Source organism: Maylandia zebra, linkage group LG11 (genome assembly GCF_041146795.1).
Source record: "Maylandia zebra isolate NMK-2024a linkage group LG11, Mzebra_GT3a, whole genome shotgun sequence".
Lineage (NCBI taxonomy): Eukaryota > Metazoa > Chordata > Actinopteri > Cichliformes > Cichlidae > Maylandia > Maylandia zebra.
This window is the reverse complement of record NC_135177.1, coordinates 25,221,914-25,500,609: the sequence shown is the minus strand read 5'-3', so window position 1 is coordinate 25,500,609 and position 278,696 is coordinate 25,221,914. Positions and strand designations below refer to the sequence as shown.

Here is a 278,696-nt window from a genome sequence, read left to right as displayed (position 1 = left end):
TATAAATTATTAGTCTACAACAATAAATATTAAGGTTTTCTGACATTTGAATTATGTAGTTGCTACTATTTTGATAAAGCTCTGTGTCTTCTTATTGATCATTAAATGTAAAATAAATACAACTAATACACAGAAGTTGTAGCCCTTGCTCTTACTTCAGTTTATCACTCATAAATGTGGTCCTGTATGTTTTAATGCTGAACTCGATCTACATGTTGTAAAAATCTGGATGATTACACAAAGACCTTGTGCTGTCTGAAGACACTGAGAAAAGCAGTACTGTCAAATTTTATCCTGAATATTTAACTACCCCTGAGGTTTCTGGACTGGTGCAGCAGATTACTTAATGTTCCAAGGACATTGTTAAAAATTGGATCCAAGTCATCTTCTTCTTCTCTACTCTTCTTCTAGCTGCTGTCTTTCAAGTCAAGTATCTGCCTCCATCTCACCCTATCTCTAGAGTCTCACTTTATCCCTTTTGTCAATATTTCGGTACATGTACAGGACATACAGGAGAATCAAAATGCTGTTGGTGGGAATGGTTGCATTAATGTGCCAAAGACTTTCAGCATCATTAAAAGAATTTAACTTCTGTGTGAGAGTGTGTTGGGGGGTAGGGGGGTAGGTGGGAAGCAGTAAAGAGTTCAGTCTTCTGACAGCCTCTTGAATGGAGCTATTCAAGAGTTTAGTGGAGTGGAGGAGAGATTAGGCCTTCTTGGACACAGCAACACAGTAGATGTTCAGTTGGGTATGCTGGGAATGACTGTTCCTGAAATCTGCCATAATCCCTTTGGTTTTTTCCACATTCAGGAAAAGGTGTTACTCTTGGAACCTAGAAGTTAAAGTTTTCATTCCCAAGTGTCTGAGTTTTTCTATTAGTTGCTGCAGAATGATTGTGTTGAATGCTGAACTGAAATCTACAACTCTTATGAACTTTGGGTCAAATGATATATATATAAACTTTTTTTTTCCAAATCAGGTAAACCCCTTAATTGTATTAAAACTCTTAACATAGTGTTGTTGGCAGCAGCACTACTACACCAAACAAAAGAAGGTTTCTCACAAACTCTCACAAACTAAGCAAGTGACCTGAAGGCCCAGAGATTATTGTTTTACATTGTTTTATTTACTGTTATATTGTTTTTATATTCCAATTTCCTGTGTTGTAAAGCACTTTGTGATTTTTATCTGTGAAAAGCGCTATATGAATACATTTTACTTACTTTTACTTACTTATATAAAGGTCTGGATGACCTCTAATTTCCTGCTTTTAAATTTACCTGAAATTAAGGTTGTTTGACTCTAAAAACCCTAAAAAAAAACCTCTTAAAAAACATGGTGCCTAGCCAGATACTTTGGATGGCATTGGCCTCCAATAACACTGTGTGGAATTACCAGATACGTCCTTCATATTAAACAAATGTGTAGAACAGCTTTCTTGCATTTGCACTATATCTCTAAAATTAGAAACATCCTGTCTCAGAATGATTCTATGAAGATTATGGAGAAAGGACAGCAGCTTTGATCATGTCCAGTCTAATAAATAAGGTGAGCTGAGAGGAGAGTTTTCTTTCTTGTTTTTGTACATCTCTAATAATGCATAACACATTCTGTACAAAAGAGTTTGAAAACTGATTAAAAAAACTATAATAAATGCAATGAACTTTTATACATTTAGGTCTTACTGATAACCAATATAAAGACGAGGCTGGAGGCACCACAGAGTTTGGATACTTTGTAAACAAAGCTTAAACTAAGTTCTAAATTTAATATATGACATTATTGAGTCATTTTACCTGAGTAGATATTCAACATGATGTCAGAGAAATGAAACATTTTTTTAGTGGTCTTTTACTGCAACTTTTAAGCTTTTATAAATTATAGTTCTACTTTGTGTTTTTAAGCTAAATATAATATAATACAAACCTTTGAAAAAGCCTCAACATAACATAATTTAGATGGACTTCAATGAAATATTTTAATGTTTATCTTAGCCTCGTTGTTAGCTGATATTAACGATGAAACCATTTTACCACTTCTTTTACAGAGTCACTCTGCCCCTTTGACTTTCCTCTGATTGAACAGTTACAGTCATTTAGGAACTTAGACTCCATTAAAAGTTGGATGGCTGACAACTTCCTCCAGTTTTAATGATCAAAAAACTGAAGTCCTTGTTTGTTCCCCTGACAGATTTATGCCTCAGGTAATGAAAGCTCTGGGTTTTATTGTAAATCATCCCTCAGTAACATCAGTCTCTTTTATCACATAAGAAATATTGCTAAGTTAAGTCCCATTGTGTCACACTTTGAACTGAAGATTGTTATTCATGTATTTAATTCACTGTTCATTGGTCTAAGCAAAAACTCCCTGGGACATCTACAGGTTGTTGAATTTCCAACACTGCTGAGAGGCTTCTGACTAAATTTTCTAAGTACTCTCATGTCATACGTTTGCCGATCCAGCTCCATTCGATACCTCAAAATTTGGGACAGGGGCATCAAAATGTTGAAGATCTGAGCGGTACTAAAAGAAAATGCTTGTGGAACGTCAGTAACATAACTGAGTATAAAAACATCACCTTAGAGAGGCAGACTTATTTAAAGTAATGATGGGCAGACGTTAATCAATTTGAAAAAACTGTGACTCAAAATTGATGAACATCATCCAGGAAAACTGCCTTCTTCTCTGGGCCAAAGTACTTTAAAACTGGCATCATAAATGCTGAAAGGTGTATGCATGTTTTACAGAAACATGTTCTCCATCATGTTACTCCATAATAACATAGCTTCATATATCACCAACTGAAAAAATTTTGAGTGTCATGAAGTATAAAATACAGCAAAGAAGAACCAGGTCTCTTGAGCAGGTAGAATCATATATCAGAAAACATGAGAACACATTCCCCTCCAAAAAGTTCAGAATCTGGTCTCTTCTCTTCCCAGATGTTTACAGACTGTTGTTGAAGACAGGATGCTACACAGCGAAAACTTTTTAAAGATGTGTTGCTGCCATCAAATTCAAAATGACCTTATTTTTTAATCATACTTTAAATGGTGCAAATGAAGATTTGTACATCATTATATTTTGTTTTTTATTCATATTTTAAACCATAGCCAACTTTTATGGAATAGGAGATATTTTCCTATTCTATTATTCTATTCCTACTACTGTTAAATGTTGTTTGGGGGGGAAACCAAACACTCATATAAATATAGAGGACAACATTTACTGAAACAGGTTATTTATTTATTTGTTTGTTTGATTTTTGATTGCTTGTTAACTGTGCAAAAAGAAAATGAGAGGGTGAACATTTAGTAGAAAACTGTGTTGAAGATTAACAAGTTCAGGAAGTTAACCCTTTCAAAATAACACATTTACTTCCTTATGACACCATATATTGAAATTAGCTTTCATGCACTGGTATCAGTAAAGGAAAAGTCAGAGTGAAAGACACCACTTTAGAAATGGAAACATTTCTGATATACTTCATCATTCTCGGTGCCGTCTCAGGTGAGCTCTCACTGGTTGATGTGGCAGAAAAAAACTCTGCCTGTTCACACAGACTTTAAAGTTTTACTTCCTCATTTTCCTTTCAATATGTCCTTAAACTCATTTGTTTGGCTAATATTTATATCACTGTTTTCATGAGATATCTGCTGAATACTTCTAGTTCATGTATAATTATTCGAAACCTGAATATTCTACACAGGAATACTCAGATAAGATCAGATAACATGGATCAGTGTCTTACGTAGTAGGTTTATGTACTGATGGTATACATTAAATGAGATAAAGAGAGACGTGTTTTCATTCGTTTCTCTAGTAATCCTTAATGCTCCTATCTTTCAGTCTTTGAACACTGATTCTTGAATGTTGAAATCACAAGTTGTTTGTTTTGGGTTTATTTTGTTTTTTAAGTTTTCCTTTCTGTTTATGTTTCTTTTCTTCTTTTGTAACCCTTTATCTACATCTCCTTGTTGTCGCAATGAATTTTAAATACACAAATTTTCTTGTGTCACTTTAATAGATTTTACTTCTCTGCTTTATTCTTCATCAGTGAGGAGACAGAAGTTAAGGCAAAAATCATTTAAATGATACATCTGTGCTTCTGATTTAAAGCTCAATTAAATGTGATCATTGGAACAGCTTCATCATAAATTGTTTTCTTTTAATTCAACTAGTTTTGTTTTATCACATCTCTTTATGTTTAGAGCTACATTTACACACAGACAAATAATGGAGGACAGGAATTTTTTAAAACCTGTTTGCCCAGCACGGGAATGTTGACTTCTATAAGATAAAGCCATAAATATGTGTGTCTGAGTCTTCTATCAAAAGTTATAGCTATCTTTATGAAGTTGTACAAAAATGCTTAAATTTTTTGATCATCCTAAAAGACTAAAACAGACGGAAACAGAAGTTTTAAGTCTTCCTCACACCATGGTTTATATATTACAGATGTGTATCTGTTACATTCGCTGACCTCTAGTGGCTATCCCTATGTGAGAGAGCCTTTTCTCCCTCTCCTGTGATCCAGGTCTGCCTCATGAGCCACAGCTGAGGTGTGTTGCAGCTCAAGCTCTTTTGTTGCAATCGTTTTCTCCTGTTGTTTGGCTGGACAGGGAGCTCAGCCATTGTATTGTTGTTCTTGGGTAGAGAGTTATTGGTTTGTTTTTTAGTTAGAAAGGGGGTGCTTTGTTTGTTGTTTTGGCCTTGGAGACCCTGAAGAAAAGAGCTTCCCTGTGTTCAGTTTTATTTTAATTGTTTTGTGTAATAAATGTACTTTGCGGCAGTTTATCTTTTTCACTTTGTTACTCCCCATCCCAGACAACACTTTGTTTTTAAGTGGGGCGTAACAATATCATTCCTCTTTTAGACACTGAATGAAAGCATTTCTGCAAAGGACACTCCTTTGATCCTTCATCATAGCTCCTCCAAAAGCTTCTGAGTACTTGAGATATATTTCTCTAAATTTATATATAGTTTTTGCAGGTGAACTTCCAATTAAACACTTGAATAAAAACATTACAGCTAATTATTTTCCATTTTCAAATGCAATGTTTTAATTTAATTTAGTCAAACAAAAATGTCTCCTATATGCTTAATTAAAGGAGCTGGTGTGTTGCCCGATGGTTTTGTTGGATCACTATGACAACAATTCCACACACACCCACACAAAACATCTCCAACTTCACATCCCAGTATTGCCTTTTAAGAGGCAAAGCATGAAATGGACAAGGTGGACCAGCGTGTCTGTTACCCGTTTTGGTGTGATATTGGTTGATCTTCAGGACCAACATCTAGACTCCGGGACGGGCTGGGTTCCTGTCTTGTGTTCTATCACTGCTGTGATGGGTCATTGGAGCCTAATTGCCAAAATAGATCAATTAATTTCTCTCTGACAATAAATCATGTTGAATTCTGTAACTAGCTGTTACAGTACAGAAGGAAAGCTTAATGTGACTGAACAGAATCTGACACAAACATTTAGTAGAAAGGTTTGTTAATGATTAACAAGTTCATGAAGTTTAACCTTTCAGAATAACAACATTACTTCCTTATGACACCATATACTGAATGAACATTCATGTACCGGTATTAGCAAAGGAAAAGGCAAAGAGTGAAGGACTGCTTTGGAAATGGAAACATTTTCTGATGTACTTGTGATATACTTCTTCATTTTTGGGTCCATCTCAGGTGAGCTCTCACTGCTTGATGTGGCAGAAAAAACTGTCTGCTCACACTGACTTTAAAGTTTTACTTTGTTTATTGTTTGTTTTTCACTTTATGAGACATCTGTTGAATACATTTCTAGTTTATGTTTAATCATATGTGACCTTAATATTATAAACAGAAAAAAAATTCCTACTCAGATTACATGGATCAGAGAAGAAGCAGGTTTGTACAAAAGTGTTTTAAATGAGAGTAGGCGAGCAGTGCCATGATCCTTATAATTCTCTCAGAGCTTCTCTAGTAATGCTTAGTTTTGTGCAGTATTATCTGGAAAAGCTGACATTAGACTTTAATGAAGATAACTCAAACTCTTCAGACCTGCTATATTTCATGCAAATCTTTATATATTCATCAACTGTTTCATATGTTTGAGTAACAACAGCACTTTTTTATTCTTCTCCCGCAGGTTTCACTGAAGGAGTTGGTGTGTTGCCTGATGATCGTCTGAATGCAGCTGTAGGAGGAACTGTGATGTTCACTACAACACTGTCTCCATCAGAGAAACCGTTTTCATCTGTGAACTGGAGTTTTAATGTATCTACAACTATAATAATATTCGTAATTAACGCAGAAAACATTATTGGGCCTGAGTATGAAGGCAGGATCACCTTCTTCCCATCTACTGCGTCTTTGGAGCTCAGGAGTCTCACTCTGGATGACACTGGAGAATACGGTGTTAACGCTGTACACGATGGAACACTTCTGAATGGACGTACTACTCTGGTGATATACGGTGAGCAGTTCAACAGCTTAACTGTTTTTGCAATATTTAAGCAAGTTTACAATATATTGAACATGTAAAAATTGTTACATCTCTACTCACTGCAGTAATGCATTCTTGCAATAATTCGTCTTATTCTTAAGACTGTGATATTAAAGAGCGGCTGTAAGAAACTGTATGGCTTATTTATTTTATAAGGTAGTATTGACCCCCGTACTATAAAGAATGAACTGAGAACTCAATTAATCTAATTTATTCTGTTCAGAATAGTCACTTAAAGGGAATTGATATTGTCAGTTATGTGAATTCAAGTATTTCAAGGTTTTGGTTGGTACAGTACTTCTTTTAAGGTTTAATTGTAAATATATTGTTTCTATTTTAGGTTTAGCTGCAATCGGATTTTTTGTAATTTTAATGCTTACTTTCTATTGTTGATGCCAAAAAATACAACTATTTTATTCTTGTTTCTTTCACAGAGAAAGTCTCCAATGTGTTGGTAACTTCCAGCAGCACAGACTTGGTTGAGTTCAGTGGTTCTGTCTCTCTGTCCTGCTCTGCCTCTGGACCCTCTCTCTCTTTCCTCTGGTTGAACGGCAGCTCTGAGGTTACAGCAAGTGACAGAGTTCAGCTCACTGATGGAGACTCCAGTCTGACTATAGTAAATGTGACCCACTTTGACCAGCGACCATTCAGGTGTCGTGTGTCCAATCCTGTCAGTACTGTTACCAGTGATCCAGTAAACCTCTCCATCAGCTGTGAGTTAATGGGATTTGTTAATTTTTGAAATTATTAGCGGATTTAAATTACAGTTTAAAATACCTAATTTACAGTCCAGTTAGTTTCATTTAGATGGTTTTGTTTTCATACATTAAAGAGTAAGTAGATTTTTTTTATTGTGACATAATGTGGAATGATCTGACTAATAATGTCACAGTTTCACAATAAGCCAAACTGAATGGTATATACTAGAGATGGCACGATACCACTTTTTTATGTCCGATACCAATGTCATAAATTTGGGTATCGGACCAATACCGATACGTAATATCGGATCGGTCCATCTCTAGTATATACCAGGGTTGTCATACAAAGCCTGTGGGCCAGAATCAGCCTGACAAAGATTCCCATCTGGCCCATTGGATGGTTTTGGAAAAGGTGAAAGAGGACAGAAATTTTGGACTATTAACTGTTATTCTTTTTAGGTTTTACACCTTTTTATTTTGATAAAGAACTCCTTCAAGGGCATTCACAATACCCCAAAGTAATTAAATGACAGATTTCTGTAATTTTACACATTACCTCGTACATTTTAAGCCCAGAGTCAAGCCGACAGAGTCTTTAATGTACGTTTCCATACGTTTCATTTCTTTATCATGTGAAAAATCTTAGACACGCTGTTGAAAAAGCTCCTCTTTGTCTTATACTACGACAGCTCATTGATAAATTGTGTAAGTAAACTTCTCTCTCTTTTAAATGTTTCATACAGTAAACATTAAGTTTTCTATGTCCCCTCTACATTTAGATGGCCCAGAAAATATCAATTTGATCTTATCTCCATCACAAGGATACTTTGCTGTGGGGTCAGACATCAGCCTCACCTGCTCAGTTGGATCCAGACCTCCTGCCCAGTTTAAGTGGTTTCTGAATGGAGATCAGCTGCTTGATACTGGATCAGAGCTCAGACTGATGAATGTTCAGATGAGTAACAGTGGAAACTACAGCTGTCAGGCCTCTAACAACAAAACTCTGAGATCTCAAACATCTGAGCCTTCAGCCATCACTGTGCTGGGTAGGTTTGATTTATTGTTAAATTGTGTGATTCATGCATATATTTTTGACTATAGCTATATTCAGATAATAATTTCACACATATAAAATATTTGTGGAGATAAACAATACAGAAAAACAATTTTCAAATAAAATGGTTTCCTCATATACTGCAGGCTTTTGACATATTTTCTCACGCAGAAAACAAATGGGGCTGATAGAAAAAAGAGGATCAGTCAGAGCAAAAAATTTACAACAACATGCTCTTTAGGAAAAACAGGAAAATCTTCTCTGTCCAGACGATCGTAGACCTAGAAACAGCATTGATACCGTGCAGGACCCTCAAGCTACCGGGTCAATGTTAGAGGACATGAGCTTTTCTGTAATCATGTTATAATCTTATCACCCCTGCATCCAATTCCATACCTGCATAAACCTTCTTATAGAAGTAGCATCCTTGCTACCACAAAAAGTCATAAAAAAGTTGTCTGTCTTTGTCAATGTCCTCTTCATTTGCTCACAAAACATCAGTTATATGTAAATAGGGTAATAAAAAGTGTCTGCCTGATATTAGAGTCTTGTTCAGTGTTTCCACAAATTCATATCAATTAGTATTAAATTGGTATTGGAGATAAATAGGCAATTTAAAAGTGTCCGGCACATTTAAATTTAATATTATACGTCTTGACCTTTAAGGTGAAGTTGTTTGAAAATGTCAAACAATTATAAATATTTTTAGTTGTAGATAATATAACTTCAATTTAGTGTTAATCATTATCCTGTAAATTATTCTACAGAGAATTATCATACCATATATCAAGAGTTCTCCTCATCTCTGTGGTTTTGTTTGGTGTTTTTAATCTCTTTTTATAGATTTTCTAGTTGTTCTCTTTTATTTCACCATCACTGATTTTTTGCTTTTGTTCTTATTATGATATTATTTATTTTCTAAATCAATTATTTTTTGGCAAACAGAGAAAATATCAGGTGCTTCTGTCAAACCATCAACAAACCTGCCAGTTGAGGGAACCTCTGTCAGTTTAACCTGTGAGGCTTTTGGCTCAGTCTTTAAAAGGAACTGGATGAAGGATGGCTCAGATCTGACCCTGACTGACAACATGATCCTTTCTGACAATAACAGAGTGTTGACCTTTGACACTGTGAGTAGGAAAGACAATGGAGAATATTTCTGTCAAATCAGCAACCCCATCAGCAGTGATGGAGCTAAATACATCATGACTGTTAATTGTAAGTAACATCCTGGTCAGTCTACACTTCTTGTTCATGCATACAGTAAAATAATTTCAAAGTTTGAATGGTACAACTAATATGATATGTAGTCTAGTGATGCAGAAATTTAAAAGTAATGAACACATTGATTTTTTTTTACCTGTTTTTCAGATGGACCAGAAAATGTTCAAATCAAAGGTCCAAATAAGGTAAATATCAAAGGCACCTTAAAATTGACCTGCTCTGCTGAATCCACACCAACTGCCAGATTCACCTGGTTCTTTAATGGGACAGAGATACTCACCAATTCAGCTGAGTACATTAAAGAAGAGGTTGAACTTTCTGACAGTGGCAACTACACCTGTCAAGCCTGGAATAATATAACTGAGAGAACATCATCATCAGTGGTGCATGGACTGACTGTAACAGGTATCTGTGTGTGTACATACTCTTTGATGGTACTATTGAAAGTTTAACAGGTGGTACATTTGCTCTAGTTTTCTATCTACGGTGGCCCCTAGAGACAAAGCACATACAAACACAACGGAAGTGCTCCAGGACGCTACGGGCGGGGTTGAGCTTTTGTTACCTAGTGGCTAAAAAAGCCAGGAAGTACCAATGACCGGATTAGGTGTGTTGTAGTTACAGGTCAATTTAAAATGTAAAAACTATTTGAATACATGAGTGTGGTTGTATCCAACTCCATGTGTTTGCAACAAACTTGCCGTTTATTTTGCAAATCGACCTCAACACTCCCCCTAGCGTCCTGGTGCACATCTGTTCTGTTTTGGAGTTTGCGCTTTTCAGTTTCTACGTTTTGTTTTTTTAAATTTGTACATGCTTTGTCTCTAGGGGCCATCGTATCTATCAATAAATTTTGGAGGTTCATCTTCAGATAACATAACAGTTGCTTCTAACGCCAAACTACCTTTAGCAAGACATTAATCAATTGTCAGCAAATTGTTAACTGAAACCACATAGTGCATCCACCACTTTTCCAAACACAAGTACTTTCGATGCAACAAGAGCACCAATCAAAAGTACTCTGATCGTTCTAAAATTATAAAAATCAAATAAAGAAAGAAGCTATTGGATGGTTTTGGGATGATAAGACAATTTTGTATAAAAAAGTATTCATTATCTTTACCAATATTTTTCCAGAGAAATCATCAGGATGTGCTGCTGGTTGCATCGCTGGAATAGTAATCGCATGTTGTGTCATCGTCGCTGCAGCTGTTGGTGGAGGGTGCTACATTTATAAGAAAAAGTAAGTTGAGAATGTATTTGAAAAATCACCAGGAAAACATTTTTCCTTTTTGAATATACATAATAATTGTAATCTTTGAAATATGTCTAGTATTCAGTGGTACGATTCAACAAATGGTTCATATTCTGCAAACAGTCACTTGCTGACGTTCATCTTCTGCTGGTCTCAGAGTAATCACAAAGAAGAATTAATTCTTTTCAGTTCTTGTTTATGTTAATTATGCAGAATAAACACTTTTCATAATTAATTTGTGGATTCCTTGTTAAATTCAAATAAACCTTAGTGTTGCCGTTTTGTGTTGCATTTAATTGCATGATCACATATTAATAATGCTTCATTTCAAATATTTAGATTCAACAAAAATCCTCAGAAGCAAAACACAGGTATGGTATTTTTTTTCTTTTTGAAATCTAAAGTCATCTTCCATGTCTGCTATAGCAAAATAAGGAAATTAGAGAATCAAAATTATTGTTTTAATAGATATCTACATCCACTGTTACAAATCTTTGCTTTCTTAGAACAAGATGAAAATATGTATGAGAACATTTCCATATATGACAAGAAAATATAAAATATAAACTCAGTGATGACCTTCCCTTTTCAAGGTAAGTTTAGCATTTATTATCACTGTTATTTAAGAAGGAACAATTTTGATAATTAACAAGAATATTTTCCCATTTCTGTAGATTTTCAGAAGTCTTCACCTGCTGCAGAGAATTAACGTTATAATTTATGTTGTTTTGATATCATATAATGTTAAACAAGCTATGTTAAGATGTTTTAACTAATAGATTATTACTCTCCGTGTAAAATAAATATTAATACTTTCTCTGTAATAAATCTTCTAATATTTGCTACTTTATTTTAAATATATTTAAAACAACCAACACATCACAGTTGTGTCTCTTGTTTTTATATAAACTTATTGCGTATCAGTTACCAAATGTGGTACTATAATTACATGAATTTGCACGTTAATGTTAAAATCTGAATACAAAGTGATGTCCAACGTGTGGACCGAGGCATCTTGTCAGGACTGCAGGTGTTCTGCAGTGATAACAGAAAATCTAGTTTGAAATTATAGTGCTTACAGTTGCATATCTATTTAAATTTATTTAAAGCAGAAATTTATAAAAGCTTCAATTAAAACTGATAACAGGAGTTTGTTAGTTTTACTCATTACTCTGACCTAAAATTACTCCTCTTTGTGTCGCTGTTGCTTTGCATGTAAATCAGTAGCATTAGCAATTTTTAGCCATAAGCCTGTATTGTTTATGTGTTTTGATTAAAAAAGTCAATGAAATACATCACTCTTTTGTTTGTACTTTAATTAGAGTGAAGATGGGCCCCACAGGATTTTCTGGTTTAAGTGGGCAGCAGTTCTTTGGGAATGGCTGTACCCATGTAACCTTTATTTAATACCTTTAATATTTAATATTTAATACCTTTATTTAATCATTGAGACCTTATAAAACCAGAAACTTACACTTTTTGTTTTATATGCTGCATACCCACATGTGGATTTTCTGTGGTTTTGAGGGCAGGATGATGAGTAAAGACATTGGGGAAAGCGGTAAAGCTGTATTTTACTGATCATAATATTTAATTGCCCCTGAGGTTCTACAGTAGTTTCTTCAAACTGTAAACCGCTTAGTGAAAGTGCCGTCACAAAAAAAAAGTCAGAATTGGATGTTGCCTCAAGGGTCGGTTCTAGGCCCTGTACTTTTTAATTTGTATATGCTCCCTCTCGGCGGTGTCATCAGGAGGCATGGAGTGAACTTTCACAGTTACGCTGATGACACTCAGCTGTACATCTCCGTGTCTCCTGATGACACCAGACCAATGGATGCCCTTTTTAACTGTATTTTAGATATAAGATCTTGGATGTCAGAAAACTTTTTACAGCTTAACCAGGACAAAACTGAAGTTTTAATCGTCGGTCCTGAGGCTCAGAGAGAGAAACTCTTGTCTAAATTAGAGGCATTTTCACTATGTCCTTCGCTACAAGTGAAAAACCTGGGTGTTATTTTTGACTCTGAGCTCGGTTTTATCCCACATATTAAACATGTAACCAAAATTGGATTTTATCATCTAAAAAATATAGCCAGAGTCCGCCCTATTCTCTCTCGGGCCAACACGGAGATGTTGATGCATGCTTTTATTACCAGTCGCATTGATTACTGTAATGCCCTGCTCTCTGGTCTTCCTAAAAAGAATATTTCAACTTTACAACTTTTACAAAACTCGGCAGCTCGTGTGCTGACGAAGACCAGAGGGCGGGCCCACATTACACCAGTTTTAGAATCGCTGCACTGGCTCCCCGTGTGTTTCAGGATCGATTTTAAAGTTCTTTTATTGGTTTTTAAATGTCTTAATGGTCTTGGGCCTTCTTATCTCTCAGATCTGCTTTTACCATACGAACCCTCGCGGACCCTGAAGTCCTCTGGTACTGGCCTTTTGATTGTCCCTAAAGTCAGGACACATACTCACGGAGAGGCAGCTTTTCAGTGGTATGGTTCTTGTCTGTGGAACGGCCTGCCGGAACAGGCTCAAGACCCACCTTTTTAATTTAGCTTTTACTTAGCGTTTATTTATTTTATGCTTATTTATTCTATCCTGTTATTCTATTATTAATTTAGGCTTTACCTAATATTTATTGATTTTATTCTTATTAATTTTTTAATCTTCTTACTCTATTTATATTTATATTGTATCCCGTTCTTATTTGTTTTATCATTTTACCCTGTACATATCCTATTGTGTCATATCTCCAGTGTTTCCTAGGAGGGCGCTCTCTGCACCGGGGCTGTGATCGACCGTGGCTGCTGGGGCTCTGGGGGTCCTCTCAGCCTGGTTGGGGGGGCTTCTTTGCCTCCCTCCTGCTGTGTGCCCAGCCCAGAGGCTGCGGTCTGTGACCGGCTCCCGGTGCAGACGGCTCCCTGTTATAGTGTTTCCTCACTTGGCACATGCGTACCCAACCCAATTTTACTCTTTAAGTGTGCGCGCGTGTGTGTGTGTGTGTGTGTGTGTGTGTGTGTGGGGGGGGGGGGGGGGGGGGGGGGGGGATATGTGTGTATTCACATTGTTTATGTTAATGAGAGTGTGGGGAGTGAGTTGGAGGGTGGGGTGGGGTGGGCTGCTTTTAACCATGTAAAGCACTTTGTGCTACATTTTTTTTTTGTATGAAAAGTGCTTTATAAATAAAGATTGATTGATTGATTGATTGATTGATTGATTGAAGCCTGTAATTTTTTTAATCTTGTTATTATTTTCAGTTTTTGCCTCATATTTTATTAATGACAATATCTTTTTTATGTTTCTCGCTGCAGATGGACCAGAAAACATTCATCTGACCCAGTGTCCATACCAAGAATATTACGACGAAGGATCTGACATGAACCTCATCTGTTCAGTTGACTCAGGTCCTGTTCCTGAAATTAAGTTGTTTCTGAATAGAGGCCTGCTCTCTGATGCTGGATCAAAGCTCAGGCTGGTGAACGTTCAGAAGAGTCACAGAGGAAACTACATCTGTCAGGCCTTAAACAGCAGAAGTCAGAGGAATCACACTTCAAGCTGAAACTATAACTGTACTGACATATTTAATCAAATGTTATTAACACAAATGGTTTTGTTTGATAAATAATCAGTAACACCTAACATCGTTTCATTTTCTTTTCTTATAGCTGAAATCTCCAGTGTGGTGCTGACTGCTAACACCACAGATCTATCAGAGTTCAACAGCTGCATCAGGCTGTCCTGCTCCTCCCCCTCCTTCTTCTGGCTGAACAGCAGCTCTGAGGTCACAGCCAATGCAAGAGTTCAGTTCACTGATGAAGACGCCACTCTCACTATAATCAACATCACCCGCTATGACCAGGGGCCATTCATGTGTTATGTGTTTAATAATTTCAGTAATGACATCAGCAATCTGGTGAAGCTCTCCATCAGCTGTGAGTTATCGTGTCTATTATATAGCTTTTTAAATTTCTTCAGCTTGAATTATAATTACTACAAAACATTATCTTTCTTGCTTTCTTGTGTGAACTACTGTTAAATTTTTTGCATCATGTGGTTCATAGTGAATAAATAAATAACTGTATTTAGTTCATTTATGCAGTTCTTCACGTAAAAGTTGATAATTCTGTACCGCTTACCGCTTTTTACCAGGTCGCCAGAAAATATAATTCTGAGGACATCTCCATCAGGAGAATACTACGAGGAAGGATTGAACATCAGGCTGACATGCTGGGCCATCTCCAGACCTTCTGCCCTGTTTTACTGGTTTTTGAATGGTGTTAAGCTCACCCATACTGGACCACAGCTCAGACTCATGCATGTTACATCAGTCAGGCCTTGAATGATGAAACTCAGTGAAATCAACCATCTCAAGCTTCAGTTCAGAGTAAGTTTTTAGTAAGATAAATTGTTACAATATTCGTCCTACATCCCATTTTTATTCCTTTTTCCACCCTCGGCTGCAGTCGCAGATGTGTCGGTGATTTCAAACCACAAAGTTTTGCTGGAGTTCAGCAGTTCTGTCACTCTGTCCTGCTCCTCCTCTGGATCCTTCCTCTCTTCCCTCTGACTGAATGACAGCTCTGAGGTTACAGAAGGTGCCAGAGTTCAGCTCACTGATGGAGGCTCCACTCTCACTATCATCAGTGTGACCTGTTATGATCAGGAACCATTCAGGTGCAATGTGTCAGTTATGAAATCAGCCGGCCGGTGAATCTTTTCATCCAGTGTGAGTTTATGGCAACAGTACAGCACACCTGCCAGTTATTATCGGACTCTGTACAAATTCCACCTGTTTCAGCAGAAACTATGGCTCTAAAGGTTATATTGAAGCTCATCCTAAAATCTGAGCCCATAAGCCTCATAGACTGTAAATAACATGACCTGTAGGCTCCAGTGGTGCAAGAGATCCAGACTCCGCAGTATTAAATGGCTCAGGGTTTAATAAATGATCAGTCATCAGACATCCTAGCGGTTTTAAAGCACTGAATGGTCATTATTCACTTTCTGAGTATATCAGCCTGGTCTAACATAAAGAGGAAAATTATTCTATTGTGTGAAACTGAGAACAGTATTGAAACAGATTAAAGACAGCCTGTTATTTTTATCTTATTCAACAAAACAGAAGATACAAAGTATGCAAAATAAAGCAAAGTATTCATTGCACTGCAATGGGAAACAAACAACTTACTGTAATCACATCCTGTTAGATTAAAGAATGAAACAGAGCGAGTGTCGCACCCTGAGCCCACTCACATCTGTGTGTTTGTGAGTCTGAGCTTTGGGGCTTTTTTCTTTTTTTAACCATCTCTATTTCAATAATCAGACATGGTTTGGAAAAACTGAACACAGAAGGTAATTAAGTTATTTGTAGATTAGACTCCAATGATTTATCATAGCAGAAACATTTAAAAGGGTATAGATGCTGGTTTTGGTGAAGATGAAGATGGAGCCTTTGATGTGGCTCTGAGGGACCAGGATGAGACTGAGATGGGGAGGAGGCGGGTCGCATGGATGAAAGTCAGAAAGAAAGAAGAGCACTTAGACTCTCACGGAGGTTGATTGTCTCGTAGAAGACAACCAACAAAATGACTTGATCAGAGTAATGATGTCAGTAGTGAGTTTGACAGCATGGGAAAATGAATAATGAAAGTAAAAAAGTTAATATAATTTTGTTTTACATTGTAACTTCAAAGGTTTATCTAAATAGTTGATTGACTTTTTAGTCAAAGCAGGCTCACCATGTTTTAACAATGGGATTTTTGTTTTTAGAGTAAACAACAAAAATACAACATTTGAAAAGGTTTCTCTTCAGCTCATTCAAATTCTTGTCTTATTCCATTGCAATAGAAACACTTAATAGCCAATCATAAGTGAATCATTAGCTCTAACATAGCTCTGTTCTGACTCCTTGGCAAAAATGAGTGTGAAGCAGATCCATTCAGAGCTGTACAAGAAATCAGTACAGAACGATTTGTATTCATTTCCCACAAAGGTGAGTCTGAATGTTTCTGCAGACGTAGTTTTCAACATAAATACTGAATCATCCTTTTAATGACTTCTTAACTTCTCCTCCTCGGAATGAAAACAACGAAGAACAGAAAAAAGGACTCGGGTTCTTAGTAAATACATTTTAGAAAAGAATAAATAAATTAATTAATACATGTGTTAAGTGTGCAAAAAGGTCCAAGTAATTAAAATAATTATAAGGTGTTTAAAGAATGTGAGTTTTATTTTTACACCTTGTCTTTATTATAAGACACAGCATGTATCTGTATGTAAATGCATTCCCAATAAAGCTTTTAAAAAGAGTGCCTTTTGTATGATTGCTTCTGTCACAGCTTACTACAGAGGGATAAATACACCTAACTTTACTTGTGAAAATAGGCAAAAACAAAAAACAAAAAAAAAGCAATACAAGTATGAAGTTTTTTCCAGCCTGTATTAAGGCCACCAAATTGAGCACCATTTCAGGTCAGTGGTGCCACGTGAGGCCGCATGCTGCTGGAGGCTGAAGAGCAGTGTCCTGGGTTCAAGCTCAATCCACATCCCTTTGCTGTGTGTCTTTCCCATCTTTCTCTCTCCCTACTTTTCTATCCATCTTTAACATCACTATCCAACAGGCAAAAAGCCAACAAAACAAAAGACCGTGTTAATGCAGCCTTAGCTTATTGGGAGAATATTTGTAATCTGCAGATGCAAACCAGCAATTTGTGTACCACATTTCCCTGCAGTTGGATCCATTCATCTATCAGTTTTCTTCTGCGTATCCAGTTGAGGGTCAGTTGCCTGTAGAATATCCCAGCTATCATGAGGCAAGAGGGGAGGTACACCCTGGAAATGTCACTAATTTGTCACAGCTTACAAGATACAGAGACAGACAACCATTCACATTTACAGCTATGGCTGTGAATCGCCATTAAAAACCACCATTTAATCTTAACATGCATGTGTCTGGATTGTGGGAGGAAGCCAGAAAGAATCCACACAGGTATAGGGGGGACCAAACATCAGTGCACAAACTCCACACAGATGAAATTCATCCCATAGCTGTCAAAATGTTTAATCTAAATGGATTAATCTTATAGACTCAGAAACACTACAATGATCAAACGACTTGAGGAAGTGTTGGCTTCGCTTTGCATTCACACTCACACTGATACTGGTCACACTGACAGTGATCACACTGGAGGTGGAGTGGGCTGATTGCAGGACTGATGAGGCACTGTTGACGAAATTTCCTCCCAGTGAGCCGGCATTTTATGGCTGACTGTTGGTTTGAAAGGAAATTGAGTGACTCTGTGAATGCAGTCACCGAGGGGGTTGATTGTACACAAAGAAGACAATTTGTGACCTCCTTTGTGGAGTTTTTGTTTCCCCTCAAAGCTCTTTAAGCATCACCTTATCTAATTTTACAAGCTGTGAGTGTTGATGTTAGATACTGTAACGATAAAGGTGATAAGCTGATTGTAATGCTTTCCAGCCAAATTAATACTCACAATATTGGTCACTTCTTCATCAGATGGTGATGACCACATACATAAGGTCAAGTTGTTCTGCATTTCTTTGAATGTTACTCAGCTAATCTTATCTTTAAAGCTCATACAGCAATAACAATATTCTTAAACTGCTTATCTCTTTTACTCTTTTCATGTGCCATATCTTAAATTCACTTTTTATTTAATGAGCTTTAGTCAGTTGATGTAATTTGAAAGTATTAAGTGATTCTAGCTTATATCTTTATATTATTATAAGTGTCAAAGAAATTCCAGATTATGCAGGAAGTCCCCAAACTGTTTGCCCTGTTGATTCTTAAAATAAATTGCCATTGTTTCTTGCATATACTGACTAAATTAATGCTAACTGTGTTGGAGAAAAACAATGCAAATGTAGTGACAGTTATTTTTTGCAGTCTGTAGCTCTCTCCCTCCTGCTGCTGAAAGGATTGCTGGTTCCCAGTACTTTTTGTAGATCCAGATGGAAAATCACCATCCCGTTTACTAGACTTTGCAAATATATTGATAATGCACATGAAACAACAGAAAATGATCTTTGATAATAAGAGGGTAACTCACTGAAGGGAACCTTCACAGTTTAAACATGGCAAACCAACATTATGAAAATGGATTAATCTGATTTATCTGAGAGTTGTGGCATATTAATATATGTTACATTAATGTTATTCTCATTGAATCAGCATCAGCTTGTGATAGAAGTGCTTTGATGGCAAATATTTCAAGCTCTCAATCCAGATTTTCTTCTAAATACTTATTATTTAACAAATGTTTTTATTGTTGTCATTGTTGTTGATACAGTCACTAATCTCAGTTTTCTTATATTATAATTGTTCTTTAACAAATTTCATAATGAAAACATTTCTATAGTTTAACATTTTCACCATATTTTGAAGGTATTTATATATCTATTATTAGAGTTATTTATTTTCCCTCTTCTTAAAAATTGCACGTGTGTTGTTGAGGCGAGGACTAATTTAAAACTCAAAGTGATCCAAACAACTAAATATGTTATATTCAAATACATCGAGTCACCTGAATTTAATTTATCATACAGTATACAGAAGCATTTCTCTGAAGAGTAAAATAATTGGATAAATACATCACAGAGCGACATTTTAGGTAAAAGTCTCAAATTTGCATTTGTTTTATGGAACAGACTTAACATTCATTCACTGTTACTATATCATAAGGTTTGCTTGATTTGTTAAGCTGTAGAGTTTGTCTGATAGATATTATTGTGGCATATCAAGCCACACAAAATATGCAGGAATCATAAAAAACATAAGAAAATTACTCGATATATGAAAAACGCTTAAAATGGAATACAATTATTCTTACATTTGAAATTATGTGAGCAAATATATTATTATAAAATTATATGAACAAAATAACAGATTTACAGCGATTTAAACTAACAAAATGTGGGACAAATCATTTCTCTTCTGTTATTTTGATTGACTAATTTTTGTAATTTTAAATGTTTTTTTGACAAACTGTAAAAAGAATTGTGCTCTAATACATTATGACACCAGTGCATCTACAAGAAAACTAATTTACCTGTGTAACAAAATATAGTTTTTACTGCAGGTCACAATAGAAATGTTGCTACAGTTATTTAAATCCCTAACACACCCAGTTTACCGTATAATATCATATTTACAATGCAATGCCCACTCACAAAAACACATTATAATTCTGTTTTCAGGAACTATACTGTGACACACTGTCAATCATTTATCTCTTCAGCTGATCTGATGGGTGCCTCACAGCATTAGGGCAGTCATACAAGTCGAACAATACTTCATTGTGCATGAATGATTACAAAGGAACATATTTACACATTACATAAGATCTTTATTTCTTTTAATAAATCATTCATTCTGGAAGCACTGAAGGAAATGATTTGTTTGTAAGGCTGTCTGAAGGAGTCTGAGTGTCTCCTCTTTGATCCTCCTCTGCAAGGAAAGCTATGGATCACTGCAGTTGCATCAAAAAGAGACCCAAACCCAGTTAGCGGGGAGCACATAAAACTCTCCGTTAACATAAAAGGCACCACCAGCATCATGACTCATAAACCTTCTTCAGATGTTTATATATGTTTAAAAAATAATTCACAAATACTTTGCTTTAGAAGAAATAAAAGAACTAGGAAGGGAATGCAGTCATTACATTTTAAAGTTGTTTTATTTTAGTACAGAAGCTGATCCTGAATATGCCGGCAGGATATGCCCCCTACCATTTTTTTTATTTATTTTGTTGTCTAAGGCTAAAACATTTGGAGAAAACTTGTGAAAAATTAGTTTATCCATCTATACTTGAATAAGGTGCATTTTATATGGTCTGTCAAAAGCTTGATCGTGTTTTGTTTTTTTTCCTGTTCAGATTAAATCCTGTTTTTTTTTTTTCCAAATTCCATTTCTGTATGTATGTACACACAACACAACAGCTTCACAAAGGATCTTAGTGGTTTTCCTTACTGAGTGGGGGGGGGGCTGTAGAGGGTCCTGTGATGTGGGTCAATAAAAGAGCAAGAGCTCCTGAGACTCTTTCTGTTTTTGATTTCAGAAGGCAGAGAGACAATGTCAGAAAAGTCAGTATTGGACAAGACCATCCCATGGACTGCAGTTATGCTTCTTTTATCAGGTAGGCTAAATTCACCTGATGTGTAGACAGAAATAAAGGAATGGGGATTTTTTTTTCAGTCTTCTGTAATTTTTTTTGTGTTAATCAGGTATGTGTGTAGGTGAGGGTATATTACCCACTGGACCCCTGAGTGGAGCTGTAGCAGGCACAGTGAAGTTCACCACCACTCTCAGACCTCCAGAGAAACCATTCCTCTCAGTAAGCTGGAGATTCAATGGGGTGAACATCATCAGTTCCACCAGCATCAACATCACTGATCCTGGATATGCCGGCAGGATCTCATTAGACCGAGCCACGGGGTCCCTGGAGCTCAGAAACCTGGCACTGGAGGACAGCGTGGAGTACACTATCACCATCACACCAGATGCAGGGCTGCCAAAACAGGGGAGGACCAATCTGACTGTGTATGGTGGGTTAGTCTTTATACATTTGTATAGGGCACCAAACCTTGTGTGCCCTATACCAGTAGATGCCTAATGATAGTCAAACATGCAAAACTCCTTTTGAATTTCCTTTTGATAACACATTCATAAAACAAACATGACAAGGAAAACAGAGTGTATGCTTATACTGAGAGGGAAAGTGTGTGAAACAGGGTCCCAAAGGACTAACATATAAATTAAAGTTTGGGTTGTTGTTAGATTGCACTGGATTTACAGGATGCAGTTCAATTACACTCTACCACCACGATATTCATACTTGTACACTTTAATAATAAAAAATAATAGAAATTCAAACAGAAAAATAAATATCTACCATTTTAAATGTTAGACAGTTAAAAATCTATCTGAAATTGGAACATAATTAATGAATTATGACCCAATGAAATCATGAAGGTGAAGCTGTTTGATAGATTTATGTCATTTTAAAGTTACTGTCACACAAAATGTTACTTAAAGTGACACATATATGTTTCACACAAACTGTGTTGCTTCTTTTTCCATCATTTCACCCAAAGTTGACACTTTTTATCGTCTGGAGCCACCATCCGCAGCCCCACAGCCATCCTGATAAGAAGATGAAAGCTCCACCAACCTCACCTGTGAGGCCTCTGGCTCCATCAGCTCCAGAGAGTGGATAAAAGATGGCCAGCCTCTTAATCCCAGTGGCGGTGTCAGCTTTTCCCTGGACAACAAGACAGCGTCCATACAGCCTGTTCACATTTCTGACCGCGGCACCTATCAGTGTAGAGTCAGCAACCCGGTCAGCACCATGACTGCGACCCATAATCTCACTGTCAGCTGTGAGTATTCACCGTGCATTCACAGTGTTTCTATTAAAGAAAACATGAATAAATCAAGTTAAAATTAATTTACTTTAACTTTTTTTAAAGACAGCTATATTAGCAGTAATAGTCTGAATGTCCCTAACACTGTATTTTAATTGTGCAGTTGGACCATACAACCTGTTAATCAGCGGACCCTCAGCTGCTCCTCAAGGTCACAGTATAATGTTGCAGTGCACTGCAGACTCGGTCTCACCAGCACACTTCAGCTGGATGTTTAATGGCAATGAGACGCATGTTTATAACTCATTGTATATCATAGAGAGGTTAGGGGCAGAAAACACTGGAAATTACACCTGCACTGCCAAAAACGCAGTGACCATGATGGAAAGCTCCACAGTTCTGGATCTGAGAGGTAAGAAACCAAAGAATGCACTAATTCAATAATAGTACAGCCTTTATTTTGTCATCATTTCATATATTTTACAATGTAGTGATGGCAGTTGTTCTCTTTTCTCACTAAAGCATCCTGCATTGCTCCCTGTGGGTCATCCTCAGGGTTGGTCATCTATGCACTCACTCTGAAAGGGCTAATATAAGACAAAGAGCATGTGAGATATGACCAGTGAGATAAATTATTTCTATTTGTTTGCCTTATTGTTAAGGCACAATGTATTTTTGTATCATTGCTTTATCTGTTTTTATAATTTAATTAATTTAGCCTGTTTTGTTTTTCCTTTCAGGTTCTTTTCCCCGATAAGTGACTCTGGATGCTTAATTAAAAAATCAACCACTTTGTATAAATCATTATTTCACAGAAGCATACTTTGATGCTACCACTCATCACTCCTCGATAGGATTACTTAATCAGATCAGTAATCATTAACTTGTGTTGATTTGTATCTCACACTTGTTGTGTGATCTATTGGATGCAATAAAAGTTTTGACTGATTTAATGAATTATAAGGTCATAAATGCTTTTCTATTGTAACCAACACTGACTGTCCACTGTGGAAAACCACAGGTCGCAGTGTTTCATGGCTTCACTCAAGACCTGCGAGAATATTTTGGGAGAAACTGATCAGCAGCACAAATATTACCAGTGCTGATTTGGATTTCATTTTTTTTTTAATGCATCACCACTATGTTTACAGTAATTAGGGACCCACTGGTTTTTAGTTGAGTATAGGTTCGCTTTAGGTTTATTCCCCATTTTTTTTATTCTTGCATCTTATACGTTATAAGTTGGATCCGTTATTAAAATCTCTGGTTTCTCCATTTATTCTCAGTCTAGTGGAGAGCTTTAGTGGTTAAAAAATTGCTCAACAAGTAGAAAGTTGCAGGTTCAGTTCCTGTCTGTGGCAGAATTCCCCTTTGGCTTTGCATCTGCCAAATCCATCATCTCTGTGCCACGTTTTACTGTGAGTTTCTTCTTTCTGTGTTTAGTAGGTGTCTAATAAGTTATTTCCCATTTTACTTCAGCAGCTGGTTGACTCTTGTGGTTCATTTTAAGTTTTGCTTCCCCCTGAGATTATCTTGAGTGCACCTGTGCATTCTTCCAACAGTCTCCACTTCCCTAGTCAGCCCTCTAAAGATTTTTTTTATGTAATTTACTTTAATTTAATTGTATTCCTGTAACTAGCATTTTTGAATTATTCTCCTTTGTTTAATATCAGCTTTTATAATACAGCTTTTTGCATTTGGGTCCATATTTGAACTAAATCAAAGCACTGAGTTTTCAGTGACCACTGTCTGTGATAAGAAACAATTGTGTGTGCTTTGACTTGAGTACAGCTGAGGATGCAGAGCTGTGCCTGCATCAGTTATTTCCACCTTGCTGTGCACATTTCTAATTCACATGTGCAAAGCAAGCTGAGTTCAAACAACTTGAAACTCACATGACCTGATTACCCAGTTGTTCATCTGAGACTATGTAGCCTTCGACTCTGGTGGAGATAACGATATGCGCCTCTCTGAGCTGATGCTTTCTTCAGGAGGCCCAATGAGAGCTCACTGATATGAGGCGCAACATTTTTTATTTTTTACTGTTATCATTCGGGATCTTATTTAAAGTTTTAAAGAAGCTAAAAGCCACGGTGGGAACTAGGCTTGCGTTGTTGAGCCAGTCAGTATGCTGCAGCCACACAAAAATGAGGTAGTATTTCAGCTGATCTTTATAACTTCCGTAATCACAAGTGGCAGTAAAAAGAAACCAGTCTGAGCCTAGAGCTCAGTTTAATATGTCACTGCCCACACTAGAGTTGAGCAGATAGTCAGGCAGAATGAAGAACAACATGCGGATGGTAATGCCGTGTAAATAACTGAGTTAGATAAATAAAGTAAGTCTGAACTCACACATGAAACTCATTTATAGACTCACTGAGTCCATGAGTCACCACAGGAATTGATGTTGTGTGTGTGTTTTCTTTAATCTTTCTTTCTCTTATCATTAATTAAACCTTGTCAAGCAAGCAGGTTGACAGTCAGAAGTGAGGATGTTGAAGTCACAGACATGTACTACCCATCAAACCACAAGCAAACAGCAGACATGTCAACCACTTCAACCACAGTTTTGAAAACCTTGTCACCAGCAGTAACAGTCAGGCTTTTGCTGTTTTCAGTCTCTGTAGTAAAATACAGTCCTCAAGGTAGTTTTATGCAATATGTTCATATGCCCATGGACACATTTTTCAATGCAAAGTCAACCTTTAAACTTTAAAGTTAGGACAATCCACATGAAGGTTAAATACAGAGATCTATTCTGTGTGCTGAAAAAACAGAAGTGTATAATACCCCCCATTTTTGTCACATGCAAATCCATATATGTATGTGCCCTAAAAAACAACCAATGTTACCACGTCCGGCAGTTAATATTTATTGTTAAAGTGATGTTAACTTCCTTCAAATAAAGTGGAACGAAAGCGCGGACATTTCTACACCTGCAAATGTTTCATTTATGTAATAGAAAATGGAATAGTTCGAGCCCTACATCCTCAAAATGCTCCCACAGGCTCAAACTGGGATTTGGCTAAATGCACATGTGTTTAAGCATTTTATCAGCATTTTTCTCATGTGGCAATAAAACAAAGTCAGCATAGCTCAGTATCTAACTGAGATCACCCTGATTTGACCACACGAGGTCCCCGTTGAGCAGAACATGAAAGGAGGCAGAGAGGAGTAACCTGACATCATGCTCACTACACAGGAGCTGAAAATCACAAAGTTAAAGATCACTGTGTAATGGTTCGGGTACACAATACATTTCCAGTTAGAGTTCTGATGGATGACAAATTGGTTTCTGACGTGGCTGTGCCGTTCTTTCTCCCCTTAACGGGTAAGTTTTTTTTATTTGAATGTATATTTTTCTGGTGGATAGCTGTAGGCAGATACATTTATTTTTAAAAAAAGGAAAGTTTCAACCCACCCCAAGTTTCATTGCGTCTTAGTCAACAGAGTTATTTTGAGCCTGTGGTTTTATGGGAAATGTCTCGTTTTGTTTACTGCTGCATTTAAGAACTTAAATCAGCCTATGTTCCTCTTTGCAAACTCTTTTTTTCAGTGGTCGAATATTTCAGTCTAGTCTCCAGGTTTTAGCCTTGGACTGAACTAAAAGGTTACGGATCCCTCTGTTTGTAACTCTGTAAGTTTCTTTGAGTTTATCTTGAAAGCTGACGTACCTAATCAGAGATCCTGTATGATTTGTAAGTTTTCTTTTTCTGTGTTGTTAGTTCCTGTTGTTGTGTACAATGAAAATGTGCAACGGACGATCTCACCTGCTGATTCAGCTAATTTACATTACATTTTTCCCAGGTAAGACCCAGTTTTATGTTTTTACCAGATTTTCTAAAACACTCATGCTATGCTAGAAATGCTTGAAAACATCATGAATAAATACCAGTTTGAAACCTGATCTCTTTTCTATTTTCGTCTCTCTTCCCCCTCATCTTTCTGTCGTCATTTACCTTTTGGCAGTTTTTGTGGCACAAAGAGTCGAAGTCTCACCTGAAGTGACTGGATACATTGGAAATGATGTCACCCTGAGGTGTCAGTTAATCCAAGGACCAACATATACCAATGTTACTCAGGTTCAGTGGGCTCTCCAGGATGAAGAAGGAACAGGAAAAAAGAAAATCACTCTCATTGTTTTCAACACTATGTTTGGAGTGAATATTTCTGAGAGTCCACTGAAGGAGAGAGTGGCGTTTGATAAACATTCGTTGATAATTAAGGCTCTAGAAATGAAAGATGCAGGATCCTATACCTGCAGCATTTCCACCTTTCCCAGTGGTACATTTGAAGGAACCACCAAACTTGTTGTTCGAGGTAAGACTGTAACTGCTTTTATACACTGATATAAAACAACATTTAATGTTATATATGAGGTCATATTTATTCAATTCAATCTTCAAAATTTGGCTGACACAAACCAAACATTCAGTTTGAATAACTTTTTTCTGCTTTTGTGTCGTATTCATTTTAACATCAGAAATTTTTACCAACATCTAATATTACTCATGATTAAAGTTTCCATGTTTAGTTAAAATGTTTATACTGTAAAACATGAAAGCTAGTTTTTGTTAGTAGGCTGGTTTAATGTTAGTTTGATGTTAATGAGTTGTGGACTATAATCATACTTTATTCCGCCAGAAACGAAACCACTGTCAGCAGGAATAGTTCTTGCTATAGTGACTGCTGTCTTGTTGCTGTTAGCGATCATGGTGGCCATGCTTTATTTCATCCGCATTAGAAGGTGAGTGTATGTTCTCGTGTGTTATTTATATTATAGAGACTACTGTTGACTGAATCATATTTGAGGGATCCATCGTCTTTGTGGCCAAAATTCACCATAAAGGAAGGAAATCCATTTTATGGTCAAGACTTTAAGACTTAAGAAACTTTAGACTCTGGGAAGCTGTTTGCTGTTTCTGTTTAATTGCTGTTTCACGGACCAAACAGCAATTAAACTATAATCATCAGATTGATCAAAACTTATAATTGTAGCTAAAAACCAAACTTCTCTTCTAAATCACCAAAATCACTTTTGTCTCGTTTGCTCAGACGCCATTCTTCCGCTGGGTTTCGTTTCGTCATTGGTAAGAACATGCACAACAATTTCCACTAATTGGTTTTGTAAATACTTAAATTATTTTAATTTTTCTGTAACGAAACATGTATGTCTTTCAGATACGACTGGTCCAGAGAGAGAGTCGCAATCATCTGCAACTGAGAGAGACCAGGTGAGCTCCATGGTTTGAGGGTCCATTTTTGAACTTGAATGAATACGTTTTGGTCAGATACATTTAATTTATATTTATGCTGTTGTCCTGCCATAGTTTTTTTTAATTACAAGAGAGCAATTATCATGTTTTCTTACATGTGTTCACAGGATGTGGTGTACTCTGACATCAAAGTGAAACCATCCAGAGATGCCTCTCCTTTAACCAATTACAAACTCAGAGAGAGCGTGTATGTTGACGACGTCACGTACTCCGAGGTCATAGTTTCTCGTCAACCCAAATCAGACACAGAGTGTGTTTACGTTTAGCATTTTTATCATTTTCTGTTGTGTTTTTGTGTTGCTTTAGTTTGTTATTGTGATAAAAAATTGCCTGATGATAATATGAACACTTGTTTAGGTGTTTAGTCGTAACCAAAGGAATATTTTGGCCTCATGGTTTCATGTGTGCATGTGCTAGAAAAGCACCCACAGGCTGCAAGTCAGAGGACTTATCAGTGTTTGATCTAGTCTATCACTTATGCAGTGATAGAGCAGCATCTGCTCTATCACTGCATAAGAAAAAAAATCATCTAATTGCAACAAAGAAATGCAAAGTATATGAATAAAAATAATATTAAAGGGATCTGGAAAACATTAAATACCATCATCAAAAAGGGCTCGGGGGAGGCAGACTATCCTTCGTATTTCACAAATAATGATAGAAATATTACTAATATGAGCGATGTGGTAAATGATTTCAACAAATTCTTTGTAAGTGTTGGGCCAGACTTGGCTGAAACAATTCCTGATATAACAGATTCTGTAGAGAAAGAAACTAGACTCATTGACCGCAATCCTCATTCAATGTTCTTAACGGTGGTGGAAGAAATGGAAATCATTGATATTGTTGGGAAATCACAAACAAAAAACTCTACAGACTCTGACGACATTGATATGGAAATCGTTAAGAGAGTGATAGAGGGCATTTCCAAACCCTTAACACACATTTGCAATTTGTCCTTACAAACTGGTACATTCCCAAAACAAATGAAAACAGCTAAAGTAATACCACTGTTTAAAAATGGTGACAGACACCAATTCACAAATTATAGGCCTGTCTCTCTACTTTCTCAATTTTCAAAAATACTGGAAAAAGTCTTTAGTAATAGACTTGACAAATTTATAGATAAACACAAAATAATAATGGATAGTCAGTATGGTTTCAGATCAAATAGATCAACATCATTGGCATTAATGGAACTGATCGAAAATATCACCAACAATATAGATAAAAGACAATGTATAGTTAGTGTATTCATTGACCTAAAAAAAGCTTTTGACACAATTAATCATGACATATTACTTGATAAACTGGAGTACTACGGCATTAGAGGAGTGGTGTTAGAATGGGTAAAGAGTTATTTGAGAGACAGGCAGCAATTTGTGAAAATTGGGGAATATCAATCAGAGTGTATGGACATTGTTTGTGGAGTTCCGCAGGGGTCAGTATTGGGACCAAAGCTGTTTATCCTCTATATCAATGATATATGCAGAACATCAGATATACTACAGTTTATTCTATTTGCAGATGATACAAATATTTTTTGTACTGGAGAGAACTTACAGCAGCTTTTGGAAATTGTCACACAAGAAATGATTAAACTGAAAACATGGTTTGATAGAAATAAGCTATCATTAAATTTGGAAAAAACTACATTTATGTTATTCGGAAATTGTAAAAAAAGATGCAGGAGCAAAATTATTAGTAAACCATGTTGAAATAGAGCAAGTTTCGGATACAAAATTTCTGGGTGTGATAATAGATAACAAAATCTGCTGGAAACCTCACATAAAGCATATACAAGCCAAACTGTCAAGAAGCATCTCCGTACTAAGTAAAGTTAAATATTTTTTGCCTTCCAAATCACTCCGGGTACTTTATTGTTCACTTATATTGCCATATTTGGAATACTGTGTGGAAATTTGGGGAAACACATATAAAACTGCACTTCAACCAATATGTAAAATTTAAAAAAAAGCAATCAGGATGATTAATAAAGCAGGATTTAGAGACAATACTAACATCATGTTTTTGAAATTAAAAATACTGAAGTTTATGGATCTTATAAAATATAAAACTGCAAAAATTATGTACAAGGCCAGATACAATATGTTACCAGGAAATATACAGAGGATGTTCTATGACAGAGAAGGAGACTATGAATTGAGGGGGAAATTGAATCTAAGGATTCTTAAAGCACGGTCAAAGGTTAAAACCTTTTGTGTCACTATTTATGGGGTAAAACTGTGGAATAGTTTTACTATAGATCTACAGCAATGCTCAGGAATTAGTAAGTTCATGAAAATACTTCGAAAACTGATTTTGGAAGAATATGATACCGATAAAGATGATCACTCATTGTATGTATAAAAATATCAAATTATATCCAAATTATATCAATCACGGTAGCCAAGTTTATATAGGTTCTCCTCGTGTATCGTGTGGAGTATGTGATGATGGGAATTAGGTGAATTATGTGGGATCAATAAGATGTTGAGCAGGGGTAGGAATTAATAAGTATGTTCATACTTCTTCCTACTCCTTTTCAGACCAAACATTGTTACATTATGTCAGACGATTTTGTTTTATTTCATTATATATTTTTTGTTTATCTGAACACATACGTGTGTGTGTGTATATGTCTACATATATATTCGTATCTGTAAATGAAAATATATGTAGTGTGTATATATTGTTTTTTGTTTTATATGTCTGAAACAAATAAAGATACAATACAATACAATACAAAGTTGTGTCGACCAGAGATCTTTAATATCCAGCCAGTCATTGCTGGTATCTTTCACGCAGGTCTGAATCCACTTTAAATGGCTGAACCAGTAAAACAACATGATAAATGTTTAAAATTACAGAAAAAGTTATGATAGTTCACTGAGGCTGTCCTGTAATTATAAAATATGTTATAAATTCTAAATATGTTCATTTAATGTGGGCTCATTAATAATAGTTTAATCGTTTACCTCTTTGGCAATTACATTGGTATAGTATGGGTGTGGCCAGTCTTTATCAATAGGAAAAGCTGTAAATCGTATCAAAGTTGAAATTCAAAATCTATGCACTTTTTGATATTTTCCAAAACTGTCCTGTGGGCCAAATTTAAGTGTTCGCTGGTTCGATTCAGGCCCCTGGGCCTTATGTTTGCCACCCACGACTTTATTCGGCTGTTTTTGCAGGGAATAGATGCAAGCATTCGCAATGAGCTGCTTTTTGCAAACCTCTAAAGTGTTTTGAATGTAAACAACTTTACTGGAATGAAATGAAACACCTGCATGGTGATCTCCACCACTACAGCAAAAAAACTGCACCTGATGTTAACTCTGCAGTCTATCGCTGCATTTCTGCAGGACGGTTCAGTTACATGAAGCAGTCCATTCGTGCTTGCTAACCTGACATTTCCAGTGTTACGTGGCCATAAAAGTAAAATTACCCTGCAGAGAAGTTCTGTTCCTGACAGCGGCACTGACAACATTCAGTGAGAGTTCCTATTACACTTCAGCAAAACATGAAAGGAGGAAGATTAAAAGAAATGGAAGATAAACATAAAAAAAAAGTTACACAATCAATGCAGAAGTAACTGGGCAATGCAGAAACCAGAAACAGAAAGGTTCAACAAAGTTCTCCAGTAAAATCAACTGCACTGCCTGTTGCCTTTATTGAATTTATTCATATTATCAGAGTTTATTACAGCAGGCATAAACCAAAATCAATAATTGTAAAGATCAGCACTGTATGTTATCCAGCTTCATAACTTATAGTTAAAGTTGAGGTGCTGTACTCTGCCCAGTGTCCTGTCTGCTTGGGTCTGTGAAAAATATTACTCAATATTACTGTCACAACCCCGTACGCAGGTGTTGCGTCGTGAGCATAGTTTGTGACAAAAACTGGTTTGCAAAAGTGTCTGTCGTGGTGGAAAACTGAGCTCAACACCTTGACTATCGAATGCTACTTTCTAGCATTTCCTGTCAGCGTTATTTGGTTGTGGGTGTGAAAATGTTGAACACAAGATGTGTACACATGTGACGTCTCCAGATTCACTCTGTGCTGTCAAAACAAGTGTAAACTTTTTTTTCCATAAAATCTTATATCAAATGTTTATATTTATTTTCATTGTGTGATATTTGAAAGTTGTGAAATTCGATTGCATCGATGTAATGCTTTAGAGATAATGTTCTCCAGTAGACTTCTGTTAATTCTGCACATGGTTATTTGTGGTTGTTGATCTTGATACAGTTGCAGTTTAAACCTTTCCATTTTCACCAAACTAATTCTGTGGTTTTCCTTTTCTGCTATGATGAGCTCTGTCTTGACAGGAAACTGATGTCAAAGATAAGACAAGGCAGTTTAAGGAGTGCGTTATGAAAGTCATTCCATATCAGATTACCAAGACGTGAATAAGTAAACCCAGCAATATTTTCCCACTAGAAGTGAAGACACATGATGAATGTACTACTGAGAATGCGTCACAGGGACACCCATTCATGAGCTATGTTGTGATGTGTAATAAGAAACAAGGAGGACGAACAACAAGCAAACATGGGTGTTACAGAAGGAATTAGGGTTTTCTTAGTCATTTTCGTCTCTTCTGTACTTGTCTTCCTCTCTCATTTTAAATGTTTCATGTTTCTTAAATTTAAAAGAAATGTTAATTAAATTTTTTATATACAGCTTACAGTCTGGCCCTTTACTGTAATCCAACTTATCACAAAAAACGTTTGAGTCTGGTTGTGTGGTGGGGAAAGTGCATTTTGTTACGTGGAACTGTTTATATCTGTTAATACAACTATCTAATCAGCCCATCATGTGACACCAAATCAGTGTATTTAGGCATGTAGACAAGGTGAAGATGAGCTGACTTTAAGTAACTTAAATGTGGCATAGTTATTAATAAGGTATCATGATAAGATCCTTGTCGTGCCTTTTTCTGATGATAATGACAAGCATTGTGGCTGGTACCAACTATCAGCCCAAGTAGTTCAGCAGTAATCACCGGTGTTGGTCAAGTAATTTGAAAAAAGTAATCAGTAACTAATTACTGATTACTTCCCCAAAAAAGTAATCCAGTTACTTTACTGATTACTTATTTTCAAAAGTAATTAATTACTTAGTTACTTAGTTACTTTTTAAAAACACAATTTACAACCTGAAGAGGTGATAAAGCGATAGAGCTTTCAGCCCAATTCTACTTTTTCTACATAATCCATCATACAAAATGTAATCAAATGGAAAAGTCTCTTTTTTTTTTTTAACTTGTTTTATTAGTTTTAATCTTTTAACTTTATGCATCAAGCAAAAATTTAATTATATGCAACATTCTCTGAGTTGAATAAATTAGTTTAACATTTAAACCTATTTTCTACACATTCCAGCACATAAAATAAAATATTTTTTGTGTTTACACTCACTCTTTCAAATAGATGCAAGTAAAACACAGCAGAAAATAAATAACATGAAAGACTAGCGGTCCTGTTGCTCTATTTTCACCTGTAAAGCAGGAGTGGGGTAGGCGGAGGTTTACCCTGGTGCAGGTGTGCCGCAGCGGTCAGTTGAAGAATCCGCGAGTTTCTCTGTGAGTTTCCCATTACGTCGTAGTGCACTCGGTGCTTGCTTGGAAGTTTAGGGGGTTTTTTTCGCTGTAAAAAGAAGTTTTCTTCCCACGCACAATGGACGCTAATGTTTTTGTCACTTTTTAAGGAATCAAACTCAAAGTAAGGTCAGTACTTCCACGCTTTAAATGCTGCACGCTCATACTCTCTCCCACACTTGATATATTATCCATTGTTGATCTGTTGTGACGAACTTCGCACTCACTTACGTCACTGTCGTGAGACATTCTCGCAAAAAAAATCACGGTTTTAGTAACGCAGTAACGCAGCGTTCCTACGGGAAAGTAACGGTAATCTAATTACCGTTTTTGCAATAGTAATCCCTTACTTTACTCGTTACTTGAAAAAAGTAATTAGATTACAGTAACGCGTTACAAGTAATGCGTTACTGCCCATGTCTGGTAATCACCCATGCTGAGCTCACTAGCTTGCCTTGGTAAGTCTTATATTGAATGTTCACCTTGTTAGGGGGGAAGAAGAACAACAATAAGACAAATTTGAATATAAATTGTAATATAAGCTCACAGTGTTGATCACTTAATAAAAAATTTAAAACACTCTCTTACTGGATGTACAATCAGGTGCGGAGCTAAAGGGTGGATGGGATGTCCCTCACTCTGCGCACTCAAACCAGTTGTTGAAGCCCACTGGGGGTTACATGCATCCTCAGAGAACTGGATTTATAATCTGTAACCACTATTTTTCTAGCAAATCTGTTTGTGGAAATATTTCTTTGAAGCCTTTATATACTAACACAAGTGGAGTTGCACGTAGTAATTACTATGATTCAAGCTCATTTCTGATCCCTTGATCCTACAATGTCACCATGATCGTCACCTGTCCAAAATGTTGAAGTGACAAGTTAACATCGTGTGGTTATGTCTGCAACACCACAGTAGTTAAAAAAAAAGCAACAATCAGATTTTTACTTAGTATCACAAGTTTATTATGGTTTACATGGTTCATTATGGTGTATTTCTATATAACCATCAGCACTGCAAAAGCAGGTTTATAAAATAAAAGTTACAAGAAATAAACAACAAGACATTCAATGCACACACACACACTATACATAATATATATCTATAGATCGATAGATCGATAGATCGATAGATATGTATACACACACACCATACATTATATTTTATATATATATACTGTATATATATATATACACACACACACACACACACATATATATATATATATGCGCCAGATGGAAAAGACACACATGAAATATTTACATATTAAATATTCAGTCTAGACACACACTGTGCACTATTTTCTTTTCTAAATGAGCCTCTTCTCAACTTCTCGTCTTTGTCTTTCCCTTTCCTATCCAGTCCAGTCTGTTCTGATTGTAATAACTTAAAAGTAAAAAAGAAATAAATACATAAATAAATAATAAAGCTCAAACAAACTATGACAAAAAGAAGATGACTTGCAAATTGCATAGTGTTGCTGATTTTGTCCACTTTCAAGTAAACATAGAGTCTGTCAGAAAGAAACAGATCTCACATTATGGGAATATGTGGCAAACCAAGAAAAGGAAGAAGTATTTGCAAAGAGAAAGAGTCAAAGAGAAGTTCTACTTCCTCATCACCCAGTTTGAGCTTTATCAGATCATAGATGGTAGAATCATTCAGTAATTAGCCTCAAAGATGGGGGTTAGAATGGGCCCTCAATGCCTATTAGATTGTCATGAGATTTGTTATCATTCATTCAAATGGATGATCACACACAGTAATACTCCAGATCTGGAATAAGCACTTCAAATATAACGTTAACACTGCGTAACAAATTCATTCGCAAAGGTATGAACCCATCTTTGTGCTGCTAGCTTAAAGTTACTGTCACAGTTGTCACATGTTTCTCATACAGGAAGTCAGTCACAGTGAAAGTAAATTGGAAACATTTACATTATGCAAAAATTGCCAGACTATCTGAAGTGAGCAATGACAAACCAGTTTACAGTAAACATTTGCTGTCTGAAGTTTTAAATACCCTAAAAATTAAAAGCCAAAAGCACATCTTTGTGACTATGATGAAAAGTTCATAATCAGGTTTTGGGTCAGGCTACATTGTGACTGTTTCTCAAATACTTATTTTGCAAGTTTCTTTGTGTTCATATCTCAGGGTAAAGATGGTTTACAGTCTTACAGTCCCTAATGTAGAAGCCCTGGATTGTGTGTAAGGAACGACGGTGTGGAAAATCCACACGTATCTTTAAAATTCTCTTTCCATTACTGATGTAGTAATTTTTACTTTGCTGTGTTAGGCTCCTTGGGTTTGGACCCAGTGTCTTGACTTTATGTAGGTTTTTTATTCATTCCTTTTATTCATTCTATTATATGATTATATTTTAGTTCTTTATTGCTTAGTCCTTTGGTTTTTGGTATTTTTCCCCTCTGCTTCCTACTTTAGTTATTTATGTTTCTAGTTCTTTGTTCCTTCGTCTGGTTAGTTCCCTTTTGTATCAAGTCTGTCTTGATCTTTTGTCTCCATGTTTGTTTCTCTGTCTGGTCTCCGTCACTGTATTTGTTTACTTTTCTGTCAGTGTCAAGTCAGCAATTTCTATTTCCTGCTTTACTTTGACAGCTTATGTTCCTGTGTCGGCTATAGTCTCGACTGTGTGTCCTTCTTAAAGTCTTAGTTTAGATGTCTGGAAAGAAGCTTCACACACTAATCAGGGATTATTACCAGCTGTTTTCATGTGACAAAATAGCAATATTCCTAATGTTATATTATTTAAAAAAAAATCATTCCATCTAAATATTTTACTGAATTTCTTAACACACAGCTCATATCCAGTAATGGAGTATGTAATCCAAATTTATGTAATGAGCAATTATAAACCTGAGAAAGCAGAAATATTTTACTGTTTGTTGCCATTTTACGGGAAATAAGGAAGCTGGTCTTTCCATAGAAACATAAGCCATCAAAAAGTATCTGGTGGTTAAAATGGGACAAATTGCATGATATATGTTGTTTGTTTTGAATTCTAACATGCCATTGACCTTCAAAAAGCTGTTCAGACACAGCAATGGGCCAGATGTGACCCGGGGGCCATTCAGTGCTCAGGTTTCCTCTGAACAGATTCATCCTGCCTGCTCTCCATCACTCCATCTGTAAGGAAAATCTCTCCCAGCCAACAACTCTCCTGGCATTTATTCACTTACCTGGGATCATCTGATTACCTGATTGTTTTCTTAGAGTTGTAGGTAGTTTTCTGTGACTTTGCACAGGCTGTAGTAAAAAAAAACAATTGTAGTCTTTTATCTCTCTCAGTATTTTGTCACCTTTGACTCTCTTGTGTAGAACATTGGGTAGCGACACTATCACAGTCCTGTTTGTGCGTGTTGCAGCATTTTTTACTGTACAAAAACCAAACGTGGTTACAAACTTACCATACTGCTCTAAGCCTGATGAACTGTCTCACTCACCTGTCAGTTTTCAAACATTTTTTCACAGTGTCAGTCTGTGGTTGTGAAAGTGTCTGCTAACTCGCTGCTGTCAGAGCATTTTCTTTTCTTCATATGTCATAATGAAAGTCAGTACTTTATTACATTTGCAATCTGTGCTGTGAAAGTGTGCGAGATGTTTCTGTTTGGTTTTTATTACTATTTCTATTAATAATAACTGAATTTCCTTGAACTGTAGAGTTTTGTCATGTCTTTGTGAAAGTATTGGTGCAGTAAGCTCTTCAGTGCTGGACAGAAACTCAAAGTAGTACTTTTATTGAAGTATGCTGATACATAAGATTTTCCATTATATTTCTCTGACAATTATTCTTGTTAGTTATTTGATTGTATACTGTTAGATCATTAAAAGTATATATGATTATATATCAAACAGATTTCACACAATTTATTTTAAAAAAGCAGTGTGTTTTTCCACCACACTAGTTTAATTTTTATAAGATATTTCAGAAAGCAGCACATGGGTTAGTTTGACTAATATATCCAGCAAGTGTAAGTTTGTAAAGTTTATGTAACATACCATCCCCCCCACAGACTACAATAAAAATAAAAATGAGCACTGAAACTAATAAAGATGAAATGAGCAAAGCTAGATTACAAACAGGGGGAAACTGAGAATTAACAAAAATGTGTTAACAGTGACCTTAAATCTTCCAGTAGTTGCCGAGATATTTCACTATTTCTGACAAAGTTTCATACATTTAAATGCCACAATTGTCTATGCTAAATATAATTGCAAATTAGATGAGATTAATGAGATTTCACCAAAAGGATGGACAGATAAGTCAACTTCTAGTGTAGCTTTAAAGAAAATTATAGATGTGTTTTGCATGATTTAGTCAGTGCATTGCAATGCAGGAAACTACAAGTAAACTCAGATGAGATTAGCAACACTGCTTCAGCTGAAGGCAAAAGTAACACTAATAAACACTCATTACAACCAAGGTACACTGAAACACACAACACAAGACCACACCGGGTGCCACTCCCGTCAGCTGAGAACAGAAACTAAAGCTACAGTTTATATATTCACCAAAGTTGAACAAGTGAGGAAATTATGAGTCTTGAGTTCTGCTGTGGCATTGAGATGGTGGGTCAGAAGTTGTCATAAGAAGAAAGCATGGATCTATTGCACCTCTTATAATTGGTTCTGGCTGGTGCTGTTATAGGATTAAATTGCAGTAGCATCAGTAACTTCAGGATTTGATTTATACAGAAAACTTCACCAATGATTTTTCTGTTCTTCTGTTTGCATTAACTGCAAGCTTATATGACATCTGTCTAAATGCTCCTGATGTACGTTTTGCCTTGAAACATTTCCACTTCAACCGGATTGTTTCTGTAATTGTTCAAGGAAATGCACTCCCATAATTATGAGTTCAGGAAGCACCACCCTGATAAACACAAGATATCTGAAAACTCTTGGGGAACAAGAGAGAACAAAGCATCATCTGTGACATCCTTCATGACCAACATGCTCGCTGGGTGTCACCTTGCTGAGTCATTAAAATTTTGAAGCTGGAAATCAAACATGAGATGTGGAATCTTGTCTGTATATATGCCCCAAAAGCTGGATGCAAGTTAGATGAGAGAGGGGAAGTCTGGAGTAAGATGAATGAAGTGGTGCAGAGTATTCCCAGAGGGGAGAGAGTGGTGACTGGGACAGACTTCAGTGGACATGTCAGTGAACTGAACAGAGGTGATGAGAAAGTGTTGGACAGGCATTATTTTAAGGAGGAGGAATTGGGATGGACAGATGGTGGTGTATTTTGCATAAAGAAAGGAAATGGATGTGGTGAAGAAAAGGGAGGAACATAAAAGTGGAACAAGGTGCAATCTAAAAGCGATAGCAAAGTGGTGTCAGGGGAGAATGAAGCTAGACAGCATCGAATGGTAGTGTGTGTAGGATCACTTTGGAAACCAAGAAGAGGACGAGAGTAATTATAGGATAAAATTGTTGGTTAAACGTTGCACAGAGTTTGGGGAGGAGTATAAACAGGCTCTGAGTGGTATGGAAGTGTTGCCAGCTAGAGCTAGAGCAGGAGCAGATGAAAGAGAGCAGGAGACATGAAGAGAATACATGTATGTGAATGAAAGTGAGGGAGCTGAAATGATAAAAATGTAAGAATAGTGCACAAGATACGTGAAGAAGAGATTGGAGGAAGGGTTGAGTGGTTGGAGATGAGAGTCCGGGGGATTTGTGACAGGAGGACAGCAACAAGAGTGAAGTGTGATTTATGATTTATGGTTTGAAGACTGCATTGACAAAAAGACAGGAGGCAGAGCTGGAGATGCTGACATTTTCATTGGGAGTGAGCAGGATGAACAAGATTACAAATGAATATATCAGAGGGACAGTTCAGTTTTAGAGGTAAAGTTAGAGAGGCAAGACTGAGATGGTTTGGGTGTGTGCAGAGGAGGGATAGTGGATGTACTGGACAGAGTATGCCAAAGATGGAGCTGCCAGGCAGGAAGAAAAGAAGAAGACCACATAGAAGATGTGAAGAAGGACATGCAGAGGGTTGGTGAGACAGAGGAGGATGCTGGGAATAGAGTCAGATGGAGTAAGAGGATCAGCTGTGTATATCCCTGAAATGAAGCAGCTGAAAGAAAAAGAAGATAGTTTCCCATGTACAGTTTCATCAGTGATATTGTGTAAACACACTTTATTGTCATGTCTGAATGCTATTTACTTTACACTAGGCACACATATTTTGCAGGCAATTTTCCAGACGCCATAAAGTTTGATTTTGTGTCTGTCTTTAAACTAGTGGTGACACGGTTTGTACTGATTGGTTGCAGAGTTGAAGGGATTGACTGACTTTGCTTTGACATGTATGAAAAAGGTTTCAATTTTTTTTGTGTGTCTTTTGCAGAGATGATTCTGTTATGAAAAAGCCTCAACTGTTTTGAAAATGACACAAATGATACAAATGATGTTGTGCAGCAATTTAACAGTCAAGTCAAGTTAAGTTTTTATTTGTATAGCACGTTTAAAAGACATCAAATGTCGGCCAAAGTAGTCAAAATAAAAAGAGAAATTATAATAAATGAGGTAAAAAAGATTACAAGACATTCATTTATACACAAGCATACTCATTATATGCAAATGTCTAACAACCATGTGTGTGTGTGTGTGTGTGTGTGTGTGTGTGTGTGTGTGTGTGTGTGTGTGTGTGTATATATATATATACACATACATATATGAAGATAGGGAGGTCTTCAAGTTTGATTTGAACACTTCCAAATTTAAAGGCTAATTGCATTACATCAATTGAGCACATGAGGTCCCCATTGCGCTGAAGCTTGTTCTGCAATCTGCATGAGCCAGTAGCAGAACAAGCTTCTACTGGCTCATGGAAGAAATATTCACAGCCAACAATTGATTTTGGAACCAACAGCCAAAAGACCCAACTAAAACTTTTGATTGCAAATAGCCCTCAATACCTTTCACAGAGGTACACCATCAGGAGAAACAAACCAGGCAAATATATGGAGCGCCGTGGTGGCCAATCATATATTGCAGTGACAACTCTAACACCCATTAAACCTTCCACATTTTGGGCCACTGCTGCCCCAAAACACCTTTAAGTGGTGTCCCTTCTGGGAATGTGCAATGCAGGAGTACTTCCTGTGACTTCCTCTCTTTAGGCAAATTGTGAAATTGTAAATTGAAAAACTTTGCTGTAATGCAAAGATTGGCCAATGTTTGCTCTAAACCACCGAACCAAGCATGCATTTACTACCCTTTCGGCAGGCATGCATTGAGACAAGAAAAAAAAAAAGCTTTAAGGGAAATATAGACCAGTAGCATCTTGTAGGCTTTACTTTATGTATCCATTGCTATGAAGATGTAACTGTTGTAATGAGTAATGTAAAAGAGTATCTTCATTTGAAGCGTAACATCCTGAGTCTCTTTATGCTTGTCAGCGGAGGATGAGGTACATTTCAGGATGGTTTGAACTCGACATCACTGCAGAAAAGATCTTGTACCTGCACGTGTAACAGTTCAGTACTTGCTTTTATTCTCTTTGTTTTCATCAGGTTGATTTCAAATTTGTTTTTGTCAAAGTAACTAAATTTGAAAAAAAAAATGAGCTAGAAATCTTAAATTAAACCAGCTGTGAGCTCACCTCTTTCAGTCTAACATCACTGTTTCAACTGTATCTGAAAGACAGAATCGTTTTATTAAAAGGAAATGAAACGAGACTAAAGCCATAAAATAAATTGCTGCTCTGTATTAGAAATTCAGAGAAGTAGAACTCACCTGTGTAGACCCGATGCTCAAAGACAACGTTACGTCTGAGTGATAAAAATAGAGATTTGTGATTGGCTATGGTTTCAGTATCTGATTTCAACTGTAAATGTTTAGTTAAATACATTTAAAAAATGCTGTTGTGATACTAATATGTCATGATAAAATCCTCATCCTGGAGTTTTATGATTGGTTACAGTATAAATACCTGATTTCAGCGGTGAATTTTCTCAGCTATAAATATTGACTTGCTGACAAACGTTGCACAGTAATATTTAATAATGACACATTCTTGGTCCTGGAAGAAATATGCTTTCTAACAGCTCACAGACACAGACAGACACACACACACACTTGTACAAACCTTCTTCTTCTAATTATGAAATAAGTCGTGCCTATCATGGCACCATTTATCAGCAAGAATACTCCAAAAGCGATCAGTTTTGGTAATCTCGCCATCTCACCTTGGTATCGTTATGGGAGAAACACAACAATAAGATTATAACCTCAGACACATGATGTAAGGTAATAGTTCTGATGTTCCTATTTAATAATTCAAACCTATGAGAGTAACTGTTTTTCAAACAAATCATGTTGTTGAACTATTTCCATGCAGCCTTTGTTCCTAAATATTTGCACGGATGTGACGAGGTTAGCACAGTCGCCTCACAGTAAGATTACAATCCCATAGTCCAAATGCATCCTTTCCAAATGCATGGGAATTAGCAAAAGTCAAAAGTATAACTTTAGCAAATGTTGAGGGTTCTTTAAAAATATTAATTTAGTGTTTCTGAATCAAGCAGATCAGATAACTTTACTTACCTTCAACAACAAGTTTGGTGATTCTTTCAAATTTACCACTGGGAAAGGCGGAAATGCTGCAGGTGTACAACCCCGCGTCTTCCATTTCCACAGCCTTAATAATCAGCGATTGTCCTGCCAACTTCACCCTCTGGCTCAGTGGAGAATTGGGAATATTCAACCCAAGCTGACTGTTATAAACAATAAGGGGGACTCCCTCTTGTTCTGGTTGCAGGAGAGTCCACTGAACCTGAGTAATATTTGTATTCTCTGGCTGATGGTTTAATTGGCAGGGCATGGTGACATCATTTCCAATAAATGCAGACACTTCAGCCGAGGCTTTGAGTTGTTTTGCACCCAGAACTGCCAAAATTAAATTGTGACATGGTGGCAAAAAGTTAGGGCTAAAAAAGCTGCTTTTTTCCACTATTATTTTAGTAATAACGTTAATTCTAATAACATTTATTCTAGAATATACTGTGCAGAAAATAAGTACAAACATAAGAGTCTTACCTGTGTGTAATGAAATGTAAATAAGCGTGAACAGCAGGTGGGATATTCTGTTGCAAATTTTCATTGTGCACAACAGGCAGCGGACAAAAAAGACGACGTATTAGGAATCACAGTGTTCCTGATTTGGTCCACTTTGATGTTAACACAAAGTCTGGCAGCAGGAGACTCAAATTGATACAACATGTGGCAAACACCGAGAAAAAGTGTTGGCAAAGAGAACCACAATGACAAAGTGTGAGTAAGCACACAGAGTTCCTCTTTGTCCAAACCAAACAAAGAACAAAGCAAAATTAAAATTAAATTAAAACAACACAACCAAAAGAGAATTTAGAAGTAAAAGAATAAATAAATCTTTAATTGGAGATTTTGTTTTTTATTTGTGTTTTTTATTTGATGGGATGCAAGGAAATAAGAAAATAAGTGTTCAACAGATTGTGATGTGTAATAGTTCTGTTTGTAATTATCAAGTTTTATATATAAAACTTAATTTTTCCACAATTTAATTTAAAAAGCCAAACTTTAGATGCAAATAATCTATAGGCATTAGATCCAAAGTGGAATAATTAAACCCCTTTTTGATGATTATGGCTTCATTAAAATCAGGAAACAGTGTCTCAAATCTTTAGAACAAGTTCCACAAAAACTTGTTTACAATACAGAAGTGTCCAACTTGTGAAAAGTTTATTTATTTATATGCTCACCACTACTTCATCAGTGTGCCATAGCATGAAGATGATCAGCATGAGGCACTGGGTGTTCTGACAGAGGCCTTACGCTCAACTGTAATTCGGAGTCGGGTGTTTCTCATCTTCCTCTTGATAACATGTCGCAGCTTCTCTGTGGGGTTCAGTTCATGTATGTTGGATGCTGCGTCCTGCTGGAGAAAGGAAATCAGCATCTTCATAAAGCAGGTAAAGCCATGAAGTAAGTGTCCTGGTAGTTGGCTGTGTTGACTGTGTATTCACTTTAGACACATCAGCAGATCACATGGCACCCAAAATCATCACAGACTGTGGAAACTTCACACTGGACTTCAAACACTTGGATTCTGTGACTCTCTGCTCTTCATTCAGACTCTAAAATTTGATTTCCAAATTAAATGCAAAATTTCTTTTCATCTGAAAAGAAGACTGGATCACTGAGGACCAGTTCAGTTCTTCTCCTCAGCCAGGTGAGGCTTGTCACATTGTCCCTTGCTCAGCATTACTGGTTAACATGACTTTCCTGAAGATGTCTGTGTGTGGTGACTCTCGATGCACTAACACCAACCTCAATTCAATCTTTATGAACCTCTCGCAAGTTCTTCACTCAACTTTTCTTGACAATTGTTTCAAACAACAGACATCACTGTCACCTTTCCAAGAACTAATTAAAATACTTCCAATGTACCTAAAAGACAGTCAGTATATTTTGGTACAGCGCTCTGCAAACAGCCTCTTTAGCTATGACCTTACCACCTTTGTGGAGGGTCTTGATGACCGTCTTCTGGACAATTTTCCCATTACTGTTGCGGTGTGTTCTGAACTAAACCAAGACACATGTTGTATTTATACTGTTTGCGCAGAAATTCACTTAAATTCAAAATGAGCTCTTCTTGAGTCTTATTCCTGTCTATGTCGGTGGGTCCTTTATTTTCTTCTCCAGTCATGACAGCCAGTTTCAATTTGGTTGCAAAGTTTTGAGACTTGAATAGTAATTGCAAGTAGACTGTTTGGTTGGTGCTCATTTTTTTCTTTCTTCTTTTCTAAATCCTCAAACGTAACAACAGCCTTAAACACACACAAAACATGTAATACAGGACTAGATTGTGGTTGTGAAAGTGAAATTTGCTGGACGTTTATTCTGTTTAAAGGTTTTCTCTTTGACTTGATTGTTGCTTGCTTCTATACTGTTAGATATGTTGGATCAAGGAGTGTTTTTGGTTGCAGGTAGTTTTCCATGACATGGCGCAGGCTGTAGTCGTAACAAAAGCTGTACTCTTTTATCTCCCACAGTATTTTAATTCAAAACATTACTTAAAGATTATGTGAAAATCCCGCCTGCAGGTGTTGTAGTGTTTTTTACTGTATGAAAAAAAGGGTGAAAATGTGGTTTGCAAACATACCACGCTGGTCTGTACCTGACAAACTGTCACCTGCTGGTTTTCAGACAGCATTTCCTCACAGTGTCAGTCTGTGGGTGTGAAAGTGTCTGCTCGCTCAGTGCTGTCAGAGCATGTGTGAACAAAATCAGTTTTTCTTGTTGCAAAGTAATTTCGAAGGCTCATTTGAGCTGAATTTGTTGTGTGCGTTTTCATACTGAAAGTCAGTTCTTAAGAAATTTGATTATCTTTATAACCTGTGTTGTGAGAACAGAGTTGTGTTTTCTATGTAGCTGTCTCTAGATTGGCAGAAAAAAAACTCTGTTGCTAAAGTTTGGACAGATCTGACAGGTTGTGATTTTTTGAGTTTTTCCCTGTGAATGAGATAGCATGGGGGCTGTGCATTACTCAGTGTTGGAAAGACAGTGAAAAATGTACATTAATGGAATTTGCAGTTAAGTTGTATACATCCTATCATTACTTTACTATATTTTTCTTAACTAGTTTTAGTCCAGCAATGACTAAAAAACACCCACTGATAAAAGTTAAACCAACAAAGACTTTTGACTAAATATTTATTTTATTCTTTTAAATAAAAGAAATTAAAAGGAGTTAAAAGGGAATTTTTCCTTCCCACTGTCACCATAGTGCTTGGTCATAGGGGGTCATACGATTGTTGTTTTTTCTCTGTATGTATTATCGTACGATCTACCTTACAATATAAAGTGCCTTGAGGTGACTGCTGTTGTGATTTGGCGCTATATAAATAAAATTGAATTGAACTGAACTGAATAACCTCCGGATATTTTAGCAAACAACCCATGGATTCATAACTATTAGATTATTATATAAAATAAATGTTTTTAGAAACAGTGCATAAAACACCCTCCACACAGACTCAAATCTCGAAATTACAAAAGAATATGTTTGGCATTATTTACGACCCAAAAGCAGACATGTGCTGTTTCTCCAGTCTGCAACAAATTGTTTAATGAATTTTGGAGCAATTACAGAAAATTCTTCCTCAGTGTTGAATTATGAAGACTTTGCATTATGTGGTCTATATAATATCAAAAGATTCAGACAATCTGAAGAAAACTCTGTACAAAACAACAAAGCTGATGATCAGGATTGACCCATGTCTATAATCTTCAGACTCTCAGGCAGCACTGCATTAAAAACAAGGATGATTCTCACACAACATTTCTAGAAGTTGTTGTCTGTAGAAATGTAGGTTATCATTGCAAAGAAGAAAGTCATATGTGAGCATGACCCAAAAACATCATCATCTTCTCTGGGCCAGTGCTCATTTATAATGGACTAAGGGGAAGTGGAACTGTTCTGTGTAACGCCGAGAAGGCCTTGCAGATTTCAGCAAGACAATGCTAAACTGCATACTGCAACTATTAAAACAAAAACTGTAGTAGAAGAGTCTGAGAGTTTATCTCGTCTGCCTGCATCCTTTAGGCAGCTGAAAACGTTTTGTACATCATGGAAAGAAAACTACCACAAAAAAAGACCCAAGAATTCTTTTTCAGACATGAATGGGACAACATCCCTCTCACAGAAGTCCAGCAGCTGGTCTCCTCAGTTGCCAGTTGTTTACTGACTGCTGTTCAAAGAAGAGGGGGCGCTACTGAGCGGTAAAAATGGCCCTGTCCCAACCTTTTTTAGGCACGTTGTTAAAATGAAATAAAAGTACACATTTTCTCAATATAAGCATTTCATACATTTTCTATATTATATATTTTTGGATAAATTTACATTTACATATTGTCCCAATTTATTTGGAATTAGTGTTTTGTTTTGTTTTTTGTATTGCAGGGACAAAAAGAACAAACAGCCACAGTGAGCTACTTTCTGCAAGCCTCCAACATTTTATCAATGCAAATAACTTCTTCTTTTACCATGATGCAGTGAAAAGCTTCTATGGTAATCTCCACTACTGCAAAAACAAACTGCACCTGATTTTAATTCTGCAGTGTTTATATTGTATGTATTTCTGCAGGAGATTTAAGTAACACAGCCAACTCCTTTTATCCTGCAGAGGAGTGCTGCCACTAATGCCACAGAATACAGAAAGTTATTTTTCCTTTGAAAACCATCAAAGAAGAAGTTGAAGATTAAAGTAGAAAATTACACAATCAATAGAGAAGGCACTGGGCAATGAAGAAACCAGTATGTCATGCCAATGTTTACGTGGCAAATACAATGGAAAGTTAACTTGATTATTTATGATATGAAACTTTACTTCTGCAGCTTTAAATCAAATACAAGAAATGAAATGAAAAGATGGAGTGTATGGTTTGTAAGTTTTGTAAAGCTGCAGTCTGTTGTGAAGAACATTGCTCAGTATAAAAGTCACAATCCTGTCCTCAGGTGTTGCGTTGTGAGTGTAATTTTTGTTAAAATATAGTTTGCAAAGTTTCTGTAATGGTGCAGCCGTGTACAGAACACCATCATTATCACTGGCAGTTTTCTAGCATTTGCTGTGTTATTTCACTGAGGGTATGAAATATTGTCTGCAGTAAACTTTTATTTCTTTATATATTTATTTGCTGTTTACAATATTAAGCTCTTAAATCAAAGTTTCTTTATTTACTATTTAATGTTTTGGTTTTTATGGTTGTTGTTTTGTTTTGTTTTTTGACAAATTCAAGAAACTTCAATGCAGCGCTTTATCTGTCATTTAGTCCCATAGAGAGTGCATAGATCTGCTACCGCTATACTTTTGTACATACTTATTTGTTGTTGTTGCTGATGCTACTGATGCGTAAATTTTTCCATTTTCACAGACCTTACCAATTCTGCGGTTTCTCTTTTCTGGTATGATGAGTTCAGTTTTGGCAGGAAATAGATGGCAAAGATAAGACTGGTGGTTTGAAGGGAATGATTTTGAAATAGATTTACAATAGCTCTAAGAAAGTCACACAGGAAGAGACTTTGGGCATTTCTGCTTAAAAGTTACAAAAATTCTCACAACATTTTGGCAGACTTTTTAAAATTTTATTTCATTAATTAATTTTGCTCTCAGAAAGTTCCATCATGACTAGTAGCTGTGTGGTCTGTATTTGGAAAGCATAATAAATTAGAATACATCAAACTGAGTATTTGAACACTAAGCATTGCAGATCTGCAATGATATACAAAAAAGACAGATGTTAATTGATATTTTGCTCCCAATATGATTTGATATATTACTCTATTGTTATTGATTTAGTAATGCACAACTCTTTTTAATGATCACAATACTGAATCTTCCTATTTGTAGGGATTAATGCAGCATATTAACAGCAATTTAAAGGCATTCAGTGACCAAGACCAAGATGAAGTGTTGTTCATCATTTCACCACACGGGGTCCCTGTTGTATTGGGGTGTTGCTGCATTACTGGCCTAAAGAAGAGGAAACTCACAGCCATCATTTATGTTGACAGCTGGTCTTGAAAGCACCCACTTTCAGAACTGGACTCTTATTGTTTAATCGCTTCGTTTACCAACAGCACTTTTTTTAAAAAGTCGCATTCGCTCATGATTTGAATTCTGACAAAAGTTAAGACAGTGTGTAAAATGTAAATATCACAAACAGAATGCAAGCGCCTGAAAATGCTGGATTTTACACTGTGTAGCATCCCCTCTTAACAACAGTCCATAAACATTTGGGAACTGAGGAAACCAGCTGCTGGGCTCATGGGAGAGGAATGTTGTCCCATTTTTGTCACATATATTTATTTTCTAGCTCCTCGGCCTTCTTTGTTGTATTTTTCATTTCACAATGCACCAAATGTGTTCACCCAAAAAAAGAAGCCTCATTTATTGAGATGACAACTCACACCCCCACTTCCACATACAGTGCACCACCACTGCCCACAAAAACCCCTTAAGTGCTGTCCCTTCAGCTCTGAGTGATATCACAACAGTTCCTATAACTCTTCTTTTTTGGCTCATTGTAAAATTGCAAAACGAGGAGTTTTACTGTAATGTTAAACCTAATGTTTTATTAATGCTTGCTTTAAACCACAGAACAAAGCACACATCTGTTACTGTTCTGACAGACTTGCGTTCAGAAAGAGTTTGATGTTTTTTTGAGGCTGACTTAAGCCTAAGGTTTACTTAATTATTAATGGCTATGATGATATGATAGTAAATAAAAAGATAATGAAGCTGTAGGGCCTTTTCCCATCACCAAGAAAAAGAACATATATATAATTGCTGGATTGTATCTCTCTTTGAAGTGCGACACCCTCAGTCTCAATCTGCATCACCGTAGAAAAGATCTTGCACCTGTATGTGTAATAATTCAGAGCTTAGTTTTGTTTTCTTTGTTCTCATCAAAGTTGGCTTGAAATTTATTTTATTGTTCAAGCAGATGAATCATCTGAACAATCAAAATTTGAACAAGAAAACTTAAACCTGCCAAATCAACTGAGCTCACCTCTTTCAGTCATACATCACTGCATCCACTGTATCTGAGAGACAGAATGGATTTAATAAAAGGAACTGAACTTGCTATACTGGGAAAAGAGGAACTCACCAGTATGGTCTGACTAAAGATGTCTGATGTCTGAGTGATAAAAAAAAATGGAGTTAGTTACAGCTTGACTATCCGAGTTCAGCTAAATGTGTTTAATGTATAAAAATCCTGTCATGTTACTAATATATCATCATAAAATCCTGGTGCCAGACAAATTATATGCTTTCAGACTTGCACACACACTTGTATTCATCTTATTCTGATAACAGTGACATGTATTGTGGTTACTGTGATCACTATTATCAGCTCAAACAGTCCAGCATCGATCATCTTTGGTAATATCACCATCTCTTTTGGCTGTTCTGGGGGAGGACACGTGACAGTAAGACTTAAACTTCAGTCATTTCATGATCAATTTAAATACTAATTCACAGTGTTTTATTGCTATTTAATGACAAATTAAACTTATGTGAGTCTTGCCTCTGGAATTAAAACCAGTGGTGGATCCACTGGTCACAAATCCAACTCTGGCTGCTCCAACCAGTGGTTGAAGCCCAGTAACTACTGTTATTCAAGCAAATCTTTTTGCAAAACCATTTCTATGGAGCCTTTGTCCTTATAAAGACATTCTTTTCTGGGACAGGAGATAGAGCAAGTTGTCCACCAGGCACCAAGCAGACAGTCGTCCAATCCCCAGCTTTCCCAGTGTACATGCGGAAGTGCTCTTGGGCAAGATTCAGAACCCCAAACTGAACTTCCTTCTATTGTCCAAAAACATTCATGTTAGGTAACTTGGTGATTCTAAATTGGCCGTGGATGTGAGGCAGATGAATTGCTTTAAGTGTAAGTATCAACTCAGTATTACATAATAACAGACATATTATATATGGGCCATCATGGTGTAGTCCTACTCCTACTAGGAGAAAAAAACCTACATATTAAATATTTTTAACGTAACTATAAAGTAACTATTCGGCAAAAAGAATTTAGCCAGGAAGGAAAAATGTAACAGAGCATAAATAAAAGTGTGTTCCACTCTGGTGTCAGTAATTGTTTCGGTCTGGCCACGCTTGTATAGATTGTCTGCCATTGAGTACAATTAATTTTGACAAGGCACTACTCAGGCAGGTTGCATATGATACTTCACTTAGCTTTAACAACCAGTTTAGTGGTTCCTTCAAATTCACCACTGGGAAAGATGACAATGCTGCAGGTGGACGACCCAGCATCTGCAATTTCCACAGTCTGCAAATTATCGATTGTCCTGCCAACTTCACCCTCTCGCTCAGTGGAGAATTGGGTATATTTACCACAAACTGGCTGTTAAAAATAATGACGAGGACCATATTTCCTTCTGTCCGCTCTGGTTGCAGGAGAGACCACTGAACCTGAGTAATTTTTGTATTGTTTGGTTCTTGGATAAATTGGCAGAGCAGGGTGACATTGTTCTCGGTGGATGCATTAACTTCAGGCAGGACTTAGAGTTGCTGTGTGTCCAGAACTGCCAAAAAAAATAAATGACAAGATGGCATACACTGCATTTTTGTTAATTTTATTATTTATTTAACATTTACTCTAGACAAATCACACGCATTGAATGTTTGTTTTTTTTCTGCATTGAATGTTGTATCCTGAGCTGAGCTGTGGTTGTTTGATTTCCATTATTTCAAGCCAATTTAAACTGCATAAATCTGCTCTAATCCAGTTTTTAAAACTTTATAACCACAAGTCTTACGTGGAAGTAATGCAATGTAAATCAGTGGTAGGTAGGATGATCTGTTGTAAATTTTCGCCGTGCACAACGGGAAATGGACACAAAAAAAGAAAAGAAGATTCCTTACAACTCACACCTTGTTCTTGGTTTTGTTCAAAATTTGCAAAGAAGGTGTTTTTAGTACAATTCTGTTTAAATAAAAGATGAAAACATGAAGTTTGGCAGCATGAGACGGGACACACAAAAAAGAAAAAGTGTTTGCTCGCTTCTCTTCCTCCAAACCAATCAGACCAAAAATAAAAAGTAATTTAAAAAAATAACACAACCAGGATGTATTATTTATTTTGGTAACTTTATTTGACAGCAGCAGAGACTGAGAACAGAACTGCTCGTTCACAGAGAACAAGCTTGAATTGAAAAACCTTGTTAAGCTGTTTTTAGTTTGTTTGTTTTTCAACTGAACTGGAAGTCACGATGTGCCACAACTAAAGCATGTACTCCTGTTTCCTGTTCTGCTGCCGGGTTTTGAGACTTGTACAGTGTTAGGGGTTTTGTGAGTAGAGAGGAAGGCTGGAGTGTTCCTGCATGACAGCAGCCTGATTGTGAAACCGTAAACTTGACTGGACTGTTACTCGAGGTTTTGTTCTTATGAATTAGGTGCCTGCTTATCTCCATATCATACAACATGTTCAAAAACCCAGGACTGTTTTCTGTAAGTGTGTAGGCAGGCTGTAGTAATAACAACAGTCCTCCTATATCTCTCCCAGTCATTTCTGTTGAACATTTGTGTAATGATCATGTCACAGTCCTGTCTGCAGGTGTTGCAGTATTTTGGTTTTTTTTATTTTAACAGGGGAGAAAAAAAAGGGTGAAAATGTGGTTTGCAAACATACCATACTGGTCTATACCTTACGAACTGTCACCTTCTGGTTTTCAAACAGCATTTCCCCACAGTGTGAGTCTGTGGGTGTGATGTGAAAGTGTCTGCTCACTCGGTGTTGTCAGAGCTTGTATGAACAAAATCATTTTTTCTTGTTGTAAACTAGTTTGACAGCTCATTTGAATCTGTTGTGTGTGTTTTTAATACTGAAAGTCAGTTCTTGAGAAATCTGATTATCTTAATCTGTGCTGTGAACACAAAGCTGTTGTTTCTTTTCTTGTTGTTTTTTTCTCTGTGTAACGGTCTCTAGATTGGCTGTATAACTGAACTTTGTTGCTAAAAAAGAAAAAAAAGTTTTGACAGATCTGACAGGTGGTGATTTATTCTCTTCTTGAACTCTAGAGTTTTGTCTTGTCCGTGAGAAAGAGTGGAGGGAGTGCATTATTCAGTGCTGGACAGAAACTGCAAAGAGTACATTCATTTAAGTGTATGCGCTATTTACATTTTGCACTTGTGCTAGTACTTGAAATGTAAGTTCGTATCTCTACTGCACTATATCTGTCTGACAGTTACTGTTGGCGGTAAAAATTTTAAATAAGGTCGGTCTACAGAAGATTCAAATCTTATGCTAAAAAGCCTAAGGATGCATCAATACGATTTAAACCAGAAGCCTTGTGAAATACACACATTCCATACATTTTAAACTACTTAACTATCAAATAAAAGTATATAAAGTCCATATGTGTCCAAGTGAGCCAGTATGAATATATCCTATGTGTGTATGTATTAAGTGATACATGTCTGATATGCGTATCTCTGCAGAACAGCTACCTTTACTATGATCCTTTGGGTAGTTTTTCTCAATAACATTGTTGTACCAGTACTATTATTTGTATTTGTAAAGTATCAAAGCACTTTGATATCAGCTTATCACTGAGCGAGGTTAAGGTTACCACCTAAAAAAAATATGTAAAGTTTAAGTGTGGAAAACCTGAAATAAAAATCTATTATGTAGTAATTAAATTACATTTTGTAAAAAAAAAAAGAAAATATAAAGTACATATAAGGTCTTCAGTTTGGTCAAAATATTTAGTAAAACCAGCATCAGAAGGTGTTGTGTCACACAGGCATGTGAAAAAGAAAGTTTTCACTGGCCTCTATGCAGCGCTATGAAAAACTAACTACACCCTTAATGTTTACATGAGAATTAACAGGGTAGGTAGCAGCCAGGAGGTGCTAATCAAATCAGCTTGATTAAGTGATCATCAGCAAGTGTGAGCACCTCTACAAAAGCAGAAGTTTTAGCAGTTTGCTGGTCTGGAGCATTCAGGTGTGTGTTAACACAGTGCTACAATCTCTCTGGGAGTGGATGTCACAGCAAATTCACCCCAAGATCACACTCTGCAATGCTCAGAGATATTACATAAAACCAAAAACCCAAGAGCTACCTCTCAGACTCTACAGGCCTTAGTGGGCATTTTAAATGTTAAAGTTGATGACAGTACAATTAGAAAAAAGCTGAAGAAATATGGCTTGTTTTGAAGGGTTGCCAGGAGAAAGAACAGGACATAATCCCAAGCACAGCAGCAAATCTACAACAGAAGTGCTAAATAAAGAAAATAATAGAGGTGTTGCAATGGCCCGGTCAGAGTCCAGACCTCAACATGACTGATCTTAAGCTGTGCAGGGACCAATGTCTGCAAACCTCAATGAACAGAAGTAATGCTGTAAAGAATAACTTCAAAGAGAAAACAATTACTTGAGGTTCTTGCTGCTGAAAGTAGTTCTGCAAACTACTGAATCACTGGTTGTACTTTTTGTACTTTTAACAGGATATCATCCTATCAAAACTCTCTTTTTTCACGTTACTGTGTATTTATTGACGTTGAGGGCCTAAATGACTGAAAGAGTTGTTTGTTTCTAAAATCTGGCCCTTAACTAAATCACTTCATCCCTCTATTAGAATAAAAACATGACATCAGTGAGCTTTCTATTAAAAAAAGCAAAGACACGTACCACTGTGGGACTGTTTGAATATTTTTATTCCAAAAGAAGTCTGTGTGTCTATAGGTTTGAACAACAGGGCGGGCTCTGAAGAACATCATTTCACCTTCATCCCAACACCTCCCATCCTCCACCCTTCACCCACACACACACACACCACAGAGCCTCTCGTCTTCAATAGTAATAATAACAATTTCATCATAATAGTCATTAGTTTTAATAATCCATTTAGCACTAGTATAGAAATATGAAAAAATACCAAAGAAAACAACATAAAAGTAAACAAATGTTTGTTTCGTGGAGTGAATGTTCAGACATCCCATTGGATCTGTTTTGTGACCCTCCCTTCCCATTTAGATTAATACTAGCAATATTTTGGCTTTTTTTTTTTTGAATGTATTTTTTTAGAGCTTGTACCTTCCTCTCGCTTCTCCACAATAATGCACCGCAGCTTGTAAATGCTTTCAGCTGATGGTTTAAAGCTGTTTGTGGCCACTTGATGGCTGTGTGGTACTGTCACACATCAGGTTTCCGGAGCTTGTATGAACCATGGAAGTCATTAAAGAAACTCAGAAGACAACTTTGAAAACAACAAACAACCGGTGGGTTTACAGCCTTTAGACAACAAAGGAATCGGAGACGAAGGCGTAGCGGATGAGTGTGTTTTTGTTTGTGTGTGCTGTAAAGATTTGTGAAAAAGGTTCGCTCCTGTCAGCATTCTGGACACAAAGGCAGAAGTAAACAGAGAGAGAGAGAGAGGCATCAAATCAAGCCTGCTTCTGCTGACAGCAATCATTCAACAAGAAACGGCATAATGTGTGCAAACAATGTTATCATTCGTTATCTGGAGCACAACAGTGTCAACAAACCTGCTTCCCCGCAAAATGCATAACATTATATAGCAATGCAGTGTTAGTCTAGACAACAATGCCTTCATTTTTCTGAGGGATTTGTAAAGGGTGAACTGGTGGCTTTGCACATTATCTTACACACTTAGCATTACTGCTGGTTATGGGATGCTGCAGTTGGGATTTGGAAGATAATAGGGGACACATCTTTACGTTGGAGAACGGCAATTCCAAACTACGGGCAAGAGGGAGACAAAAAAGAAAGATACTGATGCGGGCAGGGAGCGGGGACACTGTGTTTTCCAATAATTAGGAATCAGCTTCTAAAGCATTACATTCATAAACTCTGTCAGGAAATCAATCTGTGAAGAAACCCAATAACAAAACACAGACGCTGTCTTATACTGTAACCGTTGCATTTGCTAACTCTTACATCTTGAATGTTGGTGTTCCAGAAAGACTTTATTACAACTGTCACTGTAAGTACACTAACCACAACTAAGTGGGTGTATCGAACGCCCCTAGTCCACTAAGTAGAGAATCATTCAGCAGGGATTAATTTGGAAACTGACTGGGCAACAGGTTCAATGCACATCGAGTCAGTGACCTGTAGAAAATGCAAATGCTGCACATGATAATAATGGAACATTAACATTCTGAGTAATATGTCTGCATTAATCATGCAAACATAACATGAACTGTTCGGCAGAGGTATACATACGCTATACCGTGGCAGCGTGTAAAATTAATTACGCTTATATTTGATCTAAGGAGAACAACACGCCTGCTGCCTCTCTCGCATTCATGTAAATAATTGGATTTACTGCTGACATAAAGCTGGTCTGATTTTTTTTTTTTTCCATTAGACCACAACAGGCCGAGCACTACACTGCATCTGAGTGAATACGACGGCGGCAGTGCCCACAAACAGAGGAAGATGGAGGATTAGTAAACAATGTCTATATTCCCGCTGAAACACGGAGTGCAGTCCCATTTTAAAAAGGCAACACAGCTGGGAACTGCAGTTTTTAGCAGATGTTGGAGAAAGAATAGTAAAGGCTATATTTACTGGGGGACTATTTTCAGGCACTGGTTGTTGCAGTCAGTATTTAACAGGGTCGATACAAAGGAACATGTCCCCTAGTTGAACTGCAATTTGTTGACAATTAAAAAATCCAGACTGATAACTGTTGTATGTAATGTATTTTGTGCCACAGTTGTTGAAGCTGGTCTAAAAAGGTCTTGTATGTTGAGCAAAAACTGAACAAGTTTTAAAGCAAAAGGGCAAAAACATGCAAACCTACCAGTATTTCTCCCTTTAGGCACACTTTGCTTGTACACTAGAGTCTGTTTTCATTGGAGTTTCACAAAACTGTAAGGCTATAACATTAACAACATAATTAAAACAGATTCGCTTCCCAGCCAGAGAGAAAAAACATTTCTTCTACATCTATTTATCAGCGCGTTTCCCTGCATTCGACCCCCTCCTGAATGGGTCCCCAGCCACTGAGGGGAGTAATTAGGTGATCAAAAGCTTGAGACGGTACTGACAAGGCTGGGTTGAGTCTATCATACTGGCAGGAGCCGCTGCTGTGGACGGCCAAGATAGCCTGTCGAACAGAGAGATGGGAGGAAGCCGCATTTATAGTCTGCTGGCGCATTAACAAGCCCCTTAAAAGATGCCCAGAATTAACAGATCAGGACAGATCTATTAATGGAAGTAGTTCAGTGAGGGAATTCTTATTCAAATTCAGTAGTGTCCTTTTTTAACTCTCTGGCTCTTTCCACCTCCTCTTTTCCTGCTCGTCTCTATCTTGCCTCTCTGTCTCTGACTCGCCCAGTCTCTCTATCTTGTCTACATGGTGTGAACAGAGGTGAAAAAGAAGTAAGGGCTTGGCAAGCGTTACCCAGGATAACGAGGGACATTAATTTCACATTTCAAAGCCTCTTGCTCGCTCGCTCATTCTCTCCCTCTCTCTCCCTTTTTGTGTCTGTCTGAATATCTAACATTGGTAGAAAGAAGCTGTTGCTGGGTACACGGTTCTCCTCGTTTTGAGCAGTTACGGACAGACTTACAGGAAGCACAAATTTTACACACACACGCACACACAGTGTAAAGAAAGGCAGACCAACAGTTTTCTCTGCTACCGTTTGCATTACGTTGCCTTGAAGTTGTTTCATCCAGCTTCCCCGATCCCATCCAAAAAGCAGCTATGGGGCACAGGGAGGGGCACAAAACTCTCGAACACAATTAGCTGTTGTCAAGTGTCTTGGTATGTTATAATCCACCATATTGTCACACGTAGTCTGTTATTTAACTCTGAAATTCCCACTTAGAACAATGGTAACAAAAAGACAACAGAAAAAAAACATCAGGAATAAATTCTCTGGAAGTCAGTTGCTGTTTTAAAACCACATACAGATACAGTATGTCCACCAGCAAGGCTTCATTTCAGTAAAGGGCTGGTTAGCTTCCAGTGAAGTGTCCGTGAAAGAAAACCAGGACCCTCAAATGAGAAGTGACACGAGAGGGGAGTAAGGAGACAAAAGGAGGCCAGCGGGCACTGACGCGTGGTCATGTGCATCTCCTCTCTCTTTTATCCAAACTGAACTGTTCTTCTTAGCCAAACGCAAACACTTAACCGATGACCACCTCTCTGTGTCTTCAGTTCTGAAGTGGATGAAGTCTTGGTCCCCCATGTTTCTTCTCGTTCTCGCTCCGTGTTGGCTGGCATTATCATGAGTTCAACTCCTTTTTCTTTTTTTTTCTTTTTTTTTTACTCCTTTGTTCCCTCATCTCAAACATTTCAGTTCTCGGATGAATCTGATCAGTGGAAACAGTGTTTTTTCTAAGCAGCGCAAATGTCCCTCACCCATATATCTCACCCCTCTACCTCACTCGCTTCATTCCTCAGTCCTGGTCCCCAAGAAGGTCTGAGGTGTTGCTGCTCTGCGGAGGTGGAATGGGTCGAGGGGTATGAGCTGGGGGGCTGTGATGTAGTCGCCTTGGGCTGGGCACGCCTCCACCCTCACTGTCTGTATTGGACGAGGATGGGGGTGGGGGTGGAGGTATCCGGGGCAGGGGGGCGGATGAAGGGGGTATTCTTGTTGACGCTGATCCTATACTGCTACCTGATCTCAGGCTCTGGATCCTTCGGCACTCCTGGCAGATCCTCACGTGGGTGCAGCTGCGCGCAGGCAGCATCACAGGGGTGGGGGCAGGTGGAGGTGGGGTGGTGTTGGCTCCAAGCGGATCATCTAGGATCCTTTGGGGCCCAGGGCCCAGATCTGGTTGCCCCGTTCCTCCGGCTCCCCCTCCAGCTCCACCTGTCAGGGGGCCAGCTCCGCTGTACAGCTTGCCGTTGCTGAGCCGCATCTCCCGGACCAGGCGCAGGGGCCGAGGGGCCCCCAGAGCAATGCGGGTAGGGTGACGCAAGGCTGCTGAGCTGCTCAGGGGCCGTCTGCGGCGCATTCGAGAGCTCTTTTTACAGGAGACGGCGTTTCGGAACTCTGTGATCATCTCCTGACAGACAGACACCTAAAGGACGTACGGAAGGAGGGAGGAAAGAAGAAAGACGGAAGGGAAGGAAGAGGAAAGGAGGCAAAGGCAGGGGAGGAGGTGCCATAGACACAAAGTAGGCAGGCAGCAGAACAAGACAAGTGGTAAGGCAGTACATAAATAGGAGAGCGGAGGGAGAACAAGAAAATTGAAAGGAAAAGCAAAACAAAAAGAACAAGCCGGCAACAAGGCAGAACAGACACAGTGGGCATGGTAAACAAAAAGGAGCAGGAGAAGCGAGGGCGCAGAGACCAACAAATGGAAAGATGGTTTGAAAATAAATGGAGAGGTCATAGGAAGGATGTGTGGATGGATAGAGATGGGAGAATATCCAAGAAGCAGAGAGAGTTATTACAATCCAAACACACGGAACAGCAAAATGTTTAGTTTATGGGCACTTCATTATGGCACCATGAACGGACAGGCAGGCCGGCACACTCAGGCGCACAAATACAGAAGCATTCACTCGTACAGCAACTGTGCACAGCCTCAAACACACACACACACACAAACACACACATAAACACATTCTAAACCAAACTTTCACATCCACCAATACTCATCATCATTCCAGCTGCATGACTACTGCGATACGCACACATGACTAACAAAATGCATCAACGTGTCCACTACAGGCCAACCACATTCTCAATGAAAGCATGATTTATAAAAAGTCATGTGCTCACATAAACAGAAACAGTACTCGTTATTGGAGAACACACACTGATGGCCGAATGACAGGAGGAGAGTGTGTGTGTGTGCATGGGTGTGTGTGTGTGTGGGTGTGTGCGTTTGAGAGAGAGAGAGACAGAGGGAGACGCACAATGACATGAGTGAGAAGCAATACACACAACAATGGAAACGAAGAATACCAGCGTACATGTGAGGCATGTAAAAGAAGATACATCATGACATTTAATGCCAGGGAAAAAAGTTCACACTACTTCTTTATGCAAGCAAATATTGGCATTTCTCAATATTGCTTATCCAACTATCATGTTTAGCTCACAAACACTTGCTGCCATACTGTTAAACACAGAACACTAAAAGGGCACAGTGAAATCAAAACAGGCAGAACATGCGATTAGATTCTCTAGCTGTCGTAAAATTCGAACGCTACAGCAGGTCAGAGCCACGTACTTAAACATTCCTCTCATCTCACATGCACAAAACACAGTGAACCTTGAATGTTACGGCACAAACAAACACATACAAATGGAGGCAAAAGCTGAAAAAGTAACCCATCCATTCTCTTTCTCACACACACACGAACACAACACAGGGACACACACCAAATAACATAATCAAAAGGGATGGCGGGATGCCATGGGAACCTACTGGGGTGTGTCTGTGGGGTCGGCGAGGGCAGGTATGGGGGCATACCTCATCAGTCTCTGCCGAGCGGCGTGTCGACCACACAAACTCCATAATGGCCACAAACACAGCGATAATGAGGCCACAGATCAGCACAACGAAGATGCCCCCAATGTTCTCCATGCCCAGACCTTGACAACAGGCCACAGGAGACAAAGATTAGCACATACGTGCGCAAATGCATCATAATGGGCAACTGTTTATTGTCAAAGGAGGTTTACAAGCACAGTGAAAAAAGACATAGTTGAAGGAGCACTTCTGGCAATTATGATTCATTGTCTCTTACTTAACTTATATAATTTTATTTATAAATGATTGAATAGATTTATGATTATATTCGACTATTCTGAATGTGTGCATACTGATATTCAGTTAGTGCACGTGATGAAGGATAATAGGAAAGTATTAATGTGCAGCTGCTCAAAATTGTGCATGCTAAATAGAAACGATTGTACATACGATCAAAAAACGAGACTAGGAAGGAAGATAAACCGACACCTGTTTGTCAGCTGTAGTCTGTGCTTTAATAAGCCCAGACATGAGTGAGTGTGTCAGCAAAGAGAGCTGAAATATTAAGCATGTTATGTAATACGACATTGTTTTTGATGTTTGTTACTGTTATTGTTAAAGCATCAAGGTTGTGTTTCATTTACTTTCATGTTAGATTGTTACAGCTGTGATACTCTAAGGGAAGTGAGCTGCAGGGTTGATGACCTGCCGTGTTGGTGAGAATGAAGTTTGGCTCAGTTTAAAAGTACAATGCTGTGAATTAAACTTTGAATTAAAAAAATTACAATTTTGAGCAAAAATGCAGATCATGATGCCATGGGCCTTTGCGCAAAAGGGACTAAAACATATCAAGGTTAGGTTACTTATCCATAATGGTATTGTACATGTACATCGCCAATAAAGGGCTATTCTATTCTATAATTGTTTTTTAGGTTAACTTAATAACATGAGGTTAGTAAAACATAACTCATTAACTGAAAACAATTAAGTTAATTTATAATAAAACACGGTGAAAAAGCTTGACTTTTAAAATCATTAACCTAAAAAAATGAGGCCAAAATTGCCTTGTTTTGCTATCAGTGCACTAATTGTTCATTTGCCTCAAGAGGCTTTGCCATCTGTACCACATACAGCACCAACTATTACAACTATCATTAGGCTCACTTTAGATAATGATGAAAAATAACTAAAGAAAACAGGAACAAAATAACAAAAAGACGTGCAATTTAAGTTGAATGTAGAGAAGAGAACAGTGTACGGCAAGGTTCAAGTACAAACACTGAGGGCAATAATGGGCAAAGACACAATTTTTCTACCTTTGCATTTGTACACCACCGCATTATTATTTCCCTCATTATTTCATGTTAAAAGAAGCCAACATAATATCTGACTTTGGCTCAAAGTGTTGAATTCGCATTAGATAGCTTTTCAATGTCATTTTAAATAGAGCCTGAAGAGCTGTCAGTGCAAGTAATGGAGGCCATCACTGGGCTGAACAAAGAAAAATAAACCTAGATAAAGAGCAAAAAGTTTAGGCGTGGCCGAATCAAAAATCTGATACATTCTTAAGAAGAATTAAGTCTGTCTTTTGGTGTTGGAGTGGTCAGCTCTGCAACACCAGAGGGCCTGAAAACCCACAGAAGACAAATAAGATGGATAATGACAGATTTTTTTCCATGGTTAAGAAAAACATCTTCACAACATCTAACAAAGCCAAGAACACTCGCGAGGACGTAAGTGTATCTTTGTCAAAGTCTGCAATTACGAGGCGCCTTCATGAATGCAAATACAGAGCATTTACAATAAGCTACAAACCAGTAGTTACACTCAAGAACAAAAAGGCCAGATTAGTATTTTCCACAGAACAAATAAAGAGTCTGTAGATATCTGGAAAAAAAATGTTTAAACGGGAAAACTTAGATTCACTTGTGCCAGAGTGAAAGGAAGAAAAATGTAGAGCAAAAAGAAAGAAAGAAAGATTCTGACAAATGCTGCAAAATTGATCGGGCAGTGCTTCACAAGTTAATGCTGAAAATACAACCCAAGAAATTCTCAAGGCAAAGAAATGGGTTTATTCTTCACTGGTCAAGTTGGTCACCTAATCTAAACCAAACAGAGCATTCTTTTATTAAATATAAAACACCCAAAGATAAGCAGCAAGTGAAAGTGACTGCCGCAGAGGCCTGGGAGAGTCCTTTAAAGGAGGAAATGCAGAATTTGATGACATCCATGGATTTCTGACAGTCAATGGCTTGAAGGATTTTCATCCAAGTATTAAAAACAGTCCCTGTATTTCAAATTATGTTAGTCCAATTAATTTTGAGGCTCTGAAAATGAGTGACTTTATATAAAATGTTGCTGTAATCTCTAAACTCATTAAATGTCTTGTTAAACCACATGAATTGAAGTTTAAAGTACGCACTTCAATCACATCTTGACAGTTTTATTTAAAATCCACTGTGGTGGTGTACAGAGGTTAAATAACACAAATCGACCTAACTATGTGATGGGAGAACTAATGGTGTGCACTTTAAACCTGCTGATAGTCGCAGGCTGCTTATTTTTATCTTCTATTTTTTTGCGCTATGCTAAGCTAAGCTAAGCTAACCAGACTCTAGCTTGATGCTACTGTTCTTGTACAGATTTCTATTTCAGCTGTTGATTAAGTATCAGAAAACACCTTAATTGTCATAATATTCATAATGTAAGTTTTGCATAATTCATATTTTCTAATTGATAATCTGCTGGAAGTAAGTGGTCTAACAAAGATGCTACCATGCTGCGTTGTGGAAAGTACTAGACTTTCCATCTTCTACAGCTTGACCCACAGTAATAACCAAAAACTTAATGTGAGTGTAATCCTAAATCACTACTCAGTACTCTTTCATCTGAGTTTCAAATTTTAATTGCCTGGAATGAAGTGCTTGAGTGACAAACAGAATTATAGGGCCCTGAAGGGTTTGAGATAAACTGCACTGATAAAGTGTAACAATACTGAAATGCCTGAACTGAAGCATTTTGTTAGCAAAATAATTTTTAAAAGAGATTTTCATCTGACATCAGTGGCATAAACGCAGAGATGTTTTCATCATCTCTGTCATTCATGCAGAAGCTTTGCCCACACATATACACACTCTTAATACACACATGTAAACAGATACACTGTCTCCAATAAAATTCACATTATGCACCACCTGAGACAAACAGAAGACATCTGGGAAAGTAGATTGTGCTAAGTACCCTTCGCAAGGACATTAGGTTAGGCATTAGCCATTAGCTGGACGGTAGCAGAGAGTGAGGAGACTATTACTGGGGACATTAGAGAGAAGGAGGCAACGGAGGCAGACAGCTGCGGTCGACTCACCCTTGGCACGGTGGTCCTCCTCTTTGGGACATTGGCCTCCCTCCCACCACCTCCTCTTTAGTATCTCCAGCCTGTTATTCTCCTGCAGCTGGAGGATGGCCAGTGTGATCTCATCTCTGAATGGAGATCCTGGAAAAAAACAAGAAGGCAGGATAAGAGCAAGTGGTGGGCAAGGTGCAGCATAAGAGACCAGACAGGGGAGAGATTTTTTTTTCAGAAAAAGGGGAAAAACATGAAATGATTAAGTGTTAAAGAGACTAAGCAGAAAAAGAGAATTGCCGCTGCAGCTTGGAGATGGCTAGAAGTGATCTTATGGTGAGAATAAAGAGAGGATTAGTGAGAGATAGACAGCAAGATAACAACTAGACGGACACAGTGGTTCAGCAGCTGGTTGAATAGCATACAAAGTATGTAGCAAACCAGATATGCTGGACCAGATTTAGAGGGTTTAAAGGTTCTGTCTGTGCAAATGACAAATATGTTTTCTTTAGCATAATGGTATTTAGCTGTGAAGATAATCAACAGGCAGCTTTTATTAGACAGGCCTTCTGCACATAAACAGTCTCTATAGAAAGTGTTGACAGTTGTTCAGTGATTATCATGCCTCCTTCGCTAAGTCACTGCTGGAGAACACCAACCTCCTGCCAGAAAAAAAACGATTTCAATCAGGACAACTAATGACTGCAGCAATATAAATTTGGCATCACCTCCCACCACTTTCCCATGCTTCTATGTGGATACACAGAAAGCTGGAGGCTGGGAGAGATGCAGCAAGACAACCCAGTAAAGCAGGTACAAGTTATAACGCACAGGACACGAAAAGGTAGAACAGAGGTTATGGTGGGTTGCCAAGCAGCTTGCTGATGAACAGCAACTGTAGACACCCTAATGAGATTTTAATAGCATATCCTTAAGGAGATCTGTCATCTAATTCCCAGCAAGAAATTATTCAAGTGTAAAAATATCTGCCTATTTCTTTAAATTTAAACAGCCTCTTACCTGGAGGTGAGTGGGATAATATGTTTGGTTTTTTTCCTCTTATGTCCCTTATTTCACGTCTGTGGTCTTTCCTTCTTTATTCTGTGTCTGCTTTTTCTCTCCATTCCTCCACAGCCTTGGTCAATAATAGACAGTGAGATATGGCTGACCTCTTCATAGGAACAGATTACTGTGATTCAGTGACAATCTCATCTAAGTGCTAAAAAGTGGCATCACGAGCGCTGGGCGTGAGTGGAAAAGCAATTAACTGTGTGCGCGTTACTTCCATTTGAAATAGCTGCTAATCCCACAGATAAAAAATAAACCGACCACGTACAAGACAATTTTCAGGTCTAATCTCACAAATCACAGACAACTACATGTGTCTATTTAGCATAATTGATCTCATGCTTCTCACGCTGTCATTTAATGAGGTTTTTTTTTTCTTTTTGTCAAATAATTGTATAATTTTAGAAACGAGATAGCTCCTTGTCACTTATGATTAAGCAGCCTGGTCTCTGTTGTAGATGCTCAGTCACAGTATTTCGCTTTATGTGGTACACCTGTTCAACTGCTCATTAATGCAAACATCAAATTAGCTGATGACATGGATGCAACTCAAGTCACATGTCAGGTACATTAAAGGGGATTTGAAATGTTAACCTGTTGCTTTTTATCAGTTATATTTTAACTTGAACCACTCAGAATAATTAAAACTAAAAATCTGCATGCATAATTTTTTTAAATACTACATCATGTTATTCTTTTAGTTCACAAGCTGTGAAACAGCACTTTTAAAATGCGTCAGCAATGTCTGTAATTATCAAAAAGGGAACAGTGTTACATCTCTACTAGCTTCCCAGTTGCTTTTTCATAACTTTATAGATATATTTGGAGTCTTGGAGCAATAAAAAAAGTTATGAGATACATTTTTAAGACATTTCTCTGCGTACAGAAATATTTAAAGTAGGTAATACATTATCAGGTGCTGCATGACCTTTTTGTGATGCAGTATTTTTACCTAGTGGCATGCCAATGCCGTAACCCTTGGTGTCCAGCAGGCCTCCGATCTGTGTGAGATTACAGTTCAGGCCACGGTGATATTCGTTCATAGTGCTCTCCATCAGGAAAGCATACTTGGAGTTGACCACACGGGCGATGCCTTCCTCCGTGCTTTTCACAAATACGCTAGGCTGCTTGGAGTTCATGTAGTTCCACATCCGCTGGTAGGTCTGGTACCTTGAGTTCTGCAGAGGAAACAGGAACACAACAACGGCAATTCAGCAGTAATTACAGGTGAATATACAAGTTTCCCCGACAAGAAGGAATATGAAAGAGATGCATTAAAGATAAACGGGAAGGGAAGTACACACAGGAGAGAAAATCAGGTGTGAACAATGGCAAGCAGAGTAAAAATATCAATAGCAAACAGAGGGAAAAAGCAGCGCGGAGAGTGGAGGGAGAAAAAAGGAAAGTGAAGCAAAGCAACAGATTATTTGCTCACAGCGTAGCTGATGCATCATCTTTCATACAGATGGAAGTAAATCAGCACACAGGAGGTGGTTCAGCACTTAACAAAAAATGGCAAGGTCCAAAACAGGATTAAATGTACAATTACATGTAGTATCTCTTTGTATGGGAGAAGAAAGGAAAAGGGTATAGATGGTAGCATCTGTGTACAACAATGAGATTGTGTATGCGTGTGTGGATTAGGTATTGAGTGGGGTAATGTACTGTGGCAATGAAACTGGCTTATGTAGGCAAACACACACCATTCTTTCTTATATCCGCCATTTGGACGAACACTAGTGACTGAAAAATAAACTCTAACTGGCATTTTGCCATTTATCAACATATAAACATACATTTTTTAAACACTCACCTACACACACTCCTCTATACTAACACACCCACACACAAATACAAGACCTACACACACACACACATGCGCACACCCACACTATGACAAACACAGATGTCAACACAGATGCCGGTAGCATTCTCATAAGCAAACACAGGCAGTCAGCCACTTAACACAAACACAAACAGCCATAAAGAAAACAAGAGAGAAACTCAGAGACAGAGTGGCAAATATGAGGATAATCGTTCACTCTGTTCTCAGCAATGAAGAGAGAAGCACTGCGGTCCATTACATGTAACACATAGAAAATTTTATGAACAACTATTTCCTGAATTGCTATCAGAGCGATTTAGGGAGTTAGTCAATCCAAACAGCTACACAAACATTTAACACGGATAAAAGCACACATATAATTATTCCCAAATTCCGAACCCAAGCACAACCGGAGCCGCACCATAAAGAAGGTCATGGTGCTCCCGCCGTGGATCGTGCCATACTCGATGTTCGTCTGGTCGGCCAAATCGTCTGGAGACTCAATGGGAACCTCCATCCGCTGGACAGTCAGGAAGGCCGCCAAGTTGGCCGTGTAGGAGGAAATGATGATCAGGGTGAAAGCCCACCTGCAAGGTGGAAAAAGGCGAGGAAAAAGAGAGATGAAGGGAGAGATAAAGCACCACTGGAGTGGCAACAGTGATCCATCATGGTATTGATAAGCTGCAAAATTCATACATAATACACCAGTTATTTTGGCGAATATCAGTAGAGACACTTTGCTGGGTTTGAGTTAACCCAGCAAAGGAAACACCTGACACATCAGGACGTTTATCAAATTGAACATCTTAAAAAGTGTCACAGTAAAATAGCCCCACTTAATCATTTTCAAATGATAATACACTTCAGTGCAATGATTGTAGCTTCACATCTATTTTCCCATCACTTTAGATACTCCGCACTAATAACATTGAAAATGGGACTTCTTGCATGTCTACAAACTTTATTCAAAGAGAACATCATGTACTGACTATGCTTAACATCTTGCTCGCCTCCCTGTAATCTAGCTGTTCCTGTCTTCCTTTATCTCCTCAGCTCTTAGTGGTTATTATTTCGTTCTCTTGTGCCTCTTCTCACATTCACTCTCACTATTGGAGTGCCGTCAGGCTAGTATTTCTGTGAGCTTAGTGAGCTTTTGTCAACCGTTTCCATAAAACTACGGGACTCAAACAGTTTTTTAATGACACATCCAGTAAAATGTTTTAAATGACATTAAAAAATGAACTATTCTCTTGCAGACATGGGCCTTAAAATTGTATTTACCTTTTTTTTTTTTTAAATATATACCGTATACTCAAAATAGTTAACAAGGAAAATCATGTATTGTTTGGAACCTGATTATCTGGTGATTATAAAGTATTAACATGTGTTTTTACTTTATAAAAATGGTTAGTAATGGATAAAATACTGATTTATTTTGCCTCACAGGAACCTTACTAAGGCATAATTTATTAGTTTAAACAACTCAACACCCCAAAGTCACATCAAGCATCAGACTCCTTGAAGCACAGGCTGAGGAGGAGGAGTGGCAGCAATCTGTCACTCTAGGTTATCAATCAACTAAAAATTAATTCAAAAGCTTTACTCCTAACCTTGCACACCCTAATTGGAAAATACAAGAAAACTGTTTTATTTGTAGCCATCCATCGTCCACTTGGCCCTCTTTATAGCATTCAGTTCTCATTTCTGTTAAAATAATTATAATGGGTGATCATTCATGTAGATGCTGAAAATGACAGCCTCAACATTGAATTTAATTTATTATTAGATTCAATTTTCTTCTCTCAAAATGTAAATGAGCTCACTCACTGTTTTAATCACACTCTGGCTTTTGTCCTGACTTATAGCATAGAAACTGAACATTGAGCAGTATCCCCTGAAAACCCTCCTTTTGTTTTAATAACACTTAATAACACTTAGTGCGTTAAATAATAATGGACTACAGAGCACTGGAAAACAAATTCAGTGCACTGCATGTCTTTTGGAAAGTGCTGTAACAAAATATAAAGAAGTGCTTTCTTCTTTGTTATCTTCTTTAATGCTTTGTAACAACACAATGCAGAACAGCTACCCAAAATTTACTCCCAGAGCTTAATTATCTTGTTAATATCCTCACTGTGTATGGCCCTGATTACTGTGGCTCCTCTGTAAAGAAACCAACAAATCAGAGATGCTTGACTCCCTGCTATAACCCACAAACATACGCTTTAAAACAGATAACTCAGCTAAAGAGCTCACTAATCTAGAAATTCTTCACTTTGCATGGAAACACAGTTTGTTGCTCTATAAAAAGCCCTCTGTAAAGCTATTTGTCACAGATTGAGTAAAACAGGAAAATTCCAACCCTTCTTTTAAGCACTGTAGCCAATACTATGGATATTTATTTAGACTTTTTCTCTTGTAACAATCCTTCTAAACGAACTTCAGTCATTTCGTCCTTTAAACCATCAACATCTCTGTCAGTCTTCATTCTTACAAGACTTTCAAGGTCTTACCATTAATTAAAGCTACAATTCTAAATATGATTAATTTAGCTCTATCAATAGGCTACGTACTACAGTAATAGTAATTAAACCTCTACTTAAAAGCCACCACTTGATCCACCTGTCTTAGATAATTATAGAACAATCTTCAACGTTCCTCTTTTCAAAATCCTTGAAAGAATAGTTGTAAAACAGTTAACTGATCATCTGCAGAGGAATGGTTTATTTGAAGAGTTTCAGTCAAGATTCAGAATTCATCACAGCACAGAAACAGCATTAGTGAAAGTTACAAATGATATTCTTATAACAGTGGACTCATCTCTGTGCTCGTCAGTGCAGCATTTTATACTGTTGACCACAAACTTTTATTACAGAGATCTGAGCCCACCTTTGCTATTATATACTCTTAGACATTGCTATTAGAAGATATAGCATATATTTGCATTGCTATTTAGATTAAGTCAGATAATACAAATCAAGTAGTTAAACTATAGGCATGTCTTAAAGACACAAAGGCGTGAATGATCTCCTAATTCCTGCATCTAAATTGCACTTAGCCCAAAAAATATTAGAAACATGTCTAACCAGATACTCAGGATGGCATTATCTTGGCTTCCAGTAACACTCATTTTTGACCATTTCTTTCCTTCAGGGCACATATTAAACAAACATGTAGGTCTTATCTGTTCATCTCTAAAATTAAAATATCCTGGCTAAGTGATGCTGAAGAATTATTCATCATTGTCATGTTTCTCAAGAAGTTCTCTAAAAATCCCCAGTTAATGCAAACCCCTTCAGTATGAGCACTAAGAGAGATCCGAAAAAAGTTTATAATTCTCCAATATCACCTTCTGTTCACTGGCTCCCTATTTAATTCAGAATTTAATTTAAAATCTCCCATCATAAAAGGCCCCATTATATCTTAAAGACCACATAATTTCATATTGTAACAGAGCACTTCGCTCTCAGACAGCTGGCTTTCTTGTGGTTCCTGGTTTTTAAAAGTAGAATGGGAGGCAAACCCTTCAGCTTTCAGGCCTCTCCTCTTTGGGACCAGTTCCCAGTTTGGATTCAGGAGACAGACACCCTCTCTAATTTGAAGATTAGACTTAAAATTTGCCTTTTGGCTAAAGGTTATAGTTAAGGCTGGATCAGGGCGCCCTGATCCATCCCTTGGTTATGGTGCAATAGGGTCAGACTGCTGCAGGACTTTCTGTGATGCACTGAGTATTTCTTCTCCATTTTCCATTTCTTTTCACTTCCCGTGTGTATTCAGCAATTCAAATTTGGTTTGCAATCTCTCCTAGTCTGTGTTTTTTCCTGTCTCCCTGTGTTCTCTTTCCCCTCAACCCCGAGCCATCGCGGCAGCCTTCCTGAGCCCAACTCTGCTAAAGGTTCCCTTCCCAATATCACAAAGTTCATGCTCACAGGGAGTCATTTGATTACTATGATCTTCTCCAAAGTACTGTATGGATTTTAACTTACAGTATAAAACCCCTTGAGATGTCTGATGTAGCGATTTGGTGATATACAAATTAACTTTAAATGATTTAAATATTGAACTTTACTAATATTGTATTATTTTCCTATTATCTTCACTGCTTCTACTGTTCAGTAGTTACTGTTTTGTGGTGGGGGTTTGTGTTTAGCAAAAACCCATGCAAGCATCAGCTATTCTGCTCGCTTAGTCTCTGTGGGTAACAACCCATTTTTATGCAGCCTTCTGGTGCAGCCAGTGTTCTAGGTTTTGGTGCTTGTCAGTGTTTTATAAATCAGATACGTTTTAAAAAGCTAAATCATCATCATAGCTATGATTGCTAATGGTTTCTAGATCGAATGATGGGAAAGGTAAATCCTGTTTTGTTCTCCACACAAACTACTGACCTATGCGCAACCAAATCCTATTCAAATATAATTGATAGCTTGCATTTGGCAACATGTAAAATGTATTAGAACATCATACAGTACCTTTTACACAATTTCTCAAAAGTCTGATAAAAAAGGCCAAAATCCCCTCAAGAAAAATACTCTTTGAATGCTGCTTTGAATAATAATCTGTGCCTGTGTTATAAAAAGAGAAAATCAATAAAGTAGCTGACTCCTTCTTCCTCACTCACTTCCACATCCAGCCGCGTCTTAAATTTATATTGTAGAAACTTTTCCCTTCAGCGGAGGAATCTGTAATCAGCCTACTAATGTCAACTCAGTATAAACAGCTTTCTAAACAGTGAAGGACAAACTTACGAGTGAAGAGACAATGAATGCAAGACATATTTCTGAGTAGGCGTGGACTTTATACTGGTTGACAAACACAAACAAATGCATTGTAATCATATTATAACTTACCACACTCCACTAACACATCTGGTGGATAAAGCTCTGGGCATTATTTCTGATCCCTGCTGCATGAAGCCTCCAACAGGGAACCACAAGCTGTTTCCCAGAGTGTACTGGTTTTCCAGCATGTCTCTGCGCTCACGAAGACATGGGTGAGGATTGTACCACTCGTAGGGGCTTAACCTGATGCGAAAAATAAAGGTAAAGTAAGGTGACCTCGAGGACAAGCTGCAACACAGTAATGTACCTCTGTCACATCACTCAAGTCATCTCCAATCAGTCACTCGACCTTTGTCAAAACTGTCTGCGGTAGGTTGCATAAGGTAAGAAATTTCAATATGTGACAGGTGACTTGTGTTCAACAAGATAAAAAATGATGGAGCTCTGATGTGAACTGCAGACAATCAGTACAGTGTGTGATGTAATGCACTGACCTTGCAGCCAGGAACAGCACACAGCTGACAGCCAGGTAGGCGAGCAACATGAAGAGCCAGACGGCTGGAGAGAAGGGATCGAGAAAGGAGAAATAACCGGGCTTCCGACCCTGGTGCATAGAAGAGAAGAAAGAAAAGTAGAAAGCTGTAGAAGCAGAGACAGATGGTGACTAATGGACATACAGGAAGCTACAATCTGTTAGAAAACAAGGTCTCAATGTCTCAGTTGTCAGGGAGAGTCCCCTTTGCACCACAGGAGGGCAGTGTCCTTCACTGCACTTTGATACTAAAGTCTGCAGTGCTAATGCTACAATCCATAAACACTCTGTTTCACAATGCCTGGTGCTGAAGCATACTTGGCTTAGATCCAAAGCCTCATTAGCAATGTAAAGCTGTTGCCCAGTTACAGCACACTGACTTATTGAGCAATATGAATTATACCTATAAATTTCAGTGTGGACTTAGTGGATGCAGCCTGCAGGATACTGCAGACATACAATCATCAGCTTCGAAGATAAGATTCCTTAAGCTTCATTTTAACAAGTGCAAGTTGTCGTTCTCTGTATGACCCAGTTGGCAATAAAGCAGTGAAGGTAAAAGAAATAAAATCCAGCACAAGATCTGTAGCGAGTATCAGCCAGTGTGTGCACAGGCCTAGATAACACCCTCACCAGTTGAACTCTGTACAAGATGCTGATCCCCAGGGTCATGAACGGCTTAGAAAAGTCGATAACTTTCTCTCTTTCTGATGTGATGGTGAAACCTGCCACGGCCAGGTCTGCTTTCTGGAAGATTTGTGAAGATAGATTTGTGGAAAGAGAGCGAGAGAGAAAGTGAATGAGAGGCAAGAAAAAAACAACAACAAATGGTCAGGTAGGAGTGCAAAATAGACGGACTAATGTAGCACTCTTCTTGTTCAAAATGTTTATTTGAATGATGAAAAATTAAAAGTTTGACTATGCACTTGAAAATACATTTGCAGAAACATACAGAAGTGCACTCTGCCTCACACCCATTACCCACCATAAAAATGAGGCTAATTGCGAGTAAGCACTGGGTGACTGGTCTTTCCACCTGTATAAAACCTTGCAGGTCTCTGGTTGCACTGCCTCCTCTCCATCTCTTCCATTAAAAGCTAATTGATGAACATGGACCGCTAATTAGAGCTGAGTGATCAGGCAGTGGGGAGGGCAGGGAGAGAGGAAGCGTGGAGAGCTGGGGGAGCACCAGTGTGGCATGCCCCACATGGGGACCACAGCCTGGTAATTGAAGTATACCGTATGGTAATTAAGCAGAGAGGGGCTCTCATTAGCCTGCCTCAACCAGAGTGTCTATCAGAGGCACACTAGGCCTGGACAGAAAGAAATGGGGAGGGGGGGGGGGGGGGTGTTACAGAGAGGAAAGATGGTGCAGACGATTTTTAGGCTATGTTACCACTCTCTTTTGGGGAATTATCAAGTCAGCTTTTGTCCTAGATAAGAGTCTTACTCCCCTCTGAGGGCAATTTGAAACATGGGTAGTTACAGCAGAGTTGTGGTTTGGGGCTACAGAGCAAGTGTGAGTGTGTGTGTCTGGTGTGGCAGTGTGTGCATACATAGTTGTCTGTTCATTATACGCCTCCTTTTGTAGGGAAACTGCTTAGAATATTAGTGCATGTTTCTGTGTTTCTGGAGTGTGCATGTGTCTGTGTTTGTGTGTGTGTAACACTTGGAGAGGGAGTGAGAGTACTCACCCTGTTGATTAGCTCTCCAACCATGCCAGTCCAAGAGCCGTTGGGCTCTGGGGCCCCATACAGGCCATCATCCACCAGCTTGATCTTGAAGGAGAATTTCAAGATGTCTGCCAGTTCCCTCAGCATGTCAACACAGAAGCCCTCATACTGGTCATTTCCCTGGAAGTCTTGGTAGTTGTCTTTACGCATCACATATGGGTTCTCCTGAACATGAGGGACACATGACGAGGTCTCAGTCCAAAACTATAAATATCTGCTTGATCAGAGATTATTTGCTAGATTAAAGCAATGGCTTGAAAGTTTGGGGGAATATGCTTATTTGCTCTCTGGCATGAAGACACACAAGAAAGGAAAAAAGTTAGAGTGTTAAGTCAGGATCACTACAGCCAAAGGGAGATTTATATTTCTATCTGCAGGATTTTATGTTTGATGACATAGCTCTGTTGTGGGCCATCCTTCATACACATATGTGGAACGTCAGAGGCCCGCAGAACAGCAGCAAGAACCTCAGCACAAAACAAAGCAGGCATCAAAGAAGAAAGATACAGCGCTGATTATGTCAGATATAGCATGAAAGAAAGAGAGGATTTGCTGAGGATTGGTCTGCAGGCTATAGTAGCTTCAATGGCGTGCCCTGAATGAAATAGCCAATTGGATGTGTAGGAGGGTGTCAGGTGAACAGTAGAGCCAAAGAGGGCCAGCACTGAGATCAGCTGATCTGCCTGGATCAGAGCTGAGTTCACTAAAATAAAAGACAGCTAAGCAAAAGGCCGGAAACACGATGAAACTCGCAATGAGTTTCACCTACAACTCATTCAAAGTTCACTTATATTGAGGTTTATGCAGAAAGATGACCACTGACAACATAATGTTAACTTATCTGCTATTTTGGTGTGACAATAATGGTGACAATGAAGGATCAAGTGAGTAAGCCCACAGTCACTTGGGCCTAGACCATATGGCAACCACCAGATGAGGGAAAATGAGTATTCCCTGATTCTCTTTGGCTCTCGGAGGAGGCGGACGCATCTTTCCCCCTCTCCCTCTCTTATCTTCCCAGCTGCTGCTTCTATGTGTTTGTCTAATCTCGTCTAACTCTAACCCTCAAAGAGTTTCCCAGTCTTGTTCTCTAAAACCTAAAGAATTATGGATTTGATCAACTGGTCCCGTAACGGAATTGACACCCTGCTGGGCTTGGAAGAGCCCGATTGTCCTGCGGAGACATTTGCTGCCGGATACTCGATGGTCGGTTGCGTCGTGTGTCTGGCGACACTCTCGATGGAGGACAATGAACGACATCTACCAATTTGGAACCACAATAACAGAGTTCGGGCTGATTGAAGCTGGCTTGGACCTGCTTGGTCTTGCTTATCAAAGAACAGGAAGTGGCTACAGCTGTTCAAAATCCCATAAGGCTGGCCGACATGATAGACGATTGGCAGGGGTGTGAGTACTCAGACTGAGTTTTGAACGCAATATGGATAAGATCTTGGAGAAGAACAACGGGAATTGAGATAATTGGTGACCAGTAACGGACATTAGACCAACTGTAAAAATTGGATGCAGTTGTTCGCACTAAACTCAAACATTCACCATCTCCACTCATGCAGCCCCCCTGGCGCCAGCTGAAGGCCTGCCAAGGTTGAAGCTGACTGGAACAACAAATTCTTCCCATGATAAAAGGATTGTTGTCAGAACTCTTTGTACCTCCTTCAAGGCCACCTGGGTCCACTGGACACTGTTGACCTTGCTTAGCCGGACGTGGTGACACTTCCTCTCAGCTGAACACGGACAAAACATGTACACTGATACTGATACACCCTCACTATCACCCTCCCTCCCCCGAATCCAACGCCTCCTCCCATGCTTACCCCCCATCCGATGTGGACACCGGATCAGCTGGAGGCGCAATAGAAGATTGCAGCGGTCCCAGATCAGCTGTACACACTGGAATACTCTTCCATGTTGCTTGTCTGTGTTTTATTGTGTTATGGTGTGTTGATACCTGTGGATTCCTGTATTATCCTTTTGTGTTACACATTTCGAGGTTTTTTTTTCCCTTGCTACCTAGCCTGACCTGTCTCCCCAATGTGATGTTTGTGTATTGTATGTACGGTCGGCAAGGTCTGTCATCTCGGTTGTGGGCAACTGCAACTGACAAATAAAGGCTATCTCATCATCTCATCTCATGTCATTTTCAAGTGGTTGCTAGAAGTTGCCAAATCACCAAACCCAGCTCTGGGGGGAAAAACAACTTGCATTCTGCTGCAGTTGTAGTTCGCATGGAAGTGACGGACGTCCTACAAACACAGTACAGCTACTCTCCAAGCTGTAGTGAAACTGAAAAGTGGATGCAAGCTGGAAATGGAGTAAAAGTTGTGCCCTTTGAAACACGCTAACTGCAGTGCTGAGGCAAAACTTATTACTTTGAAGGCAAGCCATCTCTATTTCTGGTTTGTGTCAGGCTTTATCAAGCTGTACTACCGCTTGGTGAGTACAGTACTAGCAAGTATGTGAAAAGCTACAGGCATCCATGGCAACCTGTTAAGAAACAAAGTAATCACTAGAAAGTTTTTGGTGCACCATCTTCTTTGCAACCAATTTCATCCAGCAAAAGCCAGAAACCTACAGGAACTACAGTACAGGCAACCAGTCTGGTAATACAGGTTTCCCTAGCAACCAGTAGTTTTCTCACATCCAGTATGGTGGCGTAATGTGTCCATGATGTCATGTGAGAAACCTCAATACTTATGCTATGCTATTCTGCGCTAACTGGCTTTATATTTACTCCACAGTCACGTATGGTATTGTGTTCTTCGCAACAAGCCAAATAACCATTTTTCCAGCGACATGGGAATGCCAGCACTTTTCTATTAGGGAATTGTTAAGTCTAATTGTTGAATGTTGCCATTGTGTTTCTTAAATTTGTACAGTCTTAGTTTAAGCAGTAGGATCAAAGCCATTCCTTTGATTCTGACCACCTCTCCAGCCACTCTGTGCTGGGGGAGGTTTTATTGTAGATACATCCTATCTGAAAGATCTGTTTCTTTTGATGTAAGCTTCCTGGGTTTATGACCCTTTGGTCAGCAGGAGGTCTCACACACACACACACACACACACACACACACACACACACACACACACACACACACACACACACACACACACACACTGTATACATTTACATACAGTGCCTTGTCTTTGTAACCAAAGGGGGGTTGCAAGGGGAGGTGCTTTGTAAACTATTGTTTGAAGTTTGTCAATAAAAGGCAGCGAGAGGAGGCCACCATTTTGGGGTTCTTTGTCGTGCTGGACACAGACGAGGCCTCCCTTGTGCAAGTAATGGATCGATCGACTGTCTTGTTTTCTTCATGATGAATAAGTCTCTAGAATTAGCGGGGTTTGTGGAAACACAGACCCAACAGGAATCACAGACAATTTTGTAAAAGCCTGAATTTGTGTCTTCAAAGATAACTCTGGCAGTCATTTCAAATTAAAGGCACTTAAAAGAGAAGACATTTAACATTGTAATCATTTTACTTATCAAAAGGTGCATTAATTAGTTTTTCCTAACTGAAAAGGCTAGAAAGCTTTTTTTAAAGAACAATACACAGATGCATCTTGGGAATTTTAGAGTTGTTGTTCTTGGAGCTTGCCCAGTGCTAAAAGTCAAGATATCTCAGCTTGAGCAGAATCAATTTAGACCATTTTTATCTCCCTCTTGTGAGTCCCCTACAGTTATGGAAGTCCAATACTAAATTGGTTTAAAAGACATAAATTGGATTGTGGAAGATAGCTACAGACATAGGTAAGGGTAGAAAAAACCATTCAGTAACCACTGTCTAGCCACGAAATGGATCGACGCAGAAAAACCAGGGTATCAAGGGAAGGCAGGCGGTGTTCTTGCAGATCTGAGCAGTGCGCCAAATGTATTGACATAAAAAAAAAAAACAACAACAATTGTTTCATAAAGCTTGCATCATGTGTCTAAACCAGCCCAAACCCTCTAACACACAAACAACAGTGAATTTGTCTACATCTTGGGAGAATACAGCAAAATGGCTTTTTCTTTACTGCTAAACATCTTCATATCTGACACAACCCAAGAAACAGAAACAAGATGTTTTCTTTCCCTTTCCTTTCCTTTTTTTGTTCTTTCTTGTTTTGTCCTAAAGCTCGAGCTGCTTCAGATGTTTTCCATGTTTATTTTTAATTTCCCCCATAAACGGCGTAATGTTCGCTGTTATGAAATTTGGCTTCAACAGTTACGCATCATCAACAATCAACAGACTGATTTAGAAAAGGCTAATTAGCTAACACAGTGTGCTATCACAGGATGTTAACAGTATTTTAGGATTCAGTGAATTTGAATCTATCTTTCTGGGTGTTTCTTTCACATCTCTACACCAACCTGTAGATATCAATCATATGTCCAAACCCTACAAGGAGACAGCTTATTGGGTTTGGACATAATCAGTAGACCAGGACTGTAGCAGTCTGGTTTTTAGTTACACATCTCCCTCGGTGATCTGTCAGTTTCTATGACAGTTACAGCGGCGACAGCAAAATTATCAGAAACAGACCACAACACAGCACGAGCTCCGGCACAGCCTGGGAAGCAACAAAAAAACAACTCTGATCTCACTAATGTGGAGCGTCAGAGAGCAGCCGTGACCTTACCAGTATGGTGGTGACAATGAGGGTCTTGTTTGCCAGCGTCTCTGAGACATTAATATCCAGACTGGTGGAGTTCATTGCCAGGGTGTTGTTTGAGTACCAGATACCGATCTAACATGAAGAAGAAGCGTGACAAAAAATAAGCTGTTATTGTTAGATAAATAATATACAGCAGCTGTTTTATTGTTAAAAACACCTTTTGCACGTTTCATGTTTTGGGACTTGGGCTCCGCACTGTTAGATTCTGCATATGCATAACGAGTTAATTGTTCCCCACGGAGCCGTATATGTACTCGCAGTACTATGCACCACTTTGGGAAAAAAAGCTCCTGTTTATAAGCAGAGCAATGAGCTGGGACAAGATGGCAAAGGCGGTAATGAAAGGCATTCATGATCAGAAGTTCCACTGTAATTTTTTTTTTCCCTTACGCACACCTTTTTTAAATTGCATAAATACTGTTCCCATATTTCCATTTTATGGAGACTGTAAAGTCACTTAGGTACATAAGTGTGTGATTATGACCTAACCAATCCGCTGGGTGGAAAAGCAGCTCGCAGAGGCATTTCTTCAGGAGATATTACTGTACATCTTTCAATAGGTCAAAGAAGAGGTAATGACTCCACAGACAGAATCACAGCTTTCCTGTGACACTCTTTATCCTGCCCTGACATTTAAGAGGAGTTTTTTTATCTGTGATCCACCGCTGCCTGCCTGGAGTGTGGGTGCCGCTGTGCAGAGAGAGGGGAGGAGCAGAGTTAAAATGTTCATTACCTCGAGTTAACACTCAACTAAGTAAAAGTCTACCTCTAAGTATATGTAGCAGGTGGCATTTTGTGTTAACATGGAAAACAGCAGGCCAAGTGCAGAGCCCAGGAAGACATTAAGAGGAGGTGAAAAAGAAGTGTTTCCTCCAGCCAATGAACTGCAGCGTAATTCCCCCTCAGTCGGAGGCTGCAGTGGTGTGTATACTTCATTTAGTGAATGCAGGTGGAATGCACTTAGATTTCCACCTGCCCTCACCTTTCCTTCTAGCTTACTCATGTGGACTGCATTGTCACAATAATGTACCAAAATGCTCCTGAACACCTCATTTGCTGCTGGGCCTGCCAACAGTTTGGTAGCATTGTCCAACTAGCCTAAACTAATCTGCTGTGGCCTGTGCTTGACTAGTTCAAGAGATCAAACTCGAAGCATGAGACTTTAAAAAGTTATTTTTATTATTATTACAAATTCAGCAATTAAAAAAAACACTATTGCTCAATTATATTCATTGTCAAGTAAACACAGTGTTTTTCCTGCTACACATTGCTGTGTATCATCCACAATACTCAGTGTTTGCTTTCCAATAACTATATCTACATACTGCCAGTCAAATAAAGTTAAAGCAGGGGCACATTAAATATATGTTTTCACTTTTAGCATTAATTAGTTTGTTCCCATATTCTGGCTTTAAATGCTGATTAGAGTGTGCTGCTAAATGGTGCCTTCACTTGTTCCTGTGATTTAGAGCCACCGTGCCGCCCCTTTGAGCGTGTCTCTGTTCGAGAGGACGGTTGTAGTTTGGTGCACGATGCTTGTCAGTGAATTCTAGTCTCTTTGAAGTTTTGTAATCTGTTGCTGCACCCTGGAGACCGTGCCAATGGTGAACCTGTTTTCTCTGCTCATTGATATTCCTTCTACCACAGTTAAGGCTGCACTTTGTTTAGAAAAACTATTCTGTACTCTTGGTTTGTTTAGAGTAGGAAAGGGAGCACAGAATTCATTTTTTCTTCATTTTAACAAGACAAGTTAGGTAGGTTTTGACACTTCTGTTAAGAGTGTGCTTTTTGTTTTAATTGTTTTAATTGAGTGTCCCCCGAGTTCTCCACATGAGCTGTGCTTTATTTGCATTTCACTGTGAAAACTTAGCTCATTAAAATTGCTAACTTCGGTTCTACTCCTGTCCAACATGGCCGTACTGTGAAGGTACATTTCTGTTGAAAGGGAATGGGAGATGATATTGATTCATGGCCCAGCCTTTAATGTACTCAAACCTATCTGATTGTTAGACTACACCTACACCTCTGATCCATTTCTGTGAAAAAAGATGAGCACAAGATTTTCAAGGAACCATCATTGATCACATTAGTGTAGCTTATTGCAAGCTACAATCCAGCTCAGAGTTCAATTAAGGACAGAGTCCAAATCAAATACGGATTAAAACTAAGCCTAAAGCAAATCCAGTTCTATACGAGACAAAAACAAACACCAGAGCAGAGCTGCACACCTGTCTGCTGTGCACTGAGCTTAAGGCAAATATCAAACACAGATTTTTGCAAACCAATGTCAAGCTATTGTTTGTAAACATAAAAAGAAAATAAATGTGTCGTTTATGACACAGAGGTTTTATATTTTTAGATCAGAAAACAAATAATCGAGCAAATCTTTAGGAAAATAGCTCCCGTGCTTTAACACTCCACATTTGTAATCAGTGAAATGTAGATTTAATTCAAACTGAAACCACTGTTCAAACATGAGCCGCATCTCAGATAAAACGTATATCACAGAGTAAAGATATGGTTGCTATCAGTGGAGTTTGTGATGAAGCTGACCTCGTGTTAAACGCCGCTGCAGGCTTTCTGAAATGAGACAAGTGACCTGTAACTAACCCAGAACTTGAGGGCAATGTGACCTGGCTGCTGCATGATAGCAGGTGACTTCTGACCTCTTTGTGGCCTCCTCTGTGTTTCTCCAGGATCCGCAGGGTGTAGTTGGTCCTCTGACCTTTGCTGTTAAACTCCACTCGCCCTGTCAAACCATCGTACTCCACCTGGCAGGTAGACAGAGAGTGAGGTGAGGAAGTATGACAGAAGCATGAAGGAGAGAAGGAAAGGTAAGAAAAACAGAGAGTGGAGAACACAGAAAACATGAAAAGATGTGGAGAAATAAACTAAGCCAGCATTCTGCATAAAGCAAACATACTTCTTCTCACTAGCGGTCATGGTTAGACAGAAAGTATCACCAGTGATCAGGAGGAAAGAGAGGGAAAAAGACTAAGACAGGCAGAGAAAGCATCTGAGGCTGGACTAGACAAGGATGATCAGTTTTGGATCAACTAGGAGAAACTGACTGACAAGAGGCTCAGGCAGAGCAGCAGAGAGGGTCAAGAGCTCTCTAATAAGACTCAGACCTGCAGCTCACAGCTCAGCTCCCTCTCTTCAAAAGCCAGGTGCTGGCACAGTAAGCGAGAACTATGATGAATGGCGCAGCGCTGAAGATGGAGCACACCATGATGTTGACTAACAAAGACAGATGTCGGGCCGGTGGGGCGGGGGCAGTGAGAGATGAGACTCGAGCTGCCTTGACAACAGGTCGTCGATGAGAGAAACAGACGACCAGAGATGGGAGATGACAAAGAACAACAAAACACAGAGGTTACATGCAACATGAGATGAGGATGATACACATTTCAGCTGTACTCTTCTCATTTATCAATATTTCAGTTAAAAGAAAACTAAACAAAATGACGAGTCATGAATAATTATGAGTCTTTTCTGAACACATGCTGCTAATGCAATCCCTTCTCAAGTGGTAGCATCTTTGCTTTTCTCTGCTTTTAATCACTATGAAGAGGAGAAGCCATCATTTTTATCTGTCTGTTTCTTTTGTGTGTCTTTATGGTAAAATGTGATCTTGATGGTGTAGAAACTGCTGTGGCGTGTCTTTATACTACACCTATGTTTGGAGATTGAATAAGTCTATTTATTGGATTTTTCATTCAGTTTTTTTATATGCTACAAAGTACCAAGTTTTTGTAGCGAGTTTTTGGAGAATTTTGTAATTGTGGGTCTTTACACAAACACAGAGGCTTTTAAATCAAACATTCAATACGTGACTAAAGTGCAGACTTTCAGCTTTAATTCAAGGAGTTTAAATAAGTATTACATTAACATTTTCAGAGGTCCAAAGGTAACTGGATGCTTGACAAGCAGTTTACATTGCCAGATGAGCCGTGTTCCTTTGACAAGTTAAGCAGATAAAAGTGGAGGTTGATTGTAGTTTTTATCCGTTTTCTTGAACTCTCAGTATGAGGTCCAACGAGATGCCAATGCAAGTCAGAGAGGTGATCTGAAAAAGCATCTTTCTTTGGCCATAATTTACATCTAATGTGTGTATGGAAGTGTGTTTGTATTAATGAATGCAAGACCGAGTGTTTGACTACGTGTCTGTATGCTACAACACTCATATTTATCTTTAATTCATGGTTTTTATTCGAACTGTGAAACACTTTGCAATGGTAAAAAGTGCTATAAAATAGCTATTATTGTCATTATTGTTTTTATTACTATCATCATTATTAATAATAGGCCTGAAAGACAGATAAAGTAGATGAGCATATTTTTTCCTTGGTTAAGAAAAGCAACTTCACAACATCAAACCAATCAAGACAACTCTTGAGGAAATAGCCGTGTCATTATCAAAGACAGAATCAAGAGAGACCTTTGTGAGGGTTTACAACAAGCTGCAAACTACTGGTTACACTCAAGAACAACAAGGCAAGATTGGAGAGAAAACATCTGAAAGAGTTTGGTTTGAAAACCATTCTACAGACTGATGAAACATGAAGAACTTGTTTCATCAGTATTGAAGAGAGAAACAGCTCATCATCTGAAGCATACGACATGAGCATGCATGGCTGCCATGGGAACCACATTATTGGTGTTTATCGATAATGTTACTGCAGATAGAAGTAGCAGGATGAATTCTGAAGTGTACAGGGCTACGCTCTCTGCTCAGATTCAGCCTAATGCTGCAAAACTGATTGAACGGTCCTTCACTGCGCAAATGGATAATGACCCGAAGCAAACTGCAAAAGCATCCCAAGAGTTTCCAAGGCAAAGAAATAGGATATTTGTGAGTAGCCAAGTCTCCAAATCTCGTGATCACAGGTCATCAGAGCAGTGTTTCAGTCACTGAAGGTAAAACCAAGTGCAGGGAGCCCCACAAACAAGCAGCAAGTGTAGGTGGCTCCAGATAAACCATGGCAGAGCATCCCGGGAGGGGAAACACAGCATTTGGTGATGTCCATGGGTTCCAGATATCTGGGAGTCAAAGGATTTTCAGCCATGTATTAAAAGCAATTCTCAAATTTGAAATTGTGTTATTTGATCCAATTATTTTTAAGCCTCTGAACAAGGGGAACTGTGTTTGACAGTGTCTGTAATTCCTAAACAATTAATGTGACATTTGTGTTAAGCCCTGTGAATTAAAGCTTAAAGTCTATACTTCAATCGCATTTTAATTGTTTGAATTAAAATCCACTGTGGCGGTGTACAAAGACACAATCACAAGAATTGTGTTATTGTCCAAATACTTATCAAACTAACTGTTTGTTGTTGTTTTTCCCCTGGGAGTCTGTTTTTCTCTGTGTGTGTTCTCCAAATGTAGTCTTGGAGAACTCAGCTCTAGCAGAAAACATCATAAAGGAGGTTTTGAATAATTTGTTCAACACTGTAACCTAGTTACAGGCACAAAATGTGACAGGTGTGTGTCTGAGATCAAAATCCACATCGTGAGCAGCGAGTGGGGTGGATCATTAACGCGCTGATGGGAGCGGCAGATGGTCACAAAATGATATTTCGTTTTTGCTAACCAACATTCCCAAACATTAAGAGTCAGTTTAATTTCACATAAGGAAAATCCTCAATTTTTTATGGCTGGAAACAGCTCATATTTAGTCTTTCCAATAATTAACTGGCTATAAAAATTATGGTAGGTTTATTTCCATCGACTCAGTACTCCAAGTGCGGTAACTGTTTCAAGCTCTAATTGAAGATGTCACCTGAGGCTTTGTAGAATAGCAATTTTAAAACAGTATTTTCTGTGTTTTCTCAAGTTTAACCTACTCTAAAAATAAATGCTAATTGCAGCAACACTAATCTTACTAGCGTTAATAAATAGGAGTCGCAGTTTACTCAAGGATGTTAAGAAAAGCGTGAATGTAAAAAGAAGATTAAACTGATGTTACATCTTGTTTCCTGCTTTGGACATATAGTAAATATGGAGCTTTACCATGCGCAGATAGTTCATAAGACTGGTCCCGTGTTGCCAGATCTGAGGTGAGGTGCAGCTGAGTGGCTTCACTCCAATTTCCTGACTGCGGTTCAGTTCCCTCACTGCCCCCACTACCACGTGCACAGCGTCAAACATCAACGCTGAAGAAAGCTGTGGAAGGTGGAGAGGGGAGGCGGGGGAAAAGTGAGATGGATAGAAACAAGAAGAGAGAAAGAGAAAAAAAGAGTTAACGGGAATTAGAGGTGCAGAGAGGATTGAAAGATTAACAAGGAATGGGGGGGGGGAGAAGGCAGGAAAATAAGAAGAGGAGGGAAAAGATGTAGAGGTTCGAGTAAACCAATGGGGAGGAAACAAAGATGGATACATCAATACCCATTAAATACAAGCAAAAGACTAGCTGGAGTCGTTTAAGTGCTCCATGAATCAGTGTGAGGAATAAAGTAGCTTAATGTTGTGTGGCATATAAACAAAGCATTAAAAATTAGCTCTAATAGCGTGCACGCATGAGTACTCATGGGCTCGAGATACTGACCGCAGGGCCGGGGTACGTTAGGTCACAGCCCTCCCTCCAAGACAGATTGAGGCTCCTGATGAACTCCAAATAGAAGGGATGGGTGGTGTTAAACATGGAGAAGCCGACAATGTTGGACTGCTCATCGACTATGTCATCCAGTCTCAGCAGGGGGAAGTCCTACAGAGGAAGAGGAGGAGGAGGAGTGGGGAGGGTGTTTGCAGGAAAAAGAGAAAATTGAGGTGTGTGACAGGGTGATGTTGACAGGCTATCAAATCTTAGCACAGAAGAAAAATACTGTGCAATAGAAGAGGGTGGTAAAGAAAAAAAGAGGCTACGGGGAGTGACAGCATCTAATCTCTGATGGAGAGCTAGAAGAAAGGCGGAGACTGAGATACAAGGAAAATAGAGGTTAATGGAACAGAGTTTTCTTTTTTTTTTTCAAAGTAATATGCATACAAGTACATCTAAAAGCACAGGACCACATCCCGCACAGAGGGCAGAGAGAGGAAAGTGAAAAAATAAAAATCAGACGCGCAACATAAAATGGTACATTTATTCAAACGCTTGAAAAGGAGGGGAGCATATCAAGGAGAAGGATGAAAACACCGCAAGCTTCGGGAAGGTGGCGGGTGGCAGAAGAAAAAGGGCACATCACATCTGTCATCACCTCCACCCCAGACCCCCACTTTATTTTCTCTTTTCCTCCCACCATCCTCCTCTGCACATCCACATCTTCATACAGTAATTCGTTTTTCAAATGTCTCCCTCTTCTTTCTTCTTCGCCTCTCTCTTTTTTTCCCTCACCTCTCTGTACTTCCACCTATTGAGTACTTTCTTCCTGTTAACACCTTTGCTGGCTCATAAAGGGACAGAAAGAGGAGGAAAAGCAGGAGAGAGGAAGGAGGAAAAATGAAGGAAGAGAGGACAGAAGAAGGGAAGGGGAACAATTTGCGTACTCTTACCATTGTGGTGAGGATGTACTTATAAAATGCTGATGTCATCCCAAGCTCTGACGCCTGCGAGACAAAAAGAGAGAGGGAGAGGAAATAAGATCAAACAAGTGGAGAATGCGGAAACGGTAGAATAATGGAGGATATGGACGGATTGATAAAGGCAAAGAGGGGGCAAAGGAGGAGAGCTACTGGACAGGCAGAGAGGAAAGGAAGCAGTCGGGGTACAAAAGGGGAGAGGGTGTGAGGGAGAAAAGTGGGGAGGGGGTGGAGAGAGCATACGTTAATCACAGTTTTACATCATCAGGCTAACACTAGGACATTTCGCTGAGGGCGGGCAGCGGCTCAAATATACCCAGTAAAAACATCCCATACACATTCAAGCCATGACTCACTGTGCTGGCTATCGGCGTTACAAGCCGTACCATGAATCAGAACAAGCTTGGGTAACATCTGCACCACATCCCAGCAAAAGATGTTCTTTTGTCAAATACTTTCATAAGAATGTAAGTGATCGTTGCTGGCAGACACGCATAAATATTGTTCCCTATGCAGCTCTGGAGGGCAGAGAAGGTAAAAATAGATGTTAATTCAGTAACAACAACAAATGTGTAGCCTGTGGAGCTCCGAGCGAGTTGTTTTATTATTTTACAGATGGTGAGCTCCGCATGCCCTTCATGTGGGTACATAAAAGAGAGATATACGCGAACCCCCTTGAGACATACTGCTTGCACTGTATGCAAGAGTAGCTTCGACTCCTGAAAATGTGTAGGTGGCTCTGGGGAACGTATTGACGTTTGCGAACTCACCTTCTTGAGGATGAGATAGGAGACGGAAGCGTTGGCGTCAATGATGATCGTGGCCACTTTGTCGTCACGGATCTCCTTCAGCAGAGGCGTAGGGTCCAGGTTGTCATCTAGCATCCTGACTGACAGGGTCTCCCGGGAGATGAGAAAGCGGCGAACCAGTTCCTCCAATCTCAGCAGGCCTGAGGGAGAACGAAAACAGGGACGAGGCGCGCATCAGTGTCTGTATCAGTAGATACGACTCGTGTTTTTCAAAACGTAACCAATGCAGGACATTTGAAAATCTGATTTATCCTGGAATGGTCATATATTAGTGTCTCGTTGCAAAGCATGATTGATGGGTTGTCTAAATCCCCAGGAAATGAAATATCATTTAATATGAAGTCTGCCGCGTGTTCCCATTAACCATATCTCTCACTAGGACTTTTTTTTTTTATCTATTGTAATTCCGACAAAAAAGATTTTTCTTATCAGCTCTGCCTTGTTTGTTTGTTTCCCTCTTAGTTAACAACCTACTTGACATACGGCATTTTACAGAAATATGGAGAAGAATTATGCGGAAAACAAGTGATTTGTTTTCGATGCTGATAAGTGCCACCGTGCTCTCGCGACACCTCAACTGTGACTCAAAGGTTGCATTTATTTTCCAATAAATCTATGACTCCAGATGAATCTGTCAGCTCAGGGTACGTCTGTTTACACCCAGGGATGTTCGGGACAATTGTTATGCAGAGGTTATTCCATCAATCCGGACGTGCATAAAAGATGCAGATATGCATTTTAACAAGTTATGGGGATTTGTGTTATTTTTCACCTCTATCTTCACTACATGTAGTTAGATTTTATATTTACGGTGTTGTGAAAAAAAATCTTGAATCAGCCCTCGTTTCTTTATGCTTTGCTTCCAAGGAGATAGACTATCTTGTAATCTGCTAACATGGTTTTCTTCAATAATTCTCCTGAAAGTCCTTTGAAGTTTTTCTTTGGACATTGGCTGCTTTGTCACTCGTTTTCAGTCTAGTCCTTGTATCTGGGAGCTTTCACATGAATGTTTTTTGTTACTTAACACACACCTATGAACCATTCAAACCATTCAAAAGACTTCTAACTCATGTCCAGATTAACAGACTCAACTTTTTGGGATTAGCAAAAACTAATCTTAAATTGTATCTTTAGGCACTTTGTTGGCAGCCTGACACAACAGCATAGAAAATCGTTCCCATTTGTCAGGTAAACCTATGAAACATGGCAAAGATAACATAGTTTGACAGGCATAAAATTGTATTTTTGTACCAACAGGTTGATTCTTAATGTCAGCATGGTGTGCAGTGTGTCCTCAAGAAAGATAAAGGAAGTGGAGGACTAAAAAAACATCTCAAGCTGATGAACAGTACCAGAGAGTCATATTGTTAAGAAATTTAAAAAAAAAATCCATCAAAGATCTGAACCAAGACCTGAGAGATGAAGCTGATCCATCCACTGTTCACTGAAGCCTCGTCAGAAATGCCGTCAGTGGACGGGTGGCTGTCAAGAAGCCATACTTAAAAAGGTTAAACAAGGCTGAGGTACAACAAATTACTCAGGAATGGACTGAATATCAGTGATAACAGGTCTTGTGGAGTGATTAATCCAAATTTGAATTTTTACCCATACCCAGACAGAAAAACACACAATGGCACGCTATCAGTCATCGACTGGCCTCCCCAGAGCCCACACCTCAACATTACTGAAGCAGTGTGAGATCAGCTTGGAAGAGAGAAGAATAAAAGGTAGCCAACATCCAAAGAAGAACTTTGCATGTCCTCCAAGAAGCCTGGAGAATTATTCCTGAAGACTACTGAAAGAAATCATAAGCTTGAAAGTGGTCACACTAAATATTAACTTTAAGCTCTCTAGAATTGCACAAACTCAATTTTGCCTCATAGACTTTACATTATCATGTACTTGCAAAGATATATGTGCAACATACATATGCATATACTCCTGAGAACAGAGGGAAAACAAACCTTCCCATTGAACTTTTAGGTGACTTAGGGGTAGGGTAGCTCAATAAGGTCAAAAGATACAACCCAAAGAGGACATAAATGAATAGGCTGGTTCTCGGGATGTATATGAGCAACATATGAATACATATGTTTGAGCAAATCTCTGCACCTATTTCCCATTTTCCTAGCAACATTAAGTAATGAGGGGTGACTCAAGACTTCTGCACAGTACTGTATGTTTTCCTCGATAATATTTTAACAAAACTGATAAATATTGATAAAGACCATAAATGGATTGATGCATTTAAATGCATCATACTACTGCAACCAGAAAAGAAATGCAGTTATCTGTATATAAATCTATATCGAAAGGATGCAAAACCGAAAGCCATTTGTGCAGTCTATGTTTCTGCAGCAGGAGGACATAACATAACTCATACACACACACACACACACACACACACAACTTGGTTCTTGTGAGTCTGCCTCAATGGAAATTTATTTCTGTTCAAAGCCCTAATATTCCCAGACAGGTTTTAGGTATCCTCCAAAATTGATGGACGCCATCAACCAATCAACATGACAAATTTCCGAACATTTTATTAATAGAATAATAAATTCAGAAGGTCGTGCAGCCTCAGCAGAGTTATGTGCTCTTTGAGTGCTTTGTAATGCACTTTGCCTGCGTTGTCTCATCCTTCAGTTAATGCTTTTCGGATCTCTGCGTAATGTACACTATGCACTTTGAGTACAACAGCATGTGCTCGAAAAATGGAAAATCTTACACTCCAATAGCAAAACTGGACATGCAATAATCATGAAAACCTATGGCAAAAAAAATAAAAGAAGATGGGCAGAAAGAGAAGCTGAAAGACTGGAATAAAGTACTTAAAACACTTCAAGCAAATTCCTCTTGAATATGAGTCCAACCAATGTCAAGACTCACTTGACAACATGGGTGGAATAAGCCTTTACTAGAAACTCAGCTCTGATGCCTCCTAATTGTAATTCCATAGTAAAGAACCCCTAGCTATGTAAATAAATGGTGGGGCAGGCATCTGTGGGACAAAGGGAAGGGAAGAGAAAGGAGCAGAGGAGGGAAGAGGTAGCACACAGAGCCCTTCAGCAGGAGAAAGCCTCTGTAAGCAGTGGGGTAATCACTGAACCAGGCCAAAACTTTAATTAGTTTGAGGAAGGAGGGGGAAGAAGAAAAAAAAATCAATGCACTTTACAGCTTCCTCTACTCCCCTCTCTCACTTTCCCTCGTTCACATATTCTCTCGCGCAGAGAAGCTCTAACCTCTCTATCTCTCCTGTCTTAGCCCTGTGCTCTAGTTACTTCTCTCTGTCTTTATCCATCTTGCTCCAACACTGCCACCGTCTTCTGCTCCTTGTGCTCAGTGCTCGCTGTCCATAACCTCATCCATCTCATGAAAACTGCATAATGGAATTAGGCTCAGATAGCAAGTACTGACCCAGGCACAGCGAGAGAAGGATTCATCGGAAATGACCCAAAAATCTCTGACTCATTTAACAGAATATCTGGCTAAAAGACGGATAAATTAGATTAAAGCCATTAGGACGCTGTTGCAAAACTGACCCGATTCTAAATACACGCCTTAATTAGGATCTGCATCTATGGTGGGTGTAAGCAAAATGTGTGACTTTGCGCATTACTTACTTTGCTGCCAAAAAAAATAAATAAAAAATAAAAGACAGAATTCACTTTACACTGGTGTAAACATGATGAATAAAACAAGTGGGCTGAGCGGTAAACATTGTCTGATGTTTAACCTCTGCAGCGCCACAGCAGAGCCGCCGCACACAAAAGCACACGCTGACATTCATACAAGTAACCCAAAACCCACTGCCTGTGTGCAGACACACACACACACACACACACACACACAGTCCTGCGCTGCCGCACATGTACAGACAAAGTGAACCAAACACTCAGAAAAATGACATCAAACACACACAAACAGTGTCACATACACACCCACACAGTTGTTCAGAGTGTGGAACAAGCCTGTTGAGTGGCAGTTAGCACCTATTCGGCAGCCATGGCAACCAGCTCCACGGCGATAGATAGCGCAGCCAAGTGGGTCAGAGTCTGTGAGTGCGATAACCTTGTAAAGATCACCTTCAAGCCAAATATGTTACACAAAAATGCACTCTTCAGTTCCTCCACCAATAAAAGCTGTGCATTTTGACCCACACGGTAACTATCAGGCGATCTGCCGCCTCTAATTATTATGAGAGAAAAAGCCCGGTAAAAGACAAGGCTCTTATCTACCCATTCAACAGATGATCGAAACTGAAAAAGGTGTCTGATGCCATTTCAAAGCTCTCTTGGTTCAATGAAATGACAAGTCCACAAGGAATTCAGCTTACTTTCAGGAAACCAGGGGACCGCTGGCTAACTGCTGGAAAGATAATGAAAGCATCTCAGTGATTGAATCAATTTTTCATAATGTCAGAGCTTTTTGTTTGTCAAAACTACCCTTTTAACACTGCCGAGGGATGTGTTCAGACTTCAGTGGTCCCACTAATTCTTTATGTAAGTGCCCTTCTGTTCTTGGACGGTTTCGCGTGGCTGGTGTGAGGAGTCAAAAGCTGCAAAACAAATTATACCAACTCGTTTTTGCAGAGAAGTGGACAAAAAGTTTGGTGGAAAAATTAGGATTTGCAGAGAGTGTAGGCATATTCTGTCATGTATTTAATAGGGGTGGAATGATTCAATTTATACACTGATCTCTGAGCCACATTTTTGCATCATATCCATAGACTGCATATAAAAGAAGGACAAAGACACAGTGATGACAACCATCCCGTTAGTGAAGTCTCGAGTATTTCTGCTGTCACCATCTTGGTGTTTTGGAAGCAGACACGACAAGCAGGGCGTGGATCTCTCGTGCAGTAGTGACTTGTCACTCACAATGTAAGCCCGCCCCAAAGCATTTTCTGAATCACCCTCCTTTGTGACTCTAATGAAGACCATAATTTATAACCTGATCATTGTGCTGTAATAAATGAGATTAGAAACTGGAGAAAGAGCTCATTGAATTGTATCAAGTTGGGCTCCCGTTTGCCTTCAGAGCTGCCTTCATTCTTCATGGCACAGATTCAACAAGGTGCTGGAAACATTTCTCAGAGATTTTTATCCATATTAACATCATGACATCACACAGTTGCTGCTGATTTGTCAGCTGCACATCCATGATGTGAATCTCCCGTTCCACTACATGCCAGTAGGTGCTCTATCGGACTGAAGTCTCATGACTGTGGAGGCCATTTGACTGCAGTCATGCTGAAGAAACCAGTTGTTTCCAGTTTTGGTGAGCCCATGCAAAGTTTCCTGTTCTTACCTGATAGGAGTGACATCCAATGTGGTCTTCTGCTGCTGGAGATTCAATGTTTCATGCCTTTCAGAGATGCTCTTCTGCATACCTTCCTCTCCGTGACCTCTGACATCAACAGGCATCTTCGCCCAGTACTGCTGTTCACTGGATATTTTCTCTTTTTTCAGATCATTCTCTGTAAACGCTGGAGATGACTGTGTAAGAAGACTCAAGTAGATTCTGATGCTCAGTTTGATCTCCAGCAGGACATCTTGACCATCTTTACATGTCTAAATGCACTGAGGTGCTCCCATGTGATTGGCTGAATAGATAATTACACTAACAATCGTTTAACCTTCCTGCCTTCTTGGGACCTTTTTGTGCCACTGCTATGTGTTAAATGGCTGCCATTTCCACTGTGTTCAGTGGAATATAACCAAACTTGCCACAGGATAGTTTTTACCTGTCAATGTTAATATTCCAGTGTGAATTCCTTAAATCAGCCTAAAATGGCTGAGCAGCAGAAATCCCCACACCCATCACCCTGGGGACCATTTTCTGCCCATTGACTTCCATTATAAACGCTATTTTTCAACCCCAAATTATCATCATATGATTTTATTTTTTCTTCTTTTCTTGGATGTCAATGAAGACTCAGGGCCTTGAAGTTTTAATTTTTAAATTGCAAAAAAAATGCAAAAAAAACAATGGCAGGTCAAAATGTATGTTGGTGCCAATCTTTGGTCCATCTAAAGGCCTACTTATAATGACAATCACATATTACTTCAACTGGTTTTTTGTGGAAATATTTAGTTTCGTTTTTTGGTTTTTGGGGCTTATAACACAGGGCGCTCATGTAATAACACTGGGATTTGAAGGGTTAAAACAACGAAAATATAATTAAAACTTTACATGAATATTTCAGGGAGAAGTAGTTTTACAAGGTTGGCTAATTTAAAGTGGAATAAAATATGGATATATGGTCTTTTTATGGCGTGGCTGAGAATGGTCCCTAGGGTGATGGGTGTGAGTTTTTTAAAGGATGGCAGGAGGGTTAACAGGTGTAGTTAATAAAGTGCCTGCTAAGTTTATAGTATACAGCTCATATCCAGGAGGAGGACATTTTATCATGTTTGTATGAGTTATATATTAACAAAACTAACAGACTGAGTTTATGTTCTTATGATCTTTAAACATTTAGGCTTCTACCAGACTGCCACAGAACCTCCACACGGCTAACTAGCACAAACAACATAAGAACAGGACACGTGAGCCTTTTCTCAACCACTATTACCCATCATATATTTACAAACATGCTGTTTATACCAATAAGAAAACAACAGCTTCCTAAACCTTCAGTTTACTATAATGATGAAGCGATTCCTCCTCTTCTCTGCCACAACTGTCACTTATTCCTCCCGAGGTGTCTCTGTCACATAATCCTTCTGTTTTGTCTGCGTTTACATTCTTGCACTGAGCTGCTGCACTTAACTTTTTATGTCTACAGCAACGGGAAGGTTATCAGAAAAAGGGAAAACAGAAAAGCAAGAGACCGCGGGGGTTTCTTTTGTTATTTTTTTTAACCATTACACCTCTACTATTTAAAAAAAAAGTGTTTGTATCACAAAGTGTTTGAATACCACAATACTATTATTAATACTAGTCATCATCCTGCCAAGCGCTTTAATTCCTTAGGCTCTGGTTTGGGGAGTGCATTATAAATCAATAACACACTCTTTCAAAATGAAAATAAATAGGGCGAGTGGCTAAGCCCTGAATCCCCTGTGATGTTAAAGCTCTCTGAGTGCCGGGCAAAGTTAAATCAAATGTCCCCTAAGTTCCTCCAATACTGGAAAGCATTTTAAACAAGAATATTTATTATACTGGTTTGGCCTAACAACCCTCTGAGGTGGATAAGAGACAGTGTGCAAGAGCATGAGTAATAATTGGGAGGGCTGCAGCATGAGCCATGTTCTGAACTCTGACAACAGACAGAACTTCATGACCAGACTGTCAAAAATGAATGTCCAGCAGTGCCAAACAGTCATATCCGCCCAAACAGTGTAACAGTGAATCTGCCAACACTCCCACAGAGCAATTTGCACATACACACAAACATACACATACAGTACGTGAGGTAATCGGGCACGCAGCGACACAGCCGATGCATTTACACCCACCTAAATACAAACACAGCCACGCAGTCACACATAATAAACTGTTTAACTATACAACACGCAGCATGTACTTACACTCAGCCTTGGCGCAGACCAGGCTGGCTGAGGGGTAGCTGAATGAGCGCAAGATGGCTCCAATGGCCAGGCTCAGGTCCTCGTTGCTAGGGTACAGAGTAACAGACGCAAAGCGCAGGTACGGCAGGCGAGGAGTTTCCTCGGGTCCAATTTTTACATGAGGAATCTGATGAGAGGAGAGGAAACTAATAAGAAAGGCAAGAAAACACAGATCTGTGGTGATTAAGGATGATTCATTTGAGTAGCTAGAGGCTGAGAACGGAGATGAGAAAGGTGGGAAGGGCAGAAAACGGAGGGACCTACGCCAAAAAATGCATTTAATAAAAAGAAGTAAGAAAGCAGCACGAAGTAGTGGGTGAAGCTTAATTATATCAGAAGGAACAGAACAAGCAAGTCAACATTCATCAGACCTACATGAGCAGCAATGGTAGCAAACAGGACGGGAAAAGCTATGAGACATGTTTATCTTCCACGCTCACCTCCTTCTCCCCACATATGTGACTAACAGTAGAGCCAGAGGCGGGGCTGGAGGCGGGACCTATCACAGAGACAACGCCTTTGGGTAGAATCTGACACACTGAAAGGGAACAAAACAAAAAAGGAGATAAACAGTGAATAAGCAGACATACACCTTTTCTTCTGGTTTGTTTTGAAGGCAGTGCTGCGTTAGCATACTGAAGGGGCTGCAGTCAGGGGGAAAAGCGTGGAAATTTAAATGCAACCAAGAACTCAGAGGACGCATTACCGTTTCAGTTTAACCACTCGTTGTATTGTTGCAGCACAATCTGCCTCATTATAATCTGATTTATTTTTGAGGGAAATCCTCCAAGGACTACAACAGGGCAGCCCACAGGATGCCTGCTGCTATTATTCACTTGTTTAGATAGTCATTTTTAACGGCTTTAATGATTTTCAAGACAACTCTAGTGTACCCCTGGAATCAGAACAATACTAACAGACTGGTGGTCGGCTTCGATGAACAAACGCCAGTCTGCATTTTAATCCTGTTTGGAGGAGGACATTAGTGTGGGAGAAACAGCTTTACACATTTGTCTATTACATTAAGTATTCATGAAATTATCTGACGATTAACTCAAAGAGTTCTATGCTCAGGAATGGCTCAAGCAAACACTATTTCTGCAGTACAATCAAGCATACTGCTGGTTTCACTACTTCAAACCCCAACAGATGTCTTCACTATAACTGTGTATTTAGTGTATAATTCACATTCCTTTGACATATTGAATTTCAGTATCCATGTTTACATTTATATTGTCTATCGTGTGTGTGTTTCCTGTTACAGTTTTCTATCTACAATACACTAACTAGGTTCATATACATAAAACGTAAAGGGAAAAAAACAGTTTCACTTATGGACAGACCTGGAAGTATTACTGATCATAATTATCATCTGAATTCCCACCTAACAAAGACAAAAATAACTGAACTGGTTTAAAATCTGTTGAAATGTAAGGAAAATTTCCACTCTAGCTTCTCTACAGCTCACACAATCGTTTCGATAAAGAATATGAACATACACAATCTGAAGCGTTCTGGCTTTTATTGTTTACCAATCATGTCTGAGTAAGCGTAGAGGACAAAAGATTGCCGCAAAGCAATCTTAAAGCCATCAACTATCATTTGGGGATTCTTTAACGTTCTTTAACGTTCCATTAAAAGCCACTTTCTGCTGCTTCCTTATTCACACATGGGGTCATCACAGCAGGTAGCTGCGCATCCTTGATTTGGCAGATTTTTACACCAGATGACTCTCCTGATACAACTCCCAAGGGATTTTTCTCTCCTCCCAAGATGAAACCATGGACCTTTCACCGTAAACCACTACACTATGGGATACAGCATTAGGAAAAAAATGACCACCACATATAAAAAGGAAGTCTCAAACTATCCGCTATCCTCACAGCGGGAATGGCAATCATTCCCTGAGACTACATAGGCAGACTAGCTGATGAGTTCCCAGAATGAGCCCAGATATCAAAGCAAAAGTGTAAAAAAAAGTTGCTATTTTATGCCTGCACATAAACCCCATAAAACATTAAAGTGGCGAGTGACCCACAAGAACAGTTGGCACAGCCATAAATAAAAACATGGCAGAAGAGAGTAAATGTGTTGCGGACACTAAAAAAAAGAAACGAATTTAATAAATATCAACTTTCTCGCTAACATTTAATTTCTAGTGTGGTATACACTTGTAACATTTACTTTGCATCCATACAAAGTTACCATGGTTAGTTGGAAGAGTTATTTATTAGCCGTAACCTTGACAACACCTCAGCCAAGGTAGTTATTTTCTTGGAATCATGTATTTAAAAAATTGTTTTTATAAAAATGACTGCATCTTATTTTAGCTTCTATTTGGTTTTCACATGCTGAGTTAAAAGCACATGAAGTCAAAGAACAGCTTGAGAATGGTTGTGTAATATATATAATTTCCTGGGAGCACATAAATGCAGGGTTCGCTAATCTGTTCGAGGTTTAAATGTCATTTTGAACATATAGCTCAATATATGGGAAACAAAGCCGAGATTTAGACTTATTTCCTAAACATTCCCTTTATAATCAAAACTTTGTGCTGAGCAGTGACCGTGACAGACAATGGTTAACGCCACAGGACATTTGGAGCTCTGCAGTTATTAAGTCAGCAAAGCTTTTTGACTTTTATGCACTCAACGATCCCGCCCTGTAACTTTACGTGGTGTGCTGCTTTGTGGCTCAGTTGCTGTGGTTCCTAAACATTTCCACTTTGCAACAGCTGATCCTGGAATATTTAGTGGGAAGAAATTTCCTAAATTGACTATTTGCAAAGGTAGCATCTTTACAATACCACATTTAGAACAATGCATTCTTTCACAAATGTTTGTAAAGGCAGAATACATGGTTAGGGCTTGATTTTATACACCTGTGGCAAAAAAACCCCACCTAAATTCAAAGATTAACAGGTTTAGCCCAATGCTTGTGTCCATATTGTGTAAGCAACACTGGGAATGCTATCCACTGAGAGGCTAAAAAATACCTACTGACAGATTTTTGTACTCTCTCTCTTAATCCCTGCTAAGCTCTTTTTTAATGACAATGTTTTTGTGAATCCATCTAAAAATTATTCACAGACACATCAAAAATGCCTGATGACTAAACTGTGATTATTTTCCTTTACTGTGTATTAGCTTGTTGTATTAATTGATTCCAATGTGCGAGCTTACAGTATATGCTCATATTGTGCCTGTGTGTGAATGTGCATAAGCGTCTGCAGAGAGGGTTTGTGTGTGCATGCATGTGTAAAGGCCTGTGTGGGTTGAGTGTGTGCATGCGCGCCTCAGTTGTAGCCGTAAGATGACGAGCTCTCTGATCCAGAGACCAAAAAATGCTTTGAGCAAACAAGCCTGTCAGAGTCTCCTGCCCATTGGTCAAGGACACACACATACACACACCCCTGCAACTCAAGCATGCACATATGTACACAACCCTTCTCAAGCACACACAGACATTTTGCCAGTAGCTTGTGGCAGGGTCGCTGACCGATTAGAATAGGAGCAGGGTTTCTATCTCTTCAGTGGTTGGATTCAGCAGTGCTTCCTTCTGTCTTTGCACACTCTCTATATCAATACAATTTTCATGAAACAGCCTCTCTGCTGCGTTCTGTTTGCCTGTCCTGCTGATCTGTATTAGTATTTGATGATTTGTTTTCATCATGGTCTGCACAGCACACAGCGCCAGCTGTTACTGGAGGGCACAGGTCCACTGTTTTTAATGAGACAGTCTTAGTGGCCCATTACTGGTCTCCAATGACATGTAAACTAATCAGCAAAATCCCTTACTGGCTCCTAATCGCATGAAAGTGCTGGTGTTTTATCACCCTATGTATCATTTGAGGTTTTTGTTTTTAAAGAGGCAGCTTTTGAGAAAATGCAATCTTATGTATTTATAACTCTATAACAGCACATTTCTGAAGTGTTTTAGAATTAAAGTACTGCAATATTGCTGCTCCTGGTTCTTCTCTCTATTTGTCACTATTACTGTTAATATTAAAGACTACCAATAAAACCTTCTTGTATCCCCAGCTTTCACTCTCTGTGGGGCATTATGTCCCAGTGGACAATAGTGTTTGCTGGAATGTGATTCTGCCACAGTGGTCATTCTCACACCACTCACTGGTGTCTGTAGTGTCGTACTGGGAGTCTTTTTGCAGCTCATATATGTCCACCTCCACGCGGGCTCGAGCTGGACCCTCCATCACGCTGTTGATGTTCTCCCTGGCCAGGGCCAGCGCCAGCCGCTCCCCACGCCCACACACAGACTGGTCATCCAGGATTGCAGCTAGAGAGGGAGAGATAGGTGAAGTAGAGGAGAGGATGGATGGATGGATGAAGATGGAGGGCAGTGGAGAGTGGGAGAGTGAGTAGTGAGGAGGTGAGGAGAAAGCTAAAAACATAACAAGGCGTAAAGCTGGAAGACGAGTTAACAATATTATCCATCCTCATGTAAATGTGGGAATGTGCAGTGGGTGGACAAGTGGGGCTGATAAAGGGATCACAGCCACCGACTGCCAAAGGAATGAGGTACTCGTCCTCGTTCAGATTAGTATGTGTGCCAGATGCAAACAACATCATAAATCAAACATTTTGGGAAATGTGCTTATTTGATTTGCTTCTGAGCGCTACATGAGAGGACACATATTATCATCATTTGGGTTTTTTCACTGAATATGATGCTGTTTTATTAACGATAAATCTAAGTGGCTCAAGGTGGTGCCTGGTTTGAGACTGGAGGGAGACACAAAGCCAGCCTCAGAGGGTCACAGGTTAGTGGACTCCTAATGCTGGTCCCAAGCCCATGTGGATCCATCTGCTGTGGGAAATAAGGAAGCAACCAAGTGTACCTTTACTAACTATGAACCTGGATCAAGGCCTCAGCACACATTTGTACATGGATGATAACATTACTTTACACATTTACCATATGCTGGCACACCTTTAGCCCCAGTAATAGACTGGGAACTTCTCTAGGCTGTATACCTCCTCTTGCATTATGGAAGTAGGTACTAAAGGAGATGGATGGATGGATGATTGGATGGATCTCTCGTTATGTGTTTACACACCATTCTGCATTTAATCATTAGTATTATTAATCATTGGCTCCCTTCCATGGTGTGGTTTTTTTGTCCCTTCTCTCGTCCCTCAACTCTACACAGATGGCTGCCCTGCCTGTGCCTGGTTCTAGCGGATATCTCTTCCTGTTAGGTTTTCCTTTCCACTGTTGCCAAGTGTTTGCTTAAAGGGGTGTTTTTTGATTGTCTTTTTTTCCCCCTGTATTATTGTGGGGTCTTTACATTACAATATAAAAAAAAATGGCTTGAAGTGACTACTGTTGCGATTTGGCACTTCATGAATTGAACTGAATGGAAGTCAACTGAACTGAACCGGATGGATGGATACATGGATGCATAGATAGATGGAACACTCTTCAAGAAGTTTCCTTTTGCCATGATATTAATTTTGGGCACGGATGAGTTGTGGTGTGGTGCCGATTGACAGCATCCTTCGAATAGCTCGGAAATACTGAGAAAACAATAGAATTTGTGTAATTTCCACATATAGAGAACAACAATATAGAACAACAAAAAAGAAGAAGAAGAAGAAGAAGTAGTGTGTCTTTGATGAGAGTTGTTTGACCCCTTTATGTGGATATGGCAGGACAGGTGGCCACTCACCCATGCGGACAGAGGAGAGCAGAGGGGCCTGACTGAGGGAGCGTGGCGGCATGGTGACTAGCAGGAAGGAGAGGAAGTGTATTGACAGCAGCAGTGCTGGCAGAGCCGGCATCTTCTACTGCTCCTCATGGAGAATGGTCTGCTGGCTGCCTGTACCGCCACCTGCAGGAGCGGAGGAATACACGACATGTTACTTCACAAAAAAAAAAAATCACTGTCCTGGCTTTAAAGAGGTCTCTCTTCAAATTGTCATGATTTAGCTCATCTTCAATTTGCACTGTCAGATTCCCACGGAGTGGAAGCACCTGTAATTCGACAGCACATACAATAAAAAAATCAGCTATGAAGATGTTCACTGTCACTTCACAAGGCAGCCCAGTCCTATGCATACAGCCTGTCTAATCATAAAATACAGTACACACAGCTCTATTCACGTCTCCTGTGGAAAGGCTGCCGTTTAGAAGTGACAGGATGCATCCTTGAAGGGATCTCCAGAGGCAGTTCAAAGAAAACATCACAGCTGACACGCAAGATGTCACGCAGTCAGTCATGCACATCCTTATTGTACATACACACATATATACACAAGCGCAAACAAATGCAAACACACAGATGTGTCAATACGCTAGAAACACAGAGTTCATGACAAAGACAACTGCCTTGAACAGTGTATGTATATTCCTTACACCCCCACTACACAAGATACGCATTTACGTGTTTTTTTTGTAACCTAACCTCCATCACAACCTTCAAACAGACACACAAACACAAAGAAAGAAACGGAGCTCAGCTGAGCTCCAGTGGTGCTAAGCAGCTCTCTCCAGGAGTGACACATCCTTGCTCTGACTGACAACATGACAAGGCGGTGTGAAAGAATGGAGAGATGAAGGGAGGGATGAAGACAGAGGAGAGGGGAAGGAGTGCTGTGTGACAGCCAGGCTAGGGGGAGGGGGAGGGGGGTGTTGGTGAGGAGGTTATGGTGGTAGAGGGTGTTGACTTGGGATTGTTTCAAGCATCTCGTTCACTGGTCTGAGGTCTTGACAGACAGCAGGGACACTCAGGTTCAGGACCTTGAATTGACCCTTGCAGCTGAGAACGGGGGCTGATGGATTCATAGGGGCTGACCTGAGACCCTGACGAATGCATGCAGGGGTGAGCTGGTATTATTGGAGCATACACTGTGTCTGCATCAAAGACACAGATCACGAGGATTGTCTTTGTTGAATAAAAACGCCTCCACCCTCTGTCCTTTTTTTTAATAGCCATATTCACTTTGAGATGTCCATGTTATCTTTGTTTTTTTACCTCACTCACCTTTCCAACACTCGTTTGACTTTGATGTTTAAAGAACATCAAAAAAATCTGCAACCCTCTGCTTTGAATCTATCTTCACAGTCTTCTGAACCAGCCACACTTCCCCTTTCCTCTGCTTTTTCTTTGCTCTTTATGCAATAACCGACCTCCCATTCATCCTGCCTGACTTTACATGTCTCGCAATCGAAGGGTGGGCAAATGTGCGCGTCAACATGTTTGTAATACTAATAACATACACCATACCGTGCAGATGGCTGTGCCGCTCTCATTATGGTCGCTGTAGTTCAAAGTGAACAGAGGCAGAGCTTATGCGAGGCCATCTGTATGTGTGACACAACATAGAATAAGAGGCACAATATGGGAGCAATTTTCCATCTCATTGTTTTCCATAAATCATTCCTGTTCAACACAGTGTGTCACGGCAAAGATGGAAACTAGTAAGTAGTTCACCAACAGTTTAAAGTTCCTCCTTGTCATCATGTTTGTGTGCACGAATTCAAAGTTGAGCGCACAACGAGGTCAGCGTGGCACACTGCTGTAACGCAACTGTGCGTGGTGCTGCAAGTACTCCATTTTGCTGGCTTTTACTATTGTATTCTGTTTGCTTGCCGTACCAGTGGTTTCCTTCTCAATTTACTCTTCACCAAATTGTGTGTGTGCACGTGTGCGTGTCCCTGTGTTTATTCCAGTGCAAGTATGAGCGTGCGCTTTCCTCGTGTGCGTGATGGGGTATTGATCGAGGCCAGCCGAAGTGGCGGGCCCTCAGGTGCAGTCAATCAAAACAATGGGGAACCTATCATGGGAGCGCTGCATTTCACAGGAGCCATTTGATTGGCTATTACCAAGAAGCAGATTGCCCTGATGACGAATAAGATCCGAACTGAGGCTATGCCTTCATCAGTGATGGGGAGGAACTGGTGCTATTTCATTGTTATTGAGAGCTATTGACAGCATTGGACAGAGAAGATTATAGTTTCTGTACTCCAAGGAGAGGAATACTGGGAGTGAGGAAGAAGATGGAAATCTGCGATAGAAGTAGAATAAGAGGAGAATAAGAGAAAAAAATCAAACCGAGGGAATAGGCTTGTGACGATGAGGGAATAAAAGAGCAAAATTGAATACAGAGAGAAGAGATTGGAAAGTGTCTCTGCAGGAGGAGACGCAGAGGAGTATAGAGACAGAAAGGCAGCGGTGAAAAAGTATATTTCCTCAAGGACTGTACTCAGGTATCAATCTGAAGTACTTCCAATTTTCTCAAGTATTTTTTAATCTAAGTTACTTCATACTTGCACTATATTTAAAGGGAAATGTGTGTTTTTCCTTTCACTACATGTGTTTGACATCAAATAGTTTGTTTTTAAGGAATATAATTATCAAACAAAATGTGTAACACACTGTAAAACAAATATGACTCATTGCTGTAGAATAAGCTCCCAACATTAAAGTGGGTATTTTTAATTATCTCACCTAACCGCACCATTAAAATTCTACTCACACTGTATGTCAAAAACTAGTCTCTAATGTGGTGCATATAATAAAATATATTCTATCATACATAAAAGGTCATTTTTGCATATGGTTACTATTTCCCAAAGACAAAAGAAGTAGAAAAAAACGACAAAGAGTCATATGTCTCATGTACCACTAATGCAGCCTCTTTTTTGCTAGTTTTTTATACAGCAAAATGTTTATTTTTAGAATTACAGTTGTGTAAAAAAGACAGAAAGATAACAAGAAAAGATTTACTGGATGGTAATGCTAAACCACCAAGAAGATTCATGGATGTAATGAAGAAGGACATTCAGAGGGTTGATGTGACAGAAGAGCATGCTAGTGATAGGGTGAGATGAAGGCACCCTACTGTGGGGACCTCTAAAGGGAGTGACTGAAAGATAAAAAAGACGAAGAGGCCAGTCGTGAAAAATAAAAAATTTCATAGCTGCAGTTCTGTAGCAAACTAAGTACGCTCTTATTGAGTCTACAGGAATTAGGATAGTAAGCAGCAGCCCTTTGTCACCGATCAAAGCATTCAGGTGAGTGTTAACACAGAGCCACAATCTTAAAGAGAGTGGACATCACAGAAAATTCACTCCAAGGTCATAATGTGCAATCTTCAGAGAAACAGCAAAAAAGCCCAAAAGCTACAGCTCAGACTCTACAGGCCTCAGTGAGCATGTTAACAGTTAGAGCTGACAGTACAATAAGACCAAGACTGAACAAGTGTGGTTGTTTGGAAGGGTTACCTGAGAAAGCTTCTTCTTTCTGAAAAGGACATGGCAGCACGGCACAGATTTGCAAAGTTGGATCTGAACAAACCACAAAATTTCTGGAACAATTGGACAGCCAAGACCAAAGTGGAAGATGTTTAACCGTAATCCACAGCACCACCACCGTCGGCAGAAACAAAACACAGCACCTTAACAAAAACACTTCATACCAATTAGCAGGCACAGTTGTGTAGGGCTGATGATTTTGGCTTGTTTTGCAGCCACGGGACCTCTGTACCTTACCGTCATTGATTCAACCACGAACTCCTCTGAATGCCAAAATGTTCTAAAGTCATATGAGCGACCGTAACAGCTAAAACTCAGCCGAATTTAAATCTTGGCTCACACAAACAGATACCGTCAAATCACACAGACCTGAATTAATGTAAAAATAGTTACAATGAATTCAAGCTATTGCTGCGATAAGTGATTCTAAGAGCTACAGAAGGATGTACTTAGATTTTCAAAGACCTGCACAGAGTCCAGTGAAAACTTACATGATTGTATATTAAATGTTAAAAATGCCAAAGGTTTTCTTACATTTCTTTTCCATATTAGAATTTTGGTTTTTTACTGACAATATATGAGTGATATTACAATAGTCAATAATCAGCAGTGAAACACTGTCACATTACCAACAAGTCTGATTACTGTCTGACATTATAAACAGCTTTATGTTTAATAATCCAGAGGAGAAAAACAGTGATCAAAACTAAGGTCACCAGTTCTAGTTACTGTGGATGTAGCTTATACAGCGCTATTTTATAGGTGTGCAGCAGTAACATTTATACAAACAATTCAATACATTTAAACTTATAAACACCTAATTCAAACACATAAATTCATGTTTTAAATCCCTCTTTTTGTTTCTATTGTTTCAAGTGCATTTTATGTTAGTAATGTTAGGTGCAACATACAATTGACTGCCGGGCGATAGAAATCCAGAGAAAACAGTATAAACCTGTATTTTAGCACTCATGGTTTTCTAGGAAATTCTGATTATCATTGCAACAATACATTTTACCTATGATGGTTTTTGCCGCAATAACTGTGGCATGAAATTCTGGGTCTGAGCACCTCTTCCATCACTGCAGGTGAACGAAAGAAAATAAGCGGCTGCAACGCAGCAGAATAGGATGAGGGGAATTTGGTGAGACACACAGTCAGAAAGAAATAGAGCGCAAATGTTGAGAGACTATTGCCGTGTTTAATTTGCGAGGGCTGTGTTTCTGGCGGCCGTACCAGCTCCACTGCTACAGTAGTACATGGATGAGTCCCTGTAGTAGTCGGGTGTCAGTCTGCAGGGAGCTGAAGCAGCAAGAGGGCCGAGCAGAGCCAGACTAGTCTGAGCTGTAGAGAAAACACTGCTTCAAGCTCCCCTAGCTCGCTTTCATTCTGCACCCTGCTGTAAGTCACCCCACATGCTGGCACCGCTGACAAATACACAAAAGCTAAAATATATAAATATCCTGACTTTCTGTGTGCATGTGTGTGTTTGTGCATGTGTGTAGGACAGTGTATAAAAGAGAGAGAGAGGGGGAAAATGGAGAGTTTGAGTGGAGCACGTTCATTCCAGTTGGAGATTTAGTTGTTTGGTGCATGCATTCATCTTACTGTGTGTGTGTGTGTCTGTCTGAAAACATATGCATATTTGTGTGTGCTTCTTTTTGTTTGTGTGTAAATGCTGCAGACTTGGCGGCTCGCTTATAGTGTCTGCAGAGCCTATTATGAAAGAGAAAACCGTAAAATCAGAGATCTTAATTATCTAGAGAGAGCACGGGGGAGAAGGGGTGGGTGGGTTGTATGGCAGAGTAGGAGAGAGGGGAGGGACGGGTGGGGGGGTGTATGGAGAGAATCAGAAAACGAGGGAATGCTATCTCGCCTCGCACCCCCAGGCAGATGAAGAGAAGATGAACAGAGACTAAGGCAAAGAAAGCGGGATGAGCGATAGCAGGGGAGGAGTTGGGGGGAAAAATAGAGGAATGCAAAGAAAGAGAAAAAGAAATCAGACGGAGAAATACAGCTTGAGGGGGGGGAGAGGAGAAGGAGAAGGGTTTCAGCAGGGGGTGGGCTGGCGAATGATTTGTTTTTCCCCTTCTGCCTCTTTGTATGACACAAGAAAATCTGACAGTTATCATAATGGAAGGATGAATCATTCCTATAATTGAATTTGCAAGTGGAACGGCTTCAGTGACTGTGGATTTAAGGAGACTGTACCGCCAGCCATTATGGGACACAAGTGCTATTTTGCTCATTTTTCTCACAATTAACAGTCACTGCTGACTAGAGCCGGCCGGTTTGCAGACAGCTGGGCTAGCGTGCCTGAATGAGCGCGGTCAGGCCATTTCAGAGCATTCGTTAACCCCAGGACAGCAAAAATGAGCCGAGTGGTCGGTCTAGTTAATGTGTGTGTGTTTGTGTGCATGTGTGTGTGTGAGTAGTTTGTGTACAGTGCGGGTGGAAAAGTACTAGGGACCCTTCACTTTGGCCCTCTTGGCAGAATTATGTCTTGAGCTCTTTGTGTCGCATCTAATATCAAAGCAGAAGCACATGTTCTTGGTCGCATTGACTCAGCATTTTGGCTTTGGACCCCTTCACTTTACCTTGGATGCACCTCTCTAATCTCCCCATTTCTGACTTTCTCTTCTAGCTTAGCTTTGTCCTTCTCTCTCTTCCTCTTTTCAGAAATGCACTTTTCTTTCTAAGGATTTTAACATCATCGTTGCCATTCCTTTCAAACTTAGGCTGAAGATTTCAAGGTGAAGTTGAACATTTTGAGAAACCATGATTTATTCATGTGACGCTGCCTACCAGTGAGCCGTCTATCTGAAGTTTGATTTTTGAAAATGTTTACTTGACTGGAGAATGGTGGATAAAAGGTTATATTAGTTTGGCCACACAGAATAACAAAGAGTGAGCCTTCCACTCATATTTTAAAACTACTCCAAATGCAAAGTAAACCTTACAAAGGCAGTGGGCACAATAACATGAACAGCTATAGTAAATCATTCAAATTTGAAATAGTGCAGAAATAAAAGTGACGGTGCTAAATATTTGTTTTATGCTAAGAGTTTCTCTCATTTGAGATCAACATTGCAAACTGCAATCTGAAAAAAATGTGTTAAATCAACCCTATCATTAGAGCTTCTGCAAAAACATCAACTTCTGCTAACATCTTTAAAACCCTTTTTTTACAAGGCAACTGAAACCCCACAGTCTGAGGCGAAGGATCGACCGGGCTTACAGGTTTTAAAAAGCAAACACTTATTTCGTCATTGCATTGATGAAATCTCTGAACTCCTGCAGCTTCCTGTAAGAAAGCCATTCATGATGCTGCAATTGAAAGGGCACATGACTGTCCAAATTTGTGACAGGCAATTCTGTGCTGACAGTCTCTGAGAAAGGCAACTTCATTTTCTGCAGATCTTTAATCAATCTTGATAATCCCTTCTGAGAATAAATGCCAAACCACTGCAGGATCCAGCAAATCGAGTGTTGATTTTTCGCAATTTCCTTTGACTGTAAATGGATTTTGGGCTGTCGATCAGAAAAAACGAAAAAGTTGAAGATGTTACCCCAGCTTCTGTTAAATGTGAAGGCAACAAATAATCAAGCAGATTGGCAAAAAGAAAGCAAAACAAGCCCTCATCATCATCATCATCATCATCATCACTATTCCACTAGCAGGATTTACTGCATGGCTTTCTTGACTGCATCAGGTATTTCCACTATTGTGGCCAACGCAAGTCACTCAGATACTTCCATATATTTCGTATGTCTCCACCTTGTCCTCTTTCAGCAGTGCTGCAGACACTTTGAGCTCTCATTTTCACCTTCTCCTCTCTCTCTGCTTTCTCCCACATCCCTGTATCTCCTCTCCCTCAGCCTCGATCTGTTTTGTCTCATCTTCAGGAACACTCTATACCCCTGTCTCTTTACTGACCCCTCTCTTCTCGTTCCCCATCTTAGCTCTCAGCGGTCTCTTCAATCTCGACAGTGCACTTTCTCTGTTACAGCCTCTCCTTTCCCCCTCACCCATCTCCCCCCTCTCTCTCCCTCTCTGTTCATTGAACATGGATAAATTCTTCCCAGTGTTCTCCTTGACAAAGAGGCCCTCAGTCGGTGACACCGCCTGCTTGGGGAACCACCGTGCTCCTGTGACACTGTCACATCTGAGTATGTCACGCACAAACGTACACACAGGCACCCGAAAGCTGCACGCACATGCCCAAACTCTCAAACAAAACTCTGTGTGTGTGTGTGTGTGTGTGTGTGTGTGTGTGTGTGTGTGTGTGTGTGTGTGTTTGCTTGCTCACGCGTAAGTGCGTCATTTGATTTGTTTTTTCTTTGTCCGAGTTCCGATGCGCGTCTTCGTTTTATTTGTTTGCATGCGCCAGCAGCAAGTTTACATTTCAGCCCTCCTGCATGCATATGTACCACCTGCTGTTCAGATCAGAGCCAAGGCATGTGTGCACGCGTGAGTTTGTGTGTGTGTGACATTCAGTTCACTGCTTTCACCACAAACGATGCAAAAAGATGCGCGGCTCACTGTATCCAGCTGTCGGTGCAGTTCCCACTTGTTGCAACTGTGGCTTATGTAAGCACAGCACTTTAATCACAATTAGGGAGCTCTCCTTGAACTCACTCGCCCCCTGGCTTGTTTGGAGAGCTAAAATTTGCGTTCAGAGCAAAGCCTTGGAATGTATAAGAGTGATATTATTGCGCAGGGCACTGCGAAGAGAACAATGTCTGAGTAAGAATAGAGCGCTGTCAGTTTAAATCAGTGGAGGCTATTGGGTGGACGTCAGAGTGGATATAAAATCTTTTCGCTTTCATCATAAACTGATTTTACGTGTTTAGTTATAGGAATTTATGTAAGTGTGTCCCCATCATTGAGGTAGAAATGTCTTGAGCGTTGAATTTTTATTAACTGTTATAATTTTGTGCTATTTTTATAGTAGTTGCCTTTTCCACAACTGCTGCTCCTTACTGCACAGCCGGCCATCCACGGAGGAGGGATGTCTTTTTTGGATTGCTTCTCCTGAGGATTCTTTTCATTGTTCTTTTTGCTCATGTGCTAAAGGATTTTTTTCCCTCCATATGCGTGTGTGTGTGTGTCAGTAGTATTTTTTTCTTAGAGAGCTGTGCGAGCACCACAGTCAGCATGTAAACCCATTGAGATATTTGTATGTCATGACAGTTTAATACAAATAAAGCTGATTTAGCATAAGTTGAGCTGATGCAGTGTCGCGAAGACGTCGTATTAACACGGAGATGTTGATGCATGTAACATTATGTACAGCCAGCGAAAGTGTGTTGCATCACAAAAGCATATCAGAGTTATAAATGTTGTGTGTCTGACTGAGAGGATATTACTTTAAAATTACAACGTGCGGCGAACATGAAATAGAAATCGGAAATGGCCCGGCTACGTGCGGTGAGACAGACAAAGGTGGTGCGTTTGCCCATCGCACTGCCACAGCTCTGCGATGAACCGCTGAACCGACTCCACGCAGCTCTCCCACTTAGACACCCACGCACCGCGCTCACTCTCTCGCTAACTCATGCACAAACACACACAACACACAAGATTTACAAAAACACATCCAACACATTCACCTTCACGCACACACACACACATCCAACACAGGTTGAGGATAAAATGACTCAGATGGCATTCAGTCTCTGTCTCTCTCTCTCTCTCCGTTTCTCGCTCTCTCATTGTCAGGTTTTGCTACCGTGGCAACAGAGTCGAGGATGAGAGGAGGAGGAGGGGGGGGAGTGCGAAGGAGAGGAAAAGAGAGAAGCGAGGAAAAGTGATGGAACAAGTAAATGAGAGATCGGGGAGTCAGAGACCACTGGTCGTGTGAAGCGGGGCTTTGCTTTGCTGCTGCAGTGTGTGTGTGTGGTTGTGTGTGTGCGCATGTGTGTGAGAGAGAGAGAGTGTGAGAGAGAGAAAGAGAGTAATTACGCTCTAGTAGTGAGAGGCAGAAACAGAAAGAATGTGTTTCTAGTACGTGACCAAGAACAAGAGTGCACATTCTGTTCGACTCAGGTGTGTGTAGTATATATATGACCGGGACTTGCTGCATGTCCACTCAGATGCTTGTGTAATTTTGTCTCACACAGCTAAATCTAAAATTGGTCGTGTGAGATCAGGACAAGCCGTCGTACTCTCATCGCCGACAGAAAGCAACCAGGAGGGGAGGAGAAAGCTAAAACAGAAAAAGAAGAGGGAAAAAAGGGAAAGTCAAAGGGGAAACCAAGTGCTGCAAAAGTGCTCTTGTGATTCAAGTTTACATGTGGGGCTTCTGGTTTGTGTTTTCGTCTGTACTAATTTGCTCTGCAGAAAGCAGCATGCTCAAATTTGGTTTGTTTTTCAGCTGCCCCGGGCAAGAGACAAATTCTCTCTGACTGCACTTCGCAGACTCGGTTCAGGATCTGAAAAGGATTCACTTGCATCTATGCAAAGTAACTATGCAAATACCCACATATGTAGGGCAAGCCAGTGTTCCCATTCAGGACAGGAATGATCGTGCTCTCTTACAAGGTCCAAGTATCGATGTGGAACGCCAGGGTTAAAATCCTGTAAGAAAGCAAACTCTTACATCATGCTTTTTCAGCCACCTCTTTCATTTAAAGCATTTTACAAAGAAATCTGTGAGAATTTTATTTCTTTGCCCAGGAAAAAAGAAGCATGTGCCTGGACTTGTAATAAATGAACAAGATTTGAATCATCTCAAAGTTAGATGAAGGGCATTTTTTTAATCACTGCTGGTATTATGAAAGACTTTCAAACAGCCTGTAAGGCAATGTAAAAACATCTTCGGTTTCCATGAAATGTCTTCCTGTGACATTTAACATTTTACAGCCTTTGACTTGATCGTTTAAACGATCACAGAAGGGGGAGACTTTAAATTTAGCAAGAGCGCAAGAACGGCAATTAATCAGAAACTTCCATTTGTCCTAGTACTTCCCAACCAGCTCCACATCCTTGTAGAATCAAAGCTTTTTTTGTTTCGCCACATATTTACTTGTTTAGCTCATTATTTTAATATATTTAGAAGCAGGCACTGCGCTATGAATAAAAAATAATCAGATTTAACAAAGACAAATGCAGTAATTATCTGTCGTCTTATCTTCATGATTTTCTTTTCTGTCCGACATTGTTTTCGAGTTGCGTTGAGAGTTTGTGCCTGAGGATAAGTGAATGAAAAATACATTTTTTACTTTTGAAGCTGCTGCTAAAATAGCTGAGAACTTTGCATTAGCGCCAGATGGTGAATATAAGCCGTGAATAATGCCATGCGACTCGAGACATCGCCAATCTGTGTTGACTCAGCGACAATCTGAAGTCTGCGCCTTAAAAGATAATACTGACTGTGGCCTTAGTGTTACCAAAGTGGGAAAAATCTCGCTGTCGCCAAAACCTGAGTCTAAAAATACCACCTCTGAAATAAAGGCAAAAATGAAATGACTCAACTTTTTATCCCCAAATGTGCTTAGATAACTGAAAAAAAGCTGGTGGCTGTATTGGATTACATAATTGATCAAGTTCTTTATGAGCCATTTCATTTAAAAGAAAAAAAACTGCACCATCCATTTTAAAAAGGTCACAGAAGCGATTGGATAACACAATGAAGCCCTGAGGGACTTTTTTTCATCGTGTCTCCTGCTGGAAAACACATGGGTATGGATAGAGCTCCTGACCTTGGGTGATGTTATTCCTTCTCTCCCATGTTGTCTTTCTTTCTGCAGCCAGAACAGTGGAAATGCCAGGAAAATACTTTTTAATAATAATGTCCTTTGTCAGATTGTGGCATAGAAAATGCTACGTAGCTGGAGGAGGCAACACAAAAAATAATGACTTTTCAGTATTCAGTTTGCGCCATAAATTATCCTTTTAATCAAGTGATTTTACCCTTTTTTTTGTTATTTTATTCTACAAGCCTAACAGCCCATAAATACATTAATATGTGTACTTACTGACCATAAAAACTGCTTTCATCTGACCATATTTTATTATGCTAATCCTGAGGCTGTGTATGTACTATGACTACTTGCTCCAGATTCTAATTGTTCAATATGAATTGAAACTTGGTATTATGTGAATTGCTCGGATTGATATTGCTGAGCTGGTTAATCATCTGCAATACATAATAATCGCATTGAATTAGGCATGTAATTACGTTTTCAAATTTGTGGTCTAACCGGGGGCTAATGGTCGATATTTATAAAAATTTGATTCTCCTAATAATAATCTTTTTGCCTGAATGTATTGTGAGTGTCCTGAACATGTTGTACGATTCTAACACCCATGACTGAGTCTAAAATTGGTCATCTCCATTCAAGACGAGACATCACACTATTAGGTCTGACAGGAACTGACTGGGGAGGGGGAGAGGGGGGGAGAGGGGGGAGGCGGCGAGATTCAGCAAAATACTGAAATATGGAGTGACTGGACACTTTCAAAACATTGGTGTGCATCCGTTTTGCATAAACAGCTCTTTATTTGTGTATCCATCTGTGCTAAATGCATTACCGACTGCAGCATTCTGCACTTTGTTTTCAGATGCCCCAAGCAGGAGGCATTTTCAGTACCTCTCAGACCCAGCTGGGAAACAAAAAAGGACGCCACACTCAGAGCAAAAGTGAAGATATTTTGAGGATTCATCCACTTATGTTGTGTGCTACGGTGCGTTGGAAACAGCTTTTTAGGCATCAGGTTTCAGCAGTGTTACATAATAAATGTGCAAAGTATTTGAGGCAATGCAAGGTTTTTAGTTAAACAAATATAATATGTTCTATATATTAATTATATAATGAAATAAATATTAGCAGTAGGAAAAAGTAATTTCCACCAAGGCTAAAAATGCCTCCACAGCATGCACAAATTGAGTCTCTAGATCTGCAAGGAAACAGTACGTAGAGCTGAATTAGCTTGTGATGTTTTCTTGAGAGCATCAGGGCCATGGTTCCCAGTTTTTCTTCTTCTTAATGTAATTTGCAAAGATAGGATGCAAAATGTCTCATTCTGTTTCCTATTTTATCTTGTAATATTCTCTGAACCAGCAACTCCCACCTGACCCTGTCCACAGGGAGGTACACCAGAGCTAAGACAGACCAATCACACTTGTATTCACAACTACAACTAATTTACAGTCACCATTTAAACTAACAGGGATTTCTTTGGACTATCGGGGTAAGCCAGAGCACTCAAAAAGAACCCACATAGACATGCAAACTCCAGAAAGACTCATAGAAAGGCCCCAGCCAGCTGGTGGATACGGACCATAGACCTTCTTGCTATGAGGCAACATTGCAACCAACAGTAATAAAGAAGTAAGTGAATAATCGTTCTAAAAGTCCTGGTTGCTAATAGACAACCAGGACTTCACGTCTAAATTTTCACTAGATTGCAGATTGCATTCAACTGTTCTGTTTTCTTATCCTTAATTCAAGAGTTCAATCCTATATACTGGTGACTGCTATAGGACAAACAACTCTGGCTGCCATTTGTTTTATTGTCTTAAGTGTCATTTTAGGACACTTAAGACTAACATCAGCTGGCATAATGTTAGCTTATAACCAGGCGTTGCTGTTGTTCAGCAACAACTGAGGGGAGGGTCATGTCTAATCTGTTGTCAATAAGTAACAACATTGGAAATTAGTGTGCATAAATAGTGTTTACCCATATGGAAAAGAAATAGTAAAACCATATATGATTTACTCATGAAAGTGGCCACTTTCTCATTACTTTCATATATTTTTTTAGTAAGTATCCAAAACATACAAGTTTCATTATATAATTTTTCAAGGGATCTTATATGTGTTTTCACTCTCGTATGCTTTTCATACAAGACAGATACAAACTTATATATTTATATATATATCTTTTCCATATGGGTATGCTCATTTTCATGTGTTAGAGCCCTGATGCCAAGTCAGGAGAGGCTTGAGGTGAGGTGGAAGAGGATGACATTTTAATACGATGTCAGTAGCGTTGTCTCTTTCCTTCGTGTTTTCACCTCATTGGTAATGGCGGCCCCTTTTCTGAAAATAAAATATACAGGGAGTGCAGAATTATTAGGCAAATGAGTATTTTGTCCACATCATCCTCTTCATGCATGTTGTCTTACTCCAAGCTGTATAGGCTCGAAAGCCTACTACCAATTAAGCATATTAGGTGATGTGCATCTCTGTAATGAGAAGGGGTGTGGTCTAATGACATCAACACCCTATATCAGGTGTGCATAATTATTAGGCAACGTCCTTTCCTTTGGCAAAATGGGTCAAAAGAAGGACTTGACAGGCTCAGAAAAGTCAAAAATAGTGAGATATCTTGCAGAGGGATGCAGCAGTCTCAAAATTGCAAAGCTTCTGAAGCGTGATCATCGAACAATCAAGCGTTTCATTCAAAATAGTCAACAGAGTCGCAAGAAGTGTGTGGAAAAACCAAGGCGCCAAATAACTGCCCATGAACTGAGAAAAGTCAAGCGTGCAGCTGCCAAGATGCCACTTGCCACCAGTTTGGCCATATTTCAGAGCTGCAACATCACTGGAGTGCCCAAAAGCACAAGGTGTGCAATACTCAGAGACATGGCCAAGGTAAGAAAGGCTGAAAGACGACCACCACTGAACAAGACACACAAGCTGAAACGTCAAGACTGGGCCAAGAAATATCTCAAGACTGGTTTTTTTAAGGTTTTATGGACTGATGAAATGAGAGTGAGTCTTGATGGGCCAGATGGATGGGCCCGTGGCTGGATTGGTAAAGGGCAGAGAGCTCCAGTCCGACTCAGACGCCAGCAAGGTGGAGGTGGAGTACTGGTTTGGGCTGGTATCATCAAAGATGAGCTTGTGGGGCCTTTTCGGGTTGAGGATGAAGTCAAGCTCAACTCCCAGTCCTACTGCCAGTTTCTGGAAGACACCTTCTTCAAGCAGTGGTACAGGAAGAAGTCTGCATCCTTCAAGAAAAACATGATTTTCATGCAGGACAATGCTCCATCACACGCGTCCAAGTACTCCACAGCGTGGCTGGCAAGAAAGGGTATAAAAGAAGAAAAACTAATGACATGGCCTCCTTGTTCACCTGATCTGAACCCCATTGAGAACCTGTGGTCCATCATCAAATGTGAGATTTACAAGGAGGGAAAACAGTACACCTCTCTGAACAGTGTCTGGGAGGCTGTGGTTGCTGCTGCACGCAATGTTGATGGTGAACAGATCAAAACACTGACAGAATCCATGGATGGCAGGCTTTTGAGTGTCCTTGCAAAGAAAGGTGGCTATATTGGTCGCTGATTTGTTTTTGTTTTGTTTTTGAATGTCAGAAATGTATATTTGTGAATGTGGAGATGTTATATTGGTTTCACTGGTAAAAATAAATAATTGAAATGGGTATATATTGGTTTTTTGTTAAGTTGCCTAATAGTTATGCACAGTAATAGTCACCTTCACACACAGATATCCCCCTAAAATAGCTCAAACTAAAAACAAACTAAAAACTACTTCCAAAAACATTCAGCTTTGATATTAATGAGTTTTTGGGTTCATTGAGAACATGGTTGTTGTTCAATAATAAAATTATTCCTCAAAAATACAACTTGCCTAATAATTCTGCACTCCCTGTAGGTATGATCATTCATATCTTAGGTCTGAAGATGCAGGCATGAATTTTAATGTCCCTCCACAGCACACTAACACCTTTGAGTTCTCTTATCTCTGGACGTCTGCTGCAGCTTTGGTGTACTATGTATATGGCTGGTCTCTAGCCACACACGTAAAACACGATTAGGCGAGATGTCGATATCCATCTCAGCCACTGTATTCAAGGTGGCGCCGCAATATGGCAACGTGGCAGCTTTCACAATTTCACAATCCCCAATTATGGAGATTTTTTTATGGATTAATGGATTCATTCTAAGTTGATAGAATGCATCAATTTGTTGGTAGATGTCATTGCACGCTAGTCCATGTCTGTTTATGAATACATTATTCTTTTATTCTCTCAAATAACATCACAAAACAAACGACTGTACCTTTAAGTAATCCTGTCAACAAACAGACAAACAGCACCAATCACATAACCTCTTCACCGGAAAAAGTGAAGTCTATGATCAACAGCAGAAAAAAAAAAATTCTATTTAGAAATCAAAAACATAACACTGCTGTAAAAAGGCTTTTTTTATTTATGTGCCTCGTGGTCAGATAGAATGCCAGATGAATCTGTTATCGATGTTTTTGGCTGCTGAGAATGTGTTTTGGAGAAGCAAACTGCTAACTTCAATGCATATTTCATCTAAACATGGGTATAATGGGATTCTAATCAAGGTCAGATGGAAAGCACAAGAGGCCAGAGGTCTGACGCAGAACAACAGCTCACATGATCAAAAACATTATATCTTACAAATGATGAATAATTTCTCAATATTTGGACATGGGTTCTGTCTTTAAGTTAATATTTAATGTGCCTCACCAGCGGGACGAATTTGCTCTTCAAACCATCTCCACAGCAGAGTGGCTGCCTCTGAATCCAGCCAGAGAATACACAAAGAAAAGAAAGCGCCTCTGTGCTTATCTGCAGCAGAAATGCAGGTCACATTCAGACTGTGTGTTTGTGCAAGTGTCTCCATGACCAGAGTGTAACCTTCACAAGGTTAATTAAGTGATTCATTTTGTCATTCAGTGGTCAAACAGCGCTGCACTACATTCTGCTCAGCTTTCTCATGCTAAATTGTTGGTTATCCCTCTATGCTAATAGATCATAGCATATGCTAAAAGCAATGTCGGTTAGGATATTTATGCAAGAGCACCATATTTAATGCGGGATTAGCATTTGTTTGCTCCATTGTTCAGTAAATCAGTACCAGGCACTGGTGAGTGGATGCATAATACATTAAGTTAGCCCATGGTACATTAGCCTTAGAAGTTCCACAGCTTACTACAGAATTATGAACGTCCACATTCATTGTTTATAAGGTTTACAACTGGCAACTCAAATTAGAATCACTCATTCATGTTACTTGATCTAGGTCAGGTTAAACTTAATTATGCATGAGAAATGTGTTTACTCAATTGCTTATTTATCTGAATTACTACTCGTGGTGTACTATCACCGCTGTCACGCCTAACAGCTGTATCTTCCCACGTTTGAATACAAATTAAATGACATGAATTAAAAGCATGAGGTATGAGGATGAAAGTGATGTAATATGTGCTCTAACGCACAGTCCCACAATATAATTTAATTGACAGTATTTATGCATCGTACGTGCTCCACGCTATGCCAGCGGCAATTATGATAACACGTACATGCGGTTTGTTAGTAATGATGCATGCATTTTGCTAGTATGTAAAGAAATCATATAATTACGCTGCTTGCATGCAGGGCTCATAGCACAGTTAGAGTTATGCATGTGCAGTATTCGTGTCTGTGCAGAACACAAATGTCACAGTCTCTCTCTCTATTAGATCAGCACCATATATCAAAAGCTTTTCTACTGTCAAAGCAGCTGCTGCTGCATTAGGCTCTGCAATCATCATGGCCATGTCCAAAAACTGCCAGAGAGAAAATAAACCCACTCTCTGTTTCCATAATAATCCATAAAAGAGTGGACACAAAACACCACCGAACACTGTTATAGGCGATGGAAAAGAGATACTTTTAATTGAATTGCCCATATTAGCATTTTAACTGCATTGTACGTCTTACACTTTGTTGCTGTCCATGCTGCAGTGGTGATTATAGCGGAGCATGGCTCAGAATCTGGCAAAAACAAACTGCACTGTGCTTTTGAAAGCGGCACTTTTGATATCCTGCATGTCTGAGATAAATGTAAAACAATATAAAATGACACCAGGGAAGACGGGTTGCTGCAGTTCCTGAATTTACTCGTCTGTTTTATTGCCAGTATGTTCACGTTGGCGCGTCTGGTCAAAAACAAATTCCCCCCGAAGAAGAAGAACTAGGGTGTGATTTGAAAGTTGCCCTACATTTGGCTCACTTGCTTTCAAATGCAGCCTGTCAAGCCACACCGTGTGCTGCGGCACTGCTCAGTCCACCTGCCTGCCCGATGGCCATTCGATTGGTCAGGTGAGTTATTGCCAAGACTGCTGTTTAAACACCCCCTCTAAACTACACACACACACACACACACACACACACACACACTAAGTTGTCCATTAGTGTGACTGTCAGCCAAGCGTGCAATCAATATACTCCCCCTCTGACAGCGTGCACATATGTGATGGAAGGCAAAAAAGGAGGGGAAGAGGGGGACGGGAAGGGTAGAGAGGAGATGTTGGAAGGTGACTAGGGAGAAACGGGGCAGAAAGGGTGGGTAGTGGGAGGGGCGTTAGCAGTGGGGTGTGTGTGGGGCTCAGGGGCAGCGGTTGAGGGAACGGGAGGAAAAGAGAGATGACAAGAAAAATGTCCTGAGCCCGGAGACACACAACACAGAGCAGCAAAACATAACAAAACACAGAGATAGAGAGAGTGTGGGAGTAGGAGATGGAGGACAGAGATGAGGAGTGGCAGAGCAGAGGAGAGATGGAAAATAGAGGGAAAAAAAGACAAAATTAGTGTGTGTATGAGAGAGAGAGAGAGAAAAATGTAGAGGGTTTGTGGGTGGATAAGGAGAATGCTATATATAATGGCAGAGGTTCAGGAATAGATCAGAATGATTGTGTTTTGTGATTACCTAACACTGCAAACAGCAGCAGCCACCAGCTGACATCAAAGACCACACACACACACAAATAACCTAAATATGCACACACACAGTCAGTGACACACATACACACGGGAAAAGTAACACTGGCACACACAAGCCTCCAAACCTCATCTTCATGCTAAACTGAACTAACTCTCCACTAAAGGGCTTCTGTCGTCTGGTCTGGATTGATAACACTACGCGCTCACAAACACAAACACTCGGGCACAAACACATTCCCACCGTACTACGAGCACATCTCATATACATAAAAAGATTCATAATCGCATATAAACACACAGACATGGCTGCATTGTAAACACCCCATCCAAGTAGCCATGCTACTCTCCTGCCACACATGCAGAAATAAGAAAGAAGAAAAAAGGCTTGGAGGAATACTTGTGGGATATTTTCACAAAGTGTGCTAGTTTTGTTTAGTTGACAGCAATCAGCTGCAATATTAAACCCACTGACAGGTGGAGATAACAGTGTCGCTCTTCTTGAGACAATCTACTGTTCCCTTAGGAAGCTTCGGGTCTTTGAATGTATGCAGACGTTACTCAGACTCATAGGACTACACCTTATTGCGCATGTCAGTGACTATGGCGCTCCCCAATGGCAGCAGCCTCAAAAAGTCAAAGATATCAGTCCCATTTCCAAAATTTCAAGATCATAATTCAACTGAGCATCAAAATCCACCAACAGTGGCATCCCACCTAGGGTTAAGGGCAGAGGTAGCCTACCCTCAAACCAATGTCCTTGGAGTACTCACATGTAAGAGTGTTCCAGCCACTTGCTCTCTCCACTCGCCCAGCCACTTGTTATTTGATTCGTTCGCTTCGGCCTGGTTATTTTTGATTTTACAGACCGCCACACACCAAACATCCAAACACTCTGACTGACACTCTGTGACTTACACACCTCATGAAGTCAATTATGTTTTTTTCCTTCATTTGGTAAATTAGAAAGATTTAGTTAAAGCTGTGTCTCTTCCATTATTTACCATGCCCCATGAGTCATAACATGTTTCATTAACATTCACCTGTTTTTAAAGAATTAATTTGGATAAAACACAAAAATGAAAACATTTTCCTCTGGGGATACCTTGGGTCTTTCATTTCGCAGGGACTATTTTGACTCGTACCACTACAACTTGTTGAAGACCACCTACATGTCCCCAATGGCAGCAGTCTCAAAGAGCCCAGTACGTCGGCTTCGCTTCCAAACTTTCAAGATCAGAATTCAACTGAGCATCTGCTGGATGCACCAGAACAAGCCTGAACCAAAGGACCCAAAGGACAGATGCTCTCTCCAAAGATAATTAACCTCCTAAAATCCACCAACACACTGGCAGACCATCCAGGGCTCAAGGTAGAGGTAGTCTACCCCTAACCCAGTCTCCTTGGAGCACTTAAGAGGTGGATGTTTCACCTCGCTCTATCCATTCGCCCAGCGCCTTGTTATTTTTCTGGGTAGCTTTAGCCTGATTAACACCACACACCTAACATTCAAACACCATCTACTGACACACCAATAACACTGTAAATAACACACATCATGAAGTCAGTGATGCTGTTTCCTCCCTTATGTTAAGAAATGTAAAAGTTTTCTGTTTACTCTGCCTCATGAGCCAGGCTTTAACAGGTTTGACTAACATTCATCTGTTTTTTAAATTTATTTGCATAAAAAACTGAAATTTAACGGCTTTGTACTGAAATGTAACATCTGCGAATTTAGTAATCTGTATATTCGGCACATGGCTAAAATAAAAAACAATCCTTACCCTACACGGGATGCTGGTTGCTTGGTGGATATTAAGACTTAAAGTTAGTCTGCTAATGTAGTCCAGACCTAAGAAAAAGTTGATAAGCTACAACTGCCTCATTTTTTTGTGATTTTCAAGTTGTGTGGAAAGGTATTTTTAGTGTAAGTGTGGAGGAAACAGAACAAAATGTGTTTCTCAAACATGCAGGACTCTATGATCAAATCAGTTCAAAGCAGAGTTATGATTGTGTTAAGGTGCTGTGTTTGTGTATGTTTGAGTAGGTGTTTGCCTCCTCTAAGGGGTATACAAGGAATGCAAACATGCCAGAGTGCAGTCCTCCAAGGATCCAGCAGCACGTAACTCGATGTAGATGACGCTATGCGTAGGTCGAATACTGACTGGTCGAAAAGTGGGTTGGAGCGGGAAAAGGAGCAACAGTGGAGTTCCACACGAGCAGCAGAACCACAAAAAGATACCGAACATCAAGATTAGCCCACAGACCGCTTGTTTGTGTCACTGGCCCCTGATGACATTAAACTGCTACAACACGTAGGCGAGGTCTGCGAAGCTGATCAAAGGCTGTGTGTTGGACCTCCGTACATCCAGATTTCACCCATTGATCAGGTGGAGCATTTAGTGAAGAGGAAGTGAAAATGGTACAAAAGAGAAGAGACGAGCACACGTATTCAAACTGGTAAATACGCTGTACTGAAAATCATGAATAAAGTGATATTGCAAAGTTGAAATTGGGTTTTACAATTATAAGAACAGAAGAAAGGTAAAACTCAATCATTCTAAAATGTGACTGGCATACTCCTGAAAACAAATTGAGGGAAATACTACACTCCAGAGCCAAGCAATATGCACATGAGTGAATATGTGTCTGGATCTCCATCAGCTTCAGGAAAACCTGCTCCCAGTTGGCCCACTCCTCTGCTAGCTACTGCCTTTGACTCCTGTGACTGGGGAAATTAAACAGTTCTGCATATGTATGTGTGTGTGGTCGTGTGCTTGCTTACACGCACGGGACACTAAATTATATGCGGGTGTTTGTGCGTGTGTACAGTGTGTTTTTAAAGATTCTGCACAGCAAAGCCTGATGTGTTTCCTTCCCGTCTGAGGCACTAAAAGGAAAAGCTGACAGCTCAAAGGGAATACCACAGCCAGGGCATATGATGAGCCTTTATCCTCTCTACTTACTGGAAAATTACTAACAAAAGCAAAAATCTCTTTGTGTCTCCTTACCAAGCTGTGAGGTCCAAGAATATCCTGAGTGGAGAGACAGGTATGGAGGTGCTCCAGTTTCATGCCTGTATAGAGCAGGAGGTGAGCTGCACACAGCCAAGGTGATCCCTGCCAGCCATTTTGCCCTGCATTTAGTATTCATTTTCCAGGCGATCAAACCCACTGCCAGGAGGTGGAGTGTGTGTGTGTGTGTGTGTGTGTGTGTGTGCTAACGTGCCCACACAAATCGGGAGTGTGTGAAAGTGCGCATGCATTAACAAACACATGGATGTGGGTGTGTGCAGATGTAGGCTTAACACCCTCAAAAACTCATCCATCACCAAAGTGTCCGTGCTTACGTGTGAGAATGTGTGCACGTTAATGAATCTGCAAACACGTGTGCCTCACGCAGCGGGGCTGATTAGGAACACAGGGATAGAGCCAGAACAGGCCAGGGGCCAGCAGACCCAGCTCTCTGTGCACAGCCGGCGGAGTAAACCTGGATGCCACTGCTTCCTGCTGGGAAAGGATAAGAGAGAAAAGGGGGAACACAGGAAGCAATGAAAAGGGAAAGAACAAAGGAAGCAGTAAAGAGGGGTGAAGCGGGGAGAAGGTGGATGAGCGGAAGAAGCTGGTTTGGGGAGAAAAGACAAACCAGAGCAGTAACAGGATGAGTCGGAGAGAGGAGGGGGAAAGGAGTGATAAGAGGGAGAAGAAAGAGAAAGGGGGACGAAGAGGGTTGTGTTCTGGCGGTGGAAAATAAGACGGAGAGGAAAAGAGAAGAAAATGGGATCTGCAACGATAAGGAAGGAACTGAGCAGCAGTGCCCTGGCACAATGCGGTGGAGGCAGGCAAGATGGCTGCAGGGGACAGAGCACCCGGCCAAATATGGTCATCAGGACCCTGCTCTGTCCTACTTTCTCTAATGGGCTAAACCAGTGCCTGGATGATGAAGGAAGAACCATATATGGTCAGTGTACAGCGGCATTGGCTCCCGTCTCTTTGATGTGTTGTGCTGAAATGAGTGATGCAGGACTCGGGCCTAATATACAAACAAGGCCTAGAGCATGCTAACAAAAAATGTAACTACACACACTCACAATGTCCCTAATTCCCCCTTTTTTTCCAGGGTGAGCTAGTTGACACGCTGACCCCATCTAGAAAAGAGCGATGAGGGATGCTTCTGGGCTGCGTGAGGGTGACTGAACAGGTTGCGATCACATTGTACCTGTCCATCTGTGTTTGTGTATGAATGCGTCCCCTTCCCCGACCGCATAAGCGTGCCCGTTAGCTGTACGCATCTGTGCCACCCTCACCCCCAGGCTCAACCACACTCTGTGAACTCTCATCAATCTGTGAAGAATGCCCTCAGGTTTTAATTTCAGGCTGCGGTGTAAAAGACCGGAGGTGCGGACCATGAGCACGCCATGTGGCCAGGTCAACAACCTTCAGCTGGAACATCTGTACACATGGCGGGCAATCAGGAATGTACAAATACAGACTGACCAGGGGCAAAGCTGCTAGTGGCCCTCCTTCTGTTGTTGTTTGTGTCCGTTCTAGCTCGTATCCAGCTTTAGACGTGAAGGCAGTGCTCTCAGTTAAATGCAGCACCATATCTATGTTGTAAACACTGTTTTCGCTTTTGGATTATACCAACATGTAATTGGGTTCTTTTGTTCATACTGTTATTTTTCTTGGCAATGTGGTCCATCCCAGAATGAGGGGAAAAACTGACAAGCACTGATCACAAAGGCGCTGCTATGGCCAGGATACAGCATGCCAACAGTAAAGCACTGCTACTGATTCATCTCATCTATTTCAGTTGCCCTACGCAGGTCTTGTTGCTATGTGAGTTGCTATGATTGACCAGCAGGTCTCACAACCGTACGCACAGAAAATTCCATTCCTGCCTCAATTAGGCTATTATACCAGGAGTCTAAAAGAAAAAGTCAGTGCTCTCTTTCAGTATCAGAAGAAGAAGAAAAAAATCACATTCTTGTACTTTTGGAAACAATCTTAACTCCTACACTGTACTGTAAAGCCTTTTTATGTGGCGGTGCATGCCTTCAAGACGGGGGCTGCAAGGTGAGATGGCTATAAATGTGACAAAGCTTTACACAGCTTCATACATGGACACATAATGGGAGGTGTCACTCTCGCTATCACTGATGCGAGTAAGTCTTAAATGATCCTATCACAGGAGCCTGCAGGCTTAAATAACAACAGCTGACAGACTATAGGCACAGGGGAAGCCAGGAAGGCAGCATATGGATGTACCGAATCGGGACTTTGTTATTACGATTCAGAGGAGCGAACATACATTTCATGTGGAAACTGACACGTACCCCCACAGTGTGTTTGCAAACGTACTGTAAACACTGGCTCACCAAAGAGATGCTGAATACAGTACATTTGTGACTGCCTACACATAAATGTACCCATTATCATCAAACTAAAGATGTAGCAACAGAACATTTTCAAATCCTTTCCTTCTGCCCAGAAAATATTTTCAACTAGAAAAACAGCTTTGGGAATTGTTTGAATGCCACTTGCGTTCTTTTCTATCAGCCCATCGTCTGGTGTGCATTTGAAACAGGGGCTGAGGTCCTGTTCCTGACAGCGCACTCACAGTGAGGACTGTTGGCTCGGCAGTATTGGTTAACAATCAGGCAAAATAGTGCTTAACAACTCCACTGTGGCTGCTAAGCCCAGCGTTAAAGTATAGATAGGAATTGAGGCTGGCTCTCCCAATCAATGAGAGCTGCGCAGTAAAGAAACCCCAGAGAAAACTTATTAAAGTATAGACAGGAAGCCAACATTTCTCCCATTGTACTCCAACTTCCTCCCACAGTTTAAAGACACGCGTGTTTGGTTATTCTGCGATTTGAAACTGGCCGTGTGTGGACGTGAGAGCGTGTGGTTGTTTGTTTCTCTGCGTTAACCCTCTGACAGCCTGTCCAGAGTGTACTCCCCCTCTCGCTCCATATCTGCCGGGATAGGCGGTGTGTCCGTGTAATTGTTTAAGAATTAAAATTAAAAAACATGAGGCCAAATAAAAATCACGACAGGTCAGGAGAAAACAAGGAAACAAAGCAGAAACAAGAAAAAGTGTCCCTATTAATCAAGGCTCGAGACTGCTATGAAATAAGATGTGTCAACAGCAACTAAATGTTTTCATCGGTCGGACAGGCTCGCTTATTAAACAGAATATTAAACAGGTCGGCCTAAATGTATGGATAGTTATGTTTTCTCACAGATTGCCTGCTCTGAGAGTTGGTGTGGTTGAGTCCTTCGTTCCTCTCTGCTCTGCTTCACCAACCTCTGGGCTTTGACTCACAGGTGTTTCTATAGTTTGTGATTGGCCTCTAAGATTGACTCACTTTCCTTTGGTTTCTATTTTAGCTTCATACTTCATGTACAAGTGCAGTACTGCATGCATCAGTGACATTTGTTCATGTCGGTTTAGCTGTACTTTCTGTACTTTTCCCTACTGTACATACAGTACAACCCCAGCACCTTTAACATGTCATGTGTTGTTCCGATACCATGTTCGCAAAGACTGGACGGAGCCATAGTGACATTGGTTTGTCAAGTCAGGTTTTGAAGCCTGAAGCATTTTGAAGCGTTTTAGCAGTTGTCATCTTGATGTTTTGAAACTAGACACGTTTTTGTTCTTCATTGTTTCTTTATAGGCTCCTTTTTGCTGTCTTTTCTTTTTAAATTTATGGACCTGGTTCTGACACGTGCCAGAGGTCTCTTCCTATTAAAAGGGGTTTCTTCCTCCCTACCTACTAATATTTAAGGGTGTTTACAATGTGGAGTGGGTTTAGAAGACTGATTGAATTGACCAAGAAACCAAGAGCAGTGCATGCTCACATGTTAGTGACTTGTCAATCACAAGGTCGGCATTACCTTAAGTATATCGTGGTTTAGCATTTATCTTATTTTACAAGTTTACAAAATGATGGTAAAACTGAGACCATAAACTAATCTTGGAAGCATCTACTGAGGTCGTAGATCAAAAGAGAAGTCTTGTTTGGTCTGGTTTTGCTAACGATGACAAAAATAAATAAATAAATATATATATATATATATATATATATATATATATATATATATATATATATATATATATATATAGACTCTAAAGTCTGAGGGGTGTGAAATCAGTTCTGAGCAGGGTCATAAGGTTGTTTCATTTGTAAGCGATATGACAACAACCCCCAAGTAAATATGAACACACCATTGACAGGTAATAAACCAACAACTAGTGCCTGCTGCTAGCTCCGCACCCATTGTCCATGCACATTCGCAGCTCTTTTGTACTATCCTCCTGTGGTAGAGAAGCCGGAGTGGGCAGCTTATTAGAGAGTGTTTTTCCTTTATCATTTGTTATCGTCAAACAGCTCAGAGATCACAGTGTTACCACAGCATCCTCTTCATGACAACACAACGCGGAATAACAATGCAGTGCCAGAAAGCAGGGTTGAAATTTCTGGGTGCAGATAAAGAAACATTTTTTAGGTGCTCTAGCACAACCCAAATAAAATTTTAGTCGGCAGCCCTCTTAAGTGGGTGTATGTCACCTTGAGTTGAATTTCAAGAGCCATGGTAAAGAGCGTGTCTCAGGATGGATGCAGCTGGACAGAGTGAAAATGGGATGGAAGATGGCCCGCTGTTCCTGTCAGGTGAGCTGACATACACTCACAGTTTTTGACAGTGTTTTGTTATGAGTTTGCATAACATGGACACTCACTAACAGCCAGTGGGAGAAGCGACAGAGCAGGAAGCATGTATGCACGTGGGAGCATGCACATGTCCTCTATTTGTTTGTGCTTGCAGAATATGCCTAATGAAGAGAACATTTGATATGCAGTTGCATACATATTGTATATATGTGTATTTGTGAAGGTGTGTCCATCTTTGTCAGTGTTCCAAATCCAGCCAGCAGTGTGTTGATGGCTGAGCTGCGTGGATGACACCTCCTGTTGACAGTGGGCTTGGGGCGAGGATGCTAGTCATAACATAACAGCAGGAAGGTGGGAGGACATCACCTCCAAGCACACACACACATACACAGTAACAAACTATGACACAGTGTTAAAGTCATATCAAGGTCCTTATTTAGATTGGCTATCATCTCTGACCTCTCTCTCCATCCTCATTAGTTGAACTAGACAGCCTCTGCAGGCCTGAAGCTGCCACGGGCCCACACACAAGATGTCACATTGCTTCATCAGTGGTACAGTAACTAATGCACACAGCCTGCAGGTTCCATCATGCTCTTGGACGTCTTGTTGCGCCATAATTGACTGTTTCATTGGCATTCATCTAGTTCTTTTGATGTCCCTTTTGCTAGTCTGGAACTTGCTGCAAATAACTAATCAACATCTAATCGCTGAGAATCAGTTTATCAGCACTTGCTGATGAGCTGGATCTTGCGGGAAGTCTCGGGTTGGGTTTCAAACAGATAACAGCGAGAGGAACACAACACCAGGACTGACTTCTGTTGTCACTGGAGGAAAAGATAGAGGTGCAGTGTGACTGGAGAGGACGGCATTGCATTATGAAGTCTGGCACTACTCCAGCGCTGACACGAGAGGCAGGACTGGGTTCAAATCAGGCCCAGAGTCATATTTTTCCCTCGTCACATTCTAGCTTTAATGTAATACTACCCTCTCCTAAAAAATAATATAAAATGCCAAAGAGAAGTCTAACACCCACTCTTTTTAAATGTCAGCGTGTCAAGATGTCAAGCGCCCCTCAAGTACAACCTTCAAAATCAAAAAGAAGGTTGAAACGAGCATTATCTGCGGACGTCACGCGCCCTTATCTCGGGACCCAATCCGAGCCTTTAATCATTAATGCTAGCACAGATGACAGAAAAAAAAATGGCAAATTTCAGAAACTTCTAACTTGGCTGGTCTTCATCTGGAGGGCAAAACCTTTCATTAGCTTTTTCTTTCTTTGAGTCTTTGTTCCTAATTCCTTTTCTTTTTTCTGTTTTTCTTCTTCTCCACCCCCTTTTCTTGCATGTTTCAAGTAAATTCGGTTCAGTTCAAAGGGTCTATACTAGCGTGACCGTCCCTGTGGCGCAGTGCCAGCTCACTGCGAGGGAACGGTATGATGGAACATCAGCAAACCACAGGAATCTCAGCACTGCTACATAAACACGCTCATCAGGTGTAGAGCAAAGAGAGAAATCGGATGTGCATGTCATGTTTATGTGTGCATTCTAAGGTTTATGCATTCAATCCTTTATCATATGTCATAATCCAAGCTAGCATATATTTAGCAGATGCAATAATTAAGCGTGCACAAAAGGGTAAATGAGAGAACACGCTCACCCACGCACGTCTAGCTCGCTTTGACTGACAGATGCATTGTGTGCGCCATACAGTAGTCATGTCTGCAAGGACGACACATTCACTGCAAGCCAAGCAGCTACTGCTAAAGCGAGAGAAAAAAGGTATTGATTGGCTGAACGCATTAATTCACTGTAGAAAACTAGGGGGGGATTAGCATCTTTAACATCATAAAAAGGTGTAAGATGGCAGTTTAAACCCTGTAGTCGGATTAATGCTGCCTGTCAACAGACACCAAAGGCAAAAATCGCACATTTGAATAGAGTTTAGTAGCTTGAGAGTCCTGCTGTAATATTTCATTAATTTAATAATTTGTAAGCACAATTAATGCGTAATTATACTTACAAATTTAAGTGACCGAACTTGGGAAGAGGCGGCTCCTAAATAGAAGAAAAAAGTGCGCCGAGTCTGGCATCAGCATGCGCGGCGGTGGCACGGGTGTGAACACAGCTAAGATGCACTGTGATCCAATTACTAATCACATCTGAAGGTGATCTGGGGTGCCTACTCAACTGATGTGGATCCAGGTGGTGAAAAACAATAGCGCATTTGGTGTTCAGCACCAGGTCAGCTACCTGCAGCCATTACTCTTTAAAAAAAAAAAAAAAAAGCCTGCTGGCTTCTTGTAAAGCCTGAGTCTAATTCTCCAAAGATTTCCCAGAGTTAATGTGCGAAAACAGCTAAATTTAGAGGTGTCCACTTATAATCAGATCACACAAGAAGCATGTTAATAAGAGCCATGAGAGGTCCTGATGTTTGGGTTTTAGCTTCAGTAAATAAGTACAACTTCCCAGTGACATTTTCATTAATCCATCTTTCTGAATAAGTGAACCACGGTCTTTGTGTTTTCTGTGCATACGCTCCGATAAATGAGAATCTGTTACAGCGCTATTAGGATTTGAACTTTCCATGATAAAGTCTTATGATTTACTTGACACAAACAGAAAGCCACACAACACTTTTTCTGCTTTATAAATCCATCATCCTAGCATGTTCCTTCATCATGTTTCCATATCTTCATCTTTGCCTCTTTTTATGCCTCTACGATGCCATTGTTACAATCGTACATTGACAAGCCCATTAGCACACTGCTCAACCAGCCGCAATCTGTCAAGCTGCTAACCTTTAAAGGAACAGTGTGATGTTTGGCTCTGTACCCACATTATGTTGCCCAGGAACCAGTATGCAGCGGCCATTTCTGCACTGGCCTCACAGTCAGTTGCAGCTTGATGTAAGGCCGTTTGATCTCGACATGTATTTTGATTCTTTCTTTTTTCTTGCTTTCTACTGTGACTCTGTGTTGGAAAGTATGGTATCTTTTGTGAAGCGTCAGTACGTAATGAGCACATACCATCCTCATAATGGCCTAATGAGCACAGCCAAGGGTGAGTGCAACAACACACTCTCTCACACACTGCTGTCAAACAAGCCATGAAACACGTGTGCGCACAGACACCCAGGTGGTCCCATAACCTGGATGTGTCTCAAGCCAACTTACCTATTAGAAAACCAATCATGTTGTGCACCTGGGCCTCTCACTGATAAAAAATTGGAGTAATGCTGAAAATCGGACTTGTTTTCCTACAATATGCTTATTTCATGTCCTACTGGTGTTCCATATCGCGCAGAAGGATCATGAATGCAGCTGAGAAATTGCACTGCATTTGGCTGATTGTTTAAATATTGGAATAAATGGTTTGTGTCATGCAGGTGCAATTTTGTCTGTTGTGTGTGTGTGTGTGTGTGTGTGTGTGTGTGTGTGTGTGTGTGTGTGTGTGTGTGTGTGTGTGTGTGTGAGGAGAGAATAAGACCTAACAGGGAAATAGGGAATGCACCGTTTATGTGCTTACAGAGTATAAATACTGATAAATATAAATACTGATTCAGGATGACTTTAAAGTCATAACCGATAACAGCAGAAAGGAGAAGGTCAAAGTGGTCAGAGTGCTCTCTGTTAATACATTTTTATAGCAAAAGAGAGGCGAGGTGAAGTGTCGGTATATGACTGACTTAAACTTATATTATGACAAACAAAGGGGTCAATGCAATAATATATGGGGTAATACAGTCTAACATAGTGCTACACCAGCTGCAGACAAACAAACACACACTTTGTTTAAAGAAGATTATTTTAAGGGGCTATGGCTCTGTCTCAGGACCCCCATCCCCTTCTGTGTGCAAACACACAACAACTACAAATAACACTTACTAAGACCTCCGTCACACAGGCCTAGAGACAGATCATTTTATCATCGTAGGCCTTTTGCACAGAAGATGTCTGCATACACTTCTTGCCGAGTAGCAGTGAAACCTAAAAAAAACGACAGCTTGTTGGCCTTGAAAGGAAACGTTGAGCTTTATCTGCAACCAATTTGATTCAAAAAGTTCAGTTCTTACTTTGAAAGCGAAAGGTCTTCTTTTTTCTGGTTTACATCACATTTTCTACAGAGCCAGTACTGCTCAGCGAGCAGCTGGCGAGTGGTTGCAGATAAGTCGGTGCCTTCCATGGAAACTAAATGGCAACTATTGAAACCTGTGAGTGACAAAAGCAAACACAGGGAGGTTTTTAGAGTAACAGTGTATAGATATTTATGACAAATATCACCTAGAGACCTCGCCTCTGTCAGTGCGCCCCAGGGTGGCTGTGGCTACAATGTAGCTTGCCATCACCAGTGTGTGAATGTGTGTGTGAATGGGTGGATGACTGGATATGTAAAGCGCTTTGGGGTCCTTAGGGACTAGTAAAGCGCTATATAAATACAGGCCATTTACCAGGCCATTTAGAGACTGCCAGCAACTCCTAGGAGCCTCTTGTCAACTGGTCAGGGAATATTTTTCCCTAGCAACAGGTGGTTGCCAGGATGTCGCCGACTGGTCTCTAGTGTGACTGGGTTCACATGCACACAAAGCATGAAAAAGTAGGAGTCTGACTGAAAGTAGGTTGCAAAGCAGCTTACAAAAGCAGCAGCATGGTTCTTATTTGCAAACTCATAGACAAGTGTCAGCTGAGTCATATATAGTTGATAACAGTAGTTGAGGCTTAGGCAGATAATTTAGCTTTGCAGAGATGTGCAGATTTGATGTGTCGCAATAATCATCCATCCAGTAATTTTCCAAGCTGGTTATCTAAAAAGGGTCAAGGAGGGACTGAAGCCCATCCTCACTGGGCCAGAAGGAAATCAGACAAGTTCCCGGTACATCAGACAGAGCGAGAAAGACAACCATCCACACCTACAGTCAATTAACCTCGCATCTGTGTCACTGTCACATGCACAAGCAGGAAGAACATGCAAACTCACCACAGAAAGTCAACCAGCCAGTCGGTGGCTTTAAACCACCGGGCTTATACTAAACACCCCCACCCCAAAGAGGAAGCCACTGAACAGAAAGTAATTTGTATACAAATCTAACACCTCTTTCGGAGCATTATAATTCCACATTAAATAACAAAAACTTTTATATTAGAAATTCTAATAAGCATTCAAATGTGGGAAGAATAAAAACCGCAGTGATTTCAATTGTTTCAATTTGGAAATTTAGTGAATGAGTGCGACGGGGGTTCACTTTGTACTTCAGCAGAAATCGTTCCTAAAAAAAAAAAAAGCCGTTACAGTAGCATTAGCACGTCACTCAAGTGAACCAGTCACACAATGCATGGGTTCAAGCAAATTACATGGCAGCTCCACACATACAAATGTATTCTCATTAAAATAGTTTGTGCAGCTGAAATATAAAAAAAATCTATTTGTACTGATATATGATATGATGCAATATGTGAGCAACTCCGCCTTTTCTTTGTGAACTGCATTGTGGGAATAGTGATTCATCAAGAGCACAAACACCGAGTGTACAGTCTGCATTTGGATTACTTTGAGTATTCTTCATTCTCCAAGTCTTTGAAACGACGCGTTATATGGAAATTCGACACAGCTTTATGCACATAAATCCTTCTTAAAGTCCGTCAGCATCCAAATACGTGACATGTAATTAATATTTCCCATGTCCTCGGTGACACCGTGATAGCTGACTGCAGCCCTGTAATTATCCCAGGCTGTAAATATTGTACACTTTCATATTGAGCCACAGATCACAGTGAGTTAACGCATCCGCTACTAAATACTGCTGATAGGCGCTGACACACTGACGCCTCCGTCTGCAGCCAGGCCCCTTTCCTCACCTTTCACCTGTCTCTCAACATGCCATCATCACCCCACCCACACACATAAAGCGCCACAAACCACCTAATGCCCCATCCACCATAATCACTTTCGCACCAAACAGCTACAGAGAGAGAGGGAGACAGTGGAAGAGTGATTAGCTTGACGTCGCAAAAAAGAAATAAATAAATAAGAGCGTGATGGAAGAGGGGGCGGGAGAGCGTAAGAGAAAATGAAGAACAGGTAAGAGGCAGGGAATGAGAACAAAGCTAATAAGATGGTGAGATACAGACAGTCGCAAAACAGAAGCATAGAAATGAGCGAGAGAAAAGAGATGGGCAGTATGTGCTAAAATAGAGATGGGACGCAGAGACGTGGCGGAGGCAGACAATGGAAATCAACAGTGCTTCAATTTTATTTAAAAGAGAGGGGCGCAAGACGGAGAGGCATTCCTTCACGGCCACAGAGAAACGAGCGATAGATAGCACATGCCTAGAGGTCATCACTATATTTATACTCTTCTATGCCATTATTTATTTATTTCTCTCCCCCTGCTCTCTTGCTCCCTTTGACAGGCCTGATTTTTAATAACAGGCAGATCTTTGTTCTTCGTGATTAAGAGATGGAGATTGGGATGATAGTGCCGCAGGGGCCACTGAGGCCCACACTCCTACTCGGCAGAGGACAAATCCCACCTCCAATTCTTCCTTCAAACAACCTCTTTGTCCTCTTCCTCATCCTTCCCGCTGCCCTCTTCATCCGAGCATCAGCTATCCCCTCAGCCTTGCGTACTCCTCATCCTTCTGCCTCCCCCTTACGCCGTAGCTCCCCCTCTTCTTCTCATCAACTACTCTGTTCATTCATTCTGTGGGAATAAATCATGACCCAAAGCTCACTGTGGAGGAGAAGTGCTGGGAAATACCGCTGAAATCAATGTCACGATTCCAGTAAGAATATTTCCAAGATATCGATAAAGGTTACGATACGAATTGTGATTTTGTTTGTTATAGTGAATAATAAAATCCTCTGCACACAAACAAAACCCTTCTCAGGGAAGATTGGGTTACATTTAGTATTTATTTTAAGTTAGAGCCTCATTCACAGATAAAAGATGTTAACTGACCACAACAAGGGACAAACGAACACTGAGTCCAGTTAGTAAGACGAGCCCATTTCTTTATTCTAGCCTAATCGCTGTTTGGAAACAGAAACAAAAGAAACACATGCTTGGTTTTATCATGTACTGTTTAAATCTCCACTTTAACAAGAAAACAGACTTTGAGGATGAAGACTAACCCGTGAGTTTGGCAAGCGTAATGCTATCTTGGGTATTATGGTTGGCTGAGGTTGCTGGAGTGCACACTTTCCAAAATCAAATTTAAAAAGAAAGAAAGAAAAAAGACAAAGAAAAGCAGGACCGCACTCCTGCTAATGTTACTTTAAACCTCAATACTGTCGCATAGTAGAGTACTGTGGCGTGCTACACAAGAGATGTAATGTAACACAGTCCTTGGCCTTGGAAATAATACTGTTTTAGCATCAGTGCTGTGGGAAGGTAGTGCATTGTGCAAAACAACCCTGTTTTCAGTGAGTGTACAATGCTTGTGCTCGACTGACATACTTATAAGGTACCAGATCATTGCTCAGGAGAAGATGTCACTTTTGTCAAGAAAGAAAGAAGAAGAAAAACGTGGATAAATGATTTAGGAATGAAAGTCTTCCTCCTCCCTCTGCTCTACTCCTCTAACTCATCCTGCTGGTAACAACCCAATCCTCCAGCCTCTCTGGCATATTAACATGACAGCCGTCAGCACCTCTGTGCAGCATGGCCTTTGCACTGTGAGTCTGTAAGGATGAGTAGACGGGTGTGTATCTGTCAAGATGTGTCACGGCATGTGTGGTTCAGCCAAGTGTGCGGAAGATGCGAGTGCAAGCATACAGTATATGCATCGATACTTTTCATATGCGCTTGTGCCGATTGTTAATTTGTTTTTTTTACTTGCAGAAGGTCAGATTTCAGATTTCAGTGACAGCTCAACTCAATCTTAAGCTACAGCTATCTACCACCATGCAATGTTCAGTCTCATAGATACAGCTAGAAATAAGCGAGTGTAATAAGTACATTTCTCTGTTTTTTGGATGGGAGCAGTCAAAAATAATTGGAACATTATTTCTGACAGTTTACAACTTCATATTTAAATGTAATATTTCACAAAAATCAAAATCCAGCTCCTTCACTAGCTTCAGTGCTATTCACACGGGGCTAGTATTACCTAAGCAGCTAAGGTAATTTCTAACAGCAAAGATCATCTGTGAGTTTAATCCCATGTAAATCTGCAGTGTCCATTGTTACACCACGGCCTAGGCAACCGGCGTGCAACACAGAAAAAATAAAAAATAAGGGGAAAAAACAAAACAAAAAAAACTACTACGGGTCTCCACAAAAAAATCCAGTCCAATCGTAACACCATTATTTGTAAAGTAGGAATTAGCCTTTAATACTTCTCAATACCTCAAAGCGCTCTTTAATTTTAATCTCAAGCAAATCAGCCTCTTAGTGATTTGGCCTGTTGTTGTTGTCTTGTTGTTTTTTCTTCTGTCCCACTCCTGCTCAGGAAATATGAAGACTATATTTGCAATTACAAATGAAACTTTGGACAGCAGCGGCTCATGTTGCTACACAGCATGGAGACCCATTTACACAAAGAGCTAGATCAAATGTGTCAAAGGATAATGAGGTACATGCTTTAAGGAACAGTTTGCTGTCTTTCAACAGGCTCTGCAGTTTTTATGTGACAGTCTATTAACAGTAGGTGGAAAAAAGGCTCAGAACTAGTGATTACACACGTTCTAATCTATTTTTATCATCATATCTGAGGATAATGTCAGTAAACACAGACTCTGTTGATCCCTGCAAATGTGGTTCCCTGGTGTAGTCCTGTGCAGATACAATTTTAGACATGGACATTTTAAAACACGCATTTGACGGCCACTTTATTATGTACACCTGTTCAACTGCTCATTACTGCACCTATCTTTAATCAAGCAATCACATGGCAGTAACTCAGTGTATTTAGGCATTAACACATGGTCAATATGAGCTGCCGAATGGGGAAGAAAGGTGATTTAAGACACTGAATGTGGCATTGTTGTTGACACCAGACAGGCTGGTCTACTGGTGTTTTCCCACACATCCATCTGTAAGGTGTACAGAGAATAAAGAGAGGTGCCACTCCTGTCAGCCACAAATAGGAAATTGAAGCTACAACTCACCAAAACTGGACAACAGAATATTGGGGGGGAAAGGGTGGTTTGATGAGCCTCGGTGTCTGCTGTAACATTCAGATGGTAGGGTCATAATTTGGAGTAAACAACACATGGAAAACATGGATTCATCCTGCCTTATATCAACAGTTCAGTCTGCTGCTGCTGCTGCTGCTGGTTTTATGATGTGGAGGATATTTCTGTTGCACATTTTGGGGCCAAATGAGCATCATCTAAAAGCTTCACCCTACCAGAGTACTGCTATTGACCATGTCCATCTCTTTATGACCATAATGTACTCCTCTGATTCATAGTACTCAAATAGCTTCCACAGTCACCTTTTCTCAGTCCAACAGAGCAACTTTGGGATTTGTTGGGATTGGGAGATGTGCGTCATGGGTGTGCATCCATCACATCTGCAGCAGCTGTATGATGAAGGCACAAGGTGGTTCAACCCAGTACTATCAACATGTACCCAGTAAAGTGGCCAGTGAGTGGATCTATATGCTAGACACCACCATCAAAAAGCAGGGAAAAAATGTATTTCATCCTCATGTAAGTTGCTGCACATTTTATTTTACTGACTGTATTTCTTATTCGCTGAGACCTTCATTAACGGTTTCAGCCGTGCACTCTGACAAGCACCGCCACAGTAACCAAAACCAGACAGGCCTCTGTCTGATGCCGGCTTTTATGGGCGCAATAAAACCTGAACAATGCAGCACTGCCTGCAGTTAGCCGCTATAACTAAATGTGTGTCTGCATGGATGTGCCCATTTTCTGTCAACTAGGATATAGTTCGTCTGTCTGCGACACCTACATCTGTGCATCACGGCACATTTAAGGCACTGCTCCACTCACTGGTTGTGAATGTGTTTTTACCATCATGCACCCTACTTCTGTCTATCTCGGTTTCTATTTGGGGGCATTTTGTACTGTGTCACTGTGACGTGTTTTTCTCTCTGCTCCCCAAGCCTGTAATTCATGTGTGGCCATACACACACAAAGGATTGAGGATGTGCTGACACAAGGATATTCTTTCTTCTGCATGAGCCTTCTCCTCTAAGCTTCAGGTCAGGACAGAGAACACGCGATGCACGCACCAATAGCAACTTGAAGAATAGATCTCAATACGTGTAATCGATAAATATGCACACATATGCTGTAACACGTGCCGTTTCTGTTTGTCATTACACCTCAGTTTCTCTGGAAGCACCCACCCCCCACCCTCAGTGCTTGGTAATAACCGACTTTCCCTCCCTGGTTGCCTCCTGGAACAAAGGTGAAGGGCACAGAAAACAGCAGACGAGGGAGGGAAAGAGGCTCTAATGGTGATGTTTTTCAATTGGCTTGATTTATGGCTGGCTGTTACCATTTATTTATTTATTTATTTATTGCCATTTACTCCCAACAGGCTGAAGGAACCAGACTGGACAATCAAAGCTGGAGGATGGAGGACGGCTGCAGCGAGTAAAAGGTGAACACTAGACCCATGAGAAACGCGCAGAAGGATGTAACCAGGCTCTCAGGATGAAGACAAGGGGAGCAGAGAAAGACAGGAGCGAATGAAGGAATACAAGAGTGAGTGGGAGGAAGATAAAGAGAGAGCAGAGGGGGCTTAATGAATGTAAAGGCTATAACAATGAGGTGAGGTAAATTGTCCATTAACTCAAGAGTTTCTCATGCGTGTGTGTTGCTTCACCATAACATTCCAATTTAGCAGGTTACACACCGATGCTTCCTGGCCAGAGACATGCAAAGTGTCTTTAGGATACCAAGTTAGCCTGAAGAGAGACAGAGGAGAGTGATTGAGGAAGACAGATAAGGGGCAAAGGAGAGTAGTGACCAAAAAAGAGAAAGGGAGGAGAGTAAAAACAGAAGGAGCAACATGGTGGAAATGTAGTGGTGAAGGAGAGATAAAGGAGTTGGAGGGGGGGGCAGGAAAGCGAGAGAGGAAATATTGAAAGCTGAGGAGGAGAGCAATGGGGGAGAGGCTAGATAATTCAGCTGGAGAGGAGGAAATTCACAGGGGGAGGGAGATAGCATCAGTTCTTCAGATACAGAGGGAGATAGCCACTACAGAGGGACAGGATCGAGATTTCAATACACACCCGAAAGGAACACAGAGCGCCGCATTATCACACAGCAAGAAACACAATTATTACCTTCGACAGCCCCTGAGAGAGTGGAACAAAAAAACAAAGAGTGAGCCGGGGCAGCTGTAATGCTTTATAAATGACACAACAATTTGGCGGCAGAAGGCTGAACTGGATGGGAGGTTAATTCGTTTTAATTGGTCTGTGCAATCACAGGATGCAACGAGGAAGATAATGACGGGAAAGGAGAAAAATGACTTCTTCCACTCGCGTCACCTAACTGGCTAAATCGAGTCTGTCACATCAATGTCATTGAAGTGATTCCACAATGGATATCAAATGTCAGATATGAATTAATTTTTAATGACTTGAACGAGCGCCCAAGCAATAGACGAAGCGCCTCGTCCAACGGAATATTTTGTCTGACGCTTGCGATAGCAGGCATCTCAAAAGTATTTTCATACTATAAACCAAACGTGAAGGGACACCTGTCATTAGCAGTTACAGTGAGTTAATTTGGGGTCTAACTAGCTCACAGTGTTGTGCCAAGAACGGCCATATGCCTTACCATAGCACCTCAGCCTTGGAATAAGGCTCCCCGGTCGTTAGCTGCAGAGGCTCGAGCAGTTCTGACAGACGCCAAATCAGGAAATGATCACAGTTCAAATGTCATTCATCGGTTTAGGCCTGAATGCCAATGGATCTGTGTTTCTGTATTGTTTATATGCGCATGCAGGCTTGCTGTAAATCTTTATGTGTGTTAGGATGTTGCCAGTTTGTGCAAAGGAAGACAGACAAACACACGCTGCATAAAACGGATTAGCTCACTATTATAGAGGAGCTGTCAGATGCTTATAAGACCAAAACACATTTCCCCTCCCGTCTCCCTTTAACCAATGTTGCTTAATCTCCACCCCGATCCGCCTCAGAAAGACTTAAGGGCTGTTACTGATTCCTCTAATGCTTTCAGATGAACTCTATGCTTTGACATGTATTCAGCAGGCTAGAAGAAGAAGAAAAAAAGCAGCTTAAAGAGCACAGCCTGAAACAGTGATGGAAAAGGCAGTGCATTTCACCCTCAGTGATATGGGGGAGGGCTGGTTATGCACAGGGTTATTCATAACCAGCAGCCTGCCATACTGCAGGCTATCAAACTCTGGTGAGTGTATTAGCAGTTCACCAGGCAGGGTTTCTAATCACACCACCGCTGCACTGAGCTGCACAGGCTTATAAGGTGCTGGTTCATATTTTGAGCCTTGGGGAAGCACCGGGTTAATATTCCAAGTGCCTATAGATGAGTAATGATTTGGAATGGAAGTGCTGGGAGAGTTATGTAATTTGCGCTAACGTTATCAGGAGTAATAGACGCTATCATCAGTTTGTTTCCAGCTACTGAAAAAAGTTATCCCTGCAAAAAGGCGTTACAGCAAAAAAACCTCAAAATTATAATTTTGTTATAAATGCGCAGGCAAAACAGTATCATCGAGTAGTTGACAATATAATTGGTGGGTAATCTTGAAATCCTGAGCAAAGAACAGATAATACAGCAGATTATCTACATCTTCTTTTTAATTAGTGTCTGCAGTTTTTCTCGGCAGTGCATGCACGGTTAGAAGAACACGAGGGTTAAAGTGATAAATACTACCGCATGAACTTGCGGGGCTCGATGCAGTAAGTGATCATGGCAACAGTTCTTTTTATCAACATGGCCTCTTGGTCTCTAATGAGCTTCACACCTTCAGCCTCGCTTTTGCTCGACAGCAAACATCGCTCATGATTATTCATGCTATGCCAATATGGGCCACTTCAAAAGACTGTCCGGTTGGCACTTTCAAAAGAGCTGCTCTCTTCCTCTTCGCTCTCTCTTCCTGACTTACAGTAGCTCTCCGTTGGCCCGGCCCGCCGCACCTGTCTCCGAGCCGTGCGCGCACGCTCACACCGAAAGCGCCCACGCGCGCAAGCACTTGCACCACGAGCATACTCCCAGATTTTGGCTCGCGATCAGAGCAAAACAAAACATGGCTGTTCTTGGCTCGCCTGTTTGTTTGATTCCCATCTTTCTTTTTGTCGATTGTTCTCGCTCGACACACCTCCCTCCTTTTCATTCCACTTCATTCTTACTGTAACTGCCTCCCCTGTCCATCCTCAATCTTCTCTCCGCCGTACCCGTGAGAAAGCAGTGGCCCGAGCTGGAGGAGGAGGTCAAAGGAGGCAGAGGAGAGGACAGGCAGAGAGTGAAGAGACCCCCAACCCTCCCACCCACGCCCCACTCGAACCCCCTTTGTGACGGCTAATCGATGTGTTTGGGTTTCCTTCTTGGCTTTGTCCCAAATGGCTTGAAAGGTGAACCCCAATAGAGCTTCTGCTTTAACTCCATGAGGGCATGGAGAAAAGCAGCAGACCTAAGCCTGGCAGATTAGTTAGCCACCAGAGGGCTTTACACCTTTTTGCTGAGCTATCACTTCCTATCGCCTCTCCCCCACAACTCCTTCCCTCCTCTCCAACAATCCCATCACTGAATGAGCCTCGGAGCGCATGGTTATACACACACACTTCCCTATATTAACATATTTTTGAATTTGGGGTTTTCTTTTAGCATAGATTAATGTACACCAGTGTTTTGATATCAAAGCCACTGAGGAAGAGTAAATCAGGTTGCTATTGTAATGGCGTGGTCCTCCTTAAAAAGAGCCCGTTTCCTCTGTTTTCAAGGCAATACACTAAGTGAGACAGATACACAGAGGCAGCAAAGATGATGGCCCACAGGTATGCATTTAGATGAATTTTATACACACACACACACACACACACACACACACACACACACACACACACACACACACACACACACACACACTACAATCATCCAAATGCTACATTGATCTCTGCAGCAGCATTGCCCGACAGGCCTGATTGCCAAATGAAAACAAAGGCTGCATGTACAGTCCTGACACACACCATCAGTCACACATAGCCTGCAGTCACAACGATTACCTGCTGTATGTAAATCCAATGAGCAATAAGGCAGGTTATCCCCCTTATGAGACACCGCTATTATTATCAGAGACAGAATATCACTGGCAAGTGCCACTGGCCAACTGCTAGCAAACTGATTATGTCCCATCGAGTCTAGGTGGCAAAATTGGAAAATGGTGATATCAGGAGGTGAGCTTACACAGTTCTACAGGCAGTACAAATGAAGGATGCGTGTCTTCTCCATATTTTTCAGAGGGCAAAGATCCAACAGTATCAGGATCCCTCAGCAGGCATAAAATAATTGCGTTAGCTACCTAGTACACAGATGTAGCGCTATAAACAAATATATACAGTATATACACATGAGTTATTTTATTCTGTATGTGTGTCTTTTGACCTCCTCCCCTCATCCTCAACCGGTCACAGCAGATGGATGCCCCTCCCTGAGCTGCTTTTAAAAGATGTTTCTTCCTGTTAAAAAGAGTTTTTCCTTCCCACTGTCACCAACTATGTAAATAAAACTGAACTGAATTGAATATATAAACTACTTAGCTTTAGTTGTCAGTTCATATGCACTACTTGACTAAAGTTAATTGATTACAGTGCTTATTAAATGTTTTCATGAATTACCAGGTTGTTATGGCAGTGTAATAATGTTTTAAACATTTTATGACTTTAGGCAAGCATGAGTACTGTAACTATAACTTAAACATGCTGCAATTACTGATAATTAAATGACACCATTGATCATTATGTTGGAGCTTTTAAGGGGGGGGGGGGGGGTGATTAGCCATTTCAGAACAGAAAGACTCATTTAAATTTACCTCGAAGCTCTTCTTCTTTACAGAACATTACTCTGCAGATTCCTGCTAACAATGTGAGCATTAACCCACTGTCGCCACGGCGAAATGTGGGAAAACAGGAAAACAGAAATATTTTACGAATCTATCATTGTCGATTAGTCAAATAGCAAACAGAATTCATGTTTTTTATGAACCTGATAATTAGTTCACTGTACTAAAACGGCCTCCACAGTCACCAGCTCTCAATTGAGTAGCGTAAAGAATTAGGTCCAATTATTAGGATTTAGGTCCACTCGGTACGAGCAAAGTGTACTTAATAAGCAGTGAGGTTTAGAAAGACAGCTCCACATGCAGATTCAGACAATTATCCCGTGACTCTGCTGGTCACTTCAGCCCTAAGGAGCATTTAAGCATCTTTCAGTTCATTGCTTCAGCTTCATCACTTTCGTTTACCATCACCGTTTTCATCAGCATTACTTCCAGACACAGCGGGCAGCTGTTTACAGCACAAACCTGGATGCTACCTGCTCAGCACCAAGAAACTGATGGCACATTGTTAGTGACTAGCTAGTGAGCATAACGGATCATTTGGCAGCTAAAGAGCCACACAGCTCCCTCAGGAGTTTGTGAAGGCCAAAAACATGAGTGAAAAAAGAGTGAATACCGGATTTACAGTCCAACTGAAAAATATATCACTGCTTAATATGATTGTTTTCATTTTTTTATTTTCTATTTAACCTTTATCTAATCAGGTTAGTACCACTGAGATCAAATCTCTCTTTTACAAGGGATACGTAGCCAAGAGGGCAGCAACACAGACACACAGAAACAAACAACAGATTAAATAAACAATATTAAAACTTACTCGCATAAAACACTTGTGCATAGACTAAGGTAAAGTGTAATGATTGAACCAGAACTTTAAACTCCTTCAATGTAATCTGAGTGATCATCTGCGATTGTGACTTTCATGATGTACGCCAGGGTTTCAAGCTTGTTTCTGTTGCTCCTAAGTCTCAACAATCAGTAACTGGAAAATAAGATATCACTAAATAAAAAAAGTCAGTGAGCATCTGGCATTTAATTCCTACAGTCTATTCCTAATCCCTAATTTTCTCATTAATACCTACTGTTCAGCAGTTTGAACCTGGAAATGTTTAAAGTAAAACACACAACATTTTGTATTCTAAGCTTTCTTACTGACTTTCCACGACGGACCCGCCAGCAGCAGAACTGAGGCTGACTGCAGGTGCTAATATGCTGGTATCGCCTGTGCGGATCAGCAGGGTACAGTATGTGCTCTCTCAGCCTGTTTTACTTTGGATCAAAGACTGTCTCATGAGCAGTCTGAAGCTCTTTGTGCTTCTCAGCATGACCACATCTCTGCTTGCGTGAAATACATTGATTCTGGCATCCACCACACACCAACGCGAACCATGACACTGGCAGAATGCATAAAACACACGCGCCCCTCCCGTCCCCCGGCTTTCATCGTGTTTTCAATCCAACATCAAGAACATCGTAAACACGCACGGGTAGCACAACGCGGCTCTCATCTCGACACAGACGGAGAAAACACCTACACAACATTCACGCCGCACGTACAGTACAAACACGGTATGTATACACAAGCTGCACTCGCACTCGAGCGGGCAAATGTTCATGTATAATGAGAAATACTATACGCTTACTATAACTTTTCCTGGCTTGGGTTAAAAGTCACTCCAGCAGTGAGAAAATGACAAATTACTGGAGCTTCAATCTCTGATTCCTGCACGAGTGATGATTTGGAAGAGAACTGGTCAAACACCACAGCAGATTACATCAAGTACCACTGAACCAGAGAGACACAATTTGTTTTTCGCTTTTTTACCGAGCCTCTCGGATAATGTGCCGCGATTGTTTAGCTTAAGCGAAGTAGAAAACTGCTGCTTCGAGGAAGGTGTCAAATTGTTTAAAGAGTTTCTTTTCTATAGCAAAGCATCTTCACTGCTCGTCACGCACACCTCCGTATGAGCTTAATTATAGTCAACACTTCCTTCCCTGGGTGTATGAAATTACACTATTCACAGGCTACCACTTTACATCCAAGCTCATCTGAAAGTTATGCCTCAAAAAGGCGATGATGCAGATAATATTGTACTGTTTAATGACACTTTGCTGTATTTGGTTGCAGCAGGGGCCAACAGCTCCGGGTCGTCATCACAGCCAATTATTTGACTCAGCAGAAAAGTGAGTGCCAAAATTTTCCAGACCCACCGCACGTTTGCAGAAAACTAAAGTCCATAAAAAAAACAGGACTTAAATGACCACATATGCTGTATGTTTTTAAATTCCATTATGATTACATGATATGAGCCCATTTGGAGTATTTAAGTTTCGCCGGGACAATTAAATCTGCAGCAGTTTAAATTCAGGCAATAGCCCACAATCAACTGCTGCATCACCATTTGGACAGAGGCAGCTGGAACTGACTGGCATGTTAATACTCCTGATTGGTGGAGCTGATTACAGGCTCTTGACTCACAATCCCAAAATACCAGTGTTGAGGGAAAAAACGACACAAAGCAAATATAGAAGTAGTGATGAAATTTGGCCTTTCCCTACATTTCAGGAATGAGAAGAAGAGTCGACTTCTTGTCTTTCTAATGTGTGTTTCACAACATGTAAATGGTGGGGAAATCAGGGGGCTTGGGAAAGTAAAGGTGGTCTAGCAGAGGAGATAAAAGTAGAGTATCTGCAAATGTCCCATATGATTATAGTATGAGTTTATCTGAATGCGGAAACGCCCAAGATATGACTGACAGTTGTGATAATGTTTATAAAAGGACAGATATACACTCATGGGCCACAGGTACATCTGTTTGGCTGCTTGTTAATACAAAAATAATACAAATCAGCCAATCACAGGAAAGCAGCTCAATGCATTTAGGCATGTAGACATGATCAAGATGACCTGCTGAAGTTCAAACAGAGCATTAGAATGGGGGGGGGGGGGGGGGGGGGGGGGTGATTTTAATAACTAAGAATGTGACGTGGTAGTTGATGACAGAGAGAGAACAAGAGAGAAAATAGAGAAAATATCCAGTTCTCTGGCTGAGGAGTCAAATAACCACTCGTTAAAACCAAGGTATGCAGAAGAGCATCTCTGAATGGACAACACATTGAGTCTTGCAGAAGAAGGGCTGCAGCAGCAGAAGAGCACTCCAGGTGCTGCTTTTTCTGTCAGCTATGAGCAGGAAGCTGAGGCTAGAATTCACACGAGTTCACCAACTTTGGGCAACAGAAGATAAGAAAAACACTGCATGCTCTAATGAGTCTCAATTTCTGCTGCAACATTTAGCTGGTGGGGTCAGAATTGGGTGTAAACAACATGAAAGCGTGGATTCATCCTGTCTTATATCAACAGCTCAGGCTGGGGATGGTGGTGTAATGACATGGGGGATTATTTTTCTTGGCAAATTTTGAGCTCCGAGTACCAGCTGAGCATCGTTTACACGCCACAGCCTATCTGAATACTGCTGCTGATCATTTATGACCGCAGTGTACCCACCTCCTGCTGCTTCCAGCAGGATAACACACCATGTCACAAAGCTCAAATCATCTCAAACTGGTTTCTTGAACATGACAATGAGTTCACTGTGCTCAAATGGCCTCCACAGTCACCACATCTCAATCCTACAGAGCACTTTTAGGAAACGCTGGAACGAGAGACTCACATCATGGATGTGCAGCCAGCAAATCAGCAGCAACTGTGTGATGCTATCAAGTTCATACAGGCCAAAATCTCTGAGGAAAGTTTGCAGCATCTCGTTAAATTGATGCCACTAAAGGGCGGTCCTACCCAGCATAGCTGAGGTGTACCCATGGAGTGTAGTAAATCTATCAAACTTGAAAATACTACATATTCTCTCTTCAAAAACACCAGTGTTATCTTTTCTGTTCAAGCAAGTTTGAATATTATAAGATCTAAGCGAGCTATACTACACGTGTAGATATGACGTTGATGATCAGTGCCATTAATGCAGCGTCAGGCGAGCGTCTTCTCAACAGCAGCAGCAGTGAAACATTAAAATGTAAAACAGACTTACCAGACCGAGGATGACACCGCTATTACCTGAATGACTTTTCAACAATCTTACACTCAAAAGCAGTTATGTGGAAATGTGTCAGAGCAGATGAACGGAAGAATTCAAGAATGCTTTTAGAGGGTTCAGCTCATACTGGATTAAAAGACACTGCTCTTCTGTAGTCACACTGACAAACAAAAACAGATACACGTATCAGTCCACCTGTTTGTACTTTTGTCTGTCATCCGAATGATAATTGCTAAAGTATGCTCTTATAAGCCGATCCCTAAATAAAATTAAATCAGCTTTATGCATTCTGAAGCATGACCCCCTCAGGCCTCCTTAGGGGTATTCAGACAGGTTTGATCGGTGATTGCAGGATGATATTCTCTGCCGAGACTCCATTTTCCAGCTGCGGGCTTTGCCTGCTTACCAGCTGATTAGATTAAAAGGTGAGCTCCTTCACCCTGAAATTTATTTTCTGATCTCCTGATAGATAGACTGACACCATCAGACAGATAAATATGGGTAATTCCCCCGAGGCTGGCAACAACTTGTTAGTGTTGGATATTTATAAGCTGTGCGGTGAAACATACACCTGAATTTTAGGTAAAAAAAAAAAAAAAATACCCAAAAAAAAACAGGATGTCATTCTGAAATTTATCGAGTGAAGCTACTCATGCCTACCTTATTAGATAAAGTTTTCTGCTTCACTTTAATTCATTTATACCGACACTTATGGTGACCTTATGGTGAAACATTCCCAGCCTTCATTTAATTGAATGCAAACAGCGCACGAGGCAAGCTGGAACATCTACAGCTGAAGCCTTTTTAGCCTTGACGGCACGGTGACACAAGCTTTCCCTCTGGTTAAAATCAAGAAACTGACATAATGAGCAGCCGCGCCACCATGAAAACTGCACGCAACTCTACCCAAAATGCCTTTCTCCATCGTTGCACATTCTCCTTGAACGACTTTAAATTAGATTTATCCCCCTTTTGTCACTCAGACGCTCACGCAAGGCAGCAGCAATCGTCAGTAAAACATCACAGTTGTGACTCACTGAGCCTCCACCAGCCTGCTGATTAGGACAGGTCGGGTCAAGACTGATCACCTGAGCCCCTCAGACCGTATTACAATTACGCTGATAGAATACTGACCTTTTCTACTAATGCTAATGCAGCAGAGAGTAAGTGCCATCTTACTGTCATTGTGCACGCAGGTACTAAAGCACCAAATAACCAGAAATGCACAAAACGCTTACAGTAGCAGCACACATATACAAATGATCACACTTCTATCCCAGTTCAAGCACATTACACACATTGCTTTTATCTTCTCGCAATCCCGTCTTAATGACTCCATTAACTGAAAGGCCATTAGCAGCATTCACTTTATGGCCAGCCAAACAGCCCAGCCGGGAGCACATTATGGAAAAGGCATGCGTGTCCCGATGTCCATTTCTTGTCACCCTCTTCGCACATACACATTCATTCACTTCCTCAATTCATCCCTCGAGGCCAGCTAGCCTGAAGCAAGCAGGCCTGGACAAACTGCTAGGTAAACACTGCACTGCAGAAGAAACTGGAGGGCTCCTCAGTATTTGAAGAGATCTCATATCCCAAATTAACCCAGTTCACCTTAGAGCGGCAGCTGCGTGAGGCCCTTTAGGAGTGAACGGCCATCCAAGAGACAGCCACAGTCCCAAAATATTGATTCAGCAATGATAACAGTCTGATAATGATCTGTTCTTGCTCCACCACCAGAAATGAATCTCATTCCCTGCTACAATCCAGCTAAGCTAAAGAGAGAACAGCTGTTCCCACTGAAGAACTGAAAAATGAATGATGATGCGAACAATGTGAAAATATGTTTTGGCCTGAACAGCACAACACAAGTGAAAGATATTCTCAAACGCTATCGAAAGTGGAATCACAAAATAAAAATGTGCGCCAGCAATTAGAAAAATGTAACCCAGAGAGATGATTGGATCAGTGATCTGAAAGGGCCCGACTGGTACAAAGCAGGGCAACGGGAAATTCGCTGTAAAAGGCTGTCTCGTGAACCATGCACACTTCTGCCACAATTTAGACCAAGCCGAGTGAAATGATTGGGGAGCGTCGCAGCAACACCGAACGCTGCTGCTGTGAGAAGCACTTAAAAAGATTAAATGTCACAAACACGTAGCTAATAATTTGGCACATCATCTCCATATTGCTTTTCTGTTTCTGCAAGTCTGGACTCGACGAGCAGAGTGCACATAATCCAGCACAGATGCTCTTTGACTGGTTCTACAGAGTGAGTCACCCAGTTACTTTGTGACCATGGAGCAGAGCTGCGGAGGGCCTGGGGGTCAGAGTTCATCTAATGTCAGTGAAGCAAAAACACAAGACACGCACATGAAACCTCAGCTAGATGACAAACGTGCCACGCGGGAACAGAAACTGAACTGAACGCTTGCCAAGTTGGTTTAGGGACGTTTTTGAGCCGCGTGTTTGTGCTGTGTGTCATATTTCATTGATCTCGTTTTGTGCCTTCAGCTCTGGTTTGTTATTTGTTACTCCTGTGATACACTATCACATGCTAAATGTGTCTTTTCTTTTTCCTGCTCCGAGCTAATCTTCAGCTCTGCAGGCAAATGGTTGCCCCCGCTGAGAGGACAGTGGAAATACTTCATATCTCATAGGAGGGGGGTCGCGTCCAGCCCAGCCCTGATATTAGCTCACCACTCTGGGAGCTGTGGGTTTCAGACAGTTGTACTTTACTTCCGCTGAGCAGGAGTGGACAGAGGTTTCTGCTGCCTGCTTGTTTCCCTCCCTCCCCCCTTTCCCATGGGGTAGCAGGCCATTTATCAGCTACTAGAAGAACATGTATCGATGCCCCGGAATTCAGCGTTTATTACACTTCAAAGTGCAAGGTCAACTTGGCAGGGATCTGTGTCAAAGCTGTCAAGCACAGAAACATAAAACAAATAGCCCACGCAGAGGATGCGGCGTAAAACACCAAGATAAGGGGCACATGTCTCACCGTGAGATTCTTGGCTTCTACGTACACATTTGCCAGGAGGTTGTAAACACAGAGGTTTCCCCGTTCATGTTTTGTTTTTTTAATACATTTGAATCTAAAAGAGCATCATTAACAAACAGAGGAGAGATAAGGAAAAGATGTAATGGCAGCATCCATATATTTAAAGAGAAAACACCTGGACTGAGGTTAGTTTTTTCCCCTCTGTATGACCACATGCCGCATAAAAGTCACACCAACTCTTCCCAATTTGCCTCAGCGGCGAGCCATATTGAGAAGCCAGAGCTCTTGTGACTCTCTAATGTAGTCAGTACTTTCATGCCTTTGATGCCATCACATGCCACTCCTCCCCTCTTCTCTGGGTTTTCTGACAGTGACAAAGGGGATCGGCAGCGGCGTGTTATCACTGTGCAGCTGCAGTAATCGTATTATTTAGTAATCTTAATTCTGAGAGGCTGACCAACACTGTGAACAAAGCGAGGGCCTTGCTAAGCCCATCAGAGCGCTCCCATGGAGCAGAGGTCTTTTCCTGCTCTGCGGCCCCTCCAGACCCACACACTCCCTCATCCCTCCCCGTTTCTCACCCTCCCTTCCCCGTGTCCTCCTCTCTGTTGCTTTCTGTCTCACACTCTCTGTCTCCCTCCTCATTTTCCTTCTGCTCTTGCTCTTCTATTTCCAGAAAGCTTTTTTATTCTCTGTCTCCCTCTCTGTCTCTCTCTGTTTTTTTCACCCTCCCAATCTTTCTGTCTCTGTAACGCTCTGAGCTGGGAGTTTGTGTAATGGCGTTATTCACAGTTCATTGGTCTGTTTGAAGGGACTATCTTGATTGAGCGTCTCCCGGTGCGAGGCCTGGTGACTGTGGGAGTGTATAAAGATGTGGATGTGTCCGTGGAGATAGATGGGCTTAGTAATATGCAGGACATTGCAGAGTCTGGGTTTCGATATGGGGTTTCATCCAAGCAACACATAGGGAGATAAAAGGAGGCTGAAATGATATGCAGCCGGAGTGCAACGCTCAGGGCATTAGACGTGAAATGAAGGCAACAAAGAACTAGTCAGGGAATCAGAGTCATTCTCATTAGCTGGTTCACCCTCTTCAGTTTTAGCCCCCCATCCCTTTTCCATCTCACCCTAATGAATATAAGTACACTGACATAGAACCAAAACGTGCTCCAAGAAGCAAAAAAACCCCAAAAAACTCACCATTAATTAGTTCAAATTAACCTCAGGACTAAAATGTAGGAGTATACACACACACATACACACACGCACAGGGAAAGACACCCTGTTCGCCTCATTCTGACACCACTCTGATGCTGTTGTAAGCTTGGCTGTAAGATCAAAATCTCTTTCTTTGGCAGACACACACAAACACACACATACACACACACACAAACCGCCTGGGGCAGAGGAAGCACAGGAAAGCAAATCCGCTGTGAAGACACCATAAAACCAACACTGCAGAGAGACACGCCACTTCTGCGCTTCTGCATGCATAAGCTAAAAAACATGCTAATGACATGCGCCACACATGTGGAGACGTACACGCGTAGAAAGAGAGGGTCCTACTTACAGAATGAATCAGACGGTATCAGAAGCGCCGTGCCATATTATCACTGTAGTAGTGAGTCAACACAGGCACTGAGATCTGAGACCACAGAGTTTTAGCGCTTCAGCCAAGGGGGTGAAGGGTGGGGGGGGCGTGGGGGGAGTCAGAGGAGTTCACACTGTGTCAGTGGGTGTGAGGACATTCAGGAGGAATCTGGAGCAATCCCGTGTTTATACTGAGAAGAGAAAATAATCCCGATAGGCAAGGCAAGAAATCAACAATTGGTGGAAAAAGAAGTTTGTTTCTTGTGTACAAAGAGGATGTACGGGGGATCGATTGGGCAGGTGTGTTTTTCTTCTTTCTATCTCTGACTTTTAAAAAAAGCAAACACAAAAATAACAAGAGCCCACCTCGACAAATAACAAAAGGAACGGGTGAAAATGAGTCAATCAGAAAAGGCTCCACCTTTTCCTTTTTTTTTGCTGTCTTATTCTGGTTTCCTCTGTCTGCCCACCTCTCGTTTTCCTCGGGATTGCAGTGGGCCCGTAAGCAGAGGAACGGCGGTAACAGAAAACCAATCACCTCGGCAGACGACGAGAGAGCATAAAGGAGTAAATGACAAGCAGATGAAGGGGAGGATTTCCGACACCTGCTCTCTCCCTCTGTTTCTTTACCTCCGTCCTTCTCGCTCTCCCTCTCCCCAACCTGTATTTCCCTTCTAGTAACAGCCCCCCCTCCCTCCCTCACTGCTTGTTTGGGTTTTTTTAGTGCATGAGCTTGCCACAGCACTGACTGAGATTCTCCAGAAGCTACAACCACCAGGATGCTCTTCTGCTTTCTTTCCTGCTCTCTGCCTTCCTCTCACGCTCTGCACAGAATGACAATGATTTGCGCGCCGTCTACTGTGCCGGCACTGGATGTCTGCCTGGCTCTCTGCCTGACACTTGGGCTGTGTACCCGTCTTCCTGTCTGTCTGTCTATCTCACCAGACTCAGAGCTTGTCTGTCATTCAATACAGCTGTCTGTTTACCAGGCCATCTTTCAGCCTGTCTTCCTCCCAAACACTGAGATACAGACCAGGCAGGTGCAGGCGGGACATCATTCTAGTCTCCTGCTCAAGTCCCCCCCCCCTCCCCAGTGTAAATCCTGAACCCCTCCCCTATCCATTGCGCTAACTAGCCTCAACACGAATTACAAAGAGTCCAAAAAAGATTCTGTGCAATCCTAGTTAATTCTGTCCTTTATTTTCTCGCTGTCCCTGCCTTTTTTCTCCCCCCTCTGTCGGCTTCCTTCTCTTTCTTTTTCCACCTGTTTCCCCGTTTTCTGCTTCTTCTCCTTCTTCCTTTTTTTTGTTCTCCTTCTCCTTCTCCTCTCCTCGGTGCCAGTCTCCTTGCTCGTTATCTATTCTGGACAGTCTGTCCCTCCTCTCTCTCCGTCACTGAGGGAGGATGAAGAAGAATGGTACTGCTTCATAATGTGCTTCTCCACAATGTGAGAGAAACTGGGGGAAATTTGTGGGATAAAAGCCGGGTGTTTTGGAAATTGTTCCTCAAAAAAAAAAAAAAAGAAGAAGAAGAAAAAAAACAATAATGATAGGCCCTCCTCCCCCGCAACAAATCAAAACAGAGCGCCTCTCGAGGGGGGATTTTCAATTACTCGCTTTTGCCCACAAGCCAATCTGGAAAAAGTGGCTGAGCTCTGAGGTGTGCACCAAAGTGTCGTAATCTCAAAAATATATCCGGTTGATAAATCCGGACATATCCAAAAGCTCTGTACCATTGCTCAAGCATCACTGCAGCCTATTTCATTTTAGATGAAGTCCAAGAAGCTCAATTGTGCGCTCAACACGCCGACTGGCTTGTTGCGCGTTGACTCCTCCGAGGCCTGTCGCCCTCTGCTTATCTCTGCTTTCGGTAGACGGCTGGTCCAGGCTCAACTCTGCAGACTCAGCCCTCGCTCGGATGGTTCGAGCTGATGGCAGGAGATGGTGGAGGCAGTTAGCTGTGGAAAGCTGGTCGCTGGAGGGTGGATGTTGGCTTCCATGCTGTCCATTTGGTGGCCATCTCTGCAAGGCTTCAGATCTAGAAGGAGAGAAAGAAAGGAGGAAAAAGCAGAAGAGAGGAGAGAGGGAGAGTGCATGAAAGGTTAGCATGGTGACATTTGTGTCACTCTTCCTTATCGCGTATGTCATTCTCCTCCTCGCCACTCTCCACCCTGCCTGTCGTCCTGCTGTCTATTCCGTCCTTGTCACTCTTCCACGACTTTGCTGCTTGTTTGTGCCGACCTCCTCTCCACTCACTCTATGATTTGAGGCTTTCACTCTCTCCAACAAGCTCATCTTCAAATGCTCTCGTCATCCCCATCTCACTTTTATTCCCTCTATCCAATTTCAGATCTTCACCTCTAACTTCTTTCATGCAATCATTTTTACTCTTTCTCTTCAGAATCCAAGGTGTCTGTTCACCACAGGCTCCACAGGCTGCATCAGGTGCAACAAAGCCACAAGACATAACTAGTTGGTCCAGACTAGATGTCACATTTTAATAAAAAGTGTTGTTTTTTAACTTTTCTTCTATTATTGCACTAAATTATAACACAAAGTCATGTGAGATGTAATGATAAGATGGATTATCTGTTTGACACAATGGATGAAAACAATACCTTGAGGTGATATTTACACAAAACCGATTCAAATATTAAAATAAGACGCATTCAAATGAACAAGACAGAGTAGAGACAAATATCTTGGATATTTTAAAAATAACTTTATGCTCATTTTTATTTAACTTTTTAAAACCTGAACCATTAAATAAATTGCCAGAAAATTCAATTTTTTTGAAAATAGAGTAGTTATTGAACCTTCTGACGAAATAAATATATATTAATTTGCATATGAGTTTTAATATGTATCATATTTGCTAAATCTGTCATTTTTTGCAGTTTGAGCTTAAAAATGTATCATGCAATTTTCCCAGGGGGGAAAAGAAGTCTTGACACATCACAAAAACTCACGTATCGAGTGTGATACTCTTGACGTTACAGTGTTAAAGACGCATAAAACTGTTTATTCCTCTGCAGCTGAAACAACATTAATACTTTTCAGTTGTGTTTTGGTGCAAAAGAAATGAGGAGAACCTCTTCAGTTAAAGATAAATGTAAAAATATTTTGTTCTCGTCTATAACATACTGAGATTTGGATTGAAATGTCATGCAGAGAGCTGCGTCATATTCGGTACTGTCTCTTTAGACCTCCTGACAGGTCACGCTATTTGCATTTCATTGTGCTCTCTTGCATTTAATGTAATGCAAACAAAACAATGAACCTTTTGTGAGTCATACTTTGGTACAGTTTCCAAATAGCGACACATATTATCTATGTATCAGTTCATGTTGTGGCAAAACGCATTCATAAATCCCTCTAAATTAACCCCGCTCCAGGTAGACAGGTATGCATGCAGATGACAGATGGCCCGAGCTTAGACAGACTTGGATGCCTGCTGAGTTTCTATTTTTCATTTCCTAATAAATCACACTACCTTTTGTCAAACAGATGACCCAATTCTAAAAATAGAGGCGCAATGTCAAATCTTACCCAACAGGTAGTCTCGACTCTGTTACTATGCAACAGTTTGCACCTGTTGAATATGATAAAGTCCTTTCTGAATCCTAATCAAAAAAAGCTTGCCGCTCTGAGTCGAGTGATGGATCTCTTCTTAAGTCAGAAAAGTACAGAGGAAAAAGGAAAAAAGGTCATTTCAGAGCCCTGCAGTAATATCATCTCTTTTAACAGAGTAAAATCGTTAAATAAGTTTAGTGACTCCAGTGAGGTGGGTGATGGCCGATTTACAGTGAAACATTCGAGGCCATTCAGCTTATCAGCTCCAATCAATACTTCTGTTGGATATATACGACCCTCCCGTGACACCGATATTCTCCAAGGACCATTTAAGATGAGACTAAGCACGGTGAGGTTAGTGCTCAGTGTCTTCTATTGTGTGTGTATGTGTGTGTAGGTCCAGCCTTTGTTGGCACCTTAAGCATGCTAAGGTGTCGCAGGTGTGAAAAGACGTAGGTGGGTGCGAATTGGTGTGCAGAAGGTATGTCAGCGAGGAGTGCAAAGACGGAGGTGCGTGTAAAAAGAGTGACATTGTGTGTCTGTGCATGTACATATGTGTCACAGCTGTCATGCCAGAAGCTATTATATACACCGATCTACTTCATAACCTTCTGTTCCTCCAGTCCTTCACACTGAGGCTGAGCACAAACCTCTGCTCCCTCTGAGTGGGAAAAAAAAAAAAGATTGACACGGACACAGAAATAGCAGCCCTTCCACACACACATAAACACATCCACAGCATCTTTATTCATTTCCTTTGTCAGGAAAGAGTCTCAGAGTGTCCTCAGTGTGTCTAAAATCAAACAGAATGTAGTGAGGAGCCCGAAGAGACCGAGAGAGGGATGGAAGTAAGAGGGGGGGGGGGGGATGGGTGACACAGCCAAAGAGGGGAAGATGGAAAAGGAGGCAAAGAGAGGGGGGAGACAGGCAGCAAAATGGATTGAGCCATTCAGATTTTGTCTATATCCATTAAAACTGGATAGGACGGCTTATGCCCTGAGGCGTTTGGGGGGAGGTAAAAGAAAAGGAGGATGGAAGGAGTGATGGAGGGAAACAGGTGGGGCTGGACAGGGTGAGTGGGTGAGACACAAGGAAACGAGGGGGGCCCATCAGGAATGAAAATGCTCTGTATATAACTGCAGACTAAAGCCATACACATATATACATATTTATATATATTTAGGAAACAATCAACTAAGAGGTGAAAGAGAATGAAAAGAGGAGGGGGAAAAAAGGAGCGGGATGGACACTCACCCATTTCAGCGGGCTCTCCACAGGCAAGCACAATCCCTGCTCTGTGATCCCATCCTGGGGAAAGGCGCAGCGAGATCCTGGAGCTCCCTCCGCTGAATACCAATGGAGCTGCTATTATCAGCTCTCTCTCACACACACACACACACACACACACACTCACACACCGGCAACTGAGGAGGAAAAGGCACAAACAGCACACAGAGTCAAGTCTGGGGTAGTTGTTTAAATTAGAAAAGAAAAGCAGCTCAGTGACGCCAACAACATGTGACAATAAAGGGAAACACTGCAGCGGCACAACTGGATTTAAATTCCCTCCCAGCGCTCCTTATATTCGCCTTTTTCTTATGAGGAAAAAACATCAGAGGCAGCGCACAAAGCTGAGGCATCAGTCCACACACACACACACACATATACACACACTCATACAGTGCCTTTACACAGCCTATACAAATACTTACTGAGCTTATATCCAGAAATCCCAGCGAGTCCCACAGCTCACTCTATTCACAGCTCCTCTGCTTCACAGACGTGTTAGAGGAAAAATTAGTTGTCCGCTGTTTTTCTTTCCCTCCCTGTGGGTTCCTCACAGTAGTATTAGATGCAAAGATAAAAGGATATGAAGGCAGACTCTATATCCTCCCTTGGTTTCTCCTCACATGCAGTATACATCCAGTTTTTCTGTCTCCATTTGTTGATTCGGGTCCGATCCGTCTGCCTGCCAGTGGACTTCGCTGTGATACGGCGACACGCGACGGCAAACTGCATTCACTTAGTCACCCTCCCCTCTGCCTCTCCCCTTGCTCAATAGTATACCCGTACCTCCTTGGCTTTCTCCAATCTAATCAGCTAGCTCTCTCTCCGTCCCTCTCTGCACCCTCCTACTCTCTCCTCACCCTCCCTCCTCCTTCCCAACACCCACTCCTCTACACGCTCTCTCTCCCTCCTAGGTATTTTTCTCAAAGATGAATATCAAAAATAAAAAACCCATCACCCCTCCATTCTCTCTCTTTGCTCTCACTGTCAGTTTGTCCGATAAGCATTTGAAATGTGGGGGGGGCAAAAGAAAAAGCTGGTCATGAAGAAAACGCACACTATCTGAATGAGACGCACACTCACACACACGGCAACAGAAAGACAGAGAGAGTAATCAGAGGGATGTGTTACACCCACGGCCGGGGAAAACTACCCTGACAGAGTTTGACGTGGCTGCTCGCTCGGGGTGACAAAAACTATCACACGACCGCACCACTCGCCTCGTCTCGTACCCCGTGACACACACACACACACACACAAACGTGCAGACACCAGCGCGCCACAATGTAAACACGCCCGTCGGCTCACACGCAAAGGCGCATATTGACATAATGTCGCTAATGTGCACACACAGACACATGAAGGCGTAGATCCAATCAGAGAGGGGAACCACTAATTGTGAAATTGTGATGCTGGCGCCGCGTTTAACTAAGAATATATGAAACAACAACCGATGCCGGTGTATTTTTTTCTTTGTTTTGTTGTTGTCGTTATGGATTCCCTCGGTGTCGTCAGACAAATCTGCAATAAAGTTTTTTAACTTTGCGATGAAGGTTGTAATAAAAGGAGAGAGCCCTGAGAGCTAGTTTGGTCAGAAACCTGAGCAGCGCTGCATCATTCACGCCACCATGAATCGTTCTCCTCACGTCGTGAATTAATAAATTATTGAACACGCTTTTTTATTTCTTATTGACAGTGTCAATTTTTCATGAATTCTTTTCATATTTAAATGAAATCCACTTTACTGGACGCCACCGCCTCTATCACATGTTCTTTATATAAGGACAAATTAAGTCGTGCAAATGTATTGCTGATAAGGCCAACACAGTGGTGTAGCGGTTAGCAATAACGCTCCTGGTCGGCTTGGATCTTTTTTGAGGCATTAGCACCAATTACCCTCGCAAGCGGCCCAAAGACGTGCTTGCGAGGTTAACTGGTGATTCTAAATTGGCTGGAGGTGCGGATGCATGAGTGCGCGGTCAACAAGACAAATATTGGCAGATGCAATCTTCAGTCGATAAACCAGTGCATAACACTATCACAGCATGCTGTTAGCTCATTTCCATCTCCATATTTTTATTCTTGGACTCTACTAGAGCAGTTTTGCAGAATTCAGATTTACATATGACCCTTATTTATCTTTTACCGAGCCTTGGTGAAGTCATGGTCTAAAATAAGTCATTTTGATGGATCCACATTTCTTCTGACAGGCTACCACCGGCAAACAGAAGGTCTGAACGCAGGAAGGGTGAACTACAAAGTGAGATTAATGGGTTATCGAGTTATGTTGAGTGTAAAGTGTTCTGCAGTAACTCATGGTTTGGTTTAAACTCCAGAAGCATCATCATTTCACTGATTCTTTCTGTTTACAGCGTCTCATGAGCGTGATAAAGATTCTCTCTTGAAGAAATACCATTTATGCTTTTCGTACTTTTTTTGTGGAACTTCTGAAGCAGCGCCTTACTAAAACAACCGAGTGAAGCCCAGCTGTAAACTTGCAGCAGTTCATATTATGTGAGCTGCACTGGTACTGAAATTTGCATGCATTAATCTGGTGATTCATAAAGTGTGTAAATGTTTTTATGCTTGCTTCAAATGCTGTTAAGTCTCTTTTGCACTGCTCCAATTGCAGCTAATAATGCACAGATCAGAAAATTCATCTGTTACATTTGTAGTTTATTTGCAGTAACAGCATCTCATTTTACTGTTACATTTTATGTTTAATCTTTATTACCCATTTTTTTGCTCTCTGTCTGGAGTAGGCGGTGCCATTATGTGAGCGTGCAAAGATCTTTAAGCAGAAACTCTGAGTCGCCAGAGAAACCACCATTGTGATACCTGCTATCTGGGGTTTTAGGTTTTGTCTAGCCAGCTAGATATCCCACTTGTGGGAGGGGCTTCTGTGCTTGAAGACAGAGCCGAGTCTGAGAAATCAGCTGGGTGTTTAGAGCGTCTGAAGCTCTGAACTATAACAACACAGTGACAGAAAATATGGAAAAGCATGATATGAGCCCTTTAAACATGAGCGATACAAGGTTGCGGATCGATTCCCTGCCTACTTCAGTCTGCATGTCGAAGGATCAAGGATCTTGATACTGAACCCCCGAGTCTCCCCCCCACCAAGGATGCATCCATCCAGTGTGAGTGTTTGAGTAAATGTTTAATAAATATATAATAGTCTTCGATAGCAAGTTAATTAGATAAGCATTTTAATTATAATCATGCTTCTGTAAGCCACTTTGGAAACCCACCTCCACCCCAGCTCCTTCATTTCATACCATTTTTAACCGAATCAATGTGATGTCGGTTGTCATTGATCCCAAGCCCCACCCCCAGCTCCCCAGGTGGTCCAGCAGCAGACAGAAATTACCACAGATGGAAAAGAAAAATCCAGTTTTGACTAAAGTGGTCCTGACAGAAATGAACTAATGCAATACTTAATAAAATAAAATTGAGTTGAATTGATTTCAAGTGGTAAATGGCATTTCAGCATAGTGAGTCCTTTGTCTTATTAAGAAGAATGGGCTGCCTATACTTTTTACTAATGAATCAAACTTTCAGTAGAACACTTTTACTTGTAATCAGGTATATGTAACTCACAGAAAGGTGGGGACTACTTCCTCTCCCACACACCCAAGCCATTGCTGAAAAACATTCCTCCTCTCACTGGAGCACCCCGACTCTTCATGCACAACTCCCTTGAATGGAGCTGACACCCTTCTCACTATTTATAATGTTCAGTCATACAAGGCACAACTCAGCAACAGCACGAGCCCATTGCAAGCAGACAGCAGTCTCCAGAGGAGCAGCTCACAGCCTATGATGTCACTGTCTAACTCCCATATCCCCACTTTCGATCAGGCTATGCTGTCTCATCCCCCCCTAACGAGACTGGGACACTGGCCTTATGATACCACTGCTCCTCTCTGGTGGGTCCAAGTAGCCTTTGCAATATAGCTCTTTTTCTTAACCTTACAGCCCCAGCGCTCTCTTAGCATTTTGTGTCCTCCAAGGCTTTTAAACTCACCACGGTGTGTTGAATCATTGATTTTGTCACTCTGTGCATGAGGTGGCGCTTTAATTGCTAGTGACAACACTGTGTTGCCTAACAGTGATGTTTGTACACTATGCTTTAAAAGATTTGTCCAGATGTAATCTATTGAATTTAATTTAATAAAGTGGCAGCAAAAATAAATAAATATGCTTGTGTGTCGATCACTAATTAATCCGCACTGCTCCAGTCCAACCTATGACTTATTTCATTCATAACCTGAATGCTAAGTGCTGTACGTTATGTTAAAACCTATTTGCGTCTCATGTATTAAATGATAGCCTCTGGGTATATCAACTCTGGCTTGTCCGCTAACCTGTCCCCTAATCAAACCAGGAAGCAAATATAGCATGTGACAATGCTGAGCTGTCTCCTCCGCTTTGGTTTCAAACAGCCCCCTCCACTCACCGCCCACCCAATGCATCATCATGTTTTCACCTATTCACTTTGCATCTCATAAAATAATGTGCATCTCAAGATGTCTTTGTCCAGTGGGCGGACAGTGCTGGAACACCTATTACTCACTCATGCTTGAGCCTATTAGACTGCAACCATGTCACGCTAGAGGTTCCCTTAGGCCACGGCTGGGGTTTTTTCTATGCATGTGTGTGTGTGTTTATGTGGACATTTGGATATGACTGTTTGTGCGTCTGTCCAACTTGCAAATTTAAAGTTCCTTTGTAGTCTGTGTGCATGTGGTGTGTTTGTGTGTGTGTGTTTTTCAGTGGAAGATTTGGAGGGCTGCGTACACACAGCGTTACCCCTAGCTGTGACCCACAGCTGCAGTTTTCAAGAAGTCAGGAGGAGTCTCCGTGTGCTGTCTCTCCCATTTCATCAGACACGCTGACGTGCACCCCGCAGTCCAAGCGCATGCACGCAGTCTAATTTACCTCTAGTTTAATTTACCCCGCTCTCATTTGTGTTTTCCTTCGCTGCTGAGTGACACCGAGACTGCTGCATGCGCACGACTATCTCCGTATCATACCTCCATCTTTTTAAGTGTTTACAATATAATGCGAATAATCCTACGTGGTTATTTACCTTAATATTAGTGGTGATTTAGGCCTCCACAGAAAGTCTGCTGTCACTCTCTGTTTCAGTCTCCCTCCTCTCTCTAAATATGCATTCAACAGCTGTCTCTCATCTCCATCCCACACCACTTTGCTCTTGACAAATTGATGTGGAGCGCTTTTACATAACAACTATGTAACACGCGCGCACACTCCAAATACCATCCGCAGCACAAATGTAAACCTCGCCGAACCATTACACATTGCACTTAAGTGCAGGTGTTAAAAGCCCAGTGTTTGCAAGTGCCGGGCGTTACGTGTGAGAGTGTTTCCTTAATTTTCACTGTGTAGAGCGCAAATGTGGCTTCCATGTTAACTACTGCTTGGAAAGCGTGGACGAGAGGGAAGGGAAAGGCAGAGGAAGACAGAGAGAGGAGGGAGAATTGACATTCTGCCCGAGCACTGCGCTGTGCTCATGGCATAATGATTAGCTCCTCAGTATTCCAGTCACATATGCTTCACTATCAATGAGAGAGAGAGAGGAAGGAGCAAACATGAGGGAGGGGACTAGCAGAGGGAGGGGGGGGGGGGGGGGGGGTATCACATAGGCAGAAACAAGGTGAACAAGAGAGCAAGTGATGAAAAAAGTGAGAGGGTAACGGAGGACAGAACACAGGACTGTAGCGTGACATAAGCAGCAGCAGCGGCAGACGTAAGTGCGAGCACGCTGCAGTAAGCTGACACACACAGATGGACGCTGCGTGCGCAACAGTCGGACACATTTGCAAACTAAAAAAAAAGAAACACACACACACCCTGCATCCACACGTACGCTGAAATACACGTGGAGAATACTTTGTCAAAGTCACAGCAGTTACAGCCACCTCAGCAAAGAGAGAGGTGGGGGGTTGGTGAGGGACGAGAGAGACAGAGAGGAGGGTGAGGATGCAAAAAAGAAAAAAAGGAGCGAAAAAGGAGAAAAAGAAAAGGACAGAGGGCGGAGAGGAAGCATGTGCCAGCAATAAATATATAATCACAAGACATAGAGAATGATAAATGTATACCATTACTTAAATAGGTCAGTCATACATTAATAACATCGATGTGATAATAAAGTTGGGAAGTCAGCTGTAGCCGGCTGAATAAGTTTGCATAAGTGCGCTCATTTAGTCAAACACAAAGAAGTACATCATGTTTCTGCATGCCCCGTAACTCAGACTTTATTTGTTAAGACAGATCGCCGTGGAAGAAGTGAAACGTTTTTCAGCTGGGATGAATAATCTTAAAACACAGCAGAGATGTAAAGGTGCGTACTGCATGCATGCAACTTAATAAAACATGTCTGTCTCCCTACGTAACGGTATCATTTTTCTTGCATTGTGTAGTGCAGCACATACTGTACGCTGACCTTAATGTGATTTATGATATTTTCCTTCGCCTGTAGAATTACTAGTATATATGATTTTGCCTGGTAAATTGTTTGACCTTTAATAGCCACATACCAGTGTTGCTCTGATGTTGATATTGCATCCATCACAAATACACTGCAGTAGTACTTTTAGGTATCCGTTTAGGGCTGGGTGAAATTAGCCGTCTTCACATTTAGCCAAGATATTATTTGCATGAAATGCTTAAAGGCAAAATTATGAGTGTAGTACACAAATATAGAAATTAATCCCCTTTGAATGCTCATAACGTACTTGAAGACACGTGTCATGCGTGTCACTGGAAAGATGACAGATGAAAACACCAATTACCATATATAAATTAGACGGCTCCCATGCTAAATTAAATGTTCCTTTTTTATTAAAACACAAGGGCTAATCTATGTCAGCTACGAGATTTTTCTGTCATGTTACCTTGGAAACAAAGCTTTTCCCGGCATCCACAACTTGCCAAGATGTCAATAAAAATGCCATTTAAAAAAAAAAAAAAAAAAAAAAAACACGACATTAACGCTTCTCTAGAGACTCAGTATTAAGTGGGTTTAGTGGAACTCACTGTAGGTCTGTGTTGTTATTTTTTAATACTGTTGGTGTGTAACATATGCTATATTTACTATAATTCGCTTCAGGAAAGCACATGCTAATTTTACCCAGATCATTGTAAGATATACCTACAAGAACCTCAGTTTCACTCTGCTTTTAGAGCATAACTCCAGGCCATGTGCTGTAAGAGCACACTGCCTGAGTAATTTGTGGGTTTTATTTACACTGCATTTACTGGTGTTTCACCACTAAATCCAAACTAAAAATACAGAGTAATTCTATTTCAAGTAGTTTAAAAAAGAAAAATGCCATGATTATATTTCAGGATAGTCGGTTCAACTACCCGTGGTTAGGGCAGCTAAGTGTTAACTTCCTCAATTGGTCTCTTGTGCTTACTTAAAGTTCATATTACACAATGCTGGGCAGCACAGTGGTGCGGTGGTTAGCACTGTCATCCCACAGTCAGAAAGTCCTGGTTTGAACCCACTCACACACACACACGGAGTTTACCAGTGCCTGTGTGGGTTCCCTTCCTCTCACAGTACAAAGACAAACATGTCAGATCATCTGGTGTTTTTAAATTAGCCATAGGTCTAAATGTTTGGGATTCATACTTAATTGGAAAATCTACAGAGTAACCTGACGTGCGCCGCGGTGTAACTACATGTCGAGTCGACATAGCCCACAACGACTGTGACTGGCCTGTTCGGCACCCTCGATTCTTCCTTGTCATTTCCAGCTATTTTTTGCCACAGTTTCTAAATTTATCAGTGAGAATGTATCAATCATCGTCTCAGCATCAACATAAGGACTCACAAATGTCAGAAAAAGAGAAATTTGAGAGACAAATATATTTGCCCCTAAAAAAATGATCACAACAAAGGACGAGGAGGTAAAAGTACCAGCATTTTATTTGTTGGCTGGCACCACATATAAAACACCGGGACACGACCTCACGGTAATTATTATGTACTGTGTAATGTGAGTGTGTATTAACATAAACTCCGACGATGTCGGCCACTTATGTAGGTTACGTCATAGGCTCTACAAAGTCTAAATCTGGCATTAGCCCTGCAAAAGACCTGTCCAGGGCGTCTGCCCCTCACTCTTATTATAACAAAAGCTTCTCACAACAATGATACAAATGATAGCACGATGTTTCATTTGATAACTTGATGTAAAAACACTTCCCTGACTTGGATCTACAACCATAGTAACAACGCTTCTTTCTGCTGCTCTCTTACCCACAGAGGGTCGTTGCAGCAGATGGCTCTGGATATTTGATTTGTGTAGATTTTTTCACTGGATGGGAAACCCCCAAAGGAATTTGTGCATCTTCCTGGTCTCTGATCAGATGTAATGTCATAGTAACGTTTGTAAAATACATTTTATTCATGTTGTTTTATCACGTTAGTGTAGCGTTTGAGAAAAATCTTTTTTCTTCTTTTGAAGGGCTGTGTACACACAGAGCAATGTTGCCACAAGTTGGCAAATCATGGCCAAATGCCTTTGGATTTTTAGGGCTGTCATCACATCCTGCTTATTGTTTCTACCCTCCCTGTTTTTCTTTTATGCCTTTACTGTCCCCACAAACCGAGACAGCAGTGCCAGACAGCTGCACCTCCCTGAGCCTGATTTGAGGCTTCTTCCTAGTAAGAGGGAGCTTTTTTTCCTCCCCACCATCGCCATGTGGTGCTCACAGGTAGGGTGGCCAGATCAAACTAAATGTGAGGCAACCGCTGTGTTTTTGTGAGACAAAGTGGGACACATCAATAATGCTGAAAGGTAGTCTGAATGTTTCCATGCTGTTATTTCAGTTGCTCTTCAGGTTTTGGATCTATCCATAGTTTTTTTTTTTATTCTATTTTTTTAGCCATATCTGACAAGTGTCACTATTATTATAAAATTATGACATACATGTATTCTGTCACTTTACGCCATACCCCCTCCTGTCTCTCAGAATATACTGCTGCTTTATTTTCTTCATGGCAGCTTCCATCATAGTCACCCAAATCTGCAAAGCCTGTGACTTTTTGGTGTCTTTCCCTGATGAGTGTGGCATTAGACAGGCTGAAGTTCTGAATATAGTAAAAAGCCTTCCCTTCATATACTTTGGGTAAAAGCCAGACTTTTTGAGAAAGCAATCAAAATGTGGGAGACTATCTCAAAATGTGAGAAGGGGACAAAGAAAAAAATGCTGAGTTAAGGATGACAGCTGGTCATCCTGCTCATAGGTGATCATCTGATTGCTGGAGAGCTCTCCTTAATATTATAATTATTTATAAACTCCAGTAAAATTCTATTTAAACAGAAAAAAAAGTGGCTGAACGAGCAACACAATAAGATGGCTAAAAGTAATAGTTACATTTGTGTAAATGTTGATGGAAAACTTAAATCTTAGGCTAAACTAATAAATACATATTTAAATTGCTCGAGTCATTTCCAAACAAAAAATTAAACATTAAATGACTCTGTTAAAGTATAAACAAATGATCGAAGTTGCAGTGGCGTGTCTAGAAAATTTTTGTTGGGGGGGCCAGGTAGGGGCACAGATTTGGAGAAGGGTGGCAGATGTAATTGGCAGATAAAGTTTAAAAAATTCTACCAACCGTTAATCAAAGGAGCTTGCAAGCTCCTTTGACTACGATGACCTGGATGACTGAGAACCTTCACAGACCTACCAACCGTTAACCATAATTCAATAACCCTATAAACCTAATAACCGAATGCGCTTTTAACTCTTATTCGAATGAGATTTTAACCACTATGGTGCAAAGTTTTTAGATACTGTGTTGATAAAGTACAAGAGATACAATCAGTGCTTTGTCAGTGTTTACTCAGTATTCAAGGACAGCAATATTTGCATAGTATTTTTACTGACATATAGTGCACATATGTTTTGGGCAAAAACATTTTTGAATATTAAAATACGAACATTTGTAACAAACAATTGACAAATTAGCCAATTCCAATGTAAAACTTTATCTGCCTGTTAAAAAAAAGAAGATAATCTTCTCACAAACTGGTGATTTTGAAACAGGAAAAAAGTGGGGAAACAACTGAAAAGACTAACATTTGAATGAAACCTGAAAGCAAGTAAATACTTTCTATGCTGCCTTATGGTAAACTTTGGTAATATTGATCAAGAACAACACTGGCTGATGATGAAATACAGTCAGCTGGCATGGTGACACTGCCAGTATTAACCTGCAGGGCTGGACTGGGACAGAAAATCGGGCATTTTGACTACAGACCGGCCCACCAGGTATTAAAGCCATAAAGCCTTTGAATGAAAACAAATGCTGTTGTGACAGTCCCATATGGAAAAGAAATAGTAAAAACTTACATGATTTACTCATGAAAGTGGCCACTTTCTTATTACTTTCATATGTTGTTTTAGTATCCAAAACATACAAGATTCATTATATAATCTTTCAAGGGATCTTATATCTGTTTTTACTCTTGTATGCTTTTCATACAAGTTTCACACAAGACAGATACAAACTTTATAAAATTTATATATATCTTTTCCATATGTACACCGTCTTGTTGGTATATGTATGATTTCTATACATTTTACATCAGATAAAAACTTTGGTTGTAAGATTTAGATAATTATTTAATAAAAGCTAGACATTTTAAATGAGAATAAGAAAGAAAGGTATTTCTTTGTGCCCCCCTTTTGCCTGTTAATGCCCTACCTGCCCCCCTGGCAAAACTTTCCTAGACCCGCCCCTGCACAGTTACCAGCTGTCAGCTACATAAAAAAGGATCCTGGTGTTATTTGTCTCTCAGAAACAGTTCATAGCTTCCCTTCAACTCATCCATGTCACCTAAAAGGTAAACCTGTTTCTCCATCATCTGTTCAGCTCTGATGGTTCAGTAAGGACATCTCCTGGTTTCATCTTCATGTTTCCCTCTCACCACATAACCAAACCGACATCATGACCAGCAGCTTTACAGCTGTGGCTCCAGCCAACATCAGCTGATACTAGAAATTAATATTAAATAAATTCTAACAAAAGCTGATCAAGCTTAAACGTGCTGCTGTTGTTTAGCGCGACATCTGCTGGTTTCCTTTCTGGCGCAAAGTGGGCGATAAATAAACAAGAGAAAAAAGCCGATCAGCTGATCATTGATCAGTTTCATGATTGAAGTAGCAACAGGAGAGGGAGGGGGGAGAATGAGAGAAGTTCACTATCAGTAACATCATAGCACCCACCCAGCTGTATAAAAACTCCGTCAAGCTGGCTAGAACGCAGTACGAGTTATTGTAACTGACAGTAAAAAGTCAGCACAACAAAAATAAACTCCACCTAAACTTGGTTTATATCTGACCCAGATAGACTGCAGGTCATAACTTCTTACCTGAAGTTCAGTTCACCTGACACTCGGACTGGTGGCCGCCTCGGGGCTCTCCTCCTGCCTCCCCTTCCCTCATCCACCTGCTGGCCTCTGTGGAAGCCCCGCCATAGCCACCACCAAACAACTGAGTTATTTTTACACATCAACCTGCATCTGGCCAATCCACCACCTCTCATTGTTCATGCCATTACAAAAATAAATAAATAAATAAGTCACCGGGCATATGCCCGGTATGCCCGATGGCCAGTCCAGCTATGTTAACCTGCAACCAAATCTGCAGCTCCATACAGCAATGTTACGACTTAGATGATATCTTATAACTCATAACTCTTATGTTAGCTGCCCTCAGTAGCATACTGTCTGAAATATTCGAGGGCTGCAATAATTCTTTAAGTGTAATTTTTTCCTTGGTATTCTAATTTCACCGAAGTTTACTAAACTCAACAAACTTAATATTACTTATATTACATTTATTCTGTCCTCATTTTCTTTCACCAAAAAATTGTTTCGTGCAGTGCCATCTTTCGTGCTTGGCTCTCCTACCTTTGCTAACTTGATGCACATAGCACAGAAGCCAATGCTGCATTCTCTTACACTCGGATATCTGAGCTTCACCGTGAAAACATAATCGTACATTTGATATTTGATTGAATTTTATTGTTTTGCCTTTGGGGTGGCACCTGGGGTGGCCAGTCTGGTTGGGGGGGTGGCCTGTGCCCCCCCAGGCCACCCCGCTGGACACGCCACTGCGAAGTTGATTAAAATAAGTGGCTGGAACAGCAGCTAGCTAAAAGGTTAGCTGGAAAAGTGAGACACGGTTAAAACACCTGGCAGGAGTTACCTGCACACGTCATGCTAAAATGTTTAAAGGTAACACATATAAAGCTCACTCACTTGCCTCTAATGAAAAAGTACTCCAAATATTGCTGACTGCTTTTACTTTTTAGGCCACACTTAAAAACTCCATATTGACTCGGTAGCTGCAGTGCTGCGCATACCTGGAGATGAAAGCCAGAAACAGCGCTCGTGGCGTCCTCCACCTGCTCGGGACACTGTGATGTCAGCGAGTTTGCTGCTCCGAGCTAAAAGCTGAACATGCACATCCTCTCCAGAGGGTCACTTAGGTATTTTTAGTGTTTATGATACAAGCAGAAGTGGGAATCAAAGGGATGCCCACGGTGAGAGAAGCTACTGCGTGTGCTCGTTTCGGGCTGTTTTGTTTGCAATGAGGACACTCGTGAATATGTCGGTTATGTGGCTGCATAGTTGCAGCATTTCATTTGCTTGTATTAAAATTAAGAAAAGGCCCTTATCTCTCCCTGCTTTAATAGCTTATACAAGCCATGATTAATTTTAAAACATAATTGCAAAAATCACCACAGCACTTGCAAGAATATTAACATAATATTACTACTCTAGTGTACACAAAAATCAGTTACTGTGCTGCCTGAGACAGACAGACAGCTAGATAGATGGATGGATAAACTCAACTCGGTTTTATAAATGTTATATCTCCTCCGATCGATGCTATAATGACTGAACATCTCACCATTTTAATGAGCGGTTATTTTTTTTAAACACTAGATCTATTTCTGTATGCCGATTATTTTAAACGCTCCATTTTCATAAACACTGTAATCTACTTGACAATGGAAGATCTGATCACTCTCCTATTATAGTAAATAATTTTAATGAGTGCAGCTCGTTTCAGCCGCATTTGCACATTCACTCTGTTTAGCACTTTGCAAAAGACTTGAGCCACTCTTTACCTCTTCATATTCACCCGATTTCATGAGCCAGGCTTTCTTATACTTTTACTTTTTAAGGCGATCTTGACTTTGAATATTGCCTTGGACATTTCCGACTCATTTTCAGTCCAGCCTTTGTCCCATTTTCAGAGGAATGTTTACTTTTTAAGCCACTTAACACTGACCTATGAATCATTCAAACATAAAAAGGCACATAACTCAAGGGATGAACCAGAATCGTGTCTACACATAACAGACAACTTGGCAAACAACCAGTTTTAAATTGTGTCTTTAGGCTCTTTGTTACTAGCAGCCTGCTGCAAAAAACCACATTTGTTCTCATTTATTCAGTTAAATCTACAGAAAAAAGCCAAACATAGCAAAGTTTGACATAAAAGTCTATTTCTGGACCAAGAAGTTGATTCTCAAAGAGCTGCTAAAAAACAACAAAAAAAACCCAACTATTGAGCAGTGGAACCTTAAAACTTGAGAACTGGGTAAGTGGAGAAGAGAATATGAAAGTTGTGTCCTTAAAAAACAGAAATAAATTGATGCGGACCTTCAGTTGATCCTTCACTGAAGCCTCCTAACTTAAGGAATGAAACAGTGTTCCAACTACACATAACAGACGTAGGAGTTATTTTGTGAAGCAATTAATCACATTTTTTTGTTTAAATCATCATCAGTATGTACAGAGGTGGCAAAAAACTCCTGGGCAATTCACTGAAATGCACAAACTCAGTTCTTCAGTAAACTACTGCACCCGTTTTCCATTTCCAAGACAAAATATAAAGAGGGGTGTCTACAGACAGTACTGTAGGTTTTTTAGTAGTTAGCATAACTGCAAGAAACTGCACTGCATGAGAAACCTCATTAAACTACAGACAAGTAGGGATTAAATTACTTTTACTTTTTTCTAAATGACTAGGATTAAATTAAAAACCATGAAAAGATTAAGTCTGATCTACTGATGACATACCGTCTTCCACAGATCAAAAAGACATTCGCGCTGCAGTTAGTGTGCCCCACCGGTCTCATGATTTCCCCGCCAGCATCAACAATTTCATTATGTCTGCGTGTTTGTGTGTTTTTGTTTCAATGTCAAGCAGCAGGTATAATAAATGGCACTCCACCAGAATATCAGCTCTCATGATTTGCCAGGAAGAGGGAAAAAAAACATGTATTTATTGACTCACAGGCTTTTGAGTGTCTCAAAAAAAGCAGCGAAAAGCTCCTCAAGTTTTGGCACCGGCTTCTTTTTGCTCCTCAGGAGCCCTCTATTTCCTGATGTGCGTCTCACTCTGCAGAAATGCTGCCATTTCCCCATTTCAGTTACCCGCACAATCATCAGCATTTCTGCCTCTATGACATGAAAACAAACTAAGACTGAGTGCCTCTGCGTGTATGTGGTCTCAAACCCCCCTGTCAGCAATCACTGGGTGGGAGACAGCCATAAACTGCACTTTAGAAGCCTATAATGGGCTACTGCAGCGCTGGCAAAACTTATATCACATTATGCCTCTTCCAATTCAGACACAAATAGGATCATTATTTTTGATAACTATACAGCAAGTGCTGGATAATTTCATTACACAACTTGCCACTGCATAATGCTGTACTTCAGTTAAATCATCATGAATCTCGCCGTATCCCTATTATTATTGTATTTAATTACAGCACAAAACAAATCAATAACATAATGTCCTACAAATTATTGGAGCATTAGACTTGATCTACACACATTACTCTGCTTCGCTGTGCCATTCGCTAACATCAGTGTGTGTCTGTGTGTGTGTGAGACAGAAAGAAACAGCGGTTTCAAAATCTCGACAGCGACTGCTGCTGAGCGGGTCTTTATGTTTCTCAGCTCAGGCTACTTCCTAATGTTGGCTGAGGTGCCAATTTACAGCAGGACCTATAAAGTCTGTCCCATCTGATGAGACGGGGGCAATGCCCTCTTGTCATCCACCTAATGAAATGATCGACGCTCACAAGAGTGAATGCTCAAACGTTTTATTATAAAGAAAGCAGAGAACACTTCATAGGCAACCACGTCGTCCCCTAATAAACAGGGGCAGTAAATGCACACAATCAGTTCTATTAGTCTGAAAAGCTAATTTAGCGTGTGAGTGTTCCGCTCAATGTCTCCTCTATGTCATAAATTCACTTGTCTGCTCAAGAAAACTTATTAAACAGGTGGGGAGTTTTGCTTAAACTCTCTTGGAAATCTGCCAGACAATAAACGTACAGGGTATTGGCTTCATCTGTCAAAATATTTAGATCACCAGCAGTCTATATTAGCGATTAATCATTCAGTGTTTTTCATGTCCTTGTTGTCCACGATTTACTAAGCTACCTTCAAACAGTCTCCTCCATAATGAACTCAATGGTATGCTGTGGTGACTGGCTCGTCTCCACCATGGTGATTTCACTGCCGTCCATTGTGATGGTGGGAACAGTGATGGCCTGAGTTCCCAGTACAGAGGAGGGCAGAATGACAACCTGCGACGCTCCCTCTAAACTGCTGAGTTGATCGGATGGGATCATTACGGTCTCGGTAGCCCCTTCAGCTCCCTGCAGCACGTAAATGGTCTGCACAGAGCCAGATTCGACCTCTTCCATGGTGGCCAAAGATGACAATGCTTTGGCTCCCTCCAGCACCTTCTGGACCTGAGCAGCTTCAGCTGCATTAACCACCTGCTCCGCTGTTTCCGGAGGCAGGTCCCCGTGAAGTCGGATGTGTTTATCCAGGTTGGAACGAGACCGAAAGGCAGCGGGACAGTGAGGGCAAGGGTAAGGCTTCTCGCCGCTGTGGGTGCGGGCGTGCTCGGTGAGACGAGCGGCGACGCTGAAACTCTTGCCGCAAATCCAGCAGCAGAAAGGCCGCACGCCGCTGTGGATGCGCTCATGATCCTGCAGATGGGGCAGCTGGCGGAAGCGCTTACCACATGTGGCGCACTGGTGGAAGAACAGAGAAGAGGGGAAAAGGTGAGAGAGAGGCGAGAAAGTTAAGTTCACAACTCTGGCAGCACACAAACTCAACTGCAATTAATTCCTAAAACCTCTCTTTACATTTTTCTGCAGATGCAGCACTCCTGGCTGAGACACAGAAAGAGCAGAAAGAAAATGGGATAGGGAAGACAGAGGGGGAAGGACAAATACAGAGCAATAAAAAGATATCATCATCATCAGTCCCACACAAGCAATTAATTGTTTGGTCAATAAGACATCCACACACCAGATGAAAAAAGAAATGAAGGAAATATGTCTTCAAATATCATGTTTTACCTGACAAAAGCTGAAAAACCAGCAAATAAGAAGCAGAAGCCAGAGAACATTTGTCATTTTCAGCTTCGTCACAGGCTAATGATGAACATTCTGTCGCTGAAATAATCGATTTGACTAAACCCTGCAGCTCTGCGTGTAAGGGGAGTGTAATAAATTACACAGAGTTACACAACAGAAAAAATATTAGCAGTGATCTAAGAGCTTGACTTTTCTAAATAATCATTTTAGTAATCAACAGTTCAACGGCATCATTCCTGCAACACCAACATTTGTTCTGTTCACTCCCAAATGAGCGCAGACAATGAAATAAAAGTAGATAGATGATTAAACCTGAAGCACTACAGGGGAGTAACATATTGAGCTTTGCTTTGATTCCCACTGGGGACACTCAGATTGAAATTGCAATCCCTATTGACAGATCTGCAGTTTCAGTATCTCTGTGAAATACACTCTAATATAATTACTTTTCCTGTGAAGTTTGCTCTTTATAAACTGAGCAAACACATATGTTCCTCCAGGAACACAAGGTATATTTGATATAAATTAAAATGTATCCCCGTAACTGCCTCTGTGTTTGAGAACCGGTGCTCCTTGAACCGCAGTCCTCAGCCTGCCTGATAGATCATGGCTCAAAGCGAAGCCACAAATATTAAATCAATTTCTAAAGCTGAGATGGGCTTGGGTGGGTCTATAGTTGATGTCCTGCCTCGTCACCAGAGCAGCAGAGAGAGAGGGAGAGAATCCCAGAATAGTAACAGGCACAGAGGGGAGCTGACAGGCCCTAACTCAGCCCTGCCATTAATCACAGGTACACAGAGAGGGAGAAAACACCCGCAGGACACACTCTGCACAAATGGCCATGGTCCGGAACCAGAGAGATGGCCGCAGCTATGAGCGGGTGTGACCGTGGATGGGGATGAGGCAGTTCTCAGTTTCATTTTGAAATACAGGTGTTTAAAAGATTTCAAGACCTTGTATAAAGAGAGAGAAATAGGATTCTTAAGACTGAAAGAAACTACCTTTACACAAGTACACGCCACAGTGCTTCTTACCTCAAAGGGCCTCTCATCAGTGTGTGTCCTCATATGAACGTTGAAGGTGGAATTATAGGCAAATTCCTTGTGGCAAATCTGACAACGGAAGCGGGGTCGGTTTTTGGACTTGCTGAGCGTTCCTTGAAAATGCGCCAGCACATGCTCCTCCAGGGCACTGTTAGAGATAAATCGGCGGCGGCATGGCCTCACTGGGCATTTGAGAGGTGTCTGGCCTGTGTGGGATAAACGATGAAGGTCGAGGCCCTCTTGGGTCATGCAACGGTGTCCACAAAGGTCACACTCAATCTGAGGGAGGAATAAAGAAAAGGAAGGGAAAGGAGACGAGAGGGAGACAAACCAGAATGAAATGACAGAAACGGTGTCGTCATTATCTAAATTTTTGTCTACTTATTTAAAGTACAATGTCACAATCCAACTCCAAGTGTGGACCGTGAGACACATCGCCACTCCCTCACTAACCCCGTCAGCTATTCGATTGGAAAAAACAAATCACACTCTGGCTCACATCCTCTCTTTAAAAAATTTCTTTATGTCTCCAACCTGTCCAGTGCAGCGTCCTCGGCCCTGGCCCCTCCCACGACCGGTATTCTTCTCCTCTTCGGTAGTAGGACAACGCTGGAGATGGATTTCCAGCACTGATTGGTTGATAAACTGGGATGAGCAGTGAGGGCATGTCGCTGGCTGCTTGTCTGTAATGGAACAGTGTCGGATTTTAGACAGATGGTCATAATTTCTCGTCATACTACACGCTAATGGCCGTGTTGAAATCTGATGGCTGGTTTGAGCTTGCCGACTGCCTGATGTTGGGCCAGCAATCGCGCAGTGACAGGTGGTGCATACAGAATCGGCAACAGTGGCCAAACAATCCGCCGCAGCCAGAGTCAACAAATAATGTGGCCTCTGTTTACCGTTTATGATTCAAATTGGCAAATCGGTGCCAAAAGATGCAAAACATGAGTTGTTGCAAAGAGTCCAAAAACAACCCGTCATTTAGCTCACCTATTAAAAAATGACCAGCGGCCCTTTTTATAATGATTCACAAAGACAACAAAAGCGACTAACATTTATTGAGCTCAGCTGTGACAAGCTGCTGCTCTTTGCATCACCAGGATGACATCAAGGTGGATCTCATTAAACATATTGAGTACTGGCCAGATGTAACCGATCCCCATCAAACAGAGTTACTTTATCAATATCATTTTGAAGAACAGTTTATTAACTTTTAGTGCATTCATCAAGTCAGTGGGTCACTGACTGTTTAATGTTATGCTACTACAAGATAAAAATGATCCTGAAGACTTTAAAGCCAAGTATAGAAACGTTACGCTTCAGGGGAATGGTTGATATCAGTATAGTAATCAGACTTGTAGAAAAGCTACATAAGGTATCACAATCATGCCTGTGAATAGAAATTCAAAAAATTATCAGAGTGCATTTCAACATTTTTTACATTTACATCACCCTATATTAAAAATTATTTGCTTTTGGAGTGTTACATAAGCAATTTGATTAGTTTATCTTGGGCTCTGAGAACTTTTCATTAGGGATGTTTCCAGCGACTAATGCACTAGCTGATTGAGTGAGAGAAGAAATGTAAATGAAATTAATTGTCTAGTCAAGTCTATTAAAACACACTCAGATAACAGTCAAAAGGGAGCAATCTAATGGATGAGGTCAAATGCTGCCTGCACAAATACTGCATGTATTCAAGAGCTATTTGAAACCTTTAATCCCATTATTTGATAACCAAATAGTATTTTAAATGATGCCCAAATGTGTGCCAATTTGTGGCACATATTCACACTTGCTGCACACAGAGTCACGTCACATTAATTTCCCAAGTGTGGCTGACATTAGCACCGCCACCAGCCTTTTTTATTCAGGTGTGCAGAATGTGGTTGAGTTGTCATATGCCAGATTGCTTTTCATTTTGAAACAGCCAACATAAAACTGCAAAAGGTACAGCAGAACTGTACTCGTCGCTTATTTACAACTTCCCATCACACAATGGGGTGTTGCCATCTCCCAGAGCTGCAGCTCCAGCTAGCTGCATAACATCTAAGATGAAAATGATAAAAAAAAAAATCATATGTTTAACCAACTAGTATTGCTGTTGCCGACTAGTGACTGGAACAACATTTACAGATCAAGTCAACTGGTCGCACAGTCAAACATACTTTTAATGAGCATTTCATTTCTTGTTTAATATATAAAAGCTGTTATTATTTATTGGTTAATCAGTTATTAATTTCCGTGATTAACTTGTTACCTATTTGAGCTATACAACATTATAAAACTGCAAAATTGTGTCAATTAGATCATTCATCATCTAACTGATTCATCACAACCAAAGTAAACCAAACTTCCTCGCTCCCTGGATAGCTTTCAAAAATCTGGTTGGGAAACTGCTGACACTGATGGTTCATCATTAAATCCATAGGACGTCATGCCAATAACTTGCAATTTGCTAACCATCTGTACAGTCTGTCCCAGTGGGGGAGATCCACTCTGCTCCCTATCGAAAACGTCTAATTAAACCTTTAACAAGGGCAATCTCAGCCTATGGCACTGGATGGATCAATAGATCAATCTCTCCAAACATTTTTCTCAGAGGAGCCCTGTACCTCTGACCTCTGCCGCACGCTGACTTATCAAGCGTAACTAATGAGGTTGGTGTGCCAACACCCCCTGATTAAGATGAAGTGTCAACATGTTGACCCAATTCATTTGCCTCCACCTTGCTCCTCCACTCCACATGGCACGCTAATCAATAGAAAGTCATTGACCTAATGCACTGAAGAACGCATATACCATAGGCATATTTTTGTAAATTAACAACAAGCAAATGGTTAGAGCCATTTTTGGCTGAATCTGCATCATTCTACAATCATTCAGAAAATCATCTCTAGTTTTTCTATTACAACAAGATATGTAAACAGCTGGGTTCTCGGCATCTCCACCACAATTTAAAACCCCTTCAATGATAAATAGTAAAACTTTGGAAATAAAGTAAGGATATGGGACACTGTGTTCACCTTATGGTGCCCTGCCACTTTTTTTTTTTTTATCTCCAGTTCAGACAGAAGTGTATGCATTTATCCAGTTTGTTGCTAGCTAACGTAGATGTCAACAATAAACATTCACATCCAACAGCAACCAGTGACATGCAAAAATCACACACATATCCTCAATCACTTTGTAATACCTGTAGTGTAGGAGGCTCCGTGACACCAAGAGGGACATCATGTCCCTGAGTATCCTGACCAAAGCAACCTATCACACTTTTAAGACAGATGACCTCTGATGAAATATGCAAAGACCCGTTTGCAGTAGCATACCCATAGTCATCCTCTCGATCTTCACCATGCCCAACTGCAAGTTGGGAAAACCAAGTGTTGTACTTTGTTCGTCTTCTTCTCATAGACATAGCATTTCTTTCCCCTTTAGTCAGTATGATAGTGAACTGAAGTCTGACCACAAGCACTCAAGTGCAGGTGAGTCTCGCCAAAAAGAACAAAGGAACAGTCTCGTCCAAATGAGCAGTGAACCGAACAAAAGTGTGTAATGTTGACCTGAAGCACAAATATCACCCACATATATCATCTCAAATGCAGCCCATAATGTTGCCATGGTAGTGGTCTGCTGGTACCAGCTGCTCAAGACGCTGACGACACACGCATGATGTGTCAGAGGATGAACAGAGCAAACTGTCCAGAATATCATTGCGTCATTATGAGCAACTAACATGTTCAGCTTGGCATGTTCCAAACTGACAAATTTTTGCTTCAAAGTCATGCTCAACAGTTTCTTATCAATATGCCCTATGACGAGTACTTTTGATGCAATATCTTTTGACGTGTTATTGATGAGCCGCCCGTGGGCAGAAACGAGAGGGGTTTAACTTATGTCACAACTAAACCCAGAAAAATTTGTAAACTGTAAACATGCCAACCAGACATAAAACATTTGTAATAGTACAATAAATGGTGTGAGATGGCTTTTGTTTTCCTAATATTAGGGGATTGTAAAAGAAATTACTTATTTAAAATGACCCATTTCTCAAATTGTTATAAAATAATCACATGAAAATGATTAATTCTATTTATTTACACACATTGGCAAACATTAACTCATGGTCAGAGTAAGAATAAAGATATACAATTAGTTAAATCATACCAGAAGGTGGCAGTGCTGTGTCCCTTTCTTTTAACTAAAGATGCCAAGCGGGTTTGGCTCTACCCACTTATTGGAAATATTTTGTCAGAATCTCATATAAAGGGATTTCATTGATTTTATTTTAATATAATGTTAGTTTTAAAGCTATGCATTGGTAGAGGACATTTCAGCGTCTCATTCTGCTTCTTTGTGAATGACATCTTCTCTTAGGTTACACAGAACAGCACAGGTTCTCAGTATTTTCTCCCTGTCGGGAGTATGATTGACTGGCAGCGCCTCGGAAAGTATTTTCAGGTGTTTCCGAGATGAATGCTATCAAGCTACAAGGTGCAATGACAACTACACAGTTAACTGTGTTCTGACCGTAGTAATGACTATGATATTCTCCTCTGGAGTAGAGCCTTTCAGGGCTTCTGCAGACTGATTTCCGACAAGTCAATTATCCTTTTTTTGACAGGACAGTAATCTTTGAAACACTGGGTCAGTTTCAACTATTGTGTCCTTAGTAAACAATGGGACATAGCACCTTCTCCCTAACATCTGCTATGCTACTATTCTGTTTTCACCTATTCAAAAAAATACAATATATACATATTAAATTCCTGAGCTATAGGGTCATAAAAAGCTGCTGAACATGATAAAACTATACGAAGGCTAAAGACTGAGCCAACAAGTGAAAGCTGGATAGAGGTCACACAGTAATAAGATGATACAAAGTGTCCTGTGTGGTGGACCTTAGGGGCATTAAGCAGTAAAGTGTGACCACTATCATCATCTTGTGCATCTTTAAATTTGGGTTCCAAATCTCCAAAATAGACATTTGATTATCGTTCTTACACAATGCTCAAAATGTGTACAGAAGCATATCATTTGCCAAATTGGCATAAAAGCTGTGTATTAGCATTACTACCAATATCGATATCTGGTGTGTCTAAAAGATGCTGATAGTAATTATATAACGCAAAAGCTTTGACTATCACTACAATTTATTCTGTTCAAGGAGGCATTTATCTTAAGACCCAGGAGAAGCCCTTCTGGCATTAGCTTGCTAGCTATTAGTAAATAACTAAACAATAATAAAACAGACTCACTTGTTCTCCTCTCCAGAAAAATCCATGATTTATTACAGCTATCTTGTAGTCCAGAAAGTTTTCAGGTAAAACGTGTCGTAATGAATAAACGAATGGCAGTTTTGTTTTTCATTAGCTTCTTCAGTTCTCATTGAATCAATGCTTGCTGATTTAAAAAAAACAAACAAAAAACTTTTTCTCTTCCTCTTTGATGGAAGTAAGATTAACACATGACGCAGTGCAAGAACTCGGGCAAAGAATAAGGTCAGAATAATGGACACCAAAATCAATATCAAAGAAAAATCGGGCTACTGCTTGCTAACTATAAAAATATAAAATACAAGTCCAAGTCTTGAACTCTTACCCTGATGTATGAGGGAGTGCAGGTCCAGGTCTTTCCTACGTTTGAAGGCCTCGCCACATTCGCCGCAAGGGAAGGGGTGGCTGGTGTGCAACAATCTGTTCAAACACAGAAGTATTAACAGATTTTTTTAATGCTACATTCAAATAGAGCCAAAAACATTGAAATCATAGGCCAAGGACATAAACATATACAACATACATATATAACAATTATAGCTCCCAATATAAATACTTAAGCAGTCCTAATTCAGAGACACATAAAAGTGTGTGATTAAAGTCATGTTTTGGTCTTAATCTGCCACCTCGTATGTACTTAGCTGTACGTCAGGTCAAATGAGGGGTACCGGCGTAGTGTACAAACAACCGGAGATAAAAGAACAGCAGTAAACTGGGAGGCGTCAGGGTTAGACATGAAAGACTATATTTATCCTCTGCATAACGTTACACTGAGTATAGCCTTAGGGGAGGAGAGAACTGCTAGGATGTATTCACCTACTCCTGCATCAGGCCTGTTTTTACAAGGAGAAAACAAAAAAAACACTTCTTTGCTGTGCGTGCAGCTTCGCGTAATCAGAACAAGCAGGGATGATGTTTCAGTTTCCACAACTTTGCTAAATATTACATACAAACAAATATCTGTATTAATCCACCACATGACTAATTCAAAGTAAAATTGGAAGCTAGAGGTTATGTGCAAAGACCATCCAAGGCCAGAGTCTTTCTGTTCCCTGTTAAATGACAAGAGAATTCAATATTTCAGGGACAGTTGACCTCGAGCCAGATAGAAGGATTAAAATCCCCCGTCAGGGTCGCCCCCTTCAAGACAGATGTTCTGTGATGAGCAGGGGTCACGTCACACGTAAAGTATCAGGGTTTAAATTAGATGTACACTGACACCTAATTTAAACCCTGTTGATTCATCAATATTTCAATCAGCAGAAAATGAGCTCAATGTTGAATCATTTTACATGCAAATGAGACACATTTGTATGCTGCAGATTCCGTAAACATCTAAGACGTCCGTACTCTCCTCTCTACCACTTTGGAAATACTCTTATTTGCTTTCTTGCTGGAAGCTTCAGGAGAAGTTTGATACCTTCATCTTTTTATGTGTAAAGGTTTATTTCTGAGCTTGGGAATATGGGAAAAAAATGTAATTCATTTATAAAAAAAAAAAAAAAAAAAAACAACTAATCCACAATCTTAACTCAAGGTCTTAGTATTGTGTGTCCTCATAAAGAGTGTGCGTTGCAGTTTAAAGCTCAGGATAAAGGTAGTAAAGAACCTTGAGTTAACACCGTTTCAAAATGAGATCGTTCAGGTTTTAAAGAGTTTTTCACAGAAACCAGTGAACTCGAGGATGTCATCAAGACAATGAGATGAGCCTTTTCTGCCCCTCCACATTTTCCACATGTTCCTGTTCACCAAAATAATAATTTATTAATCTCCTACAATTATGTCGATTTTTTTCCTCCTAGATATTGTAACAGTAACCATTTCAGTGTTTTACGTAACATCAAGATAATTAAAAGACTTAAAATGATTACATTTTGGTGAAGTCTTTGGGTTTAATGAGGAAGAAATAGTGACAATAGTACTTAGCACACTAGATCATGTTAAGTCAATATTATATACATATACACACACACACACACACAGTAGTGTACATCCTATCCCCCTTGTTCAGCCAGGTAGGACATGACCAGGCTCTTTCTCCTGTTCTGTGCAGTTATCGTTCTCATCTTAATTTACTGGGCCTGCGTCTGTCAATCATATGTGGCTCAAGGGCACACAGACATCTCAGTGTGTTTGCTACACAGCTTAAAGGTCTTGCTCAGTGGTCGGACACGGCTCAGCTGCTACAGCTCCCGGCAAGAGGGAGGGAGGTTTATCTAAATCCTGTCCTGCCTTCTGTTTGCTAATGTAATTCTAATGTAGTTATGCGGTAAACAGATTTTGAATTTGATTGAATATTGACACGTTCTAGTTATTTCCACCAACACCAGCAAAATACAAGGTGCCGAAAGTAAAAAAATAACGTCAGAAAAAAAGTGTTATTACTTGTGATGGTTGAGTTGATCCTCGGTGTTGAAGCGTGAAGGACAGTTAGGACAAGGGAAGAGATGAGCAGCTCCTTCGTTGTCCAAACTGCACACCTGCATTGACAGACACAACAATCAATATCGATAAAAAGGGTTTCACCAGCAAGATACTCACATAGTGACTTAAACTTAAATGTAGCTTTTTATTACAGAACACATTATCTACCATTTCACCTACTATCAAAATCACTTCCAATATCAATAATATTCAACAATATCTACGAATATTAAGATATTTTACAAGATTTTGAAATAAAATGCTCAATCAGAGAGCTATTGTGATTAATATTAAATGGCGGAGCTGGTACCGGTTTGCGGCCACGCTTGCGGCGAGGTAGTGTCGATGTGTGAATGCGTTGGTGTCTCTTCAGGGTGGCTGCCTGGGAGAAGTTCTTGCCACAGACATCACAGCTGAAGGGCTTGTTGCCCGTGTGGCTCATGCTGTGGCGCAGCAGGCTCTGCGAGTTGGTGAAGGACTTTGTGCAGACCTTCACAAAAACAATAACCAGAATTAGTGTCAACAGTTTTAAACACTTTTTGCAAGCAAATGAAGCCGTGTTGAAGTACGGAAACCTCTGAGCGAGTCACATATCCCAATTTTTTAAATGAAAAGAGGTAAGAGAATTACAATTCTTGAAATGTTTCAGAAATTTACCAAACACACACACTTATTTCCCTGTCGTCTCATCAGTTCTATATTGTAGAAGCCGTCTTCTTTTTACTTGAACCTGTAACTTGCTCAGCGATGCCCAAACTTTTGTGGACATTTTCATATCTACATTTGCTCAGATTCTATTTTTGTACTTTAAACAGACGTCATTATGCAAAGACACCAAGGAATCTGTCAAACATAATGAGGCTGGAGATGTCAGCCTTCACTTCACTTCACAGCATTACATCATCTCATCAAAGTCTTCTGCACAAAAAATGTAAGTCATTCCTGAGACTCGAGACAGAGACACCCTGATTGAATGTTTGATTGGCACCTTGCAGGTGAAAAGTTTTTCTCCGGTGTGGCTGTAGACGTGCGTGCGGAGGAAGACGCGTCTCGTGAAGGTTTTGCCACAGTACGGGCACACGTGCGGGAGTGGTGTTCGAGCCCAGTCCTGTAGCAGCTTGGCAGGCGGAGGGTGATTGGTGTTGTCCGAGTCTGCACCAGTGTTGGCCTCTAATTCTTCTTTAATATCTGAACTCTTGTTTCCTGAGTAAAGAACAAAAATTCTTGTTAAAAAAAACAAAACAACTACTGCCTTGTAGTTGTGTTTTAAAGTAATGAATTTCACTTACCTTTGAGTGCATTAGCACTCAGGATCCTGAAGGAAGGCCTGCTTCTCTTAGGAAGGGGGGAACCTGATTCACCAGCCGAACCAGGTGAGGAAAGCAGTCGCTTTGTGCTCTGTGGACTATCCTGAGGTTTGGTGGTGGCTGTTTCACCAACAGCTTCTGCCCCATCAGCCACCTCTGTCACTGGCATGAAGCGATGCTGCCGCCAATGATACAGGTACTGGGTGGTGTTCATGAAGCTCATATCACAGTGGGCACACGTGTGTAGCGGCTCATTAAGGTTGTGCTTCTGCTTACGATGTGTAACCAGCCCTCCCTCGTCGCTAAAGCTCTGAAGGCAAAGGGTGCACACGAACAGCTCGGGCTGTGTGAAAGTGGCGTCAACACTGGCGGAGGCAGAAGGTGCACCGTGGTCCTGCTGATCTGCGCCATTGCTCTGAGTAAAAACCTCTGAAGTCAATTCGGTAACCTCTACCGCCTTTTCCTCGCCCTTCTGTCGGTGCTGTTTTCGGTGGTAGAGGAAGAGAGTGGTATTTAGAAAGCTTTCCCCACACACGGAGCAGCGGTGCAGAGCTTCCTCAAAGCCGTGCTGGGTCTTGCGGTGAGCCACTAGTTCTGACACCAGGCCGAAGCACGAGCCGCAGTCCACGCACAAGAGCACAGGTTCAGGCTTTGGCTTTTTGTTTGCCCCTCTTCTCTTAGGTGACGACTCATCTGGATTAGAGACTGAAACTACCTCGGAAATAGGAGGATCAGAGCTCTGAGATGAATTGGTCTCTGTACCTTCCTGCTGCTCCAGCTCATGCAAAGCTTTTTCAACTGCATCTGAATTGATATTTTTGTTAGTTTCATGCTGTGAGAAAGAGGATTCAGCGACTGAATATAAAGGTATGGTTGCACTCTGGACTGAGGAAGTCTCTGGCATAGTTTCTGAATCTGGTTTTGACTTGTTCTCAGACATGTCAGACTGCTGACATGCCCCTTCTTTACGGTGCTGCTGCCAAAGTACAAGGCTTTTGAAAAGTTCATCACAATCCCCACACTGGTAGAGGATCCTGGGCTGATCTGACGATGTGCTGACTTCATCCTCAGGGGGAGCACTTTCAACAGCCTGCACAGACGGCTCTTCTGCTTGAACTTCAATCTGTGGGAGTGCATCTGTCTTTGATATATTTATTATATGTTGCTGCAAAGACAAGAAAGGAAAAAGAATAAAGACAGTTTTTAAAATCTTTGTTTATACAAATAAAACGACTTGTTGCAATAACAAGTCAATACGCTTTGGGTTTTTTCCTTTTTTCCAGTTTTATTCTTTCTAAAGGATGAAAGATGAGAATTCAGTGTTGGGGTACTCAGGTCAATTAAAGCAGTGTGTGCTTAGAGCCAAGGTTCCCCTGAGAGCTCCAGACAACCAAGATAAGGCCTCAGCCTGGCTGATAACAATCAAAAGGCCCATCAGGGTTGCAAGGGTCACTCCACAGGGTCTTACCTTCGTGCCCTCCACCCATTTGGATGATAAAAACAGAGCATCAAGGTCGGGGTTAAAGGCATCTGGAGCTGTCAATCACAGCTGTTCAACATGTCTCACATGTAATGATTTGTATTTTCTTTGTTGTGGTATTCTGGAGTGTGAGAACTGAAGACCACCCTCAGATGTGGTCTAGCTGCTTCACAACACACACACCTACGCAGCCATCACCCACAACATTGAACCCACTGGTAGGCAAAGTGAGTAACATCGATCATCTCGTTAAAATCAATGACCTGCTGGGAAACCTTGGCTTCTGGCATTCGTGTGGATCAGTGCTTTCAAATGTGGCCAAAAATAACACTTAATTTTTCATTCAAAATTCCCACTGTTGTGACTTTGACTCACACAGGATGCAGTACTATGGATGGATAGCGCTCCGCTAACCACACAGCAACGCTGGGTTTAACAACTTTTGTTGGAGAAATCAAGCTTCAAATGCTGGGTGGCTCAGAAAACAAAGGCGGCACTGACAGTGCTAATTTGTTTTAAAATTATGAATTTTTACAACCAAATATCTGGTTTTAATTAAACTTCAATAATCAAATTAAGAGTAACTGTTCATAGCCCTCACATGGATGGTACTGTGACACATGTGAGGTACCTAAACACAGTCCAGGTCTAAGGAGCTAGAAAAGAAAGCAACTGGACTTTTCAAAATTTCCTGAAGATGTTTAGCCTCTCATCCAATGGCTTCTTTAGTTCCAATCATGGAGCGTGCCAGCTATTTAAACCCTAGTGGGCGCGGGGGGGGGGGGGGGGGGGAGTCCCTTAAGAGGGTTGTTTTAGTCCAGGAAATGTTTATGTACCTCCCAGATAGCAGAAACATCTCTCCAGCAAAGAGTTCAAGGCACTGACCCAGCCTCCAAACTCCCCAAATCTCAATCCTGCAAACCGCGACCAGGAAGCCCTGCATCCATACCCAAGTTAGGAATGTAGTTTTGATAGTGTGCATAAACATTATATAACATATAATACATTTGTTGTAATAAATAAAAAGCAAAATACACATGCTGCCATTAACTGCCTTTTGACTCACGTTTTAAAACTAATTTCACTGACTTTTTATTTTAAATGATAGCATCGTTTTGTGTTTGTGCTCTTTAAACAAACATCTTTACAATAATGCCTGCTTGTATTTACTCTACAAATCCACAGTGCTGTAAAGCTCAAGCAGTTTGCACAATTTGTATTTTTTTCCTACTACAGAAAAAATATTAATTGAATGTGTCATAAACAAAAGCAGTAAAACGCTAAATATCATCTGATGTTAAATGTGAGCAATATGTTTATTTGAGTTATGGGGATTTATTTTAATTTATTGGGGTTTTTTTGCTCTGACTGATGCATTTCTCCTGCTCTTCTTCCTGCTGGCGACTCAGGATGCAATCTGTCTGTCATGAGCGCCGCCGCTTTATGGACGTATGGTGAAGACTGTAAGGATGGAAGTCCAGGCACAAGCTTTGACAGCCGTGCCCTACTGCTAAACGAGGGGCAGTGACTGCTTTTAACTCTGCGGGCTTTCTGAAGCTGTCACAGGAATGGCAAATAAAAGAAAATAATAAAAAAGAAAAGTGGCAGCTACTTCACAAGACTCAGCTCAACATGTCAAAGTTAAATGGAATAACTCTTTTCATTATGCAACTTTCAAACCCTGCAATTCAGACCACATTTTCAGAAGACTAATGCTTTCCCAAAGAGTATTTACCAACCTGAAAGCACACCGTAAGAAATAGTGAATACAGTGCATTATGTAAATATCTGCACCCCTCTAAAAGCCAAGTCAAAGAATAAAAACAACAGCAGTATTAACATACAAGAGGAAACAATACAGAAGGAAAACACTAAGGTGAAAAAATGGCATAGCTGGCAAAGCTCACCCACAGAAGCAAAAGGGTACGGTGGTCAAAAAGAAAACAGTCTGTTCGTTATTACTGCAGCATGGGGACCACTCTGGTGATTCAGCCAGCCTCATTGGATAACATGTAAATGTAGCATCATGGATCTCAATCTGGTCTGCCACTTTCAGCACGTCCTCCTCTTCTTCCACTTTCCTCTGCTCTGGTTTATCCAATTAAATCTCAAAAATAAACCAATTCTGGCACATTTTTCTTTTAATCCTGCAGCTACTGCATCACATAACCCAGACCTTCCCAAAGTGTGGGGGCCGCAGAGCCATGGCGGGGGGGGGGGCAGTATGAAAAGGGGGGGAAAAAACCAAAACGCTTGGACACCGCTAGCACGGGGCGCCCACAGAAACGCAAAGCAGGAGATGAAGCATTGCCGAATATGTTTCCAAACCAACTTCATTCTAAGCCAAAGACTAGAAAATATGGTGAAGCATATCTTCCCTTTGGTTTCACCTGCACAAGTGCCAAGGTAGGTCTTCCCTGCAGAATTGGTTTTCCCTGTGAGCAGCGCTGGGCTTTTCAAATCAGGGACAAACAGTATCCCACAGTCTTGATTTTTAGGTCACAAACACTTGTAATGACTAACTACTCCTGGCATTCTGGAGATGTTAGCTCTTTATACAGTAAAGTTACAGTGGGATACAAATAATATCATGTTGATCCTGCCACGATTTGTTCCCCCGGTTCAAATCATGGACAAACAGCATCCCACAGTTGTTTATGTTTTTAAACCCATTTTGTACAGAGAGGCATTTTTTGAAAAATGTATTCATAGTGATAGTGACGAACTCTGTATTCCTCGTCCACACGTAAACGCAAAAAAGGAGTTTTAAAAAATCTCTGTTTTCGGTGATTCGAAACGCTGTTTATGTGTGGATGAAACAGCTGCGTTTTTTAAAAATACCCGTGTAGGTGCGGACGTAGCGTAAAAGAGTTAGCAGTTTATTTTATTACTACCTGTCATCTATTGCAGATTACTTGTATTTGCTTAATTTTTTACTAAATGTTTGAGGTGTGAAAGAAACTGCAATGGAGCAAAATTTAGGTGTGTGTGGTTGGAGGATGTGTTTGTGCGTGTGCGTGCGGGGGGGCGCGAACATTTTTCTTGTAAAACAAAGGGGGGCCTAGCAAAAAAAGTTTGGGAACCACTGACATAACCTAATATATGTCTTTAAAAAAAGAAAGAAAATCTTGTACAAACCAACACTGAGAACAGGGCTTAGCCTACAAGTCTGATAAGTACAGACTGTGAGAGCTTATTCAAACTATAAAGCATGTTTTGTTGTTCATTCTGACATAAAAAGCTTGAATTAATAGTTTAACAGTCTATTCTTAATCTACTTTTAACGCACAACCACACGTCTCCCTGAGTAGTGACTCATTACTCAGACGAACAGCATGCAAATGTGTTCTTTTCTCATTACTGGACAGGAAGCAGTTGAACTGTTTAATAATCTTCTTACCTTAACACACAACTATTGTGAGTACATAACAGTAAAGGTTAGGGGTCTAGTCCTAATTCAGTCAAAATACAACCAGAGCCAAAATGGGAAGAATTTTCTCTTCTCCAAAGTAAATATGTAATAGAAAACCATCATGAACTGAGATTCTCTTCATTTTAATGTCCATTATGGGCAAACAAGAAAAAAATGACAACGCAAATGCATTGTTAACTTATATTACAGCTAATTTTCTGCCACTAACCCAAAAAGACTTACTGGTTACTCTGTGATTAAAGGTATGATGTCAGGGTGCACATAAATCAGAGACTAATATGCAGCAGCACCTTGAAATATGTCAGTAAATAATCACAAACAACACCATCTTAAGTGCTCGCACCAAGGTCACTATTACTTTGATAAGTAGCAGTGCATTGTGAATTTATGACTAAAGTTAAACGTGTCACTTCAAAGTCACTCTCCAGATATGATTCAGAGGCTTTTATGTGATCACACAGATGGTTATTTCAGGCCACGCTGTCATAATTTAAGGTTTTTAATCGCCTTTTTGTCCAGCTAAAAATCACAGTCACATGACAAAAACGGCGGAGTGGCAACTGTGTCAGCACTCACCTGTGTCTGCAGCACCGGGATGGTGACGGCGTTGGTTCCAGATGTGTCTGGCGGTTCATCGCCAGCAGTGCATGTCAACTGGTGCTTGAGGACCTCTTCCAGGGTGTTAAACTCCTGGTAGCAGGGGAAGCACATGTAGACGGACGAATTCTCCATGGCTGTAGGGGGATTAGAAATTAAAAAACATTTCATGAGAAGTGCAGCAATGCAAGCTGATGTAGATAAAAGTGCAACAGTTCTCAAAACGAATGCATGCTTTGAATAAGTAACATCACTACGTGAATCTTATACAGATCTGTAAGTGCTTTACATTTGGAGTTTGGTTGTGAACATTGCCCTCTTCTGATGAAAAGAAGTGTCTGCATATTTAATCAACACAGCAGCTTGGACACAATTGCCAGTATGCAAACTGTGGGATTGCCAAGATGACTCACCATGCACTGAGCCGAGCTAATTGTTATTTTGACCATGCAGGTTGCTGCTCAGGTGGAGACCTTGCCAACTCTTTCTCTCTGTCTCTGTGCCATTTCACAGCCTGAGCTTGTGTTCAGCTCCAACATCAATTAGATATGTTCTGTAATTGGACCCACTGGTGGTGCAGACTAGCTCACACTCCTGTCGAATGTAATAACCAAAACACTATGTCTGTAAGCCTTCCTACTCACAAGATAGCATTTAGACCTCCACAAGCAATGCTCCTCTTTGGAAAAAAAGAAACCTTTCAAAATGAAAGAAACCCAGTGAGAGGCACACGTGTTTATCTCTGAAACACATCAATTCAACAACGCACTTTCTGGTTTATCTTTTTAATTGGCAGACAACGAGGAAATATAAAGGTTAATACAGGCGATATAATTAGATTTTGTTTTGATGAGACATCTCATGAATAAGCATAGGGACTTAAGAGCAGTAATAAATTGGTACTGGTACCAGACTCACCAGTGCCAAAGTATTGATATAGGTCAGGGTGCTGATAATTATGCAATGTTAATTCATCCTAAAGGTAATCATAATGAAACCACGCGTGTCAAGCAAATACATGAAGTTACTATCCATTTACAGTAAGTGATCTCTGATCACGGCCTGCAGGGCCAACTGTTCAAAAGCGTTGGCACTCTTTACTACATTTAATGAAAATGCAGCTACATACAATACACTGGATGTGAAAGTTCGTTCTGAGTGAGAAATAACCTTAGAAAACACTAACAAACCAGAGTACTCTTTAAAGAAACTGTGACTGCTTCAGCAAACAACCTGCTGTAGACATCTTCAGTGCGGCCTCTCCGCAACTATCCTAATAGGACGTACTCAACTAAAATTGATTCTTTCATTTTAAAGATAAACCTGTGGTTATTAACACAGATAACTCTGGCACTAATTTTTTCTAATTTATGACAAACAGCCTGTAGACCTTGTCAGAGGATTGTGGTCAGACACTGAAAAGAAGTTTCTTTTCAATCGCTGGATAAGGGAAAATGTGATGTGGACAAAAGCTGTGCATGAGGACTGTTTCCAAATTTACTGTGAAAAGACTATAATTCTGCATCAGCACATGAGGGAACTGTGTGTTAAACCATAGCTGCTTTTCTGCAGTAGACCTCAAGGAGGAAGCATCACAAGGAATACGACCATCTATGACATCTCTTACTGTAAGCGCACTAATCAAGCGGCCAATTTCAAGTCACACTGATGTCAAATTTATGTTCATGGCAGGTGAAATCCCAACAAAATGCCTTGTGCAGATGAGTTATTAAAATCATACCTTAGAGAACAACTAAATTATTTCTCTTAGAACATAAATACAGTGTGGGGTTAAGTATTAAAAATGTGATGCAGAAAATTGTGTCTAGTCAGAGAGGAGGGGGGGGGGGGGGGGGGGGGGGGGGGGCGTTGCATTATAAGACAAGGCTGCGACTGATGGTATTTCACAAGTCCACATGAAGGCACATTGCAAAATGCCCAGGGACTAAGGGTGTTGACTTTACTCTTGACATTTCCACTTTATTCTCAAAATGAACACTAAAAAAAATCCTTTACTATATTTTTTCTTCTATCATACACCGAGTGGACCCCTAGTTTTTATTACAGGGAGTGCAGAATTATTAGGCAAATGAGTATTTTGTCCACATCATCCTCTTCATGCATGTTGTCTTACTCCAAGCTGTATAGGCTCGAAAGCCTACTACCAATTAAGCATATTAGGTCATGTGCATCTCTGTAATGAGAAGGGGTGTGGTCTAATGACATCAACACCCTATTAGGCAACTTCCTTTCCTTTGGCAAAATGGGTCAAAAGAAGGACTTGACAGGCTCAGAAAAGTCAAAAATAGTGAGATATCTTGCAGAGGGATGCAGCAGTCTCAAAATTGCAAAGCTTCTGAAGCGTGATCATCGAACAATCAAGCGTTTCATTCAAAATAGTCAACAGGGTCGCAAGAAGCGTGTGGAAAAACCAAGGTGCAAAATAACTGCCCATGAACTGAGAAAAGTCAAGCGTGCAGCTGCCAAGATGCCACTTATAAATGGTAAAATGTTTTGTTTGTTTTAGGATCTTATAGTTGTGCAATTTGACCAAAACCTCCCGATATAAAAAAGATTTCTCATCCCGACAACGATATAAATCGCAGAAATTTTACATTTTCTGTAAATTCTATGAATCTCGAGCAACTGAACTTGCGTGAAGTGTTCTCAGCTGGGCGCCGTGTACGTGGAGTCGAGTGTTTTGACTGATGCATGAAGCTATACATTTTTAGACATAAGTTGTAACAGCTGCCTTTTTCTTTGTACTTATTACATGGTGTGCTGCATAAAAAAGCCTAGTCTAACATTTTAGTCTAAGGTTTATTTTGAGCACCTGACGGCTTTTTTGCTCCTAATCCATAAACCTTCTCCATACTCTTCTTGCGTGGGTGGTTGAAGAGGTCTGTCATGTTTGAGTCTGTGGTGCGGACCGGTTTGCGGCATAACTTGTATAGTACAGACTTTTCATAACCATGTGGAAAATAAACAAGTGGACGGCGGAGCCACACAATGGTCTTACCGCCATTGTTACTAACAAAAAAAGTCGCTTGTCCGTCTGTAGTGTGGTTATTGTAAATATAAGAGCAAGACAGAACTTTAAGAAATTAATATAGCTACTAAAATACTGCCGGAAACAGTCTATTTTACGACACCAAGAAACAAGCGATATAACATGAAACGATAGATGTTTTCATATCATCATCCGATATGTATGGTCATATCGAACAGCCCTACTTATAGCAGTTTTTAAATCATACTTAAATTGTATATATTTGTTTTTCTTATTTCAGGTATTACTACTGGTAAAACTGACTTATTATTTTATTATTATTATTAAGAAGAAGAAGAATAATAATATTTGTTTTCATTTAATTCTGTATAAAAAAAAAAAAAAAGTGGTACCACCAGTATTTATCTTTCTATTTTTCCCCACTCTTTGTTATACATGAGTATTTTTTTTCAGTAGATCTACAATTGATGATTTCTTTTTCCTTCAAAGTGGCCTCAATTTTCACTCAGATGTACTACTTTCCTTCACAGAAATCCACTTTGGTCTTTTATGTAAGAAAGCTGATCATGTAACATTCCACAGAATAATACAGCCTGTATTTCAGTGTGTACACATGATCCCAAAATGAACTTAAGTCTTTGAAGTATAATGTTCAGCATCTTACTAAAGATTACTGCCACCTTACAGTACCATCACAAAGTACCATGAAGCAGTTGGACAGGATTGTGCTTTGTGTTATATGTTTAAAAATAATAATAATAATGCCAAAATGCCAGCATCAGTCAAAAAAAAAACAAAAACCCCCAAAAACAAAAAACCCTAGATAAACAGTTCTTTGAGCTTTTTTCATATATATATATATATATATATATATATATATATATATATATATATATATATACACACACACACACACACACACACACACACACTTAAAGAAATGTTTACTCCAAACAGTGAGAAACCATATATAGTAACTTAACTGGCCTTGACTTACAACATGAAAATGAACATTTTACACACGTTTAAAAACAAAGTCAAGCAATAAGCTTCATATATAAATGGATGGATAAATCTCGTTTTATGCCATTTGTTGATATCATGGCATACCAGTAACGCCCCACACTGTGTCTGTTTGGGTCTTTCCTACCTGCAGAAACTGTAACGTCTTACTGACTACACCTCAGTCAAGCAATAAGGGAGAAAGAGAAATGTGATATACAGTTGCCAATTTACCTGCAAGCACCTATCATTATTTCCCTCCCTACGGTGTGCTAATATTGCGCCACGGTTGTGTTATTTCAAATGCTAGCCGTTAGTTCAGAGCTGTTACTGCAGAGACAATGTGACTCGGATGAGGGGTGATCTAAAAAATAAAAGTCACTCATGTTTCACGCATTCAAAAACGTCCCGTTTGCTTCGTTGTTGGAGGTCTGATATGAAACAGCTGGGAGGAAAGCTAATCAGCGAGCTAACGAAGGCTAACCGTTAGCAGCCCAAGAGCTTTATCTCGGACCACCAGATTGCTGCTAACATGCAGCGATGGCCATCTTCCTAAAGCTACTAACATGTCCGCGGCGTGGCAGCCAGCTATCCTGCTAGCTCGGAAGCTAATAAAACACCCTGCGTTTTACTCCTTGGCAGCGGGCGTCAACGACGCATTTGCTAGCGACTAAACCCTTTTACCACTTGGACCACTGGTGCTTACTTTCTGATATCAAGGAGAAGAAGAAGAAAAGACCGAAGAAGAAGGGCGGGATATGCTTCTTCGGTGGTATAATGGCGGCGACAGACTAAAAGTTAATATTAGCTGTCTCCCCCCGTTGAAATCCTCCATACATAAATCTCAGTTTGCGATATGAGACCATAAGAGCAGTATTTTTGTAAAAATAAGCCAAATATATTCAATAACACTTACCTAACTCGGACATTGCTTGTCGAGGAAATAGGACAACTTCAGTTTTTTTCCGTATGTTAGAAGGTTCGTGCTGATTGGCTCGATCGGTCACTTAATGCGCCAATAGCGTTCGAGGACACATAGCACGGAGAGTTTGTAGTCGAAAAGCGCGCCAGGAGCATCAAGACGCGTGAAGAGGTCAATCATTGGCCCTCAATTACTAACAGTGCTACAAAACAAATATGTCTGTAAGTTTAACCACAAATCATCAATTTATCACTATTTTAAAGTGATCGCACTTTACAAACGAATTTAGACCAACTAATAAAGTCCTGGCTTTCTTAGGATGTTTAAACATTCTTTAAAATGAATACTCCTCTTACTACTATATTTGAAGTCTTTCTGTCACAGTTATTTAAAGAAAGTTTAGTACATGCAGCACTGAAACCTTCAGCATCATTGGTAATATAGCAAATGTGTGTATAGACAAACAGTATTTGTTTACACATACAACACTGCAAAGGTTTTCTTTTTTTTAATGTTTAGATTTGTTTTTTCATTGCATAACACCATCACGGAGGCCCGAAATGTATTCCATAGTACAGCAACAAGCCAAAAACACACAAAAAAGAAAGAATTGATTTGACTCATGGTTTATTGCATTTTGTCTGTTGTTATTGATATTGGAATATCCCAAGTTTATTGCTCAGACTCAAAAGTCAATTTTTGTCTTGTTTCTCTTTGCTCTTTTCCCTGTTGTTGTAAATTTGCAGTATATAAATAAAATAGTTTTGAACTGGACTGAAAAGTGCCCTTTAAAAAAAGGGTGGAATTAAATTTAATAGAAATGTTCTTCTGTGCTATATAAACTGCAATACATTGCAAATTCCTTATATAAGATATAAAAGTCAGTTCAAGTTTAGTCCGCTCTGTTTATTTCTTAAAATTGCACTGTTATACCTGAGCGCTAAACTTGATTCCAAATGGTATGTGTCAGGGTCACACACAGACACAGGCACACAAAGACAGAATAACATTACTCAAACTTGACGCATCGTGTCACCATGATGACAACTTTTCACTGACTGTTGCGGTTCAGAGACTGCACCTCGCAGGAGAACAGGGCGGTCTTGTCACGCTGCATTGATTACTCACCTGCATCATCTTGTTCTGCATTCTTAACATCTCCCTCGGTTAGACCTCAGTTTCAGCTGTGGGTGTGCTCGAGTGGCTACAGGTTAATAGTCATGTAGCTAAAGGTAAATTGAGCTTGCCCAGATGTCACTGAACCCTTTTGCCCCTGAGCACATTGAGGACTTCTCATTATTCACACTGACTTCAAATCAGGTGCAAACTGATTTTAAATGGCATTGATATAAACTGCTATGGCATTTTCATTGATAACAAGATATAAGTGAAAGACCTGCATACAAACAACTTTACAACCACACAATTTCTGGAAAATACATTAAAAACAGAATTACAGGTGATCATTTTAATGTGTTCATCACTACACTCAGCGACAGGATGGGCTGGCATGAAATCCTGTATTTTCCATGTAGGTTTTCCATGTTAGGACATAATGAAAATACATCTAGTCCCTACGAGGTCTTAAAATAAGGTAAACACAACCCAACCTGATCAGCAACATGCGATATAATACCCTGTGATGTCTTTAATTCAGTAAAAACTCAAACAAAATGAACATCAGAACATTCTTCAGAACATCATTCTGAAGAAACTTTGGACGAGTCTTTTTTTTACAGCGTTGCTTCAGTTCATTGAGGTTTGTGGATATTTGCTTATTCACAGCTCTATTAAGATCCTGCAGGTTGAGGCCTGGACTTCGACCGTTTTCTTTTTCAGCCGTTCTGCTGTAGATTTGCTGCTGTGTTTGGGATCGTTATCTGGTTGCATGACCCAATTTGGCCCAAGCCTTAGCTGTCGAACAGATGGCCTCACATTCGACTTCAGAATACTTTAGTTCATGGTTGGTATGAAGTGTTTGCTCTCGCCTTTCAAAAAGGACACTTTTCTAAGAATCAGATTATTTGTATTATGACCTAATGCATCAAATATTAGAATTGAAAGAGGGCGCATCCTTCAAATCTCAGGTAAGTAACGACACTACGTGACAGGTTATTGTATTAAGGTCATGTTATTCAGTGTATGTTGTAATCAACTTTAGGGTTTCCACTGAATGTTTACAACAAATTATAATTATAATAAATCCGATTTGGATACTTTTCTTAATTATGTTCTAACAGATGGATGAAGGCAAATTTATTTGTAAAGCCACCTTCAGCCACAAGCTATTTTAAATGCCTTTGAGTGAGATATGATGGTATGATGTTGTAGAAGGAAGGGAAAACTATACTATAAAAAAAAGGTCTAATCATAATTTAAAAGTTAATAACCCAAAAACTAAGAGAGAGTACACATGTTATTGTGTTCAGTGCTGCTTGAACTACAACGTTGAGTTCTTTTAAAGAGAGAAAAAAAATACATTTAGTTGTGATATGTGACCGTTTGGGGTCATTTGTAATCCAGGATTACATGAGCTGCTGTGATATTTTTAATAAAATAAAATAAAAAACCCATAGATTTGCCACGAATTCTTAGCATTATAGGCTTTGATTTTAAGGTAAATTTCTACTTCTTCTCAGTACATTATAATGTGTTGAAGTGAATCATGGCTAACAGACCTAGAACAAGATTCACAAGTATCCTGAACTACACAAGGTTTGACAACCGAACACCCAGAGCAGACAAACTTACAGCCTTCACGGATATTTGTACAATTTTTATGGACTAGTTACTGATCACTGTGTGGATGAACAGTTTGTAACTTTCAGAGGCAGCTGAAAGGCAGTGAGTCCCTCCTACACTAGCTAAGTTTGACATAAAGATCTGCTGAAACTGTGATGCCAAAACTCCTTTATGCATAAAAATGAGTGAAAGCCATAATTATATTGGAACACTTTAGAAATATCTGTCGTAGATAAAGAAAACAGTTCAGGTACAGCAATGTTATGTCAGTCATGTTAGTCACTAAAATAACTTGGAGTCAACTTCTGGTGGCAGAAAAAATCTATATCAACAAAAGTAATTCAGAATAGCTTTTTGTGCAAAAAATGCCAACATAACTGTAACTTGCAGAGTGTGCTGATATTTTGTAAACTTAACTCTTTCCTCATCAGTTATCAGACAATTAGACTTCATCCTGAAAGTCAAACAAGGCCTTTGCACGGCTGTACAAAGACAAAGTATGAATTAATGTTAGCTGAACCTGAGGGGCAGCCTTAAGGGAAACCATGAAAGTTTAGTACTGAGCAGCAAAGGTTGTCCAAGTGCCTATAAATATTTTCTAGTGAACACTGAGTAAGACAAAAGAACAAAGGACAACCTGAGACTTCATTAAATTCTCTCCATCTTTTACTCGTCTGACTGAAAAGTCTGAGTCGCTCTGAGGCAGCAGTGTGGGCTCTTGTTAAGACTCCATGAAGAAATTCAGCCGTGTTTGAGGTCCTTAAGGTCACAGAGTCGAATGAGACTTGAATTCAATGTGATGCTAGGTCATCTTGAAACAAGAAGCCAAAAGAGGGCCAACTAGGTAAAAGAAAGCCATCCCAGAAACCCCTCGTTGATGCGTGTGATACAGCCAGAGGAGCAGGTTTCATCAGTCAAGGTCAAAAACATTTTCAGTGACATTTGCGATAGCATGGTTTCCATAACAACAGTTCTGATTTCTTCATTATTCAAATGATCCTTTCCAGAGTTCGCTGATCCACACTGACTCTGCTGCAGAGCTTCATTTCATTAATCTTTTCATTAAAAAGGTTTCACACAAAGCAAAATCCAGAGACTCATACCTGATGAGCAACTTTATAAAAATTACACATCAAAATGCATAAATATGTACTGCCTTACATTTAGTTCAGATCCACATCATCTGTATTAAAGTTAAATAACAATTACCTAACTGTAGGACAAACCTGTTGAAGCTGTCACAGTCACTGACTGGTCCCAGCGTTTTGAGTTGGATTTATTGTTTATTATTGGCGAGTCTCTGTTCTCAGTTTTTATTTTCAGTTATTATTTAGTATTTTGAGTCTTCAGCTCTGTTTGGTAACTGAGCTGCAGTAAATCAGTAAACCACCCTCTCAGAGCTTACTGTAGATTGCCATTCAGATAATGGGACTGAATAATACGGAAGCTTTTTTAACTTGTACAAAACATTAAAGAACACTTTGAAAACACATTGAACCTCAGATATGGGAAAGAAAGCATCCTGGAACTTAACAGCCTTTAATAGTTGGTTTATCAAAAAAAAAAAAAAAAAAAAAAATGTACACACTTTAAAGACCTCTTAAGTTCTGGTGTCTAATTGCAGATCAAACAAATTTGAAAAATATTTCCAAGAACCTCAGAATTAGCTGATTTTTATTTATTTTTAATAATTACTTAATTTCCTACTGTCAACATTTTTCAAATTAGAGGCCCTTCAAAGTACACCTGGGTGGACTGAACTTTGGTCCTCAGCAGTTCTGAGCCTTACAAATCTGGCTGTGATTCATTGTGTTAAACATTCTTGAAAAACTTTAGCCAAACCAGTTTTTACACACACACACACACACACACACACACACACACACACACACACCTTAAGTCTAAATCTTGTTTTTTTTCCTGCTGACTTTTCTATAACCAGCTTCAAGCACTGATATAATACAGTGGAGAAACTTCAAAAGTGCATTTTGACTCAGATTTCAAGGTTCATATCACTATGTATCATAAATGAATGGTTAGAGTCATTTCACCCAATATGGGAGGATTTTAAAGGGAGAGAAGCTACAGTGGATGAACTTTGGGGTTGAGCCAAGGATCGGGATAAGATAAATAAAGCGTATATTGTGGCATGATGAAAGAATGAAAATATTTAGTTGGACAACAGTTCCCCTTTAAAGCCTGTATGTCTGTTAATATTGTGGTTAATGTTGAACTTTTACAATCATTTTTTTTTAAATTATTAAGTAAATCTCACAGTATTGTAAACTGTATAGTAATGCCAGTATGTCCTCTATCCTCCATATACAACTCAACTACCCATTATAACTCAGTCATGACACAGGTACAGTTTCATCACTTTATTAATGAGTTTAATTATTTATACCAACAAACAAAAACTGTCTCTCTCCCCCCATCCCTCTCTAATTATCATCATCATCTCCTTTATCCAACTGTTCTGTTCCCATCTAGTATATTCCACTCTTGGACAAGGGGTGGTTTAAAGAGCAGGGTCACAACAGAGTGTGACAGATCAGAACGGGGAAAAACAGATATTAAAACAGCACATATAGCCAGTTTTTCATTTTGGAAAAAATACAGGTAATAATGTCCATGGTCTGCCAGCACGCATACAAACACACATATATTCCCTGCTGCTGTGCTCGAGAAACTCACCATCTGTGAAGCATGCACAGCGTACTAACAGGCCAAGCCCGTTACAGTCACATGACGCACAGAGAAATGAAAAAACAGGTGAGTCAGACAAAGGAGATGATAAATGCCAATGGACAAATTAATTTCCCCCCTTTCCTCCAGACTCACACACACAGACACACACACACACACACACACACACACACACACACACACACACACACACACACACGCATACAGTGACCCGTGCTCCCTCCCAACACCACGACCCCACAGATCCAGAGGCTTGTAACATTCCCTTCACATTGAAGTTTAATGGAAAACTGGAGTTCCACCTGTTGGCGAGCAAGTGCACCTGCATTCATATGAGACCACGGATTGGACAACGCGCTCCAACATCTGGATCCGAGTACAGTATCTTGGATGTGAAATTATTTTGCATGTGAAATTGCTAGACTAAAATGTGGAATTAAAAAAAAAAAAAACGCAAACAAAACAAAACAAAAAAGAATCCCTCAATTTTACCCACCCATCAAAAAAAAAAAAAAAACCCACAACACAATAAATAAAACAGTTATGACAACATTTATGGGGGAAAAGGGGCCGCTCTGAAGAGAGAAGTGGAGGGAGAGAGAATAAAAATGAAACGTTTTGTTCTGTTTTCCCCTCGTGAACCAGGGACTGAAATGAAATCGTATTTACAGACTGCGACTGAGGATAATCACCCGGACGCTGCTGCGCCGGTCTACTAGAGGAGAAAAAAAAAAATTACAGGAACAACAATATAATAACAATAATAACAAAAAAAAAACAAAACCCAAAATAAAATAAAAGGTACTTGATATTTACAAGTTTAGCAGTGGGCAGGGGAAAAAAAAAAAAAAGAAGAAAAGGGGGAATCTGAAGCCAGAGGGATGAAGACTAGGAGGGATGGAAGGGGGGAGGCTCCAAAAGCTGTTGGATTTCAGGGGTTCGAGCATAATTTCTGGTCAGATTATTACTGATATTAGTGGAAGTAAAACAGCGTGGTCGACATGGGCTGAACATGCGTGTTGGAAGAGAGGAAACTGGCCACGCCCACAGAGGACTGCCAGCTGCGTGAATCATTCCCGACCATCACCGCATGGCGCGGAGAACATGATATGAGCTTTGCAGGCGGACTTGCTTTGGGAAGGGGCGAAGATGGTTTCAACACTCTGGCGACACACAAAATGAAATCACAGTCATCCTCCAGCACAAACAATAAGCGGCGCCAGTGATGGTGTGAGCGGCGAAAACAGCATTCTTCAACATAATCAGGCTGATACGAACAGCAACATCATTCAAAACACGGCGAGGCACCGAGGCTACTCTGAGATGTAGCCGGAGCCCCCCACCAACATTTGCTTCCCTCTACTCCCTTTTAGAGATGTGCAATACTCACTTGAGAATTAAATTGAAACTCTTGGTTTCCAGCTTAAATGACGACATGAGCTTATACAGAAAAAACTGAAGATGTGCGCTCTGCTCGCACAAAACTCCCTCTCGTTCACGTAAAAGGCAGTGCTGGAGCTAATACTCGAAAACAAACGGTGAACACGGGCTGGGGAGCTCTTCTCTGTAATAAAAATCTAAAACCACCTCTTATCTAAAATGACACGCACAATCTTGAGCCAACACTGTATTCGCTGGGAGATTTTTTTTGTTTCAAATCATTCCTCTGGTGAATCTGTTCACCAGTGGCCTTTGTGAACTGACAACTTAAGTGGAAAGCGACAGACAGTCCACAGAGTTAGCTGTACAGTATAAGTGTGGCATTTTTGACCCCACAAAGGATGATTGTCTACCAGTCGGGCCTTATGCACTAACTAGCCAATCAGGATCCCAATCAATGGCACTGTGGCCACACATAAAATTCAAATAAAATGAACTAAAAAAGAAAAAAAGGGATAAAAGCCAACTGTTGATTATATTACAGATAATCCACATAATATATACAAGCCCCCTCCTCATCTCCTAAACATCCTAAGAGGTCAGACAGCAGCCAACCTGGACTTGGGCCTGCATCCTATAAATAAGCCCAAGCACAACTACCTAAATGTCCTCAACCCACAGCTGCAGGTGCAGCATTTTATTGAAAATGGTTAAATATTCAGGGGAAATAGCAGTGCTGAGTTTTTACGTGGGTGTATCTAGTTTCTTTTCCTTGTATTGTAAGGGTTTGGAGCCAGGAGGAAGGTTGAGAGGGAGAGGAGCAGAGGAAAGTAAAAAGAACATGGGGAAGACAAAACAGAAAATATGACAGAGGGATGAATGCTCAGGTGCTGTTGTTGATGGAGCTAGGTGCTGAGCTGGGCTGGGCGGTACTGTCTGACACACTGCCCTCTGCAGGGGAAAAGAGGAAGCACAAGTTTTAACAATTACAGACACCAGTGCCTTTTAAAAATAAATATATATATATATATAATTTTTTTTTAAAGCCCATTTAATAACGTACCGTGTGATGCAGGCGATGTCTGTGCACGAGCGTGAGGAGGAATGAGTGTGGAGTTCAACTGGGGCTGAATGGACAGCTCTGAGAGAACAGGGCAAAGAAAACATGATTAATGATACTGATAAAATATAAATAACAGCTGATAATCTGTGCAAGAAACAGACTGCAGGAAAGAAAAAAAAAAAAAAAGGACATGCTGACCAACGGGACTGAAGTTGAATAGGGGCGGAAGTTCTCGCCCGCTGGGGAGGCGGGTGTTCGGCTGGCGCAGCTCATCGAAGAAGGCGTGCGCACATGCCTCCAGTGGCGACAGCCGGGTCACCGGCGTGTATTCCAGCAGTCGAGAGCAGAGAGCAATGGCCTCCGGTGGGGTACGAGGCTTAAACACCTGATAGGAGATAGAAAGAAAATGTATCGATGATCAATGCTAGCATGAATTTGGATTCATTAAAATTAGTTTAGTGTGACGTTTTCTCTAAAGAGCAACAGTAACTGCATTCAGAGAGGTAAACCTCTCAACGTCAATATTGTCCAGTAATGGGAGCATACCTTTGTCCAAGGGTGTGCTTTGATCTGTGGGAACTTAAACTCTGTGTAGTTGGGGTTCATCTCCCGGATCTGCTCCCTTGTTGGCGTCCCCAAAACCTGCCAAACAGGAGTGAAATGTTAACATTTATTTGCATTACATTATATAAATGAGTCTGAATCTTGCAACTGTCTGATATGCACTACTTCAGAGATCACAGATGAAACACACTGCATTGGTATTAAGTTAAATGGCAGTCCAGCCTCTTTGCAGACAACCTTGAGATTCCTTTGCATTATATTGCCTCTTATTAATTATTGATGGATTGTTTTGCTTTCCTTTTAGGATGCTGCAAAGCTGTATTGAGATCATTTTTGGACTGGTTCTAGCCCTCAGGCTGTCTTTTGCCTATTTAATACCAGCTATCATCAAATATGAGTACACACCTAATGATTTTAAACATTACAATAAACCCATCTCAATATGTGTTGGGGCCTGTCCAACAGTGAGACGAGGGAGTCTAAGGGGACAACAGCAATATAATAATGGTATGAAAACACAAGAAGGGAAGGGAATTGTTTGCTAGTAAATTGATCCAGTCGTTGTCTGAGGTGGATGAAAAATAAATAAATTGTACAGCTTACCCGGGAAGCCCAGATAGCTAAGTGTGGGAAAATGGACTCATACTTCAACCCTGAGTGAACACACCTAAAAGTGCTTTGAAACACGGCATGCATACAAAAATGTATGCATAAATAGTAATACTAATAGGAAAAGATCCTGGTCTTTTCTTTGTTGAGTGGTATTAAACCAAAAGCACTTAAGAGTCACAGGTCATAACAGAAAAGATCATTATCTGAGTTTTTTCATATTCATGAATACGGCTCTGTGTTTGTTCACAATGTGCATCTGTGCATATTTATATTTTCTTCATTCAGAGATGTTTTCTAATATTTAAGTTTGTTAAACACAACAAAATGAAAGGTAGCAGAGCATTACTTTAAGTGCAGATTAAATTCAACATTTTCTAAGACAGAGCTGCTTTTGAAGGACCAAGTTTAAAAAAAAAAAATGTTGTGCAGCCCTGACCTCGACCAAGCATGTTTTTTCCTCCATATTTCTTCAATATGCAGTTCCTTTATAAACAATCCTACATTTACAATATTACAAGGTTCAAGGTTCTTCATTTGTCACATGCATAGTTATACAAGTATAACACACAGTGAAATGTAACCTGACACGCTCCTCGACTTGTGCAAAAAAAAAAAAAAAAAAAAAGGGGGGGGGGGGGGGGGGGCAAAGAGGTAGAGGAAGAAGAGGCGGTGGTATTGCCCAGCTGTACCACTGTTTACAGCACTCTTACTGTACCTTGATGATCTCTACTAGCTGGTCCACACCGCTGTCTCCGGGGAAGATGGGCTGACCCAGCAGCAGCTCGGCCAACACACAGCCGGCTGACCAGATGTCAATATTGGACGTGTAGTCGGTGGCACCAAATATGAGCTCTGGGGCACGATAGTACCGCGAGCAAATATAGGAAACATTTGGCTCCCCTCGAACTAGTTGCTTTGCACTGGAGGATTCAGAAAACAGACAGTTCAGGATGAGACTCGCAGTCGGTGTGAACCTTGGATTTGCCAGTGTGTTTGTTTTCACAGTAGCATGTAAGCGACCCAGACATAAAAAAGGCATGAGTGATCCACAAAGGGAAAGCGGAGCCCGAGGAAGAGCGCTACACAAACAGACAGCAAACTAAATATCCACAATGAGACAGAAATGGTCACTACAATGCAAAAATGAAAAATGCAGACAGACAGATCTGCCCGCAGGCGGGAAATGTTACTGACCTGCCAAAGTCACAGAGTTTGAGGATGGCCGATTCTGGGTCCACCAGGAGGTTCTGAGGCTTTATGTCTCTGTGACACACGCCCTGGGAATGGATATAGGCCAGGCTGCGGAACAGCTGGTACATGTACACCTGAGGAGGAGACAGAGACACGATGCCCATCAGTGTTTAACAACTCAGACAAAAATCAAACAAATCTAAAAAAAAAGAGCAATTTAAGAACAAAAGCCATTTATATCTCACTGGAGACGTCCTAGCTACAAGCCACCATCAGGATTCCTGCACCGTTTTCATTTTTCATGTTTTTTAAGATCACATGAAATGCAAGTCAATTTATTTTTAGGACAATATACAAGTTTGAAAGAAAAACAATACAGGCATGACTTAATAAATTAAATGAGATATGAACCGAATAAGTGGAAGAAAATCAATAGATGAATAAAAATAATCAATAAATAGTTCATTGTTTTCAGTTTAACAAGTTGTTGCTGCAGGACTGACGACAAAAAAAGAAAAGAATTATTAGCTTCTCTCACAGTGAACTTACACTGCAATTCCATGTTTTATTATAGGCGTGTTATTTCATCCCACAAAGGAGAAAACAGTATTCCTGTCTATCTGGAGAAAAGCAAATTTTTTAGACATTTTAAGAGCAGCCAATTATTTTCACTGCATACATTCTTTTAAATACTAAACTGAAGATTGACAAGCCGGGACGCCCCAGTATCACAAATTTAATGGCTTTGGTGAAGATAAATAACGTGCTATAAAATCGGAGGAATTTTAAGTGCACACTCTGCATTTAAAAGGATCAGAATGAGCCAAAAACGAAGGTGCAGATGAACCAACACAGTCTCATAGCAGCTTGCTAAATAGCCATGACTGTTAATGTAGTGATATATGATTTTCTTTTTTTTTTTCCTACTTTAACGAACTCCTCCTGGGGATTTGGTCCTATAAACTTTTTTTTTTTTTTTTGTCCCGTTTGGATCTTTAGCCATCAGAATTGTTGTCTTAAGGCCAAGAAAGATGCCAAGCGGATTTATTTTACCAAGTGGATCATCATGGCCTTGCCATATTGGTCCATTTGATTGACCTTTATTATAATTATGAATTTATTTTATTTTCAGTTGCTACAAATGGGACAGACATGACTGGTGGATAGGACAGGGAGAAAGAATGAAAGAAAGAGAGGGAAAGAAAGAAAACCAAAGGGGAGAAGAGACGGTGAGAAGGGGGGGAAGAAAGAAAAAAAAACAAACAAACAAAAAAAACAAAACACCTGGGTCACCTGTATGGAGAAAAAAAACAGAAGAGAAAGCAAACAACAAAGAGCAACATAATAAAAAAAAACAGCACCATCACAATAAACTAGCTAGCAGTAGATATCAGTAGATACTAAGTAATAAACGATATTGTGCAGCACGCAAAATAGACAGCGCACAATGTGCTTTGAGGCAGCAGCCAAGAAAGCTGTAGTCCGCGTCTGTGAATACCCGTGTGTACACCCGTGTGCATACCTGTGTGGATCAGCATGCTTGTATTCCAAAGGTTTCTCCATGTAACGATCTGCTAGGGAGTGTGGGGAGCCACAGCCCCGTCCTCCAGGGTATGAAGCAGGTATGGAGGAGATCAAAACTCCAGACATCCAGAGGCCCCCAGAACACAAGAGACCAAGGAAGACCAACAGAGGGGCAGCCGCGCCACTGTCCCAGAAAGAGCTGAGGAGAGTCCCAGATGAGGGCTCACTCAGCAGCCGCGGAGCAGAAGCCAGGGGGAGTTGCAGTGACGCGCCCGTGAGCTCTGCCGGCAGCCAGCTGTGCCTGAGTGACTGAGCCCCAGGCCGAGAGGCCGGGGGCACCCCACCTCCGAAGTGGCCCGAGCGAGCCCCAGGCTCCAGGCCCCGATAAGCGGCCGCCAAGGAGTGAGCCGGTGTGTACCCGGACGCCCACCCCCAGACACAAAGAACCACCAACGCACCGACACCTGAGGGAGTCCGCCACTGGCAGGGGAAGTGGTGGTGGGTGGAGATAGGCCTTCAAACCTTGGAGGGCCTGAGATGTCCCCAGAGAGGTGGCGTCTGATACCCAACCTGACATATAGACACAGAAATACAGGCACACACATATACAAACATCCATTCCCATCCTCATGCTCTCATATGCACTTACTCCACACTCAACCAACGTGGAGACAGACATAAAGAGACACTGTACACACGATCACACTCCCCAAGCGTACTCTACGAACCGGGTCTAGGTACCCTTGCCCCTGGAGGGGGGAACTGCACCCAGACCCAGGTGGTGTTACCCTTTTCCCTGCGGTGGGGAGAGGCAGACCACCCCGACTCTGCAGCAGCAGGGAGGCCCCACACTCCAGACCGCAGTCGGACGGCCAACTCCTCCTCCTAGCCCCCCCCCCCCCCGCAGGCCGCAGAGAATGGGGGTGAGAGAAGACTCCAAACCTCCCTCCACCCGCTCATTGTAGTGTTGATGCATGTGTGTTCTAAGGTGCATTTAAAACCCAGGAGGGCATGGAGCTACCTGCCAGAGAGCAGCAGGTAAGCGCATAGTCCCTCCTGCTAGCCCTCAATGTCTACGTGTATTTAACATTGAGAGGTGGGCAACGACGCCAGGGGTGAGGTGTACACCCTGATGGTAATTTGGACTCCGTGTATCGTGCCCCAAGATCCTATATGTATGTGTAATGAGAGTGTGAGTAATGTGAATGTCTAAGTTGTGGGATAAAATTGAGGCAGAGGCAGCCAGAAGGGGACTGAGGGGGAGGGGGGGGGGGGGGGTAGTGGTGTAGCCTCCTCTGCACCCTGGTGACATACCCCTACTCTCCAGCTGCCTCCCTCTTCCCGCTCCACCACAACCACCCACACATGCAGGGCCTTGGAGTAGGGATATGTCACCAGGGTGCAGAGGAGGCGTTTTCGGAGACGTCTGTTACCCACTAGCTCGATAGCTAGCCGGGGGCAAGGCTCACTAGAGCCCGTGAGAACCCCGGACTCCCGGCAAATCGTTTTCAAACCCACTGCTGTCTTTCGCTACTCAGGTTAAATATATATAAGTCACTTAGATAACTTCAAAATGTTATTGTTTGGCTTTTTTCAGTATTTTATTTGTTCCTGAGTAAATCGGTTTGGCTGAGATTAAAGTTATAGTTTTTACACAGCTGATTGTCAGAAGTGTGAGATGCTCGAGAATATACTCCGGTGTCCCGTTATATTTTAGATAGCAAGGAGTTTACTTCACCGAAACAATCTGCAAATTTCATTAAAATTTAATAAACTATCATCTTGTCTTTATTTTTAGTTAGCACATACAGTAAACACTTAAAGCTGTAAGCTAATGATAGTTATATAAGAGCAGATGCTGCTGGTGCAATAAGCTGTATGTTTTACGTCCAATGGATGCATGATCTGATTAGTCGACTAATTGCAAAAATAATCGGTGACTAGTCGACTATCAAAATAATCGTTTGTGGCAGCCCTACTTTCCACATTTAAAGGGTGAAAAAGTCCACATGGTGTTAGTGATGGTGTCGCTTCCACCAGAGACCATAGTTCACTTCCTACAACGAGCAGAAGCTTATGCGTCAATTGTGTTGTTTTAAATAAGTTACTAATTACCAATAGCTAACCAGCTTGTTAGGTTTATATGCATTTAAAAACTACTCAGATTCAGAAAGAGCTCATTGTTTGGTTTAAAACACGACAGTTGCCACTTTGTTCAAAGCTTGTTTTCTTGGTTGCCATGGAGAGAAATCTGTGCTGATGAGTGTGGATGACAAGCGTGCTTCAGACAGGAAACATACTTCCCATTAGTCTGACAATTGTGCTGACTGTTGGGAGAAAAAGAAACCTGGACAGATTGTGTCCAAACAAATAGATCACTTTCTCATCAGCATTCTACGTTGTGCCCTGAGACCGGGCAGCGTGTATTGTGCTGCAAATTAAATGTTGTTAAACTTTTACTAAAATGGATGATTTAATCTGTAGGCACAGCTGATTCTGTATAGATGTTCACCATATGTTAGTCACATCAACATGTGCCCCAATTCTGTTTTTGGGCACAATGTAAAGGGGTTTGTCGAAAGAAGCAGCTGTTCGTTTGTCTCATGCAGCCTGTGGTGTTGTGCTTCTATACCAAAATAACACAAGGGTGAAAAATACTCCCTGAAGATCTACGGCCAGCTCCTATTTGGCATCTGCCTACACACCCGAGGTCGATGATGTTGTTATGGAATGAGAAATTCACCACACAGTTAAGTGTGTGCCCATTAAATGTGCCTGTGACACACAGACAGTAAGCATCTTAATTCGTCATCATCTCCATTATCATCATTATTGCCCACATGATGCACTGACAGCAGGCTGGCCAGATTATAAAATACTGCAGACAAGATGACTGAGGGATAAGAGATGATAGTTAAAAGGGGGGCAGAGAGAGGTAAGAGGAGATGAAATGGCGAACATGACACCAAGGGAGACATGGAGGGGGGAGAAGACCCTGCATATGGTGACAGACGGTTAGAGAAAAAAAAAAGAAAGAGTGACAGGGATCAGTATGCATCTCAAAGGCACAGGGGAGCAGGAGGCTGAGGTAGGGAAATGGGCCATGAGACAGCTATAATGTCCTCTGCTGCTTCGCACACAGTAAGCACGCAAACACTCTCCAAACTGAGCACCCGAAACAGACAGCCAAGAAGACTGCAAACAAATCACTTCCCTTGGGACCATCCTTCCTCTTTTCTGCTTTCATAATCCTGAAACGGTGAGCTGCCTGTTTTTATTACATCCACAAGCAATTACTGAACTAAAATTTACTCCCAGTTTCCAACAGATTTTTTTAAAGCTTCCAAGAGCGTCCCAGTAGGTGCACTAATGGCTTAAATTTAAAAAACCTTAATCCTTAATGATTTTCAGAAACTCTGACCTTTGACCTTGACCTCAAGTTCGCCAGGATTCTAATTTGTCTGAGATTTTGAAAAACGTACGTCCCCTCATTCTCGTGTTCACAAGATTTTCAGAAAACTTTACCACTGGCCTTGAATTCAAGGTCACCAGGATTTATACTTGTCAGAGATTTTTAATAGATGCATCCATGGTATCAATTTGAAACTCTAACATCCCCTCATTTACAAACTTCAACTTGGTTGAGAACGATACTCAGTTAAAAACTCTGTTTGAAGATAAACAGAGTGGTCTGTGTCTGCGTTCACAAACAGACCTCACAATATGTCTTTATGGTTATAATGTCCTTTTTAATAAATGAAATATACAAGATTTAAACATGGCAGTAATAAATAAACCACTCACTTTTCAATGCATACAGTGACATGGTGATAGCAGTGACCGGGAAATGCTCACGTGAGCAGCAGTGTGTGTGTGTGTGTGTGTGTGTGTGTCTACCCACCTTAACATAGATGATGGGGATGGTGGTCTTGGCCTTATTGAAGTGGCGAGCCACCCTGTACACCGTCTCGGGGACGTAATCCAGCACCAGATTCAAATACACCTCATCTTTCTGGTAAAGAGGAACAAAAGCAAAGAGGATTGTGTGATTACTGGAGGAAAATGAATCTTAACCACTTCAAATCGAGTCCCAAAAGTGAAACCAGATCAAATGAATGTAATGAAACAGTGTATTGTGCATGGGGTGTAAAAAAAAAGAAAGAAAGAAAGATATAGCTGATACAACCAGACAGTGGGGATACACTTCAGCAGAAGTCAATACAGCCAATGGCCCGGGGCTAGTAATAAGTATGTCGGACAAAGTGATTGACCGTCATTGTCCCAATGACAGTGTTTCCACCAACCACAGTTAAGTTTACCTGTGAAACAACCTGACGAAAGCTACCTTGAGCAACGAGCAATATTTTCCTGCTATTTTCAAATTAAAAGCAGTATATGAGGCTACAAAAATATAGAGGCTCTTGTTAGTGGGACTGCAAACACAGCATGAAGACAATGCTGGTTGTTGACTCAACAGTGTGAGAATGTCACTTGCATTTGTGGCTAAAAATAGATGCAGGTGGATTGTAAAATGTATCTCAGAGGGAATAAAGACTTTTAGGAGATTCTGCCTCTGGTCTTCTGGAAAAAATATACAGCAGTATGGACAACAACGCTTTCATACTTTGACCTGAAGCTGCAGTCACCACAAAAAAGAAAAAGCAGTAGCACTAATCCCTGTGGTCACAATCAAAACCTTAGACACTAAAAAGTCAATAAGAGTCCCACAAACCACCTGTTCAACAAGCTTCAACATGGGAGAATCTTTTTCAGCTGCTACCATCCAGCACTGGATTGTTGCAAGTAGCCACAAAGCCAATGAATTAAAAAGAGGTTAAAATAAGAGCCATCTGTATGCTGTCAAAGCTGCTAGTTACTGTGGAACAACTTTAAATTCTTTCTTTGTAGCAGTGGTACCTGCAGCACTCAGTGTGCCTGAGGAGGGCCAATGAGGGATGCTGACTTAAATGCTAAAACCAATGCGCAATTATGAGTGTGATCACAGTTTACTGCTTTGCTGCTGTAAATATTTCTAAAGTAAATTAAACTATAAATGCTGAAATAACACCAGCAAAGAGCTAATTTATTAACTTTTTTACTTTCAGATTTGACATGATAGAGGCAGACTGAGTCATATGGTGACTCTACACTAGATTTGGCTAAAAACTAAAAGAACAGAATATCGCTTAAGCATCCAGATCTGAGGAATTCAGGGACTGAAACATTTGTTCCCACAGCATCAGAAGATTAATTCACTAGTCAGTGTGTCACAAAGTCATCTGCTCAAGTATTATTTGCTCAAGTCTTCAGAGATTTAAAAAGTGTGCCAAGCATAGTCTGTGATTTCTCTTTAAAACCACAATAATCTGAGCGATTCAAATAAAGAGCTTGGACCCCATCAACTCCAAGTATTCAACTATTCATTGTACAACAAAGACCAAGATCGGCTTGTCCAAAACATGTCTGTGAATCATCACTGATGCATGGAAGATTAAATGCCAGGGAGTGGAAGTACAGTGCTCCATCTGCTAAGTTTCTACAATATACAACGTAAAATGTCAGGTCAGTGCAAACACACCTTCTCTCCACTGGAGTAGAAGAAGTAACGTAGCCTGACAATGTTGCAGTGGTCCAATTTTCTCATAATTTGCAGCTCCCTATTCTGCAAGAGGAAAATAGAGACGAAGGAAAAGTGAGTGAACTGCACAAGGTGAAAAACTAGCATTTACTTCACTGTAATTATCTGTCCAGGTAAGCCTGTCTAAGCATACCTTAAATCTCTTGTCTTGGAGAACTTTCTTAATTGCCACCATCTCCTGGGTGTCGATGAGGCGAGCCTGGTAGACCACTCCAAACGAGCCATTTCCTATAACCTTTATGTCTGTGTAGGACACTTCCTGTGGGCGATCAGGGCCCTGACCGGGTGTGGCTACCACCGTCGTCACTTTGCCACTGTCTCCTGTGGATGACAGAAAGAAAAAAAAAAAAAAACTTGTTAGAGATCCTGAAATTATTAAAAAACATTTGGCTTTACCTGACAGTTACACATCTTAGCACTTAAATAATACTACTGAAATTAGATCAAAAATGATGTAAAAGTAAAAGCTCCTCAGGCACAATCCAGACTGATAATGAACTTCTTCTCACAACACTTTGCCCTTGCTTTCTTGAGGAAAATCAGCCTAAACGTCTTTCATACTGGACCCATGCATTAAAATGATCTATTTATTCAACACTGCTATCAATGATTAATCCCTTCTTGTTACAAATACCTGAAACCTGAGGCCAAAAAAGGTTTTCCAAAAAAATATTACAGCTAAAAGCCAAATTTACTAATTACTGACTACATTAACCAATATAATTAATTCCCTGTAGTAATTCCCTGTAGCTGCTGCTTTAGCTACACAACCAGGCTAAAGCAGAACAGTCAGGTTGGGAACTGTGCACCAAACCGAATATGGAAGTATCAATCACAGTTTCAGCTTTGCAGATTCAATTCGATCGATACCATATTTAAATAACAGGCATATGTCTGACAGAAAAGCAAAATTAATGAGGATAAAACAACATGGCAAAAATCACAGTTTATGCAACTCTTTTTGTGTGCGTGCGTGCGTGTAAAAGCACATTACCATCGTCTAGTAGAATTTAATGCATCAACAGGTTTTTTCCAACCACCTTTAAACCACTGAAATAAATAAACAGAAGAGCTTGCAAATCTGCCATTAGATTGGTAAAACCTGTGTGGGGCTGTGAGACTCTTGGAGAAAAAAAAAATAGCAGAATAGTTTCCAAAGAAAATAAAACAGCATGGGCTTGATCTTAGCAAAATATATAGTCTTGATTATTTAATACAATTATTAATAAACTTCAACATCATGCAGTTACTAAATTTAACTTCAAATGTAATGCAATTTAAAATAAAAAGTAAATAAAGAAATAGAGAACCTTTTTTGCACCATGGGCCGGTTTAATTTCAGACAATATTTTCACAGACCGGCCTTTAAAGTGTCGCAGATAAATACAACAAAATAAAATGATACGACCAAGACAAAAAACTGTGGTATTTTGCAAATATGATAAAAAAAAAAAAAAAAAGTGAATTCACCGTGTAATTGTGTAACTTTATTAGCAGCGTCCTCCTGAAATGCGCTAACAACATAGAGAGTAACAGCCTCCTGTCTGCCCTTTAATGCTCTCTGGTCGCTATGGTAATGCTTAAATATTTCTTTCAAAATAAGATACACAACTACAACACGGGAAAAGACCCAGGGAAACCGCGTTAACAATAAAAACTGTGTAAACCATAAATTTCACACCAGAGCCTCAACTCTGGCAGCCCGTTACCAAACGACTCACGGACCGGTACTGGTCCATGGCCCAGGGGTTCCTGTACTAAAGGATGTCTGCAGGTACAGATGTGGCATATTGTATTTATTTTAAGACATTGCAGTCCATTCATAATGAGTCCTACTAATGGATAGTTATTAAATATGAATGCTTACCTTTGTACATTAAAATTATTAAGGCTATTAAGGTTATGGTTTACTAGACCTTCCCACTTTAGATCAAACTGGACTGTATGTGTTCCCAACCGGTTGAGCAGTGATACTGTCAGGCTAATGTTCGACCTTGTGGAAATCAGGCAAAGTGAGAAGCTTAAGACCCAACAGTATCTGACACTTCTAGTTAGGGTCAAGTAGCTGCTCAGAGTTTTATGACTGTGCAAGTGTTGGTTCAAGAATTATCTGACAAATGGGCACCAGAAGCAATGACACTGGGAGGGGATGAAGAGCAGAGAAGAAGCCCATTGCCAAAAGGCTTGTCAGAGCCTGTGATAACATTGCATGGACAGTAGCACACCCAGAGGTGCTTCCATTTTCTGGGCTTGCTCACTTCGCCTGTCTCAACAGGACCCCTCCTGATCTCTGCTATGTCTTTGAGTTACAAAATGGAATCAGACAATGAAACATTTTATTTCTCCCGACTAGCCTAAGTGATTTGGCTTCATCAGCTGCCCTTCCAGCACATGCTTAGACAACAATTATTTAGTCAGATAGATTACCACCTCCGAATGATCAGTGCTGACCAAAGGCAAAAATTATACTTGCCCATTTCTAAAGTTTCCAGTCAAAACTTTTTCAAGGTTAACAGTAAATAGAAGCCAGCAGCATATCCACATGATTGGCCTAGATCTGATCTCTACCCTCGAGTCAGCAGGAAATATTCAGCTTTGAGATCAGTCGCGGTGTGGTGTCTGCACACTGCTGTACAGCTGCACATTACATTGCCCCTTTGTGTTTTATTTTAGCATCATTTTTACACCCTTAAAAAAACGAAAGAAAGAAAAAGTTAAGTCACAGGGGAGCACATTAAATATGGAGCAGCTGTGGCATGATAGGGTCTTGAATAATGAATACAAAGATGAGCAGTCTGCTCCTCTGCCAGTGAAGGGCTTTGGTTTCTAATAAGAGCAAACGGACGAGCAAAGTGACTCTGATCACACCCCCACTTAATAAGCAATTACCTTTGAGCTTGTTTGTAAGTGTAAAAAAGCTCAAGCACACACTTAACTTGATAAAATAATTTGTGGTTGCTACTACTTGATCATTAGTAGTTTATTAGCACTCTCCATAAGTGTGTAAGTGGCAGAAAGAAATTGCACCAAAGCTACTGGTCCCTTTAATCCATTCATCTTTCATTTTCCTGAACGATGCTAATCATACTATATACAGTACAGATTTTACTCGTCACAAAACTACACAGTACAACCATGACGGCTTTCAAACTGAATGTGGCACAGCCAGAAATGCTTCTCTCCATTTCCCATTTCTGATAGATCAGATATCAGTCCGATACTTACTCAACATTCTGGAATCTGCTATTAGAATAAGAATAATCCTTTAAGCTGGGTAGGGCTGCCACGATTAGTCGACTAGTCACGATTACGTCGACTATCAAAATCGTCGACGACTAATTTAATAGTCGACGCGTCGTTTGAAGCTTTGTAAGATCACAAAAGACGCAGGAATCAGTAGTAGGATTTAAGAGTGTAATAATGGACTGAAACAGAAGATGGCAGCACTGCATCTCCAAGGATGCCAGCTGCCGTTAAACCCCGAAGAAGAAGAAACTGTGTCCCAGAATTCATAGCGCGGCCCATCGCGGCCCTGCTTAGTTTCCAACAATGGCGGCAGCTGGTTAGTTTTAATATTATTCTTATTATTCTTTCTGGGTCACAAAATAAACGTTTAACATATTTTCAGGCGAGAATGTAGCTGTGTAAACCTCAAATATCTGCTCAGTTTATCAAGACACCACATATTTTCAAAAGCGCTCCGACGTTTTCGGAGGCATCTGTTACCCACTAGCTCGATAGCTAGCCGGGGGCTAGGCTAACTAGAGCCGTGAGAACACGGACTCCCGGCAGATCGTTTTCAAACCCACCGCCGTCTTTCACTACTCAGGTTAAACATGATATATAAGTCACTTAGATAACTTCAAAATGTTGTTTGGCTTTTTTCAGTGTTTTATTTGTTCCTGAGTAAATCGGTTTGGATGAGATTAAAGTTATAGTTTTTACACAGCTGAATAAACGTCAAGCAGACAGCTGATCATTAGAAGTGTGAGATGCTGGAGAATTTACTCCGGTGTCCTGTTATATTTTAGATAGCAAGGAGTTTATTAAACTCCACCGAAACACTCTGCAAATTTCATTAAAATTTAATAAACTATCATCTTGTCTTTATTTTTAGTTAGCACATACAGTAAACACTTAAAGCTGAAAGCTAATGATAGTTATATAAGAGCAGATGCTGCTGGTGCAATAAGCTGTATGCTGTATGTTCAATGGATGATGATCTGATTAGTCGACTAATCGCAAAAGTAATCGCTGACTAGTCGACTATCAAAATAATCGTTTGTGGCAGCCCTAAAGCTGGGCATACACTGTGCGATTTTTTCAGTCGCGTTATTCAGCTTCTGCTCAAACTGCACGATTGACTCGCAGGGGTTAGAAGTTCGTAGGTCACGATGCAGAGTCTCACACTATACGACCCGATGCTCTGATTTGACCTGAGTGCTCACACTGTGCGTCCATAAAATGAAGGTTATAACAGAAAATCTGTCGCTCGCTCTCCCTCTGTCTTTCACTCACACAGACACACACACCACCACCATCAACTTTGCTAAATTGCTAATGAAAAACATTTGATCAGGCAGCTGTGATTGAGCAGCAATGTAAATCCAACTATTTTCACGGTTGTTGTGGTCAAAAAGGCTCGGATGAGCTTGCCAAAGTTCTACAAGTTGTGCCTCCATCGCTTGTGTCCAGATCACACGCTGCACTGCCGTGCTGCTCCGTCTTTTCACTTCCATTTCTGTGTTTGCGTGTGCGCAGTGTGAGAGGCTTTGGTGACACCCTTACGACGGCCGACAGGATTTCAAACAGGTTTGATTTTCTTATGACCAAGCGATTGATGATTGGGAGCTGGTCGTGAGGTGTTAATCGCTCCCCTTACCCCACGTATACTACACGATGCACGACACACGATGAAGGCGAAACTCGGGCCAATCACCAAAACGGTCACACGACTGGAAAATCGGCTCAAAATGAGCCAAAAATCGCACAGTGTATGCCCAGCATTAATTGTCCGACAAGGGGAAATTTGGGTGTAACAGCAGCAAGAAATACACATATACAAACAAACAGTACACAAGACATAGAACAGAAACATACACATTTTTTACATATTTACATCAAGGACAATGGTTACCAAAAACAGAATACTGTAATAATATATATAACAATGTTCTGTTTACTTCACCACAGCAGCACTTCAAAGGTGTGTAACACCAGTACCAGCTCCAGATTTCTGTTTTATGCTTGAGCCTTTTTTTCCCACTAAACTGCAACTTGTGGTCAACGCGGCTGAAAAGCTCAGATGAGCTGATGCTTTAACTTCTCTCTCACTCGTTATGTTCGGTCGCAGAGTCCTTTTTTGTTTTAGGAGAAAATAAACTACATGAATAATGCCAAAAAAGCCACTTAATTTTTACTGATTGATATCATCCTTTATTATTCCACCAACACAAATCAAGTAAAATTATACTTTTGGATCTATTGATTTGTAGCACTTTAATTTACAAAGAATGCTGTTTATGTTGAACCTGAGGTCGTACACAAGCATAATTCCTTCTCTTCCACATAGAAAAATACTATTAGATCAGTATTCTCCATCTGATCAGATAAATGTAGTCAAGGTATGTGTATAGTATTGTAAATGGAAAAAGATACTCAAATAGTATCTGCCAGTGCTCAGTAATAACCTTACACAGAGCTCTATTACTGCTATATTTGAAGTCTGTATACCACACTGGGTGGAAACCATGAGCAATGGGTTACACCCAGAGATGCTGTGGAGTTCAGTGCTGACTCAGAGCTGCTGAAACACTGAACTTCATAATATCACAGATGAACAATGTTGTTAATGTGGATTTGTCATGTCTTGATGATACCAGTTTGCTTAATGAGGTTGGTGTGGCTGGACTGACATCATTCCACTTCCTCTCCTGACAGTATGTTATATCACTAATTATGGACGTGTGTGTATGTGAGAGAGAGAATGTTCGGGGAAAATAGCTCAATTATTCTAAAAAACAGGCACTTTATAACAGAGAGGTATAGTTTGAGGTTCTTGTCCAACTAAGAATTCAACATTAGCAACAGACACAAATAGAAAACAGTGATTCTACCTTAGGCATTAGGCTTTTTTTGTATGAACAAAAATGTTACTGTTACACTAATAAAAAGGGCTGTGCGTGTAATGAAAACTGGTACTGAGTCCTCGATCAGTTTGGTGTTCTTATTTATTTGATCACGTCTTTGTCCATTTGTGTTTAGATTAGATCTAATTAATTTCACACATTTTAGTTTTTTCCCTTCAGTTGCAGCTGGGCTCTGTTACCTCTGGCATCAGTGATCACAAAGTGTTTTTCAGTGGTCAATTAGTGCTTCTGATTGACATTTTTAAGGTTATACAACTGAAAAGGGGTTATAAGCAGTGATATAACTGCAGTCTGTTAATGCTCCTTACTAATCGAGAGCAAACGTTCCCTGACTGCTGGACTAAAAAACAAAAGACGTTGATCAAATGACTGTAAACTGGATGTAAGGTCTGTAAAAAAAAAGCATCTGGATCAGTTGCAGAGCGTCAAAAAACGCTCTTCTGCTTTCCTGCTCTTCTCTCCAAGGTCAGATACCCACCCTCTACGTTCCCCAAATTTGTGAAACTGATGATCTGCCTCTCCCTGATAACATGCTCAGTGATCCCCTTTATTAAACAATACAGCAAGTGGCACATATTTACTTTCTGACAGCTTATTTTAAGAAATCTTTCTGAGAAACTACAATTCAGATTTGGAAAATGAAAAGTTATCTAACAATAGTAAATTACATTATGCTTCTAAATTACTACTTAAGGAAAATCTGTTTTCCCCCCCTCCGTTTTAGATTAACAATTAGCCTGGAGTTTTCTTGGTTATCCACACCATGTTTAGGTGTGAACTGAGCCAGGGTTAAGTTTGGATGAAAGACAAAAACATGGAGATGGCGAGCGAGCTTAGAGTCCATGTAGTTTAAACATTACACTGGGTTGGGTTTCTATGAGGTCCAGGTAGTGATTACAATATTAACTTCCAGCAGTTATGAAAACAAGATGTTCATGATAATGAACATCTTGGTAAATTATTACTTGTTAAAATTCATTTTTGCTTTATCTTGCATTACAGACAAAACCCTTTCTTTTAGTACAGTGTGTTTTCACTTGTCTCTCCAAGTCTTAGCCAAGATCATATAAAGACAGCCTTTGATGAGCATCTAGAAGTAAAAGCTGTAAAATCCACATGGGTGAACCTACGAAGAAACTTTAATGGTAACGGTCTTTGTGTCTGGACCTCACAGGCTCTATCATCCGGTCTGCTTTTGGTGGCGTGCAACCAAGGCGTTCACTGGCTGTCGACTTTCCGTCATTCACTGCCTGGCCACCCATTCTCCTGTGAGCCTGCTGCTGCCTGGGACTTTCACTAACTCCATTGAGGCTGCTTACTAGCAAGACGGGGGTTTATGGTCAAAAACCCATGCTAATCTGGGTCTAACTCTTGATCAGGTGACACTGCATCTTTCACTATGTTCACCACCTTTTCTCCCTTGATTATATTTTCTTCATTTGAACAAAGCTATAATTCGAGTTTAGGAAAAAGATTTAGCTACCACATGTTTGCAAAGTTTATGAATACTTGTGTTACCGAGATCAGAATTATTGAACAAAACAATCATGATTATTGTTTTTTGCAATAGTCATAATGTCTTATTTTTAAAATGGGAGTTTAATTAAGTCAATCTTAAATCTATGTATGATAATAAAATGCTTAAAAGTATTAGGAACATTTATAAGTTTCTTAACTATAGGCAGACCAGTCGTGTTTGTGTGTATTCAGTCTCCCACCCCCAAAGGGCCAACGTGAGCCAGGAAAAACCCCTGAGGGGAAATTCATTAAACTGTGGAAAATAAGAAGGCAAGGGACGCAAAAGAAGAAGTTATCCACAGTTGTGCTCATTGTTAAATGGATGAAGATAAGGAAATTTTTCTTTGCCCTCCTTCCGTTTCATCTGCTGTAATTATAGGTAACTGCTTAAACTCAAAATTTAACACATGAGATGTGATGTTATTCTTTTCTGCCGCTTTCATTTTATGCACACTTTGGTTTCAGCCAACTGCAACATGAGCATTTTCCAAGTTCCTGTCATCACACCTGGATGACTACCTGGAAGGAAGTCCTGCTGGCAAACCAGGATGTCCAGAGCACCAGAAATGTTGGCAAAATGGTGAAGACAGTGACTATGTTCCAACTCCCAGCAAAAAAGTACACAGTTAATATACCCCACACTAAGACAGAAGATTTTAAAGATGACCTGAAGTGGGGTTATTTTTCTAAAGTAACAGTCTAAATCCATGCATAGATGAGCCCCTGTTTGCTAAAGTGTAGGCATCCAGAAGGAGCACTTAGATAAGATAGGGTCAATATTTGCTGGTTAATGAGCAAACGTAACAGTTGATTGAACAGTATTGAGAGATTTTCGCTGACGATTATCTCCATGAATTCAAGTTACCACAAAAGGTATCAGCTTACTCGTTACCGGTGTGGGGCAAAACATCAGCACAAGATAAGACACAACCGAGAACAACGATTAATAACCTATATAAGATGGTTTTCAATATGTTAGCAAGACCGCTAACTATTATATCTGATATTAATGACCAATATATTAGCGTGTATGCTTAAAACAACGCTATTGTTGGGTTACAATGCACTAATAACCACTGATCTTTATTAAAAATATGACATGACGTTAGTTAAAGTCGAAATATCAGCGGCTTAGTTCTAAGCTTCCCTTCATAGCTAACTACAATGTTAGCAAGTCGATAAAAGCCCTCGATCGCAAGGCTCCTTTAATGAAAAACATAGCTAGCGTTGGCTACAAAGCTAACCTGCTAACAGATTTAGCTCCACCGCATTAAATAATTCCCGACACGTTTCTTTAAAAAAATAACCAACAGTCCAAGTCTTCGTCTTAACGTGTAAACTGGGCACGTGGTAAAAATATAACATAATACTTACTGGGTAGCTTCAAATTCCCAAAGCCAGTCGAGCTGCTTCCACTGGCTTGTGAACCCCCGGACTTTCCTGTCGAGCTTCCGCCGGCTACCCCTGATCCGGCACCGGCCGCAGCAGATCCGGGACCTCCGGGAGGCTCAGCGAATGAGCTGGTCCTGGGCCGCCCGCTGCCGCTCATATTTATTTGAACTAAAGCCGGGGCTAGGTCGGACGTTATTAGCAGCCACGCCGGCAGATATTTAAGCTGTGTCTGTGTATTTTAATATACTATATAAATAAAAACTACACTTACAACGTTCACTGTAGGTTACCCGTCTCCCCCTTTCTTCCTCTGTAGAGCAGTGATGATGGGGAGGGGGAGGGGGGACTGGGGAGTTGACGCACAACGACGTAAAGTTCGCAAGGCTTCATGGGAAAATGAGTTATTTGGGTCGTTAAGTCTAAAATACGAACCTAACAAACCCGTTTCATTTTACCACAAAAGTAGAAATGTAGACATTGCAACTGGGTTTAAGATCGGGTTCGGACATATAGTGAAATCCATATTAACAGAATCAATTATGCTCTTGAAGCTGGAGTTAATCGTGTGTACGTGTTTAATAAGAGTAATATTTTTAAAAATAGTTACCATAAATAAACCAGTAAACCAAGACTTAGTGATTTAGTAAAATAATAATAATACAAGTTGAAAGTACTCAAAAACCAAACAAAAACAAGTATTTCTACTTTGAAAAAACTACAATCCCCGGGAAACAATCGCAGTTTGTAATTGACAATCAACCTGTCCAATCACAGGGTCTAAAATGTTAACGCTACCGCATTGGGCGGGGCGCAGTATCACAAGAATGGAGGCGATCGGCGGGCAAACGTTTCATTACACGCTTTGTAATGTTAATTCCCGCGGACGCTTGTTAGTTTTTTAATTTCAGTATTACCCACGGTGAGAAGAGCCTAACAAAAAAATTAATCAAAAGGCCGTGTGGACCAAGAGTGATGACTACACGAGGGATTGTCCAACGAGAGTAAATGAGAGGTAAGGGGGAAGAAGGGCCCGGCCGTTGAAGCCGGAGAGCTTCGGGGAAAAGTGGGTAGCGCCGCCTGACGGACCGCCCGACGAAGCGGGCAGCTGGCATCAGGAAACCGCGGTGCCGAGAAACAGGTCTGCAATATCGGAGGGAGCGCCGCCAACAGCTCTCCATATGCCATCACACGCGGCAAACACTGATATGGATCACATTTGTGAGGATATCAGACAGGGATTTGTTAGTTTATATAGCGTAAAAGATCCTGGTGTTGTGATAGAGGCCCTGATTTTGGTTGACGACTGAAAATTGCCTTGTTTGAAACCGGCTTTTCTCCCTAATATGTGTACGAGTATTACTGTTTGTTTGTTTACACGAAAGATTAAAAGTAAAAATGAAAATCCCTTATTATAAGACGTTTATGGCTTTTCTCGTTTTACATTTTGTTTCCTACAGGTGAAGTTTCAGTGTAGGACTCGCTACTGCCTCACTTGTCCCAAACTCATTGCTATAATGGCTGAGCAGCAGCAACAGGAGGAAGCGGAGGGAGTGTATGTGGAGCACCAGTATATGTGCAGCGAGTGCCACCAGCTCTTCAACACCCTGGAGGATGTGCTGGTCCATCAGCAGATCCACATGGGCCAAGAAGAAGAAGGGGAGGGTGAGGTAACGGAGGCCATGACCATCCACGGTGTCCCAGAGGTGGGCCAGAGTCAGCAGTACCAGTGTCTGGAGTGTGGGAGCCTCCTCATGAACCCAGAGGAGCTGTTGCAGCACCAGGAGATGCACATGAGAGAGGTTGGAATTGAGGTGGAGCAACAAGGTATGAGATTTATTTGTGTTTTTGATCATGTATGAAAAACTGGAGTGTTAGGATATTGGTGCTTCACTTACATGGCTACTTTAAGACATCACTAACCACCTTTGTTTATGACCATTGTATAGAGCTGTGTGAGGTTATGGAGGCGGAGGAAGCTGGATCAGAGGCCCAGGTGGCGGGACCTGTGCAGTACCAGTGTCTTGACTGCCTGGCTCTGTTTGACTCACCTGAGACCTGGCTGGAGCACCGGCGGACCCACAGCAGGAGCAGCACACACAGTAACACCGAGACCACAGTAAGAGAGCCAAAGCACACTGTGACACAGTGTTAAAATATTAATTGGTGTTCTACTCATTAGTATGGCAGGTGTAGTTCCATTTGTTAATGTCTCAAATATGTATAATTAAACAAAAGAACCAATGTGGTTCCCCTCCAGGCTGGTCCCACAGATGGTGTAATGTGAATGGGTTATTGGGGTTGTGTTTTTTTGTTTGTTTGTTTGTTTGGGTGGGGCGGGTGGGTTGTGCCAGGATTTCCTTTTGTCAGGCTTTCAGACAATCCTGGTAAAGACTCTGGTGCTGATGATTGAGATAATAAAATAAGTTAGAGGTATTTCCCAAACTGTCACCTTCATTAGATAAATTTGGTCAGGATGTTCAGGAATAACCCAGGAACCATGAAGTTTGCAGATGCCCACATGGACAAGCCAAATACTTATTACAAATACAAGACAAAAGTTGAAGTGTTTGGCCGGGTGTGTTTGGAGGTGTAATGGTGAGGCCAACTGTCAAGCATGGTGGTGGCGGTAGCATCATGCTCTGGGGTTGTTTAGTTGCCACTGGTACTGGAACATTTCACAAAGGGGATGGAATATTGAAGGAGGAGGACTACCTCCAAATTCTTTTAACTTCACCTAAAGCCAACAGCTAGACTTTGAAACTTGGATGCAGTTGGGTTTTCCAATAGGACAATGATCCCAAACACACTTCAAAACTGGCTTTAAATTGATAAAGCAGGCTAACTTCTGGAATGGTTTTCCCAAAGCTCTGACCTCAGTCCTATTGGAAATTTGTTGACTAAGTTTAAAAGCCAGGTCTGTGCTAGGAAGCCAACCAAGAAGAGTGGTCAAATATCCAGCCAGACGCTCGATGATGGAAAAACCAAAAACATCTGGTTGAAGTGCGACTTGATGAGGGGCATTTAAGTTTGCACAACATACATGTATATGATTTTAAAGTCATTCCACCCCTGAAATGGAACAGTTCAAAGAAATCATTAGAAGCCAGAAACCACCATGACATTCACATCCATGATGAATGTATGTGAACGTCTGAGCACAGTGTGTTCCTGTGACCGTAGTTCTAGTTCTGCTGTTCTTGTGTCAAGCCTCAAGACATCCAATCTGCAAAAATATATCAAATATTTAATAATTAGAGGAACTTAGGAAAGGAGAAAATGTCAATTTTGTTTATTTTGTGGTGCATTTGATGCTTTTAATTCAGAAATTCATGTTTTTGTTGCCTTGCAACAGGAGTACATGTTACAGCCGGACGGCACCGTCACTCCACTGACCAACGTGCAGAACTACGTGTTGAGTGAGCAGCAGGCTGGAGAAATCTTGGCTCAGGTACTTTGATTTAAACCCTGAGACGACACACAGGTGTGGGAATTGTTTTGAATTTTTTCTCTGAACATTTCCGTGTGTTTTGCAGGTGCTCGCTCATCAGCAGCAGCAACAACAGCAGAGGAAACACCATTCTGCATCTAAACCTGCTGCACCCTCCCGCTCCTCTCTGCTGCCTCCTGTAACTCCGACTCCAGGATCTGCCACTATGCACCTACAGATCCTGACAGCTCAAGCTCTGGCAGATAGCTCCACCACTCCTGGTCGCCGGCGCTCCAAGCTGCCCGCTCTGTTACCCTCTGTGGGCCACAGCTCCTCAGTAAAGCTGGAGAATGGCATCCAGAGACTGGAGTTGAGGCTGGCTCCAGGTGTCCACCCTGACAGCCAGCAGCAGCAGCCAACAGAGGTGGTGGTAATCCACCCGTACGAATGCTCAGAGTGCTCCCTTCTCTTCCAGACACCGGAGGACTTCCTCCAACACCAGGGAGATCACTTCCTGGGCCAGGACAAAGAGAGCGGCGAGCCAGGGGTCATGAGTGGCATTGAGGAGGTGCGATGGAGGGAGGAGATGACCGAGAAGGTGGATGACATACGCATCAGAGGAGCAGAGAAAAAAACTGCTGTGTGGGCTAAACCCCAACAGTGTGAGCTCTGTAACCGAACTTTCACCTCAGTCAACCGGCTGGCCGCTCACAAGCGCGTGCATGAACAGGGAACACACGAATGTCCGGAGTGTGGGAAGGTATTCAAGAAGGCCACATCACTGCAGACGCACATGCGCACGCACTCTGGCGTGGCCCGATATCTTTGTGTGGACTGTGGCAACGGCTACACCACCGAGATGACTCTGATCATGCACAGGTGAGTGCTTGGTAACACCAAGGCAGACAAAAAACCTTTCACCCCAAAATCAAATGTTTTGTCTCTGACCTGTAGCGCTGTTTGTCAGTCTGAATTATGGAGAGGTGAACTTCCCAGAAATTTTCTGCCTTTTTCTTGAATAGAATGGAAATGTATGGCTTCTGATTAACCTTGCATATCTTCTCACAACCCATGAAAAATTTCACAAACCTAGTTGTGAGCACTTTAAATTCAACTCAGGTTTAATTATATAGCACCAGTTCACAGCAGCAGTTACCTCAAGGCTGGTTGTACCACATATTTTATAAACTGCCTCCATCTGACAATAGAGCTCACTGCAGGTATACAGGCCATTCCCAGACTGCAGATCGACTACCGCTGCTGGATCATAAACTGCAGCATAACTAAGGGAGGACTCAGGGTTACCTAAACCAGGCCAAACTATATACTTTATCAGTTCAGTTTTATTTATATAGCGCCAAATCACAACAACAGTCGCCTCATGGCGCTTTATATTGTAAGGTAGACCCTACAATAATACATACAGAGAAACCCCCAACAATCATATGACCCCCCTATGAGCAAGTACTTTGGCGACAGTGGGAAGGAAAAACTCCCTTTTAACAGGAAGAAACCCCCGGGAGAATCGGGCTCGGGGGGCGGCATCTGCTGCGACCGGTTGGGCAGAGAGGAAGAAGACAGGACAAAAGACATGCTGTGGAAGAGAGACAGAGATTAATAACAAGTATGATTCACTGCAGAGAGGTCTATTAACACATAGTGAGAAAGGTGACTGAAGAAGAAATACTCAGTGCATCATGGGAATCCCCCAGCAGCCTACGCCTATTGCAGCATAACTAAGGGAGGATTCTGGGTCACTTGATCCAGCCCTAACTATATGCTTTAGCAAAAAGGAAAGTTTTAAGCCTAATCTTAAAAGTAGAGATAGTGTCTGTCTCCCGAATCCAAACTGGAAGCTGGTTCCACAGAAGAGGGGCCTGAAAACTGAAGGCTCTGACTCCCATTCTACTTTTAAACACTCCAGGAACAAAAAGTAAGGCTGCAGTGCGAAAGCGAAGTGCTCTAATAGGGTGATATGGTACTACAAGGTCATTCAGATAAGATGGGGCCTGATTATTTAAGACCTTGTATGTGAGGAGCAAGACTTTAAATTCAATTCTGGACTTAACAGGAAGCCAATGAAGAGAAGCCAGTAGGGGAGAAATATGCTCTCTCTTTCTAGTCCTTGTCAGTACTCTCACTGCAGCATTTTGGATTAGCTGAAGGCTTTTCAGGGAGTTTTTTGGACATCCTGATAATAAAGAATTACAGTAGTCCAGCCTGAAAGTAATAAATGCGTGAACTCATTTTTGAGCACCATTCTGAGACAGGATATTTGTAACTTTAGAGATATTGTACAAATGGAAGAAAGCAGTGCTGCATATTTGTTTGGTCAAGAATAAATGCAACATTCTTCAGTGTTATTGGGGGCCAAGAGAAGGCCAAGTACGATAACCTCAGTTTTATCTGAATTTAGAAGCAGGAGATTAGACGTCAGCCAGGTCTTTACGTCTTTGAGACATTCCTGCAGTTTATCTATCCATGAAAAATAAGTTAAAGCTGGCTATCTATGCCTTCTAATAGTACTGCCCAAGGGAAGGATGTATGTTAATAAAATTGGACCTAGCACTGAACCCTCTGGATCTCCATAATTAATCTCAGTTGTTGAGGAGGACTGCCAATTTACATGAACAAATTGAAATCTTATCAGCACGATCTAATCTCTGTAATAAAATATTATGGTCAACAGTATCGAACACTGCACTTAGGTCTAGCAGGACAAGCTCAGAGATGAGTCCACTGTCAAGATGATCATTTGTAACCTTCACTAACATTGTTTCTGTACTGAGATGAGTTTGAATAAACCATTTCTCTGAAGATGATCATTTATTGGTTAACTGCTCTTTAAAAAACTGGGAGCTTTGTGTAGAAGTACTTTGTGTCTATACAAAGACAGCATTCATGACCTTGTGACTAGAGCCTCACGCTTGTGACAGGATCTAAGCGTTAGTGATGTCTTCTTCAACTCGCTCTTCATTTCTTTAGTTGGTAGAAGCAAATAGTAGAAAGGAAATGGTTCCTACATGGAACTAACACAAAGGTTTGTGTATTTATTTGTTTATTTTCATGATTTCTGGAAAGAGACCAGACACTTTTTAAGATCTAGTTATTTCTATCTCCTTCTCCTGATTTCTTGTAGGAAGTCCCACACTGCAGACCCCCTTCATAAGTGTAATTTCTGCAATAAAACCTTCACTAACATGACCAAGTATCTCTACCACCGTCGAATCCACCTCAACCGTGACACATCTGGAGCATCCATCCCTGTCCCTGCGGTAGTAAAATCAGCACACCACCTTCCTATTGTCTCCACAAACTTCCAAGTTAAAACAACTTTTCAATCTGACGCGTGCCTGTTGTCTTCTCTAGGTCTCGGCTCCGAGACGAGCGTCTGCCTCTGCTCTTGCCATCCTACAAAGAGCAAGAATGAAGAAGTATTTCCCCAATGATGAGGCAAAAATAGACCTGCTGGCTCCTCTCACCGAGGAAGACACGGTAAAATTGGGAGATACTAGACAAAGCCCTCAGAGCAAAGCAGAAAGACGTGAAGATGAGAAGAAGGTGGGGGAAAACAGCATGGAGGTGTCTGAGCCATGTGAAGAAAAACTTGATGATGTGCAGCAGGTGAAAGATGGCTCCGCTACAGAGCCTGCTGCCGGGGGTGACGCGGGTGTGGCGGTGTCCTGTAGCCCCACGGACGAAGCAGACGTTGCCTCGGCTACACCATCGGAAAAGGGGTCCTTTTCCTGTCGTTCGTGCCCTAAAACATTCACCTCGCAACTGCAGCTCGTACAACACCGACGCAAATCCCACGTTCCCGAGCGCAGCTTTGTGTGCGGCATGTGTGGAAAGTCTTTTAAGAAGCAGATCCACGTGCGAAACCACATACGCACGCATACCGGCGAGAGGCCCTTCCAGTGCTCGGACTGCGGCAAAACCTTCTCATCTCTTGCCAACCTGACGAGGCACAACCTCATCCACTCGGGCGTGCGGCCGTACCGCTGCGACGTCTGCCACCGCTCCTTCTCGCAGTCGTCTAACCTCCGTCAGCACAGCCTGCTTCACTCGAGCGCAGCCACGCTGAGCTGCCCAGACTGTCCCGCCACTTTCCGCTGGCCCACTAAGTTGGCAGCACATCGCTTCACACAGCATCCGGGATCTCCAGCGCCTTTTCCCTGTTTTCACTGTGAGGCTGGCTTCCTGACCAATAGGCAGCGAGAAAGCCACTGCCTGCAGGAGCACCCCGGGCTGGTCCAGGCAGCTAAAGAGTCAGAGGAGGGCAAAGAGAATGGCAGCCAAGCAGATGCAGGGAAAGATCTGACCTCGGAGCCCTCCACCTCAACGTCCGAGTCCGGGGATTCATCCAGCCATGTGAGAGGGAGCCTGGATTGCAACGTTTGTGGGAAGAAGCTCAATTCTCCCGCCAATCTACGACTTCACAGGCTGAGCCACTTCACCTTGGGGCCTGGGCGGCCACGGTGCACCCCGGGGAAGAGGCCCAAAGCTCACCAGTGTCCCCTCTGTGGCAAACTGTTTGTGTCGTCCTCCGGAGTGGCGCTTCACCAGCGGGTCCACACAGGTGAACGTCCGTTCCCCTGCCAAGTGTGCGGAAAGCGCTTCCGTCAGAACACGCACCTGCGAGAACACCTGCGCACGCATTCGGGTGAAAGGCCGTTCCGCTGCGAGATCTGCGGAAAGGGTTTCATCCAGAGCATGCACCTGGCAGAGCACCGTCGAACGCACACAGGCGAGCGGCCGCACGTGTGCCCCCTGTGTGGCAAAGCCTTCAAGACCTTCTCTAACCTGAGGAACCACAAAAAGACCCACGTGAGGCAGCAGAGGCTGGACGAGGAGGCCGCTGCTCAAGCCGCCCTGGAGGTCAGTTCTGCCGTGGCCGTGGTGGACGCTTCGGCCGTGGAAGTATCCAACGGGCAGCCTCAGGTCATCCAGATCCAGTCCTCTGATCTACAGCAGGTAAGAGATGATTTCCCCCCTTTTTAATCTGTTTTAATCTTAAATTTTAATCTGGTTTAGATGAGGCCTGTTTTTATGCTTTTTAACACAGGTAAAGGTTCACATGTTGAGGTCAGTCTATATTGATATTTCAAATTTCCCTCCTCACAGGCACCAACCATCATGTGTAATGAATTCGGGGAGACGATCGCCATCATTGAGACCAGCGAGGGAGCAGTGCTGCCCCTGGAGCAGGCCCTGGAGATTTATCACACAGCTTTGGAGAACGGACTCGCCATGGACACGGTCGCCGTGGACGGACTGCAGCTCCTCTGAATCACCAAAAAATAAGTTTACCTTTAAAAGCTTTCACGAGTGCTAATTGTGACTTAAAGACTAATCGACTACTGTGAGGAGGAGACTTGAGTACTGAAACCAGCTAATGAACGACTAGATAAGAGTGCTTAAACAAGAGATGAAATAGTTTTGGCAAACAGACCAAAGTACGCCTCCTCCCCTCTTTTAGTGACCTCTGAGATGGCTCGGCATTAAAATCTAATGAAACGATGTTCACTGAAATAAAGGATTTGCTGTTGGTGATGAATAAGGACTACTGGTTGTGCCACAGATCGTATTTGTATTATTAATGGTATATTTCATCATTTGGATGTGATTTTGTTTTCCTCTGTTTAAATGTTTGGTCAGCTTGTTAATAAATCTTTTTTTTAAGATCATAAGTGTTCATCACATTCCCCATTTTTCTAATCTGCGACTCCTCTTCTCCGTCCTCCTGCCTGTGACCCAGAACAAGGGAAATGGAATTTACAAACCACGATGGGAGGTGGTCTCTTCAAACAGCCAGTCCATTATTTATTTTTAAGATGATCAAATGTGCAATTAAAAGTACCCCTAAAATATAAAGTACATCATAAGTACAGCGGTAGTTGGGTCATAACAAAAGTTTACGATGCCATTGTGGCACACATATTTTAGGGAAATCCCCTTCACCTCGCCCGCTCTTCTCACATCGTTGGTGGGAGAAATTTAAGAGCAAATAGAGCGTGGACAGCCAGGAGATCTCGTGGCTCTGATTTGGGTTTTTCACTGACATGTTTTGGATCTCTGAAGTTGTTCATAATAACCTGCAATGAAACAGGCTGAGGTGTCTTTGCATGAGTTGCGTTCAACAGCAATCTGACAAAAAAAAGTGGAATATTCTCAAATAAACAGGTTTAAAAACATTTACTTTATTACAACTCTGCTGGTTTTCCTGTGGCTCTGGCTGCAACATTTTTTCTCCCCATTCATTCATTCATTCATTCATCTTCTGATGGTTATCCAGGTCCTGTCACAGCGGGAACAGTCTAATTAGGGATACCTACACCTCCCTCTCCCCAGCCACCTCCTCCAGCTCAATCTCGATGACAAATAAGGTCAAGGAAAGGTATGAAGGAGAAGCTTGGTGCTCAGAGAGTTTGACAGCACTTAAAAACTCGCCAGCATGTCCTGGATCTAGCCCAGAGCCTTCTCCCACTTGGAAAATGAATATCATCACATAGTTAGGGAGTTAGAAGTTCAAACCACCTCGCCTGAATCCTTACTCTGTGCAGGAAAACCTTAAAGATGACTGATTTGAACACTTCCATGATAAAAACAACAAATGAGGGAATATATGTTGCAAATCTGGCGCTCCATCCCTCCTGTGGAGTTTGAGACTTTGAAGCTCCATCCTAAGCAGCACTGTTGTCCTGCTAAAGGTATAAGGTCATCCAGCACCTCACCATGTTTGGTTCCCAGACAGTTTACACCCAGTCTTAAACCCTGCTGAAAAAAAGGTTTATGGTCTTAAAACTGTGCCTTTGAGTTTTTCCTTTAATCTGCCACTGATCTATCGTCCATAAAACCCCACTTTTCACAATGCCAGCAATAAAATCACTTTAATTGAACACCTATTTTTATTTGCATACTGAAAGATACAGATACAAACTTAATTTATATAAATTCCTCTCCTGCATACTGGAACAGCAAAACAAGGAGTAAAACACAAAAACATTAATAGCCATATTTATTATAGTTGCTTTTTTTCCCATTTCATGTGTTTTACCTTCAGTAATGGTGCCTTAAAAGTCAACTTATGTTCAATGACAGTTTTCCTTATCAATAATATAACGAGTCTACTGACTCTACAGTAATTATTTACAACACAACCAAGTCTTGCACAAAGACACAACCAGTATTATATCCACCCAGCGCTCTTTGATTTGTCACCCTCCCGTCACTTCCCCCGGGTTTCTCTCCGCCCGGCCTAAAAAAGGGAGGTCTAGAAAGAGCAATAAAGTGACAAAGGGAGGAAGGAGGGGAGGAAAGGGGTGGAGGAAGGAGATGTACGTTGAGGCTATAGAGTCAAACTTATCGAGGGACAGAGAGGCATTGCTGGAGGGGTGGGTGTGGGTTGTCTAAAAACCATACGGCTTATTACTGCTGAATGAATATAAAGGTCCACGTCAGGTCTGTCTCTGTTAAAACGAATAATAAAAGAATAAAAGAAAAAAGATTAACTGCACCGCAGGTCCTTGCTGAGGTGAGACGCCAGCCAAGGGAAGACTACAACGGAGGAACTGTACAGGTGTGGAGCAGCATCTCTCACCTGCCTCCAAAAGTATATAAAAACAAAAAAACAGAAAGAAAGGAAACATCTGCCCGCAATGATAAAAAGAACTAAGGACAGGGATTCACTGCAATGATATGAGTAGTAGTAGTAATAATAATAATAATAATAATAGTAACCATAGGAATAGTACAACAACAAAGTGAATATGACAATGTTAAATACAAATCAAATTACTTTAAAAAAAAAAACCCCCAAAACAAAACGGTAATAAAACTGCTTGGCAACAGAGGATCGAGGTCCTACGAGTAAGAGCCTGGATGTGCCCGATGACTCTGACATTCCTTCCTTCAATGGCTAGCGAATGAGAGGCACAGGAATGCTCGTCCCTACCCGCTGGCATGTGCTAGGGTCAGTCGCGAGGAGGGAGGAGGCCAGTCAGGTAACTGCAGGAATGATGGCACTGCCAGAAGTCCACTTAAATTTCAGTCAGTTTTTCAGTCACTCCCAGTAGGCCTCTCCTGAAGGTCTACATATGAGTGGACCCCCCCCCCCACAAGAACTTTTCCAGGTCCACTGCAACAACTTGTCAAATTCAAATCAATTCTGGCTGTTGAGGGCCCAGCCCCCGAATGTCAGCAGAAAAACAAAGACGAGCTCACAACAGTTAGTCACTAGGTACAGGTTTGTTCCTCGAGCAGGTACTGAACTGCTTTTACTCCTCTAAAACTATTAAAAACAAAACAAATATCAAACCCTACGACGTCTTCTCTTAAAACCGCCCGCTTTTCACTGTCTCAGAAAGGGTTGAGCGTGTTTCTCCCTCCAAAACGGGAAGACTTTCTTCTTCAAGGCAAATGAGTGCAGCTGTACACAATGGTCCTTCGTTTACTGGCATCAATGGGAGCTTTCTCCAAGGTGGGTTAATACAGAGTGCTAATTCAAGTGTGAGAATTCAAAGTTTTCCAGGGTGTATGTGTGGTGGTTTTTGTGCCACTGGTTTTTAAGATGTTCTTTTTAAATTTTTTGTTTATTTTTTGGTACAATGGTCACAGATTATTAAAAAAAATAGGTCCCGACATTGCATACAAATGTCTCTCACTCTCAGAATTCGAATGCCGATGATGGGAAGAAATCGTGATCTGGCAAGAGCAGAGTGGAGACTATTGATAAGGAAAAGTGCATAGGGGGAGGTGGCACACAGACACCGGTTGGGTCAATTGAACTCGCCGGCTCCCCTCATCTAGAAGAATCATGTGAATCACGAGGATCCTCCGGGCTCGCTTCTGTCCCGTGTTCCATGTCTTCATCCTGTGGGTCTCCACCCGCTCTCAAAGATCCTTCCCCTGACTGAGACCCAGAAGGTCCAGCGATGGAGCCGGCTGAGTCTGAGCCGCCTAAAATAGAGATGTCGGAAGGAGCAGCTGTCTGCATGATCTTCTGCCGCACCTCCCTGATCTTCAGCTGCAGACACACCTTGGTGGGGAATATATCTGAGTATCTCGTCTGGAAGGCTGCAGTGGCCTGAGCTGTAGACAAAAGATGAAATCACCAGGAAGTTACAACCAGAATGAAGAACCAGAAATCTGTGACTGTGTGTGTGAGAGAGAGAAAGGTTGGTGGGTGCGTCTTACCTGATGGGAAGAAGCCCTGCTCCTGGAACAGCTGCATGACCAGTGCTCTCCTCTGGTCCAGCGTTCGGCGCAGGGAAGTGTACGGCACCTTATCAAACTCCAGTTCAGTCAAGATGTCTTCTCCATCTGGTGCTGGGAAAGAAGCTGGAGATTATAAACCATTAGATCCCTGAGAGGAATTTGAATTAATTTTAACATCACAGTGACATTGAATAATAACGAATTAAATGAATTTAAAAAGGAGGTCATCAATACACAAAAGATAAAAATCCCCACCTAAAAACAAGCTCTTCATTAATCCTTAACCCTCTCGTTACATTTCTACATCAAGACAGGCATCACAGCTCACTATGAACTATTAACATTAAAGGAGACCTACAGTATCATGCTTAACTGTCTTGTACATACCACTGTTACAATAGTGCATGTTCATATTAAAAACAGGCAAGTTTAAAATAATGAGGTTAGCGTGTAAAAAATTAGGGATAATATTCAGTGTGATCAGCAATAGCCTACCATTGATTTTTAGCTAATTTCCCCATTAATGCATTAAAATAGATTATTTTTTATGATCCTGATAAGAGTTGAATTGATTTTTAAATGTAATTTTTTTAAGGCATTACAGAATGTGAACAACGATTCTTTAAAAGGGTACTTTAACCTACTTCCTGTTCACCCCAGTAACGATGGTGTTAGCTACCAGCTATCACCAAGGAGGACAACGGTATGATCGAACTGTAGAGATTACTGAACCTTGTGAACCTAAAGCTCAGGCTTCGTACTGCTATAAAGGCCATAGGTATAGACAGTCTTTCTAATTTCCTGTCTTTATGATGTTACTGAGAACAGAGATCTAATTTCTGCCTGTGATCACAGGAGCCCCACCTGCTCTGATCTGTGTGTGACAGGCAGCCAATGAGAAGAAAACTGGCTTAAGTGGGAGGAGCTAAATCAGCTTGTTTTAGTCTGCACTAATTCTGAACTGTGAATCATGCAAAGCTGGAAGTGACAGGTCCACTTTAAGTATATGAGAATATTGCATCTTGTCCTTGCTGTTCTGTGTGCTCTACCTGCTCTGTCAAAGGTGAAGATGTCCCCCTCGCATTTAGCGGCACTTTTAGGCGTGCTGGGCTCGGAGCTACAGCTGGAACGCCGCCGACTCTTCCTCTTTGGGGAGATTTGCTCGTCTGTAGCAGAGTCTAAATCTAGAAGCAGAAGGGAGACAAATTTAAATCCAAGCAAACACAATGAGAGATATAAATAAAATGAGCATTATTTTCAACAGTTTAGATGTTAAAGTAAAAATTATAATGCACTATTGAAGTCCAGGAATTATCAGCAGAAAGCCAAAGAAACTGCTCTACAGACACCAGCCTCAAAGTATCCCAAAGTGCTTTGTGTGACCTGTTGAGTTCTTCCTCTTGCGGCGATAGCTCCCCAGAATGGCACGAGGTGAGGTGGCCAGGCTCTGCAGAGTCGGTGACGGCAAAACCTCCTCGGGTCGAAACTCTGGCAGCTCGGCAAATCGTTCCTCAAAGTACACCTCTGACAACACCCTTCCAGTCCAACACACACACAAAGACAGAATACACAGTATATATACACCGTCCATCAATAATTCAAACACAGAGGTTTACAGAGGCATTAACTCACTTGTCAACAGAGTCAAAGGTCTTCTTCAGAGGTGGTGGGCGGGCTTTGACCTTTTTGGGTGTGGGACATTCTTTGTCAGTCTGTGGAGGTGGCAGGGCGGGCTCTGTGGCTGATGGAGGAGGGAGAGGAGAGGAGGGGAGGGACTCCTTCCACCCAGCCTGCACAGGAAATTCAATACAGGCATTTTATTCAAGAACACAGAGGCACTACACGTGCACTACGGCTCAGTACTTTATTCTGGTAGTGTTTGAAGTAAAAGCCAGAATGTGATGCTCCCTCACCTCTTTGGCGGTTGTGCTTTCCCTGTTTCTTGAGTCAGAGGAGTCTCCAGCACTGGAGCCCTCCAGTGAGGATGCTGGTTCCTCTGTGGGATGTGCTGATGGAGACGCCGTCTGCCCCGGCGGTTCAAGATCAAAGGCAAAATGACTGTTGGCTGCAGCTTCCCTTTCCCTCTCCTTTTCTCGCTCCCGCTCTCGCTCCCGCTCTCGCTCCTTGTCTTTGTCACGCTCTCTCTCCTTCCCTCGGCCTCCTCCTTCATAGCTGCCTACGGGAATGGTGGCCACTGTTGCCTTCACTTTCTGTGGGACCCTGACTGGAAGCAGGGTGAGTTTGGGTGTGCCTGGTGTGCTTCCTGTAAAAAAGAAAAGAAATAAAAATACTTATGAATGAAAGTATTCGCTCACTCATTCAAGCAATGAACTTTAGTGGCAGGTTAAAAAACAGTGGGTGCAGTTGTACCGGGTGTTTGGATCTGAAGCGAAGGACTGCAGGGCCTTATGGAGCCAGCAGAGCCACTGGGAGGCGCCGCTGAGCTGCTGGAGGGCTGCGTCTGCCTCTCAAGCTGTCTTTCCGAATGTGTCAGCAGTTCTGCCTGCCTCTCCGTCTGCCTGTCAGTTTGTCGATCCGCAGGTCTGTCCGGAGGCAGGTGCCTGTCAGTCTGTCTGTCCGGATGTGGGTGCGTGATGATGGAGGGGGTTGCTGTGTGTTTGGGCAGGATGTGGGGAGAAGCGCTCGACGGGCTGGAGACAGAGTAGACCACGCTGGGGGGTACTGCTGCCATGGAGACCACCCCTGTTGCCATGGTGACGCTAGGTGAAGGAGGGTAGATGGCAGTTACTATCTGGCCCCCGGAGCCTGAAGCAGGGGCTGAGGTGGAGGGCTGTGGAGACTGAGCTGTGGCCAGGAGTGGTGGTTGACCTGGATGAAGGAGACAGGAAACCAAGAGGGCAAAAATAACCTCATAATTTTCCACATTGCTATGATGATCTGCGACATTTTCAACACGATGAATACCTATTCCTTCTCTTCTCTCAATAATCTGACAAATTACAGTCTTTATTGACAACTATCAATCCAGATTTCCACCTGGACTCGATGAACCAAGATTTTACTGAGATATGTTTGTTTATGTATTTAAGCAAAATAGAAATGCAAATATTAAAGGCAAAAATACAAGCTAACACTGCTAACAGTACTTTTTGTTCATGTATTCCCTTCATGTCATATGAGAATAAATAAAATGTACAAACTGGATTAGCCCAGGTTTAACAGCATTAATGCTTACTTTACTCAAAACTACTCATAAGTTAATGTATATTTCTCTGCTGCTCTGCAAGGCTGAGGGTGTAACTGATGAGGTTATTTACACATAATTAACACTGACTCACTTCATTTATGGATGACTGAAATTACTTAATGCATATATGCTTTGGACTAAATTATAAAATTTGTGTTTTAATTCAAAGGCCATTTAACCTAAATGAAAATGATAACTTTATTTATAGACTCTTGTGGTTTGTTGCATGTATTTTTTTAACAAGTTAATAAAAAATAGTTAAAAATCAGACTTAATTTTGGCAATAGCTCTATAAAGTAGTGATTTATAAATTGGCCTAAGAAAATAAAAAAATCACCGGTTCAATGGAGTCGATGGAATCCACTCTCCCACAGTACCATGCACTAAATAAATGCTGGAAAAAGTTTTACCGCAGATGAAGGTTACTACTGAAAAGAGACACCGGGAAGCAAACAATATCCATGTGTTGTTTAATCAACCGAGTATGAAATGGAAGTATACAATATTCAATTATGCAGAGGCTTATTTTTACTATATATGCATATATAGGTGGTGAAGAGGTCAAGCTTAGTCTTTTCCCAGCACTTCAGTACATCTAATACCAAGAGAGATATCCGCTCTCTTACTCTGCAACTCTTCAAGGCCACAAAAAAAAAAAAAGAAGTAATCATATGATATCTCGTAAGAGCTGAGAGATGTAGTTCTGCATTAAGATTTTTCATCTCTGTCAAATGTGCTTTCTGTGTGCACTTTGCATGTTTTCCCTTTGCCTCTGGCTTCCTCCCACAGTCTACACACATACATGTTAGGTTAAGTGGTGACTCTAACTGGCTATGATAAAAGTGTACAGAGTGAAAAAGCTTTATAATGTGAATTTTAGTCTAAAGTGCTCGAGTGGCTAATAAGACTAGAAAACTACTATATAAACGCAAGTATGTTGTGTACTACAAATCCAAAAATGAAAAGTCAGAGAGGAAAATGGGGAATGGAAGAGTGCATGGACATGGATTTCTACAGCTGAACTTTAGCCTATAAAATGGCTGTTTTTGATTAGGTAAGGTTTAGTTTAGTTAAAATGGGAACAGGCCTTTTTTTAAGCTTCATTTGTTATCAAAACAGGCTAAACTTAAGCATTTGTACAAACACAGGTAGGATTCAAAATGGCCTGTGTGTCTTCATAGCTACTGGACATTTCCACTTGACAACTGTTCCATTTTGTTGGTGCTAAAAGTTTAAAAAGTAAATCATTTGTCTTTTTTCCCCCCAATGGTGGTCTAAATGAATCAAAAACATTTATTATTGTAATGAAAAGGGATTGTTAACGGACTGAATAATCATAAACAGCCCACTGCAGAGAACTAACGAGTGGTAAAAGATTTACCCTTATTAGCCCTTGTGATGTCCTCCCGATTTGCATACAATGCGTGTCATCAGGGGTCAAAAGTGTCTCCACTTCATTTGACTGTTTTTTAAAGTAAAAAGTATAAATTGTCAATCAATTCAGTGTTACACCTTAGTTTTACTTAAGACCAACACATTAACACAAAATTTACTCAACATTTTACATTTTAGGGCCACCAGACCTTCTTTACAAAAAAATAAACCCTGTTTTTTAGCGAAAATAAAACAAGACAATTAAATATTTAATTGTTTAGATAATTTTGACTATCTGAATAACTAGAGAGTGCTGTATGTTGAACTTTAGTGAGAAAGTTTTTTTTGAACCATTTAAATTTTTTTAATGGCAGCAAATAATCACACTGGTGGTCCTCAGGGGTCAAAAATGTCCCCACTTCATTTGACTGTTTTTTTAAAGTATAAAGTATAAATTGTCAATCAATTCAGTGTTACACCTTAGTTTTACTTAAGACCAACACATTAACACATAATTTACCCAACATTTTACATTTTAGGGCCACCAGACCTTGTTTACAAAAAATACACCCTGTTTTTTAGCGAAAATAAAACAAGAAAATTAAATATTTAATTAAATTAAATATTTAAAAATTTTTTTTAAAAAAATTTAAAAAAGAATTCTCACTAAAGTTCAACATACAGAGTGCTGTATGTTGAACTTTAGTGAGAATTCTTTTTTTGAACCATCTATAAATTTTAAATGGCAGCACATAATCACACCTGTGGTCCTCAGGGCTCAAAAATGACCCCGTTTGCTTTGAAGCAACAAGTATAAAATATCATCCATCTCTGTGTTTCAAGGTTTTATTCAACTTTATTCCAACTCATTGCCTGACAGTTTTCTATATTTTGGCATGGTAGGAGGGCATGAGTCTGAGTGAAGGCAAACTTTCATGAGGACAAAGGCGTGTCCATATTTGACCCAAGTGCAGGAGGAAGCTCAGGTTTATTCCTCTGCACTGGTCCCATCATGGACAGCATTCTTTCTGCAGTTGCAGGCCAAGGGTCATATACAGTAAACAAGCTGTTACAGGTGATTGTTTTCTTTTGGAAACCTGCAATGTTAGGGACAACTCGTGTCCTGACTGCAGGACAGACGGTTTGCCATCGCACACGAGCATGTTCCATGTACAGCTGGACCTGCATCACATGCTGCCCATGTTTTTGTCTCAAAGTTCCCTGGTTTACTTGGATGTTCTGTTGGAGGGGACAGAGTCCTCTGAAGGGGACTTGGTGCTCATACAGTCACATCAGTACCAGGATCTTACATCACAGCAGGAGGAACACCCACTTGTGTTTCAAGTCAAGTCAACACCAACACACATCATACACCTCAAATGGGAGCACGTTTGTGTCATGAACGACGATCATCTATTGTGTCTTTATCAAGAAATGATGTCCTTTTTGTGCTTCTATGATTAATCTTGTGTCAGCATGAAAACTTCTCTACCAGACTCAGGATGTCATAAACTGGCCGTAGCGACTCTACTGGATGCGCGGCAGTAAGAATCAACACACCCACATATGCCTACAGCTGCATTCGGTCCATTTTTCTTCCTCTCTTGTTGTCCCTCCTTGTTCATCATTGAGTTGGCTGTAGAGCAGGTCATCTGCTAATTGGATGGTTGTTGGTTCAATCTCTGTGTGCTCTAGTCTGGAGTTCTTACCAAGGTGTCCTTGGGCAAGTTACTGAACCCCAACTTGGTCTCTGATGCATCCATTGGCATGTGAACGTTAAAAAGCAGAATACAAGCAGAATACACTGTGTATAATGCTTTCAGTACTCGAGTAGAAAAGCCACTGAAGGAGTATGGGACCTGGCACATGTGCTTGGACTGTGGTAGATCATCTTTCTCTGAGGCACATGAGAGAGTCATGCATCGTCTGTCACTGGGAAGGTTAGAAGACCAGATCAGTGTTTCCTCACGTTACTGCAAATATTCCTCTGTCTCAGCTGATTCCTCTTTCCTGCTTGATTCTTTGTCTTCATCATAATTGAAATGGATGATGTGTAGTCCTCTGACACATCTTCTATTTCAGTTTCACATTCTGAAAATTCAAGAAACTTCAAGAAGCCCAGTCACTTTCTCTCCAAGCTCCTCAGACTACCATGTCCTGGATGCCTGAGAACCTACTTGAACATAGTTCAGATTCTTCATCACTTTTCTTCACTTCATAGCCTTCTTCCACTTCTGCAGGTGGCTGATGTGCTTTTTCAGAGAAAGGGTAGCATGTGCTCTAAATATTGACAATATTTTCTATATCTTCTAACCCTGGATCTTCCTGAACATTGATTCTCCCTCCTCATTATACTAGAGGACAATATGTGCTTTGTCCTACTGGTCATTGCTTTGCACAACATGGTAAAAAAAAGTATGCTCATCAAAGTATGCAAATCTCCAGTGCAATGGAGGCTTTTGAGGATACTTTCTGTGTATGTATTATTGTAGAGTCTACCTTACAATACGAAACACTTTGATGCGGCTGTTGTTGTGATTTGGCGCTGTATAAATAAAATTTAATTGAATATAGAGCACCTGCCTCCTCATTGTGCTGCCTGTTGTGGTTGTTATGACCAGTGCTTGACCCCACACATCAGTGATCCAAGATCAAAGATGTTTGAAAACAGTATGGTGTGAAAATACGGCTCTTTGCAACACTTTGTACTTTGGGGTCATTTTTGTCCACGAGGGCAGACAACGTTATAAAATTCAATAAAAACCACATAAATAAATCAAATTACTTGAAACTTATTCCAATCATTCATAGTATAGTAATGAATAACTTCTGTTATTTTCAGCCCATTTGATGAATAACAAATACATTTTTGATAGCAAAAGATTTCTTTAGAGGACAAAAATGACCCGTGGACATTTAGTAATGTTAATGTATACTTAAAATGCTGTGTCACCTTTGTTATCTCTTATTTTTACACCACATTAAGTTATATTTACTTTCATTTTTGTCTTCGGGTCCAAACTGGCTCTTGATAGTAAAAGCTGTTGAACCCTGTGCTCTATAAATAGACTGAATTTACAACTTGGGCCAAGAGTTAAACAAGTTTGTGAACTTTGCTCACTGTGGCCTGTAACTGTATAAGCTCATGGAAATACTCAGAGACATAATAGTCTAGTAGATTTCATATATTAGCTAAGAGCATTGGAAAACCTGTTTTCTGGGTCAGAGTGAGGGGCTACCTTGCCTACATGTGGAGGCAGGAGCACCACATTTAAACGGAAAGAAACATCCCCCAATTCAGACTATTAACATGAGCTTTCATGAGGGCACAAAATCATCCATTTTCCCCCCACAGCTGACACCATATACCCCAACACCGTAACAGCTTCGGCCAGCTGATGTAAGATCTTAGCCGAGACCCTCTTTTCCTCTACATCTCTGCTGTGTTGCTCTTTGCATTTCCAGGTGCTTTGATCATGCTGCTTCCCGGCTGTGCAGCTCTCCCCTGCAGGTCCTCTAACCCTGAACGCAGGACGTTCTGTCAGCGCTCCTCTTCACCAAAAACTAGCTTTACAAATGGTTTTGTAGTAAATCATGTTTACAAAAAGGTTTGTCCTCCAGCTTATCTCAACGTCTTTGACACTGTTGTGTAACGAAGTGTGCCATCGACCAGTAACAACCTGTGTTTTGTAATTTTAGTGTAGTGTTACTGCTAAAAATTCAAATGAATGCTAAACCAAGATGAAAAAGCAACTTGGGAAGTCAGGGAAAGTTGAGTTGTTGATCTCATCCTCAAAAACATCATATCCACCATGTAAAGTGAACATTAGAAGAATTTGTTTAACAATGATAAAAACTCATGCATAGTAAATTAATTTTTAGGCTTGAATTTACTTTGTCATGTGACAGTTTTTAACGATTTGTTGCCCTCCTCGTAGAGTGACCTAGATTCGTTATTTATTAGCCTAAAAGCCTATAATAAAATAATTCTAAACACGAAGAAGCTATCAATGTTTTACTTAAAGCAGATATTTTGAACTCAGGACCATCCAAAGAGCACATGAATGCAGGGTTAGTGTATGTTTCAGCTAGCAGAAAAGGTCATCAGTCATCAATGCACTTTGATGCTGGCATTGTTACATCAACATTATTCAGAGGGCCATATGTGACCCACACAGTATGATGTATTCAAAATACAGAATTGCTGTATTAAAAACAAAACAAAAAAAACAACCCAGGATCTTTGGATTATTTTTTCCACGGCTCTGACCTGCAATCAGCGGCTGTACAAGCGTCTGTCCAGGCGGGGCAATGGCTGTGAACCCAAGAGTTGCAAGGGGCGCGGGTACGTATGCAGACCCAGGAACTGGCAGAGCTTGCTGCGAAGGGGAGGAGGCTGTTGCATTGGAGACTAGAGGCAGGGTGGATGGTACCCCTGGAGTGGACTGGACGTAGGTGATCCTGGACAGGAGGTACAGATACAGGTGAGGTGATTATTATAAAATGAAAAAAACAACAACAGAAGAAGAAGGCAAGAAGAAGAAGCAGGCGGAAGGAGGATGACATTTATTGTAATAAGAAATGTCAGGAAGGGTGCAGAGGCAGCGACAGCCCATGTTACAGTAGAATAATGAGGCAGACTGAGAGTGCAGGGAACAGAGACACGATTGGAAGGAAAGAGGAAGACAAAAAGAGAAGTGCTGCAGTGAGGGTCAGTTGGTGAGTGTACATCACAGCAAGTAGCACTAGATAACTAGTGCTGCGTGTGTGTGTGTGTGTGTGTGTGTGTGTGTGTGTGTGTGTGTGTGAGAGAGGAGATGAGAGGTAGTGTGGGGGTGGCAGGCAGAGGCAACTTGGGCCACCAGCAGCATGACTAACATATCCAGAATAGAGCTGTAGTGTTACAGCTGCACCCCTACTGGAATTTCGGTTTCTCGTGTTGTCTGCTCACTGTGTTACAGGAAATATGGAGAAGCTACACAGCTTCAGCTTATATGCTGCAAGGAAAAGATAGCATATTGTTTTTTAATAACTCAGCTGTTAACTTATAATATTGTCGGTGATTACTCAGAGAGTTTTATTTCCCCATTAACTGCAGTAAAAGCCTGTTTGGAATTAAAGTGCCTTTTTTTAAAACCTTGGAAGGCATAAACTGGCCCATTTAGAAAGTATTTCATTTGGTCTAAAACTGTTGAATAAACCTTTTATTATCTAGCCAGTGGGCAAAATCGTCATGTAAAAACACTCCTTCTGATTAACTTCTATTTTGGAAGTAACCAAATTGAGTGCACACGGAGACAGAGCATGTCTTTAAGCTCAAAATGATTTCAGGGAATTATCGCTGGTTAACTGATGTTTACTACAGATTGTGAATGAAGCTGCACGCATGGCTTGCCTTCTCCATTTTAATGTTGCATCAAAGAAAGCACAGCAGCAAACCTGTAAAGGGAGGATCAACGTGTTCCCTCTAAGTATTTATGTGTATATATATACAGCACATCTGTCATATGCAGAAAGCCTGCAAAATACGGCTGCAGCTATTGATTTCTTTGTTAATCGAGTATCTTATCAATTAAGTAAGTTATCGGATAAGAAATACTTTTGCCTTATTAATGAGATTGCTTATTGGTTTACACTTTAGAAATTACAAATTTTAATAGTTTAACTGAATTAAACACCCATCCACAGAACTAAACTGCTAAATTAAAATAAAAATTAAAAATGCAACAATAGACAGATAACAAATACAGAAATCTGGAGCTATCGCAGCTATCATAGGGGGGGATACAGGGTACACCCTGGACAGTTGGCAATAAAAATTAAAAAAAAAAAAAGGTACATAAAAACAACAGACTTCAGACTGAGTTCTGACAGGATTGTACCTCCTGGATGAGGTACATTTGCTGTGTGTTCACGTGTATGTGTTTTTAAGTCTTGTATGTGGTGATTGCAATGAAGAAAAACGTTCTCTGAACTGAACTGTTTGCCATGTGCTGAGCTGCAGCATGTCCCAATTCAGAAAACGGATGTTCTGATGGTGTAGATGTTAATAATAATAATAATAACTTTATTTATAAAGCGCTTTAAAACAAAGTGCTGTACAGCTATTTGAAACTAAAAAGATGAATAAATAAAAAGGGATAAATAGCAGTACAAGTAAAAACACAATACAAGTTAAAAACAGTAAGAATTTAAAAAGTAAAAGACATAGAAATTAAGACATGTAAGATAGGGTGAACAAATGTGTCTTCAACTTAGTTTTAAAAACCTCCACAGAGCATGCCTGCCTACTATTTTGAGGGAGGTTGTTCCAATAATAATCAATGATTAATGATAATTAGTGACAATAATAATTCAGTGTTCAACCTAACAGCCCCAGGTCAGTGGCTGAGAGTTTCACTTGCCCATGCAAACAAAAAAACAAAAGCAACTTTTGAATTTTGTTTTAACTTTTGTTTTTATTTTTATATATATTTTACATTACTAGAGCCTTGAAATAAGCTGTAAAGGAAGGTACGGGGTTTAGTACACCCTATACCCCCCTTTAGATTCGCCCCTGCTTGCTGCAGGTATCACTGTGATAGAAAGTGGCCAGCTGCAGCCTTTATCAATCTGCCTAATTTAAATTAAATGTATTAAATTAGGTTAACAGCTCATCTGCATATTTTATGTGAACTTCTATAGCACTAACGCAGATAGCTTGTAGTCTAAGATAAATGGCGGTGGATGTGAGCAGCTAAAACATTGCAGCTTGTTGAACAGGTGGGTTTAAAGCTTTGCATGCAGCTTTTTCCAAGTAAAGGTTTTTACAGTGATTAAAGTAACAAATGCTGTTTTCTTTTACGCCACCTGAGCGTCTTGACGACAGCTCCACATTAAACTACGACAGCATCATCTTCACTGCTGCTGTTGTACTATCAGTCTTTTTGTGGAAAAACTGGGGGCTGCATGACCTTAATATTATAATACTTTTTGTTCACACGTGCTCCTAAATACATTCCTACTGCGGGTCTATTTTTAGTCACAAATGTGGGTGAAACGCTCACGCTTACACGGTGACAACCGAGTGCAAACGAAGCATCGAAGCCAAGAATTTGCCTCAAAGATTTTTTTGTAATCGAGTTACTTGATGAATTGTTGCAGCCCTAATGCAAAGACACTTCCAATAAGTGAACAATTACAGAGATCAACTGCAGCTCAGGGATACTGGGGACTAGGGTGCACAAGGGCTGGCATATGTTTATAAATGAGTGCTTGTTAATCAGAGCTGAGTCAAGCCTTACTGGCACATTTGTTTACAGCTGCTCTCAGACATGTGATGTGTTGCATTGCTGGGTTTATCTATCTGTTAGAAAATAGCTTTTAAGCTGTCAAACATCAGTCTCCATTATATAAATGCTTTATGTCAGTTCAAACACGTCTGTTATGAACAGCAGTGGAAAGTTTAGAAATACTGTGAGTAGTGACAAACAGCCCCAATAACCACACTGGAAGTTTCACTTCATTTATTAACTAGAATTTAAAATGTGTTTAACACAGGCTGACAGCACTAAAGCTGTTCCAGTTAGCTATGAAAAATGGGAAACAGATAGGTCAACATTTAGCTGCCGGGTAATTCCTCATCTTGCTCACATGCTGTGTAATTTATAGGTAAAGCATTTACTGGATTTTCATTTTTAAAGTGAGTGGAATGAAAGAAAATCCAAAGAGGGGGGCAAATGTGGGTAAATCGACGGTGCTTTTCAGATGAGTTTTTTTTTTTCTTCTATTGTTGCCCTGCACTGCCAGATCAACAATGTTCTCAGTGAACAAAACACTTTTCTTATGCCTCTTTTAATTTTGGCTCAAAGGGCTATTCAACAGATCATGCTTTCTTTCTCATAAGAAACAGTTGGAGGAATTAGCTGTGCATGTGTTATTATTACTCAGCTGTCATAATAAGGCAGCAGACATGATATAAGTTCTTTAAATACTAACATTTTCTGTTTTCAACACATTAACTTTTTTCTTTTTAATCACATTACTATATTTTGCACCTAAAGAAATTTTGTTACTGATTCTAATTAAGAAGAAAGATAGGACACCACAAGGTTACAAACAAGCACACAATTAAAAATATTTTTTAATGATTTTTAAAGAGTGCCAACATGGTGATAGTGGTGTTTATTTCGTTCCTTGTTCTTTATGGGATCTCTGCACTCCTCTTTCTGGTTTCATCTACTTTCCCAACCCCCAGCTGGTTACAGCAGAGTGCCGCCCCTCCTTAGAGCTATTTCTGATATAGGTCTCTTTCTTTTAAAGAGGAGTCCTTCCTCCCCACTGTCACCAAGTGCTATTGGTGAACTACTGGTCCCATATTCATATTCACTGTCTCACTGCAGTTTGATATCTCCTACCTTGTAGGTGCTGGTGGCACTAGAACAGCCTGGGAGGGGGCTGATCCTGGTGCTACCACAGCAGCTGTGCCCACTGTTACAGGGAAGGGGCTGGCAGGATGTACTGCTCCACCCTGAGGCAGCTGAGATTGAACAACGGGCATAGGAGCTATATGGATGATCTGGGGGGGAAAAAAATAAAGATAGAAGAACCAACACAAATGTTTATTTGCAGCTTTGCTCAGATAAAGCTTTAATAAGAAAATGACTACAGTTTAAAAACACGTCATCAGTGAAGCACCGCTGACCTTGCTTCCGGACTGAGCTCCATTCTGGACAGGAAGAGGTGGAGCCACAATCGGAAACTGCTGGGCAGGTGCTGGCGCAGTCCGCACTGTTGCCATGGGAACAAGCATTTTACCCTGGAGCGCCGGAGACTGTGCTTGCACTGATGAAAACGCGGATAAACAGGGGGAATGAGCATTTCATTAGAAGTCAACACAGACTATTAGCTCCAGTGCTGTGTCTCCTGTTAGAGCTTTCACCTCTAGTTCCTGGGCCGACTCCTACTGCTGGGCTGGACGTGTATCCCGTCAGTGGACTTGTACCCTGCTGCTTTCCATTGGCCAAGGACACATGTGTCGGTGGAGCTGTGGGCAGGTTGAAGACACTGGTTGGCTGGCTGAGCTGCTGAGGTGGACTCTTTGGGTTGGTGTTGGCAGGTAGGGTAGGCAGAATGTACTGGACTTGAGTGATGGCCTTACTCCCAGGGGGTGCCAGGGAGGAAGCAGGAAGGAACTGGGGCTGAAGCAGGGGCAGAGGCAGGGGCCCGTTGGTTTGGCTATGCTGAGCTGAAACAGCAGTGGGTGGAAGAGCCTGCGGCTGAGATGGCTGGGGTTGTGGGGAGGGGGTTACAAGCTGTATAGAGGGTTGGGGAGGCAAAGCCCCTCCTAACACCAAATTAGTCACTACACCACCTGGACCCATAGCTGGACTGGGTGATGACGAAGAATAGTACCCACCCCCTGTGGCTGTGGCCCCGCCTCCTGAAGCTGAACCAATCAAGAGTTGCGGCTGCTGCTGGGGAGTCAGAGACTTCCTTTCGGAAGGGTGAGGGTTGGATGAAGTGGCTCCATCTCTAGGTTTGCTGGCGATAGGGAGCGGTGTGCTGATAACAGGACGCATTACATTGGTCACCACTGTAGAGGCCACCCTAAGGAGTGGGTTCGCCCCCAGCGAACTTACTGATGAGGGAAGAGGCCCTCCGGCTGGAGAAGTGGACATGACTGACTGACCAGAAGAAAGGGAGAGTGAAGTGGCTTGCCCACTTCCACCTTCCTCCCCTCCAAATGCATCCTTATTCTCTCCCTCTGCTCTTTCCTTCCTCCTGTGGTCCATAAATGCTCCCCCTCCTGATCTCCCCTCATCATAGCGCTTGGTGGTGGGGTAGGAGGACAGTGAGACACTCCTACCATGAGGAGTATGGTGTGAGGAAGAGGAGGAAGCAGAAGAGCAAATGACTGGAGCAAAAACTCTCTGAAAAGGACAAATATACAGATGTTACACAGGATAATCACCTTTAAAATGTTTCAAGAAATCTGTGTGTGTTAAACTGATAGCTATCAATACCATTACCTTTCGATCGCTTTCATCACCCGAACCGTTCTCACTATCGCTGTCAGTCACACGCTCCTTACACTTGAGGTCTATGGAGCTGCTGGGATAAGGGTCCTCTGCGGAAAGAAGCACACACTCCAGCTACACTTGATATTCCTTAAAATTTAACATCCACTCAAAAGGTCAGGGAAAACTTGTGATGCATTCATGTAATGCTGGGAGAAAGCAGAGAACACCTTTTATCCAAGGTTGTCAGCTTGCATTGCAATCTTGTAGTCAGACCAGTTAGACAACTTTAATTAGCCATTTTTGCTGTTACAGAGTTAAGCCCTTTCAAAAGAGGTTGAACTCGCTGTATTATTTTTTATTTTATTTCTAATGCAAATCCCAGATGATGTGCATTTGCAGCCATTTAGCAAGGATATTGTTAATGTCAGTGATACCTGAAACTTCAGACTTGTAATTACAAGCGAGAAGCTGACGTGAACAGTTTTTCACACTCAGCTGCTCATAATTACCGTTTAAATAACCAGATAATTGGGGCATGTCTGAAACTGCTCTCACTTCTTAAAATCTGAAATGTCAAAGTGGCCAATAACAGGAGAGACTAAACAACATGTGACTGTTTCACAAGGAACTAATTGCTGACATTACCTCTTAGTACTGAGTGGGTGTTTTGTTTTTTTTAAACATACAGAAGATGACAATACGCAGTGTGGTTCAGTGCTGCTGGAAGCAGTTTACTAACACATTAATTGCTCTAATCTAATATGGCTGCATGAGCACAGTAGTATTCATTTCTCACCAATGACATCATCATCTCCCTCCTCCTCACAAATGACCATGCGCTCCTCATCACTGGTCATGTCCTCGCTGACCCCACGCTGAGACTGTGCCAAAGGAGGGGCATGGCTCGAGAACTGATTGCCACCATCCCCACACATCTGAGACAAAAGACATATTAGGATGACCTTCTTGTTGTAACCTTATTTGGGTTTGATGTAGCAATGTGTTAAATGTGTTCAAGATGCCAGTCTGGGACTGAAAATGCACCATCCTACTGCCAAAACAGTTTTTTCATGTTTGTGGAAAGCAAAAGTAGAAAACATCTTCTATTGCTGGGAATACAAAATGAATTCACAAAACACATCTTTAAATTTCTGACTGCACTGGTAGCAGTAATGGCTGCCTTTCATTTATTCTTTAAAAAGAAAATACTAAGCTTCAACATTCAATATTCAACGTTCTCAGTTGATGAGCTGTTCTCCTCTCTCACCTGTGCCAGTTCTGCAAGGGCTTGCGTATTACCCCTGTCACTCCGCTCCAGGCTGTGCACAGCACTTTGGGAGAAGGCTCTGGGGCGAGTAAGCTGGCTCGCATGGCCCTCTCCTGTAGTCCTCTCGGACACGCCCACCAGTCCTGGACTGACACCCTTCAGCTCGACAGAATGGGGCTCTATCCCAAGGCAAAAATATCACTGATAAGGACTTGAAGAATAACGGGCATATGAGAATCTCTGTAAATGTATGCTGCATATTGACCAACCTGTGGATTCAGACATGCTCCTCTCTCTGATGTCTTTGCTCCCTGGTACCCCACGACCTTCAGAGCTGGACTTCTTTCTGTCTTTATTGCACCACTTCCAGTCTGGGTGGGCCTTGAAGTGGGCCTCTTTGACCTGAGACCAAGAGAAGGGACAGGTATGCATCTAAACTGATATACGACTGAACCATTTTTCTAAAATTATGTACATCTTTCTGTATGTATCTGGATACCTGGAAAGCCAAATCATGGTACTTCTGTTTCTCTTTAGGTCCTAGAGCGTACCACCATTCCCCAAGAATCTTGCTGACTGTCCTGTTGTCCTGGTTCGGGTGACGCTGGTGAACCAATGCTCGATGGCGCTTGCTGAAAATCATAAATGCATTCATTGGTCGCCTGATGTGGTCCTTCTCCCTCTGAAAGAGTGAGCAAGAAAAACAGTCAGATATTACGTGACATATCTTAATTAAGGACACACTGAGAATTGTGTTTTTGTGGATGCAGTGAATAAAAAAAAAAAAAAGACAAACACCACCTTTCCAGGGCTGCTCTTGTCTCCATCTTTGGGCAGTGCACTGAGCGACTGAGTACGTCTCTTTCCTGGTGATGTAGAGAGAGGCTGCTCTTGTACGACTCCTGGAAGGAAGCTAAAGGAGACAGAAAAACATCTCTGGGTCTATAATCTTTAAATTTCCATACCCGCATGGAGGCTGGCCCATTAGCACTTCTTCTCTTTCCATCTCTAATATTTAAAAACCCGGTAATTTTCTACTTAACATCAGGTATTATTTACCTTAAGGCTGCGAGTCTATGAGATGTAGACACTGAGCACAAGTAGTTCATCTCCCATGAGATACAGCAGCAGATTCAGCAGATAGCTAATCCATTTCAATGTCTGACAGCCTGGCCACTGCCTTTCATATAGTGATAGAAACCAGAGATGGAATGCTTTTGTTCCCATCTGCTTTGTTCTGGCATTGAGCTCTTCTGCCCAAATTAGCGCAAGGATACAGAAAATATCACACTCCCTTACTGTATGTGTGGGTACACAGCACCACACAGAAAATTACTGTGAAAGCTGGCTTGGACAAATACATAACCACTTTAACAGATAAAACATGAGGGTTTGTGCTACCTCTATTTCTCTGTGTTCTTTTAGCCTGACAGATTTACCCACAAAATCCCAATACAGTGAAAAGAAAGAAAGAAAGAAAGAAAGAAAGAAAGAAAGAAAGAAAGAAAGAAAGCAAGCTGCTCTTACGGGTCATCCACATCACTCTCAGTTTCACTGTCAGGCCTCTCCCTCTCTGTATCTCCTTTCTCTTTCTCTGGAGGCGGCTCATCTGAAGCAGGGGGAGGCCTTGATGGGGGACCTCTCTCTACAGTGGGAGGTGCCTCTGCAGGCTCCTGTGGCAGCGCTGCCACCCCCTGACACTCTGAGGAAAAACAACAAATTATTCAGGGCAAAGAAAGCAGTAAATGCTGCTGAAGTTTCAAAGGAAAATAACCCGAAACTGGTGACAACACCTTTCCCCCCCCCCCCTCCTTACAGCTTCTAGGTCAGTCTTAATATAAACATTACCCGTCTTCAGACTGGCTGCTTGAGGGTGGTTGACTGGGTGCTGGCCCTCTCCTGGCTGAGAAGTAGCATCTGATTGGGTAGGTGCCAGAAAGGGGACCAATGAATGCCAAGGGAAGACTGGCACTGACCGGGGCTCTACATTGGTCCACACTGCAGAAGATAAAAGGAATTCAGATTAATTTACCTGATAAGTTCACAATATGAGGCCTTGCCTTGAATTCAGATTCAAAACAATCTGTCATTCGTACTAACAAATCAAGAAACAGCTTACTTATTTAGAGGAGTCACTGTAACACTTACACAACAGTCGCATTCCTACTCAATGACCAATTAGTTTACAATGTGATCAAGCACAAATGTTATATTATTTTGGATGGAAAAACAACAAAAAATACTAAAAATCAGACAGACAACAACAGAGTACTTCTTGCAGTAGTACTTTGGCCACAGTAGCATCTTGCATTTTAGCCATCTAACCACAGGCTGGATAACATCTGGGATAATAGGTAAAGGTCGGTGGTTACATGGCAGAATAAGAAAGAACCAGTGCTTTGAAAGCTACCAGTAATATCAGTACTGCCACAGTAACAGATCAGACCTCCATCCACTAAACTGGTTAAATCATTCCAAAAACTGCAGATGTACAAAAGGACTCTCTGTTCCCAATAACAGGCTGAATGGAGAACAGAAGCCATTACCAAATGTCATAAATAAAACAAATGCTGTATAACTCACTATTTCCTTTACTGAAAGAAAGAAAGAAAGAAAGAAAGAAAGAAAGAAAGAAAGAAAGAAAGAAAGAAACTCTAGATAAAAATGCTTCATACATTAACAAAAACACTCAGAAAGGCATTACACTGTGTACCTGCATTACACTTCAGGTAAACAATAAGATATGGACTAACCAAACATGCTTAATCCTTGGCGAAGATACTGAGGATTCTCTGATGAGAACATTGTTGAAAGAAATCCTTGATGTTTTCAAAAGAAAAAATCTTTTTTTTTAAAACGTAATGATAATGAGTCCTTTTAAAATCTTTCTTCTATAACATGTAGATATCCAGGTAAGAGAACATGTTTACTCCAAAAATCTGGGAAGCTCATAGTGTGTCTGGATCCCTTTCATCCCTACAGGTTGCAGCCATCATTCAGAAGAATAACTGCATCACTTCCCGACATGATGAGGTCTTCAAGAGGTATCCTTATTTATTTATTTTTAACCTAACTAAAATACGAGATAAGAGTCCATATATCCGTATCGCAGTATGCCGCAATCTAATAACGCACACGGAACAAACATCAGTGGACAGGGTGTACTGTAAACGATTCGTAAGAAAAAACTAAATAATGTTACATTTGTGCGAATGTAGCGGTGTACAGACGAGCCACTGAAAAAAGACGATTATGATCGAAGGCAGGGTTCCGCCTCCCTTTGGTCTAATTACCCCCGATGCCCTCTCTCCCTGTTTGTTTACATTACTACAGCAGCCCGGGCATGAAGGGGTTAACAAGGCCTCGAGCCCATCCACGGCCTGGATTGATACAGCCACCCGGAAACTACGCAGTCCTTCTGGGCCATGTCAAAACGTGCTCTGCGCTACTACACGGTTTTGGGCAGGTGGGGCTCGGCAGGTACTGAGAAGCACATGAAGTCCCGGACTCGCACAGCTACAGAGCGCCGTATCGATCAGGGTAAAACAGCGCTCCAACAAGCAAAGTGGGCTGATCACAGCTCAAGTGATTCTTCTATTTCCAACTACTGTGAATCTGCTTAATTTCCAAGTGTTCGCCGTTTCCCTCAACACCGACTTTCAACACTTGCTGATTCGGGCATTTTAAAAGAAAAAGAGGGGGGGGGGGTAAAGAAATCACGGCAAATTTAGCTGCCTCTTGCAATAACCGGAGCCTCAAGTGCACCGCTCCAAATTGGACCAACCTCTCGGGAACGCCCCTGGTCGTGCACCCGCCGCACAGACACGGGCAAAAGAAACGCAATTATTTTCATGTCGCAACTATAAAATCCTATTTTCAAATGTACTGACATCAAATATAACACTGTCTGTTAAGTGCATTACTCCGAAACTTGTTTCTCTGATATATGCCCCCCACCCCCCTCGGGATTACGATATCCACCTGTTTTAACCAGGCAATTCAGTTAACACCTATAAAAGAAACACCGAACTAGTTGTATTTGTTCCCACTCATAAGAAGACATCGTTACCGTAAATCTGGTGCATTCATCCATCACCCTGCGCTCACAATCCCGCTATCCATCAGTTTGATTACCGAGAAAACCACCTGTACTGTCTCCGATTTAGCAGTTCCTATCCTGCCTGACGAATCTGGCCACAAACCTGACGTTAGCTAGCAACTGATGAGACTACAACACAGCGATGAAAGCAACCACGGTGAGGACTCCTGGCTCAAGTCAGCGAGGAGAAAAGGAAGGAGGGGAGGGGGGTGCGATGAATCGCAGTTGCTGTTGTATTTTTCTTACTCCTCCTCGATCAAGCTTTCGAGGCAGCAAAAGAGTGACCGGTTGTAGATGCCCCCCCTCCCCCAGTACAGGACCAGAACACGGCGGGGGGTGGTGGAAGGAGGTGGGGGCTTTAAACCCCGCGACGCTGGGTGATAGCCGTTTGAGAGGTCGGTCTGTCTGCAGCAGATTAGCTAGCCACTTCGTGCGGACGACATCGGCGCGCACACCGTCCAGTCCGCTGACTACTTGCTGTTACTCGTGTTGTTTTGGCCCAGAAAAGTCCTTGTATCACATCTCCACACCTCCCAGCCCGAGTTTACTCCCTTATTTTTGCCTCATTCGCTCTCTCTCGCGCGTAAGCCTTGGCCCTTTCTTTCTCTTTCCCTCCTCTTCCTCTTGTTGTAAACTAGGCTGCTTGCCCCCCCCCCACACACCTCCTGTACTCGTACCCCTCCCCTTCTCGTCCTGTCAACCTCGCCCAGCCTTGTCCCGCCCCCCCCTGGGCGAATACTATTCGGCTATTCGCCCTGGCGTCGAACCGTCATCTACCCGCCGCGCACGCTGATTGGCGGAAGGGTGCGCTGGAATGCCAGTCATATGCAAATTACACCCGGCGTTACAACTATAACCTCTTCTCCCTCTAATCTCGAAGCTTCTTTAAAATACTCAATAATAGTTAATAAATATTTTCACTGTATCGATATGGGAACACGAGCTGGAGTCCGTGTAAGGCCTCAAAAGTGAGTATTTTTGTGCTTCTTTCTTTCATTGGTGGAGGAGTCGTAGTAAACCTTGAGTGGTGGGTGAAAGCGCGTATCAAACGCCGACACTCAGATGTAGGCCAACCGATAGCTTAACAGAATTTAGAGAAGCTCCGCCCCCTTACTAATGCTCGGCTCCAGTTTTAATACACAAAAAGACCACACATGCAGGGAGGCGCTAGTGTGCTATCTGCGCTTTACCTGTCACGCTGCTTCGGTCTCTCTAGGGAATCTGCACAGGGGGTGGACTCTGATGAGGACTTTGGGGTCAAGATTGCAATGCATACCCTCACCCAATAAACCTAGATAAGCATGCAGGGTCATTACAAGTTAGAAATATAAATCATTCGAAAAAGGAATTTGAAATACATATAACCATTTTCTGGTGATGCTACACGTTTGCTTTCAGAAACACAGCCAAGAGCCACGAGGCAAGTGGTGCAATTTTCCCCAATAAAAAGCTCTTCAAATATTTTCCATCTCTTCATCATGCAAATGTGCCTCCTCCAAGACAGAATTAAAAATGTTCTGATGCAACACTCACAGGGACAAGGAGGAAAAGTGAAAGAAAAGAAGAAGAGAATTGAAAACAGGAGAGCAGGACTGGTTAGAAAGAGAGGAAAAAATGGGTGGAACAGACTAACATTGGAGAGGACCAGAGGGTAAAAATAGACTGAGAGTCATTTTCAGCAGGAGAGCCAGAGAGAGAGAGAGGGGGGGGGAGGTATGGGGGGTGGAGAGAAAACAACTTGTGAAAACAGAACTTCTTTCAAAAGGAGGAAGGGTGTGAGAGGCCTGAGATGGGGCAGACAAAGGGGAAGCATTTAAATAGATTTTATAGACATTATACTGATGAGACAGATAGAAAGAGGATGGGTATTTGTGATGTGGGTTCTCACTGAGGCAAGAACTGCTTCTCAGCCTTTTTAATGGTTCCATAAGACAAATACAATACTGGGAGGGACTGAATTTATCACCAGCAGCCAGTCAGCACATCGGGAGCTTGAGACCTGACCAATAAGGCTGAGAGACACACTGGCAGCAGCTGCCCTTAGTAGTAAAAAAGTTAACCCTCTAAGTCCTGGGTTACACTTCTATAAGAGTATTTGGAAATGTTTGCAACTCAAGGGTATTGAGGACATTTCCTTACTTTTAGTCTTTCGTCACATCTGAAAAGCACAACTTGTTTGACGAGTATTTTATGGACACATTTATTTAGAATCAGAGTGTCTACATCAGCGGTCCCCAACCTTTTTTGCGCCACGGACCGGTTTATGCCCGACAATATTTTCACGGACCGGCCTTTAAGGTGTCGCGGATAAATACAACAAAATAAAACTAGTACTGGTACCGAAAAAGAAGATTTATTCATAACACACGTGAAAAGACCCAGGAAAACCGAGTTAACGATAAAAACAATAACAAAATAACGCTGAAAACCGATAAAAACCCTGAAAACCATACATTTCACACCTGAGCCTCTACCCTCGCGGCCCGGGAACAAAAGAATCATGGACCGGTACCGGTCCGAGGCCCGGGGACCGCTGGTCTACATGACCAAATCAACTATTTCTGTAAAGTCTTGGGCTTGTATTATAATACCTATCCCTGGGGCACACGTCCAATATAATAATCTTTAAAAACACTAGAAATTACATAGAAAAACTAACAAAAACTGAACTAAAACTAAGCAGTAAAAACTAAACTGAAACAAGCAAAACCACTTTGGAAACTAACTGAAACTGACCTGAATTCAAAACATTCAGAATGAAACATAAATAAAATGTAATTGGAAAATACAAAACTTTAATCACTGACACAGACTAAGAGACTAAAGCTTATCAACTGCACTGCACTCTCAACAAGTCAATCAAGCAAACATGGTGTGTTAAGGAGGGGATGCTGGACAGCTTGGCTCAGAGAATGAAAAGGAAAAAAGAGTGAAAGAGGGTTAGGGGTGGAGATGAAAGATTGCTGTGGCTGTTCAGTGGTTGCAACCCTGGGTAAACATAACTGGAACTGCAACTGACCAATTATTCAGAGCGGAATAATGGGTTTTTCCTTTATCCTGGTCTGAGTACGGCACAATTCCAGTTCACTTAGTGTTGTAATAATACTGCACATGTATTTGCACAAAAGTAGATTAACGGTTTCTGGCCGTCATACCTTTTTAGAGCAAAAGATGTGCAGATAAGAAAATCAGTTGATCGCGTGCACAAGAAGCTGCATATGCAAGGGAGGCGAAATCAACACGGTGGGAAACCACAGAATTTTAGCACTTAGTCACATAAAACAAGAGATAAGTGGTGCAGACTGGTAAGACTAAGATAGAAGGTGTGAAGACAAACAGTAAAAGAGAAATTCCCCTAAAGCTTGGCTTCACCATCTCTCCCTGCTGCTGTGCTGGCGGTGCAGTATCTGTGTAGGTGTTCAGCAGCTTTCATGTGCTGTCTCTTCTCACAGACATCATGCTTTTCATGTGCATATGTGTGCATGCCTTTACCCCCCAATTACATCTGTCAAACGCCTCGTGACATCACACGAGAAACTTTTCCTCCTCCTCCTCCTCCTCCTCGTCTTTACTTACACTGGCACTGTGCAGGCGGAGCACCGCCTTCGCTCCTTCTTCCCATCCCATCTCTCTCATCCCTTAATTCATCTTCCACCCCTGTCCTCTGTCTCTCCCTCCCACAACCCACCATTTTGCTCCGTCCAATTATAACTCGATCCACCAGTCTTTTGCAGTTACCATGGCAACAGCTATGTTGGGCACAGGTTCTCCATGTCGCCCGCGGTCACAACTCTACTACTGACCATCACCACCTATTGCATTAAAATAAACCAATCGCTGTTATGTGGCATACGGATACCAGGAGGGACGGCTCTGTGGGGGCTTTCTTAAGATGCTTGATTCGCTCCTCATTTTGTTCCAGTTTCATTGAAAGTTAGACAAAAAAAAAACAAAACTGTGACTACAGATTATGTTCAGTGATTACTTTGATGAATGACACACATTAGGGAATTGAATAGAATCAATGCAAAAGGCTCTACAAGACTCATTAACACTGCTACCAACATCAAATGATGAGCAGCAGGAAAAATATGTGAAACACGAAGTTAAGACCCAGATCCCTCCATCAACCGAGTGAGGGAACTTGTAATGTATGTGTCTGACCATCTGGGGGCACTACTAGCCTGCAGATAAATGGCTAACAAACCAGAAAGCAAGTGCATAGACTGTGGAAGTAGAGATGCAAAGGGAAAGGAGAGGAGGAGAGTGGGATGAAGGACAGAGAAGAAATTGTGAAGGAAACTACAAACTCGTTGTAAACTTTGTCATATGAGGAGCACCTGAAAAGAATAATGAATGTGGGTTTGACAGAAACCTTAAAGAAGCAGTAACAAATCTCAATATCGCTCTAACTTTACATGCATTCAAAGTCTTGGAGCCACCTCAGACTACAAACTCCCAGTGCACCAATGCATTTTGAGAATCTCCCCAAAGTCCATCAGGAAACAGGATTATGACTGCACATGACTTTTGTGGTAAGTCTTGAGGGCTTCACATTTGCTTTGGTGCCAGTCTAGATGGGCTGCGTGATCCAGATGTGGTTGTTGCCATGGCCAGGGAGGATATGCAGGGCTTTAAGCGTTACGTAAAGCAGGGACGGGAGGGAGTGGGGATGTTATTCCCGGGTATCCGTATCCGGGTAGACCAGGATGAAGAGAGCGAAGTGTAAAAGGAGGGGAAGCGAAGCCACTGCAATGCGATGGAGCAAAGGGTTAAAAAAAAAGTCTCATAATTGTTTAGAAAAAAAATCAAAAATGAGATAGACGAAGGCGGGCGAATGTCAAAAAGATGCATCGAAGTGCAGAACAGCAGTGCAAAAAAGTGTATTCACGTGTTCTTAAGGGAGTGTGACATGTTTACTCCATGTTGCACAAACTGCGTGTGCATGTGACACTGAGACAAAGAATTATGAAGATTTGGTAAAAATGCTGAGGAATAATGACATATAAATAATATTCAAATATAAATCTAATAATTAAAGGTGCTCTTTAAGAAAACGTTCATGCTTACAATGAGTCTGCACAGAGAGGTAGTTTCACTACATGGTCGTATAGAGAAGAGAGGAACTAGTGATCTGGACACAAGAGAACAAATACACAAAAAACCCACCATAAACATCTTCTTCACCGACTTCAGAGCTGAACTGATGAAAGTCGTCACTAAAGAAGGCTACAACTTTCATTAAATATAAAAAGTCACGTATTTTCTGCTGATTTTAAGACAACTTTCAAAATTACAGACAACAGCAGAAGATGAGGAAGCAGCTGCTGCTGTATTCTGAGAGCATTTCTTTACACCTAGGGAACAATATGGAGGGCTTTATTTTCATAGTTTATTATGCAGTGGTTTTACTGGTCTGGCACACTTGAGATCAGATTAGTCTGTATGTGGCCCATAAAATAAAATGAGTTTTACACGCCTGAATTAAAGGAAACCCCCTCCAGTTATCCTAGATTGTTTCCATTTTCTGAGAATGTTGACTAAAGATGCCCGAGATGTAAGAAAGAAGGAGCCGTTAGTAACACGTTAGAGAGTAAAAACATGTGAGCCTGCTGAAGTTCTTCTTCTCTCAGAGAAAAGGGACACAAGCACACGTGCCACACACACACACACACACACACACACACACACACACACACACACACACACACACACACACACACACACACACACACACACACACACACACACACACAGAAAAAGGGGGGGACTGCCTTTTCTATTTGTGAATATTCTGTGTTATGTACAAGCTACATCAGTGTGATGTTTGCTTTGTTGCCATGGCAACAGACATTTAGCGCTCACACATCATATCCGGTACCCAGTGATTGACACTTTGTTAGTCTGTCTCATAGATGTGCGCACACACAGACACACTGCATGTAATACACATGTGACACCATTTTAAAAAAAAGGAGAAGAAGAAGAAGGCGGCTCTTGTCCTTTACCTTTTCAGACGGTTTGTTTAATAGCTTTTTGTTGTTGTTGTTGTTTTTATGTTGCAGGAAGTTACAGGGGTGCTTAAAAAGACACGACAATGTAAAGCCTCATTAGCACCTCATAGATGGTGAAACACACACATACACACGCACACACACAGGGAACATATGCAGCTTCGTCTTAAAAAGTACATCACAGTGTCAGCTTACCCGCGGCAGGGCGTTGCTGTGTTATTTCAGAGTGAATTAATGAAAACACAACCTACCGATGCGTGTGTGCAGGATTATACTGCAGAGAAGACAGGACTGATTACCAATAAAGTAATTGCATGTATTGTCCCTTTGATCTTTTCTATTTTTACACACTAACTATACACTTGAGTAAATGGTCTAAGGGATGCTAGATTTGATATTATTTAATAGTAGCGGCAGCTTAAGTATCAGGTTTTTCACACACTGTAAAAAAGTAATGTAAAAGTATTTTACTGTGTATTTTACAGTTTTGTACTGTTCTTCTAGAATATCATTAAATTCACATAAATAGACTGTGATTTTACATTTCAAATGTAAGTTAATGTAAAATCACTGTAAATGTAATAAAACATAACTTTCTTGTTTTTTAAATGTATTTGTCTGTACATATGTATATTTAGATTGTTAAAATACATTCACAAATGTATCATAATCTCACAACTAGTTGTCCGTTATTTGAAGATTGAACTGTTAAATTCAAATGTAATGCTATGGAAAAATATATAAAATGATTCTTATAAACTGTTTTTACATCAAATAATTATTATTATTATTGTTGTTTAGGACGATCGTGGCTCAAGAGTTGGCAGTTCGCCTTGTAATCAGAAGGTTGCCGGTTCGAGCCCTGGCTCGGACACTCTCGGTCCTTGTGTCCTTGGGCAAGACACTTCACCTACCACCTACTGGTGATGGCCAGAGGGGAATTATAAAGTGGAATTTGAGGGTCTCAAAAAGCGCTATATGAATGCAATCCATTACTATTTAAACCAACTGTTAACTGTATATTTCTGTACATTTAAGTATTATTATTCATATTGCCGCATTCATTGACCTTGTTTATAGGTAATTTCATTGTTTAATCATATTAAAATGTTCCTAATTTAATGCTTAAAAGCACTTGAAAAAGGCAAAATCCCATGTAAAATTAGGGCAACAAACTGTATTGTCATTACTGAAAATAACCGTATTTTCATGAGAAAGTTATTTTCTGTTATTTTATGGTATTATTTTGGCGCCCCAGCTGCCGGAATGTTACTGTTTTTTTAGGATTTTTTTTTTTTTTACGGTGCAGAATTTTAGTTCAGTCCTAATCAATCTAAAGTTTTTTTAATCTTCTGTAGCTTTTAACATATTATTTTCTTTTAATGGCCTAAAACATTTCAGGGCGTGAAACAGTTGTAACATGTTGTCACTGCTGAGTTAGTAACCCATCTATGAGAATTTCGATAAGGATGAGGATTTCAGTGAGGATGTTTCCGCCACCTTATTAACAGGTGTGAGTATGGTTTGCTATAAATACAAGCTAATTTATAACAATACTGATACTCCACATCATTGCTATCACCCAAATACTCACATACTTATCATGCTAATATAGTAGAAGCTGAAGAGTGTCAACATTATTTTTTTTCAAAGGGTTTAGAGTGCCTGTTAGCGTTTGTGAAACAATTCCCCATGACTCCAAGACAGGAAAATTATCCGACACCTTTTTAATAATAACAAATTCACAAAACAATATTTAAAATTATCTGAAAAACTCCACCAACTGCTCGTATTCTCCAAGCTGATGAGAATACACTAACACCTACATGTACTTGCAAATTATAAACACGCAAAACGTGTGATTGCGTGCACACACACACACACACACACACACACACACACACACACACACACACACACACACATAAACGCGCACCTTTTTTCCCTGTTGTATTTCACACTCTCCTACGGCCATATGCAAAAGCTCACACACCCTTTCTGACTCTACAGAAAACATCCTCGCGCGCACACAGCCGAGTGTGCGTGCACTCACACAAAGAGAGCCTATTCATTCATCCGGCGTCCCTTCAGCTGCAAAAAAGGGGATCTGAGGACGAACCGTACACTCAAAATGACAGCGCTCCCTTCCCTGTCCACTTCTCTGTCACACTCCTGAAGGTCTGAACAGTGGTGAGGGCAAGAGGCCCCGGTGAAGTGAATTACTCTTACTGATAGTACGTGTCCATATATAACACAACGGAAAAGTAAGCTTTTAGTTTCAACAGCTGATGAATAATGCTTTCTCATACACGTATGCACACACACGTACTCCATAATACTCCATAATATTCCCACACAACATACTGAAAATTACAGAGTATATCCTACACACATTAGAGTCGAGCCACCTCAGTACTCCTGTCCAAAAAAGCTGCTCGCACTTTGTTTCGCTATACTGTTACATGAGTCACTGTTAAACAAACAAGCGCATGGACATACACACAGCAAGAGCTAGTGGAAATAGTTTGTAGTGAGTTAGAATAACAGCTGCTGGGGTCAGGAAGTCAACATCACACGTGCACTTATAATAAGCACAATGGTCAGAGTTTTTCATAAAAATAAACAGGAGAAACAATTAGACAAAACATGCATTTCAGTTGAGCTTTTTTTAAAAAAAGGATTCTGCCGTCTTTACTGAGGCCTCCTTCATTCTCATTCTCTCTTTTTAAAAGACTAAATAAAAGACAAGTTGGGGGAAAGAGTCTATAACTGGCCTACATACTGCTCATCGAGCCCACATGCTCCATACCCGCTTTTAATTGTTAATGTCGTGTGCAGCTTGTGACAACATTTATTTCTCCCCGTTCTTTTGTATACCTTTTTAATCAAACAAATCAGTGCTGTTGTGCTGTATCCTGGCTTTAGCGAGGTATAACTTAAAGTTTCTGTCTATGACTGGGAATATAACACTTTCTGGTACAAACCACACTAATCCTGTATGACATAGAGTTTATTCCTTATAGACCTCACAAGAACAGCGAACCACATGTGTCCATGAGCTTCTTTTGCATTTTTCTAACATTAGCACACAGAAATTATTTTTGCCCTATTCGCATTTGCAAGCGAAATCCAAACCAAGAACAATTTAAATATTGTTTTTGCTAATTTCCCTATTCTCATAACAATGTCTGTGTGCAACATGCAATTATCATACAGCATGTAAAACACGCTAGAAAATACACCAAACTCCCTTTGCTTAGAGGTACCACAAAGGATCAGTTCATTACCTGCACTGAGTGCTGACTAGTGATTTTAGTGACCGTAGTGAATTTATAGTCATCAGCAGTGACTCCTGGAACAAGTCTAGTCCTGACCTGGTGTTTCATATGTGCTCGCTCCAGAGCTTACACGGATCATGTGACCAGCTTTAGCACTTAGTTTAGTGTTACCAGCAGAAGTGAGGATGGTGGACAGACAAATCGAGATAGCCATATGGGACAACAGCATGATGGCTAACAGGAGCTCCTTTCACTGGGCAGCAGCACACCCAGGTTGTGGCACGTCCATGTGAATCTAACCCTCTAATGCACCATGGCAGTCATCTGCTCTCAGATTATGAGAGTGGGACGTTATGATGTAAACCAGAAAAACATTATGCAGCATTGTTCAAAAGAAATATGATCGATTTATGGATGATTGTTCAGATGAACGAAATAGAAAAAATAGATTATATATGCATATACATATATATCGTACATATACAGGAAGAGACACATACAAAATACAAAGCTATTTCCTTTCAATTTACTATTAGAATTGACAGACGAATGTAATTTTGGAATTACAGATTTTAAATAAATGTATATTTCAATCAGTGTGTGTGTGTGTGTGAGAGAGAGAGAGAGAGAGAGAGAGAGAGAGAGCGTGTGTGTTTGCAGCAGTTTCAGCTGAATTCTAGATAATGCAAAAAAAATTATATCATCACTTTTCACAAGATTTAGCTTCACATTCACTGCAAGTCTCATTTTCTGTGTGAAATAATTATTGGGTTCTGGTTGCAAAATGCTGGTTCAACGTCAGTATACAACACATCTCTGGCCATTCACAGCCGACACGTTTTCTGTGTGTGTCAGCAACTGATGCTACAGAATCACACAGATTAAAAAGAATACCTTTTAAAGAGTGAGAGAATTAGAAAAAAAAATAATTTTACTGAAAATGTGTAAACAAATTTAAACTAAATGGTGCTAATTATGCATTGAGAGTTCATCACAATACTAGGGTTGCAAGAAAAAAAAAATCATACTAAGGTTGTTAAGTAAAATAAAACTATAGGATACTATTTTGTTAATTTTCTTACTGTAAATACAGAGAAGGAATTATATGAATCAAGCTGGAATAAAGTTTAACTCAAGTGATTTGTATTTAGAAAACCACAACATATCCTTTAAAGAAAGTCTAAACTCTTAACCTTTGAATTTTGAAACATGCAGAAAGTATAAAACAACATTTTTCAGTTTATTTTCACTGAATAATAATCTATAAATCTGTATCTTTATGATTGACTTGAACTTAAATGATAATATTAACATATTTAATATCTCTTTTCCTCCTATTGTTGAAATAACTGCATTTTGCAGTTTATGTCTCTTTCCCTTACTTTTTCTTATTCCCTCACACACAAAATACACCCACACATCTGCGCCAATTCTCACCTGTGCCTGGACGTCCCATGATGATGTCCTTGCGTGGGACGGGGTGAAGACTTTCCGCTGGCAGGATCAGGGGCAGCAGAGCTGTGGGGGAAGGGTGACAGGGAACTGGCTGCTGGACCTCACCACCAAACCCTGCGCCCCTGTTCTCTTCTCGTTCCCCACAGCTGTCCGTGCTACTTGGAGCAGGAACTGTGACGGTTGTGCTGACAGTAACTGACAGGGCCTGCAGCGCAGTAGCAGGGGTGTCAGCGGTGGGCAAGGAGGAAGGTGTTGGGGACACGAGCACCAGAGTTTGGGCTGGGCTCCGTAAGAGGACAGTGCCATTAGGTACTGCGGCTGCAGCAGCGTTAATTGGGACAGGAACCTGGAGGCCAGAAACTGGCTGAGTAGTCAGGTGGGTTTGGGTGATGTCTTTAGACAAACTGTTTTCCTTCCCTCCCTCATTTCCAACACCACCTACTCCTCCTCCTCCTCTTCCCAGGGGACACTCTGTAAATTTTGCCAGTGGGACTTCGGGATTCCTCACAATAACAGGAGAGTCCCGCAAGGCCTGTTGGGAAACAGGGACCACACGACGAGGCCCTCCGTCAGTAGTGAGAGGAGAAGGAGGAGTTGGGGACACCAGAAGAGGAGGAGGGGAGACAGCAGTGGAAGAAGGGGGCCTGCTGGAGGAGGGAGTGGTCACTCCTCTGGGTCGGGAGAAGGTGGGAGTGTGTGTGCGGGAATGCAAAGCTGGCGTTTGGGGTGACAGCACTCTGAAAGAGCTGTTATGGTCGCCAGGATCCAGCTCTGTTTTGGGTGTGTAATCATGGTGATGTGAGGGCAGGGGTGGTGGAAGAGGTGCATCTGGCTTTCGCTTACTGGGGCTCATGGGGACTGTAAACGTAAGGTTACTCTGTAAGGTGGGTTGGACGCCTGAAGTGTGTCTCTCCCTTTCTCCTCCAGATGTGGATGATGCCTTACTGCCCCCTCCCCCTCCTCCCCCCGTGCCACTGGGCTGTCTGTGCCTCCGATGTTGCAGGACCGGGGATGCCGTAATCGGGGAGAAGTTGGCCGGCCTGAAACCGAACAGTGGAGAGGGCGAGGGAGAGGGGGCAGGGGAAAAGGGTGACTGGTTGGAGATGGGAGAAAAGGAGGGGGTGCCAGAGCGGGAGCTTCCTAATGACACCAGCATGGTGGCAGCCTCACACTCATCAAAGTCAAACCGTGACGACAGGTCATGAGGGAGGAGGGAGGGGAGGACCAGTCGGGGTCTGGAGTCTCCTCTGCTGCTGGCCTCACTGCTCTCTCTTGATGTGTCGTCCCACTCAAACTCACTGCTTGCTCTTCCCCGGAGGTCAGAAGGGGTGACTGTCCCTGAGCTGCTGCCTCCTCCTCCTCCCCTCTCTGCACCTGCAGCCTCCATCTCTTTGGTCCTCATGGACAGGTGTCTAGAGCAGTATCCTCGGCGCTGAGACTCCTTCATACAACCCTCCCTGGAGCACAGCCTCCTCCACTGCTTACCATTGAACTTCTTACGGATACCATTAGGTGTGCAGACAACATCACCCTTTTTGTATTTCTGCTGAGCCAATGAAAGGGGCGTCCTTGAGCGTGAGGAGGTAGAGGAGGACCCCCCACCAGAAGTAGGAGTAAGGGTCTGAGTAGGAGTGGTTTTGGATGGAGGTAGGTTTAAAGTGGTGTTGTTCATTTCAGACCCCAGTAAGGCTGGGGATGGAGTTGGCTGAGGACTAGCTACAGTGGAGAGGTGTGGGGGTCCCAAGCTTCTCACCACAGAGAGGTGGGGGGAGGAGGGAGGATAGCCGCTGGACTTGCAGAGGATGCTGTTGTGCTGAGAGGTTGCAGGATTTGTCTTATGACTAACGGTGTGTGTAAAACGAGACACCTCAACATCTTCTTCTGGTGTGTTTGGCTCTTTCTGTCTTTCTTGATCAGAGTAATTATCGCTGCATCCGTGACCTGTGCTGGTAACGGCACTAGAAGTCCCAGTGGAGGAATTTGTGGGTGGATGTACAGTTCCATAGTTATGTCCTCCTATGACCCCGCCATGTGAAAAACCATGACCCAGCCTTACTCCACCTCCCAACACTCCCATTCCAATACTCAGCTGGCAAACCTCTCTCTCGACCTCCATCTCCTCCCGCCGCTGTCTCTCTTCCCGTTCCCTCTCCCGCTCTCTCTCCTTTGCTCTCCCACCATCTAAATGTGAGACCTCCCAAGGAGGAGTGAGTAATCTCAGGCTCTGTCGGGACACCCACACAGCCTGGCTGCTTGTGCTCCTTTTCTCTTTCTCCTCTATTGCCCCTCCACCCAGAGTTTCTTTTTTTTCACTCAGGAGCACCTGGTAAGGAAATGAGACACCAGGGTGTGGGTCCACCTCAGTAACAATCCCCTCTCTGTACAACAGAGAATCTCCTTCCTCCCCACCAAACGGCACACACACTTGGGTCCCAACAGCTACAGGTGTCATGCCAGGTGGGGGGGCATCTAAAATAAAATCCACAGTGCTCTCAGTCCCTGACGACGTCATTGTACTTCCACTATGAAATGGATATTTTACAAGGGTCTCCTCTCCTTGGAGCTGAACTTCGACAGTACCCCCACACACCCTACGCACCACCCCTGGTCTAAAAATATGTGACGGGGGGCGTGAGTGTCCACTATTCGCAGCCTCACCACCGCTTGTGACACAGCGAGCCAGGACTCTCTGGTTCTTCATGCCTTTGGCCAGAGCTTCAGCTAGCCCCTCTGACAGATTGGGCTCTTTAGGGTGTGAGTTGTGTAGAGGAGCTGGGATGTGGTAGTTCTTCTGATGAAGACTTGGTCCTGATGCTTCCATCACATCCAGGTCAGCCGAGTGCTCACTAGCTGTATCCGTGGAGGAGGAGCGCACAGAGTTCGGGGCCCCCTCAGGCTCATTTTCCCCAGACTGGGACGCTTTTTCCTGGGAATCTGCTGTCCTGAGGGTTTTATCCTCCATGGAGACAAAATGGTTTGCTTCTGTAGCTTTACTGTCCACAGTTAGCACTGATGGCTGATTACCTGAGCAACTGTTACTTATGCTATTACTGCTATTGATAAAAGTAGTATGGCTCCCATCACAACTGTTACTGCTCATGTTATTAATACCACTTGTAGCGTTACTATTAGTACTACTGTTAGTGCTTTTATTAATGCTATTACTAACACTGTTACTAGTCTTGAAATGGTTATTGGGACTATTAACACTATCACTAACTTTGCTGTTGATATTGCAGTAACTGTTATTTACGAGAGCAGGGCTGGAGGTAGGAATGGTAGATGTAACACTTGCACTGTTGGCAAAGTGCTCATATGTGTATTTTTTTTTGGGTACACGAGCCTTAAACGTGGCTGTTTTCCTACTAGAAACTGAGCCTAAACTGGGGCTGTGACTGGTGGCTATAGAGGGTGTAGCTGTGGTGAGTGGCGCTGGGGCAGAGGTAGGAAATGCTACAGAATCAGCGGGCATAGTACTGTTTCCATTTGTGCCCGCTATCTTCTCCTTTTCTGTCTTTTCTTCTGCTTGCTTTCCACCATTCTCAGCTGACTCCACAGGTTTCCTCAGTTCAGTAGGCTCCTCCCTCATGGGGGTATTGCTATTTGTGATTGGTTCCTTGTCAGAGTTGGGTTGGCCGTGTTTGCGTTTGGAAGGGGTGCTTTGTGTGGTTTTGACAAGAGTCTCCCTCTTGACTCTTCTGGGGTCCTTTTCTTGGGGAGGCTGAGAGCCCCCTCTCCTCCTCCCCCCTCTGCCTCTAGTTAACGGGGGAGAACGCCCTCTGTGTTTCTTTAATGGCCTCATCTTTTCTTCACTGCTCACCAAGTCCTGCAGATTGCACGGCGTTTCCTTTTTTTTCTACTTCCAAAGCACTCCTTGTTTTCCGACACTTTTTCTTTTGCCCGTTTTTTCTGTTCCCTCTGTACTGGAATCTGAAAAGAAAAAAAGAGGTGCAGAAGACAAGTGGTCATTTATTATATTCATAACCAAGAAGTGCAGAGAACAAAAATGACGATTAAGAGTATGTTGGCTATCACATTGGCTCAATATCTGAAGTCTGTTCACTCTCCTAGTTTATGCCTGATTCGAGATAAACTACATAAACAACAAGGACAAAAGTACTTAATCTTAATCTGGAATCAGGTTTTCCTGCTACCACAGGTGTATAAACTCAAAAAGATGGGCACTGTAACCGGTCAGCTCATGAAATTTCTTCCACGTAGATAATTTGACATTAAATGTTAGGTGGTATTCTTGCAAAGGTACAGAGCAGGGTTGGCAAGTGCATTGTGCGTAAAAGTCGCCAACACTGCGCTGACTCGATGACAGCAAGGCTTTCAAAAAAACGTAAAAATCAAGAAGTGCAGGACCGGCTGAAATGACATCAACGTGAGGTCACTTTTGTGGTCCAGCTCTGTTTGCGAGGGCAACAACGTCGAGCATTAATGGGCCCTGATGTGTAGGCGTACTTTGGTCCATAAAGCGTACGTGTATAAACGAGAGTTTAAGGATGCACTGTTTTCTAAAACTGTGGGCCGATACCAAAGATTTAGATAACAGTTTGTATGGCAGCCGATAAAAATATTTGTCTTCTTTTTGTGTATTGTGTTTTTGATATTTATTACCTCAAAAAAGGAACAAAGGCATTTTAATTATAAATAAATAGCTGCTTATCATCATATTATCTTTGAACATTTATTCAACAGAATACAGATGTGACAAGTGAGCTCAGTGACACAACATCGGCCACTGACATCGGTAAATGTCATCTTTTTGCCGATACAGCGTTAGTTATTTTAGGACGACATATCACCACATCCCTGCAGAGTGTGTGCACTCAAAACACAAAATCTCGATTATAACATTAATGACAACATTTCAAAACAACTAAAATGAAGGACATGGTGGGTTTTGTTTTAAATATCAATAATCTCCTATAGACTAATAATCAAAGCACTCCAAGGCAGTCTCTGTAAATGCCTTTACTCTCACAGGATGGGCATATTTGACCTAAAAAACTCCAGGATAAGACTTCATCAGGGGGTTTATATACACACACACATATAAACTCGAAGGGCATCTCAAACAAAAACAGTCTGAATCCTACTCAAACACTCTTTTTATTCTTCTCAAGACCTTTTAATAGTTAGCTTATTACTAATGATACCAGCTGATTTAAACTGTGATGATTATGAGCGATCGCTGCCTAGGTAATCCTGGTCAAGCATGTCTGAGAGCTATGTTTACTCTGGTTAGGTCTGAGTGAGCGTGATTTAAAAGAAAAGGTCAGCAAAGAAAGAAAGAAAGAAAAAAGAAGGAACAAGTCTTCAATGAGGCCTTCATCTCGTCAATTTTAAATGCACACATAAATGCACTCGAGTCGCACACAGATCTCTGCTATACTCGCTTCAGCTACTTCGACGTGCGACGGGGCCGCTTTCTCACGACAAGTGTTACAGACTTGATGCCATGTGATCAACTTGGGAACGAGCATTTATTTTTCCTGACTTTCATCGGGAGCTAGAAGCCTGGCAGTGGCCTGCGTGAGGTCACCCAACAACATGAAAGAGAGAAAGAGGCTGGAGCATGTGGCTCTTAGGATGTTTGCTCAGATAGGCCGTTCTTGTATAGTCACTGGGAATTTCCACTGTCATTCTAGCACTCGCTGGCCCCCCCTCTCTTTTTCTCTCCCCTCTCCCCCTTTCTCGATGTCTCAGTCTTTCACAGTCGTCTTTTGTCAATGTCACACACACACACACACACACACACACACACACACACACACACACACACACACACACACACACACATTTGTACAAAAAGACAATTTAATTGGAATAATCTGCCATGGCAAGATATGCCCAAAATGAGAGAAATTAAAAGGCTGGCACAGGATCAGGCACACTCACTGATGCAAGATTACAGGCTAAATACAATGGCACGCACAAACAGTCTCACACACACTCGTACGCAGACGTGCGTATATGTGCTCCTCTCGATCAAGCTCAGCAGCTCACAAACATGACCAAATGCCTGAATTCACACAAATAGATACAAACTTACACATACACATTCAGGCTTCCTGTGCTAGATGCTGGAAAAGTTTGTTACTCTCTCTCTCTCTCTCTCTCTCTCACACACACACACACACACACAAATAAGGTGACCTTTGTTGTTAACTATCTGTTTGCCAAAACAACACCCAATATGACACACACCAGTTCCACTTCCTGCAGCGCAGAAAAGCATCTCTTCCTGAATGACTAATAAACAACTTGAGTCTTTCACACACTCATCACTGACTCTGCATTTGGACCTCTGCCCTCAACACAAAACATTATTTATTGTACAAACAGGCTTTAATTTCCATTTACTCCACATTCTCGTAATTATGTTGCATATCGATGGACAGAAGTGAAATAATCACATCTTCATAATTTCCTCTGTAAATGCTGATACTGACGTTGGTTATTTCACTGCAAGGGTGCCACGTGTGAAGGTTAACACATGGACTGTAACTGCGAGGCTTCCTGCAGATGCAGATTGAGTATATCACTCTATTTATATCTTTGCATACTGTATTTACCATCAACTACAAAACTCTTCCTAAGTGTATGTAAAAGAAGTCGAGCACTGTTTATTTTATGCTTAAATTAAATGTTTCCAGACTTCTTCGATGTTTTCAGAGTAAACGTATCCCGATCTTTGACAGCTTCAAAGGGAAATTAATGCACCTTATTTATCAAAAATACTGTGCACTACACACCAGAAACAAAACCTAATAAAAAGGCGGTATAAGCAAACATACATTACTCACTCCCTAATTACTAAAAAGCTCTTTGTCGTTTTAAATTTTTCATTTAAAAAAACATTCATCCCAGAAAAAGAAAAAATCTCAGACTGCTGGAATGTTCCTTCCCAGGCCAAGTTTGCCCTTTATTAGACTAGACACGGATGCCTAGACTGGGAATGCTGGTCCAGTACAGATACTCTGGAGTACTGGAAAAGACAGGAAGGACTGAGGGCCAAATGGCTGACTGACTAGTTGGGTAAATGACTCGAGAGGATCTGATCTTAGCTCAGAAAAATGCGTTTGGTCATGCTAATGGCCCTCCAAAATGCTTTAGGCTTTGGCTGATAAGACAGTGGCAAGCATGTGTGTGTATTCACATTCTGTAACTTTTAAGGGACTCTACAGCTGAGCAGATTATGTGCAGTGAAGAGGAGTTTCAGCGTGGGACATAAGAGTTAGATATTTGGTGCAAGTTTGCAACGGGTGTATTTATTTATCATTGGGTTAAATTCTTCAAGCATGCTTGTACTCCACAAAATCTTATTTGAAATGTCCAGATGACACAAAAATGTTGCTAAAGACACCACAGATATGTTGAACTATGATTTTATTTGTAAAAAGAATATATACATTTATGCACGACGCATCTATAATTCCTGTGTTACCACATAAATAAATGAAAAAGAACGTTTCACATGTCCTAATCCCTTGCTGAAAGATCAAAAGCACCATACACACTGCGCGCTCAGCCGTGCACCCCCTAACCTGAAAATAACGGCAGACCTTTAACTCTTATTGTTTACTAGAGACTATCACAATACCAAAAAAACATGTCCAGAAACTCAGAACATCCCCTCCTGGGTGTTGCTTTTCAACATGAATTGTTAATCAAAAAATTAGGACTACAAAATATAATGCTGAATCTGGGTGAAGCGGAGAGAGAAGCTCGGTCATAATTTAGGTAATTCAAGAGGTCTCCACCTTCCAGCGTTAGAGCAGGTTAATAGCAGAATATGTGCTGGTCTGATCTAAAGCTGCTGTAAATCTTGAACAGACAGATAATCAGCGTCTCCACGGCGCTGGACTGGACTCCTCTTTAAACTGCAAAAAGCTGCTGTTTCTCCCAATAAACACACAGGAGCCCATAATGCACCCCTCCTCCTCCTCCAAACTTTACACACACACATTAAATGCTCTCTCAGGAATTCATCGTGCAGTCATGCATACCCTGTTAAAATCTCCCTTGGACCTATATATATTGTCACACAGTCATTGTGTCGTACAAGCACTTGTCCACACTGACGTATGCAGGAGGGGGGGAAAAAACAACAACAATAAGGATAAATAGGCTTTTACGAAATGAATTTGGAGATGAAAATTCTTCACTTTTTTTTGCAAAGAGAAAATTTAGTGAACAGTTTAAACATAGGTGCTACCAAGAACCCATTTCACACGCACACACACACACACAAGGCATTTGTCGACATCATCTCAGTGTCAACACTACAAAATAAAATGAGTTGTACAGTGTTTATTACTGGAATATAAAATCCTAATAAACAGCTGCCTTGATGCCAGTTTATTTCGGTCAGTCGTAGAGAATTTAGCCTATGCCCCAACACAACGTGGCACAAAACGTGTGTGTATGTGACATGTGGCATTAGAGCTACTTACACTACACTAATGTCAGAGTTTATACAGCGGTCTTCAGGTTGAGTCCACCTTGTTCAGCACTGCATTTGCACCGTATGTCAGTATGAGTGTACGTAGTTAGCAGGCGCGTGCGCACACACACACACACACACACATACACACACTGCAGCTCATCCCTCTCCTCAAAGCATTTTATGGGTGTCTGTACGGGCGCAGGGGCTGCAGTGACGGGGACATACGCGGGAGAAGGAGGAACGTGTGATGATGATACTGAAGTGTGCCGTGGCCCTCGTACACTTCAGCGTGTTAGGGAGCCTTTGCCCTTAACTGGGTCACCGGGGAGAACACAGTCTCACATGAAACAGCACCAAAAAAAATACATTAAAAAAAGAAAAGAAGATAAATCTCTCTGCTGCTATGCACACTCATGCTGTGGTTTGTGAGCTCATGAGTGTGTGGGAAGTGATTTAACAGACAACTGACACAGAAAGAAAAATATGTTGTTAGGGTATTTTAAGTGTGTGTGTGTGTGCGTTATATACAGACGCATCCATTGTGAGGTAGCATGAATACCGGCAGCTGTTTAGCGGATGACATATCTGACTAATAAAGAAGAAACAACGAGAGCTGAAATTTGTGCATCCTGGCTCGTATTGATCAGCAAGGAAGGTTGGAGCATAGATCACAGGCGACTGGTCCTGTTTGGGACCAAATGGCAGAACTGCCAATGCCATATCAATGGCCAACAGCTCAACAAGCTATACAGCACCAGGGCCACACAAGTGCAACAATTAATAAATAAAAAAAAGAGGAAATCTGAACCTAAAATGTAAACACAATTCCTGCCACTGAAAAAATACCTAAAGACAAACATGACACAACTGTTAAAAACTGCCTAGTCAGAGATGTCAAGGTTGCATCGACACTGATTGCAGGATTGCTGTGCAAAAAAAGAAAAAAGTGTAGTGTTGGCGATGGAAGAGACGAGAAAACACGGTGTGCATCTTTTTTTTTAGCTGATCTCTGAGAGTACTACACAATGTCAAAGGAGTATTATGACTCGAGACAGTCAGGCGGTCTGTCGTGCTGCACGGTCCTCGGTAACAAACACAAACAACCGGTTTCAAGTGACGCTTTATTGTCCCCTTATAGACGGTCCCAAGTCTTCCTTATACAGCGATTCTTGGCATGCAAATACTCACTACAACGCCTGGAGTGCACGTATCCACTCCGGGGGAGGCTTCCTTTTAATGGTGCCAGTCACTCTAATTTAAAAAAAAAACTTGGGAAAAAATAAATGAAGCAGAATCTTCTTCGTCTTGGTGTTTCGCTCTAGTAAGCAGCTCAGTAACGTTAGTAGTAGTGGTGGTTGTAGTAGTGGTAGTACGCAAACGGTAGCGGATACAGCACCCAAATAATGACACCGTGAGTCAGAGCGCAGGAAAACTGGGTGCAATTCGCTCTGTAGGTGTTATCCGTTTCCTCCTAAAGTGCGCTTTTTTAACACCGAGCGAGCCTGTTAGTAAACATTTGGGCTGCAGTGCCGCAAATAGGTCGGTTGTTTTTCTTTCTCGCTCTCTCTCTCTCTCTTTTTTTACTACGCTAGCGCTGCTCCACGCAAAACTCGTAAACTAAGGTCAAGGAAAAAGTACTCCACACTAACCTCGCCGTTTTAACGGAGCTGAAACGGAGCTGAAATGTTCCGTGGGTGTCCGTGGGACTGCGGTAAAAACATTTCAGAAAGTTTTTAGGCTGTTACACCCCCCACACCCCTCCCCTTTCTCTCGATACTTCCTCGCGTTGTCACTCCATTTCTTCACACGGTAGCGGAACAACCGAACGACCGACCGTTGGCAGTTGGCTCTCGCGTCGTGGTAACTCGCAGCTCCTGAAAATGGAAAATTTAAGTCAGTTTAGCTTCACTGCCGTGTGCCAACTTAGTTTCAACTCACCCAAACAGAGCTTTTCACCACTGGCCAGAGAAAGATTTATGGTCTTATTTTGCCGATGAGGAGGCTCGCGTAACTCATGGTAACATCCCTCGGCTGTCGGCTGTGGTGGCTGTGCGGGCCGGACTCACTCTTTACTTTTCCTCCGCAAAACATGTCTTTCCCCCACAGAAACTCAAACAAGGATATAAAAAACTATCGCTCTTCTTTCCCACTACAGTCACAAAATGGTGAATGAACCACTAACAGCTGGGCAAGCCGACCAATGAGAGGTCGTTGACATGTACAGTAGCCAGTCAGCATCGGCGCCAGAGATCAGTGGGTGTGGCGGCCTGTCAAAGTCCACTTGACGGACTGGGGGGACTAGCGAATAGTGAAGTGGATGCTGAGCTAGACCGGTGTCCTGTCCCAAACTTTACAGTATCCAATAAGAGGATTGGGAACCATAGGAACAGCATGTGGGCGGGCCGAGAGGAGGGATCAAATGACCCAGAGCCAATAGAAAGGCACAAATGCCCCCTCCCCTTCTGAAAAGGAGTATGTTTACCATAATTGACAGCACAAGTGCCATCCCCGAGCAGACGGTGATAATGCATCAACTGTTTGTGCTCATCCACAAACAGTGTGATGCAGCGGGAAAGTAGCGCCTCAGCGCGGCTTTACTCTCGCTGTTGGTCCCACATCGAAAATGTGTTTTTTCGCCTCTAATTATCATTATTATGTCATCGCTGCTCACAAAGAGTGAAAACGAAGGAGCACAGAAAACCAGTGCGCTGTTTTCAGAAAGTTAGTTTAGGAGCTGCTCAGATGTTTGTGTGGCGCAGCCGACGCAAACCGCTCTCCCTTTTTCTCTCAGCAACAGACGCTCACTTTCAGCGCCCTCAGCCAATCACAGCGCGGCTTCTGACGTCGGCACCCTCTCCGCCCTGCCCACTACTGTTAAAGTGAACGGGACTAGTACAGGCTGACGTCACTTCACCGGCAGTCTATTGGACAGGTGCGCGGCGTCTCGGGGCCAATGGTCGCGCGCGGCGGTGAAGTCATCACGAGTGTTGCCACCAGCTGGACTGTGGGGGCGTGGACTGGCGTAAACTCGGCTAACCCCGTGTTTGCAACTTTGCAGGCAGTGGTGGTGGTGGTAATGGTGATAGTGATGCTGGTGGTGGAGATGAACCTGTGCACCGAGCACTGAAAGATGTTTGAGATGATAGCACGTGCCATCACTTTGAAGCATGGCACATTCTCTGTGACCTTTGACCTTCGCACAGAGGAAGGCAAATGCGGCTGCTTTACAAAAGATACAGTGGCATAATAGTAAACATTACATAATCCTCTGCTCTGTGTGTGTGTGTGTGTGTTTATGTGTGTGTGTAGTAAAGACCAGACTCACGCTGAGGCAGACAGCCCGTGCGAGCTCACGGGGGCGGCGCCCCCTGCTGGTGAGAGCGGGTCCACACGCCAGCTCGGCAATGAGTGGAAATGTGTAGACCTAAAAACAGAAGAAAGCGCTGATTGGCTGAGGGGAGCTATATGCTTTGTATGAGTATGACTAGTGTGCATTCGTGCGCGTGTGTGTAAGAAGAAAGACTGAAGGAAGGGTAGAGATAGTTTAAATGTTGGTTCAGACTGACATCTAGTGGCGATAGTTTAACACTGCAAGTGATGGCACAATTCACAATTACTATTATCTTCTTTCCCAAATTGGTGCTGCAGGCCCCACGTGACTTCCATTTTTGTCCTCCCACTTTCCAAATGAGTATCAAATACTGTCTTAATTTTCCTCATCTCTAAACAATCCAATGAACCAAGTAAACAACACTCTGGAAGTTATGAGTCATGTAAATGACTCATAAGCCTCATAAGGCAGAAAGCCACCGACCTCCACACTAAGAAATCGATCAAATGACAAAGCTTCTCCTTTGCAACTTTTATATGTGTATATTTTTTATACTTTTATTATTTTTTTTACTCTCATTATGTATTTCTGTCCACTCTCCCAGGGGATGTTTGGCAGCCAGACCTGCAGCTGATAACCAGTAAAGATGGAAGAGCTTCACACAGCTTATTATAGCTTATATAATTATAATAAAAAGTATGAATTATCTACATAAATACACATCATATAAAACTGTACTCACATAAGCTTTTATAAATTCACTCAATGTAAGGAAAATGATCAGAGACACTCTTTTTAAATGACTTCAGACATTTTCAAGCTGTAGATAGAGGGTACGCTGTTTCATACTAAGGAGCATGTAAAGTACTATTTTATAATCTTACATCAGGAGTTTTTCCTGGTTTGTTTTGGATTCCCCAGAAAAGCTTTAGACCAGCGCTTAAAGTAAAATCACCAGCTTTGGAAACACCAAGAACTTAGGATAAAAATGAAAGCTGATGATATTGACTACCGTGGCCTTGTCAAAGCCTTTTATCAAGTCAATAAAAAGAGGAGGGTGAAAGTGTGGTCATTCATCCACCCCAAAGCCCATTCTGAGCCAGGAAAAAGCACTGTATATGAATTAATAGAGAGGAAGGTAAAGTAAATAAGATGAGGGCAGCACAGATTGGAAACACATGAGCTTTTAAGCTAGCTGTGCCGTCCAATAACACAAAGGCAGAACGTTTTTTTTTTTTTCCAAAGCACTGCAGATGTCTACATGCTGACCTGGACTACTGATGCCCTTCGACGCGCCACTGATTAAAAAAGCAATGATGTTCAGAGGTTCATCTTTGACATATAAAGCTTCTGAGGGGCACATCTCCAGTGTTGCATACAGTTTGCCTGGAGTGACCCTGTGGAAGTGGTAATGGATCGAGCAGGCCACAAAGTCAGACCAACTCAATTCACATCTGCTGATGGCTAAGCTGACACCCTTTACCACCTGTTAACTCTCATTCAAATGCAGAGTTTCTGCACTCTGCATCACCTCCACCTTCATCTCCAACCCTCCTCTCGTGTTGTTCCTGTCTGCTTTGTTTTGTGGCGAGCTCTCTGACTTTACATGTTCTGTACGCCACTAGAGTGCATTTTACATTGAGGCAAAGTCTAAAAAAATGGAGAATATATATAAAAATGTCTGTAACGGCAGTTAATTCAACCCTTCTTTTATAAAGCTTCTGAATTAAAGGTCACTGACTAGTTCATTGCAGAACTGTTAACCACATGCCATGGTCTTCTTCGCTTGGTTGTTAAAGTACTTGCAATATGTACTCAGCCTTTTAACTTCACTCAGTCACTGAGTCGACCATGAACTCCTAAAGTTTGGCCAAGGCTGTGTCATGCAACAGGACAATGATCCCAAATACAGCAGAATCTCAATCCAGAATGAACTGTAAAAAAGAGTGGGCCAGAATTTGCTGTCACAGTGGCTCCGTCGCCCTGATATCCCCTTGTTTTGTTTTCAGGGTGCTTTTCACGTCTTTTTCCCTCATGCAATTGTACCTTGTTAGCAAGTCCCCCTTGTGTTGAACTCTTCTCCATAGGACCCTGACCTCTGACCCCTCACCCTTAACCCTCTCCCTGTGTGCTCATCACTTGGCTGTCAGTCAAACACCACAGACCCTCCTCTCCTGCTGGGCTCTGCTGTCAGACAACAGCAGGGGAAACACTGAGAGGGAAGAAAGAAGGAACATTAAGTGGAAAACTTTACTAGAGAGCAACAACTTAGTATACAAGTTGTATTTCTAAAATATTTGGTCCAAAACAGTAACTAGTTTATGGTTAACTCTTCCCATGTTGTGTGTTAAACAACACCAAACACATAGTCAGAATCACATCGCACAAATCTCTCGCCTCAGGGTTTAAAAGCAAGACACTCACATTAGCATAACCTCTGACCTGTGACCCTCACCTTGACCTTTCACCCACACATTCCTGCCCCATCAAACTCAGGACAGGAGATAAAGATAGAAATTTAAAAGGTTAAAAGCCTCTCAAACCAGCAGCTCTGCAGTCATGAGGACAGCAGGCTGCAATAAAAAATAACAATAAAACTCTGATATTATTATTCAGTAAAACTAAGTTTGGATTTATTCTACTATGAAGTTATGGCTTCAACTGACAGTCAGACAATCCCAGCATGAGGATGGAGTCTTTACAACAACACAGGCTGAGCCACGATAGCAAAGTTTAGCATTATTAGCCATGTTAGCGGCATGGCTTCAAGGATTTTCATACTCTTGGCTCTGTGTGATCAGCCCAGAGTATAAAATGCTTTTATGGTCATCTCAGGAAGACAGTTCCACCCAATCCACCTAAGGTTAAAACCTTTTGTTAGTGAGGCTCGTCCAATCACAAAAAGTTGTCTCAAACTGAACACAGACTTAACGAGCGAGAAATTGAAGCAGCTTCTTTCAGACTGAGGATGAAGCAAAGGGCTGCCACAAGTCTAAATATGGATTATTTTGAACTATGAATCATGCAAAGCTAGTCTATTTGAGTGCAACTGTTTTTTATTTGATCTGTATACAAACACACAATGATGTGAGACAGCTGGGTGACGACGGACAGGTGAAGACAATCAAACAATGAAGAGGACATAACGCTTAACACATGGCACAAGACATGTTGCACCACCAAAGTAAAATAGCAAATAAACAACATCAAAGCAGAAACACGAGAATAAGATCAGAGGGAAAATGATGTGGAAACAAAATGTATACCAGAGAGAACTAAAGAAATTGCCAAAGGTAACAATTCTACAAGAACTCACTAAAAATGTAGACGTACAAAGTACAAATCCAAAAGACAAACTCTATAGAGAATTTAAAGAAAGTCAGAGGGTGTCGAGCGTAGGTCAGAAGGTAGAGCTGATCATCTACTAAATAAAATGGTTGGTGGTTCAGTCCAGCTGCTCCAGTCTGTATGCCGAAGTGTCATTGGGCAAGATAGTGAACCCCAAATTGTTCCTGTGGCATTCATGTGTGAATGTTACATATAAGCACTTAGGGATAGATAAAAGTGCTTGTATGAGTGTAAATGAGGCTCATAGCATAAAGTGCTTTGAGTGCTCAAGTAGAAGAGTGCTATATTAGAACCAATCCATTTAGCTAAGCTAGGTTTAGACTGGTAATTTTAATTGTGTGGGTTTATTAGGGCTACGGCAGTCTTACAGAAGTTCATTGTCTGAAAAACATTTAAAAGTATAGATGCTGTCAGGTTAGCTGAAAACACAGTCTGACCCACAGTAAATCACTTAGTGCTACATCAATGAGGAAAGATTTTCATACATCTTTAATAAATTCACCTAACACAAAAGCATGGAAGATGGTCTCCACCACTAAAAACACATCAAAACAAATCAGCTGGGAAGAGCTAAGTAGAAATTTTGGGTTATTATCGCCAAACAACTTATTTATGGACTGAATTTTCAATTATAGCAATTAAAAATGTATATATATATATTATTATGGCCCTGCTACAGACTGGCCACCTGTCCAGGGTGTGCCCGGCCTCTCACCCTATGACAGCTGGGATAGGCTCCAGTGCCCCTGGATATATATTTTATTATTTAAAAAAAATATTTAAAACATTTCAAAATATTATTTTCAGTGGCAGAAATGAGCTTCCATACAGCCAAACTCTCTTGTACACACATAGTTTTACTTTTTAATTTCGTTTTTAGTTAACTTTAATAAACTTGATTGATGACCTGCAACTTTTTCATTAACTTAACAGTCAGTTAACTTTCCTCTAGCACTGTCATGACCCCCCAAAAATTAGCATTTAGCTGATACATTTAGCTAAAATGTCAGCTAAAGGCAGGATGTAAGCTAATTTAGATGCTGATAAAGCAGCTAGGTGGATTTCTTTTTTCAAATTAACCTGCAAACATGTTTTAATTCAATGTGTGGCCCTTTACTTACTTTCTTAAATTGATGCTGCCCACTCTGGTTCGCACCTACCTGGGGAACTGCTGACTTGCCTGTCCTCTAAGCTCCATTTTGTTTTAGGTGCTTTCTTGCATGTTAGCAATGCTAACCTGAGAAGGCTAATATTGTGAACAGTAGCCACACCATAACATAAATTCATGCAGACAAGTTTCCACGTCAAATAATTAATGTGAATGATTCACTAAAGTCAGGAAGACAACTGAAAAAGACAACTTTGATGAAAGGGGGGGTCCACATATAAAAATATCACATTAAGTATTTGGAGGACCGGGAGAAAATTTCATATAATTATGTTAGCCAAAATTCTGTCAAAAATATGGTTTAAGGCTGTTATTATTAGTTAGGGTTTGTTCCTGGACCATAGCAACTTGGTGGATAAACATTAAACTGGAAGATTGATCCTGTGTGAATTGATAAGTACGGCCAGAGTTCTTCTTATTCTTATAATGGTGTACAACCAACTCATTGCTGGCGGTCCTTCAGTTCCTCCAGTCATGATGTCCTTTTTTTAACTACTCTTTCTTTCTGATGACATGTTAGAAATGGGCGAGTCGTAGCTTGTTCTTATAATGCTTGTTCTTCGTTATTTGTCCTTCCGGCAACATTGTTGGTTGAGTTCTACCAAGACTAATTGGTTGGTCCTTGGTATTGATAAAATCTGTCTCGAGCACCACTTGTTCATTTCTGCAACTACAAGTGACCACAGAGAAAATCAAACTGTGTGCAAGTCTTCTTTCCAATAACAGATAAATGTCTTATTGCCATACCGTTGTGTTTCTCCTATTGATTTACAGTGTTATTTAGACACTTTTAATAGTTTATTTGCACTGTTCATATTGCTGCAGATAACTAACACTCAGGGGTTAAAGTGAGCCGAGTGTGCTGGCCATTAATGTCAAATTAGTTCATTTGTCATGTCCTACAGTGACCGCATGGAGAAACCTGCTCAATAATAAGAAAATAATGACATCCCACAGCCACTCATACCCTCATTACATTGTTTTTTTTCTCATCCCTGTGATGCTTCATAATGCAGATGGAAAGTTGCGGTTGCACACTTCAGCATCCAGCTAGCTATAAAGAAAGAGGAGGAAAAACAGAGCAGGTACATTCAAATGCAACTTTTCAAGCAGCTCCACAACTATCAGCAAACACACAAACTGTTTCTCGGTTATTGCATGGATATAAAAACATTTTCTCCCTCTGGATGTTTTACTCTAACATGATCTTTGCTGCTGCAGGCATCTCCCAGATTTCCTTCAGATCCATGTTTCTCTCTCTCTTCTAATGTTCCTGGTTTTGCTAAAGCATTCTTACATAAGGGGCCCAGTGTCTTTGAATAGATTTGTACAACAAATTTGAGCACCCTTCACTTCGGGCCTCGAGGGAGGGAGTCTGTTACTGAAGGGATGGCAATGCTTTTTGTGTGCCGAGTGTCAGGAGAGGGCAGGTTTGTTCCTGTAGCTTAAAGAAGGAGGCAGCTCACGATGTCTAATAATATCTGATAAACGGTGCACTCAGACTCTGTCAGGTTAGGGATTTAGGGAGGTCATGGCAGTTCACAGTGGCATTAAACCCACAGATAAAACCAGCTTGAGATAAAGGAAACGTATAACAGTCTCTCTTATGTATAGGTTAATGCAGTAGTTCAAACGGCCACTGTATGCTGAAGCGATTTGCACCATGACCCCTCAAAGTGGCTGCAAAAGACACAGAAAGCGTATCAGAGTGTCTTTAAAGTCTGACAAGGTCGGCATCCATACGGGCTGCAGTATGGTGAACAGTAGGCCTTTGTGCTCTCCGCATTCTTGTTCATGGTAACGTTACACCGCTCAGCTGTTACTCAGGGCTCACGTCATGCCCCGGAGCTGAAGACAGGAGTCTCATGGAGAGGTGTCCTTGGACACACAGATTCCTCCCTGCATTAGAGAAAAGGTGAGGAAGACGAGACCAGCTGTGCACATTCAGTACGCCAACAACAATCTCAGCATTAACTGCCATCTTGTTACCTCAATTAAAGAGGTTATGTGATTAGTTTGATTCGGTCTGTTTGTTTGCACATAACTCAAACAATTAAGAAATGTACTTTATAGGGCATTAAACAAAATAAATTAGTGTTAATGTATGGCTTGTTTGGAAGAGTTACAACAGCTTAGGTTTGCAAAGTTGCATTTGCATAAAACGCAAGACTTCTGGAACAACGTCCAGATGAGAAGATGTTTGGTCATAATGTACAAAGCCGCGTTTGGATAAAGTCAAACACTGCATATCACCACGAACACTTCATACCAACTGTGAAGCACGGCGGCGGAGGGGTGGCGGTCTGGGCTTGATTTGCAGTCGCAGATCCTGGGCGCCTTGCTGTCACCAAGTTGACCATGAGCTCCTCTGTATGTCAAATACTCTAGAGTCAAATCTCTCTTAACAGCTAAATCTTGGCCACAATTTGGTCACACAGCATCTGACGACCTGTCTTAAAAGCCACAACATAACGTTTTAAGAGGGGCGTAACAAGAAGGACGATGATCCCGAGCACCGCAGACAGTCTACAACAGAATGGCTGAGAAAGAAAAGAATCACAGG

At 41.0% G+C, this 278,696-nt stretch overlaps 7 protein-coding genes and 1 non-coding gene across 22 annotated transcripts; 3 read left to right on the top strand and 5 right to left on the bottom strand.

Annotated features, from left to right (window-relative positions):
• The first annotated feature begins 5,626 nt into the window (after window positions 1-5,626).
• LOC143421007 (cell adhesion molecule CEACAM5-like) lies at window positions 5,627-16,295 on the top strand. Its single transcript, XM_076889647.1, has 11 exons — window positions 5,627-5,697; window positions 6,140-6,466; window positions 6,931-7,209; window positions 7,977-8,243; window positions 9,287-9,469; window positions 9,623-9,880; window positions 10,613-10,718; window positions 11,070-11,101; window positions 14,048-14,269; window positions 14,402-14,668; window positions 16,174-16,295. The coding sequence occupies exons 1-11, from the start codon at window positions 5,640-5,642 to the stop codon at window positions 16,293-16,295; spliced, it is 2,121 nt and encodes a 706-aa protein (XP_076745762.1). The 5' UTR covers window positions 5,627-5,639.
• Window positions 16,296-25,328: 9,033 nt separating this feature from the next.
• Window positions 25,329-30,020, top strand: LOC143421094 (nectin-4-like). Its single transcript, XM_076890095.1, has 8 exons — window positions 25,329-25,452; window positions 25,678-25,758; window positions 25,847-25,928; window positions 26,091-26,441; window positions 26,766-26,868; window positions 27,177-27,211; window positions 27,303-27,355; window positions 27,505-30,020. The coding sequence occupies exons 3-8, from the start codon at window positions 25,865-25,867 to the stop codon at window positions 27,661-27,663; spliced, it is 765 nt and encodes a 254-aa protein (XP_076746210.1). The 5' UTR covers window positions 25,329-25,452; window positions 25,678-25,758; window positions 25,847-25,864; the 3' UTR covers window positions 27,664-30,020.
• Window positions 30,021-39,489: 9,469 nt separating this feature from the next.
• Window positions 39,490-41,880, bottom strand: LOC101487358 (uncharacterized). The gene is made up of 5 exons (XR_013100695.1): window positions 41,575-41,880; window positions 41,117-41,216; window positions 40,765-40,799; window positions 40,631-40,664; window positions 39,490-40,490 (listed from the first exon to the last, which is right to left on the bottom strand). It is a non-coding gene; the product is annotated as an uncharacterized LOC101487358 (transcript).
• Window positions 41,881-42,501: 621 nt separating this feature from the next.
• Window positions 42,502-165,536, bottom strand: grik5 (glutamate receptor, ionotropic, kainate 5). 5 transcript variants are annotated; one of them, XM_076890094.1, is made up of 22 exons: window positions 153,471-153,853; window positions 153,013-153,182; window positions 148,167-150,223; window positions 98,554-98,715; window positions 96,996-97,160; window positions 93,305-93,402; window positions 92,826-92,991; window positions 85,252-85,430; window positions 84,455-84,508; window positions 83,511-83,669; window positions 82,976-83,128; window positions 79,629-79,733; window positions 76,927-77,034; window positions 72,247-72,450; window positions 71,186-71,299; window positions 70,515-70,624; window positions 70,090-70,263; window positions 65,664-65,829; window positions 64,370-64,595; window positions 62,371-62,499; window positions 58,962-59,128; window positions 42,502-42,943 (listed from the first exon to the last, which is right to left on the bottom strand). In XM_076890094.1, the coding sequence occupies exons 4-22, from the start codon at window positions 98,663-98,665 to the stop codon at window positions 42,803-42,805; spliced, it is 2,730 nt and encodes a 909-aa protein (XP_076746209.1). In that variant the 5' UTR covers window positions 98,666-98,715; window positions 148,167-150,223; window positions 153,013-153,182; window positions 153,471-153,853; the 3' UTR covers window positions 42,502-42,802. The 5 variants fall into 5 exon arrangements, 4 of the variants coding, with proteins under 4 accessions (XP_076746209.1, XP_076746208.1, XP_004550950.3 ...); XM_076890093.1 differs by lacking the exons at window positions 42,502-42,943; window positions 153,471-153,853 and adding exons at window positions 53,243-57,602; window positions 165,458-165,536; XM_004550893.4 differs by lacking the exon at window positions 42,502-42,943 and adding an exon at window positions 53,243-57,602 and having other exon boundaries at window positions 59,007-59,128; window positions 153,471-153,854.
• A 2,668-nt stretch (window positions 165,537-168,204) lies between these two features.
• znf574 (zinc finger protein 574) lies at window positions 168,205-190,123 on the bottom strand. Of its 3 annotated transcripts, none has more exons than XM_004550891.5 (10): window positions 190,005-190,123; window positions 185,056-185,213; window positions 179,549-180,731; window positions 179,248-179,462; window positions 178,570-178,749; window positions 178,221-178,315; window positions 176,161-176,255; window positions 171,091-171,239; window positions 170,548-170,835; window positions 168,205-169,165 (listed from the first exon to the last, which is right to left on the bottom strand). In XM_004550891.5, the coding sequence occupies exons 1-10, from the start codon at window positions 190,015-190,017 to the stop codon at window positions 168,566-168,568; spliced, it is 2,976 nt and encodes a 991-aa protein (XP_004550948.1). In that variant the 5' UTR covers window positions 190,018-190,123; the 3' UTR covers window positions 168,205-168,565. The 3 variants fall into 3 exon arrangements, with proteins under 3 accessions (XP_004550948.1, XP_076746207.1, XP_076746206.1); XM_076890092.1 differs by lacking the exon at window positions 190,005-190,123 and adding an exon at window positions 189,795-189,818; XM_076890091.1 differs by lacking the exon at window positions 190,005-190,123 and adding an exon at window positions 189,323-189,758.
• Window positions 190,124-195,115: 4,992 nt separating this feature from the next.
• On the bottom strand, window positions 195,116-216,848 carry gsk3ab (glycogen synthase kinase 3 alpha b). Its single transcript, XM_024804196.2, has 10 exons — window positions 216,472-216,848; window positions 207,564-207,751; window positions 207,371-207,454; window positions 205,694-205,804; window positions 200,272-200,402; window positions 199,793-199,997; window positions 198,448-198,543; window positions 198,100-198,286; window positions 197,902-197,979; window positions 195,116-197,789 (listed from the first exon to the last, which is right to left on the bottom strand). Exons 1-10 carry the CDS (start codon window positions 216,644-216,646, stop codon window positions 197,722-197,724), a joined length of 1,323 nt encoding a protein of 440 aa, XP_024659964.1. The 5' UTR covers window positions 216,647-216,848; the 3' UTR covers window positions 195,116-197,721.
• A 436-nt stretch (window positions 216,849-217,284) lies between these two features.
• Window positions 217,285-225,606, top strand: znf526 (zinc finger protein 526). Its single transcript, XM_004550890.6, has 8 exons — window positions 217,285-217,501; window positions 217,947-218,313; window positions 218,436-218,605; window positions 219,842-219,937; window positions 220,023-220,795; window positions 223,056-223,191; window positions 223,286-224,890; window positions 225,041-225,606. The coding sequence occupies exons 2-8, from the start codon at window positions 218,004-218,006 to the stop codon at window positions 225,203-225,205; spliced, it is 3,255 nt and encodes a 1,084-aa protein (XP_004550947.3). The 5' UTR covers window positions 217,285-217,501; window positions 217,947-218,003; the 3' UTR covers window positions 225,206-225,606.
• Window positions 225,607-226,805: 1,199 nt separating this feature from the next.
• On the bottom strand, window positions 226,806-270,619 carry cicb (capicua transcriptional repressor b). Of its 9 annotated transcripts, none has more exons than XM_014410587.4 (22): window positions 269,936-270,618; window positions 259,811-263,758; window positions 246,831-246,980; window positions 246,510-246,684; window positions 245,784-245,895; window positions 245,482-245,664; window positions 245,252-245,384; window positions 244,983-245,161; window positions 244,512-244,650; window positions 243,725-243,822; window positions 243,112-243,625; window positions 242,635-242,739; window positions 242,398-242,537; window positions 242,111-242,271; window positions 237,985-238,175; window positions 231,503-231,961; window positions 231,046-231,395; window positions 230,765-230,922; window positions 230,516-230,676; window positions 230,182-230,316; window positions 229,112-229,255; window positions 226,806-229,006 (listed from the first exon to the last, which is right to left on the bottom strand). In XM_014410587.4, the coding sequence occupies exons 2-22, from the start codon at window positions 263,628-263,630 to the stop codon at window positions 228,717-228,719; spliced, it is 7,797 nt and encodes a 2,598-aa protein (XP_014266073.3). In that variant the 5' UTR covers window positions 263,631-263,758; window positions 269,936-270,618; the 3' UTR covers window positions 226,806-228,716. The 9 variants fall into 9 exon arrangements, with proteins under 9 accessions (XP_014266073.3, XP_004550943.3, XP_076746204.1 ...); XM_004550886.6 differs by having other exon boundaries at window positions 242,635-243,625; window positions 269,936-270,160; window positions 270,225-270,617; XM_076890089.1 differs by having other exon boundaries at window positions 229,112-229,243; window positions 230,516-230,667; window positions 242,635-243,625; window positions 269,936-270,619.
• Between the last annotated feature and the right edge of the window lie 8,077 nt (window positions 270,620-278,696).

Coding starts and splice junctions, on each gene's coding strand:
- gsk3ab (XM_024804196.2), bottom strand. CDS start 216,646: ATGAGCGGCAGCGGGCGGCCCAGGACCAGCTCATTCGCTGAGCCTCCC. Junction 205,805..207,370: donor TCTACTCCAGTGGAGAGAAG/GTGTGTTTGCAC, acceptor CCTCTTTACCAG/AAAGATGAGGTGTATTTGAA. Junction 200,403..205,693: donor TCCCCATCATCTATGTTAAG/GTGGGTAGACAC, acceptor TCTCCTCCTCAG/GTGTACATGTACCAGCTGTT.
- grik5 (XM_076890093.1), bottom strand. CDS start 98,665: ATGCCGGCTCTGCCAGCACTGCTGCTGTCAATACACTTCCTCTCCTTC. Junction 71,300..72,246: donor TTGGAGAGCTAATCAACAGG/GTGAGTACTCTC, acceptor CAAATCTTCCAG/AAAGCAGACCTGGCCGTGGC. Junction 64,596..65,663: donor GCACCATGACCTTCTTTATG/GTGCGGCTCCGG, acceptor TTTCCTCTGCAG/AACTCAAGGTACCAGACCTA.
- cicb (XM_014410585.4), bottom strand. CDS start 263,630: ATGAGGCCATTAAAGAAACACAGAGGGCGTTCTCCCCCGTTAACTAGA. Junction 245,665..245,783: donor ACAAGAGCAGCCCTGGAAAG/GTGGTGTTTGTC, acceptor TCACTCTTTCAG/AGGGAGAAGGACCACATCAG. Junction 230,677..230,764: donor ACCTTTGACTCTGTTGACAA/GTGAGTTAATGC, acceptor GTGTGTGTGTTG/GACTGGAAGGGTGTTGTCAG.
- LOC143421094 (XM_076890095.1), top strand. CDS start 25,865: ATGAAAATGTGCAACGGACGATCTCACCTGCTGATTCAGCTAATTTAC. Junction 26,442..26,765: donor CACCAAACTTGTTGTTCGAG/GTAAGACTGTAA, acceptor TTATTCCGCCAG/AAACGAAACCACTGTCAGCA. Junction 27,212..27,302: donor TGGGTTTCGTTTCGTCATTG/GTAAGAACATGC, acceptor TATGTCTTTCAG/ATACGACTGGTCCAGAGAGA.
- LOC143421007 (XM_076889647.1), top strand. CDS start 5,640: ATGGAAACATTTTCTGATGTACTTGTGATATACTTCTTCATTTTTGGG. Junction 8,244..9,286: donor TTCAGCCATCACTGTGCTGG/GTAGGTTTGATT, acceptor CTTTTGGCTCAG/TCTTTAAAAGGAACTGGATG. Junction 10,719..11,069: donor TGCTACATTTATAAGAAAAA/GTAAGTTGAGAA, acceptor TCAAATATTTAG/ATTCAACAAAAATCCTCAGA.
- znf526 (XM_004550890.6), top strand. CDS start 218,004: ATGGCTGAGCAGCAGCAACAGGAGGAAGCGGAGGGAGTGTATGTGGAG. Junction 218,606..219,841: donor ACAGTAACACCGAGACCACA/GTAAGAGAGCCA, acceptor GCCTTGCAACAG/GAGTACATGTTACAGCCGGA. Junction 219,938..220,022: donor CTGGAGAAATCTTGGCTCAG/GTACTTTGATTT, acceptor TGTGTTTTGCAG/GTGCTCGCTCATCAGCAGCA.
- znf574 (XM_004550891.5), bottom strand. Junction 178,750..179,247: donor AAAAACTTTTCACCTGCAAG/GTGCCAATCAAA, acceptor GTTTTTGTGAAG/GTCTGCACAAAGTCCTTCAC. Junction 178,316..178,569: donor GCAAGCGTGGCCGCAAACCG/GTACCAGCTCCG, acceptor CTGTCAATGCAG/GTGTGCAGTTTGGACAACGA.